At 43.4% G+C, this 281717-nt stretch overlaps 2 protein-coding genes across 5 annotated transcripts; both read right to left on the reverse strand.

Annotated features, from left to right (window-relative positions):
* Nucleotides 1-10959: 10959 nt before the first annotated feature.
* On the reverse strand, nt 10960-196905 carry RCAN2 (regulator of calcineurin 2). 3 transcript variants are annotated; one of them, XM_030555272.1, is made up of 5 exons: nt 196826-196905; nt 177482-177708; nt 36154-36327; nt 34652-34823; nt 10960-14401 (listed from the first exon to the last, which is right to left on the reverse strand). In XM_030555272.1, the coding sequence occupies exons 2-5, from the start codon at nt 177704-177706 to the stop codon at nt 14241-14243; spliced, it is 732 nt and encodes a 243-aa protein (XP_030411132.1). In that variant the 5' UTR covers nt 177707-177708; nt 196826-196905; the 3' UTR covers nt 10960-14240. The 3 variants fall into 3 exon arrangements, with proteins under 3 accessions (XP_030411132.1, XP_030411133.1, XP_030411134.1); XM_030555273.1 differs by lacking the exon at nt 196826-196905 and adding an exon at nt 196159-196220; XM_030555274.1 differs by lacking the exons at nt 177482-177708; nt 196826-196905 and adding an exon at nt 76701-77000.
* Nucleotides 196906-224103: 27198 nt separating this feature from the next.
* Nucleotides 224104-275941, reverse strand: LOC115648122 (24-hydroxycholesterol 7-alpha-hydroxylase-like). Of its 2 annotated transcripts, XM_030555275.1 has the most exons (12): nt 275651-275941; nt 258355-258490; nt 255122-255296; nt 252098-252247; nt 249772-249865; nt 248254-248352; nt 244251-244341; nt 239806-239939; nt 238853-238948; nt 236502-236590; nt 227392-227479; nt 224104-225858 (listed from the first exon to the last, which is right to left on the reverse strand). In XM_030555275.1, exons 1-12 carry the CDS (start codon nt 275831-275833, stop codon nt 225787-225789), a joined length of 1407 nt encoding a protein of 468 aa, XP_030411135.1. In that variant the 5' UTR covers nt 275834-275941; the 3' UTR covers nt 224104-225786. The 2 variants fall into 2 exon arrangements, with proteins under 2 accessions (XP_030411135.1, XP_030411137.1); XM_030555277.1 differs by lacking the exon at nt 248254-248352.
* Nucleotides 275942-281717: the final 5776 nt, after the last annotated feature.

Consider the following 281717-nt stretch of genomic DNA (forward strand, 5'->3'; position numbering starts at 1 on the left):
GATATTTCTGTGATGGGTAGCAGGACAAACCTTAAAATGGACCTAATTATTATATAAAGTGAGTAGAAACTTCCTCATTTGGATGAAATCTGACAATTACAAATCCTATAAAGTCTTCAGAATTTCATGAGGGAGGAAGCGTTTCCCTAAAGAGCTCAAAGCCTTTTACACAAACATGAATCCCTTTGAGGAAGCAAAGTGTCATTGTTCCCAGTTTACAGATAGGGAAATCAAAGCAAAACAGCTATAAGTGACTGCCCTCTCTGGAATGCCAGCTACTAGTAAACTACTGTGTTTTTCTAGTCACATCATAATACTAAGTTTGATTGATTGGTGGAGCATGTCCCTCCCATTTACAGTCAGCACTGTATTTCTTGCAGGGGTAATTTATTCTGCTATTAGGGCACAGGGTTAAGGTATGACAAGCGTAACCTTAACTCTTGGTTTCCCTTTTTCCTATTGATTGGGAGTTTTTGTGTACTTTAAGAAGCATCATCGTAATGCCACATTTCCCTGTTTAACCATTTTTGTTTTTTTAACTGTACATTTGTTTGAGATAGCAAGCAGGGGAGTCAGTGTGGTGTGCCAGCAATCTTAATTCATTCCTTAGTTATGTTTCAGTTTGGCGAGGGAGGCGATTTCTATATGGTATGTATTTAGGCAGGACCGGCGCTAGGGGTTTTAGTGCCCTAGGCGCATGGCAATTTCGGCGCCCCGCGCGCTAGTCCCGCGGTGGCTGCGGACGGTCGGCTGCTCCGCGGCTCTGGTGGAGCTGCCGCAGTGGTGCCTGCGGGAGGTCCACTGGAGCCGTGCGAGCAGCCGACCGTCTGCAGGCACGACTGTGGCAGCTCCACCAGAGCCGCTGACCAGCGGACCCTCCGCAGCCACTATTGCGATAGGTCCACCAGAGCCGCCTGCCGCCCTCTCCGGCAAAACGCCACCCACCAATAATCCTGGCGCCCTAGACAATTGCCTAGGCCGCCTAAATGGAAGCTTCGGCTCTGTATTTAGGCATACGTTTCATTACTGCACGAAGGGCTGGGCTGTTATATACCTCCAAGTCATCAAACACCTCTAATAGTACAGGTGTTCTTCAGATTTCGAGGGCTTAGTAACTCTATTGATGACCACAGACGCTCAGTGCCATACAGATGCAGTATAAAACCCCAGGCAGAACAGAAGGCAATGGAGTTGCTCTTGATTTAAACCTGTGTAAGATCAATATTCATCAATTTTAGACAGGCAAGCCTGTCTTTTTTTCGTCACTTCCCCCCTAGCTCTTTTAATGAACAAAAATGGGGCCTGATCCAAAGCTTGTTGAAGTTAATGGGAGTTACTCCACCCAGTTTAGTGGGCTTTGTGTCAGGCCCATTAACCATAAAGATCAGAAGTAAAACTCACTTCCCATTTATGGGTTTCTGTGTGTGGTGATTTCAGACTAATAGAGCAGTGGATTTTGTTCCAGACATCTTAGTTCTTTTGTTCGTCAGTACTCCAAGGCTATCAGAGAAATGCAAGTGGTTATTAATTTTCTTCAGTTGGTTTTGGGGGCAGAAAACTATTTTTTCATGTTTTTTCCAAGCCCTTGGCACCACCATTTGAGAATGGTCAGTGGCAAAAATTGCAGATGATAAACTATTGCACATTGAGCCAAACCCTGGACCATGAGCAAAGCTTAAGTAAAAGTTGTGCTCTGGAAAACAGTGTGTGTTGGAAGGGGTGACCTGACTTCAGGCCAGGGCCAGTCCCACTGGAAACTGAACTGTAGCTGGGAGAATAGGTGGTATAATCTAGAACTCTCTTCTTTATCCAAGCATGAGATTATGAGCGTCTATACTATGCACAGACCAAATGAACATGCCCTTTATATGTCCCCAGCATAACCAAATTTACACACTTCAGTGGTGAATCACAGACGCATCACTAAACTCTCTTTAGCACATAGGGTTGCACCATTTCTCGTCCTTTTGCAGAGCAGACTCACTCCCTGTGGCCCTTCCATTGGCACGCAAACATATATAAGAACATAGGAACGGCCGTACCGAGTCAGACCAAAGGTCCATCTAGCCCAGTATCTGTCTACTAACAGTGGCCAATGCCAGGTGCCCCAGAGGGAGTGAACCTAACAGACAATGATCAAGTGATCTCTCTCCTGCCATCCATCCATCTCCATCCTCTGATGAACAGAGGCTAGGGACACCATTCTTTACCCATCCTGGCTAATAGCCATTTATGGACTTAACCACCATGAATTTATCCAGTTCTCTTTTAAACACTGTTATAGTCCTAGCCTTCACAACCTCCTCAGGTAAGGAGTTCCACAAGTTGACTTTGCGCTGCATGAAGAAGAACTTCCTTTTATTTGTTTTATACCTACTGCCCATTAATTTCATTTGGTAACCCCTAGTTCTTGTATTATGGGAATAAGTAAATAACTTTTCCTTATCCGCTTTCTCCACATCACTCATGATTTTATATACTTCTATCATATCCCCCCTTAGTCTCCTCTTTTCCAAGATGAAGAGTCCTAGCCTCTTTAATATTTCCTCGTATGCAACCCTCTCCAAACCCCTAATCATTTTAGTTGCCCTTTTCTGAACCTTTTCTAGTGCTAGAATATCTTTTTTGAGGTGAGGAGGCCACATCTGTACACAGTATTCGAGATGTGGGCGTACCATGGATTTATATAAGGGCAATAATATAGTCTCAGTCTTATTCTCTATCCCCTTTTTAATGATTCCTAACATCCTGTTTGCTTTTTTGACCGCCTCTGCACACTGCATGGACATCTTCAGAGAACTATCCACGATGACGCCAAGATCTCTTTCCTGACTCATTGTAGCTAAATTAGCCCTCATCATATTGTATATATAGTTGGGGTTATTTTTTCCAATGTGCATTACTTTACATTTATCCACATTAAATTTCATTTGCCATTTTGTTGCCCAATCGCTTAGTTTTGTGAGATCTTTTTGAAGTTCTTCACAATCTGCTTTGGTCTTAACTATCTTGAGTTGTTTAGTATCATCTGCAAACTTTGCCACCTCACTGTTTATCCCTTTCTCCAGATCATTTATGAATAAATTGAATAGGATTGGTCCTAGGACTGACCCTTGGGGAACACCACTAGTTACCCCTCTCCATTCTGAGAATTTACCATTAATTCCTACCCTTTGTTCCCTGTCTTTTAACCAGTTCTCAGTCCATGAAAGGACCTTCCCTTTTATCCCATGACAGCTTAATTTATGTAAGAGCCTTGGTGAGGGACCTTGTCAAAGGCTTTCTGGAAATCTAAGTACACTATGTCCACTGGATCCCCCTTGTCCACATGTTTGTTGACCCCTTCAAAGAACTCTAATAGATTAGTAAGACACGATTTCCCTTTACAGAAACCATGTTGACTATTGCTCAACAGTTTATGTTTTTCTATGTGTCTGACAATTTTATTCTTAACTATTGTTTCGACTAATTTGCCTGGTACCGACGTTAGAGTTACCGGTCTGTAATTGCCAGGATCACCTCTAGAGCCCTTTTTAAATATTGGTGCTACATTAGCTAACTTCCAGTCATTGGGTACTGAAGCCGATTTAAAGGACAGGTTACAAACCTTAGTTAATAGTTCCGCAACTTCACATTTGAGTTCTTTCAGAACTCTTGGGTGAATGCCATCTGGTCCCGGTGACTTGTTAATGTTGAGTTTATCAATTAATTCCAAAACCTCCTCTAGTGACACTTCAGTCTGTAACAGTTCCTCAGATTTGTCACCTACAAAAGCCGGCTCAGGTTTGGGAATCTCCCTAACATCCTCAGCCGTGAAGACTGAAGTAAAGAATCCATTTAGTTTCTCCGCAATGACTTTATCGTCTTTAAGCGCACCTTTTGTATTTCGATCATCAAGGGGCCCCACTGGTTGTTTAGCATGCTTCCTGCTTCTGATATACTTAAAAATATTTTGTTATTACCTTTGGTGTTTTTGGCTAGCCATTCTTCAAAATCCTTTTTGGCTCTTCTTATTACACTCTTGCACTCAAATTGGCAGTGTTTATGCTCCTTTCTATTTGCCTCACTAGGATTTGACTTCCACTTTTTAAAGGAAGTCTTTTTATCTCTCACTGCTTCTTTTACATGGTTGTTAAGCCACGGTGGCTCTTTTGTAGTTCTTTTACTGTGTTTCTTAATTTGGGATATACATTGAAGTTGGGCCTCTGTTATGGTGTCTTTAAAAAGTGCCCATGCAGCTTGCAGGGATTTCACTTTAGTCACTGTACCTTTTAACTTTTGTTTAACTAACCTCCTCATTTTTGTATAGTTCCCCCTTTTGAAATTAAATACCACAGTGTTGGGCTGTTGAGATGTTCTTCCCACCACAGGGATGTTGAATGCTATTGTATTATGGTCACTATTTCCAAGCGGTCCTGCTATAGTTACCTCTTGGACCAGCTCCTGCGCTCCACTCAGGATTAAATCTAGAGTTGCCTCTCCCCTTGTGGGTTCCTGTACCAGCTGCTCCATGAAGCAGTCATTTAAAGTATCGAGATATTTTATCTCTGCATTTCGTCCTGAAGTGAAATGTTCCCAGTCAATATGGGGATAACTGAAATCCCCCACTATTATTGGGTTCTTAATTTTGATAGCCTCTCTAATTTCCCTTAGCATTTCATCATCACTATTACTCTCCGGGTCAGGTGGTCGATAATAGATCCCTAATGTTATATTTTTATTAGAGCATGAAATTTCTATCCATAGCGATTCTATGGAACATGTGGATTCGCTTAAGATTTTTACTTCATTTGAATCTACATTTTCTTTCACATATAGTCCCACTCCTCTGCCCTTAGAGTATAAAAACGGCAGAATCAGGAACAAAACCAAACTACTGTGGGGCCAGGGTTTTGCCCACTACAATAAAAGCAAGCTGTTCCTGCCTGGCCCATGCTCATGAAGTTTATTTATAATAAGGTATTAGTTGTATATTTCACACTTCCACTTCTGCCTAGTTACTAGTAATTTGCAATGGCAGGAGGAGAGGCTTGTACATAATCCATTCAAGGTCAGATTTTGTCTCTTGCATTTGGGGGCATGCCCAGGGCTGCCCAGGAGATTCAGGGGGCCTGGGGTTTTTGGCAGTGGGGGTCCTTCCACTCCGGGTCTTTGGGGCACTTTGGCAGCGGGTCCTGGAGCAAGTGAAGAACCCGCCCCTGAATTGCTGCCCAAGATCCGGAGCGGAAACAGCTCCAGGTCTTTGGCAGTGGGTCCTTCACCCAGTTTGGGTGTGTTCAGCAGCATTGAAGGACCTGCCACCAAAGACCCGCCAAAAACTCTCGTGGGGGTCCCTGTGGGGTCCAGGGCCTGGGCTAATTGCCCCACTTGCCTCCCCTCCCCCCAGGTGGCCCTGGGGATGTCTTACTCTGTGAGGTGTATTTCAATGGTCTACTCATGCAGTAAGGCACCACTCAGCTGAGGGACAGTGGGAGAAGATGGTCCTCTGCCACTTTACCTAGGTTTCTGTAAAGATGGAGGTCTGGTTTTCTGTTGATACCTGAACACATTCAGGGGATTATAAGACATAGCTATTGTTTTAACCATTCATTGTTGTACCGTCTGTGCCTTATTTGATACTCTGCATTATTAAAGCACAGATTGACAAAATGAAAAACTAGGGGTCCAAGATTAGTGCACAACTTGAATGTAACTTAGAAATGTGTTTTATTGGTCTGATTTGTATAAAATGTGACATCAGTACGCAGAAACTGACAGACTGGCTCAGAACCAATGTCCATCTAGTCCAGTATACTGTCTCTGACAGTGGTCAGTAAGAGAGGTGTCAGAGGAAGGTGCAAGAAACCTTGCATTACACAGATGTGGGATAAAATTATACACAAGCATAGGGTTAACGAAACCTACTTAGATGCCTTTAGGTGACTGTGTTTTTCTGTATTGTTAAATATTGTGACTCTTAAGCCTATGGCAGTACCACAGATACATAGCTATTAAACCTTGATAGATTGATAAACACACCTTGATGGTAGTCAGTGAATCTTCATTCTTCGGCAACAAAATGAAGCCTCCTCCTCCTGGATTAAAGTGGTACCTGGCAAACTTATAGTTGTCAGGGAAATCCACTAGATGGAGCCATTGGCACACATTAAGACAGCATGCTGCATTTATCTATTGTTACAAATAGCTAGAACCCATAATGTTTTCTTGGCTGTGGGAAATGCTTTGGCTGCTTGAAATTAATATACTGTGGTGATTAATGATAATCAAAGGAAATTAAGCATAGGCAAGAAGTTCAGTAATTCCACCAAAATGTTTAATACCATATTAGATTTCCACTGAAGTACAGAGCTAATGTATTTGTACAAAATATATGGTTAAAAATAGTATTGATTTATAATATGTACAGATATGTCACATCTGTGTCAGCAATCCAGACACTTGAATGAGGGGAACATGGTTAATGATCTCAGATCCACAATAACATACATGAAAGGCTTCTGCAGCTAATCACAATAGGACAACTTGCCAAATCAACAGTAAGGATGAAGCAATCAATACGGATGACACATTCCTTTCAGAAATCTCTGAACGAGAAGCAGTCTGCTCTAAAATGGATGCAAAACATTTATACTTTTTTTTTTCTAAATTGATAGTGAAGAGACCATGTCTTCAGGACAGTAATGCAGACATGATGGTCCTCTACTAGATTAATGATCGACCACTTTCAGTGGTTTATTAAACAAGGCTGATTTTCTGATGTACAGAAGATAGATCAGTTTACTCCTGCTGGCCTGATCCTATTCTTAGGAAGTCAATGGGAAAACCTCTGTTTATTTCAGCAAGGGCAAGATTGAGCCCTCTATATCACGGATATGAATTACGGGATTAAATCCTAGAGTCTTTATCTAGGTGCTGAATGCCTTTAATTCCCATTGACTCTGAGGATGATCATCACTTCAGGTGGAGCAACAGGTTATCCTAGTGCTTACTGGAACAAGATTCTCTAGACAAAGAAATCCTGGACACTAGGGCTTGCAGATACTGCATTGTTGGAATACTGGTATCCAAAGAGTCCCTGGGTGACCTTTACCCATCTTGGAGTGAGTATCTGTTAAATGGGTTGATAAACCTTATTATGTCTTCTGAACATCCCTGACCTAGAGGCAGCATGGTGTCTCACTGCCCTAGCAAGAATGCAGGATAGCATTGTGTTTTAGGGAGTGCAAGTGCTGTGCTGCCTACACTCCTCTCCAAGCCAAAGCATCTGCACTGGCCAGTTTGCAGGTGCCTCAACCTCTTTGGGGTAGGTAGTGGCATTCACTCCTCACTGTCCTTGCACTCTTCTGAGCACAAACAGTGGAACCATGGCCAACCCTCACCTAGGCATGTGAGGTAACAGATCTCTTGGGCTACCCCCCTCTTACACATCTGCACGGGGCGCAGCACAATCTGCCCCATATGGTGTTGCTAAAAGCCTCCATAACTCCAACTGCAAAGCCAGGTGAACATGGTACAGTGTGGGTTGCTGAACTTTGCCCTGTATGAGCTTCTTGAATAAAAGGTGCCGTATTCCTCACCAGCGTAACTGTTAATTTCAGTGTTGTTACACCAGGTATTAATCTTGGCCAGGGTCTGTCCAGTACCTTAATCTGTACCTTATTTTTTTTAGCCAGCAAACCTTGTATATTTTGGCCACTATTATTGTAAAGTGGCTTCCTTGAGGAGAACGCAAAAGCTTCAAGATGAGACATTGCTTTATTTTCTTATACATTAGCACAGTGGATAAGTAATTGCAGCACTTAAAACTAAATTTGCAAGAAGGTTTTTTTTTTTTATTATTAAAGAATTTTGAATGGAGGGGGGAGGAGGGAACCTACAAACAGTGTTCTGTGACTTTGAGTTTCAGTGGCTAGCAGGAAATTGCTGAACCAAAACGAATAGCAGTTGCACTAATCAGGATTATTCATAATAACCGGCCCAACATCTCTCTTCCAGGAAAAAAACAGTTCCTGTCCCCACCCCGAATCTATGACAAAGGACTGCTGGGCTGTTATCACCTCAGATAAATCATTCTGATGAGCCTGTGAGTAATTCTAACAAATAATTTGCAGACTCTCTATTATCAGGCAGTAAGTAATTACAAGCCCAGTCCTGTGAGGTGTTGAGTCCCCTTTGAAAACGGGACCTCTGTGCAAAAAGTGAGTCAGCAATAATCATTCTAGTTGTTGCCTGCTTTGGGCTTCCCAGTGCATCCTGTCCACTTGAATGTCTGTCCCGTTTAGGCTATAAACTCTTTGGGGTGGGTATTATCTTGATTGGTGTCTTGCACAGCCCCAAGCACACCACCGGTAACAGAATACATGCACAATTTTGTGTGTGCAGGCAGTTGTGCAAGTAATCAGGGCATGAACCAGTAAGGTGCTGAATAACAATTGGAGGTAAGACATGCCTTCAATTCTGACTCCCAAGAGTTGCTCAGCATCTTGCAGGATCAGGCCCTGATTGCACACTATCACTTGTGTGTGCAAATGCCCTACTCTAGAAGTGTAACAGCCCATTTGTGTGTTCAGATTAAGTGCTTAATGGAATTTTGTGCATATAACTTCTGTTATTACATTCGCCCATACAGGGTCCAGGTGAGGCCTGTCTGGAAACATGGCCTCCAATGTTCACTTTGGCAACCACTGGGCTTATTTCCAGGCAACGTGGTTCTCCCCTTTTATGCAATATTCAAACACAAATGGCATTTAGACAATTGTCATGTTTCAGTACAAATCAGCTAAAGAATCTTTTCCCATTGTTGCTTGGGCAAGCTCACGTGCTGCCTAGCAGCAGAGAATAATTAAGAGTTATACAGACCATTTTAGCACTGGATCCCATCACTACCACCTTTTTAAAACAGACACAAAGAATAAGGTCTACACTGTAGAGACCAATGATTTTTGTGTGCTTCAATTTTTGGATGGCGATCTGAGAAATTAAAGGGTCCTGATTTTCCCCAGGTTCTGAGCACCATCTCTCTGAAAATCAGGCTCCTTTAAGACGCCTTGTATTGGGCACCAAAAACATTAGTCACTTATGAAAATTAGATCTAAACGACTTGCAGGTCACACACAAGAAATCTCTGGCAGAGCTGGGTAGAGAGCCCATATCTTCTGGCTCCAGTCCTTTGCCTTAAACACAAAATAATCCTTCAGGACTATTCTGGAGGAAGAGGAAAAATACACTACATGAATTGACATGGTAGACCATAAAACATCACTCTGATATTTTGTGGTAATCAGGATTAGTATTGTTCTTTTCTTTTTAAGATTAGGCATTTTCCCAATGCCAAGTTACCTATTTAAATATGCATATGTATCATGTTTACCCATTTTTAACAGCCACTGTGGAGTGATTCAGTTGGTAGACACATATTTGCTTGTCTGAAGTGATGCAGTATGCTATTTTTACATAATCCCAGGCAAATTCAGATATGGTATAAGCAGGGTAAGTTTATGGAAGTCAATGGAATTGCAACTACTTAAATTAGATTTGAATTTTAGCTTCCTATCTAGCCAGGAATTGTCATAATTTGTACAGAAAACAATAGTGACTGAAGTGAAAACTTGCATATATCACACTTATATTTCCTTTATCCTCCTGCTCCAGAAACACAGGCCCACTTGAACTAAAGGATCATCTCCAGTCAGCAGCATGTGACCTGTGATACACATTTTAAGCAGTCCTGGTTCCATTCAGTAGCAAGCACTAGTGCACATTCACACTAGTCAGTACTCTAGACTGTTTTAACCTTTCTTGAGGATTGCTTTTCAAAATGCCAAAAGCAAGTAGAACACATGGACAAATCATCATTTGCCATATTTATTTTTTAAAACTAAGCTCTGAGTTATACAAGTGCAAAAGTGATTCATTAGCCAATAACCTTTTAATACTCCTATAAAATATGACTAAATAGAATAGTTTTTAAAAGGTGTGTACAGTATAATGGAAATGCTGACACATAACTAACTCTCACAGTGCTAGGACATACCACTGTAAAGTCTTGCAAGACTATTTAGCTGATTATCATTCTATACAAAAGACATTCCCTTTGTCTCAAGAAAGGCCCTTTTCACTGTCACTGCATGAAAAGAGAACTAGCCAATTTGGGAGCAAATAAATGTGAAAGAGCAGGGTTGTAGTTTACCCACAGGACACATTTTAACCCTATTCAAGGTGGTTGGTTTTTTTTGTAAGTACTGATCCACTTAGCTCAGATATTATAGCAGGGTTTTTTGGAGGGAGGCAATCCTGCCATGGGATCAGCTAGTATGCTGTTCTAGTGATGACAGTGGGTCCCCACAAGGGTCCCATTGCAACACTGAGACTTTTGACATTGACTGCTATTTATAAATGTTTGAGCACCCTACTTTGAGTTTAAGGAAGTTAAATGCACAAATACGTTTACAAAAGAAGTCACCGTATGCAGAGTATGAAAGAGTCTAAGTTCAGAGAAGAAAGGGGAGGACAAACAGGGTAGAGGGGACACCAGTAGTAGCAATTGTAAAGTTCATTTTCTCTAGTCCATTTCTAGCCAGAGGCATGAGCAATGTATATCCACTAGAGGGTGCCATTTCACCTCTAGAAAACTATTTCAATAGCTCTCAGAACCCATTTGAAAAGCAAATTTAAAGAATCAGGGCCAAATTCTGTCGTCACTTAGGGCTGGTCCAGACTAGGGGGGAGAAATCGATCTTAGATACGCAACTTCAGCTACGTGAAGTCGAATATCTAAGATCGGATTACTCACCCGTCCAGACGGCGCGGGATCGATGTTCGCGGCTCTCCGTGTCGATTCCGGAACTCCGTTGGGGTTGATGGAGTTCCGGAATCGATATAAGCGCGCTCGGGGATCGATATATCGCGTCTAGATTAGACGCGATATATCAATCCCCGAGCAATCGATTTTAACCCGCCGATACGGCGGGTAGTCTGGATGTGGCCTTACACTGGTGTGAATCAGGGGTAACTCCAGTGAAGTTAGTCCTGATTTATAGTGCTCTTATAAAGCAGAATCTGCTTTTGGTGTTGCAAATCCTCATACAGCAAGTGAAAGTCATAGTAGCTGAGTTTGCAGACCTTACATAGACAAAACTCCCATTGAAGTCAGCAGGGCCACAGGATCTGGACTTCTGAATTTATGTAGAAAATTTACTTTTCAGAGTGGTCAGCCCTTTTTGAGGAAGTCTGTTTTCCATTAGTAGTCAGGCTTAGGCTGCTGGTGAGCTACAAAGCTGGCTTACCAGGTTCTCAAATGTTATTTTCATACTAGAGGGGTTAATCTCTAATATCAGATGTATTGTCCTTTCACACAGTGATTTATAAATGCTGATTGCAGCCATACCAGGATTCCCTTGGGTTGTCTCAATCTTTCAACTGTGTTTTTCTTTCTGTGGTTTGGACAATGAAGCTATTTCCCACACCCTCCTGCATAGTACCCTATAGCTCCACTCTTTTAGGACCTAACATAGTCAACTAACTATGCCTGTCTTTAAGTATCCCTTGTGTGCATGCCCCATAATGCACCTTGAGACAATAAGACAGAAGTGACCACTAAACTAAAACTGATGCTTCAGTCACAATAAGATTTTTAATCTGAGTTGGGCCCAAGTTGCATCGTTTGGACCCAGCTCCAGACTCCCAAAAGTCTTCGATGTGGGGACTAGGTTTGGGTTTCTTATTCCTCATTGTTTGATTTTTGTACATAAAAGACCAGATCCTCAGCTGGTGTAAACTGAGGTAAATGGAGGTACACAGATTTACAGCAGCCGAGGATCTGGCCCCCAAATCTCAGCCATCTCAAAGTGACGGTTTTATTCAGGAAATGTTACATTTAAACCTCACATAAAAATATTATTCACAATTAACTGTCTAAAGCCAAGAGATCGTGACAACGAAATAGCTTTTTATCTATGCAATGACACATGAAATAGGAGGGGATTTGTTCTCCTTAAATACTATAGCTTGCCTGATGTACCATTTTCAGCCGGAATGGTCATATTATAGTCCCAGGGTGGAAGGTGATTTAAACTAAGAAGAATATCATTCTTTAAATCATTCTGAAAGCATTGTCAGAACATAAAAATGTGAAACTAGCTGAAAAGCTTTTTTTTTTCTTTTTAAAGAAGGCTCTCTGTCTCAATCCCATAAAGCTGTTAAAGTCAAGTCTCATTTAAGCTGGGTCTCTGCTGCATTGAACATGTTTGTTGAACGTAAATGTGAATGTATCCTAAGTGGTGTCCACGCTGCACTGAGAATCATCACTATAAGGGTTATGCAGAAGCAAGGCTCTAGTTCTTAGAGGGAATATTAAAGAATGGTGATGGTCAGAAAAGGAACTCTCTAAAAATGGCTCATTCTTACACCCACAGCTCTGTTCTCCCAATGGGCATTGAGAAGTCTCTGTTGATTTTAGTGACAAAATGAGGTGTTTTTCTTTCTGTCAGTATTGCTGAATCAATACAGCAATGGGAGAATGAGCTAGAGTCCACTGAAGCATGCGTATCCTTATTGTTAATTAAGATTCTGCCACTGTAATTTTCAGAAACTTCCTAATAAAGGTTTTATTACAGAACCTAGCTTGACTTTCAGATCCCAGGCTGACCTTGCAGGGTTGAGAAGTAAAAAAAAACCAAAAAAAACCCCAAAACCTTTTTATTTGTAAATGGAGCAAATTTGATCGGAAAGATACTGAGAGTTTAAACATGGAACCCCTCAGTGTCATCTCAAGGGGTGGGATAGAACTGCAGCTCATTTGCTTATGTCCCAATCCTGCAAAGCCCTATGCATACGCTTCGCTTTCATAACATTCATTTCAATGGAACTACTCACGTGTGTCAAGTTAAGCTCACGTGCCTTTGTGAGAGCGAGGCTTAGATCTCTAGAAAGCACTTTCTCAAAACGGTGAGCGTGCATGAGAATAATTAACAGAGATGATCTGCCCAGGTAGAAAATCCAAATATCTAAGTACTCTCTGCTACCAGCCACAATGAACGCACAAAAATGTCAGTAATCCTGTGCATGTTATGAGTGACAGGGACATGTAGAAGTGAGTGAGACAGGAGAGTAAATTCCATGCAGTCTAAGTTCAAGTTTAAGTGTGGTCCTGTTTTATTTGGCCGGGGAGGTGGGGGGAGGCGCAGAATACTGCATACAGCTAATATGGACCTTAAAACACATCAAGGAAAGGGGGAGGGGGAGTGCTGATTATTAGGGATAGGCAAATATTTGCAAATAGCTGGAGTATCAGGGCTATCCAGCATACCACTGGAAACCTCTGTCCATCACTGCTACCATGAGACAGTAATGAATCCCAGTGTAATGGGAAGTTAGCTTCTTCACCCTAACCTCAGGGGTGCAGGAAAAGAGAAGTAATATCCTTGCCCTCCTACTCGGATGGAATGTGAGGATTTCCCCCACTGCTAGCAGCCTGGCTCCCTGTCATTGGAGGACAAAGGAATGAAGGACACCTCCTCCTTCACAAAATCCTGCCTCCTCTTTCAGCCCAATGCACTCCAGAGTGTGTCAGCCCCAGATTTAAAGGGCCAACGTATTCAGCAGCAGTCAAGGGACAGGAGTGTTTCAGTCCTCTGGCTGTAACTGAAACATGCAGAAAACTTCTTGTCTCCTACAGAAGTTGCCTCCCACAAGATAAATGCTTAGTAAGTGGAGGTGAAGAGGTTAAAGGCCACGAAGCTGCTACCTCACAAGATGACACCAGGTAAGAATGAGGGACAAGTGGGAGACCCAGGTCTGCTGGGGAGTAGTGGGGGGGTGGGGGCGGGGAGTGGGATCCTGTGGAAAGGGGAGCAGAGAAGAATGTTCTGCTAATCTGCATATTAATCCCAACATCAGCCTATTTGCCCATCACTAGTTTACTAAGCGATGCTTCTGGTTTTGCTATCATTACGATGTGCAATGCTATGAAAAACCCTCAAACTAAACTCCCTCCCCTCTTCCCAGCCTATTCTAGCCCCTTTCACAAGACCTGTCACACTCGATGGCAGGTGATATGGTTACATGTACAAAGAATTTTTTCCTAGCCCTTGTGTTAGACAGGCTTGAGTACAGAGAAGGGATTTCAATGAGCGAGATGTCCCATTACCCAAGAGGCAATGGCTGCCCTTCAACAAAACATAGCAAACAGAAAAACAAAGAGCCATGCTGGAGGAGAGAAGTGCTGCTTCCGCTGGAGAGGCTCAGTTAGACACAGGAGGAGGCAGACCAGGGCGCCGAGTTTGAATAATTTTTGGCTTTGGAGAATTCTTTGGGTCCTCGTCTTCCTCTGTGTCGCTGTCGCAGACGTGCACCACCACGCTCGGGGTGGACTCTGTCCCTGCATGCAGCTCGTACTTCTCCCCTAGAAGCAGGAATAAGTGGTTAGGTCAAAGGTCACCAGTATGGGAGAGCCAAACATTGACTCTGGCCTTGTCTGTCTCCAGGAATAGCTCTAATTCAGCAATCCATGTAGCTGCACCATGGCTGAGCTTTAGGCATAGACAAAAACACACAGGAGTTTGCTTGGATGGAGCTAATAGAGGTTTATTCCTGCATGCCCCTTTCTACACATAGGGGTCAGCACCCCTGCAACTACACCGAAAGCTGGCGACTGGTTACTATGCAAGGCTATTCCTAAGTGTAGATGAGGCCTAAGGGTGGAATCCAGGATAATCTGGACTAGTTAAAAACAAGTTGCATTAGTGTCTATGCTAGGATTTCCTACTAGTGCAGCCACACTCATGGCTGAAATCACAGAGTAAACAAGGCTTAAATGTATGTGTAAGGGGCGAGATAAGGGTAGCCTAGTGTCATGGAGATGGGCCCAGCTCAAAACCACACTTCCTAAACCCTCTATCAACAGAGAGTTCAGAGCTGGACTCAAACTTCATGGTTGCCCCTTGTATCTAAATTGGGCCAAACCTCAGTACCCCAAGCCCAAACTTCTTTAGATTCTGGGATCATTCAGATCCAGTTACACATACTGCAGCTTGGTCCCATCTCTAATTTCTCTAGCTACTGTATCAGTAGGCTGTGAGGAGAGGGTTTGTTTATCACTGATAACAACAGTTCCAGCTATAAACATCTCTAAATACCCTTCAGGACTGAATGTAGGCATAGCATCTACTTAGCACTTCTGACAGTCATCATTTTGGCTGACATGTAAGGGATTGAACCAGAGACCTCTAGAGCTAAAACCATGAGCAGCTATAGCCTGAGCTAGTGCTCTTCAGCAGTAGCTGTAACACATTCATATCCTCTGCAGATCGGGCATGGAGTAGTCCTGTACCATGCTCAGCAATGGGTTACACACTTACGTAGCACTTTGGATTTTCTAAGTGCTCCGTGCACATTCATTACTTAACCCTCCAAGTTCCCCTGTGAAGGAGGTCAGTGTTGTGGAGGTGAAGATGGAGCTGGGAAGTGAAATGACTTGCCCACAGCCTCAGCATAAGAGCCAGGCTCAGAATTTAGTAATTCCTAGCTCCAAGTCCTGTGCACCATCTCCTGAACAACGCTGCCTCTGTTCAGTGTGGTACCATAGGGGCTGAAGCTAAGAATAATGGGATGGAATTAAGAAAAAGTAAATTTAAGAAGAACAACAGGAAAAATTTCCAACGGTGAGATCTGTGAGACACTGGCCTGGTCTCCTCAAGGAAGCAGGGGAAGTCTCATGGCTTGGCAGCTGAAACTCAACTGGAGAAAGCACTAGAAAATGTGTTGAAGGGAACAATCCTGGCCTGGCAAGGGCAGACTAGATGACCTATTGGAATAGGTCGTTTCCATCTTTTATGCCTGCAAGCACCAGTGCACTTTATTTAAGTTTGACAAATTAGCTTATTAAGACTCTGACAAACACCATGATTAGCTACTGGCAAACACTACTATGTCTTTGACAAACTATGCTTTATATGACTGCTTTGAGTTAAGAGTGGCCAATGCAAATTTACTACAAATACTCTAGGAGGAGGGAAAGGCACCATATAGCTAGATAAGATGGAACTCCAAAATCCTATTTGCTATAGACTAAATAATTATCACTACTTATTTGTATTTTGCCTAGTAGCCAAAGTCATGAACCAAGACGTCATTGTACTAGGGGCTATATAAACAGAACCAAAAAATGGTCCCCTGCCAGGTTTTATAAATTACTGAGCCTGATCCCCAAAATCTTCATTCATATGATTCTTTACACACACCTTTTTGAATAAAAGGTTGCAGGGTTAGGCCCCTATCATTCCAGGTAACTCTGCACCTGCTACAAGGAAAGCATAGTGTTCGTGCTGGTTTGCTGTTCATCCCAGTGAGGTTTATAGGCCTGGGATTAGAGGACAGGGAGCATTTTTATCTGGAGGTGGGAGGCAACTTTACAATTAAGACAGTGAATAACGCCTATAAACTCGGCTTCTTGCTGCAAGAGATATTTTATTGCTGTGATCCCATTAATGCCGACATTAAACTTCTCTATTTTTGAAAAACTTTTTTCTGGCTCCAGATTGAGTAAAGCACTATGGGGCTCGTTGAGAAGCTAAAATGTAAAAAGAGAAACAGCTTGGTCATGGTGTATGGAGAAATGATATGGTTTTGCTTTGCCTCTTTTCCCTGCAGGCTGCAGCTAATTTCTCAGCTATGGGCTGACGTCAATGCTGCCAACCAGCACTGAGGGGCACATTGGTCACTGTCAACTGCAAAGAGCTCAATGGTGCAGTGCACACACAAAGCTGGGCCATTTCTTATCACACCACACACAGTAACTCACATTCACTGGCCTCTTAAAAAGTAATAATCCCAGTTCAGATGCCACATTCTTTTATGCTCAAATTCCTCCCCAAAAGTTTCTTTCCACTGAAAAAGAGATGTGGAAATAACTATAGACCCTGGGACAAACATTCAGAGGCCTCTGGCACAAGTAACTGCAGCAGCAATTAATGTCACTTGAACGAATCAGGATTCAGTGCTCTCATAAATGGATTCTGAAGGTGTCCAAGTGAAGAGCAGTTAATTGCCCTACAATAACTGAGATCCTCGGAGATGCCGTAGGCAGTGTGGATCTTACTGTAGGAACACAAGCACCTCATGCACATGACACCAGATTTTTCTTGATTAGCAGTATCCATCAGGGCCATCCATGCTGCCAGTGCCTCCCTGTGCTCTTGCATAAGGCCATAAAGGCCAGGGGGCTGCTACAATCCTCCCACAGTTCCCTTACAGTGCAAAGCCTGTGTGGCTGAGGACTCTGAAAAGCAGGAATGGAGGGCTGGTTGTGGGGTGCAAACTGACTACACCATCTCAAAGAACAGTTAGTGACGAGTACTTTTCTTCTTCAAATATTTGTCAGTGTGGATGCCACTGTAGGTGATAGGCAAGCAGTATCCCTCCCCTGAAGTTCAGCTGCATCAATCAAACAGAGATTAAAGTACTGCTGTCCTGAACGTGGTCTCCGATTTGGCTGCCAGGCGATGCTTAACAAAAGTTGGCAGGCGATGCTGCATTGCTGCCTTGTAGATCTGAGAGATCAGCATGTATCTGAAGTGTGTGGAAGAAGGTACCTGTGCCCTGGTGGAAAGTGCCTTGACATTCGGAGGGAGAGGCTCGCCAGCCAGCTGATAGCAGGTGGAAATACACTGCACAAGCCACTTCAAGGATTCTCTGTGACAAGACAGCCAATCAAGGCATCAGATATAGCCGAGAAGAGATGGGGAGAGAACCCAAAACATTTAGTCCTACTGACGTAATACAGAAAGGCTCTGGAGACATACAGAATATGGAGCTTCTTTTCTCCTGGCACTGAGTGCAGTTTCAAGAAGATGACTGATAGAGTAATGGATTGTTCAGGTGAAATTCCAACTCCACCTTAGGGATGACTTTGGGGTACAGTTTCACCACCCTCTTGTCCCTTTGGAAGGATGTGTAAAACAATCCAGACATAAAAGCTTGGAACTTGCTGACTGTCCATGCTGATGAAATGGCCATGAGAATATCTGTCTTGATGGTAAGGTGGTATTGTGATGCTGGCAGACCAGGTGCCAGCTCATGTCAAGGCCCGTAGGCCTCAACTGACCACTGACAAATGCAGAGCTGGGAACAGGTATGGCTCATCTCTGTGTTACTATTGTTAAACTAGGTATTAGGTTTATAAAAATGTATTTAGTGTTTTGGACTTTATGAAATGCTTTCTGAGTTACCGCATGCATTAATCTCACTTATATCTGTATCACGTTATATGGTAATATTTAAGTGTTCACTCAAACTATAAACCACAGGAGAGAAGCATTAACAAGTATGAAATACTGGTTTGCCACAGGTGTATCTCCTGCCCAACAAAAGAAGGCCCATAGACCCGAGACAAACCATTGCAGAACATCAGAGGAGAAAAGACATCGTTGATTGCACCCCTCCACACCAAAGAAGAGGAGACGTGCAGGTGGACTCATCCCATCAGCTTGAACTCTGGAGGAAGGGAATAAAAATCCCTGAATAAACTATCTTTATGCTGCTTGGACTCGGAGGGGCAAGGATTACTAAGCATAAGCAAAAGCTCTGCAGTGCTTGGCCAGGGTAGTCCTAAAGGACATATAAAGCTTACTTACTATAGAAGCTTCTATCAGCTTTTAGAACTTAAGACTTGTGTGTATATGTTTACCTCCTTTAACTTTGTAAATAACTTCTATTTCCTTTAGTTAGTTTATTATAGGACTGGCTACAAGCATTGTCTTTGTAAGATCTAAAGTGTAATTGACTTGGGAAAGTGACTGGTCCTTTGGGACTAGGAGTAACTGCAGTATTATGGTGATTTTTGGTGTAAGAGACGATCTATCACAAAGTTAAGCTTTTAGGTTAAGCAAGACAAACTGGATTAACCAAGCTGACTATATGGGACTCCATGGTTGGGCTGTTACAGTGCTGAGGAATTCACACTTGATGCTAGGTTGGTGAAATCGAAGTATTGAACTCACAACCAGTTTGGTGGGTGTGCCCTGCTTCTTAACAGTCTGCCCCGAGGTTGGTACTCGGGCTTTGAAGCCACTCCTGACAGCTTGACAGGTATATTGAGTAGTCCCAGAGCAGTTCAATAGAAGTCTTCGTGAGCTTTAGAAGGATGACACTGTGGCCCATAATGAAGTTAGGTCTCTGACTGGAGAGCAAGCATGAAGAAAGCCCCTGAATACCATAGGATGTGAAAAGACTGAGTGTGACTGCACTGGAGCGTAACATGCCAATACTGTAGAAAGGTAGACTTTAAGAGAGTTAAGCACTAGCCCCACGTGTTTTTGGAGCAGGATATGGTCTAAGATCTTTGGTATCAGGGACTCCATTGACTCAATATTATTCTGAGTTGCGCACACAGATAATCGTATCCATTTGGAGGATTAAGTTTTCCTGGTGGAACGTTTCCTGCTCTGCTTAAGAATTTTCTGGCCTGGTAGGGAGCAGTCTCTGTCAGTGTTGCTCAACCAGCCAACATTGCCATCAGATGCATCGTCTGTGGGCCTGGGTGAGATATCTGACCGTGATTCTGGGGTTCTATGTCAGGCAAGTTGGAAGGTGTATAGGATGCTGCTGAGACATCTGCAGCAGATCTAATCATCAAAACTGTCTTGGCCAGTATTGGGCTATCATGATGACCGAGGCATTATCCTCTATGACCTTGGATATTATCCTAGGAATCAGAGGAATTGGTGGGAATGCATACAGAAGTTCAAGACCATCAAAGGAGGAAGGCATCCAGCAGAGAGCCTGAGCTCATGCCTCCTCTGGAATAAAAGTTCCAGCACTTGGTGGTATCCTCTGTGATGAACAAATTTGATGGGAGTCCACAACTGATGGAATATCAGGTCTAGGATGGATTTCTGTAGTAACCGCTCCTGTTTGGTTAGCACAATTCTGCTCAGAAAGTCTGCTAGGTAATTGCTGATCTCTGGAAGATATAGAGCTTGTGGGGTCACCTCATGTTGATGATATAAAACTTAATGGCTTCCAGGCAGAGGGGATAATCACACACCTCCTTGTTTGTTTACCTAATGAATTGCCAACATGTTGTCTGTCAGAATTTGTACCTTAGAATTCTGCAAAATGGGCAAGAACGTTATATAGGGCTAGCCTGATAATCCTTAGTTTCAAAACGTTAATATGTAGCTTCAAATTGTCCCGAGCCCACGTGCCTTGCATTTGGAGGTGTTTCAGGTGGGTCCTTCAGCCTGTCCCTGGTGTGTCCATGATAAACATTATCCTAAGGAAGGGGGACTAAAAATGTCACCTTTCTCCTCATGTTCATGTCCAACCACCAAGCCAGCTCTTGCAATCCTGGAGATGAGTCTTTATCACATTTGCTCATATGGGGCATACATGGATCTCAGCCACAAGTATAAAGCTTACAGGAGAAGTCGGGCAAGTGGCATGTCACATATGCACACTGACGTATGGCCTAATAGCCCCGGATATAGACACACTGTCATTGCTGGTTTCACTTGTAGGTTAAGCACCACTGAGTGAACGATAAGAACCTGTCCTCTGGTAGGTACGCTCTTGCTGAGCTGGAGTCAATCAGAGCACCTCTGAACTGTATTTCCAATGATTACTCAGTTCACTGAAGTCAAAAATCAAAGCTCAGAAGTGGGTCTGAAGATATTCATAATTTTTCAGAGTTTAGCCCAAGCTAAGAACTAGGGGATTGGACACCTGGCAATGGGCGGTAAGACGGAAATGAAGCACAGAGTGCATGCACAGCCCTGGTGGACACTGATAGCCAAGAAAAATCCAGTGTTGCATGCATGTGGTTCCTGCATACCTAGAGTGGGACCCACTGACAGAAACTCAGTTATCCCCACAAATTATTGTGGATACAATTTTATATTCACAATTTTTAATGCCTACAAAATCATGGACCAAAATATGGAAGTCTTGTTAAGGCTGGACTGCAAATGAGGCCAATATAACTAAGTTATTGGAACACAGTCATGTACAATCAAAAGGACTTTTGGAAAAATAGAATCTGGTGCTACTTTTAATTGTTATTTAGGTCTTTAAAAAGAATACTACTAAGGTACTATTAATAGCTCAGATACCAAGGTAATAAATAAAGGATGAAAAAGACATATCTTCCCACTTTTTAAAGGGACACCATCAGGCCAAAAATCATGGCCCAAATCCCCAGCTGATATAAATTGGTGTTTTGGTGATAATCTCATAGTCCAAGTTAGGTTTACAGACCTAATGAAAATGGGAGCTATGCCAGTTTACACCTGCTGATTATTTAGATTGTGGTAGTGCCAAAATATGCTAGGCTCTCTCCAAACACAGAGGATAAGCTAGTTAGGATTTAAAATTAGAAATATAAAAAGATACTGTCAGATAGTGTGATGACTCAGCAGAAAAACACAATGGCAGTCAGCAAGGTCTCTACCTCAATATTTAACAAAATAAATTAATCTGATCAGAATGAGAAATGAGAATCTCCCCACATTGATGTTCACCCCACTCATTCTGGGTGTTGAAGTCTAACTTCCCAAAGGCATTTTCCTCCTCCTCCTGTCTTCCTATGCATCTAATTCAAGAGGACTGAAGGTTAACCTCTTGTTCACTAAGGAGATTTAGTTAACAGGTATGTTTGAAATGAAGGACTGAAACAATCCCTAAGGAAGCTGACTATTATAAATCTGCCCCATTTAGTACATTACTTAGTACTCAGGTGTGAGGGGAAACTGACAACACCACAGCCAGCAACCATGACTCATTTGGAAGAAATGTGTTTTTAGTTTCAAAAACCCTCTTCTAAATCCTCAAAGTGGGGATTATGCTTTAAATCTTTATTAAAACATACTGGACCAAATTCAGCTCCAGTGCAAGTGGGAGCAACTCCATGGATTGCAACAGATCTGCACCTGCTTAGCCCAGGGCTGGATTAGAGTTATTGTTTCAACTTTAATCTGAACTATTTATTTTTAGACGTCAAGAATTAGACTGGCCCAAATACTTTACTTTAAATATAGTACAGGAGGCAAGCCAGTCTAATCAGCCTTAGGCACTAGAAGAGTTAATGAGACCTCTATACTCACAGATCCTGTGTTTTTGGAAGGGCCATCCATTTACTTACTAACTCTTCCAGCCAAACCTGTGAGTTTTAACACGCACTTCATACACACCCAAAGTAAAGGTCAGAGCAGACAGCACGTTCTGTCCTGAATAGAATTTTATGTTTTTTTGTGAAAAGATGAGTTGAACTGATATATTTATTAAAGTGGGGGAAAATTCTGCGAAACCTTTTTCACCCAAATAATGTATATTTGGGAAGACCAAAACATTTCGTGATTTGTATCAAATTCACAGAATTGTTTCAGTCACAAAATTAAAAAAAATTTCATTTTGACATCTTAAAAACAAAAAGTAGGGCTGTCAAACGATTAAAAAAACCACAATTAATCACACAGTTAAAAAAGTAATCGTGATTAATCGCACTGTTAAACAAAAGAATACCATTTATTTACATATTTTTGGATGTTTTCTGCATTTTCAAATATATTGATTTCAGTTACAACACAGAATACAAAGTGTACATTGCTCACTTTATTTTTGATTACTAGTATTTGCACTGTAAAAAAAACACAAATGGTATTTTTCAATTCACCTCATACAAGTACTGTGGTGCAATCTTTTTATCATGAAAGTTGAACTTACAAATGTAGAATTGTATACAAAAAAACCTGCATTCAAAAATAAAACAATGTAAAATTTTAGAGCCTGCAAGTCCACTCAGCCCTACTTCTTTTTCACCCAGTCGCTCAGACAAACAAGTTTGGTTACATTTGCAGGAGATAATGCTGCCCACTTATTGTTTACAATGTCACCTGAAAGTGAGAACAGGCATTCACATGGTACTGTTGTAACTAGGGTGACCAGATGTCCCAATTTTATAGAGAGAGTCTGGATTTTTGGGTCTTTCTTATATAGGCTCCTATTACCTCCCACCACCCGTCCCACTTTTTCACACTTGCTGTCTGCTCACCCTAGTTGTAACCAGAGTTGCAAGATATTTACGTGCCACATGCACTAAAGATTCACATGTCCTTTCATGCTTCAACCAGCATCCATGCTGATGATGGGTTCTGCTTGATAACAATCCAAATCAGTTCAGACCAACACACGTTCATTTTCATTGTCTGACTCAGATGCCACCAGCAGAAGGTTGATTTTCTTTTTTGGTGGTTCAGGTTCTATGGTTTCCACATTGGAGTGTTGCTCTTTTACGACTTCTGAAATCATGATCCATACCTCATCCCTCTCAAATTTTGGAATTCACTTCAGATTCTTAAACCTTGGGTCGAGTGCCATAGCTATCTTTAGAAATCTCACACTGGTACCTTCTTTGCATTTTGTCAAATCTGCAGTGAAAGTGTTCATAAAATGAACAACATGTGCTGGGTCATCATCTGAGACTGCTATAACATGAAATATATCGCAGAATGCAGGTAAAACAGAGCAGGGGACATATAATTCTCCCCCAAGGAGTTCAGTCAGAAATTTAATTAACACATTTTTTTAATGAGCGTCATCAGCATGGAAGCATGTCCTTTGTAATGGTGCCCAAAGCATGAAGGGGCATATGAATGTTTAGCATATCTGGCACATAAATACCTTGCAATGCCAGCTATAAAAGTGCCATGAAGATGCCTGTTCTCACTTTCTGGTGATATTGTAAATATGAGGATGGCAGAATTATCTCCCATAAATTTAAACAAATTTGTTTGTCTTATCAATTGGCTGAACAAGTAGGAGGACTGGGTGGAGTTGTAAGCTCTGAAGTTTTACATTGTTTTGTTTTTGAGTGCAATCATGTAACAAAAAATCTACATTTGTACATTGCACTTTCAGGACAAAGATTGCACTACAGTACTTGTATGACTTGAACTGAAAAATACCATTTCTTTAGTTTATCATTTTTACAGTGCAAATATTTGTAATAAAAAAATACACTTTAATTTCAATTACAACACAGACTACAGTATATATGAATATGTAGAAAAACACAAAATATTTAATACATTTTAATTGGTATTCTATTGTTTAACAGTGCGATTAAAACTGCAATTAATTGCAATTAATTTTTTTAATCACAATTAATTTTTTTTAGTTAATCGCATGAGTTAACTGCGATTAATCAACAACTCTAACAAAAAGTGTTTTGATTTTTCAATTTGAAACAATTTTTCATTAAATGTTTCATTTTGGATGGAATGAAATGTTGTATATGACCCAAAACAGTCCTCCTCCTCAATTTTTCAGTACAGTCAGGGAACCGAAAAGTCAGTTATTTGCACAGCTCTGGTGTTTGTTGAACAGTTGCGCAGTGAGACAGGTTCATGTTATCAGGTTCCCACATTAAACTGTCACTTACTTGTAATATTTCACTCCCTGATAAACCCTTCTCCCTCCCAGCACAGGATCTTGCTGGCCTCATTTAGGCACAGACAGACAAGGTATGCTACAATCTTCCCTCACCTCATCACCAATATTCAGGTTTCCTATCCACTTTCCTACTGAAACCCATCTCCCTGCCCTAGTGATCCCATTCTCTCCTGCCTCCTAATCCCCACCCTCAATCTCCTTTTCCTTTCTCCTTAACCTCTCCTCTGGCTCCTTCCCCTCACAATTCAAGCATGATCTGATCACCACCACCCTGAGAAAGCCAATGCTTAACTCCACCTCCCTCTTCAATCACTGCCTTCTTCCTCTCTTCTTTTCACTCTCAAAATCCCTGAACCTGCTGTTCACAAAAGCTACCTCAAATTCTTTTCCTTCAGCTGCACTCAGGATCCTCTCCAGTCAGGAGCTGCCTTCTTTACTCCACTGAACCATAATCACTGAGGTGTCCAACAGTCTTTTCCTGGCCAACCTCAGGGTCTTTCCTCCACCTTCATTCCCTTTGACTTCTCAGTTGCTTGCGACACTGTCAATCATAACTTCCTTTTGAATATCGTGTCTTGCTTTGGCTTCCATGACTGTGCCCTGTCCTTATTCTCCTCCTGCCTCTTGGGTGATTCCTTCAGCATCTCCTTTGGTTGGTGTTCCTCCTCTCTCCCCTTAAATGTCCCTGGCCCCCTCCTCTTATTCTTTATTTCCTTGTATTAGGTGAATTGCAATTGTGCAATCATTTATCTATATTATAGATTATCTAGCAAGCTATCTAAAAAGAATGAATTAAGGAAATACATGTCATCTTATTCAGAAAAATATCTCGGTTCACCAAATAAATTCTATGAGCTCTAATCTGCCTGGAGGGAAGGATGCACAAAAGAATTAAGTTATGATGTCCCCTTGAAACACCAGAAAATGCTTCCAATGAACTCCTAGACCTCTAGAAATACTTACATTTTCCTCTACTGTATTAGTTGGCAGAAAAGAAAAACAGTACGAGGGGACTTAAATCTCAACCATTATACAATGAACCTAAATACTCAGATGGGAATAGGAACTGTTTGCTTCAGCGACATTAATCATGAAAGGATTGGTGACCTCTGATGATTGCACACACAGCATAATAGCACAGGAACAGTCTGGTAATGTTTGAGAATTTAAAAAAAAATCATAAAAAAATTAATAGCACAAGGTTTTATATTGCTTTATGAGGCAGTATCATGGCCTTTCAAGGATGGGCTCCTCTTGAACTATGAAGCTGTTATTGTCTGGCAATAGATGTAATATGTGTGGTTGATTAATTAGTTATCAAGGCAGAGTAGCGGTATTTTGCAGCTCTCCTGTCCTCTGTTCTGAATCATAATCAAATGTTAATAGGTCCAGAGCAGTAAACTCCATGTTAAATGTGTCATTAGTATCATAACAACATCTTACATTTACAGCCTTTACAAACGATACAGGTCAGATTGGGTCTGGTCTGAGTGTGGGTGCAGAAGGTAGGAGAAGAGGCATATGGCGCTAATCCCGTACTGCACATCCAACACAAGGGCCTTCCACAGGTGAGAGGCAGGAATTGGTCCCTGCTAGCACAAGAGGCAGGGCCACAGCCTCCACTGCCCACGCTGGTCGGCAGAGCTAGACACTTCCAGAGCAGGGAGCATCCCTCTAATGGACAGCAAAGCAGGCACAAAGCCTCTCAGAGCAGGGCTACTTGCACCACTTCCAGCCTAGGCCTGTACAGTAACTCCTCACTTAAAGTCGTCCTGGTTAACACTGTTTCGTTGTTACGTTGCTGATCAGTTAGGGAACATGCTCATTTAAATGTGCAATGCTCCCTTCTAAAATCGTTTGGCAACTGCCTGCTTTGTCCTCTGCTTGCAGGAAGAGCAGCCCATTGCAGCTAGTCGGTGGGAGTTTGTAACCAGGGTGGACTGGCAGCCCCCCATCAGCTCCCCCTATTAGCTCCCCACTCCCCTAAGTTCCCTGTGCTGCAGCCGCATAGCAGGTTATCCAGGCAGTTCAGCTGTCCCTCCCCCCACTGCCATGCGCTGCTCCTGCCCTCTGCCTTGGAGCTGCTCCCAGAGACTCCTGCTTGCTGTGCAGGGGGGTGAGGGGGAAGGGCAGGGGCTAATGTCAGGGTGTCCTCCTCCCCGCTGCCCCTACACCCTGCTTACCCCTTCTCCATATAGAGCAGGGAGGGGACACCCATGGAGAGAGACAGAGAGAGCTTGGGGCAGCAGCTGCTGTCTCAACTTCCTGATCCACTTAAAAAGACAATGTACTTTAGAGTGGGTCAGCTTACTTAAAGGGGCAGTGTGCATCTCTCTCGCTCTCCCACACACACAAGGTGCGTGTCTGTCTCTGTCTGCTATGCTGTCTCCCCACCCTCCTGTTCGTACTGCCTTGGATGAGAGACTACATTAACAACGTGTTAACCCTGGAGGGCTCAGCCGAGTGCTAGTTCATCATTTAGCAGCAAGGCATTCCCTGGGAAATATCCTTCCTTCTTCCACTCTCTAACCTCACCACCTCAGCCAAGCTTCACAATCATCATAGCTGTGAACAGTATTAAATTGTTTAAAACGTATACTGTGTGTATATCTATATAATATAGTTTTTTCTCCGGTGAAAATTTTTTTCCTGGAACCTAACCCCCCCATTTACATTAATTCTTATGGGGAAATTGGATTCGCTTAACATCGTTTCGCTTAAAGTCACATTTTTCAGGAACATAACTACAACGTTAAGTGAGGAGTTACTGTACCTCCCAGGCCTGGTTCTGAGCAACATGCTCCCATTATGTCACCAATGGATTCATTCCCTTCATCTGAGGAGGTGGGCTACACCTGGCACAGGTGAGGCTGAGCCCCAGCCCCAGCCCTCTTAGGGTCTGTCTACACTGCAGCTGGAAGCAAGCCTCTCAGCTTGGATAGACTGAGTTGTGCTAGTGCAACTTGAGCTAGCATGCTAGCCACAGCAATGTGAGCACTGCAGCTCTGGCGAGACTTCAGCTGCCACCCAAGTGCAAACCTAGCGCGCTGGGTGGTTCTGAGCCACAGTGTCCATGCTGCTGTTTTTAGCACACTAGTTCAAGCTCTGCTAGCACAAGTCTGTCTACCCAGGCTGGCAGACTCACGCCCAGCTGCACCATCGACGTGCCCTTAAAGGGCCAGCTCACCCTGTGACAAAGTCTCATATCCTGCCATGACAGCAAGTGAAGACGTGAAGAGTTGTCTGTAAGAACACTGGTCTGAGTCCATCTCACCAACACTGCTCTGACACTCTTTGGACTTCTGTGGAGTAGTCCTGATTTACACTGCCGCAAGAGGCAATCTGAACCCCTGAGCTGCTTATCGCAGCTTTGGACTCTCTTGTTGTTATAGATATTACGTCTCTTTCTCCATGCACGAGACCATTTCAGAAACATAACGGTGAGATCAGTTGACCAACTAGAATTACTATTTGCCTTTTAAAAAAAGATTTGTGGATATATTTAGATGCACAAAAATTTTTCTGCTGTCAGACTCCTGCCTCAGCAGATGGCTTAGGTGTGGCAGGAATCCAGTGTATCCATTATCCTCAAGTGAAGGTGGTAGATGACCAAAAATATATCGTAGCCACAGGGCTATTGATTTGTCCTGAAATTAGTCACCACAACTGAGGCCTACTGTGAAGTCATAGTCGTTTGAAAGATACATAAGAATCCAACATAAACCACAATTTCCTTTCTCAAGGTGTGTCAAAAGGCATTCCCTTTCAAAGGCAACGAGCTGGATCTTCAGTCACAGTGAACTGGCATAGCACTACTGAAGTCAGTATGGCTGTGCAGATTTACCTCAGCTGAAGATCTGAGATCTTTATTTTTGTAGGTAACCCTAGTTTACATAATCCAGGGTAATATGGATATAATCAGCTGATTATTCAGGGATCTTCTCATAGGCCTGGGCTACACTGGGGTGGGGGGGGGTGTTTCAAACTAAAATATGCAACTTCAGCTATGCTATTCGCTTATGGGGAGGGATAGCTCAGTGGTTTGAGCATTGGCCTGCTAAACCCAGGGTTGTGAGTTCAATCCTTGAAAGGGCCATTTAGGGAACTGGGGTAAAAATCTGTCTGGGGATTGGTCCTGCTTTGAGCAAGGAGTTGGACTAGATGACCTCCTGAGGTCCCTTCCAACTCTGATAGTCTATGATTCTATGACTTACCCGCCGTCCTCATGGCAGCAAGTCAACTGCTGTGGCTCCCCTGTCGACTCCACTTACTCCTCCTGCTGAGGTGGAGTACAGGCATTGATTCAGAGATCAATTTATCATGTCTAGGTAAGATGCAATAAGTCGATCCCCGATGCATTGAATACTATCCGGCAGGTAGTATAGATGTACCCACAGTATTTAAGTTGATGGTGAATCTGGTCCTCATAATCACAAGGCTGGAGTGTGCACTAGAACAATGCCTTGCCATGTTTCATTGAGCGGTGCAGACTGATCTTGTCTTTCAGTGCCAAAGCATGACCCTCCATCTCCTATTTCCAGGGATTTCCTACAAAGCCTTCTTCTGACTTGTCAGGAAAGATTTCTTTTGGGGGTTTAGGGGAGGGGAAATTGTTCTAATAAGAGCTTTGAAGGTGCACAAGGGAGAGGTATTAAACTTGCCATCGGATAAATTATGTGGAGACTAGAGAAGGACTTGAAGACCAGCCCAGAAGGTTGGAAACTATGGCCACATTGTCCAGTTATGGGATGTGTAAGGGGTTAGAGACTAAATCCTGCTAACATTTACTCTCACAGAATTCTGCTGACTTTAACAACTGCCTATTGCTCAGAATGTTTCCACTGATGCCTCCTGACTTTCCTGCACTGTTTTGTGGTTTGAAAGGCACTGGCGTTTCTAGTTCTTTTCAGGTTTATTAAATCACACATTTTGTACTTAAAAATCACATCTGCAGTTTCATTAAAGAGTTAAAATTGGTTATATATATAATGTACATGATATAAAACATGTATCAGTTTTAGGGCCCGATCCTGCAGCCCTTACTCAGGGCTAGACTATGTATTTTCAACTGTAGCTGAGTCATGCTTGGAGGAACTATGGAAGAAATAGTGACTCAGTGGCACAAGATATCCTGAGGCACCCCAATTACACATGGCAGGTCACTGTAATTTGCTACAACCTGTTTCAGGGTGACTTTTACTCCCACCTTGTGACCAGCCAATTTCACAGGTCAGCACTGGCAGTGCTGGGGATAAAGCATGGCTCCACCTATTTCCTGTCCCTGCTGCCCTTTGCCTGCTCGGGGGCAGGGGGAGTGGTATGGGCTGCATAATCCATGTGCTCCCCTCCCCAACACCTGGAACTAAGATGTAGGCATCTCCTAACATACGCTGTGCAAGGAAGGTGGAAGTTTCTGATTCTCTTGCAAGACTGCATTAAGGCTAGTCACAATCTAGTCCTTGAGTGAGTAGACTTTACCCACATGAGTAGCTCCCCTGACTTCAACAGGAATAAAGGCTGCAGGAACAAGTCTTAAAAACTGGTCTTTGACAGACCTTGGTTCTATGAAATAAGTGTCCCACACACAATAAGGTATCTGTGCATGAATAACTATATAGAAGTGAGTAACTGTTTGCAGGATCATTCCTGTAGCTCCCTAGTCAGGATATAAAGTAGAACCTGGCTAGTGGAGTATGCACAAGGCCAGACTGAATGTGGGTTCTGATACTGGGGCCAAATGAAGGCACATCACAGAGTTGTGGGAAGAACTGTGCAGGAAGTGAGGGTAGCGACATTTTGGGAAACAAAAAGGGGGAACGGAATTTACTGTCCAAGGAGTTTTGCTTTCTTTGAATGAGGGGAGCTCTGAGAAAGCGTGTATTATTTTCTGTGAATTTCCCTGCAGAATGCTCCCCAACCATCCAGAACTAGAAGGCGACAGAGGATCACTGGGATAACATCAGCCTAGCAAAATTCAACTTATTTTTTCGAATCACCATTTCTTTTTGGTGGGTGAATCTTCTCTCTGTTATGATCATTGCTGGGGTGGCTATGTAGTGTTTGTACCTGGGTTCATACATTGACAATCTCGTAAGACTGGGCTAAACAAAGACTAAATCAATAAACATGCCGGGCAACAGCAATACTCCACAGAAATGTGATGCTTTCCCCTTTGTGATCTACTGTTTAAACAGGAGTAGGAAAACCCCAAATACAGACAGCCCAAAGAGGGTCAGACCAAATGCAGAGATTTTCATGGACAGCCACGTAACACACAGGATTTTTTCCTTCTAACAGTGTCAGCATTTTTTAAAAAACCACAAAAAACCACACAAACAATAGCCTTCTAATCTTAGGTGCTGATGGCGTACCACTGATGGCGATAGGAGTTTTGACATAGTTTTTAATGCCAGCAGCTTTAACTCCTAAGGTGACAAGACTAGCACAATGTTTATGGGCCCCACTCACATCCTCAAAATAGGGCTGAACTAAGTCTTAAGTGAGCACATAGGGCTTTGTGCTGACCTTTTGCACAGGGATAACTTTCACTGTAAGTGAATGTGGCATTAGTGGGAAATACGCATGTGCATCCAATGGAAGAAATGAACACAGTCATTAATATGGGGGTCTAAGTTATAGTGCATTCCTTTTATAATACCTCAGGGAAGGGATTTCATATTTTCTCTGGCACTTTTAACTACAGCAAAGTCTGTTTTCCACAGAGTAATTAGTGTCAGTGTACAGATACATGTTACAGACGTGGGAGTGTCCTTCAGATAGGAGGGATTGTGGTCTAGTGCTTAAAGGGGACAGGGAATCAGGATTCCTGGGTTCTGTTCCTGGCTCTGTCACTGGTTTACTGCAAGGCTTTACTCAAGTGACTGCAGCTCAGTCTTGACATTTGTAATACAGTGATACTGCTCACTTATCATTCCAGGCTGTGTGAGAGTGAACTAATTAATGGTTGTGAAGGACTCAGAGATCTCCAGTTGGAAGGTACTAGATAAGGATGAAATTCACCCCACTGCAGGGGGCCTTGCTTAAACCCTTTAAATTCTAAGGCCTAAAACCAGTTAATCTGTAATCCTAGCTGTCTCCATCCCTGGGCAGGGGAAAGAAGCTAGGAGGATTCACTCAGTAGCAGATCCTTGGATTCACCTCTATCCCATGGCTCCTGCTGGGCAGGGAGACTCCACAAAGTTGGGGAACATCCCATATGTGGCCCCTTGAATCCAGCCCTTCCCATTGCCCAGAGGAACTTCACTGGTTCTGCTGCAAGGGAGCTTCTGTGAAGGCAGAGGCTACATTTGCCCGTAGGTACCTATAATTACTACTACTATTCTGCAGCTTATTCACTTTATTTGGATTAAAAATTGTCTAGGTCCAGTGTTGGGACTTGACTCACAGTGAAATCCGTGGGTGAAACTCGTCCTGTGCAGAAGACCAGCACAAGCGTAGCTATGCACCTTTGAAATCTAGGCTTGGAAGGATTAGATTTTTATCTGTAAATGTCCGTAAATGTCGATTTCACCATGCATACACAAACTGAGGGCAAATATTTCCATTGATAATCAAAATATACGATTGGCAAAGTAAGCAAAATGCTGCTTGAGAACTTAAGAATCAAGATCCAGTGATTTAGACTTTTGAATTTGGCTGATTACAAAAGATTAGTGAATGAAAGTAAAAACAGGTCTGATTTGCTGGTTTAAGGATATTTTAATTGGTATATTGTGACCTGCGATGTTGACAATTTGTGTTTGCAAAGCTTTAACTTTTTGAATCTCAGCATGCGTCATTAAATTGTCTGAACTCTCCATAATTTCCTGTAATTGTGAAAATGTAAAAAGAGAAAAATCTAAAAAATGCTTTACAAGAAACCTGGATGTTATCGGTCAACATTATACTACAAAAATATAAAAATAAAAACCCAACTCTGCCAAGCTCACTAAGCTCCCATGTAAGCTTTCGTATTTCCACTCTTGGCACGAAACAGTAAGTGGGACTTAAGTGGCGCATGGGCCTTGTCCTGAATTTCTGCATGGGGTGAACATCACCCAATCAGAATACTCAGGGGAGGAAGGGTTGTGAGATCCAGGCCCTTTCATTGTTACCTCTTTGAAATCATATTGTAAAACACCCCTTCCTTTTGGGGAATAAATAAACCACAATTAAGATTTTTTAAAAGGGTCGAGACCTGTTGGATACAATGAGCATAAGATGCTGCAATGGCAGGGCAGCATGTTTCAAAGGAGATGGTCTGCAGAGGATTGTGTTGTTTTTTTAATGAAATAGTAAATATAGCGAGAGCACAACTGAGGACTGCAGTGCTGTTTTAAGATCTCCTCTGCAGTTAACTAAAATTGATCTCCTGAACAAATGCTAAAAATAGCAAAGCCGGCAGGGAGGGGGAAGAGCAGACAATGACTTTTCATATTGCTCCCTGCAGGCTCCTTAAATGAGAGTGAATATGACCTTCGTGCAGCACTGTCCCAGAGTGCAGAATAATGAGCGATATTTCACATTTCACTGCTCCAGGAATTGATTTATTACCCAGCTAGCTAGAGGATTCATTTACATGTTTCCATTTATAATGTCGCTGCAGCAAGGGGAAAGGAGGACTCTTTGTTTTCCTTTTATTCAGCAGTTTAGAAGCGTAAAGCATTGATGCTGGGAATAATGGACTGTAATATATGGATTGATAATCCCCATCTGCAGGAAAAACCCATAAGAGAGGACTAAGAGGGAGGAAATGTCTTGGAGATTCATCTCCTGCAGATTTCTTCCCTCTGTTCCATCAGGGAGGGTGGGTGTATGGGTCCCCATTGCTAAAAGCTATGGGATAGTCCCACAACCCTCGTGGTCCCTGTGGGGCACGGGAGAGGTGGAGACAGCCCCGTACCCCCATGGACTCCTGTTTGGCAGGGCAGTTTCAATGAAGTCCCACTGACAAGGCTTCTGTAAATGGTAGCTGTTCCCAGAACAGTAAAGGGGCATCCACATTAGAGCTGGGCAGGAAATGGTTTTCTGTCCTGTGCTAATTTTTAAGATTTTTTAAAACATTTTCATTCCAAAGAGGATGAAACATCGAAATGTTGAAAATTTTCCCAAACCAAAAATCTGAAAATTTTTTTTTTGATTCTGTTTGATTTAAATGTTTGGTTTTGATATAGACTTTTTTATATTTTTCATGCATTGTTTTACTGTCAATTACCTTGTATTTCTAAATGAAAAATCATTTGGACCTGAAAAAACAGAACTTTTTCATTTCTAAAATATTGAAATGTGCTGTTTTGACAATTTTGATTTTTTTCCCCCCCAAAACGGGAAATCTGTCTGAACGGACTCTTTCCATGAACAGCTTATAAAGAAACAGATATTTTCCAATGAAAAATGTGTGAAAAAATTCTCAACCATCTCTAAACCCCACTGCCCGCATTATACCAGGTTATGCATTGTCAATCTGCCTTCCACTTTCCTGGGGACCACAACTGACTCCCCCACCTAATAGCTTCTTCACACTTCTTTCAAGTCTCCCCACTGTAACCGAAGGGGGCTGTTCACTGGTTAATTCTCTTAATGAACAATCCCCACAGTGTCACACTCAGAATTCTGGTGCGTTTTGCTATCTCAGAATGGACCTGACTCTGGGTGAGGCTAGGTCCCTGGGGTCCCCATTGAGCTCACACCACCCAGAAGAAGTACATCATCTTGCAGGACTAGGCCTGATTGTATTTGTTGTGAGGAACTCAGAACTTGATCAACAGCATTTATTCCTGCCATTCTATAATCCAGTGTATAACCCCCCACCTCTCCCACCTACATTAAAAGCAAACCAGTGCAATGGAAACAATCTGTGTGATCATCCTCTGGGTCTGTCCGTGCATTCTCCTCTGATGCCAATCTGCATTTTAGACTGTCAGCTCCTGGGAGCAGGACCCATATCTCTGTGTCCTGTACAGCACCAAGCACAATGACTGAAGTTAAGAAAGAATAATTATGCATATAGGTAAAATTCATCCCGAGCAGAGAGCTGGTGCCAGGCCTACAAATTACTTAAATCCCACATGGACCCTTGAATTTAAGCAGTATATAAGCCTTGCGTGGCTCTCTGCACAAGGGTGAATTGCATTCTTAGTTATTTATCTTCACTCTGTTTCCAGTCTGCTTACGCCGACACATTCCCATACAGGAGAGCCGCAACACTTACCTGGTCCTAGTTTAGAAACTGCATAAAGGAGGTCGTAGTTGATGACTGGTGTTCCATCATCTATTGGCTGCCACCCTATGGGAGGGGAGGCTGGAGGTGAGATGAGAAACTGTTTTGCGGGCTGTGGTGGAGCCAAATGAAGCTTGTCCCCATCTGTCTCGGAGGTCTGAACCTTTCAAATGTGTTAGAAACACACATTATTTTAGTGTAGGGCAGGCAAATGGAACAATGATTAGACAGTCACAAACTTCAAAGAGCAGATACTGCTGATTGTTTGGCAGCATCTGTGAAATGAGTGACGAGTCTCAGTCAACTTTCCTGTGCACAGCTGTCAAATCACAAAGGCCACTGCCACAACCAGCACTCTTGCTGGCAGTCTTGGCAGAGAGGCTAAGGACTGCATGGGCCTGGGAACAGAATCATCATCTCATCCCTGCTAGAGGTGGCTTCTCCAAGGCAGGCACATTGGGTGTGGCTGCATGAACCTCTGCCCATAATGTTCCTACTCTGCAGATAAATGCAGGGCTTCCACCTGCAGAGTTGTTCATGAATAGATTTTAAGACCAGAAAAGAACTACTGTGACCATCTAGTCTGAATTTTTGCATCACACAGGCCAGAATTTAACCCAGTAATTTCTACATCAAACTCGTAACTTCAGGTTAAACCAGAGTTTATCTTTTAGAAAGACATCTAATCGTGACTGAATGGCTTCAAGTGATGAAGAATCTACTACGGTCCTAGGCAAATTGTTCCAATGGCTAATTATCCTCACTGTAAAAAAAATCTGTATTTTATTTCTAGTCTGAATTCATCTAGTTCTAGTGAGTGGAAGACGAATCTCTTTATGCCTTTGTCTGCTAGATTACACACCTTTGTTCAATCAGAAATCATCTCCCCCTGGAGGTACTGTAATAAAATGGAGGGGTTTCCTGCAGGCCCATCCTGTTAGCAGGTTTCAGAACCCTGCAGGGAACTTCAGTTTACTATGTACTCACTGGGGCAGGAGTGGCTTAGACTCACTACTGAATACAAGGAAGGTGGGGGTAGCCTTCTGGAAGAGAGAGCGAGGGCCTGGGACAGGCAGGTCCTGAGGAGAAGAGGGAAGGGCACATGAAGTATAATTTTGGAACTATCTTTTTGTTAATAAATCAGAATGCCAGGGAATGACATTTGGACTCTACAAAGAGTGCACAGTTTTAGTCAGGACCTGAGGAAACTCAGCCATGTTACCGGAGCCTTTTATGAGTGTTAAAAATACAGGGTCAAATTCTGCTCTCATGTGTAAATCCAAAGTAATGCTACTGACTCTAGAGGACTTGATCCAGATTTACACTGTCGTAACTAAGAGTGACATTTAGCCCATTCACTTTAAAATACTCAAACATAGCTATTATTTTCATCTGATTTTATAGAACAGTGTTTCTTTGGTAACACAAGATCATAGAGTAGCTACCCATTAAGATGTAAGGAGAGAAAGGCTTTCATGTCAAAAGGTTCTCACCTGTGAAAAGTATAGTTTTAACTTCTTCCCTCTGAACTGTGTTTCATGCAGCTCTATCCTGGCCCGAGCAGCTGATTTAGGACTGCTGAAATTTATCCGCACACGTCTGAAGCTTTTAAACAACTGGAACGTCACACAGTCATCATAGGCACGGAACAAGCCCTCAAACTTCTCCTGTAAATGAAAAGGCCCTGGTCACGTTAAGGAGCAACTTTGCGTTCTGTCCTGCCAAATCTGAAACCTGCTATGAAAGCGAATGACAAAAACCAAGACTGATGCGATTAACTGTTTACATGGATGATCATCGAGCACCACTGTGACGGTCATGGTCATTCTTACAAGTCAGGGTGTAAACAACGAATGACATCATTGACATGAGTGTATATCAGTCGTAATTCCAATGGAATCACACTAGTGTGAGAGGTAAATCAGGTCCACAGTAACTTTATTGAAAAGACGTAGGTATCATTTTGTATCCAAAATTATCTTTGTTTCTCCAGTTTTAGTACAGTGAACAAGAATAGGGCATATTTTGACATTTGGAACATGCAAAATGCCTCCTCTTGTCAACTGACCACATCTCCCCAGGGTCTGTTATTTTTTAAGACCTTTTCACTGTAGGTCATGGGAAGGAAAGGGGGAAGGAAACATTCACAACCTCTTAGGAAACTAAGCTCTGATCCGGACTGCAGTGGTCTGGTTCTTTGTGTGTCCAGAGCAGTTACTGAGCTTCTATTAGTTTCCCTTCCAGCTCTGTGTTGAAGCATAACTTTGCCACTTGCTATCTCTATTTGTTCAGCTGTTACCCATTATATCCACTCAGGTGCATCAATCCCCAAATGATCAACCACGGGTATTGTGTTAAAAACTATGAACTATTCCACATATATGCAAATCATGGTATCTATTATTGGCATTTACGGTCTAGCCAAAGCCCACTGAAGTTAATAGAGTCCACTGATTTTCGTTCCATTCTTGCTTGCTTTTTCATACAAAATCAGTTAAAAGAAATCAGACACACAAAAACTGATAGAGCCTTAGTGAGCCATCCAAACGGATGATCAGAACAGTAACCGTCAATTTCATGGTACTGATTTAAATGAATCACCAATTTATCAGAAAATAAATGTATTCTCTGTAACTCTATAAAAGTTGGTTTTTTGTATAGTCCACTTTAACATAACACAAAATGACATGTAGGAAAGTGAAATCAGAGTTATGCCGGGGTGAAGTTAACCTGCTACTTAGACTTTAAAAAAAAAATTGGATGCATTTACAGCGTCTTGGACAAGGAAGTAATTTACTGATTTCTGCTATCCCATCTGTAATTCTGCTGGGCCTTTATTTTGCCCAGATCAGAGCAAATTTTGTCACTTCTAATATTTTATTGCTAATACAATCCATATTGCCCAAAACAAGTTGGTAAGAAACCGAGAGAGAGAGATTAATGGAGGCAATGGCAGTGTGGAAGCAGGGAAAGAAAGAGAGAGTTGAAGTGCAGGCAGTTAAGTGTTAGGGCTTGGCTACACTGGAGAGTTGCAGAGCTGGTGGTGGGTTTACAGCACTGCAACTTAGTAACTGTCCACACCTGCAAGGCACATCCAGCGCTGCAACTCCCTGGCGGCAGCACTGGCTGTACACCTGGTCTGCTTGGGGTGTAACGATTGCAGCGCTGGTGATGCAGCACTGCTCATCAAGTGTGGCCACCAAAAGCGCTGTTATTGACCTCCAGGGTATTAGGAGGTATTCCAGAATTCCTGTCCACATCAAACCGGAAGAATGGCTGAACTCCGAGCTCCCCGGAGCTACTTTCTAAGGGAATTGCTTTGGAATGTTTGAAGGCTATTTAGGAGTGCATAATTTGCATTTAGTGAAGAGGGGTGGGGGAAGGGGTCAAAACTTTTTAAATGATTGAAGGGAGGCACTGTGTATCTTCCAGTCCTTAGAACTTGCAAGGCAGGGAGCTGAGAACAGTGTCAGCTCCAAAAATCCACTCTCTCTGTCTCCCCAGCGCTCCCTGTCACACTCCACCCACCCCCCTCTTCTGAAAAGCACGTTGCAGCCACTTGAACGCTGGGATAGCTGCCCACAATGCACCACTCCCAACAGCGCTGCAAATGCTGCAAATGTGGCCACACTGCAGCGCTGGTAGCTGTCAGTGTGGCCACACTCCAGCGCTGGCCCTACACAGCTGTACGAACACAGCTGTAACTACCAGCGCTGCAAAACTGTAAGTGTAGCCATACCCATAAAGATAGACCAACTGTTGAGCTAAGTTTTAGCCTAATATTGCGAGACCTGTAAAAGCAGGGCTCACATCAGAAGCGAGTGGAAAACAGCAGAATAATCAGTTGACATAGCCTTGAAATAACAATGTTTTAAGAAAAGAATGTGAGAAAATACTAAAATAGATAGCAAATAGCCTAAATAAAATGCAGATGTTTTTAATTAATGCACATCACAAAGAGGAATAAATGGCTTGTGTGATTTTGCTCGTATTTTGGAGAAACCGAGGCAGAGATGTTCTCTGCCAGCTGTATTTTTCCCCTGCAATTGCTTGAATAAAGATGTCTCTGATTTTGTTGCTTCCAACCTGAGAGTGGAGTTCGTTTCTTCCACAGCAGGAACATGCTATAATGATCAACACCCCTCATAACACTCCGTTCAGCATCCATGGATCTTACATATGCCTATCACAACATATGGCATATCTCCTCCAGTGCACTAAATGCCCCGACAACAACTATGTGGGTGAAATCAGACAATCATTAGGCTCTCGATCGAACTCACACAGGAAAATGATAAAAGACAAAAACACCCTGTCACCTGTGGGTGAACACTTTTCACAGAGCGATCACTCTATATCTGACCTATCCGTCCTCCTTCTCAAAGGAAATCTGCACAACACTTTCAAAAGATGAGCCTGGGAGCTTAAATTCATAACAGCTGGATACTAAAAAGTATGGACTGAACAGAGACACTGCATTTATGGTTTATTACAACAATCTGTAACCCACTTAACTCTCCCACCCCTCCTCTTCCCTCCTCATTTTTGTCCTATGACTGCAAAGGTGTTAACGGGCCACTTTTTTCGTTGAATGGTCCCTTGGAATATATGCTAGCTACTTATGCTAAATCATCTTTCCACTTTGCATTTAGCAGTGAGGCTCAAAGTACCTTTCCCAGACCTGAAGAAGAGCATTGTGTGGCTTGAATGCTGGTCTCTCTCATCAATGGAAATTGGTCCAATAAAAGATATCTCACCCACCTTTCTCAAATATCCTGGGACCAACACATCTACAACTATACTGCATACATGAAATTTAGTGCAATTCACAAAACACTATGGTTTAATGGAATCCTAAATATATTTCTACAGGATTCCAGATGCAAGTGGAAATACTAAAATTGTACCATGAGGAATAGTGGTGTATTGGTTGGGAGGTGGATTGGGTGACCTAACAGGTTTTTTCTAGAGCTAGATTCTATGGGGCAGTGTCATAAACAGATAGCTAAGGGTTAAAGTTCTTTTACCGGTAAAGGGGTAACAACAGTAACCTGAAACACCTGACCAGAGGACCAATCAGGAAACATGACTTTTTCAAATCTGGGTGGAGGGAAGTTTTGGGGTGTGAGTTTTTTTTCTTTGTCTTGGGTCTGACCCTCTCAGCTCTGAGAGTGATCCTTCTGTCTCCTGGCTTTCTAATCTTCTGTTTCCAAGCTGTAAATACAAGGATAGTAAGGCAATAAGTTTATATTGTTTTTTTGTATTTACATGTGTGTAGTTGCTGGAATGTTTAAATTGTATTCTTTTTGGATAAGGCTGTTTATTCATTTTTTTTAAGCAAATGACCCTGTATTTGTCACCTTAATACAGAGAGACCATTTTTATGTCCTTTTCTTTCTTTTTATATAAAGCTTTCTTTTTAAGACCTGTTTGAGTTTTTTCACTGGTTAAGGCTAAGGGACGGAGGGAGAAGGAAATCTCTTTGTGTTAGATTTACTAGCCTGACTTTGCATACCCTCTGGGTGAAGGGGGGGGAGAGAGATTAGACCTCTCGGTACTTGTGTTTCCAGCACTGGAAGCAGGGAATCTCCTAGGGTCATCCAGGGAGGGGAGCCTGGGAGGAAGTAACAAGGAAGCAAGGGGAGGGGGTTATTTCCCTTTGTTGTAAGACTCAAGGCATCTGAGTCTGGGGGACCCCCAGGGAAGGTTTTGGGGAGACCACAGTGAGCTAGGCACTGTATAAATCCCTGGCTGGTGGCAGCGTTATCAGGTCCAAGCTGGTAACTAAGCTTGGAGGTTTTCATGCTAACACCCATATTTTGGACGCTAAGGTCCAGATCTGGGAAAAAATGTTATGACAGGCAGATCTTCAGCTGATGTAACCTGGCATAGCTCCACTGGCTCCAATATACAGCAGCTGAGGATCTGGCCTGATATGTGAAGAGAAACTGTAGCCAGATGTAGATTTACAAGACACTGGGCATAACATGAGACTAACCCCCACTCATCATGCCTTTTGTCTTTGTCAAAACAAAGAGCTAAATAGAAATTATTCAACATCACAAGACTATTCAAGGACAAGCTCTCAGGCTCGGCTAAATGCCAGAGTTGTCTGGGTTCTCTTGCAAATGCAGGCTTCTCACACATCCTTCAGCCCCATAAGAAGTTTGTTCTAATAAGATGCCTCCTTCCTCCTTGCTTTGCACCTTGTACAGTCTTTTACACCTGTCCAAAGTGAGTGAAAAACACAAAACTGTTCTGGTTTGGTAGACAGAGGGCAAGTCGACCCCACAAGTTTAGTTTGCACAACAAGAGCAAATTCCCTGGTGTCACAAAGTAGTTTGTGTTTGCAAAAAGTGAATCATTTAGGATGTCATTTAAACAAAGCAATACAAAAGACCTTCTCTCATTAGGCACTGAAAAGAGAAGGAACTTCCCAGTCTTTCTTAGAAGCAGAATGTAACTTGGCCATGTGCTCCTTATTAAGAAGGTGACTCCTTTTAAAAGGGACAACAGCAGATTGATTGTATTGCATTGTGCAGAGGGAAAGCACATTGATGCTGCATAAAGACAATTTTGTTAAGAGCTGGTCCAGTGCTGTAAAGTTTGGATGTGGATATTTGGTTCTCCCAAGTAAGACTGAGAGGTTTTTTGGATCAGGATTTTGGTTTAGCTCAGGGATCAGCAACCTTTGGCACGCGGCTTGCCAGGGTAAGCTCCCTGGTGGGCTGGGCGGGTTTGTTTACCTGCCGCATCTGCAGGTTCAGCAGATCGCGGCTCCAACTGGCTGCGGTCCCACAGGCCAATGGGAGTGGCTTGAAGCGGTGGCCAGCACATCCCTCGGCCCGCACCACTTCCCGCAGCCCCCATTGGCCTGGAGCGGTGAACTGCAGCCAGTGGGAGCAGCGATTGGTCAGTGGGAGCCATGATCACTCAAACTGGTGGACGCAGCAGGTAAACAAACTGGCCTGGCCCACCAGGGTGCTTACCCTGGCGAGCCACGTGCCAAAGGTTGCCGATCCCTGGGTTAGCTCATAGATATCAGACACCAGCTGTGAAGTTCACATCTGGATCCTGTTGTCCCTGAAGTTCAGGAGCATTTGCATCTGGTGGGTTGGTTGCTGAAGTTAACTGTCCAGACTACTATGTCTCATAAAAGGCATGGTGCCAAGAAGAAAACAGGCCCCTCTGGATTCTTCCACTCGATTTCTGTATCTCTGATTTAAACCCAGGGTTACTCATGTCATGTAGAAAATTTATTAGTATTCCCACAGTCCAATTTTGGCCTTGATACATCTGAATTATCTCCAGTGTAAATTAGAATTTTACTTCATGTCCTGAGATTCATCTTCTTTAGCTCTAAAGGGCCAAAACAATTCCTGACCCCTTAGAGAAGATAATTGGGAAAGGCTGCAGAAGAAGATATGAAAAATTCAACTGATGTAATCTAAATCTAATCAATACTCCCCTCCTGATCTGTTCGTCATACAGACAGAGTGGGGAGCGGAGCACTTTTCAGTATAACCTTTTTCCCAGCAGATATAGCACATAAGTGTCAGAAGGAGACGCTAGCATTGCTAGAGTCCCCACTGTCAATACAATATGCTTCTTAAAGGGTTAATTATTAAACCCAAAACTAATGTCCCAGTGAGGGTTATGAGGCCTTCCTGGCACACGTGCATTAGAATTACCTGCCTCCCTGCCTGTCTCCTTCCTCCATTTCCACCTCAGTGGCTCTTTTCTCCATAGTTTATATTCCACTATTGGATTCTTTGCTCCATCCTGCTCAGCTGCTAATATGTCCTCACTGCCTAAATGCCAGTTCCTACCCTTACCCATAGGAGATTCTGCAGGGTGCGTGGGAAGGAAGGAGATAGGTGTGTGGTTTGAGACAGAACTAAGACCTGCTGGCTTATGGGAATATTGTACAAAGATGCTGTGTGTGTGGTGGAGCTGGTCGCACCACCTATTATAAGGTTGCCTGACACTCCTTCTTAGTTTTCAAGTGTTTTAAGTTGCTGATGTAAGCAGAGTCAGGATGAGCTCTACCCTGACATCTGGTGGTGAATTATGGGGAGTGTGGAAAGGAATTTTAGGTATTTGCATTGGCACACCCACTCCACCTAGCACAGCCCACGGCAGCCTGGGATGGTTATTTTGACAGCTCTGGGATCCCCAATTTCTTTGTTATTGGGACAGGAGGAATAAAGTGTTGTGACCCTGATTATGTGAATGAGGAACTATGAGACTGCTTTATGACAGAGATGTCTCAATATCAATTAAGGAGCACTTGCTAGACAAGGGACATGGGTGCCAAAATCCATTGAAATGAGAGAGGTTGGGGACTGGTGTGTGTACCTGATGGTATGGGCCCCCTTTTGAGGGCCTGGAACACCAACTGCACATCCTCCTCTCTCCACTGTTGAAGAGTAGAGCTAATTTTGATTCCATTAGGAGTCCATCTAGAGGCTGCTGAGCTGAATTCACATTGGGCCAATGGTGCACCAGCACCGGGGCTCCCCTACTACAAGCTGAAATCACTAAAAGAGCTAAGCTTACCGAGCTGAGATCACTGAGTGCTGTGCTAACTAGTGGGGGAGCCTGAAGATCTATCGCTAAGCGGTTGGCAGAGCGGAGCAGTTTGCAGCGTGTTGGAGCAGCCCATGAAGCAGTGAGCGGAGTGGAGCGGTTGCGGGGACAGCTGGAATGGCTCACGGGTCGGCTGGAGGAGGGGCACAGCTGGTGTAGTGGAGCTGGTCGTGGTGAAGGCTGCAGCACAACTCCACAAAGAGGCGGAGCAGTTGGCCCTGGCCCACGTAAGGTGCCCTTTAACACCGTGTGTGTGCCTCCCGCCATTTCCACCCAGGTTAGGGGGGTAAAACTCTGCAGATAAACTTTTGAACTCTGGGGTGGCACTGATCAGAGACTTTCGGGTTGTTGAACTTTGGGGTGATTGGACTTAAGACCCTAAGGGGGAAAGGACATTGCCAAACGTACTTGGAGGTGGGTTTTTGCTTATGGTTTGTTATAATCCTGTTTGTGGTGTTTCTCCAATGTGATGCCGCATTGTTTCCCTCCTTTATTAAAAGGATTTTGCTACACTCAGACTCCGTGCTTGTGAGTGGGGAAGTATTGCCTCCTAGAGGCGCCTGGGGAGTGGTATGTAATTGTCGCAGGTCACTGGGTGGGGGCTCGAGCCGGTTTTGCATTGCGTTATTGAAATGGAACCCCTGGATACTGAGCCCGGCCCTTGTTGCTGCCAACTCAGAGAGGCAGAAGGGTTACACTTATAAACATCTCAAAACTTTAAACTGTTTGCACTCTAATCATCAATACCAGGTGTCTGCCTCAGGCTGATTTTTTTTTTAAACTTCTAGCAATTCAGCCATTTCCAAGAGTGAAACTAGTGAAAAACATATTCTTTAACAAAATACTGGCAACTTTTTCTTTGGGAAGTTCTTACAATCCCATGCTTTGGAGCAGGGACTTGAAATTTGGCAAGGGGTGGCCTTTGTGTCATGGATGTGCCTTTTGCCATCTCTGTGAAAATCTGGCCAGATTTGTGCAAGTTATAAGCCTATAAAAATTCACAGTTTGCATATAGTCAGCAGACTTGCTAGAGCTTTGCAACTAAATTCCCCAAAGATTCTGTTCGCACTGCGCATTCTATAACCCATGGTTGCCGGGAGCTGAGCAAGACTTTCTCTGCAACTGCAGCTCTGGATGGCTGCGAACCCTGCACAGGAACTGAGAGTAGGGAGCCTCTTTTTTCTGTGCTCTCATTGATCCTGCTGCTGGCACGCAGGCAACAGGGAGGAGGAAGCTGCCTGATTTGAATGGAGAGGGGACAAGAGCAGGATCTGGGGGAGGGAGTAGGCTGGCACCAGGAGCCTGCAGTGGGTAGACACATAACTGGGACTGGACTGGAGGGTGGCAGGGAGGTGCAGAGAAGGAAACAGGGACTGGAAGTTGGGAGAGAGAGAAGAGTCTGTGCCCATCAGAGCACACTCCGCTCCAGACACTGGAATGGAACCCAAGATTCCGGAGTCTCACCATTCCTCTGCTGACAGCAAACCTCTGCAAAATGCACTGGTAAAGTGTCTCATCTCCCCCTAGAGATGGTACAGAAACAGACACACAAACTATGCTAAAAACATTATAAAGGCTGCAAAGGCAAACACTCTCAAGTTAAGAAATGCCAGAATTAAGGTTGCCTGTGCAACTCTCTTGCACATGTGCACTGAATGAAGCTGGTGTCCTGCGGGAAAAACAGTATGCAATGATAAAATTAAAGACGGTATCATACTGCGTAACAAGAGCTACACAGGCAACTTTAATTCTGGCATTGCCTAAATTCTGATTTTGCAACCTTAATAGTGTTATCGTAACATTGTTTGTGTGTGTGTCACACACATACAAGAAGAGAGTAATAATATATAGAGTGTAATCTACTGGCACAAGAATATGGAGCATTATTTACAACTCCCAAGTTAGTAAGTTCAACAAGATTGCTGTCATGCCCTGCAAATGGCTTCTTGAGTCCAGCTCTTCATATTGACTTATACAACAAAAAAGGTATCCATCCCAGGCTCCATCCACCCCAGCTTTAAAAATACATATTTAAGTAAACAAACTCCCTTACATACACCCAGATCACAATATTATGAGAGAAGTTCTGTAATGAACAAACAAGAGCAGGAACGTAAAAGACCTCATAATCCAGTGCAATGTCTGCAACAAATTTCTCGTGAATCAATAATGAGATCCACTCATGGTGCAAGAAATAACTGATCAACTAGGGAGCAAATTAGGCATGACTTATATATAGTGGAAATCAAACTCATGATAGTTTAGTACTATGTGGATTACTGGGAAATCAATCCCTTACATACAACAGTTGTTTCTTTTATTTAATACTGCAAGCTCAGCTTGCCTGACAGAATTTCAGAGATAATGGACCTTAGTTTGCCTGTTGGGAATTTGCATAGGTTGCAGCATCATCAGAGCTGGAGCAGACATCTTCTCCACATCAAAGCAGAAGCAACTGTAAAGATTGCCAAGAAGACCTACTGAGATAAATAAATAACAAATAAATAAATAAATAACAGAACGCCACTAGCCATCACCTTCAGCCCCCAACTAAAACCTCTCCAGCGGATCATCAAAAATCTATAACCTATCCTGAAAGATGATCCTCATTCTCAGACCTTGGGAGACAGGCCAGTCCTCGCGTACAGACAGCCCCCAAACCTGAAGCAAATACTCACCAGCAACCGCACACCATATAACATAAATACTAACCCAGGAACCTATCCTTGCAACAAAGCCTGATGCCAGCTCTGTCCACATAGCTATTCAAGTGGCACCATCATAGGACCTAATCACATCAGCCATGCCATCAGGGGCTCATTCACCTGCACCTCTACCAAAATGATATATGCCATCATGTGACAGCAATGCCCCTCTGCCATGTACATTGGCCAAACCGGACAGTCTCTACGCAAAAGAATAAATGGACAAAAATCTGACATCAGGAATCATTACATTCAAAAACCAGTGGGAGAACACTTCAACCTCTCTAACCACTCAATGACAGACTTGAAGGTGGCAATTTTGGAACCAAAAAACTTCAGAAATAGACTCCAAAGAGAGACTGCTGAACTCGAATTAATATGCAAATTAGATACAATTAACTTAGGTTTAAACGGAGACTGGGAATGGTTGGGTCATTACACTAATTGAATCTATTTCCCCATATTAAGTTCTTCTCACACCTTCTATGGGTCACCTCGATTATCACTTCAAAGGTTTTTTTTTCTCCTGCTGATAACAGCTCACCTCAATTGATTGGCCTCTTACAGTTAGTATGGGTACTTCCACCTTTTCATGTTCTCTGTATGTATAAATATCTTCTGTCTGTGTGTTCCATTCTATGCATCCGAAGAAGCGAGCTGTAGCCCACGAAAGCTTATGCTGAAATAAATTTGTTAGTCTCTAAGGTGCCACAAGTACTCCTGTTCTTTCTACTGAGATAATGAAGATCAATGAACAATTATACTGGACGGTAGCAATACATCAACAGATGGGATGAGCAGCAGCCCAGTTCAGTGTCTCTGTCATACCGCACACAGATTCTGTTGCCACAATATGGTGCTCAAGAATATGTAGCATAATTTCTGGGTTTGTAGGACCTGTGAAACTTTTTATTAGCACTGCAAATGGCTACTTGTGTGTGGCCCTTTCCATAGAGCTAGTAACAATAACCCCGCAACAACAAAGAAAGAAAGAAAAACCTGTAATTTAAACCTCCTGTACAGTGCATTTCAACCTTTTTTCATTTGCAGACCACTAAAAAATCTCAAATAGAGGTGTTAGACCCCTTTGGAAATCTAAAAACCATTGTCCTAGTAGAATCTCCATCACCATTACCCAGCGAGGGAGAAGGAATGTCTTGTTTTATGTTTAGACAGCATAATGGAATCCTGATCCTGATTTCGGCCACTGGTTGGTGCAGTAAAAGACACAAATAATGGAGAAGATAAAAATATTACAGTGATTACATGGACAGTAAATGTAAAGATATTCTGTACACCTTTCTGTGTACTAGCAGTACACATTCTCATCAGGCATTAAAAGACAGACTGAAATGGCTACAAAAAGGCTGACTGATTAATACTGGAAGCTGAATGTAATATTGAGAGATCATGAAAACAGTTTGGGTCTTATTCTGAATATTTAGCAGTTTTACACTTGTCAGCTTTATGGAGCCAATTCTGATTTACACTTGTGGAAGTCAGACCAGAATCAGCCTCCCTATTTGAGTACCATACAGGGCATTCATTCTGTAAAAGTGCCCTGTACGTACTGTACAAACTGAAACTGCAGCACCTATTTAAAAAACAACAACATATATGTAGAGTTTGCTTCCTTTTCAGCTGAGAACAACAACGACCTCAGCAGAGCGCATTAGTCATCAGCTGCAAGTTAATGGCCCTCAGCTGCATCATGACCCATCTAACTCCTCCCACCTAGTCATTAATCTGCAGGAAATGCCTTATGCCTCGATCGTTATTGCCTCTAACTTTTAATATATGCCAAATGTACATATTTCACTAATAGAATTTTAAAACTCCTTTAGGGCCATTCTGATCTATAAAAAGTACATTGTATGCATTGTGAAGAGATATACAAATTTTCTCCATCTCTTTGATGCAAGTTCCCCTTCAAGTGTCTTGGGTAAATAAGACAAGATTTATAACCAACTCAGTTTGCCTTTTTAATTTTTCTTATACAATATTTTTAAAATTTTGGATTGCAAGATACACTGAAAAACAACGGTAAAAACACTTTCTATTTTAACAGTATTGCCAGTCCCAAAAGTTGAGAATCATGAGTCAGACCCCAATAAATTATGAATTGAGGGTGGTGGTTGGTGGTTTTTCTTGAGATTACATTGTGTGTTTTGGTCTGTCTTGAGTTTTGAAATCTCCCCTTCCCCGCACATTCCTAAAGAGAGAGAAAGAGTGTTAATTAGTGTTGCCAACTCTCCCAGATTTGCTGAGTAAAGAGATTTTGGCACCTATTGCAGGAATGCTCATGGGCTGCCAGATGGTACAGAGCTTCCAGCTTCTCCCCATCACCAACATTCTAATGAATTCTGTGTCCCCTCAACCTCACATCTGCCCATTCATCCCCTGCCCAGCAATTAGTTCTGTCCCCGAGCTCTCTCATTAGATCTGCCTCCACCTCCCCACCCCCACCCGCACACCTACCCTGCCTGCAGTTCCTGGGGTTCTTCACACCCATCTCCCAGGCCTGGGGGACAACTGCTGTGGCGTCCTCCTTCTCAGGCCTGGTGTTGCAGAAACGGAGAGGGGAGAGGGGAAGAGCAGAGCGGAGTTGACTCATTGTTCAGAGGAAGGAAGGAGAGAGCAGAACAACCTTGAGCAACCAGGCTCTTTCTGTTCCCTCCTCTCCTCCTGGGAGCAGGGCTGGCTCCAGGCACCAGCAAAGGAAGCAAGTGCCTGGGGCAGCCAATAGAAAGGGGCGGCACGTCCGTCCATTGTTGGGGCGACACGGCCGGGTCTGTGGTGACAGTTTGGCGGTGGGTCCTTCAGTGGCGCTTCGGCGGCAGCTCAATAGCTCCTCTTCTGTCTTCAGCAGCAGGTCCTTCAATCAGGTTTTCTTTTTTTTTTCTTCGCTAGTTGGGGTGGCAAAAAAGCTGGAGCGGCCCTGCTGGGAGAATGAGTTTGGCTCCTTAGTGGAGTGGGGGCAGAGCTCTGCTTGCTGCCTGCAGCAGCTCTGATTGGCTGATCTTCCCCAGGAGATGGGCAGGTGGGGAAGGCAGCCAGTCAAAGGCAGATTTCCCCCCAGACAGGGCTGAAATTCAAGAGAGGGATGGAACTTCTTGTGGCATCATCACACTAGCCCAAATTGCACAACTCACCAAGAAATCATCAGATTAGTAACACTTCCAACTGTGAGATCCATTCCCTAATTCCCACATTTGTACCTTTCTCCCTCAAAATTGCAGGAAAAGAGTATTGGTATGGTGGGAGTCCCAGATGGCATTGTAACTCAGTCTCACAAGTTCTTTTTCTAACCATGCAAACTGCGTACAGTATTGGAAGAAATACTGTACTGTAGTTACCTTTTTGTGATGCATTTTATTTGGAGGGAGCTGTGATGAACAGCAACAGTTTTGCTCTCTGCCTCAATCTCTCTAACTAGAGTCAATTCTTGGTTCAGTGTTGCTTCCTGGGAACTCAGCACTGGTGTCTGGGCTGAAATCCCTAAAAATGGGTGATTGCGTGCTGTTTGTTATCACCTCTGTTCAAGGACTGGTGTACACAATGTAAATAAACAAGTGATTATAAGAAAATATCCTGTAACAGGGTGCTTGAAGGGCTGGGCGCCCTAGTGGTTGGCACACCTGACTTCCAGCCCCTTGCTTCCCTCAGTCCTGAAGGCAATGTGGTAGAAGGTGCCTCAGTCCTTAAGGCAATGCGGTAGAAGGATCCGGGCCCTCCTGCTCCACCAGGTCGCAACCCAGAGCCCTGTCTGAAGCAACCACCAAAAAGGGACCTCCTAGAAGATAGTCTAAGTTCACTGGCCTGGGCTACTTCCTATTTTGCTGTCTTTTAAGTTTGGGGCATGGCTCCTATAGTCCAAACAGTCATAGTGGCTTAACTCAAGTAGCGCCCCCTTGTGGACCTTGAGCAGTGTCATGCAGCAGCCCTCAGGTTTCTCCAGATGGGGCAGCTGTAAGTTTGGCAGGGTCTAACCCCACAGTATCTCTACAGTTCAGTAACCCAATTCACTCAGATGCAGGGTGCTCCTTTGTCTCCTCAACAGCCTCCCTCAGTCCGGGACACAGTGCCTCTTACCCAGTGGCTGTCTCAGCTGTCAGGCTTCTACTGATGCCTTTACTCTGGCAGGGAGGTAGCTAGTTCCTGTCTCTTTGCCAGTCAGCCCTGAACTGAGCTAGGTTCTCTCCTTTTCTTCTCCTTCTTCCAGGCCTATCGTTGGCTGCAGATATAGCAGAGCAGGGCTATCTGAGCCCCTAAACACTCTAACTCTTTCCATTCTCGTGTGAGGTCTGTCGGCTTCATCACACTGATTTCTTCTTCAGTGGGAAACTGATCTGCAAGGCCCAGAAAACTACTACTGCTCAGAGGGAGAGTGACCATTTTAGCAAATTTGTGGCTTCGGGCCACCCATAATTATTTCAATTTAGGGTGCATATTTCATAGGTTTATCAATGTTCCATTGTAATTTGACAACAGTTAAATTATCCACAAAGTAAAGCACTACCACACAGAGATTAGTCCAAACCAACAGTTAACAATGAGCGCCAAACAATAGTGAATAAATAGTTGTATGCAGAAGTAGCTACCAGCATAGATAAGGGTGATAGTGGAGGACAATAAGAGCAGTATTAGAGAAGGAAGAAAGGAAAGGTCTTATAAAAATTATACGATACATTGTTAGCACCATGGCTAGGCATTGTACAATATACAGAAGATGACAGTCCCTGTTCCAAAGAGCACATTACATGCTAAAATATTCTTCATTTCTACCTAATACACCGGTTTCTTTCATAGACAGCTTTACTGGAATTTTATTCATTTAGAACTAGAGTCAAAGCCTATTGAAATCAATGGAATCAATCCGCTGACTTCAGTGAATTTGGTATGTTTATGCCTATTACCACCCTTGTTTCACACTGTGACTTATGGAACACCTGCCGTTTAAAACTTTCATCTATTCCTTTTCCTAGACTTTTCTATATGATCAAAGTGAATGTTCAAAGCATCTGTTGTCTGCTTTGATTTTTCATTTTTATATGTAATTAGTTATTAAAAATCCAAATAACACATATAGAAGGGAGCGTTCTGATTCAAGACGTACAATTTCTGATTACTGTCAGATGATATGTTTTCCCCTGAAATATTCTCTCTTACTTTCAGTATAAAATTTTCCTATGACAACAAAACAGTTCCTAAGAAAAGGTGGATTTTTAATGATCAGTCCAGACACTGGTTTCAAAAGTTAAGCATATGTCAAGAGCTTCAAACAGGGAGATGAGCACTGAGTCGGGATATATTCAATTAAAGGGTGGAAATCCCTTAAATGACTGCAGCTTCTGAGAACAGCCATGGTAGACAAAGGTCTAACGGACTATCATTAGCCTTGGTTGTTTCTTAGAAGGAAGTCCTCTATCCTATCAGGGAATTTCACAATGCAAGGGAGAGCCATTACTGACCCCCTCATGAAGCCCTAGGTGGGTTTAAAATAGTTTTAGCAAGCTTATTAAGATGGTAGTTAAGAGGTTCGCAGGACCTTACTCTCAGTTCTTCAAGATGTGAGGTGGGGGCAGGGGAAGGATGGTGGCTGTGAAGTTAAAAGGAAGTATAAAGGAGGTACACAGTCCCACTCAGTCACTGACACATCCTGGACAGTGAGTCTATGAATTACAGAGTGAGACAGATCAGGTCTACGCATGGGTCTTTGAGAGTTCTGAATTTATGTTTGATCTTTCTCTGTATCAAAAGCTTCCTGCCTAACAGCTACAGTTGTGGAGTGGCTCCACATCTGCTCCATGCCCATCCTATCCATGTCTTCCTGCCCACCCTATCCATAGCAAAGGCTAGCAAGCCGACCGATCACTAGAACTCAACTCTGGGACCTTAGACTGGGTCTCTGCACCCAGTATTCCCACTAACTTAAAACGGGAGCCCTCATGCAGTACATTACAGACATACGTCAATATCCAGGTCGAGAGCTGCTGTCTGCGTTGGAATGGAGAAGTATATCCATCAGCATGTTTCCTGCACCAGTGACATGTACGCTTTAGCCTAAGATCATCTTTGTGTGTGAGAAATTCTGGATGTCACATCAAGGGAGGCAGGGGCATGTCTAAACAGCGTTTTGGAGTGAGTCTCCAAGCCCAGGTCCACTGATTTGGGATAGCATGGCTCACACTAGCACGAGCAAGGTAGGTAGTTGAAAATAATCCTTTATTTAATTTTTTCATTTTACTTTAATGTTCTATTTCATGTCCTAATACTTTATAGTTTTTGGGTGCTTCTAGGTATCTTCATGTTGCATTAGTTAGGTTGTAAATCTCCTTGGGGTCTTTGCATTTTGTGTTTGTGCCTCACCTACCATAATGCAGTTCTGGCCCATGACTGGGGCTCCTAGGCTCTACGATAATGCATACAAATAATTAATAATGTGTTAGGCATCCATCCACTTATTCCTTTAGGGTGAAAGCACACATTGTCACCTCACAATCTCATAACCAGACGTTTTGCGGAAGTAAAGACTCTGTGGACCCTTTGTAAAAGGGAATTTGCAATGGGATATAGGATGGAATCCTTCTCCCCTCCCACCTGGGGTGGGTGCAGGACAGCTGCTCCTTGGAAGCTTCTGCAGCCCATGGGCTGTGGCAGTGGCTACTCATATACATGGTTTTGGTTGTGACAAAGCCACATACGAATGAGGTACCAGTGTGAGGTAAGGGTGAAGTGCCCTGGTGAAGCAGCAGATACCCCAATCAGTTGCACAGGGCAGCTAGCCAAGGAATGGTTTCAGTATAGCTCTGAAATCAGCCTGCTGAAAAGAACTCCAGACTGCCTAGGCTCCAGCATGCCTTTGTGTTCAGCTTCCAATATAGCAGTCCAACAAAAGGGCCCAAGATACTATCTGCCCAAGTGCGTAATGAAACTCATATTTGCGTTTCAGGAGAGGCTGACAAGTGTCAGGGGCAGAGAATGCTGTTGCATTGCCTTTTCTCTTTTTAACCAGCTCACATCCCTGTTTACCTCACAAAATGACGCACGTTCTGCTCAGCTCCGCTCATCTGGAAACCAAAGGCTCCTTCAAGATAAAATAAAATGTTCCTGTGGCAGTGCCAAGGGGGTGATTTAATACAGTTTGGAGAATTCTCAATTCAATTTCGCACCCCTATGATTGTACTAACCCCCCTCCCCGCACCTAACAAACCCACTGTGGCTTAGTTTTCCTCTTTACAAGAGTACAAGCTGATACAGTAGAAAAGCAGAAGAACTTTCATGTCTGAAGCATTCGAGATTCCAGACACTGTAGAAAATACTGTAACCTTCATAACATTATTTCAAGAGTGGCAAACTACCTGGCCAGGTGAATAGTACCTGGAACAGGCTTGTTAGTCCTGCTGCTAGCGCTAGGAAACATGAAGTGTTCTGTGTAACTGGCGTTCGCAGCTCTCCAGGAAGCTGCATCAGACTCTGTGCCTGAATACTGTGTTGCATTGTATTGCTTGATTCTACTGTACGATCCCTTATGCTGACAAGGAGAAAGGTGAGTGTGGGTCTATGGTGGAATTCAAGGTTAGTTTATTGCCTTGGGGAGTCCTTCATAGGTTACAGTTGGGAAGTAGCACCTTGAAAAATTAAGCTGAGCTTCAAGGCAGGAGAAAAGTTGCTCATGGGCTGTCCTTGTGGAAGGAGTATCTGTTCTGGTGCAAGCCCAAACCATGACGGCTAGATAATATGTGCAGTAAACGTCGAGTGGCATTTCAACATATCTCCCTATCCTCATCCAACAACATACCTATTAGAGCGCTGGCTGTGGATCCAGGTATGCTACTGAAAGAATGTGAATCCAACTAATAAAGGCTTGTCAAACAACTTGTAACATAAGGAAGGATTGCTTTCCACTTACAGAGGCTGTTTTGAGATGAGAAATCAAAAGACTGCGATTATCCTAATCAACAAACAGTTAAGGAAGGAAGAAAGAAACTGGCTTCTTAGTAAACAGGATCTCACTTGATCAAAACAGCAACAGTTGGCTTCCTCTGGAAAAATAAGGCTAGGAAAAGTAATAGGTGGAGGAAGAATAGCAAGACAACTTTAGTTAAGAAACCAGAGTTATTGAACACAATTCTATCTATTATAAGAAACCATATAAAAGATCTTCAGATTCATAATGCTAAAGCCTAGGAGAAGTAGTAATATAACTAATATTTTGTACTTCTATTGTGCTGTTCGTATCAGTGAGCTTCACAAAACTTAAATTTAGCTTCATAGCTCCACTGTAAACCAACTTCAAGGTCTTGGTCCTTATCTTTAATGCCCTCCATCCCCTGAGCCCAGGATACCTAAAAGGTCACTTAAAGCTCTGGGACAACCACCATGATCGACAATTACGCTCTTCTGGCAAAATGGAACTCTCAACACTAAGGATGCATCTACACTGCAATTAAACACCAGTGCCAGCTGACCAAGGCTTGGGCTACAGGGCCGTTTAACTGTGGTGTAGATGTTTGGGCTCAGGCTACAGCCCTAGCTCTGCTCCTCCCCCCCTTGCAGGGTCCCTATTGATGTCAGAAATGCAGGATCAGGCCTATGCGAATAAAATGATAAATACTAGAAGGAAACACGATCAAAAGAAAACTACAAGCAGAAGAACGTTGCTTTGTGGCTGCACTGCTATTTTATAACCTCACTAGGAGCTGTAATGTTATAAAACCACCTAAATACACGCTATTCGTTTTGAGACTTTGTCACTCCATTTAGACAAGAAAGATCAACTGTGGAAAAACATGGAACAATTTAAAAAGAAAAGCTTGGCTTGCTCATTCCTGATTTACTGTTCTGCCCAACGTGATCAACATTTGTAACATTTCAGCTGTTCTTCCCCATCACAATCATGGGGGAAGCTCAAGTGTACAACTGCAAATAACTGCACCAGCAGAATTAAAAAAAGATGCTGCCTACCTGCCTGAATTTTGAAAGACCAAACCAAAACACACTGAAAGTTACCCTCTGCAAAGTCAGACAGTGGAGGCAATTGGTCTTCTGTGTTATACTAATATCATTTACTACTATAGCTCTTTTACTAGCTGGATCCCACAACACTTTACAAACACAAATTAATCCTCACAAATGCTCCACTGAGGTAGGTAGGAGAGAACATCTCAGCTGTAGTTCTTGTTCTCACAAGATATGCCAGGATGAGAGAGAGAGAGAGACTGCTGAAGTCTAGGCTCAAATACTGAGAGAGCTGGGGCTAACTAGAAGCAAGGTTTCAGACTCTTTGGGAGTCACAGTCGGGTTAGCGAAGGTAAAAAATAATACTGCCCAGGCTAAGAGTGTCTCTTCCTTTGCCCCAGCACTTACAGTTCAGTCACAGCAGAAGAGCTTCTCATAAATAGACACCAAGTCATCTCTCTGTCCTCTTGTCAGTTCCCTCTTTAAAACTCTCCTTTGTCATAGTACCTACAAAAGGCTAGATAATGGTTAGGCACTTGGTGTGCTGTGCCTACTGTCTATCAGGCTGACCGGTATTCTCTCATGGTTTCCTTATGCTCCCAACTCTGTATCCATTTGTTAACTCCTCTTATACTTAGATTGCAAGCACCTCAGGGCAGGGACTCTCTTTTGTTCTGTTTGTTCAACACCTAGCACAGTGGTTCCCAACCTCTTCGTCTGGCAGGCGCCAGACAAAAGACCGTGGCGGTGGTCGAGCATCTGCCGAAATGCTGCCGAAATTTGGCAGCATTTCGGTAGCGACGCCTCTGGATGACATCACTTGTCGGTGGCAAGTGGTGTCATCCAGAGGTGTCGCCGCCAAAATGCCACGGAATTTCGGCAGCATTTCAGCGGATGCTCGACCGCCGGACAGGACGCAGGCGCATTTAGATGGGGACCCCTGACCTAGCACAATGTGTTCTATGATTCAGGGCCCTAGATGCAATATAAATAAATCATCATAATCAAATAACAAATACATAATAATAAATAAAATAATAATAATAATAATAATAATAAGTGGAACTCTCCAGAGAAGGTGAGTGTGATTTATTATAACATACCTAGGAAGGACAAACATTTCAAGTACATTCTAAATGCAACTGGAAACAGGATAAACTAATTTCACATATGGTTAGGCTAAGGCACCCCCGATCAAAACACACATATTGGAAAGGGGCAAGGGGCGGGTGGAAAAGAATTCCACCCTTTTCCCAAAGATGGACAAGAAATAAGATATGGAATAAGACAGTAGTCTCCCCTGTTCCTTAAGCACAATAGATCTTGCTCTGCTGGTACCTCTTATGAGATACAGAGCTCCTTTTACGGCCCATTCCTGAAGTCTTTGGGCCTGTTTCTCTTCTCACATCAATTAGGTGTAGAACCGGGATAACTCCATGCTAATCAGTTGGATTACATCAATGCAACACAACTGCAAGACTAGAATTAGCTCCCTGTGATGGAGTGTTTATCCCACACTAGCCTAGAAGGGGTTAATGAGCCTGAGAAGGGACCAATTAACTGGACAGGCCACAGCTAAGAGGAATTAGGTGGTTTAAGTAATTCCTTGAATGATGGAGCCCAGCTGAGAAGGAATAGGACGGACTAGGATGAAGCCAGGAAGCTATCAGCAGAAAGAGGCTGCAGTGAGGGATCCTCTGAACATTAGAGAGGGAAAGAAGGAAACCTAGGGGTGAGGTTGTAGAGAAAGGCTCAAGGGAATGGCAGCCAGGTTTAGGAGTGTGCAGACCATGGCTGCTGATTAGAGGGTCCCTCATTTGGAGTCTGGAGTAGAGGGTGTGACCGGGTTCCCCTGCCAGCCACTAGGGAAGTGGCATGGACTGGGCAGTGAATGGGAAGACTGCTGGAGAGAGAGTTTGTGCAGAAAGACTTTAGTAGTACCCCGGAAGGGAGAAAGCACATAGTGACCTGGCTGGAGGACCAAGCCACGAAGGGAGAGCTCCCAGAACTGCAAAGAGTGAGAGAGGGGGCGACATGGTGTGCAGCGATCAGCAGAAGGGGGCGTTGGACCTAGAAAGAGTTAATTGCCAGAGCAACCAGGAGGAGGCACCTTAGCAATGAGAGTATCCTGTGACACTCCCCTATCTTCCACCTCATCTTGACAGAATTTACATTCAGATCCTAATCCAACAAAGTATTGGAAGTGGCTGAAGATTTGAAGTCAATGGAACCGCTCATGCTTAAAGTTAAGCACATGATTAAGTACTTTGCTGAATGGGTGCCATATTGAATTCAATAGAAGTTCTGCCTAAGTAGGGATTGGATATTGGGATCCAACCATTTGTGAGAGCTAGACTCATGGCAATGTAACTTATACGTCTATGATTTGATAGAGCTCAGAGGGAAATTATACATGATGCATTCAGCAAAGCACAAATTTCCATTGTTTTATTAAATGTTCTAGGCTTTTTCCAGACTGCACTTTTTTCCCTATGTTAAAAGAGTGATACAAATGGGGAAAATAGAATATGGAAAAGGAGAGCAAGGTTCAGTGAACACCTTGAAAGTGGGTGTGTAATATAGCTAGAAGGGCAAAAACCTGAAGTGATGCATGACGCGAAATAATAGACTCCCTTATACTGACATCTCCCTTAGCCCTACTGACTGCTCGTTATTGATATGCCAGTGTAAACTGATATACGTTACATGTCAAGAAACTAGCTAGAAGGTGCAAGGCAGATGTAAGTTAAAGTTTGGGGTGGCCTAGTTTAAATTACATATTACTGAACCCTCTTGTTGGTTGCTTTTCTTGCTGTACTTCTCTCTTCCGCTCTCTCAATGTGTGAGTTACACTAACACAGACTCCTTTATAGGGTTTGTTTAGAACAGGAAAAGAAGTTGAGATTAAGGTGAGATTAATTTACCTCAGCCACTTTTCCTATCAAAACAAACCAATACTCAGTGGGTCAAATTCCAAAGTGATGTGTATGACTCAAGGATTCCTTGGTGCCAATTGGCAAAGGGCACAGGGGGTGCACAGAATTACACAGGGATGCCCTGGGTCAGATATGTGACTAATAGTTCTAATAGGGTGATGGCAAGAGTGAAAAATTGGGATGGGGCTGGGGCTGGCGGGTAATAGGATCCTATCTATATAAGAATACTTTTACTTGAATCTCTGTGTGTTGTTAAATAAACTTGTACTTGATTTCACTATAAACAAATCTTAGGTCTGTGAGGTAAGCAGTGAGCTGAGATAGAACTAGTAAGCTGGGTGTCCTGCTTCTTTGGAAGCAGTGGATCAGTGAATACTGCAAATGTCCAGTGGATCCTGGGTTACATACTTCAGGGGACACTCGGAGGGCTAGGGGGTTGCTGCGTGCCTATTGCTAACCTGCAGAGTGATAGGTGCCTGTGTAGGCTGAAAGGAGAGGGCTTGTGTTGCCAGTGGCCAATGGAATTGGCGAGCTGACCCCCAGCAGGCACAGACAAGGCTTCCTCATGTTAAGGGCACACAACCTCACAACCTAGGATGCCCCCGGGAAGCGTCACAACATGTAAGGCAGCTAAGTGTATACAAGCTACAGACTGATAGCATGGGTATGAGCCTAAGTGAGAAAGTAAGTGTACGGAAGTGCAGCAGGAACCTAAGCTGGAACAACATATAAACCGAGGGAGCTGGAAGAAGGTGGAAGTTATATCAACTTGAGATTCTGTCTAGACTTATTTAGACTCTTCTCTGAATCTGGTTCAGGGTCTTTTTTGCCACCATTTTATTTATGATCCTAAATAAAGAACAGAGGGCTAAATAAAAAGCAGAGGGTTAAATCCTGCACTTCGATGGGAGTTCAACCTGATTTATTGAATGAGTAAAAACTGCAAGCTCTGGTCCAAAACTGCTACTGCCATGCATCTTTGTGAAGCTTTGCGTCAATTTCAGACACTGAAGAGTGAAACCAGTCCTTGCACTGCTCTAGAAATACGTGGACTATGAATTCATTTTTTCTCTCTAATTTCTTACCTCAGTCTGGGCTGCAGGTAATCAGCTGACACTTCCAGCAGGTGTGTGGGGGGGGTAAATGTTTCTGAAAAGTAAACAGATTTGCAATACTAAAGTGCATTCTACATGAGTTCCCTTTCCGACACTGAAGCCCTTGACCCATTTCTAGTGGAAACACAGAAAGAAAAGTATCAAAGGGGTAGCCGTGTTAGTCTGGATCTGTAAAAGCAGCAAAGAATCTTGTGGCACCTTATAGACTAACAGATGTTTTGGAGCATGAGCTTTCATAGGTGAATACCCACTTCGTCAGATGTAAGGCACTTGCATCTGAGGAAGTGGGTATTCACCTACGAAAGCTCATGCTCCAAAACATCTGTTAGTCTATACGGTGCCACAGGATTCTTTGCTGCTTTTACAGAAAGAAAAACTAGGAGAAAATTAAATTAATCGTTTGGTCTGGCCAAAACTGCAGCCTGAAAAATAAAATGTTAGGTGAGTTATTCATTGCCCATTCTCTGCTCTGCTCCACTGATGGACTGTCACAACGACATGAAAACAGGTTATTCACTGGGCAAAATTGTTCTTGATATGAGCAGTAGTAGAACCTGGCCTCACAAGAGAGGGAGTTAAGCTGACTCCACTCCAATGTAATAGTCAGGAGCAGAGGACTGAATAGGATAAGTTATAGTCAGGAACAGAGGACGGAAGAGGATAATGTAAGGGCTGGATCAGAAGATAAACAGTCACATAAAGAATCTGGCACATCAGAAAAGGGCAAACAAATAAACAGGGACAAGTTTTTAAAGTGCTTGTACACAAATGCTACAAGTCTAAACAATAAGATGGGTGAACTAGAGTGCCTTGTGATATAGGAGGATATTGATATAATAGGCATCACAGAAACCTGGTGGACTGAGAGCAATCAATGGGACACAATCATTCCGGGGTACAAAATATATCAGAAGAACAGAACAGCCTGTGCAGGGGGAGGAGTGGCACTATATGTGAAAGAACATGTAGATTCAAATGAAGTAAAAATCTTAAGCGAATACACGTTCCATAGAATCTCTACGGATAGAAATATCATGCTCTAATAAAAATATAACATTAGGGATCTATTATTGACCACTTGACCAGGACAGAAATAATGATGATGAAATGCTAAGGGAAATTAGAGAGGCTATCAAAATTAAGAACCCAATAATAGTGGAGGATTTCAGTTATCCCCATATTGACTGGGAACATTTCACTTCAGGACAAAATGCAGAGATAACATTTCTCGATACTTTAAATGACTGCTTCATGGAGCAGCTGGTATGGGAACCCACAAGGGGAGAGGCAACTCTAGATTTAATCCTGAGTGGAGCGCAGGAGCTGGTTCAAGAGGTAACTATAGCAGGACCGCTTGGAAATAGTGACCATAATACAATAGCATTCAACATTCCTGTGGTGGGAAGAACACCTCAACAGCCCAACACTGTGGCATTTAATTTCAAAAGGGGAAACTATACAGAAACGAGGGGGTTAGTTAAACAAAAGTTAAAAGGTACAGTGACTAAAGTGAAATCCCTGCAAGTTGCATGAGTGCTTTTTAAAGATACCATAGAGACCCAACTTCAATATATACCCCCAAATTAAGAAACACAGTAAAAGAACTAAAAAGAGCCACCGTGGTTTAACAACCATGTAAAAGAAGCAGTGAGAGATAAAAAGACTTCCTTTAAAAAGTGGAAGTCAAATCCTAGTGAGGCAAATAGAAAGGAGCACAAACACTGCCAACTTAAGTGCAAGAGAGTAATAAGAAAAGCCAAAGAGGAGTTTGAAGAACGGCTTGCCAAACACTCCAAAAGGTAATAACAAAATGTTTTTTAAATACATCAGAAGCAGGAAACCTGCTAAACAACCAGTGGGGCCCCTTGATGATCGAAATACAAAAGGAGCGCTTAAAGATGATAAAGTCATTGCGGAGAAACTAAATGGATTCTTTGCTTCAGTCTTCATGGCTGAGGATGTTAGGGAGATTCCCAAACTTGAGCTGGCTTTTGTAGGTGACAAATCTGAGGAACTGTCACAGATTGAAGTGTCACTAGAGGAGATTTTGTAATTAATTGATAAACTCAACATTAACAAGTCACTGGGACCAGATGGCACTCACCCAAGAGTTCTGAAAGAACTCAAATGTGAAGTTGCGGAATTATTAACTAAGGTTTGTAACCTGTTCTTTAAATTGGCTTCGGTACCCAATGACTGAAAGTTAGCTAATGTAACACCAATATTTAAAAAGGGCTCTAGAGGTGATTCCGGCAATTACAGACCGGTAAGTCTAATGTCGGTACCAGGCAAATTAGTCGAAACAGTAGTTAAGAATAAAATTGTCAGACACATAGAAAAATATAAGCTGTTGAGCAATAGTCAATATAGTTTCTGTAAAGGGAAATTGTGTCTTACTAATCTATTAGAGTTCTTTGAAGGGGTCATCAAACATGTGGAGAAGAGGGATCCAGCGGACATAGTGTACTTAGATTTCCAGAAAGCCTTTGACAAGATCCCTCACCAAAGGCTCTTACGTAAATTAAGCTGTCATGGGATAAAAGAGAAGGTCCTTTCATGGATTGAGAACTGGTTAAAAGACAGGGAACAAAGCGTAGGAATTAAAGGTAAATTCTCAGAATGGAGAGGGGTAACTAGTGGTGTTCCCCAAGGGTCAGTCCTAGGACCAATCCTATTCAATTTATTTATAAATGATCTGGAGAAAGGGATAAACAGTGAGGTGGCAAAGTTTGCAGATGATACTAAACTACTCAAGATAGTTAAGACCAAAGCAGATTGTGAAGAACTTCAAAAATCTCACAAAACTAAGCGATTGGGCAACAAAATGGCAAATGAAATTTAATGTGGATAAATGTAAAGTAATGCACATTGGAAAAAATAACCCCAACTATACATACAATATGATGGCGGCTAATTTAGCTACAACGAGTCATCATGGATAGTTCTCTGAAGATGTCCACGCACTGTGCAGAGGCGGTCAAAAAAGCAAACAGGATGTTAGGAATCATTAAAAAGGGGATAGAGAGTAAGACTGAGAATATATTACTGCCCTTATATAAATCCATGGTATGCCCACATCTCGAATACTGAGTACAGATGTAGTCTCACCTCAAAAAAGATATGCTAGCACTAGAAAAGGTTCAGAAAAGGGCAACTAAAATGATTAGGGGTTTGGAGAGGGTCCCATAGGAGGAAAGATTAAAGAGGCTAGGACCCTTCATCTTGGAAAAGAGGAGACTAAGGGGGGATATGATAGAGGTATATAAAAATCATGAGTGATGTGAAGAAAGTGGATAAGGAAAAGTTATTTACTTATTCCCATAATACAAGAACTAGAGGTCACCAAATGAAATTAATAGGCAGCAGGTTTAAAACAAATAAAAGGAAGTTCTTCTTCATGCAGCGCATAGTCAACTTGTGGAATTCCTTACCTGAGGAAGTTGTGAAGACTAGGACTATAACAATGTTTAAAAGGGAACTGGATAAATTCATGGTGGTTAAGTCCATAAATGGCTATTAGCCAGGATGGGTAAAGAATGGTGTCCCTAGCCTCTGTTCATCAGAGGATGGAGATGCATTCCAGGAGAGAGATCACTTGATCATTGCTTGTTAGGTTCACTCCCTCTGGGGCACCTGGCACTGGCCACCGTCGGCAGACAGATACTGGGCTAGATGGACCTTTGGTCTGACCCGATACGGCCGTTCTTACGTTCTTAAGAAAGATGGCATACATTATGGTTCAAATTCCACCATTAGATACGTAGGGTGCTGAAATTCATGTGCATGTGCTTCCAAAAGCTGGATCTGCACCTTCAATAAATGAATCTTACTTTGCTCTTCAAAACAATCTTGTCTCCATTTATAAAGGGTGGCAAAAGGTAACCTAGGGCCAAAGGCTGTCACTAAAAGAGGTACAAAATGAAGGACGGCATCCCCAGTGGCCCTTTGACTCCTACGTAAAGATCCACACACAACTGTACTTCTATTTTGATATAAATCAACATAAAAAGGAGGAGGATTGCATATTTACATGGATAAAAAGAACATCCAGAGTTATAGTGAAAATTAAAAAAAACTCAAGAGTTCTAGAGAAGTTACAAACACTTAGGCTTCAGTGTATAAGCCATCCTCTAACTACTAGAGGTTAAGAAGAAACGTTTTCTGTGGCCAGGTTACCCCATAAATGCCTACAAAAGGCAATTCTGGCACCTTTCTCTCAACAGGATATTGGACTAGATAGACCATGGGTCTGAGTCAGCTTGGAAATTCCAAAATTTCTAGGTTAGATAGATGGGGGTGGGAGAGAAAATCCCCAAACTTTTCTTCTTCTTCAATTTGGCAAGCAGTGGTACACATCTCTGAAGAAAGCTAAAGTTCGTGAACAACACATGTGCCATTTCCAAGACAAATGGCTAATTTCCATTTGGCAGAGATTTTGTTTTTGAAACACAAGAATGAGAAAGAACAATAATTCTGTTTTATAGCTAAAAACCTTGCAGTTTCTCTCAACATCTTTTTCATTTACTAATGAGGGAAAAAAGTATCAATCATCAGCAAATCACAATGAAAATGATGTTATTGGATTGGACCTACTTAGTATAATGCACCCTTAGTAGAAGCTTGCATCTAATGCTACTACAGAAATCACTGATAGGGAGGGCAGGGATGTCTCGTGGTTGGAGAGGGGATTGGGTGACCACAAAGTTAGGCTTTGTTCCTGTTCATGAATTATTCAGTGTGTGACCTTTCATGTCACTTACAGCCACATTTACAAAGATATTTAGGCATCCAAAGATGCAGATAGATGTCTGGTGGGATTTACAAAGGTGCCCAAGTGAGTTAGGCACCTGCCAGTGAAAGTCAGTGTTTCCTAATGGTGAAAGCTAAGTGCCTAATCCGCATAGGTGCTTTTTGTAAATGCAAGTAGGTGCCTATCTGTATCTTTAGGTGGCTATGTACCTTTGTAAATTCATCTCTTAAAAGTCCAATTCTGCAACATTTTACTCTATGTGAGTAATCCCACTGAAATCAGTGGTACTACTCATGTGAGTACAATTCTGCAGAACTAGAGTGACACGAAAGTGAATGGGACCACTGCCTTTGACTTCAGTGGGCTTTGCATCAGACCATGCTAACGATCATTCACAAAATTAAGGGTTTGTGGAAACAGGCCATTTGCTCTCTGTGCTTCATCTTTTTCCAATCTGTAAAATGAGGATAATATTGACCTACTCATCTGGAATTATTGCTTGTAAAGTTCTTTGCTCTTTCATAGAAACTGTAATTAGTGTCAGGTGACAGAAATAACAACTAAATGATCCTGGTCTTTTTGGTTATAATGTAATTTTAAACAATTAAATGCCTGTTGCTAAATGTTGACAGTCCGCTCATATAACATTTTATAATCTGAACAGTGGTATTAACATTAATGGCATCCATGCCATGGATTGATTTATTAAAATATATTATTTATATTATGGTAGTATGTAGGAACCCCAATCAAGGATCAGCACTGAAGCACTGTATAAACAAGTACCGAAAAGGATAGTCTTTGCCCCAGATTATTCACAATCTACGTGTCACACAGCACATAAGAGATGAACAAAACAGACAAATAATAGGGTAAGATGGGGCGGGACGATGGGGCAACGGTAAAACTAACACATTTTAGCAGAAAAACAGAAGATAGGTGCCATTTTGGTATTCAGTAATGATTTGTAAAAGATATAGTAACCTATGGTCTGTCAAGCTAAAAACAACAATTTGGGCAGACTGCAGATTTTTGGGTGCAACTTGTTTAGCGTAGCCAGAAGAGGAAACTGATAAATACAACTACATCATAACTAGGTATGATAGATTCCAGCTTAAAGTAAGCCAGAGCACCATATGCTATACTTCTTACAGACAAGGAACACCTCATTCTTGAATTCAAGATAGAATATCCGTAGTTCTCAGGATTTCAAAGCAACAGATGAGTACCAGTCTGTAACCTTTAGTAGTTACATACTGTATATGTGCATGTACAATCTGTGTGTATGTGTGTGTGTAAATAAAATACAAACACCCCCCTACCTCTTTAGCTTCTCCATGCCTATACCAGTTAACACTCTTCCTGTTCCCAGAGTAAATACTCTTAATCTTTTGAAAGCTTCTCTGTATGAAATTCTCTCTGTGATAATCATTTGTGCCCTTCTACTCTGCCTTTGAAACTGAATGAACCAAAAGTGCACACACCATTTAAGCAGAGAATGTATTATGAATGTCCATAATGGCATTATTATAATATTTTTCATATTATTCCCTGTCCTATGCCTAATGCAACCAAGCCTCTTATTTGTTTTATGACTGATGCTGAACACTGAGCAGAAATCTTCATTCAGTGTGCTCAGTGATACCACAATCTTTCTCCTGAGACACACATGTAATTTGGGAACCAGCAGAATACGTGCATGTAGCTTAAATCATTGCTGTTGACAAAATGTATCAGTCTAGTTATTTATTGCTATCGCAAGAGAGATGGTTTAATGCACCTGAACTTTTAATTCTTTACTTAAAATATGCAGGTTAAGAAAACATGTTCTCTCTCTAGAAGTTGTATAAAGAGCTCAGTAACTTTTTTCTGTCTCACTACTATAAATAGCAGATATAATGCTGTTCTGAATAACCAGCATTTGGCCTGATTTCCAGTGCTCATTATTAGTACGTCTAGTCCAATGATTCATGACCAGTGGTGGTCTGCAGAAAACTGGCTGGTCACATTATCCTGGCTCTCCTCCTTGTTTTCAGCTCTTACATTGCTTTACAATGACAACGAAAATACACTAAATAATTGTCTGATATCACTTTTCCAAGGAAGCATGTGTGGTAGTTGTCACAGAGTTGCTATGTGATACCATATGAGAAGGGAAGTGGCCCTTGCAGTGGAGGATAGAAAGGTCCGGGCAAGTCATTCTTTTAAGATGCAGTCTATACTATGAAAAAGTTTGTGGTTCCCTGGTTAGTGGTTAAAAACTAGGATGAGGCATCAGATCTGGATTTTACTCCCAGTACAGCTAAACACTTGTTATGCTACTTTGGAAAAATCACAAAGGTCTAGATTTTCAGAAGTGCCTCCATTTTTGGTATTCAATTTGAGATACCTCTCACTTGCTTTCAGAGATGTTGCAAGTTCAGAAATCCATTGTCTTCACCTAGGAATTGCAGTTGTTCAGCAGTTCTAAAATCAAGTTGGTCACCCAAATCAGTGGCCACTTTGAAAAACATGGCCTAAACTCTTCTGTGCCACAACTTTCACATCAATAAAAGGGGGATAATATTGACTTATGTCATGCATGTTGTGAAATTTTATCAATTAATATTTGTAAATAATAATAATTATTTGCACTTGTATAACACACCTTAGAGGAACTCTGCATACTAAACAAATATTAACTGAACTGGCCTCTCAGCATCCAGGTACAGTAGGGAAACATTATCAGCCCCATATAGAAGTAAGTGTACTAACATAGCTAGGTTAAGCTATTATTAGTGTGAAAGTACACCCCCAAATGTAGTAAGCACTGTTCATACATCTGGGAAGTTCCTGGCCTTAAGAGTTTGCAATCTAGAATATTTTAATATGGCTAAATGTATACACCTAGGAAGAATGTAGGCCATACTTACAGGATGGGGAACTCTATCCTGGAAAGCAGCGACTCTGACAAAGATTTGGGGGTCAGGGTGGATAATCAGCTGAATGTAAGCTCCTAGTGTGACATTGTGGCCAAACAAGGTCTGGCAGGATAATTGTGCATCCACATTAAAAAAAAAATGTGGAAGAGTTTTGGTATGAACATACACTTAACCCTGCAGTCACATAGACGGGGGGCAGACTCCAAGTCAGTTAGAAAGCTGTGGAGTCAAGTCTCCCCCTAATCCTTATAGTGTAGTAGGATTCTAAACATTGCTTGTTTTGGCTGCTCCCAACTAGGGTGACTAGACGTCCTGATTTTATAGGGACAGTACCGATTTTGGGGTCTTTTTCTTATGTAGGCTCCTATTACCTCCCACCTCCATCCCAATTTTTCACACTTGCTGTCTGGTCACCCTACTCCCATCTAAACCCCTTAATGGTTCTCTGCTACGTCAAGCATTTTTCAGGGTGATGTGCTGCTCAACGCAGATTGCAATGTCTCTTGAGACACTGCTATTTGAGCAAAACAGCTGACTCCTTGTCTCATGAAAGGACCTTGTTGGGTACAGGAGACAGTGTGCAGCTGAAATAGCAGACACTCAGCTGAACATACTGCAATTGTGCCTGCTAAGAGGACTGATTTCCAGAGTGTCAGAGTTACAGAGTTTCATTGTTCCTTGTTCCATAATAGAACTATTCCAAAGCGGAGGATGTTTTGAAAAGTTACAGAGTAACAAATGGAAAACTTAAAAAAAGAAAATGAAATTGAAAGTGAGAAAAATACACAAAAACTCAGACTCCTAGACTTTAAGGCCAAAAGGGACCATCATGGTGAGGGTTAAGATTTTGTCACGGGTGTTTTTACTAAAAGTTACGGACAGGTCACGGGCAATAAACAAAAATTCATGGAAGCCTGAGACCCGTCCATGACTTTTACTAAAAATACCCTGTGGGGGGATGAACAATCAGAGTCCTGCTGGGGGCTGACTCCCGGCAGCTGATCCTGCCCCGCCATTGCTCCTGTGGCAGGTGCTGACAGCCGCTGCTCAAGCCCCAGAGGCTGACGCAGCCTGGTGGTGGTGGCTGACTACCAGCCCGCTGCTCTGGTGGCCCCACTGCTCTGGTCCCACTGTTGTTCCTCAGCAGGGGCTTATAGCTGCTCCAGCCCTGCCACTGTGTCTGGCTGAAGCTGAAGAAGTCAAGGAGTTCCCGGAAAGTCACAGAATCTGAGACCTCCATGACAGAATCATATCCTTAATCATGATCATCTAGTCTGACCTCCTGCACATCGCAGGCCACAGAACCTCACCCACCCACTCCTGTAATAGACCCATAACCGCTGGGTGAGTTGCTGAAGTCCTCAAATCATGATTTACAGACTCCAAGTTACATCATTCAGCAAAACAAAATAATAAAATAAAAAAAGCTTAAAAAATTGGGGAGAGTTTTTGTGAAAGAGTTCAGTGTCAAAATGAGGCTATTTTTCTTCAAATAAAATTTCAAACAAAAAAAGTGTCCACCTCCTTTCAGCTGTAGATTGTACCCAACTTCTCTTGTATCCAACAAAGTTGCAAGCAATGTAACTGAAACTAGCATACAGATAGAGTAGCAGAATGGTGAATCAGGCCCTGTATCCTATCTATATTCCTTTGAAATTGAGCCAGTGCCACAGCTGTGAAAAGTTAGAGCAGCAAAAGGGAAAAAAGGTGAAAAAAAGAGAGGCGGCCTGAACCTTAAAAAAATTAAAATGTTTAAATTCTTGAAACTTCTGTTCCAGACCCTGCAAAATGGAAATGTCAAAATTCCAATTTTGATTGCAAAATTGTTTCCTCATTTTTAGACCAGCACTAGCTAAGAGAGCTAGCACCCAGGTGGTGGTTTCAACAGAGTTACACCAGCAAAATAAGGGGAACAATGCAGTAGTGAAACATGCCCACTGAGTATTCAAATGCAGTACAGAGCTGCTTAATTGGAGGATGAGAGTATTTATAGCCTTGATTAGTCTAGCCACTTAGTTCATCTAAAAAGAGTGGAGACAAAAATAGCCCAGTCTGAATTAACCATCAGAGTAGGTAAGTGTGATATAGCCCAACAAGAAATTAAGTACCTTGACTATGTAGAAAGTGATAAGGTAAAGCCAGAAGTGGCTAAGGCAGAGACAATTAATGGGGAGATTAATAATTTGGAAGATGAATGGGGTATTATTGGTTCTTCAGCCGTACTTACTCCAAACTTGCTACACCCCTCATATATCTGATTTGGGGAAAAGAAAAAATGGAGAAATTAGGTGGAATGAGACTTATGACATTTGCTGCGTTGAAAGATAAGCTCTGCAAAGATTCCTACAAAGAGGAAATAGCACATCAATGCTTCCTCTGAACCATGTGTCCGTGTTCTGAGGCCTCCATTTCTGAGCTCTGAAGTATCACAACTCTGACATATGAAATGCATTGATGCAATAACATGCCAACTGGAACTCACTGACACTTCAGTTTTGTGGTGTGACTCGGTGCTAACATCATTTACCTTAAGCTTCAGGGCCTCAACATGTTCACATCAAAGAGCTGCTTTGTAACAGCCTGGGAACTACAGTTTCAAGGGACAGTTCTGTCCTTATATCCAGAACCCTGGGACTTTCCTGCATTGAAGTGTCTCTCTGCTGGCAGAGTTGAAAGGCCACATTTATTTCAAAAGCTGGGCTAGGCAGTGCTTCTTTTAAGCACTACAGGCCTGCAATGGTTTTGACTCACAAAATTCTCTTTAAAACTCATTAAGTTCTGAGACACTCTTCTCTCTCTTACAGAGCTTGGGATAATGTCTTCATGATAAAGAGAAGGAAACAAGGAAGGATCATCTTATGGTTAAGACACTAGACTGGGATGCAGAAGATCTGGTGTCTACTAACTCTTCCACAGACTTGCTCTGTGGCCTGGAGCAAGACAATCAATTTCTCCATGCCTCAATTCCCCATCTGTACTATGAGACTAATGATATCTCCCTACCTCACAGAGATGTTGTAAATATAAATCCATAAATATTTGGAAAGTGCTTAGCTACAACAGAGAAGGGGACATATACCTGCATAGATAGAATTATCTTCAGCAAACCAGAATCGTCAACCCAAACTGCTGCAGCTGAAAAACCTTCCATGCTTCCAAGAGTCACCAACAACTCAAAGACAAAGCATATATGCAGTTAAATGCATCAAGATGACACTGGTGCTGAGAGAAGTTGCTCTGTGGCCCAAGGAAACCAAGGGGAGCAGGGTCAGAGGACACAGAAATGCTGACCAAATTCAATCTGAAGTCTGAAGGGGCAGCAGAAGCTGGAAATCACCCTCACAGCTGCACCATTAATGCACGGAAGCAGGAATGGAAGAGAAGGGAAGAGAAGTTCATTAGCTGAGCCAGAGGAAAAAAATTAAATATAGAATCTTGTGTAGGGCAACTGGTCTCAGAAAACAGCTGAGCTGCTTGTGCATCAAAGGGCCCAAGGGGGGATGCGGGGGTGCAGGATGTCTCATATTAGGGAGCTGAGACCCAAGAGTGGGAATCTAGTCAGTAGTGCATTTTCACAGAGGAATTAGAACGGACACCCTATAAGTCTCAAAAGCCTCCCTTTGGAAAATTCCATTGGCTGAAAGGTTGTTTTGACAAACATGTCAACCAAAGGAGTTAGGGCAATTTTGAGTAACAGTCCAAGCACATGGTCATGACAAAGTTTTTTTTCAGTTTGTTGAGGGAAAACACACAATGCCTGACAACAGTTGGGCACAGAGAGAGTGACTGAAAGCTTAACCAGGATTGGTTCTTGGAGCTCCATGAGTTGTGTGCTGGCTAACTGCGTTAGAAGTTGTGCTAGGATTTTACTATCTAATTATATCTCTATTCTTAGGGATGAATACTGCAAACAGACAAGGATAAAAGTACTCTATGTCTATGTCCATCTATTTCTCTCCCAAAAAGAAAACATTCATTGCTTGGGACCAAATCATCCTCACCACTTGCAAGTAATGATGGTTCTAGCCTACAACTGGGTAACAATTTCCAAAGCAAACCCCAGCACTGAACACCTGCTCAGCACATGCACTAGGTGTCGGCATGGATTTTTTTCCCCTAAGTTCAGTCACAGAATCATTAACTGGTTCCTCATTAGCAGATTTTGTTAAGACCCAGAGTAGAATTGTGCCAGCACAGTAATGCATGTTGGACAATCCATAGTTGAATTAATTAGGGGAGCATCTACGAAGCGTACAAATGTATTGGAAAATCCCAGATGTTACCAAGGAGCCTAAGGGAATTGGGCGTCCATTGAAATTTGGTGGGGTTTGGTGCCTAACTCCCTTAGAGTCCTTTGAAAATTCTAGCCAAATAATTATATTCATGAAATGTAAGTGCCACGTTGGTACCTATACTGAGGTGGCTCAGACTCTGTGGTGCTGATGATTAATTCTTCAATGTACTGAAAATGTGTCATCTTCTGGGTCACTACATAATCAAGGTGTGTCATTTAATAGCCTAATTGCATGATATAACTGACCTTATTGTATAAATGTTACACAGACAGACCCCGGTTATCGGTGGGCGGGATTGAATCGGGGACCTCTGGAGCTTAGTGCACGAGCCTCTATCACACGAGCTAAAAGCCCATTGCTTCTTAGCTAAGGCTGCAGAGCAGATTCATTTGATCTCTCTCTTTCTCTCCACATGGTCTCAATGCCAGTAGATGGGACGGGACACCACACCCAGAAGGTGTGTGGGTTACATAAACACCACACTTCCTTGGACTAACACTTTTCTAGCAACACATTCTAGCGTGCTATTGATCTTCTTTAGACAATGGGCAATTTATAGTCAGAATAATTATCACTCCTAAAAGAGACTGCTCCTGTGTGACCTTTAATGGAAAGGGAGACTGGGGGAGAATATAAAACTCTCAATCTTGTTCTTAACTTCACATATGTTCCATAGTTTCTATAACACCTCTGAGAAACACTAATAGAATGGCGTAAGAGTGCTAAGCATAATGCACCTGATGTTCACCACCTGCGGCTCTCATTGACTTCAACTACAACAGTGAATGCCCATTTCCTTCAAGCCAGGCACAGTGTGAACACATGCAAGTGATGCTGTATGTCTTAAAACCTACTGAAAGCAAACTCAGAGAGAGCCTTGTCACATCACTATTCCAAATAACTTAACATTGTGACTGAACCCATTGCTTCTTTGGAGGTTCTTTACCATGAGTTCTGTAGCCTCTACACAATGGTCATCTGGGGAACGACAATGCTGGAAAGGGAAACATGCAGCATCCAAAAGAGCTACATCTTAGGTGCCTCACAGTGCTTCATCCTGTGCTAACAGCAGGCACCCCAAACCATACTGCTGTGTCAGTGGCTGAGAGTCTGGCTTACCACAGGAACTGAAATAACAGGGCAGAGCCCGAAGCACCAGTAGTAGCCCTGCTGTTTCTGGGGCTCCTGAGAAACAAGCATAAAGTTCTGGGCTATCAGTCGCTTTCCATTTACACAATCATTCCCACACACAGAAAGCAGCTGATTATTTAGAGGTTGAACATCTGTGTTGATTTTGTACCTCTTTATATTTACAACCTATAATCAGCTGGCAACTGGGATTTTATACAGAGAACCAGATCTCAGATTACCCAACCTATAAACATATGTAAAACATTTATCTTTACAACTCTCTTATTTTAAGTTGAACTCTAGCATCTTGCTTGTATGTTCAAATGTAATCTTCACATCCTGTCTCCCCAAATCCAAAGTGATCCTGCTTTTAAAACATGAACTGACAGTGATACAGATTGCTTTCCAGGTCAAAAGAAAGAGGCTTCCTAACCCCACCTTTGTTATTTATTATACTTAATCAAGTCTTATATAAGAATAGGTAACAGGCATATACACATTCCCTCGAGCTGAGTTATTGCACTTGTGTTCAATTCACAGATGATTTCAATGCAGTAATTATATTTCTGCTTGATTTCTAACAACTCTGCCAACCAGAAAACAGCTATCAGACATAAAAGCACTCTAAAGAGAAATTATAAAACAGTGCTGCAATTCTCATGTTATCTGGTTTTTTTCTTAAAACGTCATTTCCTGGAGACATGAGATTATGTGACCATCTCAGATATGCTTACAAAAACACAGTCCCCACAATTGTGTGGCAAAATCTGAAAACATGAACTCTAAAGACTCAAGAACCAGAAGACAAATAAAGACTCGTAATGTATTTATTATATAATAATCTCACAATTTTTAAGACCACCACACAGGGTTTGGGAGCCTGACTCTTGATTTTTTCAGTGCTTGGGGTTGACAACATGAAAATGAGCAGTGATACTCTGCCCTTCTAGAATGCCTTTCCCTTGGCTACCTCAAAGCCCTTTAAAAACATTAAGCCTCCCAGCATCCCTATGAGTTAACCAGTTTCATGACTGGAGAAAGTGAGGCACAGAGAAAGTAACTGACCTGCTCAAGGCTGCCAAACAGATGAGTCTCAGAGGAGAACCGCTATCACTGTCCCTGCACTCTCTGAACGTCACAAGTCTTGAAGTGGTGTCAGACCGCTAGACTTTCCAAAGGGAGAGCAGGAAGGGAAGGGCAAAACTATGGCCTGACCCTCTCTCTGCTTACATCCAATAATAAGCCGGGCTAGGAATATGCACACTGTACCTTGTCTAAATGCAGACAGCACACCTGGCTCCAATGTGCATTAGCCCAAAGTCCCCAGAGCAGGTCAGAATAGTTCTCCCACTACTGCATGGCCCCTCTTTGCTTCCTCCAAGTGCACAGTATGGGTTAAATACAAAACAATGCCTGTTCTGCATATCTGGCCGAGCTTTTTCCTATCATTGAGATACCTTCCATATGCCATACTGTACCATATCTGTAGTGCACACAGTAGGCTCATAATCCTTTATCATTAATATTTATTATTATTTGGATTGTGTGGTGCCTAGAGACTTCGATCAGGGATTGGGCCCCCATTATGCTACGTGCTTTACATAGATGGAGTGAAGAGATTTCCAGCCCTTAAGAGGTCACAGTCTAAGAATCTCTCATTTGTAACTTTAAAAAAAGACCTTTCATTTTTTATACTACTCTCTCTTTTCCTTCTTCACTGATGTCTGAAATCTCTCTTTCAGAAATAAACAAGATTTTAATTAATAAATTTATTTTTTGCTTTTGTAAAAATATCTCTACAATAAAATGAGAACCTGAAGGCATTAAAATAAAGTAGAATTCTCATTATACAACTGAATTGTGTAACTTCAAGAGCAGAACTGAGTTTGACGTTTCCATGACTAGTATTTGTATTTACCTATTTTATCTATCTTGATATCTGAGCACCATAAATTTTGCATCAGGGAAACGGTAACATCTGCATTAGCCTAATCTGTTCTCTGAAATGTCATATTTATTATTCAGAGGACCAATTTATACGAAACGAAGCGGACAGGTAATTTAAACCTGTGATTGGACAGCTTAGTCTATTCACCATCGCTCTCTGGGCTTCAATTCAACTCTATAACTGTGCGTTTAAATGAAATGAGATGGGGGCTAGGTTGACACCACCCAATTTCCATTGAATGTAACAGGAGTCTTATTGCTAAAACTTTCCTCACTGCTATGGAAGACTGACTCCTAAATTACTATTAGCCGATATTGCAAAACCTAATAAACGACCACAAACCTTATAAGAAAAGCGCCATCCACCACTATGTACAAGTTATTATTGAGATAACGTGCCTTTCGGATACTGAGAGAGAGAGTTCCCTACAGTCCAGGGTTCAAGTAAACAGCAATACAATAGCAGGCCATCTTGCAATGCAATAGTTTAAGCCACAGAATTTCAGGAACACAGAATTTCAGTTTCCCCCTTTGCAAGTCAACTTTAAAGCATTAATGGCATTGGAAAAAAGGTGGTGTGCCTGTGTTTGCCTCCCCCCACCTCGCTCCCCGAATCACCATGCCCATCTGCCCCCAAAGTGATTTTTTTTAACACAGAAATACTGGAATGTCAAGTCCTATCTATCTGAGTTTTATGCTGATGACCATCCCCATAGCGTCCTAGATCCTGCTATGTAAAAATTAAAGGCAATAGCGAAGTCCCTAGCAGAACTAAAACATCAGTCTCCCCTGTTTTTGCTAGAAGCTTCCTTGGAGGACCAAACAGCAGCAGCAGCAGCTTTCTCCACCTTTTAAGTGTCAGGAATATACATTTTTTAATGAAGAGTCTTTTCTCCCTGCTCTTTGTTCCGATATTTGAGTTAAAGAAGTTTTTAACAAAAGCAAACAAAAAAAGTGCATCTAAATAGTCTGATGCATAATCCCTTCCCCTCTCAATTGCTGAATTGTGGACCCATGTGCCAATTCCTTCAACATCTCCTTAACCAGTTTGCTCTCTCTCACCCCACATTTCTCAGCCATTCTTCCTGCATGATACTACTCATGTAGAGTCTAATCCAACTGCTACTGAAGTCAATAGGAGTCTTTCTGTTGACTTTTATAGGAGCTGGATTGGGTGCTGTCATTATTGTAGCACAAACAGGCTCTAAAAATAGCACCATAATTTAATTCTGTAAGGTGTTAAATGGCACAGTTCACTCTCTTGTGAGTCCCTGTGAATACTTCTGAAAATTGCAAACTTCAGATCCATGATGTGCATAAGAACAATCAAACATGTCCGTATGCACTGCATCACTTCAACTACAGGAAACAGGTCACCGCTGGCATGAGTGTTGTCAAGCACACCTGAAATACGCACCAGCAACTGGACTTCCTGAATCTGTTTGCAAACTGTAGTAAAGAAAGCTATTGCACTTTAAAAAAAAAAAAAAAAAAAAAAAAAAGCCTTTTGAATTAAACAGCCTCATGCTGGTAACACATGAGCACCTATGCAAAATGCACATAGTACCACCTGACTGCACATTAACAGAGCAATACAATGTTAAATAAAGAGCACAATCTGCTGGAAAATGACTAATGATCAAATTCTCAATTCTTTACTCACGCTGGTGAGCAGTTACTCACACAAGTATGTCCTATTTACTTCCATAGGACTACTTGTGGGGGTAATTTAGAGGAATGGATTCAAATTCTTGCCTTGAATTAGCACAGACCCTCCCTTTGTCCTCCTCCACCTTCCAAAACCGGAGGCATAGTGCACTGTATTCAGTTGTTTGTATCTGTGTCCTCTAAATAAAATGCTACATCTCGCTGCATTTTACCTCTGAGCTCTTTGAGATGATTCGGGAGAGTCACACTTACAATTCCTCTTTCAAAACTTAATTTGTTGGGGTTCTCTTTTGGTAATATAAGAATAAATGAAAACGATAATTAGTATCATCAGGGAGCAATTACCCATGACTATTTGACAACTACTGCAGAACATCAAGGATGACTAGTACAGCATATTAAGCCTTAGAATCAAGCATTGGTTTCAAGTCATTCATATTATACGTAAGTTGCCCAGCTTTTTACATACAGCTACATTGCTGATGCACCAAAAATACTCGCTACACATTTTAACCCTTTAATACAATGTAATACTTGATTTGACTCTAAAAAATGAATCACAAAGACCACAATAAATTGCTGCTACCCAATTGTGTGAAAAAACTAAGCCATTTAAAGCTAAGACACAAACCAATGCACTGTTTCCATATCTGAATTGTCAAGCAGAAATTGGTATTTATGACAGCTTACAGCTATGAAAGCGACATTGGATTAAAAATACCTTTGAGAAATTAAAAATGAGTCATTTTTTGTTACCAAGATGAAACATGCAGACTTCAGTAATGCAACATATTTCCTGTATCATTAAATGGTAAACAGAAGGCGGTTTTGTTAGCGTATCAAAACCTGATGAAAAGCAATCATCTGCCTCTCTCATTTGATGTAATTAAGATATCCATGCATGGCATGTGTTTTTACTAGAATCTCATCTGCCTACTTCTTTAAACTGTTCTACACCAACTCCTATTACTCTCAAGGCTCTCACAGGAAGGATCTGTAACAAACTGATTGCAGGTGCATACCTTAACCTCTTGATTGGTAAAAATCTCCACATCCACCACACAGGCAACCAGAGTGGAGACATCACAGTCCATGCTACGGGCTGGCATCCCCCCCTCTTGTACACAAAGAGTTAGGCAGCCTCAGAGTTACGAATAATTAGAAAGCCTGATTCAGTATGGCTATTGAACAGTCCAAAATTCTGCTTTCAAGGCTGACGACAGCCGTAAGCCTCTGAAGCAGACTCCTTGCACTGAACTGAGTCACTCCTTGCTTCTGCCTAGTGCACCCAACTGAGCCAGCACAGCCTAGTAACAGCACTATTCCACCTCTCCTGGCAATGACATCACCACAAAGACTGACATAAGCTAAATCTATTTTTTTTTCAACCCTTTTATCTCCAGGCAGCGCAGTGGATCAAATTGAACATGATTATGTGCTAAGTCTGAACTCAGACTGAATCAATTCAGGCAGAATTCGCTGGCAACTGAGTCATAGCTGTTGTTTCAGCCGAGTGCTTATGCTGCCAAAAAAAGATCTTCTGACACTGAAAGCGCCACTCTGTGTTTAAATTAATTCAGCATTGAACACGGGGACGGAAGATTTTATTTACTCTACCTTAAAAATAAAAAGAGGGAGGGGGAGGAAAATGAGGAAGCTAAGGTTTTTGTATGTTACTGTACTGTTTATGCTAATATTATGATGTAGATTTTTTTTTTAAAACAGCTGCATGTTTGTATTGGAAAAGCTACAGAATACAACCCATTGGAGTGGAAGGTGGTCCAGCCACCTTGCAAGAGGTGACATGCACATTGCAAAACTGGATCCAGTATCTGTACACACAGGTAGCAATAACTAAAACCAGATAGTTATAAGGGCTGGCTGTATGCGAACAGGAATTTGGCACCCTTCTCAAAAAACAACCGGAAGGAGATACACTCTCTTCAAACTAGGACTCTTCACTGGATCACCATAATCTTACCCATCCTTACAGTCCTGCCTTAATGAACATACAGGGGCAGATCTTCACCTGGTGTAAGTCAGTTTAACCCCTTTGACCTCAGTGAAGGAAAGCTGATTTACACCTTGTCGGGGGTTGAAGTCCAAACCGGGCAACAGAGTCTAGTGGTGATGGTCTGGGCTGTAACACCCAGTGATGAGAGTCAACAGCCAGGGATAGGGGAACCCAGGCCCCCCTGCTTCTCCAGGTTCCAGCGTAGGACCATGTGAATAGTAGCTCAAACATGTGACCTTGGTGCAGGTGCTCTTAGGACAGTTCCCAGGGCTGCTTCTTCCAAGGGCTTTGGTTCCTCAGTCAGTGATACTGGTCTGTTTCGGGATTCCCCCTGGAGTTCTCCCTAATCCCGCTCCAGAGAAACTTCCTCTATCAACCGTGCCCTGTTGTTCCCAGTGTCTGTGGGGCAAAGGGCCTATGGCGGCTAGGCAGTGGGGACTGGTCTCAGCTTTGTAGAGTCTCAATGGCTTCTTTGCAGGAGCTGGCAGTGCACAACTGCTCCCCTGTTCTGTCTGCCCAGACAGAGCTGAGCTGCTCCCTTTTGAGCCATGCCTCTGATGTGAGCCTGGCCAGCAGGTGTGGCTGGGTAGGGCCTTTGGGGCCCAGAGCTGTTTAACTCTCAGCGTGCACCCCATCACATACCTATAAGAACATAAGAACGGCCGTACCGGGTCAGAACAAAGGTCCATCTAGCCCAGTATCCTGTCTGCCAACCGTGGCCAATGCCAGGTGCCTCAGAGGGAGTGAACCTAACAGGCAATGATCAAGTGATCTCTCTCCTGCCATCCATCTCCACCCTCTGACAAACAGAGGCTAGGGATACCATTCCTTACCCATCCTGGCTAATAGCCATTTATGGACTTAACCACCATGAATTTATCCAGTTCTCTTTTAAACGCTGTTATAGTCCTAGTCTTCACAACCTTCTCAGGTAAGGAGTTCCACAAGTTGACTGTGTGCTGCGTGAAGAACTTCCTTGTATTTGTTTTAAACCTGCTGTCCGTTAATTTCATTTGGTGACCCCTAGTTCTTGTATTATGGGAATAAGTAAATAACTTTTCCTTATCCACTTTCTCTACATCACTCATGATTTTACATATCTCTATCATTTCCCCCTTTAGTCTCCTCTTTTCCAAGCTGAAGAGTCCTAGCCTCTTTAATCTTTCCTCATATGGGACCTTCTCCAAACCCCTAATCATTTCAGTTGCCCTTTTCTGAACCTTTTCTAGTGCCAGTATATCTTTTTTGAGGTGATGAGACCACATCTGTACACAGTGTTCAAGGTGTGGGCGTACCATGGATTTATATAAGGGCAATAATATATTCTCAGTCTTATTCTCTAACCCCTTTTTAATGGATTCTTAACATCCTGCAGAATATCTAACACACTGGGGTCCATGATTAGAGCTGCTAGTCAATCCAATAACACAAATAAATAGACTATCACCTTGTTGATGTAAAATATAAATGATAACAAATCCCATCGTTTGTGGCAATATTTCAAGCTGGCTTTTTTTGTTCCTGGGGTTTTTATATTAAAGGGTGGATAACGTTTCGTATCTGTGCTGATCCATAAATAACATCCACTGCTGGCATGTCTGCTCAATTGAAACTGTTTTTGTTTTAAGTCTAAAAGCAAGATTCCAGGATAAATCAGGCTCACAGACAGAAAAACAATGAAATTCAAATTAAAACACATTTTGGGGAAAATAAATAGTTCTGTACCAAAATGCCGGATTTGAATACCTGCAACAAATCGTCACTCCAAATCCATACAGTCCAGTATCCTGTCCATTACAGGGCCAGCACCAGATACTGTGCAAGAAATACCATGGTAGTTAATTATAGAGTAACCTGCTCATAGATTAAGTTTCTTCCTGACCTCCATAGTTCATGGTTAGTTTATGCCCTGATGTATAATAATTAATACAACCTTCTAAAAATGTACCCTATCTAATATAAGGAGGATGTCCTCACTACTACAGTTATCTGCTCCTTTTCTGAATTATTCTAAGTTCTTGTCCTCATCATTATTATCCTTTCTTATTTGTACTGTGATAGCACTTGGAAGCCCCAGTCATGGAACAGGACCCCATGGCATTAGGTGCGAAACAAACACAGAACAAAAAGACGGTCCCTACAACAAAGAACTTGCAATCCACGTATAAGGCAAGAGAAAATGGGTGGATACAGCCAGACAGAGACTGGGGAGCAGAAGGAAATCAGTGAGACAATTTTAGACAGTATGACTGGCAGCAGTCTCAGCACACCAGCCGTTTAACCACTGAGTTTTATTGTCTCTGTTGTCATGATTCCTACTTTTAAGAATGGAGGACAATAGGGTGGCTTTGTGGATGTTTACAGGGAGCTCCTCCCAGGCATGAGGGCAGCATGGCAGAAAGCATGAAGATACTCATTGAAGACTGGCATTATTGGCTGATCCCAGGAGGGAGTTGGTATTTTGATAGCAAATGAGAGATGATAGGCAGAATAGGGATAAGTCATGGAAGGCCTTGTAAGTGAACACAACGCCCTTGTGTCTGATATGGTGGAAAAAGGAGAGCTACAGGAGAGAGGCAAAGAGAGTGGTGATATAGTCAAAGCGACAGGCTATAAATAAGATCTTTACAGCAGTATATTGAATGGATATGAGCAGGGCACAACTGGATTTGTCAGGGCTAGAGAAAAAGGATGTTGCAGTAATTGAGACATGAAATGATGACAGCCTGGACAAGAGTTTTAGATGTGTGGATAGATAGAAAACATGAGAGATCTCTCTAGAGATATTATGCAGAAAAAATAGGCAAGAGTTAGCCTGGATGTGAGGATCTAGAGAGTGTGCCAAGTCGAAGATGATGCCCAGGTTATGGACCTGAGTGACAGGAAGGAGAGTGTATTGGCCACAGTGATCAAGAAAGATGAGGGGGCAAGATCTTATGGAAATGAGTTCCACGGGTTATACGTGGTGTAATAAATTGTTTTCTCTTAAAAGTTTTAAATTTGTTCCCTTTCAATTCCACAGAATGTCTCCTTGTCCTTCTATTATGAAAATCAGTAAACAGGAGTTCCAGCTGACCTTCTCTATCCTGTTATTTAGTTTTGTACTTCTATCATACCCCTATTATACATTTTGTCTCTAAATTGAACAGTCCCAGTATTTCACTCCATCCTCATAAGGGCAGCTTTCTATGCCTTTAATTATTTTAGTTTCTTGTCTCTTCTTGCCTATTCCTAACACAGTCAAACATCTTGTATGCTTTTTGAATACCACTGCATATTGAAATATTTTTACTGAGCTGTCTACAGCATCACCCAGACTTTTTTTTTTTTTTTGGCCAAGTGGTTACGTTAATATAAAACCCAGCAGGGTTTATGAGTAATTCAACTTCCTTCTTCCAATGTGCATCACCTTGCAGATGTTAAAACTAATTTTCATCTTCCATCATGTTCTGCATTTTCCCAAGCTTTGTTAGGCCTCTCTGAAATTCTCCTTAGTCTTGTCTAGTCTTAATTAACGTAATTAATTCCAGATCATTACTATATTTACTTCAGTTTGTATAAGAGTAAAAAAATACTTACCAATGGCTTGACAATATTTAGACTTCCACCACCAAACTCCCACAACCAACTATGGCCAGGTAACAGACACCATAAGATTTTAGCCCCTACTCATTTAACACACAAACTCTCCAGATCTCACACTTCCGCTATTCAGAATGGTGATAGTAACTCAAGAGGACAGAGGCATCTCTCAAGTTGGCTTGTTCAAAGCCACTGAAGGCTTTACAGTGCAACATCTTAAACTCCATCTGGAAACCACAAGGCAGCCAATGTAATGAAGTCAATGGAGTTGCACCCTCTTACCAGATGCTGAATGAGTCCCTCTGTCATTTCTCCTAGTTCCTTCCCAAAATGTTTTGATCAGTCACTTAAAGTTTCCCATAAATATTTCTTGCTTTGCCCATCATAAAAATTGTGCATTGATGTAGATGGGCACCATGTGTGGATGCATCAGGGTGAAAATTAAAAGAAAATGAGACCACCTATGAAACTAGTCTGGGAAAGGGCAGTCAAAAGATTGATGTTTTTATGAATGCACTTACGAAATCATCAAATGGGCTTTAAAACTTGCAGTATTGCTGAAAACTCTAGGGGTCCGATTTTCCCCCCACATACACCAGTGAGACTCCACGGACACTAACGGAGCCATTCCTGATTTACAGCAGAGTGAGAAAAGAATCATGGCCAAGACTTCAAACAGAAGAGCTTAGACAACAAGAAACAATGGAAGATCAGCTCGTTGGGACAGAGACCATCTTTTGGGCCTTGGTCCATGACTGGGGCTCTTTGGCACAATTGCTATAAAAATAATAAATAATATGAAAAAATGATCACAGTTGCAATTAAACCATAAGTTGATAAACATAAGCAGTGCCTAGAGGGCTTAAGACCTGAGGCAGAAAAGTGTTTAGTGCCCTCAGCTCTTATTGAAGTAAATGGGCCAAATCCTGAGGTCCTCAAATAAACTGTCCCTGATTTGGCCCTATGGAAGTGGAAGGCACTCAGCATCTCTGAGGAGGTATCTGTATCTTCTTATATCCGGTTCTCAGTACCAGTATCAGAAACATAGTACATGGGAACTGGAAATATCTGCTGTTGATCATTCATGAACAGGCGCAATGGGGACTCTCTCAGGATGTGAGAATAGTGCACATTATTATGAATGACAATAATACTATGGTAATGCCTAGGATCCCGCAGTCCTGGACCAGAACGCCATTTGCTAGGCACTCCACAAACATAAAACAATAAAAAGGTCCATGCCCCAGCTGTTTTGAACGGAATCTCACAAATGGATCATGGAGTTCTTCAGGTGTGTGGCAGAGCACACACTTAAGGATTTTTTCCCCTCCCACTCACTCACTGCAAGGGCCATGAGGGGAGAGCAGAAGTTCATCAGGCTCCCTGGCTTTCCTGCACATAGGAATAGACTTTTATAAATGTCTGTTGTTTTCCCCCCAAAAAGTCCAATAATATAAATATTAAAAATACTCCGGCTTTATCTAGATAAAATAGATAGTAGATATAAAATGTCAGTGTGTGTGTTATAAATAGCAAAACAGTGAACTGACCCCATCTTGTAATAACTCATACTGATTTTGTGATAAATGAAGGAGGAGTAGCTCCCTTTTACGGACACCCAGTAGATATAAAATCCCTCTTAAGTAGCTGTTCTCTACTTGCTTTACCTGTAAAGGGTTAAAAGTTTCACTGCGATGCATAGGTAAAAGTGAGTGGACACGTGGCCAAAAGAGCCAACGGGAAGGCTAGAACTTTTTAAAATTGAAACAAAACTTCCTTTTTGTCTGTCTGTTATTCTCGGGGAGACAGACAGGCAGCAGTTATGCTGTGTGACGCTTGGGCCAGGTATGAAAAATCATCAGTATCATACTTAGAAACCACTCATCTAAAACCTCAGAAATATAAGTAGATCAGGAAATGTCTAGGAAGACATGATTAGGTTTATCCTTTTTATTTCTTTATGGCTTGTGGATTCCTCTGTGCTAATCCCAAGTGCATTTTTCTTTTGCTTGTAACCTTTAAGATGGACCTCAAAACACTATTCTTGATGCTTAATTCTTGTAGTTGCTCTTTTTAAATCTAGCAATAGCCTGAGTTCTCAGATGTATTTTCTTCCTTTTGTTTTTTTAATAAAATTTATCTTTTTCTTAAGAACAGAATTGGATTTGTGTGTCCTAAGAGGTTTGTGCATGTTGTTTAATTAGCAGGTGGCAACAGCTAATTTCCTTTTGTTTTTCTTCTCAGCTCTTCTCTGGAGGGTGGAGGTGTGTGAAAAGGCTTGAGGGTACTCCACTGGAAGGACTTCCCAAGTGCCCCTTCCTAGATTCTCAAAGAGGTTTTGCACTTGGGTGGTGGCAGCATCTACCAATCCAAGGTCAGAGAAAAGCTGTAACCTTGTGATTTTAATACAAGCCTGGAATGGCCAGAGTGGGGAATCACCCTTGGCAGATGTACTGTTTATTGGTAGGCAATGGTGAATTTTGCTCTCAATTTCATTACTTTTCTTTTTCGTGCAAGTCTTTCGTTGTGGGCAAGGACATTTAACTGATTCTTCTTAGAAGTTGGCTACATTCTTTAGGATCAGGATGTGAGGACAGTATGTTCTTGTCATCCATAAACACACACCTCTGAACCACTCTTGAGCTTTTCCAACACTAAAAAGATGGGTTCACTGTTGGCTAAAACACCACTCCAGAGACCCTGCCCCACCCATATTCCCAAACACAGTGGCCAGCGAACGTTGCACACAGAGTTATTCAATTAAGTCTCCCTTTAGGTTGCTACATGTGGATTCTAACTCTGCTGGGATATGACTTTTTCCTAGGCCAAAAAGCTTCAGATCCAAGACCATTAGTCAATTTTCCAGGAATGTTGTAAATGGCTAAAACCATAATAAATTAGGCCCTGGAAGAAACCATCTGTATGGGACTACTTTTGCTCTAAGTTTTGAAATATTATCAAGCTTGCACAAATTTCCAGAGGCGAGATATTTTTACAGGAAGACCATCAATAAAGAAGACATCAAATAAAGCATCTCTGAATTTTTTCAGTGATGCTAACTAGATAAATTGTATGTCAAATCTAAATCTTCTCAGGCCAGAATATATTAACTGGAATTTCATGGTAAGCGAGCAGCAGCTGTGTATCCAGCACCTACAATACCATCAATCTTTGCCAGCTGTGACTGTCCCTCCATCCAAAGTTCCATTGAATTGTGGCTTGACAAGAACACTGAAAAAAGCCTCTCTCTGCTCTGCTTCCATTTGAAACAAATAATCATAAGGCTTTTTGAGTGTCTCAGCTAGAAATGCTTGGTACTTCTAATCATGAGGTTTTGAGATTTATAACAACATTATAGAATTTTGACCAGGGGAAAAAAAAATATAAAGCTTAGTCAATGCTAAAATGATCTCCTGAAATTGATAAGTTTTTGACTGCAGGAACATTATATCTTGCAAAATCCTTAGCTACACGATGCCTTGGCTGTCCTTGAATTTTGGAAAGGGAACCTTTATTTACGGTAAGAAATGTTTAGCTCTTTTACAGCTCAGGAAATTTGTTATGAGAGCATTTATAGCTCTCCAAACCTACTTTTAAGATGATGAGGGTGGGGAGCAAGAGGAGAGGGGAAAAGAAATCTGGTAGTCCAAGATTAAACACACACACACACACACCCCAAGGAGAAGAGGCCCTCCAAAAAACAGATGAGCAACATTTTGTTAGGGACTGCAACTACCGAACACATAGTCTTTATCCAAAATGGCGTATAATGCAGGGCCCGAATCCTGCATATTACATGCCTATATAACTTTACACACGAGTAATCCCAGTGATTTCTGGACCATGGGCAAGTCATTTTGCCACTCTGTGCCTCAGTTTCCTCATCTGGAACAAAGGCATGATAATACGGCCCTACCTCCCAGATGTACATATTAGCCTTCTAATCTACTGGCTTTTCTGTTTCTTTTCATTTTTACACAACTCTTCAAAAGAAAGGAGATCAAAGCACAGTTAACTCAACCTGTTCAGCATGCCTATGTACAAGTTCACTCCGTAATACCAAAAGCACATAAAACTGAGGGGCTGCCTAAAAGTGAAGTGAAATCAAGGCCAGACCTTGGTTTTATGGGAAACTGTGCAACACATGACATATAGCACCTCAGGCAGATGCTCTCACCTTTATACCCCTCCCTCCATGTGCCAACTACTCTCACAGCCTCTCAGGGGGCTGTGAGAGTAGTTGGCACATGGAGGGAGGGGTATAAAGGTGCTTGTAACAGCAACAGAGTTGGAAGGATTTTGTACGAAAGGGAGGTCAAATGGGCTTCAGGAACTGGGGACAGTGGGGGAAATGAGCTAGGAGTCTGCAGCAGGCCAACAGATGGGAACGGTTCTGGGTCGATGGTGGGAGGGACTGTTTAAAAGCAAGGTCTTCCAAAACATGGAGCACTGTGTGGAAACACATATAGCCTCCAAGGCTAGAGCCAGCCCTTACTGAAATCATGAAAAGAAGTTTATCTGGTTATGTTCCTAAAAACTACAGGTTTCAGAGTAGCAGCTGTGTTAGTTTGTATCCAGAAAAAGAACAGGAGGACTTGTGGCACCTCCTGTTCTTTTTGCTAAAAACTACAGTTACTACAAGCCATGGGTCTGAATACCTAGAATCCTGAGTGCTCAAAATCCAGATGTGAAATGTTACAGCTCAGGCTCATCTCTACATACAAACAGCCCTACCGTCTCTTACCTTCCAGTACTCCAGGTCAGGATTCTTGTTTACCCCAATTCAGTTAAAACTAATGACTGAAACAGCTTCAGGAGCAGTCTCAAACCCTAAGGATATAAACTAGGAGTCATAGTAGGTAAAAAGCTAGTCATTTGGTTAAGGCACAGGTGACTGGGATTCAAGAGGCCTGGGTTCAAATCTGGGCTGTGCCACAGACATCCTATGTGACCTTTGGGCAAATTATGCAGGTCAAGGTATTCAACAAGAGGTCAGCACACCTTTCCTGAATCCTTTGTCTTGTTTTGATTATAAGCTCCTTGGGGCAGGAACTCTCTCTTATTGTATATTTGTTCGGTGCCTGATGTTGGTTAGGGTCTATGGACACCACTGTAATACTCCTAACTAAACAATAATTCATGTATTTATATTATTTGTCAAATTCAAATTTATTGATGAATTCTGTTAATGACTGGGGATCTAATTTTGTTTAAATATTTATTTAAAATCACTTCCATTTACTTTTGGCTTCTTGTGGCTTTGTGTCAGCCCTACCCATTAAGGACATTTATTTAAGATCTTTTTATTTTCATTGTCCTTTGAGATGCTTTCCCAAGGCAGAATGCCCTTGACAGAGGTTGGAATACCAATGCTCTCAGCTGTGAGAGACCTTATCTTCTAACTGCAGCTCTGCACAGGATATGCAGGTGAGAGATTTAATGGCCCTTCTGAGAGAAAACAGTGCTTACTGACAAGCCAGCAAAATCAAGCCAGCTCAAGGGAAAAAGATAAACTATCAGACAGGATGCAGTCAGACAGCAAATAACACCTAATGAATCAGTGAAACAATAAATATAATGCTGCATGCAGTCATTGGTTCATTGCCCAAATATTTTAAAGGGGAAGGGGAGATGAGGGATTTATTAGTTTCAGGCATTCTTAAATGCAGATATTCACTTATCCCACTGCATTCATGAAAAACAAATTGTTCCCACTTTACATTTAGCACCATCAGCTATTCACCCTCACCCCCATTCAAAGCACAGGGAAATATCTGCCCACTTAGAGAATTACAGATATAACCGCAGAGGTTTTAGATTAGTGTTCAGAGCACAAAGGGATATTAGATGACTTGGGAACATGTAATGGAATATAAAGCTTTCCCAATGGCTCCGAAATGAGGTTTGATGTTTCAGCCCAGTTCTAAGTGGAGAAGCATTTATATAACACAAACTGCTACCTGAATGACACTAAATAGCAATGTTATTGGCAGTCTCAAAGATTCCAAGGCCAGAAGGGACCGTTATGGTCATCTAGTCTGACCTCCTGTAAAACACAGGCCATAGAACTTCCCCAAATTACTTTTCCAGAGCAGATCTTTTAGACAAACATCTAATCTTGGTTTCAAAATGGTCAGTGATAGAGAATCCACCATAAGAACATATGAATGGCCATACTGGGGCAAACCAAAGGTCCATCCAGCCCAGTATCCTGTCTACTGACAGTGGCCAATGCCAGGTGCCCCAGAAGGAGTGAACCTAACAGGTAATGATCAAGTGATCTCTCTCCTGCCGTCCATCACCACCCTCTGACAAACAGAGGCTAGGGACACCATTCCTTACCCATCCTGGCTAATAGCTATTAACGGACTTAACCTCTATGAATTTTTTCTAGTTCTCTTTTAAATCCTGTTATAGTCCTAGACCTCACAACCTCCTCAGGTAAGGAGTTCCACAAGATGACTGTGCACTGTGTGAAGAACTTCCTTTTACTTGTTTTAAACCTGTTGCCCAATAATTTCATTTGGTGACCCCTAGTTCTTGTATTATGGGAACAAGTAAATAACTTTTCCTTATTCACTTTCTCCACATCACTCATGATTTTATATACCTCTATCATATCTCCCCCTTAGTCTCCTCTTTTCCAAGTTGAAAAGTCCTAGCCTCTTCAATCTCTCCTCCTATGGGACCCATACCTAATAATTGTAGCTGCCCTTCTCTGAACCTTTTCTAATGCCAGTATATATATTTTTTGAGTTGAGAAGACCACATCTGCATGCAGTATTCAAGATGTGGGCATACCATGGATTTATATAAGAGCAATAAGATATTCTCCATCATATTCTCTATCCCCTTTTTAATGATTCCTAATGTCCTGTTTGCTTTTTTGACTGCTGCTGCACACTGCATGGACATCTTCAGAGAACTATCCACAATGACTCGAAGATCTTTTTCCTGATTAGTTGTAGCTAAATTAGCTCCCATCATATTGTATGTATAGTTGGGGTTATTTTTCCCAATGTGCGTTACTTGACATTTATCCACATTAAATTTCATTTGCCATTTTGTTGTCCAATCATTTAGTTTTGTGAGATCTTTTTGAAGTTCTTCACAGTCCGCTTTGGTCTTAACTATTTTGAACAGTTTAGTATTGGTCCTAGGACTGACCCTGGGGGAACACCACTAGTTACCCCTCTCCATTCTGAGAATTTACAGTTAATTTCCACCCTTTGTTCCCTGTCTTTTAACCAGTTCTCAGTCCATGAAAGGACATTCCCTTTTATCCCACGACAGCTTAATTTACATAAGAGCCTTCGGTGAGGGACCTTGTCAAAGGCTTTCCGGAAATCTAAGTACACTATGTCCACTGGATCTCCCTTGTCCACATTTGTTGACCCCTTCAAAGAACTCTAATAGATTAGTAAGACACGATTTCCCTTTACAGAAACCATGTTGACTATTGCTCAACAGCTTATGTTTTTCTATGTGTCTGACAATTTTATTTTTAACTATTGTTTCAACTAATTTGCCCAGTACCGACGTTAGACTTACCGGTCTGTAATTGCCAGGATCACCTCTAGAGCCCTTTTTAAATATTCGTGTTACATTAGCTATCTATCTTCCAGTCATTAGCTACAGAAGCTGATTTAAAGGACAGGTTACAAACCTTAGTTAGTAGTTCTGCAATTTCACATTTGAGTTCTTTCAGAACTGTTGGGTGAGTGCCATCTGGTCCCGGTGACTTGTTACTGTTAAGTTTATCAATAAATTCCAAAACCTCCTGTAGTGACACCTCAATCTGTGACAATGCCTCCGACCTGTCACCCACAAAAGCCAGCCAGGTTTGGGAATCTCCCTAACATCCTCAGCCGTGAAGACTGACGCAAAGAATCCATTTAGTTTCTCCAAAATGACTTCATCATCTTTAAGTGCTCCTTTGTGTCGCAATTGTCCAGGGGCCCCACTGGTTGTTTAGCAGGCTTCCTGCTTCTGATGCACTTAAAAAAACAATTTTGTTATTACGTTTTGAGTTTTTGGCTAGATGTTCTTCTAACTCCTTTTTGGTTTTTCTTATTCCTTTTTTAAACTTAATTTGGCAGTGTTTATGCTCCTTTCTATTTACCTAGAATTTGACTTCCACTTTTTAAAAGATGCCTTTTTATCTCCCACGGCTTCTTTTACATGGTTAAGCCAAGCCACAGTGGCTCTTTTTTAGTTCTTTTACTGTGACCTTTGGGAAATTGTTCTAATGGTTAAATTACTCACCATTCAAATCTTATGCCTTATTTCCAGTCTGAATTTGTCTCGCTTCAACTTCTAGCCATTGAATTGTGTTACATCCTTCTCTGCTAAATTGAAGAGCCCATTATTAAATATTTGTTCCCTCTGTAGATAAGTACAGACTGTAATCAAGTCACCCCTTAACCTTCTTTTTTTTTTTTTAAACAAACAGACTGTGCTCTTTGAATCTCTTGCTCTAAGGCATGTTCTCTAATTCTTTATTATTTCTTGTGGCTCTTCTCTGAACTCTTTCCAATTTATCAGCATCCTTCTTGAATTGTTGTTACCACAACTGGACACAATACTCCAGCAGCAGTTGCATCACAGCCAAATATAGAGGTAAAATAACCTCTCTTCTCCTACTCAAGATTCCCCTATTAATATATCCTAGGATCACATTAGCTCTTTTAGCCACAGCATCACACTGAGAGTTCATGTTCAGCTGATTATCCATCACAACCACCAAATCTGTTTTGAGTGCCACTGCTTCCCAGGACACAGTTCTCCTATCCTGCAAGTATGGCCTACATTCTTTGTTCCTAAATGAATACATTTTGCCATATTAAATTTGCGTTCACCCAGCTTGCTAGTGATCAGATTGCTCTGAATCTGTGACCTGTTGTCTTCATTATTTACCACTCCCCCAATTTTTGTCATCTGCAAACTTGATCAGTGATGATTTTATCTATCTTTTCTTCCAGTTCATTGATAAAAATGTTAAATAGCATAGGGCCAAGAACCAATTCCTCTGGGACCCCTGGAAACACACCCTCTCAGTGACAGTTCCCCATTTACAATTGCATTTTGAGACCTAGTAGTTAGGCACTTTTAATCCATTTAAGGTGTGCCATGTTGATTTGATTTTTTTTTTGTTAAGCAAAGTGTTGTTAGGTACCAAATCAAATGCCTTATAGAAGCCTAAGTACAAATCTAATAGAAGAGGCCAAGGACCAAGCAGGTTGAGGGCTAACTGCACCTGTGTCTCCTGTTCTGATCTCTCTGAGTGCACACCCTTCAGGTTTTAGGCCTCTTGGCTCCCCTTGTTCTGGGATGGAATCCAGCAATTCTCCCACTCTTAGGGCTGTGCAAAAGCCGGGGCTACCATACCCTGTGTGCCAAACATGATTGCTCAGCTGCAAATCTTCCCTTCAGGAGCAGTGACCGATGGTGAATACAGTGACCCAAAACAGCCTTAATCAAACAAAGTGTTGTTTATTCTCAACAGAAAGAAAAAAAAATAACAAAAGAAAAGGGCTTTTAATCTGCAGGCTTATCTGTTTTTCTCAGACACTCCAGTCTCTGCAGACATGGAGTCAGGGCAGGTCAATGCTTAAAACACTGCACCGGTGCAGCTGTGCCACTATTGCGCTAAAGTGAAGATGCTCCTACACCCACGGTGTAGTTAATCCACCTACCCAGGAAGCAGTTGCTACGCCAACAGGAGACCCTCTCTTGTCAACACAGTGCTGTCAACACCAAGGGTTAGGTCAGTGTTACTGTGTAGATCAGGGGTGAGGATTTTTCACACCCCTGAGCGATGTGGTTATATCAATATAGGTCCGTATTGTAGACTTGGCCTCATTCTACTCCCCAGCAGTCTCTGCTTCTCTCTTCCCTGGTCTTTAGGGACTGACTTTTCATCCAATCCCACAAAGATTTTGTTCTAGTTTCCTGCCTGGATTCTCCACTCTCTGTGCCAAGCCCTGCTGAAGAACTCAGCCTGGTCAGAGGTAAAAGTTCAAGGCAATTGACACCTGCAGTATCCTTTAAGTACTGGTAATTGGGCTATCTGAAGTGATGGTCCCCTTTTGTGTTCCGTGTGACATTATTGACATGAACTGGAACCATATAGATCATTGTTGCAACCAGAGTCCTGTAGTGGCACCAAATCTTGTATAAAGGGGGTCAAATAGAGTGTCGAAGACAAGGTTATGATTTGCTGGTTATGGTTATACTATCTGTATATGTGTATCATTTTTGTAGTTGAAGTTATGAATATTGGCTCTATACTGTCTGTATTTCAAACTTCTGCTATGCTTCTCAGTGACACCCCAGACAAGTTGGTGTCAGCTCTGCCTACCCTGCTTAATGGCCCATTAAGGACCATCAGCTATACAACTGACCCATTGAGAGAAGGCAGATATGCCTTGTAACTCAGCAAAGTATGAAGGGACTTGCCCATGTGACTCTAGACTCCATTTTGCTGTAATTTTCCACAGTAAGAACTAAGGTGTTCTTATACCTGGAAAAGACTATAAAAGGCAGAAACCTCATCTCCATCTTCTCTTCAATCCTCTTCTTACCTCCGGAGGGACTTTGCTACAAATGGAAGCTCTACACCAGGGGTTGTCAACCTCTGGCACGCAGCTCGCGAGGGTAAGCACACTAGCGGGCTGAGCCAGTTTGTTTACCTTCCGCGTTGGCAGGTTTGGCCAACTGCAGCTCCCATTGGCCGGGGTTTGCCATCACAGGCCAATGGGGGTGGTGGGAAGCCGCGGCCAGCACATCCCTTGCCTGCGCCGCTTCCCGCTGTCCCAATTGGCCTGGGACGGCCCTTGCTTTACACAGAGGACTGATGACCCATCCCAGTGGGGGACGTACTCCAGAGACTTGATCTGAGCCTCAAGTTACAAGCTACAAGCCTGAACCAAGAACTTTGCCATTGCTGTATGTAATTGATTCCATTTAACCAATTCCAGCTCTCATCTATATCTTTTTCCTTTTATGAATAAACCTTTAGATCTTAGATTCTAAAGGATTGGCAACAGCGTGATTTGTGGGTAAGATCTGATTTGTATATTGACCAGGGTCTGGGGCTTGGTCCTTTGGGATTGAGAGAACCTTTTTTCTTTTACTGGGGCATTGGTTTTGATAACCATTCATCCCTATAACGAGTGGCACTGGAGGTGATACTGGGAAACTGGAGTGTCTGAGGGAATTGCTTGTGTGACTTGTGGTTAGCCAGTGGGGTGAGACCAAAGTCGTCTTTGTCTGGCTGGTTTGGTTTGCCTTAGAGGTGGAAAAATCCCAGCCTTGGGCTGTGACTGCTCTGCTTTAAGCAATTTGTCCTGAATTGGCACTCTCAGTTGGGTCCTGCCAGAACCAGCATCATTACACCACAGGTGAAATTATCCCCTTGCAATCCTATAGCAAAAGAACACCATACTTCTCTATGTCACTGGGAGGTTGCAAGGATAAACCAATTAACATCTATGAAACACTCAGATACTAAGGAGGCCCTTGAGGAAGTCCACCAGGATTTCAATGATTTCCACCCTGCCATCAACCTCAGCCTGGACCAGTCCACACAAGAGATCCACTTCCTAGACACTAGAGTGAAAGCAAGTGATAGTCAGAAACACAACCTACTGACTGCTACACTTACCTACATGCCTCCAGCTTTCATCCAGACCACATTACATGATCCACTGTCTACAGCCAAACTCTAAGATACAACCGTATTTGCTCCAATCCCTCAGACACAGAGACAAACACCTAAAGGCTATGAAGGAGGTGGTTGTCCTCCTCCCAACCATTTTGTCTGGAGAGAGGCAGATGCCTAACGCATTCTTGCCAGAAATTACTTAGGTGCCTAAGCCACCCAACTCCAGGTGAGTGGTTCCCAGCTGTGGATCACAGGCAGAGAGAGGTGCCTCGTTGCATCCCAGATACATTCCCCGAGCTTGCTGAGAGGGGTAGGGCATAGGACACATGCCTCACATCGGCGTCTGCCCCTGGCTAGCACCTGTGCTGGCTTTTGTGGGTCTCAGTCAAGGGTATGTCTGCATTGCAATTAAAAACCAGCGGCTGGTCTGTGCCAGCTGATTCAGGCTCACAGGGCTCAGGTAACGGGGCTGCTTATTTGCAGTGTAGACATTCAGACTTAAGCTGGAGCCCAGGATCTAGAACCCTGCGAACTGGGAAGATCCCAGAGCTCGGCTTCAGCCTGAGCCCAAACATCTAGACAACAATTAAACAACCTCTTAGCCTGAGCCAGCGGGCATGGGCCAGCTGTGATTTTTAATTGTAGTGTAGACATACCTTAAGAAGCATCTCTCTCCCTATTCATTGTACAGGGAGCCTAGACATCTAATTTAGGCTTTATGGATTCCATTGTTGTTCCAATGATTTTTCTAGGCATCTGTGACAATCAGGTCCAGACACCCCAAAGGAAGGACAGAGGGTCTGAACTCCAACGAACAAGCAATTGAATCAACTGGCTGTAGACAATATTGTTGCTTATAAAAATATATGTCAAATAAAGGTCTTCTATGAAAATTTAGAATTTCTTGAGCTTGACAGCCATTATGATCCTAATATATATTATGGAGATATACCTATCTCAGAGAACTGGAAGGGACCCCAAAAGGTCATCAAGTCCAGCCCGCTGCCTTCACTAGCAGGACCAAGTACTGATCTTGCCCCAGATCGCTAAGTGGCCTCCTCAAGGACTGAACTCACAACCCTGGGTTTAGCAGGCCAATGCTCAAACCACTGAGCCATATAGATTATGGCTATAGTTTATACATGTGTATATGTGTAGAAAATTGCAATTGTAACTATAGTGCAACTACAGCATCACCTCCCAGCAGCGTGGTGACGCAATCGGGCAGTGAGGGCACTCCAAGACTAGCTGATTTACATGAAACTGGCTCCAAGCACCGAGCATTGTCCAGCAAGGAAGAGAATGATGGACCATTAAAGTTAATGGGAAAACACAAACAACTTGAGGTCTAGTCTACATTAGGTCAGCAAAACTATCTCACTCAGGGATGTCAAAAATCCACACCCCGATCAACGTAGTAAAGCTGACCTAACTCCCTGTGTGAACAGTGCTATGTCAATGGAAGAATTCTTCCATCAACCCAGGTACTGGCTCTTGGGGAAGTCGATTACCTAAGCTGACAGGAGAGCCCTTCCCCTGGGCATAGTGAATGTAAACCCTGAAGCTGTAGATGCTGCAGCGGTTCAAGTGTAAACAACCCTGAACCCGAAAAGAAAACCTCAATCTGGGGACAAAACCCTGCTCTGCATTACCATAGTCTGAGAAAATGGAGGGGGAAATCCTGCAAATCCCGTTAAAAGGGAAGACGTTTGAAGTGCAGGCTACCCAGAAACTGAAGGCCAGCATCTAAGCGGGGTCCCCGCCAGGTCAGAAGACATGCTCAGCAATAACAGGTAACTTGTTTTAGAGAAGGGGATTTAGCGAATATCAAAAATGCAAACCCTGAGATTGCATCTCTATGGTTAATTTCTGTGTAACTCGTATGTGTTTGCTCCTCCTTATGATTTCATCTTTGAATCTCACTTTTTTATTAAATAAACTTTTTGTTTATTTTTACCTCAGGCAGGTCTCTATGGGCCAAAACTGCATGGAGCGTGTGTGCTAGAGTGAACTGGTAATTGGAAGCAGGTTTCATCCCTTGGAGGGTGATGAACCAGAAGGGAAAAGTCTGAGTGTCTGGCAGTTAAAACTCAGGGAGACGGATTTGGGGCAACTCAGGACCAGAAGGGATTGTTGAGGTCATCCTGCAAGTAGTAAACTAGGCCGGTAGGAGCCAGAGTGGGACCTTATGCTTGTAGGATGGCTACTGCTGTCAAAGCACTGAACCATAGCAGCAAAGTTACAAGGCAGGCAGTGACAGAGACCCTTCCTGGTCCCTTAAATGTTACAGCATCTAAAAGTTACGCATTGTGGCATTCAGCATCACAACACTCACGTCCCTTTGTGAATGTGGGCCTTAGACTCTTACTGATAAAAGCAATGTCCCCTTCAAGAAAAAACTACTACTTATTGTGCAGAAGCACTGAATGCACGATCAAGGGGAAAAAAGTGGTCTGGAAATCTGGAGCTGCTGAGTTCAAAGCCCAGCTTTGCCACAGACCGCCTCTGTTGCAAGTCAATTGACTTATTTGTCTCAGTTTCACCATCTGTAATATGGGCATATTGATACTTACCTATCTACCTCATAAGGCTGTTTTCAGACTTAACATCTGTAAAGGAATTTAGGGTATTATTACACTGGTCTACAATTTTTGAGAAGTCGTCTGCTTCAGAGATAAAATGTGATATTTATTATGTATTTTGATGTGCTGAATTCAAATACGACAATTAAAACAACTGATTGGCTACTGTTTCTAAGATATTTAAGTTTTTACATTTTATGTCTATGTATATTGTGTAGATAGTAGAGTTTTAATCATAAATTGTAAACCTAGGTCTTTTCATGTGTTTATGGTTGCTTTACATGACAATATTTCACCTGTCTTGTTTATGTAACACTTTAAAAATCAGCAAAAGGGTTATATAAATAAAATTTATTATGAAACAAAAGGCAAAAAACTATTATGTACATAGTTTAGTCCTATTCAGTGTCTACTCGGCGCTTCTTGGCTTGTCTCTTGTATTCATTAAATGGAGCATCTCTTGTCACTGTCCAGCAATAGTCTGCAAGCATTGATGGGCTCCATTTGCCCTGATAGCCTGCCAGGAGATTCCACTGCTGTAGTCTGGAGCCCAACAGCTCTGCCTTACTCTCGGATAGTTCCAAATCCCTGACAAGGTCATTCAGTTCATCTTGTGTTATGAGGCGTGGTTCAGAGGAGGAGGATGGGAGAAAATGTGGGTCCTGTGACATTGATGGTTCAGGACCAGAAGTTTCATCCTCTTCCTCTTCCTCATCTGACTCAAGTGAGAATGATTCTAGTGCATCAGGAACCGGCAGTCCTTCTCCTTGGGGTACTGGGCATATAGCTGATGGAATGTTTGGATAATGCAGAGTCCACTTTTTCTTCTTTGACACACCTTTCCCAACTAGAGGCACCATGCAGAAGTAACAATTGCTGGTATCATCTGTTGGCTCTCTCCAAATCATTGGCACTGCAAAAGGCATAGATTTCCTTTTCCTCTTCAACCACTGGTGAAGATTTGTTGCACAAGTGTTGCAGCATATGTGTGGGGCCCACCTCTTGTCCTGATCTCCAATTTTGCAGCCAAAATAAAGATGATAGGCTTTCTTAACCATAGTAGTTATACTGCGCTTTTGTGATGCAAAAGTCACTTCACTACAAACATAGCAGAAGTTATCTGCACTGTTCACACAAGTACGAGGCATCTCTGCTCACTTTGGCTAAACAGAAATGTGTCCCTTTGCAAAATCAAATACTGACAAATAAGAGAGCACAACACTGTATGATTTCTAGAGCTGATATAGGGCAATTTGTTCGGCAGAGTGATGTAAGCTTCGTTATGACTGCATCATCCATGACTTCTAGGAATAACATGATGCAATTCATATCATGTATGATGCAATACCAGCTTCAGATTGCATCATTCATTGTTTTGCCTAAAAAGCAAGTACTGTCCAAACCCAGTCATAGATTTATTCATAGATCCAGTCAAAGATGTATTTTAGTCATTTCTGGTTTAAATTGAGATCCCTTCCCTTTATAACTCACTTATCCTCTGCCATTCCCAAGTCAAGGATCGTATATACTGACCCAATAGCATATCTTGAAAACTAGAGCCAAACAACAATTTTAAGCATCATTTTCGTTCTCAGTGACCCAGAATTAGTAAAGATGGACTACATTTATTTCAGAAGCATTTTGGCTGTAGAGCAGTGTTATCGACAGTTCCTAAAGTGCAATTGAGAAAATTTGTGTCCCCAACACTTTAGGGGTGCCCAAAAATAGCTAACAAATGTGTTTCTTCATGCTAAGGCAACATATGTGGCTACTTAAACTTGGTTATACTTTTTATGAGTACACACCAGTCAGAAATGTAGATGGGGCACATTTACCAGGCAGTCGGCTGTAAACTTCTAGGAAGTAAAAAGAAAATGGGACTAAGATCATTAAATTCCAGTCACTGGACAGTTTAAAAAAAATTGCAGCTAAATCCATCACTGCTTATCCCAGAATTGCATTAATCCAGTGATAAGCCTTTTCACAGACTCCCAGAACATATTGGTATTTTAAGTAGTGTCTTAATTTGTGATACTGGAATCCCCTTGCTGACAGTTTAAACCGATTGATTTAAAATCGCTGAAAAAAAATAAAAAGGAAGTATATATTTACCAGCACAGGAAATACATATTCACTTTTGATGCCAGGTATGTCTCATGGTAAAATGACTAAGTTAATTGCATATAGACCTATAGAGTTTCCTGCTATATCAATTAGCACCTTATGCTAAGAGCACTACAGTTAACCCTGGTTAAACTGGCCTAGTTGTTGTTATTTAAGTACTGCTCGAGATTGGGAGAAAAGTTTAAGAAAGGCCTGCATCAGTTTTGGTTTTGAAGCTCTTTAGAAAAGCTAAAGATTGTTGTCTTTGGACATCAAGATCCCCAGAAACTTCCAGGTTTTACACCAGGGGTGGGGAACCCTTTTTCTATCACGGGCCATTGACCCACAGAAAAAAAATATCAACCACGGGCCACACACAAGTAAAAATCAACTTAATTTAGGGTTTTCTTTTTTAAATAGAGAAATATAAAATGTTCAACTCACCCATCCGTGGGGGTGCAGAGGCTCGGGGCTTCCACTTGCAGCGGGGCGAGCCAGTGCTCTAGGCTCCAGGCCCATGGGGGGATGGCTGCAGAGACTTGTAGTGGGCCAGCTGAAATTAAGCAACGGGCCAAATCTGGCCTGCAGGACATAGGTTTCCAATCCACACCCAGTTTAGACCTTATCTGCCCCAATTTACAAGCATCAGTATAGCTTCACCAGTGTAATCCTAGAGAGTAAAACCACTGTTTATGGGAGTATAGCTTACCCCTGCTTGAAACTGGGGCTTTAACAGTCTATTTTAGGAGTTCACAGCAGCGCAGTACAACCCAGGCTGCAACTGAAGGAAATCGCCAGTGTGGACAAGACCTTAGCTATCATCCACACTATTCCCTGCTATCTTATTCTGCACAGCGTATCAATCACATAAAGAAGGCTGAGCGGTAGCACCTTCTTCAAGGCAATAGCTGAAATGCCATGATTGTGGCTCTGGCTGGCCTGCAGCGGGTCTTAATTTAGTTGCTTTAAAGCAAGAGTTCAGTTAAGTTTAAATGGACATGTCTATTTTTAGCTTAGTAAGAGGCCTCTTAATTATAGCTGCAAGTGTTTTTAGTCTTTTAAAATTTTTTTGCAACTTGTTCACGACATGCTTTACTAAGCTGCTGGCATATGTTCTGCCTTGGGGAATGATGAATCTGGTAATGCTGGTCTTTTGGTTACTTTATATTTTTGACAGGATCTGTCCCACGGAGCTGTTTGTTTTCTTGAGAGCGCCAGCTGTTAAAAGTTGTGATTGTTGAGTGGTGCCACAGCCTGAAGGTGAGCCTGTGATAAACTGACATGCCTGGGGAGCGTTTGTTTGGATCACTAGCCGCATTGTAGCAGTCAAGATGGAGGTCGTAGGAAGAGCTAGTGGACTTGTTATATTAAATGTAAAAAGAACCTGTGTTAATGCAACATTAAGATTGCACACTGGAAAAAAAAATCACTAAAGTCAGAAAATGCAAAGTTAAAATTCCTTAAGGTCATTAATACAGTCACACTGCCCATCACATATCAAAAACTTCTGCAAGTCAGAGATGAGAAAGGACTAATATGTCAGTGCAGAATTGTTCTTTATGAGTATAGTACCTTTTCCAGTGTTTTGCCCAAAGTAATTTTAAATGCCCAAATGATAGGGCTTCTGCCACTCCTTTCTGGAGATTATTCCACACCCTAATAGATCTTAACAGGAAAAGCATTTTTGTAGCATTCACTTAAACATTTCCTTGTTATACTCCCTTGTACCACCCCTAAACAACTATTTTCTATCCTCAGTGTTACAAACTTATCTCACATTAGTCATCTCTTCCTCAAGCTATGCATATTTAGCTCTTTTCAGTTTTCCTCATAAGTCAATTACTCCTATACTCGGAGCATTTTTGTTGATCTTTTCTGAATGAACTCCAATTTGTCAATTTCTGTCTGGTAATATGATTCCCACAATTCAAAGCAATATTCCCAATAGTTCCAACAGAGTTGTATTAAGGGGCTCTATTAGCCCTCTTGATCCATGATGTGATCCACTTTTTATCGACACCCTTTAGTGTGCGCCATACCCTAAACACCACATTTAATCAAAGCCAAAGCAAGAACAGAAAATATGGCGCGTGCTTCACATTTGTATAGAAATAGTAATGTTGCTGCTGAAATTAACTTCTGCAGTTCGTGATCCCGAGTACTTTTAAGTCTGCAATCTTAATGTTTTATTAGCATTTTGAGTATGAATGCAAGTCTTAAGTCTTAAATTTGAATCTATGACATTCTGGCAAAATAGACCAGGATGCTGCCATCCCGAGTGATATTAAGATTAGAAAAGATATTGTCCTTTGTACTGTACAATTAAGTGAAAAAAATATAGCTTTATTCTATAGCATAGATTCTTTGTATTCTGCTTAACAACACTGCAAAATGCAGGTCAAGAAATAAAACATTCATTACCAACATTCAGAGTTGTGTGGAAAAATACAAGAACAGAGGACTACCCTTTCTTACTGCACACCAGAAAACAACAATGTTTTCCTCTGATCTGATTTGTGGCTGGTACATTAATGTCAGGTAAGTTATTCCACTAAGCTCAAAGGCAGGTCTACGAGGACACCACAGTAGGTAAAGAATTTCACATTGCTGAAAATCCAGTTTGCAGAATATTAGTCATCCTTCACTGCCTTTGGCGTATGCAGTTGTAACATGATGTTTCTCTTCAGTGATGTAATGCTAGCTTTTTGTAGTGCTTTGTCACTATGTGACTTGACATGGCTTTGCCAAAACTCAGAACCCTGCTCCCAGAAGGGAAAGCAAGCCCAGGGAAAAGAATTACTATTAAGAACAATGATGTTTCAGCCCCAGCAGAAAGAAATTACTCACCTTACCATAACTGTGGTTCTTTGGGATGAGCTGTCCATATAGATTCCACTTATGGTGCGCATATGCCCCATGCATGAGAAATTGGATTTTTTTTGGCCTTCCCTATGCCCCCAGGTGTTTTCATGCCCCCACCCTCCAAAGGGCATAAATGTCAGAGTGGGCCCAACTATCTCTCAGTTCTTTCATCAGTATAACTCTGCAGAAGCAGAGAAGGAAGGTGGGTCAATTAATCCACATGGACAACACATCTCAAAGAATCCCAGTTACTGTAAGTCAAACGTTCTTTGTGTGATTATCACATGGATTCCACTTCTGTGACTAGCAAGCAGGGACCTCATACTCAGGAGGTGGATGCTCAGAGTCCTATTTAAACAAGAATTGCAGGACAGCTCTGCAAAAACAGATGCCGGATCTTGTGTCCTCAACTTGGAATAGTGCTAGGTAAAATTGTGGGCTGATTCCCATGTAGCCACCTTTCAAAAGTCTGAAATAGGGCTAATACTTACAGTAAGCTCTAACCTGTATAGGTGGAGATAATTTAATTAGATACCCATTTAGACAGTCTTTGAGTGGATACTGTCTGACCCTTAGTCCTATGTGAAAATATTACAAATACTCTTGGGGAGACCCTGAAAGGGCCTTGTCCTGTCCAAGTAGCATGAAAGAGCCCTGAGCCCCCTCTAGGATGTGCAGTTTGGCTTTGCCCTGAGTGGGGCTTGGGGAAGAAAACTGGCAAGTGAATCAGTCTTTATGGAACACAATGGAAGGTGGAACAGCCATGAGGGCTTGAATTTCCACAACTCTCTGAGCGGATAATATGGCTCCTAGAAGCGTACTCTTCATAGACTGGTTATATAAAGAACAGGTTACTAAGGCCTCTTCTGTGCAGAAACTCTGGGATCTGGCTTGCTTTCTCCTTGTGGCTGGTGTATACATGCCGTGACAAAGTTCCTCCTCTGCCTTGGTGGGTCCTGGGCTTATTGGCAGATTTGCTCACCTCAGTGATCTTCCCCTCTGGTGGAACCCACAGTCTGGGTCAACTCCTCCTGTGTCTGATCAGGAGTTGGGAGGTTTGGGAGGGAACCCGGGCCCGCCCTCTACTCCAGGTTCCAGCCCAGGGTCCTGTGGATTGCAGCTGTCTATAGTGGCTCCTGTAACAGCTGCCTGACAGCTACAACTCCCTGGGCTACTTCCCCATGGCCTCCTCCAAACACCTTCTTTATCCTCACCATCGGACCTTCCTCCTGGTGGCTGATAACGCTTGTACTCCTCAGTCCTCCAGCAGCGCACCCTCTCACTCTCAGCTCCTTGCGCCTCTTGCTCCCAGATCCTCACATGCGTGCCTCACTGAATAACTAGGAGGCTTTTAACTAGTTCTAGCCAGCCCTTGATTGGCTTCAGGTGTCCCAATCAATGTAGTTATCTCCACTGCCTTCTAGAAGGATCTTAATTGGCCCCAGGTGTCTTGATTAACCTGGAGCAACTGCCATTTGGTTACCATGGTACCAGGTATTTGTTTAGCCTGGGGCTAACATACCTGTTCCTCACTACTTTACTGTAGCCATCTGGCCTTGCCCCATCACAATGCCCAGAGAGCAGAGCATGGCTCTGAATCTTTTAAAGAATAAATGGAGAATTTCATCTGTCCAAGCATTAAATAGCTCACAGCTTTCGAATAGGAGCTTGATGATCGCTTGCCCCAGTGTATTCCTGAAGACTGGAGCCATGAAGCACTGTGCATCGCAACTTGTTACCCGGGGTTCTTTCAACTCAAAGCTACTGGTAACTTTTACGCTGTACGAGGTGGTGTCAGGAAATAAATCAGGGGAGACACGGCCGTCTGACCGATAGATGACTGGCACAAGCAGGACAACACAAGAGTGCTTTCACTTAAAGCGAAACTTTACTAGTCTCAAGTACTTACACACGTCTGCAACAAGATTAGTAAAACACCCCCAACCCTTGATAATTACCAAAACTGAATGTGGCTCTCGAGTGACTCAGCGGCAGGCTTCCGGAGGCCAAATCTTCCGTCTGCCGGTGAGGACCGCAAGATGTATCCAGAGGGAGAGTCCAAAAGAGTCCCCAAACAAGTCCATCTCAAGCTTTTTCCCCTTATTAGTAATAGAATGACATGTCCCTTAAAGAAACCTTGTTAAGTAAGCAATTTCAATGATTCTGATTATTGATTAACCACGTATGAGTCTTTCCAGGGTTTGCAGCCTTGAGACCCCAATAAACATTCCTGCGGCACATCCTGCTCTTTTAAAATCCATGTATCAGCAACTTCAACACAATTCTTACCAGGAAGGAAACGGGGTCAAGCTGCCCTTGTTGTGGCACTCAAAACCCCCTCCCCTCCTGCCCTGGTCAAGCTGAGATTGTGGAATGGCCAATTTACAGCTTGCTGACTAGGCCGCCTTTAACAATAAGCCATAGTGGTTTTAGGCACCTTACTGGTTTGCCAAAGTCTCCCTGTACAAACTGAAGTGGACACTGAACATACTGCCATATCAGATGCATATAAAATAGACAGCAGGGATGTTTGGGCCACTAACTGCCCCTCAGACACTAGAGATCTTAGCTCCTCCTTCTGATCTTGTGAAAGCTTCTCAATGAATTGGGACACCTTGTCCCAATTCAAATAGTCATAATGGAAGAGCAATGGCTATTCCTTGGAAATATGCATCTGGAGATTAGTTAAGGAGTAGATCTCATTGCTGACTAAATCAAGCTTCTTATTCTTAGAGGCTTATTCCTATGAGTCAGCTTTGGATATCCCTGTTGCTTAGATCTTTCACATACAACTGCCACCACTAGTGACCTAGGGACAGGGTTGGTGTAAATCTATTCAATTATGTTAGAGGGAACCAGATATTGCTAGCTGGCTCTTTGGAAGCAGCTGACACTAATGTTAAGGTCTGCCACAAGTCCTTAGCTAGTTCTAACAAGCCTTCATTAATGGACATGGGAAGCCTATGGAAGACTTCCATAGGAAGGCATGGAAAAGTGGAGGGTGTCTTGTAATTTGTATGACTTTTTTTGTACCACCTCCACTGGAATTTCTAGAGTACCTACCATGTGTCACGCTGTCTGGAGTGGCTCACAACTATGAATGCCAATCTTGGGTCAGACAGTCAGAAAACAAAGGCAGACATCCCATGCTGGTGGTATGTCTTAGAATTGGATTTCACCAAGCCAGTAACAAATGTGAACTCCTGGATCACTACACCAGTCTTATCACAGAGTCACAAACAATCCCCCTCTTAGCCTCTACAGTCTATCTTGCCTTCCAGACAAACTGAACTTTGTGATAAAAGGTTATTCAAACCAAAAATCACACCACATCAGGTTTCTCCCAGTCCCAAGAGATCAGTCACTAATCCCAGATCAATTGATAGTCCAGATCTCATAGCACGGGCAACCAATTCTATAGTAAATTAACTATAGGTTTATTAGCTAAGAAAAAAGAATGAGTTATTGAGAGTTTAAAGCTGGTAAAATATAGCAACAGGTACATCTCAGCTTATAACTCCAAATAGCAGCTGTGATGTAACAGACTGCCAGTTTCCCAAAAATCTTTTCCAGGGCTACCCAGAATATCTTCTCGTTCAGTTATTCTGCCCTGTTAGAATCCAAACAGTCTAGAGATGAAGGCTCTTTCTCTGTATTCATATTTATATCTTCTTACAGAAGACAAGACACACTGGCAGTCTCTCTACCCAGGTTGGCCTTTCCTTTGATGATGTTGGGTGAGGAATGCACTTAAACTTTTGACCTCCAACCATATACATAAAATGGTCACTTGCTTGAAATTAGCATTTTCTATTAAAGTTCTTAAGTCTTCATTAGCATTTCACAAGATTTCTTTGAGGATAACTTAGTTGCAAGGCTATTTACCGTGTAAACGTTCACTATTGCATTATGACAGGAATAGATAAGAGAAAACAATACAAGTGACATTCCATTAGTTTTATGAAATTTAAACACTCCCAGACACTTGTACATTTACAATTGCTTTGATGTAATACACATGTGAATTTACCTGAATAAACTCTAACGTGACCTGGTCAGCCAGCATCACACCACATACACCTTACAAGTTCTTGCAAGGACATGAAGTCATCTGGCTGATTAAAAGTAGCAGGAGCAACTGCCTCATCTGAAGGAAAAAAACTGCTGTTGAGAAGAAAACTGTTTTTCCTCACGGTCACATTCTGCTATTGCAGACTGCGGGATTGCATTGACTGACCTATAGAGCAGATCAAAAGGTGCTTGTAGGGGAGGGAGAGGCAGGAGAAAAAGGATTCCTAGAAGGCTGCATATCTCAGGGAGGCAAGATTGCATGCTGGAATGATAGGCGTCTGCAGGCCATAGCAACTTATTGAGCAGAGAAAGTCCTGCCTGTGTTCATCCCTGCAGTAATGGCTCCTTCCCTGCCTCTTTCATATGACAGCTAAATGGAGGAGCTTGTCTGCTCTGCCAGATCTCTTAGATGAAGACTATGCCCAGGAACTCAAAGTGGAGCCTCTGGCTCATCAAGCCGCTTGTCAAAAGAGACTGAGGAGGCTTAGCAGAATTTTTAGCCTCTGGCACTGAAGAGTCCCTCACTGAGCACTCCAGAAGGAAGAACTTGAGACAGGATTCCCCAGCTTTCTGCACCCTCTTAGGAAAGAAGCAGCAGACTAAACACTTATCAAGCTTATGTTGCTCACCCAGGCGTTAAAGCAACCTGGAGTGCCCATCATTAAGTGATACAACAGCCTCACAAGAGGGACAAGTTTTAAATCCCAGGGATTTAGTCTCAGCCATAGCGGTTCAATACAGGTACTCAGTATTAACCTAATCTATATTTTTATATGTACAGTGGATGCCACTTATTAGCAATCCTGATAAAGGCAATATTCAGTTATTAGCAACATTTTCCTGAGAATCAGTCCCGTCCCATTGACTTTAACGAGATTCAGATACTGGCAATGGTCATGCCACCTAAGGACAACTTTATTAGAACAGAGTTTCAAGTTAGTAATGAATTTGCTGGCTTCATGTCTGAGGCAGGAAGCAAATGCATGTCATCAGGACTACAGTGCTGTCATAAACAGATAGCTAAGGGTTAACGTCTCTTTCACCTGGAAAGAAGTAATCTGAAACACCTGACCAGAGGACCAATCAGGAAACAGGATTTTTTCAACTCTGGATGGAGGGAAGCTTGTGTGTGAGTCCTTTGTTCTTGTTTTTCTGTCTGACTCTCTCTCGGCTATGAGAAGTGATTTCTGTTTCCTGCTTTCTAATCTTCTGTTTCCAAGTTGTGAGTACAAACATAGTAAGGCAGTAAGGTTTCTATTGTTTTTCTTTTGTATTTACATGGGTATAGTTGCTGGAGTGCTTTGAATTGTATTCTTTTTTGAATAAGGCTGTTTATTCATATTTCTTTTAAGCAATTGACCCTGTATTTGTCACCTTAATACAGAGAGACCATTTTTATGTATTTTTTCTTTCTTTTTATATAAAGCTTTCTTTTAAGACCTGTTGGAGTTTTTCTTTAGTGGGGAACTCCAGGGAATTGAGTCTGCAGCTCACCAGGGAATTGGTGGGAGGAAGAAGTCAGGGGGAAATCTGTGTGTGTTAGATTTACTAGCCTGACTTTGCATGCCCTCTGGGTGAAGAGGGAAGTAATTCTGTTTTCCAGGACTGGGAACGGGGAGGGTGGAGTCCCTCTGTTTAGATTCACGGAGCTTGCTTCTGTGTATCTCTCCAGGAACACCTGGAGGGGGGGAAGGGAAAAGGTTTATTTCCCTTTGTTGTGAGACTCAAGGGATTTGGGTCTTGGGGTCCCCAGGGAAGGTTTTTGGGGGAACCAGAGTGCCCCAAAACACTCTAATTTTTTGGGTGGTGGCAGCTTTACCAGGTCCAAGCTGGTAACTAAGCTTGGAGGTTTTCATGCTAACCCCCATATTTTGGACGCTAAGGTCCAAATCTTGGACTAGGTTTATGATAAGTGCACACAAACTACAGCTGTGCATGCTTTATACACGTGCTTTATGCAGCATTCATAGCACACTGAAGACTGCGCTGCGCAGCGCAGCTGTGCCTTCCTGTTGTGTGCCATAGCTTCTCACCAGATTCTACGTGAGCCCAGCACTAAGCAACTGCAAGTAGCTGAGAAGTTTGGTGTCTCAGAATCTGTTTTGCACATTCTTAAGTATAGTGATAACATTTTGAAGGCGGCTGAGATAAGCACAAACTGAGGCCACCAGTGTGGCTGGGAGGCAGACACTGGTGAAACCTGATGGCTCTGGTTTCTGCATACGCTTGACCAGGGTGCTCAACTCTCTGGGCTGATGCTGCTGAATAGAAGGTGAGCACCCCAGCCAGCATTCTAGATGAGTTCCAACCACGTGACATCTTCAGCGGTGATGAGACTGCTCGCTTTTACTGGGGCTTTCTGGACAAGAGGCCTTGGTATGCTGTGGAAAGAGATTACAGGAGGCAAAAAGCTCTAGATCGCATTACATTGTTGTTGTGGACAAACATGGACAGGAAGGAAAAATGTCCGCTTATGGTGATTGGAAAGAGCAAAAGCCCTCTTTAAAGATCCCTAAATATCATTCAAGGCTATCCGATACCTACAGGAACTCTGTTAATGCTTGGATGTCTAGTTCATTGTTTTGAAAGCGGCTGAAGAAATGGAACAGGGAGCTGTACCTACAAAGCCTTCATGTGTGCCTGTTGATTGACAATTGTCCAGCTCAGTCAGTCAGTGTAGGTCTGTTGTACATTGTGTTGAAATTTTTGCCTTCCAACTCAACCTCAGGCTTGCAGCTGATGGACATGGGTGTCATTAAAAACTTCAAAGGCCACTACTGTGCTCATCTGAATGTGAGAGAGTCATTAATTGATGCACTTCAATCTCACTAAGGAGCCTTGGGCTGTTGTTCTCAGAAAGAAAGATAGAGTTTGTATATATCACAGAAAACATTGGGCTGGTGGACACTGATGGACAATGTTACTGTTCCTGGTAACCTGACAGCAAAGGAACTTGAGGTCATTGTCAAGTTTGCCAGTCATGTGTAGATAGCAGGTGAGCTCACTGATGAGGAACTTCTTGAGACAGTCACAGCTTCTAAGCACCCATAGTTGAAGAGCTACAAGAAGATAATGCATCAGACAAGGAACCCCATGAGTTTTCACTTCAAGAATGATTACATGCTGTGGATATTTTCCACAGGATATGCCAGAATTGTGGCTTTGAAATTGGATATGAAGCTGAACACAAAATTGAGAGGGATTTGGAGATGGTAAATAATAAAAAGCAGACAACACTGGACAAACTGTGTTTTTAAAATTATGTGCTCCTTTACTTAGTGTGACACACCTGGAGCATTGCTTGTAAGTATACCAATTTTTTTACCTACATTTACTTCTTGTAACGACAATTGTAGTATGATGTTGTATAATTGTAGTACTATAGTACACACACACACACACACTTTTTTTGTTTTACGTACACATCATGTAAACGGCTGGCAGAGAATGATGTTAGCATCTGAATATGAACAGCTATGCAGTGTAAATTTACAGTATTCAAGGAAACTATTGTATGTTTGGATTTGTCATGTTAATTTTTTAACACTGTATTAAACAAAAATTAATACACAAATGTATTTTAATGCCATGCTTCTATAACTACACTCTATTCCTGTTCCATACTGGTACACGTATAACATGCACTTAAAAATGGGGGCCTATCATTTATTGGCAACTTTCCAATAATGGCACCCTTTTGCTGGGAACCAAGAAATTGCTATAATAGACATTCACATTCATTTATTTATTTGTGGCCAATGGGCTTAACAAAAAGAATTATTCCCTAACTCCATTTATTAAGGAACTGTACTAACTAGCATAATAACTAAGTAATCTCAAAGTGTGTAGAGTAAGCTGACACTGCAAAGATCCATTTAGCTGCCATGGGCAATAAGAAGGAACTAAGGGATGGTTGGGCCCATTTTGCCCTTTATGCATTCAGGGGGCTGGGGTGCACAGACGCAGCCCCAACTGACACTGCCTGCCAAAGAGTCTGATCCTGCATGTCTGGAGTGGATCCCACTTCTAATGTATATGCATGTGAACAATCACTGTTGAATGAGGTCTTAATTTGAGAAAACTATTACTATTTCTATTTTCAAAGAAACTCTGCTGCAATTTGCTATGGAACTTTGTCACGTATCTCTTTTCTTTACCCATCATATATTGAATGCTGTAACTTTCTACTTGTTGTGTATTGGATGTCAGAGTACATTCATGTTACTGCAGGACTGGATAACGCACTAATATACTGCACCCATCACTGTGGCATCTAGGCACTAAATATCGTCCTCAGTGACGACAGTACATCTCCCACTGAAGTCATAAGTTGCATGCATTTTATCCAACGGCATAATCTGGCCCACGCAGACTTAAGATACTTGGCTTGGGTTATGGATCCACATTGCCAAAACAAACGGAATAGCTATCAGTAAACACAGAATACATCCAATGAAGGGATTTGCATAGGAACGTATGAGTCTATATATTACAATTCTGGAGCCTTAAAATTATACCTGTTCTGTAGGTCCCTGATGTTTTTATGTGACTTTGGAGATCTAGGTTCAACCCCCTGGCTCTGCCACAGACTTTCTGGGTGACCTTGGGCAAGTCACTTTCTCTCTTGACTTCAGGTTTCCATCTGTGCAATAAGGATACCACCTCCTTTGTCCCATGTCTGTTTAAAGTGTAAGCAGGGATTGTCTCTTATTACGGGCATGTACAGGGCCTACCACAATAGATTCCCAATCTCACCTGGAGGCTCTAAACTCTATTGTAATGCAAATCATCATCATGCTGAAACAACCAGGTCCACTCTTGAAAAGGAAGTGTCCTGAACAGGCACAATGAGGTGTTTAGTATCTCTTATAACGAGATTTGTTTATAAGCTTAGTTCATGGCATGAAAGAGGGTGCATAGGTTTCCCGTAAAATAGAGACCTTTGCAACCTACACAACAAAGAGCACGGGACCCCAGCTTTTCTGAGATCAACCCTGAGCTAGCACCGACACAGTGAGCTTTAAAATTAGCCCTGTAATAATACAGAACACTTCTCATTTTCTAACATCAGCTAATTCATCCTCACAACATCCCTGTGAAGTAGCTACAATCCGCACTTTACAGATGGGGAAACTGAAGTACAGAGAGATTAAGGATATGGCTACACTTGACATTTCAAAGCGCTGCCGCGGCAGCGCTTTGAAGTGTGAGTGTGGTCGGAGTGCCAGCGCTGGGAGAGAGCTCTCCCAGCGCTGCACGTAAACCACATCCCTTACGGGTGTAGCTTGCAGCGCTGGGAGCCGCGCTCCCAGCGCTGCGGCACTGTTTACACTGAGGCTTTACAGCGCTGTATCTTGCAGCGCTCAGGGGGGTGTTTTTTCACCCCCCTGAGCGCGAAAGTTGCAGCACTGTAAAGCGCCAGTGTAGCCATGGCCTAAGTGTTGAATTAGAACTGATGAGTTTTTGATTCTCAAGATACACTATGTCTCTCTCAACTGCTCTGGAAATTAAGACTTCTATTCAGTGAACAACAACACTGCTGGTTCACAGGTAGGCTTCTTAGAAAAACAGTTTTGAATGCTGTGTACTGAGTAGTGTTTAACAGTATTGACTATAATAAAGACCCAAACTAGATGTATAAACAAAACAATAAGAGGACTAAAAAATGCCTCCATGGCTAAACATGAGAGTAAAAGAAGCAGCTATAGTCAAAAAGACATCTTAAAAATTGGAAGTCAAATCCTACTGAGGAACATAAAAAGGAACAAACTCTGGGAAGTGAAGTGTAAAACTATAATTAGGCAGGCTAAAAAAGAGCAACTACCGAAAGACACCAAAATCACTGCTGTTCAAAACAGTCAAACGATCTGGGAAAAAATGTGTAAACAGTGAGGTGGCAAAGTTTGCAGACACTACAAAATGACTCAAGATAGTGAAATCCAAAGTTGACTGTTAAGAGTTAAAAAGGGGTCTCACAAAACTGGGCGGCTGGGCAACAAATTAGCCGATTAAATTCACTCTTGATAAATGCAAAGTAATGCACATTGGAAACATCATCCCAGCTATACAACATGATTGAGCGGTCATCACTCAAGAAAGAGATATTGAAGTCATTATGCATAGTTCTCTGAAAATATCTGCTCAATGTGCAGTGGCAGTCAAAAAAAATCTAACAATGGTAGGAAACATTAGAAAAGGGACAGATAATGATACAGAAAATATCATAATGTCACTATATAAACCCATGGTATGCCCACACTTTGAATACTGCATGCAGTTCTGGTCACCCCATCTCATGATTGAGATGGGGTGGAGACAGTGAATAAGGACGTGTTATTTACTCCATGACACAAGAACCAGGGGTAACCTAACAAACTTAATAGGCAGTAGTTTTAAAACAAATATAAGTACCACCTCTTCACACAATGTACAGTCAACCTGGGGATATTGTGTAGGCCAAAAGTACAACTGGGTTAAAAAAAGAATTAGATAATATCATGGCTCACTTGATAAATTTCCCTGTTCTGTTTATTCTCTCTGAAGCATTTTTCACTGGCCACTGTTAAAAGACAGGATACTGGGTTAGGTGGACCACTGGTCTCACCCAGTACAGCCATTCTTATGTTCTAGAGCTGGATGAAAAAATTCTTAAAAGTTAGAGAAATGCTTTCATCCAAATTTCAAAGAAAAATGGCTCAATTTTCATGCAAATTTCATCCAATTTTTAACCAGCTCTATGGTTCACGAAAAAAATGTGAACTTTCAATTTCAAAGCCCCTGCCCCCATTTCAAATTTTTGGTGAAGACTGCAAAAATTGTCATGATTTTTCAATCAGCTCCAGTGTTTACCTTTGTGCATTTTGTCACAAAATTTGCACTGTCGTTTTGCTGCACAAATTTCTGAAATGCAATATCAATTTATCATATAGTCATTTGATGTGATTAGAGAATAGATATGCTTATGAAAGCAATCTCTTCTGAACTTCAAAAGGAAATACAGTTAGTCTGATCTTCTGTTTTGAAAATTCTATCTAAGGGAAGAAAGTGACTAAAAGTTCAGGAAACTGAGAATGAGGAGAAGAGAACAAACACTCAAAAGGTGAGTAGGTCTGCACAGTGCCTAGAGGATTAAGCAGTATCTACAATTTATTGTCTTCTCTGTGATGTGTCTAGAATTTTACCCTTGAGGTAAATGAAGAACTTACTTACAACAACAAGGCAATTATTATCTTGTGGCACACACGAGCATGCTAGGCATCTCTCAGTACAGATAAGAAAACAGGGTCCCTGCCTTAGAGAATTTTGTATTTAATTTTAATCCAGATATTAATATTGAAGATTTTTATAGCACAGATTAAGAACATCTCTGTGGTAGAGCAGCCAGTGCAGGGGACCGAGTTTATCATCATAAGCGGTACAGGGGAGGCTCTTTTGTCATTAACAAGAGAGATTTAAGCCTAGACCTATGATCAAAACTGTTGGTGAAGTGGACAAAGATTGGGGACCTGATTCTCCCCTGCCTTGCACGGCGCGTAGAATGCTCTCAGAAAAGTGTGGTAACACTTGACTTCCATTTTGTGCAGATGCAAACGGATGAACATGGTGCAGGACAGGAAGGAAACTGGTCCTGTGAGCTTGCAAGCCAAATAAGACTGAATGAAAAAAGTTCAGATGTTTACTTTACCATTAGCAACCCAAGGGCCAAGTAGCTCTGCATTTCTCTTTTGTTAATAAAAACAAACAGGTTAATTGAATGCAAAAATATAAATAGTGCCAGAAACTAGGTTACAGCAGCACTCAAAAGTCAAGAAATTCCATAATCCCACAACACTAATTTGAGCACAATGCACAGCCTCCAAGATGAGGTGGCACCAACTGGGAGCCTTATTCAAACAATCATTCCTTTCTCCACTGCGTGCAATTGCACAGTAACGTTCCAGTGCTGATGTTTATTGCTCTCATTGATTTACTCCATGAACAGCTAATGAGATGAGATCTTATTAGAGCAGAGGGTGCTACTGTTTGTGTTGCAGTGTTACTGTGTGTGTGACTGTAATATGAACAGGACTGAGTGCTGATAGGAAGGCAATTCAGTTTCATCATTCTTGAAAGGAGAATCAAAATGTGTGTCTGTTTTCTATATAATTTATCAGTTCTGCAAATAATTTCAGTAATGACAAACTTCATTTTTAAATTAGGATATTCTCAATCACAGTGTTCCAAATTTTGTACTCCTGGGGGAATTCTGTGCCAACAATTAAAAATTCTGCATACAATATTTTAAAATTCTGCATATTTTATTTGTCAAAATAATACAGTATAATAACCCATTTCAATTATTTATTTCAAAATACCTGTCAGAAAATATGTCTGAAACAGACAATGAAAGAGTTTTCCCCAGGAGTAGCGAGTTAAAGAAATCCCTATGACAATCCAGCTCCTGTTTCTCTTTTATGCTTTTGTTAAGTGCCCAAGTTTGGGTGTGTCACATGTGACAACTTGGGGGAAAACACTGCCACTCTGACCCTCACAGATGCAGAGCTCAGCTACGGAACACCCTCCGGCGTAGACACCTGCACCCTCTACATCCCCAGAGCCCAGCCATTGAGTGCCTCCCCACAGCTCAGAAACCCACACCCTCTACCACCCACAGCCCAGGGATTCAGAGAGAGAAAGAGCCTGATGTTAGGTCCTGGGCCTATACACATTTTCCTGCATGCTGCCTCCTTCTTTCAGGACATACTGGGAACTGTCGTTGCTAGAACCCTCCAACTCCCCCTCCCTCTCGGCAGTATCCTGTAATCGTGAGCTGGAGAGGCAGACTCTGCTGGGTCCAGCAGCCTCTAGTGGTTGTCAGCAGTTCTGCAGCATCAATTCTACAGGGAAAAATTAAATTCTGCACAGAACATTAATTCTACAAAAAGAACAGGGTTACTTGTGGTACCTTAGAGACTAACAAATTTATTTGAGCATAAACTTTCATGGGCTACAGCTCACTTCATCGGATGCATGTAGTGGAAAATACTGTAGGAAGATATATATACACACAGAATATGAAACAATGGGTGTTACCATACACACTATAAGGAGAGTGATCAGTTAAGGTGACCTATTATCAGCAGGAGAGAAAAAGAACTGTTTGGAGTGGTAATGAAAATGGCCCATTTCCAGCAATTGACAAGGAGATGTAAGGAACTGTGTGTATGGGGGGGGGGGAGATCAGCATGGGGAAATAGTTTTACTTTGCATAATGGCCCATTCACTCCCAGTCTTTATTCAAGCCTAGTCTGATGGTGTCCAATTTGCAAATTAATTCCAATTCAGCAGTCTCTCACTGGAGTTTGTTTTTGACTTTTTTTGTTGCAATATTGTGACTTTTAGGTCTGTAATCGAGTGGCCAGGGAAACTGAAGTGTTCTCCAACTGGTTTTTGAATGTTATAATTCTTGATGTCTGATTTGTGTCCATTTATTATTTTACAAAGAGACTGTCCAGTTTGGCCAATGTACATGGCAGAGGGGCATTGCTGGCACCTGATGGCATATATCACATTGGTAGATGTACAGGTGAATGAGCCCCTGATGGCGTGGCTGATGTAATTAGGTTCTATGATGGTATCCCCTGAATAGATATGTGGGCAGAGTTGGCAACGGGGTCTGTTGCAAGGATAGGTTCCTGGGTTAGTGTTTTTGTTGTGTGCTTGCTGGTGAGTATTTGCTTCAGGTTTGGGGGTTGTCTGTAAGCAAGAACTGGCCTGTCTCCCAGGATCTTACTGATAATCCCCTAACCTGAAGCAAAAGACCATTCCTTCCCCCAGGATATCACACTATAAAAGTGTAATGGGACTTTTTCATTAACCTGAATGGGAGCAGGATCAAGCCCTAAAGTAGACAAGATAAACAAAAAGGTAGGAGAGGACTTTCCCCTAGTTCATAAGGATACTGCTAAAAAGCATTTCTGGCTTTGGAAGGCACCAAATGCCCTATATCCTGAGCTCTACAAATGATTTATTCCCATTCCATAAATCAGTTAGTGCAAACACTGATCAAAACACTTTTATATTTATCTGACATACAGAATTTAATTGAGGACTTCGAGCCAACAACTATTTCAAAGAGACAATTGTTGGTAAGTACTAATGCACTTATCTTTTGCACAGAGAACATTCGCTGCTGCAGATGGGTGTCACTTAGCTGGTATGTATTTGGGGAGGAATAGCTCAATGGTTTGGGCTAAACCCAGGGTTGTAAGCTCAATCCTTGAGGGGGCCATTTATGGAACAGGGATTTAAAAAAAAAAAAAACTGTTTGGGGATTTATCCTGCTTTGAGCAGAGGCTTGGACTAGATGATCTCCTAAGGTCCCTTCCAACCCTGATATTTTATAATTCTATTTCACATGAATGGAGGGATACAGTTCTAATGTTCCAAATGGCACATACAGGATCACACAGAGGAAAAAGAAAGGGAATGAGAACATCTGCCCTTAAATGGTACAATTGTGCCTATTGTTTTTGTACCAAGCTACACCCCAGAGTAAGAGGCAATGCAGAGTTGCACTGCCCCATGGGAAGAACTAGGAGACTTCCCAGCATGCCCACAACCAGAGGTTTGCTTGGGCCTAACTGCTAAATCCAACCTGAACACCTAAGCCTACTTGACCTGACCTGACCCTGACAGGGTCAAGTCTTTTTCTCACCTTCCCCCCCAAATCTGAGTCAGTACCACCACCACCACCTCCTCCTCCTCCTGTGGTGTTAGCACAGCAACACGGCCTGCTCCTGCGCCATTTCTGCTGTGCTGTGTGCATGCTGCAGACTGAGAGACACTGACAGCTCAGCACCTACATCACTGTGACACTCTGTACCTCAGGGAATACTCTACACCCCCAAGTTCATCCTTATATTCTAACTATGTGGTAGCCAATGCAAAGTTTGTTATGTTGGGTGTCTTCAGAAGGCTCATGATACACTGAGTATTTTTGTTATAGTAATGTTATAGGTCGTAATTTCATGTATCTAGTTATGAGGCTGAAAATGTGTCCTTGTGGCTTAAAACAAGCTCAGGCAAAGCTCTCCAAGAGCAGAGGGGCAGTTCACACCTCATCAGGGCATGCATGGGACAAATCCAGCCCAGCCTCACAGGAACAAAGGACCCTGGCCTAGGCAGCAACAAAGGATCTGTTGGATTCTTGAGTGAGAGTCACCCTCTTCCTTTGGTCAGTTCGGGATCATGATGGGGTAATGCTCACCTGATTCTGAAGGGGGGGCCAAGCTAAGAGGGAAGAAAGAACATGATAAAAGAGAGACATTTGCCATGCTCTTCCACCTCCGTCTACAGACATCACCACCAAGCAACTAAAGCGCTGATCAAAGGCGAGAGCCTGGCTGAAGGGCAACAAGCCAGCCTGTGGTGAGAGGCATCTCAGTTTATAAGAGCAGTGAACATGTTAAGAGCAGCTTAGAATACATTTTGCTTTTATTTCATTTGATCAAATCTGACTTCTTGTGCTTTGACTTATAATCGCTTAAAATCTATCTTTGTAGTTAATAAATTTGTTTATTCTACCTGAAGCAGTGTGTTTCATTTGCAGTGTGTCAGAGACTCCCCTTGGGATAACAAGTCTGGTACAAATCTATTTCTTTGTTAAATTAACGAACTCATACACGCTTGTAGCATCCAGCAGGCATAACCGGACACTGCAAGACGGAGGTTTCCAGGGTTGTGTCTCGGACTGGAGATATTGGCTAGTGTCATTTGGTTGTGCAATCCAAGGAGTAGCTTACATGCCAGAGGCTGTGTGTGAACAGCCCAGGAGTGGGGGTTCTCACAGCAGAGCAAGGTAAGGCTGGATCCCAGAGTCAAGGATTGGAGTGACTTAGCAGATAACCCCAGTCCAGATAACCACCAGCGGGAAGTCACAACTACCCACTGCACAGGGAGGGCAGCGGACAGCAGGAGTGGAGGAGAGCTGAACCCAAGAGGGGTCCCATTGTTTTCCCATCCAACCTGGACCCAAAACGTATAGCCAGGTACCATTGCAGGGTTCTACCCACAATCCTGGTGATGGGTGTCATAAAAAAACCCTCAAAAGAACAGATTTTCAGGGTGCATTGTAGTAAATCCCTAAGCGGCTAGTCAGCTGTAATGGCCAGTGCATGGGGGGGCAAGAGGGTAGAGTCATGCACTGACCCTGTCCCTTTTTGTGCCATTCAGCACCAAGGGAGTAAAGGGCGCAGTTGTCGAATTCTCCCGGGCACAGGGATGGGAATTCTGATTGGCCCTCATATAGGCTACAAAAGAGGCGGGAGGTACGAGAAGTGAAAGGAAGCTCTTTGCACTGACCCTACCCTGAAGTCCAGGCAGAATCTGGCCCCTAAAACTACTAAATACCCCTCTTGGCATTTTGAAAATATTTGTAGATCTTAAACTATTTGTAAAGCCTTCTCCACAAGGCACAGTATTTATCATGCGTAAAATAATTCCATGGTGAATCTTCAAAGGCTTGACTGGTTAGGGGGAATTAAATGTCAGTTCAAGATCTAGACAGATTGTTTAATTACAATGACCCATTAATCTCCCTGAAGAATGAAAACCATCCTTTAACTTTTTTCTTTAATCCTTTTGAAGCGCTCCTCAACTATAATAAATTTTATATTCTTACTAAATAGTTCCTCTTTCCCTTAAAGTAAGCATGAATAATTTCTTCTCGCTAATTTTCTTCTTTTTATTACTAAAAAGGGAATTAAGCCTTTTATTCAAGCTGAGTAGGCAAGATGAAAGCAGCTTTTTATTTTGTAATTTTTTTTTTTAAAGGTGGCAGCGCACACAGAGAACACGCTGCATTTTACCAGCATGCACCAAGATCCAGAGCTGATTGGGAAGGAAAAGAAATTAAATCATCTTAAAAAGCTAAAAATGTAAATAAAGAGCAAGGAAAAGTTGCTTCTAGTTGCACAGAAACAGATGTCTTGAAGTATTGTTTGTAACCTAAGAGAAAAAAAGTTTGCTTGAAGCGAATAAAACAGAATAACCACAGGAAGCATTAACTCTTTTCTTCCACTTATGCCTGCAATTACACTGCATTTTGAAGTACTAGGGCGCATAAAATTGATGGAGAATTAAAAAAGTATACATCTGTATTTGATTCCTTGTCTTGCCTGTAGTTAAAGTAAAATACTGCTTTGGAGAAAGGGCAACTGTTTCGTGATTTAAAGCAGAGACTTAAAACGTCATACCTAAATGAAAAAGTATTAACTACATGTTGAGCTCAGATATCATGCTTGACGCTGTACAAAGTCCCTGCCCCAAGGAGCTTACAACCTAGTACAGACAGACAGACAATACAGTTCATACACACGATATACCAACAACAGGACAACCTTGAGGTGATTTAAGAATCTGGCTGGGAGGCTGTGCAGAAAAATCATAGAAGTGTAGGACCAGAAGGGACCTCAGTAGATCATCTAGTCCAGTTTTCTGCACTCAAGGCAGGACTATGCAATAAGTAGACCATTCCTGACAGGTGTTTGTCTAACCTGTTCTTAAAAACCTCCAATGATGATGATTCCACTACCACCCTAGGCAACTTGTTCCTGTGCATAACCCCCTGACAGGAAGGTTTTCCTAATGTACAACCTAAACCTTCCTTGCTTCAATGCAAGCCCATTGCTTCTTATCCTATCCTCAGAGGTGAAGAACAATTTTTCACACTCCTCTTTGTAACCGTCTTATGAACTTGAAAACTGTTATGCCCCGCACCAGTCTTTTCTTCTTCAAACTAAGCAAACCCAGTTTTTTCAATCTTTCCTCAGGGGTCATGTTTTCTAAACCTTTAATAATTTTTTCTTGCTCTCTGGACTTTCTCCAATCTGTCAACATTTTTCCTGAAATATGGCACCCTGAACTGGACACAATACTCCAGCTGAAGCCTTATTGCATGGAGTAGAGTGGAAGAATTATTTCTTGTGTGATCTGAAGGGAGGAATTTTGGCACATGAGAAGAGGCACTCTAAGCATCAGAATGGATAACGGGGAAGAAAACATGAAAGAACTCACTTCCCCATACTTTATCCAAAATAACCTAAATTATGCGAGACTCTGGGCATGCTGCAAAAGGCTTCCATGTGGAAGGGGTTTTAGATAGGGTTGAAGATGTGTTCCCAGAATGCCAGAGTTCAGAAAGGAGCCCTTTTTATGGGTAGTTGGCTGGCTAAGTTATTTGGTTCCTCTCTGAATGTTTGTTTTAATGCTATTGTGGATATTATGTTGTTATAACTTTAAAAGATGCTGTGGGCACTGTGACATTTAAATTATTTAAATCTAGTTAAATCAATGATAAATAAGATGAGCGTAAAGAAGATACTGTACAAAGGGGGAAGGCTTTAGAGAAGCGAAGTGAGGGCAGATAAGGGCGTAGGAGGTAATGAGAGCGCAGAGAAGAAAGGAGCTATCCAGAACCTTTGGTTGAAGATAAGAAGCTTGAATTTGGTGTTGAGGGTGAGGAGAATTCAGAGAAAGGGTTAAAAGAGGGGAATGGTATGATCAGAGCAGCAGGAGAGGAAGGTGATTTTGGCAGGATCAGTTTGGAGAAGTGGAAGGGAGCTCAGACAGAAGCAGCTAGCCAGAAAGGAAGTAATAGCAGCAGTCAGAGTGGCAGATGATCACAGCATGGACTACAGCTCAGAGGGGAAAGATGGATTTAGGAGATGCTTTCATGGAATTTCTGTCACTGCAGAATCCAACACCTGATCCCAGAAACAAACAAGAACTGCTCCAGTTTTCTCCATCTACACAGTAGGCCAGAACAACATACCTGGCCCAAGGGCCCTATCACAGGATAGATTTGATAGTGAGTAGTGGTTCTAGATTTCCTGGTCCTCCCGTTACCAGAGAGGCTCAGAATATGTTGCAGTAGGGGCTTAACAAAAAAGAGGACTTCCGGGCCTGGGAATTCTCTATTTGCAGCTTAAGGCATAGCTCTGTGTGTTTGTAGTGCGAGAACTTAGACACAGGAACGATCATGGAAAGCAGAAGGGAAAGAGGTCAATTAAAAAGCATATTTTATCATGAGTGAAATGAAGGCGTCCGACTTAACAAATAGCATTTCCAGATATATAGTAGCATTGGTTGACTTGTTCAAAAATAACCAAAGAATTCTGCATCTATGCACACAAGAATCCAGCTCAGTGTAAATGAAAACACCTGTGCATGTCATATTGGAATTGTGAATCCTAGCTAGGATGAATCAGTCTTGGGCACTGGGCACTCACTTCGCCTGAGAGAAGTACAAGTCGTTCATCTATTAATACCTAGTTGCACAGGAATCAAATTCCTTTACTGAAATTCCACCTTTATTAGACTCCTAGGGCTTTGGTTTATAAGATGCTTTGTTACCCTGACTGCATGTTCTCGAGGATGCCCATAGCTTGTTAAAGATATGAAGTGAGGTTAACTAGACATAGTTTTTAGAAAGGGTGGGAGAGGACTCATGATACTGAACGCAACAGGCCACAAATACTTATGTCAGTATTCCTCTGGCACGGTCTTTCCGGCCTCAAAAATAGATCCAGAACGCCTTCTAAGGGCCAGTGCAAGTATGTGCATATTGAGGCATTGCTCCAGGAGGGTAGAGGGAAGATGGTGTGGGCAATCTCTTCTTTCTTGTTTGTCTTTTAACAGTGTTGCATGGACTCCTGGGGGTGAGAGTGAATGGGTTGTAAAATGAGGTGAAGAACTTGTACATTTCAGCAACTGTGGAGCTGGCAGAGTAAAGTTGTTTGGGTAAATGGGGCATATTGGGGCATTACTGAAAGAGGGCAGAATTAAGGTTGCATGGGCAACCTTATCTGTTCACTTCCTGGTTTTCACAGTTTTATGCAACTCAACACATTCTTCAAGGAGACAACCTACCACCAAGCAACCTTAACTCTGTGTTAAAGTAATTTTTTGCCATTGAATTAAGATAAGAGATGATGTGGGCCTATGAGATAGTTTTAACCATGTAGACAGAGAGAAAAACAGAGAGATCTTAGAGGTATTGTGTACGACAGGGGTAGTCAACCTTTGGCACATGTGCCAAAAGTGGCATGCGAGCTGATTTTCAGTGGTACTCCCACTGCCCAGGTCCTGGCCACCGGTCCGGGGGGCTTTGCATTTTAAATGAAGCTTCTTAAACATTTTTAAAACCTTATTTACTTTACGTACATGTCATAAACAGATAGCTAAGGGTTAATGTCTCTTTCACCTGAAGCACCTGACCAGAGGACCAATCAGGAAACAGGATTTTTTTTTTCAACTCTGGGTGGAGGGAAGTTTGTGGCTGAGTCTTTGTCTGTCTGCCTGCTTTTCTCTCAGCTTTGAGAAGTGATTTCTGTTTTCTAATCTTCTGTTTCCAAGTGTAAGGACAAAGAGATCAAATAGTGAGTTATGTGGTTTCTTTTCTTTGGTATTTACATGTCTATAGTTGCTGGAGTGCTTTGAATTGTATTCTTTTTGAATAAGGCTGTTTATTCAATATTCTTTTAAGCAATTGACCCTGTATTTGTCACCTTAATACAGAGAGACCATTGGTATGTATTTTTCTTTCTTTTTGAGACCTGCTGGAGTTTTTCTTTTCTGGGAAACTTCAGGGAAATTGAGTCTGTACTCACCAGGGAATTGGTGGGAGGAAGAAGTCAGAGGGAGATCTGTGTGTGTTAGATTTACTAGTCTGATTTTGCATTCCCTCTGGGTGAAGAGGAAAGTGCTTTTGTTTCCAGGATTGGAATTACAGAGGGTGGACTCCCTCTGTTTAGATTCACAGAGCTTGTGTCTGTGTATCTCTCCAGGAGCACCTGGAGGGGGGAAGGGAAAAGATTTATTTCCCTTTGTTGTGAGACTCAAGGGTTTGGGTCTTGGGGTCCCCAGGGAAGGGTTTCGGGGGGACCAGAGTGCCCCAAAACACTCTAATTTTTTGGGTGGTGGCAGCAAGTACCAGGTCCAAGCTGGTAACTAAGCTTGGAGGTTTTCATGCTAACCCCCATATTTTGGACGCTAAGGTCCAAATCTGGGACTAGAGTTACAACAATAGTTTAGTTATATATTAGAGACTTATAGAAAGAGACCTTCTAAAAACATTAAAATGTACTACTGGCATGCAAAACCTTAAAATCAGAGTGAATAAATAAAGACTCGGCACACCACTGTAGAAAGGTTGCCAACCCCTGGTGTAGGGAGAAGCAGCAAGTTCTGGACTTGCCCAGATGTGTGTAGTGAGGGTAGGATCAAAAGTGACATGCAGGTTACAGGCCTTGGTAAAATGGAAGATGGCGAAGTATTTCTCAGTGATAGAATGGAGAGGGTTTCAGAGGACCTCAGTTAACTGTAGTCAGCAATGCATAAGGATGAGATGTCAGCGAGATAGAGGGAGTCGGATGAGGTGGGGAGAGATGGATTAGTGACTACTGCACAGGTAGTAGTAGAAGCCATATGAGTGGATGACAGTACAGAGGGAGAAGAAGAGTGGCCAAGCAGAGTGGAAGAGGTGGCCCCTGAAAGCTATTTAACTGAGCAATAATAGTCCCGATCTCCTCATGAACAAATTGAGGGAGACAAAAATCATATCCATTTCTGCCAGGAGCCTATCACAACCTTGGGATGAATGGATATACTGGATCTGGTATGAAAACCCATGAATTCAGTCTGGGTGCTGCCTTTGAGAACTGGCATTGAAGAGGTACCCAGGTCTGAGCAGCATGATCAACTAATGATTCTAATGAATCTTTAGATAAAACGATTACTTCAATTAATTACACAAGTTGATTAGGGTTCAATGATTAATTCAATTAAGCAAGTGTGACCCAAGCCTGTAATTGTAAAAAAAGGCCTTTTTACTACTCTGTTCTCTGAGCTGCTACCAATATGGAAGCCTCCTCAATAATACAATCACACTGCAACAGTGGCCACAGGAGCGCATGCATGCTGCGTCTTACATTAAGAATACCAGCATTCCTATACAGTTACTGAACCCATTAGTGGACCCAAATGCTGGTTTGGAAAATGTAACGATCACTGTAGTTCAATGGGCTTGTCTTGCTGTCTGGAGTAGCTCACGACCACCAGTGCCAACATCAAAGCAGATTGGCAAAAGCAGGGCAGACCACAATCTGACGGAATGTTCTAGAATTAGATCTCACCAACCCAGCACCAAATGTGAACTTCTAAAGTACTACGATAGTTTTATAAGGGAGTCACAGATAGTCCCCTTAAACACTGCAGTCTATCTTGCCACTCAGACAAGCTGGACTATGTGATAAATGGTAATTTACACCAAAAAAAAAAAAAATCAAATATTCCAGGTTACTCCCAATCCCAGGAATACCAGTCACTTACCCAGCTCGAGTTGCATCCTAGATCTGGTAGCTAATTCTACAGTAGCTACCAGGCACTGCTGGTAGCTAATTCTATAGTAAACTAACTAAAGATTTATTAGCTAAGAAAAGAAATGAGAGAGAGTTATTGAGAGGTTAAAGCAGGTAAGAGACATGTACAGGTGAGTTACAATCTGTAATTCCAAATGACAGCTGAGATGAAGTAATCTGCCAGTATCTCAAAAGCCTTTTCAGGGTATCTAGAACGTTTCTTCGAATCTCCACTTTGCATTCAGTACCCTCCCCTGCAAAATCCAAACAGTCCAGAGATGCAGGATTTTCCCCTGAATCCAAATTTATATCATCTTCTCACAGAAAACAAGCTGGCAAGATCACCACCCACACGGGCTTTTTCTTTGATTAGTGGAGAGAGAGGAGTGCATTGAGAGCCCTTGATCTCTAATCATCATACACAATGACTGCTTGCCTTCAAATGCACAAGAATTGGTACTTCCCTGATAAAGTTCTTCATATGCATTAACCCATCAAAGAGAAAGTAGTATATCTAGTTACAGGGGTATATACATAATGTAAATGTTTGCATAATAGGATACAGGTACATGAAAACAATGCAGGTAACATCCCATTAGTTTTCATGAAGTTTAAACACCAATTATATTCTTATACATTTAACAAATCACTTTGATCTATACTAATACACAAATAAATTGGCCTGGGGCTTTGTCATGAGCTGGCACCTGGTTTGCCAGCATCACTGGACTTATGTGAATGGCATGAATCTTCACACCTGTCATGATACACAGCACATCTGCCATAGGATTGTTCACTTGGTGGTGATAAGGCAAATCCTGCAATCCTTTATTCAGAAGCTAGGACCTGATCCTGAGAACTCTCACTCACTGACAAAAGACCTCCTCAGATGAATAGGAGTTTGCAGACTTGATCACTTAGAAAAGTTCTATGCAAGTTTTGCATTTGTGTTAGGCAGTGGGAAAATCCCACAGAAAGGGGGAGGAGGGGTTAACTTTGGGCTTTCCATTAAAGATTTTCTTCCTCCTCCTCCCCCCTCTGTTTCTTTTTCAGACTTTCCCTAGTGGGAAGTGGATCCAATAACTTTGAGTTGAACTTCCAAACCCACCATATTCGAGTGAGTTTGAAATCAGGCTAAGTGTATCCATCCTTTATATAAACATGTTGGCAGTCAGATGCTTATTGGCTTCACATCTGAGGAGTCTGCCCTACATAATGCACTCAGGAGCCTAATTTGCATACCTGAAATAGACTTCACTTAGCCCATGTCCAGACTACCCCGCCGTATCGGCGGGTTAAAATCGATTGCTTGGGGATCGATATATCGCGTCTAGTCTAGACGCGATATATCGATCCCCAAGCGCGCTTACATCGATTCCGGAACTCCATCAACCCGAACGGAGTTCCGGAATCGACACGGAGAGCCGCGGACATCGATCCCGCGCCGTCTGGATGGGTGAGTAATTCGATCTTAGATATTTGACTTCAGCTACGTTATTCACGTAGCTGAAGTTGCGTATCTAAGATCGATTTTCCTCCCCTAGTCTGGACGAGGCCTTACACAGTGTTTGGATAGTAGAATTTGCATAACTAAGGCATCATGTTGATCAAATACCCCTTGGGCATTCTCTGTGTAGCGGGTCTTTGCACCTATCCTGTTTTGCAGCTCCCCAAGGCAGAAGAGCAGATCTGGGTTTCAGCACATTTAGAGAAACAATGTGGGTGAGGTAATATATTTTATTCAACCAACAGCTGTTGGTGAGAGAGACAAGCTTCTGAACTACACAAAAAACTCTTCTCCCAGTCTGGGAAAGGTACTCCGAGTGTCACAGTTAAATGCATGGTGGAACAGATTGTTTAGCATTAGTGGTTTGCACATATTCTAAAGGGACCATTCCAAGTAGAGCTCTGTGTGGCTCAAAAGCTTAAATGTAAGAGCATAAAAATGGTCACACTAGGTCTAGCCCAGCAATTTTCAACCTGTGGTCCGCAAACACCTAGGGGTCCACAGACTATGTCTAAGGTTTCCAAAGGCGTTCGCACCTCCTTTTGAAATTTTGTAGGGGGTCTACTAATGAAAAATGGTTGAAAAGCACTGATCCAGCCCAGTTTGCTGTCTTCTGATAGTGGCCAATGCCAGGTGCTTGAGAGAGAATGAATAGAACAGGCAATCAAGTGATCCATTCCTGGTCATCCACTCCCAGCTTGCATGCTTGACCACCTTGGCTAATAGCCATTGATCGGTGAGCCTAACCTCCATGAATTTATCTAGCTCTTATTTGAACCCCATTAATATTTTCAAATAAAAGTTTCAGATATCAATCAGCTGCCTTCACAACATCCCCTAGCAATGAATTCCACAGATTGACTGTATGAAGAAGTACTTCATTTTGTTTGTTTTAAACCTGCTGCCTATTTCATTGGGTGACCAATGTATTACGTGAAGGAGCAAACACTTCCTAGTTCACTTTTTCCATACCAGTCATGATTTTATAGACCTCTATCATATCCCTTATTAATCATCTGTTTTCCAAGCTGAAAAGTCCCAGTCTTTTAGGCTCTCTTCATACATAAGCTGTTCCATATCCTTAATCATTTTTGTTGCTCTTCTGTGTACTTTTTCCACTTCTAGTATATCTTTTTTGAGATCGAGTGACCAGACTGCATACAGTATTCAAGATATGGGCATACCATGGATTTATACAGTGGCATATTTTCTGTCTTATCTATCCCTTTTCTAGCGGTTCCTAACATCTTTTTTGACTGCTGCAGCATACTGAGTGGGTTTTTTCAGAGAACTATACACAATGACTCCAAGATCTTTGAGTGGTAACAGCTTGGTTAAACCCCGTCATTTTGTATGAGCTTGTCTCTCTCACCAACAGAAGGTGGTCCAATAAAAGATATTGCTTCACTGACCTTTTCTCTCTAATAACTTTGGACCAACACAGCTACAACTACACTGCATTCAGCACTTTTAAGCATTTAGAGGAATCCTGAAGACTTTCACTTAAGCACTTTAGTCCACAGCTAATCTCACATAAAGTAAGTTTTCACTTCGAGATCTGGCAGAGTGCATAGTACTTCAGCTTCATTGTGGAGGAAAGTAAATTAGAATTGGTGGACGAAAAAATGAATAACAGTGTTAGTATGGAGTTAATTGTTTTTCATCTTTTCTGCACAGATGAGCGGAAAAGGCTGCTAAGGTGGGGATCTGAGGTGTAACAATAAATACATAGCACTTATATACCATGTTCCAGCTGCAGAGCTTAAATGCTTTGCAAAAAGAGATTCAATATCATTACTCCATCTTAGTGATGGGGAAGTCAAGGCAAGGAGATGTTAGATGACTTGCCTAAGGTCATACAGTGAGTACGTGGCAGAACAGAACCCAGCTCCTCCAACTTCAATGTCTGCATCTACATACCAGATCATGTTGTCTCCTATGGTACTCACATACTCTACCCCATTATTGTAATCCTTTCATGTATCTTTCTCCATTTTCAGACTGTATCCAAGCTGCTTGAAAGACTGCCTAAAGCAAAGGCAGAGTGAAGACAAGAGAAAAATGACAGAATAGGGAAGGAACCACGGGTGACAAAATGCTTTTTCTATGTAACGATGATGTAGCCATTCATCTGGATTGTTGGCATTCCAAAACCCAAACTTTAGTGGAGAATTTTTCTGATAAAAAGTTAAGTTTTCATTTCTGGAGCATCAGTGAATGAATCATAAATCTCTACCACCTGGGGCCCAGCAATGAAATTATAGGGAAAACAAGGCTATTTGACAATAAAACAGTTCTCTCTTCCTGCACAGTGATCTGATAGCTAAATTGGTGAAAATCTTCCATCCCAGAAGACACAGTGCATCACTTATCATGAATCACTATTTGTTTACCAATCTATACACATTACACAATGACAGGCAAAGGCTAAAGTTTGAAATAAAAGTTTCAGACATTAATCAAATGCCTTAGTTTTGTAACATGTAAATAGCGGTACAGGATTTTGTTCCTCTCTCATTTAAACTGAAGTACATCGAGAGTAAATCCAATGAAGTCAGTGAAGTTACATTGATATATAACTGGTGAGAATAATCAGGTCAACATGCATTACTTCCAATGCCCACACAGCATTTTGGTATTAGGTTTTTGTTTTGTGTCCCATACTGCTTTTTAAGGCACGAATTTCTATTCCTGTCCCTCCACTGCCCAGCTCTCAATATGAAAAAAAAAATATTGACATTTTGGCTTAAATACCCATTTCTTTCCTTTTGGATATAATGTGCAGTAAAGCTCACAATAGGTTTTGGCTCGGACTTTCAAAGAAGCCTGAAGGAGTTAGGAGTCTAATGACATTCGGTAGAATTTGAGAAGCAAACTCCTTCAACTCCTTTGAAAAACCCCATTTCTGTGCCCTGCTGATATGGAGGCAGTCATGAGATCCAGTCAATCATGGGCTCAGCTTCTAGTAAGAGATCCTCTTTCTCTCCTTGCTAAGAAGAAATTTCGAAGCACCAGATGCAGCCACGCAAACTTCATCTTTGTCCCCACGCTTTTTAAGGTGTAATGACTTTGAAGACTCATCCAAAGACAAATCTTTGGTATCTCTATGTAAAACATTTCTAGCCGTACTTTGTGTGTCAGACACATTGATGATGTTGTACATTTCTTTTCAGCTAGATTATTATTCTAACACTGTAGCTAGGAGACAGCTCTGGGATTGTCCCTGGCAAGGTGACACTAATGCCAAAAATTCTAGCATCAGTAAAGTTTTCACATAGGAAATGCTTTAGAGACGTGTTTGAACCAGATATAGCATGATCACACAAGGGTGCCCTCAGTTCAGGAGCCCAATGCAAGTCTGCCCCCAACTAAGGATGCCCTTAAGAATTCCCCAAATCAGGAACACCAAACTCAGGAAGCCCGCAATTCAGGAAAATTAAGCATTACTGAAAAAATCTTCAGTGGAGAAACTGATGTAATGAACCTCTACTTAGTATATACCCAGTGCTATTACAACTAGTACCCTATCTTTTCGGTCAGCTGATCCCTTTTATTCAGTGGTTCATTTACCCAGTTATTGTTTTGACTTGTAAGCACCAACAGTGCCTTTTTGGTGATTACTTACATCATTAGTAAACATAAATAGTAAAGCTTATATGCTTTTAGATTCAAGCATCCACTTAAATGCCAAGATACAGAAAAAGGCTGTAGAGTAACCCAGTAATACTAAAGCAAAGTGTGCTGTGAGAGCTAAGAAGAGAACCCAGGGCTCTTGTCTCCTACTCCTCTGTTTGGATGATCAATTGACTATGGTTTAAATATTGTTGAAACAATATTCATTACATTTAGACAAACTTTGCACTACATGCTATTTCACCATGGCTAGTCTTGTATTAGCATAGTGAATTTTTCCCAGTTTCATACACATCCCAGTCCGGGAATCCATGCAATGCAGTCAACAGAAATATTAGGAGGACAGGGAAGGAATATAGGGAGTAGGTCCTGAATGAGAACAAAAGCATGGTTTGATGACAGATCGCTTTTATTGTAACGATTGTTGTCACCCAGCATCACTAGATGGAGATATTACTGAAATACTTGGGCAAGAGGAGACACCTTTATAGTGCAGGGCAACAGTCACCTTGGCCAGCTCTAGAAGCTGTTTTCTGGAACAGCTAACAAATTTGCAGCGAACCAACAGAAAGTCAGCTGGCTTTCCTAACAGGTTAAAATTTGCTTCCTTCGTTAAAAAAATATTTAATTTTTGCAAGCATGTGAATAGAAACAATATGCGCTGGAAAGAGAAGCAGAATAAAATCGAAAGGGTAAATCTCTCCTTGTATACATTCAGATTATGAGCAAGCATCCTCACATTCTAAAACACTTGTTCAGTTAACTTCAATGTATCAAGGCAATTCCTTCTCCATGCTTGGTACAACTATTCTTAGACTATACCTGCTCTTCCAGATACCATCTGGAGCAGAAGACTTTAACAATTAAAGGCGTGATTTTTAACCATGCATAAGTGAGAAAAGAATGGTCCTCAATGAGGTTAATTCAGATTTATACCAGTCTAAGTGAGAGCTGAACATGGCCCAAGAGACATGAATCAAACCTACAAGAAATTAAGCTTCACAGGAGCAGTGAGTTATTACGAATGCGTGTGTGTGTGTTGTACTTATGGGGCTCATCTCCATTGTGACAGGTGCTGTACAAAGGTCCAGCAAAAAATGTCACTGCTCTGAAGATCTTACAATCCAAGTATAATGTGACAGATAATAGGTGGCTACAACAAATAGGTGTTATTAACAAAACAATAAGGCACCCTCAAATGCTTCCCCCACCTCTTTTTGCTTCTCTTGCCCTCTGTCAAGCACCTTGTAAAAGATACTTTCCTCATTTAAGAAATAGGCTAGGTCCATATCCCATTTCAGTATTTTAAAAACTGCTTCAAACTATGACATTATTAGCATTTGAAAATCAGATACCTCAACTGTACAGCAGCATTTTAATGCATCCACGCAGTGTCTTTATTTTAATTTATAAAACATATGAGTGATCATCCCAGGGTCCGGTCAGCTTTACAGGAATGTCTATGAAATTGTGGAATTTAATTATAGAATCATAGATGTGAAGAACTGTAAGAGACCTCAATAGTTCATCTAGTCCAGTCCCCTGCACTCAAGACAGGACTACATAATAACTAGACCATTTCTGACAGATGTTTGTCAAACTTGTTCTTAAAAACCTCCAGTGATGAAGATTCCACAACCTCCCTGGGCAATTTGTTTCAGTGCTTAACCACCCTAACAGTTAGGAAGTTTTTCCCAATGTCCAACTTAAACCTCCCTTGCTTCAATTTAAGCCCATTGCTTCTTGTCCTATCCTCAGAGGTTAATGAGAACAATTTTTCTCCTCTCTTCCTTGTAACAACCTTTTATGTTCTTGAAAACTGTTCCCCTGTCTCTCCCTGTCCCCATCCCTCCCCTCCCCACCCCATCCCATCTTCTCTTCTCCAGACTAAAACATACTCAATTTTTTCAGTCTTCCCTCATAGGTCATGTTTTCAAGATCTTTAATAAGAACATAAGATCGTTCATACTGGGTCAGACCAAAGGTCCATCTAGCCCAGTATCGTGTCTTCCAACAGTGGCCAATGCCAGGTGCCCCAAAGGAAATGAACAGAACAGGTAATCATAAAGTGATTCATCCCCTGTTGCCCATTCCCAGCTTCTGGCAAACAGAGGCTAGGGACACCATCCTGTCCATCTTGGCTTATAGCCACTGGTGGATCTATCCTCCATGAACTTGTCTAGTTCTTCTTTGAACTCTGTTATAGTCTTGGCCTTCATAGCATCCTCTGGCAAAGAGTTCCACAGTTTGACTGTGTGTTGTGTGAAGAAATATTTCCTTTTGTTTGTTTTAAGCCTGCTGCCTATTAATTTCATTTCATGACTCCTAATTCTTGTGTTATGAGGATTAAACAACACTTTCCTATTTACTGTCTCCATACCAGTCATGATTTTATAGACCTCTATCCTATCCCACCTTAGCTGCCTGTTTTCCAAGCTGAAAAGTCCCCAGTCTTATTAATATCTCTTCATATGGAAGCCATTCCATACCCTAATCATTTTTGTTGCCCTTTTCTGAACCCTCTCCAATTCCAATACATTTTTTTGAGATGAGGCGACCACATCTGATTGCAGTATTCAAAATGTGGGTGTACCACGGATTTATATAGAGGCAATATATGAGATCCTTTTGTAGCTCTTCACAGTCTGCTTTGGACTTAACTATCTTTAGTAGTTTTGTATCATCTGCAAATTTTGCCATCTCACTGTTTACCCCTTTTTCCAGATCATTTATGAATATGTTGAATAGGAATGAGCCCCGTACAGACCTCAGACGGAAGCCACTATTTACGTCTCTCCATTCTGAAAACTGACCCATTTATTCCTACCCTTTGTTTCCTATCTTTTAACCAGTTACCAGTCCATGAGACGATCTTCCCTCTCATCCCATGACAGCTTACTTTGTTTCATCATTTTTGTTGTTCTCCTCTGGACTTACAACAATTTGTCCATATCTTTCCTGAAACGTGGTACCCAGAACTGGACACAATACTCCACCCAAGACCTTGTCAGCAGGGTGTGGAGTGGAAGAATTACTTCTCCTGTCTTGCTTACAACACACCTGTTAATACATCCCAGAATGATGTTTGCTTTTTTTGAAAAAGTGCTGCACTGTTGACTCATATTTAGCTTGTGATCCACTATGACCCCAGTTCTCTTTCCGCAATATTCCTTCCTAGGCAGTAATTCCCCATTTTGTACGTGTACAACTGATTGTTTCTTCCTAAATGGAGTACTTCGCATTTGTCCTTATTGAATTTCATCCTATTTACTTCAGACTATTTCTACAGATTATCTTGAATTTTAATCCCATCCTCCAAAGCATTTGCAACCCCTCCCAGCGTGGTATCGCCCACAAACTTTATAAGTGCACCTTCTATGCCATTATCTAAATTATTTCAAAATAGTCAACTGTCACTCAATGCACTGTTCAATTAAGGTCTGCTCCAAAGCCCACTGAAGTCATTGGGAGTCCGTGCTTAACACTTTAAGAGGGAAAAGGAGGTTGCTTGAAAGTTAAAAAACATAGTAAAAATCAAACTGGCTTGCTGAGAGGCACCCTTTAATCTGTATCTTTCTAAAGGTGTTTCTCCCCCACTGCCCCATTTTTCCTGCTTCAAGCTTTAATGAGAGTCTTTCCAGTTGATTGAATTTGGATCCGGCCCATAGCTCTCATAAACTAACACCAAAAAAAATAAAGAACAAAATAAAATCATCACAGCAAGAAACAACAATCTACTGTTGTTAACTGTCCACAACATTTCCACTTTGCAGCATGCCCATAAATCTAATAGATCAAAATGGGAAAGTGAATTTCAGAATCAAGGAGCCTTGCAGAGCCCCAAGTCCGTGTGCTAACACCTAGAATTCAAAATTATGGCTCCTTTGTTTACCAAGGAATTTGATTACGATCCCTACTGCCCCATTAAACCCTTTGGAGAGCTGAATGTATCCTCAAATACATCAATAAAAAACATGTATAGTTTGAAGTTGCCAAGTTAATTTCTCACTTGCTAGTGTCTGCTCGATGTTTAAATTGTGATAAATTGGAGGGGGGAAAAAAATCCACTAAATCCAGACTTTGGGGTTCAACTAGTGGAGGTTTGTTTTCAAGTCTAGTTGCCCTATATTAATTTTGCGGAGAAAGAGACCACTCTAGCCAACCCACTCATTTTCACTTATATTAAATTATAACCTAGTTTACTCAGCAATGGATTCAGAGACCTTTGCTCATGTTGAGCAATACCTGAATTAGTATATGGGTAAAACCCTCAGTACACTTAAATCAATGGCAAAACACCTGTGGATTAAAATGGACCTAGAATTTTATCCAGTGGGACTATCTGTGGAGTATAATACTACTCAGCTTGATGAATATGGGGATCAAAATATAGTCAGAGATCAGTTTAAAAAAACCTCACACACACAGTAGAGATATTTTTTCCTTTCAAATAATGAAGATCACTATCTCTGGAACTGTAGTTTGCTCAGTGTAATGTAGGTACATACGTAGGGATTTCCAACCTACCGCAGTATGGGTGAAATTCATCCCCATGGAGAAAGCCAGCACAAGCCCTCACTGCAATTTTATGTACAGGATTTAGATCTTGTACTAGTCCTGTGTTTGACTCTGAATACAGTTCCACTACATCAGAGTTCGTTACAAGTGGATGCCCTTGTGTATTGAGATGCTGGATTCTAAAGTACCGTAGACACGGCTTTCTAGGCCTGTAACCTACTCTTCACCTTTTCTGCACTATGACACCCAAAAAGGTGGGGGGAGGTTGAGCGGAGAGCTATAGCCATAAGTTTTGAAATCCCTCCCATTAAACTTTATTGGTTCTCATAACATCTTCTTAAAAAAGGGTTTGAAATACCACATGCAAATGTCTTCTTTTAGTGCACCTTTATTGTAGGGGTCAATAGGTTTAAATATTTCCAGACTCTATAGAAAAATAAACACATGTGGAAACCTAAAATATTCACGTTGTTTGGATGTTATGTTTCTAGACAGTGTATTGAAAAGAAACACAATGAAGCAGCCATTAGTAATATCTTTCATGTTACTCCAATTACAAGAAAATTATTTGTGTCACAAATGACATTCTGATAAGGTTGATAGTGGGTGGCTGAACTACATTCAATAGCTTGATTTTTTTAAACTTGTCTAATTTCAGTTCCAAGTTGCTGCTAATGCTTTTATGGATTATTGTTGAACATGTCGTACCAGTTACAAGAACCTAGACCATCAGACTCATTTGGCATGCCAGAGACAGGGCTGGTCCTTTGTCTCTTACCAGGTGTAACTATGCAAATCTAAGAGCTTCTGCAAAGAATGTTACATGGCTATCCCCAATACTGTATAATTATTTGTTCATGTGTCTTGGAGCTTCTCTGTTTAATAAAAGTCCCTAAGGCTTTGCTTTGCCCTTAATGTGAATGTCCTTGCCACACACCCCAAGGGTTCCTACAAAATACTGAACTCACTGGTTTTAGTCCTGAGTGGCCTGATTCTACCAGATTTCCAGAAAATTGGAAACTGGTTTAAAACTACATTAAATGTAGGGCCTGTTTACTAATTTTTTTCCCCAATTGAGTTTATTGGCATGTGATAAAGTGGAAAATTCCTTCAGTCTAAGACCTGTCTTTTAGTTTTATTACTTCATTTACATTTTAATAACCTTCAAGTGTATTTACTATAGCAAAAAAGACATTTCACTCTGTCCTCATTATTATGATGTTAATGATTTTGTGCAGAGCCCCAGGATGCTTATAACTGTCTGAATTCTGGGCAATTTAGAGCAAATATTTGTCAGCTTTTACTTTACTGCACATGCAGATCCACTCACAAAAAGAAACAGGTATCATTACTCCACTTTTAAAATAAGAGGGCTGGATAAATGTGTCAAAACAGTTCAAAGGAAATGTATCTCTCTCGTTGCATTCATTTACCTAAATGGCTTTTACTACAAAGTGCAGCAAAACTTTTAGCATAAACAATCGTATTTTATCTGATTTGTGTGTATGAGAGAACACATTTGGAGGAGAGGGCCGTATGCAACCTTTTTCCCTTACAAGTACATTTGTGTTTTATTCATTTTTCAAACAAGATAAAAATGAAAGTATATCTGGGCTTTGTTTACTAATTTTTTTTTAAACTAGAATGGAGTGGGGACCTGGCATCATTTATACACAGAAATGGTTATTTTTTTAACCTTGTTTATCCCCTGCTGATCCCTGATCCTGAATGACTCTCCTATAATATTCTCAAAAGAGTTTTATAGTCAGAATTAGCATCAGCATGACAGTTGTTATTAAAGTTGTACAGCCATACTCAACTGGCACAAATCTATATAGCTCTATTGAAGCTATGCCAATATACACCTGTTGAGTATCTAGCCCATAGAAAGTTAACTGAGTTTCACTTGCAAATGGAAAGTAACTTTTGAGGGAAAGTAGGTTAGTGGTTAGAGCAGGGATTGGGAAACAGAAGATGGCGGTTCTAGTCCCACTGACTTGTTATGTAACCACTTAGTCTGTCAATGCCCATGTCCCCACCAATAAAATGGCTGCAACACTATCTACCTCACACAGATACTGTGAAGATTTTACTGATGCTTTATAAGATGCACACAGATCCTCAGATAAAAGGTGCTATAGAAGAAGTCCATGTTGTTGAATATATGTCTGGGGAGGAAATAAACCCTGAAAGTCTGGCTGTACAACTCCAAATACTCTTTGCTCCTGTCAACCAAATGGAGGGAAGAAACATTCAATACATCCTTGACCAGTGGGTATGAGGTACAACTAAACTAAAAAAAACCTTAGTAAAAGCCCATGCTGTGCTTCAGGTGTCATTTGTAAAGTGTAAACAAGCCCCAAAATGGCTGAGAACTTAAAAACTGGACCGTGACAGACCCCGAAACACAGAGATGATTGACCCTGATGAAAGTCCAAACAAAATGAGCTCCCATCTATGCCTGAGTCAGTGTGAAGTAATGGAAACAGCAACAACATATAACTGAGTTCAAAAAAGAATTAGACAAGATCTTGGAGAATAGAGCTATTAATGGCTAATGGCAGGGATGCAATGCCATGCTTTCCGTGGCTCTAAATCTCCAACAGCCAGAAGCTAGGACTGGACAACAGGGGGTGGATCACTCAAAATTGCCTCGTTCTGTTCACTCCCTCTGAAGCATCTGGCACTGGCCACTGTCTGAGACAGGATACTGATCTGAGCCAGTATGGCCATTCTTAGTTCTTAACAGACATGCAGACAGAGTAGCAATCCTGGAATTTTAGTATATAGATAAAAACCTTTTTAATGAAAAGCAACTTTTGGGGTGTGATTTTTCTTGCCCCCTGGTACCCAAGTTATATCAGTGGAAAAGCATGTGACAAGAACCTGTCCCTACTCAAGGATAAGAGAGCCATGTAGCGAATCCCGAGGTTTACTGCCAACAGAGGCACTTTGTCTTGTGGTTAAGAGATTGGGGGATGGATAGCTCAGTGGTTTGAACACTGGCCTGCTAAACCAAGAGTTGTGAGTTCAATTGTTGAGGGGGCCATTTAGCGATCTTGGGCAAAAAAGTCTCTCTGGGGATTGGTCTTGCTTTGAGCAGCAGCTTGGACTAGAAGATAACCTCCTGAGGTCCCTTCCAACCCTAACATTCCATGATGATCTATATGGGACTGTTTGTACAATATCTCTAAGACAAAGGACTGAAGACATGATCTTACAGCAGAACTGCCCGGCCTCTCCATTTTGGTTAAAGGCCAGTGTAATCCCAGACAAACCACCTCCCCCTTCGTCTACCATACCTAAAAGCTAGTGATGGAAAACATTAAAGGTCATCCTGGCTACTATATCTGAGCCAGATTCTGATCTCCTACTCAGAGTAGGAATTCCGGTGCTCTACAAAGCAGTTCCATAGAATTCAGTGGATATCAGAATCTGACCCTTATTAATATAGCATCATCAATACTGTTCGTTTTTGCCTAGGCCTAAAAAGATGGTGGAGGGAGAGTCCTGGTCCCAGTGAGCAAATCTATATCCAAAGCCCATCAAATAAAAATCAATGTTTTGAAAGTTAGGAAGATATCCCCATGGAGACATCAAAAGGAACTTACATGCCCCCCCCTTTCCTTGGTATCTGAGCACTATACAATCTTTAATATAGTTATCCTCACAGCATCTTTGTGGGGAAGTATCAGCGTACACACAGCCAGAGTGCTGTGATCAAAGTCAAACAGGAAGCCTATGCTGGAGCAGGGAATTGAAAATGGGCATTCCACTAGGCTAGCACCCTAACCAGTCAGCTATCCTTCCTCTCCAGGAGAGGGATTCCAAAGTATCCCTGGAGGGTTTTCTGATTGTACTCTTTCCTGGATCATTTACCTTCTACAGTTTTTACCACCGTTTCAATCACCTGTCAGAACTGCTCTTAGCAGGTTTTGCAGTTTTGCTTTTTCCAGCTTTTCTGTGGCTGCCCATCAGGTGCCAACTATTCATACTGGTCTCCCCTAAACACTGTAGGTGGCTGTAGTCTCCCTGAATTTACATCCCATTCAATTAACCTAGCAGACATTTGTAACTGCTAGCAGAGGGCACCCTTTTGTGTCGACACCTGTTAGCAGGCACTAGCACTCAGAACAGCCAGATTGTGACTGCTTGATAACTTCCCCAATAGCCTTTAAGTAAAATAAATAAGGAAAGGTCAAAATTCTGCCCTCATTTATGCCTATGTAGCACCACTGCATGTGACCCAATGAAATAAAATACAACAGCACCCGAGGAAAAGGAGGAAGATGCACATTTCCACCTAGGAAGTATTTCTGAATCTCAGATACAACCATCTAGAGCTGCTGGCTCATTTGTTTTCACCACAGGAGGGGTATACGGAGTCAGTGAAGCTGCACCAGAGATTTTGGCACTGAGGATTCTGGCTCCCACATACTCTCTCAGTAACATGGAATCTTTGTAACTAACAAGGTTAAAATAGGACTATAGTGATAGTGCCAACTCTGCTGCTCCTGCAGCAATGGACTAGTTGAAGGCTGTACAAATACTAAATAAGAGACAATTTCTGCCACCCTCATTCATGCTGAGCAGCATCTTATTCCACAATGGAGAAAATGGGGCTGTTCATGAACTAATGCAAATAAAGGAGGGAGCTTCATACAGAACTATTAGGATCCACGCCCTACAGAGACGTGAGGAAGGAAAGACTCAAATGCCAACGATCCCCAAGGGGCTGTCTACCAAGTGGGAATAGCTGGAGTGCAATTGTCTGCGGCCATGTCCCCTCACTGCCTGCAACGTGCCCCATATGCCAAAGCTGCAGCAGTGAGGAGGACAGTGCAGAAGTCAGCTATGCCAGTTCTATGCTTCTGATGGCTCTGCCATGCCAACGAACTCTCCATCCAGCTGGGCAAACAGTTGGTTTTTGGAGCAGCACAAAGGAAGACGAGCAATGCTCACTGTCCCTGATCAGCCTCTTATGCTGCTGCAACTCCAGTCGAGTCACTCTTGATTTACACCTGTGTAAATGAGAACAGAATAACGTACCCCTGTTTTAACCTCTCTCTCTCTTCCCCTTCCTTTAAGAAATTAAAAGAAATCTGCTCCTGGACTTGTATGCCAAGTTCGCTCATCTGACCAGAGTTTCACCTGATTTCTGAGTTAGAACTGAAAACTTCTGAAGAAGTGCTCACTTAACCAACTAAAGAAGTTGGAGTGCAGAGCTAAAATATCTGCTACTACATCACTGATTGCAAGGATGCAGCCTCTGTACACTTGCTGAAGTCGGTTTACATTTTTCAATGTTAGTGGCCAAAATAAATGGAACAAAAGGTGTATGCTATGAAAGTTTTAGCTGTCTGCGGTATTGTTTCATTCCCTCCGCCAAGGGACTGATTTTAGAATTTGTCCCTGGAAGTGCAGATATAGCAGCAAAAAGTGTGATTAAAATTTTGACAAAACACTAATTTGAACTGTCTGGATGATTAACGTCCCAATGTGCTGAAGTGATGGACATCATCGCATCAAACATTACATACTAGAAAATAAATGCTGTCCTATCACTCATTTTAAAAGAAAAAAACAATGTATTCTGCAGCATCATATCGTAAACTACATAAATTGGATCATAATTATAGTGTGTACTACAGTAAAATATTCTACATGTATTCACACACATGCACACAGAGAATATGACTGTAATGACTGCTCAGTTCTTTGCCCTCATGCATCCTAATATGTACTCTGGGCCAGACCCTCAGCTGGTGTAAGTCAGCATATCTCCACTGATATCATTGATCCCAAGACCTGCATAACCCAGCCTATGGAACTTACTCAAAATCATTCCTAGAACATAACTTTTACAAAAACATCCAGTCTTAAAAACCATCAATGAGGAAGAATCCACGACGACTTGATAAGTTGTTCTAAAGGTTAATTACTCTCACTATTAAAACTGTATGCCTTATTTCCAGTATAAATTTGTCCAGCTTCAATTTCCAGACATTGGAGCACGTTAAACCTTTCTCTACAAGAACGAAGCGTGCATCATTAAATATTTGTTCCCGCGGTCTACACTTACAGCCTAATCAAGCCACCTCTTAATCTTAGAATCATAGATCTTCTCTTTGTCAAGTTAAATAGATTGATTAAAGGATTAGAAAACATGCCTTTGAGTGATGAGCTCATTCTCATGGCTCTTCTCTGAACTCTCTCCAATTTATCAACATCTGGAATCAGAACTGGACACAGATGGTGGAACTGGGAGTGCTGCCGCACCTCCTGGCTTGAAGCGGTTTCCATCATATCCAGGGCTTACAGTTTGTTTCAAGGGGTCTCAGCACCCCCACTATCCAAATTGTTCCAGCACCCCTGGAACTGGACACAGTATTCCAGCAGCGATCATGCTAATGCCAAATATAGAGGTAAACACCCCTGTTTATACATCCAAAGATTGCGTTAGCCCTTTTCAACACAGTGTCACCACTATGACCCCCACATTTTTTTCAGTCACTTCTTCCCAGGATAGTGTCCCCCATCTTGTAGGTTTGGCCTACGTTCTTTGTCTCAAGATGTACACATTGAGCCATATTAAAAACACACATTGTTTGCTTGTGCCCAGTTTACTAGGGGAGTGGTAATCTGCAAACTTCATCAGTGATATTATTACATTTTCTTCCAAGTCATTAATAAAAAACACTAAATAGCCTGGATTCAAGAACCAATCCCATGGGACCCCACTAGAAACTCACCAGTTTTATGATGATTTTTACATGTTGACAGTCAGTTGCCCAGCTTTTAATCCATGTAATATGTGCCATGTTAATTTTATATATTTCTAGTTTTTTTAAATCAAAATGTCCTTCAGTACTATGTCAAATGTCTTACAGAAATCTAAGTATATTACATCAACACTATTACCTTTATCAAACAAACCTGTCATCTCATCAAAAGAAAATCCCATATTGACTTGATCTAAATAGATGAGCTATCATGGAACAGAGTAAGAAAAATACTGCCAGTAGAATGATACAGCTCAGCCGGGGTCAGTAAAACACAAAACTCAAAAGCACAACCAGGAAACATAGAATTGTTAGGCAAAAGAACTGCCATGCTTTATTTCAAAGCTTTTTAAAAGTTGCATGTCTCCACCTTCTGTTAGGCAGATGCATCCATTTAGCCTGATCACAAAGAAATATCCCAATATTGGAGAATACTTTAAAAAAGGCGGGTAAAACATTTTTTGCAATCCTGCCATTCAGAACTGAAAAAATCTTCATTTCATACAATATTAGCAAAATTTAGCTTATTGTAAAAATTTGCTTCCATAGTTTTTCTAGGGTCGGAGACTGCCTTGCACTTTATGTAGTCAGTCATTTACACCTGTGTGGCAAGGACGAAAAAACCCTCTATCATAGTAGTGTCTTACATCTACTTTGCACAAATTAAATAATGATGATCTGGATGATGGGATTAAATTGCACCCTCAGCAAGTTTGCAGATGACGCTCAGATGGGGGAAGAGGTAGATACGCTGGAGGGAGGGATAGGAACCAGAGTGATCTAAACAAATTGGAGGATTGGGCCAAAAGAAATCTGATGAGGTTCAACAAGGACAAGTGCAGAGTCCTGCAATTAGGACGGAAGAATCCCATGCACTGCAATTAGGACGGAAGAATCCCATGCACTGCTACAGGCTGGGGCAGGGCCAGCCCACAACATTTTGGCACCTGAGGTGTGGAGCTCAAATGACACCCCCATGACCCCTCACTTTGGCCAAAACTTTGAAAGGTCTCAATTCTGCCTTCCTATTCTACTCCTCGTGATAATACTCTGCTACTACCCCAATAAAAGGAGAAAACTTAAAACGCCTTGTTCAAAAATGTTAAGTAACACTTAAATTTCAAATGCCTGAACAGCAAATGTAACTTTTCTTGTCTGCACAGTAAACATTTGCATTTTTATCCGTTTGAATAATCAAAGTGGTGCTTTCCGTGCCTTCTTGGTTACAAAGATTTGAACTGCTTCCTGTGGAGTCTGGGCCAGCTCATGCTCTACTGAGATGGTTGCAAGGTGGACCGGCTTCTCCTGTGTCATGGCGTGTAGATGTGTTTTTATTAAACTTCAGCCTGGAGAAGCTGCATTCTCCCATGGCAAGTGTTACAGGAAGGGTTAGAAGTATGCGCAGAGCAACAAAAGTATTTGGAAAGAGGGTGGTCATCTTATTTGTGGACATATATTCCAAAACAGCCTTTGGAGCTAATCCTGCTGAAACGTATCTTGAAAGGGCTTTCAGTTCATCACCTAAATCACTCGCATCAATATCGCGCATCATCATGTGTCACTGTCTCTAGTGCCCTGCATTGTTGGTGTAGGTCTTCTTCAGGCAAATAGTGAGGAGGAGTTTTGGAATAATCATACAACATCCCAAATATACTGCTGTGTTCCTTGAGCTGCATGAAACGTTCAACTGACAGTATTGCACCATCTAGCACCCAGTTAAAGAATTGAACTTTCAATTGTTGTTTGGGTCTCTTATGGGATTATCCCATGCTCATGATCAAAAATGTCATCTCCTTCAGGGACTCTTGTATTCTTGAATGGGTGGGAAGTTAGCTTCAGTGTGAAGTTCCTCTGCCAACTTCTGTGCACTCTTCAGAATGTTTTGAAATCCCTCATCTGACCGGTAAGACTGTAGGAATGACTTTGCTTTGTCCAGTTGTTCCATTGCTCCAGATATATCAAGGTCAACACCTTGAAGTCTCTTGCTTACAACATTTATTTCAACAAGTATGTCATGCCATAACACTAAGCCACACAGAAATGTGAAGTTATGTATGTTTCTCGTGATTCCATTTCCCTCTGCCACTGTTCTCCCATGATCAGTTCCTGTCATGGCATTATCCTCCATAATGGCAAGTATGGCATCATCTTCCCAGTTTGGTGTTTGATAGGCTTTATCGCCGCCACTCGACTTTCCCATCGTGTGGCACTCAGTGGTTTCAGTGTCAGAGAGGATGTTCCCAGATGTTGCTTCAAAATTTGCCATCCATGAGTTGATGCAGAGAAAAAAAATACATAGATGCTTTGAATTACATTAAAAAAATTCGGCAGCCTCACTTAAAGCTGCAATCACTGACCACCAACTTCCATGAATGAGAACTGCATGGGACAAAAAAAGCTCGTGGGTTTAACTCTCGGATCTGTATCTGCACTCCTCTGTTCTTTCCTCTCATGTTGGCACCATTATCGTAGCCCTGACCTCTCATGTCAGCTATTGCAATTCCTGTATCTTCCAGCTTTTTAAGCAACACATTTGTCATACCAGTTCCTGTAGTATCATCAATGTCAATACATTCTCGAAAATGCTCTCTGAGACAGTCACCATTGCATGGATATTTTCACTAGGTTCTGTTGTTACAAAATGCACCCTCAAAAGTAATTTGTTCCGTATGGCTGATGTCAGGTGTACAGTCCAGAACAACAGAGTAATATCTTACCGACTTCAGATCTGCCACAATTTTCTGTTGCCAGTAACTGTATGATTTCATTTTGAATTGTTTTCCCAATGTAGTGGTGTGCGTACGTTTCTTGGGTGGTGACTCTTCTTAGATGCTCCTGGAGTACAGCATCAAACTCAGCCATCAGCTCCACAATTTTAAGGAATTTTCCATTGTTTGGCACATACAGCTGATTCGAAGTGCCACTCATTGCTAGGTTTTGGGTAGCAAGCATTCTCACAACAGCAATGAACCTTTTCAGAACATTTTGCCAGTAAAGAGAGACTGATGCAATCTTCTCTTGATGCTGATCATCAATGGTGGCTTTTAACCTTAGTCTCATCTCAAGCTCTTTCCACCTATGGAATGCTCTCTGGTGATTTGCTGCTTTCTCATGGCATGCCACATTTCTAGCCAGATTTTTTCCAGTCCTTTGCTCCTGCATAACCCAATGTGGCTGGAACATTAGACTGGAAGAGTTTGCAACAAAAACAGTATGCAGCATTCTGGGTTTTTGAGTACATAAGCTTTGTCACCATTGGCAATTTCACACCAGTAATGTGTTGGATGGAAACTTCTATTTTCATTGTCTTTGGGGAACGTGAAGTTTTTCACTTGCTGTGGCCCATGCAGTACAAGGAAGTCCCTCAGGCTACTGCTCAAGTGGGTCCACAGTCCTGGATCATCTAGACTTAAGGAACTAAACTCAGCAGCAGCTGTTTATTGCGCCTCCACCACACTCTGATCTGCACTTTTCTTCAGGAATGTGCGTGGTTACATCCATTTGAGATGGAGATATGGATGCTGCAGTAGCTGCCTGGTCACCTGCACTCTAACTGGAAGATCAGGCATCTCCTCACCACTCACATCCTCATTGGGGTCAGAAGGTTCACTGTTAACATTTGTGTCTACGTATCTTAGGAGAGCTCCTTCCTGCTTAGATAGAAAATCTTCCTTTGCTTTTTTTTTTTTCCTGAATGCTGCCCCAGAGGGGCGTTTTCTTCTTTCATTCAGACTGCTGGTCTGTGCCAGCTATAGTGACTCTCAACACTCAATTGAAGGGGACAAATAAGCAGGCTGGTAGTAGGGTCTGAGTGAGGGAAGATATCAGTGTGTTAAGGGTCTAGCTGGCTCCTACTACTTCAGTTGACTGCCTGTTCTCAAGTGGGTTCAAGGAAGCAACAGGAAACAGTGAGCCACCAGCGAGCGGGGGTTCACATGGTGGGCAGCGGGGGTGTCTGTGGCAGGGGAGTGAGGAGGCCAGCAGTGGGCGGGGGGTGAGGAGGTGAGTAGAGGGCACATGGGCAGTGAGTGGATCCTCCCCCTGGCAAAAAAAAAAAAAAAAAGCCAAAACCTTACATAAATAAATTACAATGATTTGGATGTGTATGTACATATTACTTTATGAACTTTAGAAAAAACAAACAATTGTAGGAAAAAGTGTCTGCGCAGCCACCAGCAACAGTTGGTGGCTGCAATCTGAGAACACCAAAAAAAATGGTTGCTAGAACCCCTGATCTAGGCAATGAGCATGGTAGTTAGATTTGCAGAATTTTTTGATGTATGAGTTTCTCTTTCCGTCCCTCAAATGAGCCACTTAGAACACCCCACCACCAAATACTTCATTTGCTTTAGTTTTCTGCCTCCTCCATGGGGCAGATTCAGCAATCCTGATACATGCTTAATAGCACCTTACTCCAGGAGCCATCCCACTGTCTTCAGTGGAATTAGCAACAAAGTAAAGTGCTTCTCATTGTGACTAAGTATATCAGAATCTGGCCTTAAATGTGTGTGTTACCAATATGGCATTAAAACCAAGTTCTATGTTATTCTGTCAATGTATTAGGTAGCTTGAATTTCCTACTAAAGTCCTTGTGTCTTTCATTAGCATAAATCATGTCTTTGTTGTGAATTTTAAAGCCGAGTACTACAGTAATGAGGATGTCTGACTTCCAAGATGATTCACAATGCACTAACGAGGTGCTCATCAGCACAAAGTGTGCACCCTAATGGACTCATTCAATGCAATCAAAATAAATTAAGAAAACACTTGAATCTGTATAAAGCAAAATCAAACAGCAAAATTCCACTATTAGAACCAAACGTTAAATGCATTTTAGAATCTTTCTGATTCTATAGAAAAAGCTCAATTTACTGATGTCAGAAAAGCAGAGACGCAATTTCAAAACTTAATTAGTACTGTAGAATTTCTATGAAAACTTGAGCAAATTTTATAGGCATTTACAAAAAATGAACTATATGCGAATAGATGATGCCGTGGGTAGTGTTTTTTTTTTAAGGATATGGTTTCGGTCCATAGTGGGCAATTGGGAGGTATTAAATGTGATTGATTAAATTAAAGAAAAATTACATACAAATTACAATAAGTTACAGATTTCCTTTGGTGTTTAAATCAATGCTTTTGCAAAATGGCCTTCAGCACGGCAGAACACAAACAGGAGCTGGACGAAATGTTCTATTCAAAAAAACTTAATACATATCACGGATCAGCTTTGGTTCAAGTTCAACTGATACTTAGAAAACCAGCAGTGCTTCGCTCAGACTTTTTGGGAGGGGTCTGCAAACTGTCTGAAGATGTTGTCTCTCTGACTCTTTTCTATTTCTAGCGTTCATCGTGATGGTGATTTAGCACTGGTGCCATCGCTGGAAATTTGTCAGTCAAGATTGGATTTTTTTCTGGGAGATATGGCCTAGTTCAAACAGCAATTAATTCCTGGAAGTCCTATGGCCTGTGTTATGCAAGAAGTCAGACTAGGTCGCGGTGGGCAAACTTTTTGGCCTGAGGGCCGCATCAGGTTTCGTACATTGTATGGAGGTCTGGTTAGAGAAGGGGGTCTGGTTAGAGAAGGGGGCCCTCGCCTGGGACCAGACCTCCATACAATGTACGAAACTGCATGTGGCCTGGCCCACACCTCTTATCTTCCCCGCCCCCCCGGGACTCCTGCCCCATCCAACCCCCCCCCCCTCGTTCCCTGACAGCCCTCACGGGACCCCTGCCCCATTCACACACCCCGCTCCCTGACTGCCCCTAGACCTCCACCGCCCCGTCCAACCCCTCCTCTCACATCTGACGGCCCTCGCCTGGGACCTCTGACCCATCCAACCACCCCTTCTCCCTGCCCCCATTCAAACCCCCTCCTTCCTGACTGCCCCCCCGACCCCTGCCCCCATTCAACCCCCCTCCTTCCTGACTGCTCCCCCGGACCCGTGCCCCCATTCAACTCCATTACCCCCGCAACCGCCCTGACCCTTACCCACACCAGCTGCTCCCGGACCACCACCCCAAACTCCCCTGCCCTCTATCCATCACCCCCTCCCCCCCACTCTGTGTCCCTGTACCGTGCTGCCTGGAGCACTGGTGGCACTACAGCCGTGCCCCCCTTGCTGGAGCCAGGCCACGCCACCACAGCACAGAGACTGGGTCAGGCCGGGCTCTGCAACTGCGCTGCCCCAAGAGCTCACAGCCCCACCGCCCAGAGCATTGCGCCAGGGGTGGAGTGAGTGAGCGAGCTGAGGCTGTGGGGGAGAGGAGACAGCAGAGGAGGGGCCAGGGGCTAGCCTCCCAAGCCAGGAGCTTGGGGGCCGGGCAGGCCGGTCCCGCAGGCCGGATATGGCACACAAACCATAGTTTGCCCACCTCTGGGCTAGGTGATCACAGTGATCCCTTTTAGCCTTAAAATCTATGGGCAGAGGGGGCAGATCTCTTCTCAGAGATTTCTTCTCAGCCTGTCCGATAGAGTTGGGAGACATGGCTCCCAAGATCAGCTGAAGGCCACGACCAGCTTTTTGATTTCATAGCAACACACTTGTGCCTTCCTGTCACCACCAAGAGCACACCCCTGGAGGAACATCCCTGCTAAAGCTCCGGCAGTTAACCACTGCCCTTTGGACTTCCAGGGTGGTACTGTTTTCCATCCTGAGTTTGGAAGGGATAGTGGAGAGGATCAATGGCAGACATCAACCCAGACTCACCCGCAACTCTGCTGGCCCAAACCACTGTCTGCTGCCTCCTGACATGCAGATTTGGAGGCCGACAGAGCACCCTCACTATCATCTTTGGCACCCACTAAATTCCTAACTGGTACAAGTTGCACTATTTCACTTACACCCATCATGTAGCTTACACTGTCATTTATAACCCCACAGAACTTGGCCTGTAGGTTGGTGCCACTTGCGCTAGGGACAAATTCTGCTTGCAGTTCACTGGTCTTTTTGGAGTTACTCTGCATCAATACCAGTGTCACTCAGCGCAGAATCCACACCCAGGCTTGCTTGGATTTTGCCCCCTTTCTGTAAGAACAGTGCTGCCCAGTGGGAAGATGTCTGCAGAGATACTTTTCCTACTGCACCCACTACATGCTGACTGTGTGATCAAAATTCAGTCAATAACAACCTGTAGTCTGTGCTCTGGAATTAGTATATTGATAATACTATAATCATAGCCCTGGTCTACACTGGGGAGTGGTGGGTGGGGGTAATCTAACTAAATTAGGCAACTTCAGCTACGTAATAATGTAGCTGAAATCAACGTACTAAGATCTACTCACCGTGGTATCTTCACTGCGGTGAGTCGACTGCTGCCGCTCCCCCGTCGACTCCCATCTGCGCCTCTTGCGCCGGTGGAGTACAGAAGTCGATGGGAGAGCGCTCGAGGGTTGGTTTATCGCATCCAGACTACAAGCGATAAATCAACCCCCATTGGCTCGATCTCTGCCCATGATCTGGCAGGTAGAACAGAGATACCCTGGGCTGGTCCACACTATGGGGGGAAAAATCGATCTTAGATACGCAACTTCAGCTACGTGAATAACGTAGCTGAAGTCGAATATCTAAGATCGGATTATTCAGCCGTCCTCACCGCGCGGGATCAATGTTCGCGACTCTCCCTGTCGATTCCGCAACTCCGTTGGGGTTGATGGAGTTCCGGAATCGATATAAGCGCGCTCGGGGATCGATATATCATGTCTAGATGAGACGTGATATATCGATCCCCGAGCAATCGATTTTAACCCGCCGATACGGCGGGTAGTCTAGACGTAGCCCCATAATGCCTGATGTCCAAACTTAGCAGTGCTGCTGGTATTCCACACTGGGGCAGACAGTTCTAGGGTGCTCCACACAGCTATGGGTTATTTGACGTTGCATGCCCAGGCCAAATACAGAAAACTAATGAGACTAGATTGTGGGAAATGGTATGAGGAAGGGTAGCCTAGCATTAAAACATTTGCAAGCTAGACATTCGGCCAGCTCCATATTGCAGATCCAAACATCCAGAAACGTCAGGGTATTCAAAATCTGGATCTGAATGTTGTAGCTTGGGAACATCACAATTGAAATATTACAACTAGAACAATGCAAGGCATGAACACTCCTTTAATTGTCAAACTTCAAGGCAGATATTCGGTCATAGCACAAACTTAGAACACACCACTGTTTGTGCTCCTAACTGCATAAAAACTAATCAACTAAGAATTCAATGCATGTGAGTGTGAGACATGTAATAGTTTCAGTAACATGGAATGTAATTTTTAAAACCTATATTCTTCATTTAGTCTTCAATAGAGATGTGGTTGTTGCCATTCATCCTTCCTTCAAAAGAAAGGAAATGGTATTGTCCTACAAGAGAGGGACAGCAGATGGCACCACTGTCATTTGGAAAGACCCTGAAACGGAGACAAGATTTCAGGGAGTGAGTGTGTAAGCCATTGCTACCATTTGCTCACTGACAGACGACTTTTCAAAGCAAGTGTATTCTAGTGACCCCTTTTAACCACGAGCCTGAATCTTATGTGCACAAAGGAGCTACTGTAATCCTTTCTGATGCCAGAGTGTGCCTCGAAGTGGGTGTAAATGTAACTTACATGCACTCTAAGGCTCCTTTAAAAACACTGCCAAAGCAGGTGGGAGTGGGCTTTGCGCATGTGTACACAACTGGGGATTGGAGGGGGCGGGGGGCTTTATATCCATTCTACAAAAAAAATGGGATTAGATTAATAATTAAAGAGAGCACTAAATTTGGAACAGAAGCCCTTTTAGCTTACTTTTAGTAAAATGGATAAATATAGTTATGGTACAAAGTGTTAGTCAATAGCTATTAATATTGTTATTATAACTCTTTGCTTCCTCCCCCCAAACAAAAAAAAAGTTGTCTATGCTCCTGTAGTGTGAACAAGAATCTGGCCCGATAGCTTTTACTTTCAGTTAGCATTAGAGAGGAAGTTCGCCAGCTGGTTCTGGACAGAGGCTTCTGTCAGAGGTCTCAGTGCATAAATGAGGCAGAAGCATTTTAGTTTCTTAGGGAACAAGAACCTCTACTGAATTAAGAGAAAACTACAGTAGAACCTCAGAGTTACAAACACCCAAATTACAAACTGTCTGGTCAACCACACACCTCAACCACACTTGCCGCTCCCCCCCCCCCCAGCAGCCCTATAAACACCTCAGGAATGGAGGTTGTTCAACTCTGAGATGCTAGTGTATTCACTATAGAATAGCTTCACCTGAGCAAAGCAAGTCCCTTTGTGCCAGCATAAAGATCTAGAGGGAACTACTTAAACAAGGATCAAAACATGCATAGATCAAAAGGCTTTACTAGGGTAAATGAGTATTAGAGACAAAGGACTAACGTGAGGTTTCAGTAACTGGAAGACGAGTCTGGTGTCCATCCAGTCAGCGATTGTCCAGAAAGAGTGACCGTGTCATTCAGACTGAAAAAGGAAGGACTTCATTTTTTCCTATTTCAGTGCTACAGTTGGCAAGCTGGCGATCAGAACGGGAGAGTCACAGTCCATGTCTGCTTATGGGGAGCCAGACCTGGTGAATATCACTGAGGCCTGGTATGGTGAGGAGCATGATCAGATCATGTCATCAGGAGACTTAAAATTACAATCACAGGGGTGAGGGGCGGAGAGAAGTAGTGCTTGATGTACTTATGGTACAGAAACTATTTGGTTGATTGAGCAGGTGGCAAACAGAGTCAGAATTACCCTCCTCCCTGGGGTTTGGCCTTATTGATCAACAATAATCCTCATCTTAAAATCTCCCCAAAAACCAGCTGCTCCTAGGATTTCCCGTTACATCTTTTAGGGTATGTCTACATTACAGTTAGACACCCACAGCTGGTCTGTGTCCGCTGACTTTGGCTTGTGGGGCTTGGGCTAAGGGGCTATTCAACTGTGGTGTAGAGGTCTCTGGGACCCTCCCACTTCACAGGGTCCCAGAGCCAGTGTCTGAATGTCTATACCACAGTTAAACAGCCCCTTGGCTTCGCAGGGCTTGGGCTGAGTGAGCTGGCATGGGCCAGCTGCGGGTTTAATTGCAGTGTAGACATACCTTTAGGTGCTGGTTGGTTTTTCTTAATGCTCTCTCTTGCATCTGATAATCTTTCACATAGGGCCTTGAATAATGAAGATAGAACTTTCTCCATCTGTGAAAGGAAGGATGGTTCAGTGCTTAAGGCACTCGCCTAGGACATGGAAAACCCAGGTTCCATTTCCTCCATCACCACAGATTTCCTGTTGTGAGCTTGGACAAGTAACTCAGCCTCCTGCCTCAGTTCCCCCATCTGTAAAAGAGGGACAACAGTACTTGTCTAAGAGATGGGTATTATTAATCACTGCCATCTAAGAGGGCAGATGCTGCTAAACTGAATTTTCACGGATTCTGAGCCTCAAGATCTGCTTAGTAGCAGCAATCCTAGTATTGGTAGTTGATTCCTGGTAGATGAATTCCATAATTATTTCTTATTAGAGGCTTATAAAGGCTACTTACTTGAAAACATTTGACTAGTCTCATCTAATAGTAACTGCCACAGAGATCTGTAAGCCTGCACAATGATACAAGGCTCTTGTTAACCTACTCTGCCAGCAGGAGTTAGGACCCTGTATAAAGTTTCTGTGTAAGTTCTTCTGTGGCATATGATGTTAACTCCACTGGGATATGAGGCGGGGGGTGCGGGAGTATTTCTTTGGTTAGAGGCTAGGGTTGCCAACTATCCAGAATCGGCCTGCAGTCTCCCAGAATTGATATCAATCTAAAGCAATCCAGGAGATTTTAATAGGATATTTTAAGAAAATGACATTATGTCAAGTTGGGAGGGGAAAAAAAAAAAAATCTGGAATAGCTTCAGCCAGAGTTGGCAACACAGTGTTGCCACTTCTCACAATGGTATCACGAGTCTCACCATATTTGAAGTTTTGCTTCTAGCCTCAACTCCTAGAGATAAGTGATTTTGAAAGAATCTCAACTTTCATTAAAAAATAAAGCCGGGGGAGAATAAAAAGTAAACTCTCCATGAGAGAGTACTGCTTGTATCTCCTCTGAAACATGATACCTTAGCTCTGACTCGCTAAGAGGCATCTGCCTCTGCAAACAGGCAGGCTCCTAGAAATTTAAATAAATATGCAGTACACATATGATCACCATCAGAACCACTGGGCAAATGAGTTATTGGAAGGGCATAAACACCAAGGTGTGAGAGGGACTGCACAAATTAACACAGATGGGTGTGGTCGGAAGATGAAATTACGAAAGTAAGAGTTAGGCTCTTTAGGAAAAAAAAAAAAACAAAAAAACAAAAAAACTCCTCAGGGCAAGATCTGTAAGTCTTTGGCTCAGTCTCCCAAGAGAAGTAGCATAAGCCTTGTTATTTAAGACATTTGAAACTGGAATGGACAAAGCACTGGAGATTGTTTTTAGAAACAATCCTGCACCTTCAGGGGGATGGATTTCTTCATCTCGAATTGCTCTGAAAGTGTGATAAAGGGGGTGTGTTCACTTTAATAAGGCTACAAGAATGCACACTCAATAGGGTACCATGCCGGTAGGTGCTGAGCACCCACTTTTTTTTCCCCATGGGTGCTCCAGCCGGCAGCCCTGAGGATCAGCTCTTCCTGCTCCTCCCGCATGATCAGCTGTTCAGCAGCATGCAGGAGGCCCGGGGGGAGTAACAGGGCAGGAAGAGGCGGGGTGGGAGCTTGGGGGGGAAGGAGTGGAGTAGGGGGCAGGGACTGGGGTAGAACGGGGGTCCTGCACCCCCGGGGAAATCACAAAGTCAGCACTCCTGCTTGAAACAGCTGTCAGCAGCAACAAGGAAGGCTATTTGTGAGCTGTGGGTGCAAAGAGATGCTGAGAATTCGATGTATAGGAGGGAGGAAAGACACCAAGGAGCAACAGTCTCAAGTTGCAGTGGGGGAGTTCTAAGTTGGATATTAGGAAGGACTATTTCACTAGAAGGGTGGTGAAGCACTGGAATGGGTTACCTAGGGAGGCGGTGGAATCTCCATCCTTAGAGGTTTTTAAGGTTCGGCTTGATGAAGCCCTGGCTGGGATGATTTAGTTGGGATTGGTCCTGCTTCGAGCAGGGGGTTGGACTAGAGGACCTCCTGAGATCTCTTCCAACTCTGAGATTCTATGAAAGAAAAAAAATGACACTAAAAAGGCACCATCCTGAAAGGTGCTGAATTCCTTCAATTCTTTCTCAAAGTCAATGGGAATTGAGGGAGCACAGCACCATGCAGGATCAAGCCCTTGGATTCAAGGACAGCCAGGAGCTGCTATGCAGCATCCACTCACCATCCATCAAAAAGATAAGCTTTAGCAGACAAAAATCTGGCTAGGGTAAATAATTAACAGGAGGTGTAAATTATTAACAAATCAGGACAAGATCAGATTACAAAAGAGAGAATGGCTCTCAGTGGCGTGGGTCTGAAAAACCTGTAAGAGGGAGCATATGGCAGGAACACTAGCTGTAGAAAGCAATTCTTAGTATATTACCCTGTATGTTTAATTTCCCAAACTGAGTTGAGATAACATGAGAGCCACCCTTCAAATCCAGAGACCGAGGTGGGTTTACAATAATAATCCACGTTAATTTGTAGGTGGCCAACCCAAAGGACTCAAAATAAACAAACACAAAATTATGTTAAGTAAGGAAACATAGGACTTAACTTAGATCACATCCACCATATTCACAGAGCGCTGATCTGGAAAGGTCAGCTCCCTAGGCTGGTGAGTGCTCCAGTCAGGATGCATGATGAATAATTAGAATACCTAGCGTGGTTTGTAATTACAGTGCAAGCATGTAGCAGAGAGTTAGTTAGTTCTTCGGACAGCAAGGTTAGGATTTGTAACCTGATTAAACCCCCATTCAAATCAATGGGCCAGAAGAGTGGTGGGAGCTCAGGATGGGTGTGTGGTGAATAGAAAGGTACAAGGATCCTTGTAACCCCACCCAAAAGAGCCAAGAGCTATCACACGGTATTGCTCACTCTGCATTCCCTGGTTTACCCAGAGATGGCTGCCCCAGAGGGTGAAGAGGAGAAGGTTCATGTCCCCGCTTCCTCTACATCAGCCTGCAAAACTTTATGGACCAACCTGAAAGAATTTAATAGGTATGGAACCAGTAATAGTCCATGGCGATATAATAGGGCTTTGTAGAACTACTTTAAAACCCTCTAGTGTTTAACAGAGGATGGTCTCCATTCTATAGGGTTTTTGTACCATCCTATAGAATTTTACAGCAGGGTTATTATTACATTCAGTAGGATGGTACAGAGGTCACTGCTTTCTACTGAATTCTGTAGGACTTTCCCATAAGTGGAGCTGGCTGGGTTCACCCAAGGGAGCAGTCCGCACCATGCCAAGGGGTACTGCGGCTTGTGCACTCATGTCATGCGAGGGAGCTAGGGAATGGTATTGTGCCTACTAAGACACATGCCTCACTGATCTCCCCAGCTGTGGAGCAGCTCCACATCACTTCAGTCAGGGCTGTGGCTTGATGCTATGCAATCTATCCAATAAAAAGAGCTCCCTTGACTTCAGTGGGAATTAGTTCTTGCCTTTGCATTGGGCTTGGAATACAGTCGCTTTTAGCCAAGGATCTCTCTCTCTGGCTCAAGCAGGGGTTTTTTTTAAACTATATATAAAAAACTTCTCAACTTTGAGGCATTTTGATAAACAGCTAATTCTTTTGGACTACAATTGAGTGGCTGGGTGATAAAAGAAATGGGTCAATGGAATTCAAAACACTAGCCTCAGAGTCAACAAGGAAAAGTAGTTGGCATTTTCAACGAGGCCTAAATGAACTAAGCTCCCTGTGATGGGTTAGATCACAGAAACCCCCTTGGGAGCTGCCACCTGGATGTGCCAAGACTACCTCTGCTCCTGCTTTCCCTGCCAGCTCGGGAACCCAGCACCCTGTCTCGCTGAGCCAGAAATTCCAGTCTGCTCCAACAAAGGCCCAGGGTCTGAATTGCATACCCCAAAGCTGCAGGTTTCCCTGAAAGCAGCTAACAGAAGTGTTCCTGTTTTTAAAACACTCAGATGCCCAACTCCCAGTGAGGTCTAAATCCAAATAAATCCGTTTTACTCTGCATAAAGCTTATACAGGGTAAACTCAAATTGTTCACCCTCTAACACTGATAGAGAGATATGCACAGCTGTTTGCTCCCCCAGGTATTAATACATACTCTGAATTAATAAGTAAAAAGTGATTAAGTATAGAAAGTAGGATTTAAGTGGTTCCAAGTAGTGACAGACAGAACAAACATCAGAGGGGTAGCTGTTTTAGTCTGGATCTGTAAAAGCAGCAGAGTCCTGTGGCACCTTATAGGCTAACAGACGTATTGGAGCATGAGCTCCAATGAAGTGGGTATTCACCCACGAAAGTTCATGCTCCAATACATCTGTTAATCTATAAGGTGCCACAGGACTCTTTACTGCTTAGACAGAACAAAGTCAGTCACCAAAACAAAACAAAACGTGCGAATCTATGTCTAATCAAACTGAATATAGATAAGATCCTCACCAGTTCCAGAATGCTCCCTTTTACAGACTAATCTCCTTTTAGCCTGGGTCCAGCAATTACTCACACCCCTTGCAGTCACTGCCCTTTGTTCCTGTTTCTTTCACTTATTCTAGGGGATGAAGAGGCCAGCTGAAGACCAAAATGGAGGGTCTCCCAGGGGTTTAAACAGACTCTTGTGGGACTCCTCACTCCTATGCAAAGTCCAGCTCTAAGATGGAGTTTAGGGCAAGTCACATGTCCATGCAGGACTCAGTTTTTACAGGTAGCAGCCGTTGTTTATATGCTACCTTGAATGTCCTCAGGTAGACTTCTTATGTGGATTGGAGCATTCCAAGAGCCATTGTCCTTTAAGTGTTTCTTGATTGGGTACTTAATTTCAACATTCCTTTCTTCAGGAACTGACCAAATGCTCTACTAAGGTTATTTAGAAATCAAGTCAATACACAGCCAACATTCATAACTTTGAATACAAAAATGATACATTGCATACAAATAGGATTAATACATTCAATAGATCATAACCTTTATGGAGATGTTACATGGCATATGTAGCATAACACACATTCTAAGCATGTTTCCATAAAGGTGTTGGGTCTAAACTTTTGGTGAACTTTGGGGAGCCAAAACACACCCAGACTGGCTGTCTCTGCATAATCCTTCCTGAACCCTTTTGAACAAAGCACTGACCTGCAAACTACTCATGACACCCCCTTTCTCAAATAGCCATTAGCCTTTATCTCTATGCATTTACTTGTTAAACTTGCTTTTCCTGTAAAATCTTGATTGATTATGCATGACCATTATCTTTTGTTAATCACTTTGTTTACTTCTGTGTATAAAAATATTGATGCTCACCCCTAATAAAGGGGCCACACTTAATCTAAAGCTTTGAGAGCTAAGGATAGTGTGAGCCCGTTGATCAACGCATTGGTGTCTGGTCTCTGACAGAATTGTGTGCCCCATACCAACTCCGCACGAACTCGGGTGCTGGAGAGGTGAGTGAGGACTTGCTTTATTACCTAACAATTTGGGGGCTCGTCCGGGATTCCTTCTGGTGCGGTACCTCTGTCCAGTGGTCAGACCACTCATATATGAATTGGCAAGGCGCCACAGGAGATTTCTCCCAGCCAATTCAATATTGAGGGGTCGTGTATTGGACAGCAGGGTAAACGCCAGTTGGAGGGCTCCTGTCAGACACCATGGGTCAAGGGACTAGCGTGCCTCTTGAGAGTCCGTTGGGGATTGTAAATAAGTTATGGAACGAAGGGAAACTCCCAGTACAGACAGGAATGTCTAGGAAGAAGTTGTACACACTATGTGTAAGGAATTGGACTGGGTATACCGCGGTATTGGCCGACCCGGAGATGAGGTGGCCTTCGTATGGCTCTTTCGAACAGGCTGCCTTAAGAGGAGTAAAGAGCCAGATCGAAAAAGACCATCCGGGACAGTTATGTTACTGGTTTTGTTGGGACACAGCAGCAGAGCTGTGGAAATCTTTAAAAATTATGGCAGTCAGGTACTCTCCCGAGAGTGAACCCCCTCCAGGTTATTTCGATGAAGGGTGTAGACCACGGCATGTTTTGACTCGTCAGCTGGTCCCCTCTGCACCTGCCCCTATTCCTCCGCAGGGGGACTCTCTCCTTGTAGCAGAGGGGAATCTGCAGGATCCCAGATTGGAATTTCTGCAGAAGGATGAGGAGGAAATGGAGGGGCAAACCTCGGGAGGAGTAGTTACTAGGCTAATGTCCAAGCAGGTACGGCAGGGTGCATGCCCCCCCCCCCCGAGGATAGCCCAGAGGATGTCCCCGTCAAATCTCTTGCGAGTAATAAAAGTATAGTTAGAGAGATGCCTTTACAGGTGCACGATCAACCTTATATGGGCAATAATGAACGGTTACAACATGCTAATATTGTGGAATATAAAGGATGGCTAGAATGGGACTTGAAAGAGTGGGGACAGTTGTCAGGGTCTTTTGGGGAAAATCCCCGAAAAATCATAGAACTTCTAAAAAGATTGTTTTTAAGTTATAATCCTACTTATACGAATGTGGATCAGTTGTTAAGTAGAGTTTTGACCGGAGAGGAATGTAGTAGATTGTGGATGGCAGAAAGGACATGGGAAAATAGCAATGCAGTTAATCGTACTTGGATGGATAGGCGGGATCTGGCCGCTGGCTGGAATCCCCTAGACTGGACTCAGCCAAGGCTGACTCAGCTGCGAACAGATCGAGAGCGATTGTTAGAGAGACTCAAGGAAATGGCTCGCCGCTCGCCTAATCAGGCTAAGTTCATGCTGAATTGGCAGGAATCTGATGAGCCGCCCAGAAAGTTCTGGTCGAGGCTATTGGAGGGGGCCCGAATGTTCACTCAGATGGATCCTGAGAGAGAAGCAGACCACCCTACTCTTATTTCATTTTTTGTGAATCAGTCGGTGCCCCCTGTAAGGGATTACTTCTTAAAGTTTCGCCCTGGTTGGGGAGGTAAGTCAGTCACTTCAGTGTTGGACGTAGCTGATTTTGCCTGGGAGAAAGAAAGGGAAAGTAGTAAAAAAAAAAGAGAAAAAGGAAGAATATAAGCTGATGGCTTTAGCTTTTCACGGCGGTGTTCGAGGCAAAGGCCGTGGCAGGGGATTCCAGGGTGCTCGAGGAAGAGGGTCCTGGCGACCCCAGCCATCAGGAAATTGTTTTCAGTGCGGACAGCCTGGTCACTTTAAACGTAAATGCCCCTGGGGACACCCAGAGGGTCTGGTTGCATCCGCAGATGCTTACACAAGTGAGGAATACACCCCTGCACCACCAGCTCAGCCCATTCCCCAGGCCTGGATCAACTACGGGAAACAGCAGCAGCCGCAGCAAACTCAGCCTCCTCAATAACGGTACCCCGGGGGCGAAGGCAAACAATGTGATGGTCTTATTTCCTTAATGTCTTTAGCCGGCTCCTTTCTCACTTTCTCCCCTCCCAGCAAAGAGCCTCGTTTAACCCTTTCAGTCCAGGGACTGCCTGTCTCTTTCCTCATTGATACTGGGGCTACTTTCTCTCTTTTAAATCATGCCCCCTCTCCCTGGCTATCCTCTGAGGTTAAAACTGCGACTGGGGTGGAGGGCAACCCACAGTCTCTGGGACTCACTTTGCCTTTGAATGTTGTTTATGCTGATAAATGTTTTCCTCACCGTTTTCTTTTTTCCCCAGCTTGTCCGATCCCTTTGATGGGCCGGGATTTACTCTGTAAGCTTGAGGCTACTTTAACCTGCACTCCTGAAGGGGTAGGATTATTGATGACAGTGTTAGGAGATTCGGCCCCTACTCAGGGTAATTGGGAAACACCTCTCTCTCTCTCCCCTGACCTCACTGACTTGCCTTCAACCCTCTGGGGAATTTCTGACACTGATGTTGGCCTGCTCCTTTCGGCAGAGCCCGTAAGGATTCAGGTGAAGCCTTCCTTAACCCCCCCGTCAGTCCCTCAATACCCCCTGTCGCTGGAAGCCCGGGAGGGCATCCGCCCCATTATCAAGGGATTCATTGCACAAAAGCTAGTCCGCCCTCAGCGCACTCCCTGTAACACCCCTATACTGCCTGTCAAAAAGCCTCCTAAAAAGGACGGAGACCCTGTTCGTTGGCGCTTTGTACAGGATCTACGAGTTGTTAATCAGTATGTGGTCCCTCTTCATACAGTAGTTCCTGACCCAGCTACTATCATCAGCCAAATCCCCTGGGATGCTGAGTGGTTCACTGTTATTGACTTAAAATCAGCTTTTTTCAGCATTCCTGTGCACCCAGACTCTCAGTATCTCTTTGGTTTCACCTGGGAGAGACAAAGTTATGTCTGGCAACGACTTCCTCAAGGCTACAGAGACAGCCCCATGATTTTCAGCCAGTGCCTCCGCCACGACTTGGAAGGTTTCACCAGTCCGCAGGGATCCACATTGGTCCTATACGTAGATGACATCCTATTAGGTAATCGCAAAAAAGCTGCCCTCCGCATCGATGGTAAGGCACTTTTATTATACCTACACACCAGAGGCCACAAGGTAGACCCTAAAAAGATTCAGTGGGTCTCACAGAAGGTCCGATATCTGGGCTTCCTGTTAACCCCAGAGGGAAGACAGATGGACCCAGCCCGCATAAAGACTATTCAAAACTGCCCTCTACCGAACACCAAGAAACAACTTCGAGGTTTCTTAGGATTAATTGGCTTCTGTCGCCCCTGGTTGCCGTCCTGCGGGGAGTTAAGCAAACCGCTCCACCGACTCACTGCTAACCTTGCTCCTGACCCTTTGCAGTGGTCCCCGGACACTATTCAAGCCTTTCAGTTACTCAAGGACAGTGTGGCCTCCTCCATGTCTCTCCGCCCCCCCAATTACAGCAAACCCTTTCACCTTTTTGTCCACGAGAGGGGCGGAATTGCTAGTGGTGTCCTTACCCAGCTGAGCGGGCCCCACCATTTCCCGCTTGCTTTTTACTCTCAGCAAATCGACCCTGTCGCTCAGGGAACCCCATCCTGCACCCGGACTCTGGCAGCAGCTGCCCTGTTGATCACAAAGGCAAAGAGCCTAACCCTGGGTCATTTTACCACGGTTTGGACCTCTCATGCCTTGTCAGCCCTTCTGCGTAGGGGCACAACCCAAGTCTTTTCGGCCCATCGTCAGCAACAGCTAAAGGCCGAACTCTTAGAAAACACTAACCTAATTTTTAAAAGGTGTGGACCCCTTAATCCAGCTACCTTACTTCCTGACCTGCCAGTCCTCCAGGATCAGCACGACTGTGTGGAAGTAGTTTACAGCATCTTACAGATAAGAGACAACCTGTTTGACGTGCCATTGGACAACCCCAATTGCATCCTCTTCTCGGACGGAAGCTTCTTCTATGTTGATGGCAAGCGTTTCACTGGTTATGCTGTCACCTCTGAATGGGACATTCAAGAAGCCGCCTCACTGCCAGGCAACTGGGGAGCCCAAGCCGCTGAACTCTATGCCCTGGCCCGAGCTTGCCAGTTGGCCGCTGGTAAGACCGTTACCATTTTTACTGATAGCAAATATGCTTTTGGAGTTGTGCATTGTCATATCCACCTCTGGAAGTTTCGAGGTTTCCAGACAGCTGCCGGTAAACCCATTCAGCACCTCCCCCTCATCCACAAGCTTTTGGACGCCCTCCAAAAACCCTCTGTCCTGGCTGTAGTTCACTGCCGGGCCCATACTAAAGATAGTAGCCCCGTTACCCATGGGAATGCCCTGGCTGACGCCTCTGCCAAGAAGGCTGCCACCTTACCTTTAGCCATGCCCACATTGGCTATTGCAACCTCCTCCTTTACTCCACCGCACCCCGTACCAGTACCCACTGCTGAACTACAATCGTGGGAAAGCCTCGGGGCCACTCTGGTCAAAGGGACCTGGCTTATGCCAGATGGCCGAGCCTGCCTCCCTCGCTCCACATACCCCGTGGCAGTTCGCTGGCACCATGATAAAGGGGGTCACTACGGCACGCACGCCCTCGTGGACACCATCGCTCGCTTTTGGTATGCTCCAGGCATTCAACCCTATTGCCTATCAATAGTGAAAGCATGCAGCACATGTCAGCGTAATGGACCTGCTCCGCCTCTTAACAAAATTAAGGGTGGAAGACCTCCGCCTGCTGCTCCATTTCAACATCTTCAAATTGACTTTGCAGATATGCCAAAGGCTTTTGGGAAAAAGCACCTCCTTGTTTTGGTTTGCCCTCTGACTTCCTGGGTCGAAGCTTTTCCTACTGCTAATTGTACTGCTGCCACAGTGGCGAAGATTCTCCTTAGAGACATTGTACCCCGTTTTGGCATCCCTCTTGTGCTCGACTCAGATCGCGGACCTCACTTTACTGGTCATGTCCTTGGCCGTTTAGAACAAGGACTGGGCATTTCACACTCCTTTCATATACCCTACCACCCCCAGTCTAGCGGGAAAGTTGAGCGTATGAATAGGGAATTTAAATTTACATTGGCTAAATACTGTCAGGAAACAGGATTAAAGTGGCCTCAGGTACTTCCCTTGGTCCTGTTTCACCTTCGTACTCGCCCAACCCGCGCATTGGATTTATCCCCCTTTGAACTGCTCTATGGACACCCCCCTTTCAAAGGCGGGGCGCTACCACATGCTAATGTTTCACTATTGGGAGGGGATCATATGACCGCGTGTCAGTTTCTCTCCCTACAGGCTCGCCTCCGTACCCTTTGGAAAGCCTCGCAGTTTTCCCAGACCGTGCCGCTGGAGGAACAGATCCACCCGTTCCAACCAGGGGACTTCGTCTGGGCCAAAAAGTTCATTCGTGACGACACCCTCCAGCCAAGGTTTACTGGACCCCACCAGGTTCTTTTGACAACCCAGAGTGCAGTGTTCCTGGAAGGACGCAAATCTTGGATCCACCACTCCCACGTCAAGCCAGCCGTAGTGAACCACAGTGACGGACCAGCAGCTCTTGTCACCACTGAGGACACTGCCTTCAACCAGTGGACCAGCTTACCTCTCTCAGACATTAGACTTAAAATTGACTCGAAAAAAATAAGAGGACCCTTTATTCTGACAACTGTATGTTTTTTTTTATGCTTTTTTAGTTTATTTTCTGCTTATGAAGATAATGCTTTTATTAGATATTCCCACGAGGTTAAAACTCGTATTTTAGGAAATAGAAGTGATTGCTGGGTATGTACTCAATTTCCAGTAAATGCAGCACAGGGACTCCCCTTCACACCCATTCCCCTAACCACTGCTAATATGACTTGGATGCCACCGACTAGAATAAAAGATCCAGTCCAACCCAATCTTACATGGGACAAAACAGGAGTGCCAATTAACAAATATCTCAGGGTAACCAATCAAACAGGATCACTGTGTTTTGTTAAAGGAAAAGGGTCAACTTTTGTGGGAACAAGTAAATGCAACATATATTTTAATGGCACCGCCTTTAGTAAAAATCTTGGCTTCAAGCCTTGCGCATCCCACTTATCCCATATGTGGATCCCTCACCCCGATCCAACCTTTTCAACTTTTTCATGGAGGGGCAGGTTTTCAGAGTCAGTTTTTAAAAAGACCTGCTCAGATCTCGAGGGTGTCCAACTAATTGCTAAAGGATACACAATTGCCTTCTACAACTGCTCAAGCAGTACTACACTGCCCTTTGAGAACAACACTACCAAATTGTGCCTCTGCAGTTCACACACCGACCCCTCTGCGTTACCAGGGGAACAGTGGTACAACGAGTGGTGGGTTACCTCCTACTTTAAGAAATGGAATACCCAAAACGCATTATATGGAACATACTGGGTGTGCGGGCCCAAAGCTTATTATTTTCTCTCCCCTGATTGGGCAGGGTCATGTTATTTGGCATGGCTAGCACTGCCTTCTCGCAATTCCCTCACTCCCCCTCATTTTCCCCACGTTCGTAACATCCGTGAAACTGACAGAGATATTAATCTCCGTGATGGTTTGTCCTGGCAGCGGTGGGCTGGTCACACTAGCTTGAAGGGTGCTATCATCCGTCTACAGGGACTATTAGAATCTTTAACCAATGAAACTGCAACCCTATTTGAAAATCAGGCCGGGAAAATGTCCCAGCTGCGCCAGTTAGCTTTGCAAAACAGAATGGCTTTAGACATGATGTTAGCAGCCCAGGGAGGAACTTGCGCCCTCATAAATGAAGAATGCTGTGTTTTTGTAAATGACACCTACTCTGACACTTTTCAACGTACCAAACACCTAAGGGAAATGGCTAAAAACTACTCCTCTGGCCAGCCACCTTATCATTGGTGGGGAGCCTTATGGAATTGGCTGCCCGGATTTGGGTGGGTTAAAAACCTCTTGGTGGGTGTTGTTGGGGCCATAGTAGTCCTTATAATACTGTGTTGCTGTATTCAGTGTGTCCCCTCCCTCATAAACTCATGTAAGTCAGTTTATTCTTTTCCCACTTCAGCTAAAAGCCTTACTCTCTTCGAATTGGCCCAGGCTGAAATTGCCAAGCGGCCCTTGAGATCTTGAAATAGGGTGTAGCTTTTTGATTAATAGTTATCTCAAAGCTACAAATGGAGGAATGTTGGGTCTAAACTTTTGGTGAACTTTGGGGAGCCAAAACACACCCAGACTGGCTGTCTCTGCATAATCCTTCCTGAACCGTTTTGAACAAAGCACTGACCTGCAAACTACTCATGACACCCCCTTTCTCAAGTAGCCATTAGCCTTTATCTCTATGCATTTACTTGTTAAACTTGCTTTTCCTGTAAAATCTTGATTGATTATGCATGACCATTATCTTTTGTTAATCACTTTGTTTACTTCTGTGTATAAATATTGATGCTCACCCCTAATAAAGGGGCCACACTTAATCTAAAGCTTTGAGAGCTAAGGATAGTGTGAGCCCGTTGATCAACGCATTGGTGTCTGGTCTCTGACAGAATTGTGTGCCCCATACCAACTCCGCACGAACTCGGGTGCTGGAGAGGTGAGTGAGGACTTGCTTTATTACCTAACAAAGGTACTGTCACACTCCCAACTACCACTGAATTGCAATAGGAGTTGGTTGCCATACTTCCGTAGGGCTCTTTGAAAATTTCACCCAATATGACTGTGGTTTAGAAGAAAAGGCAACCCAGCATGCTAAGTGCCAAGGATGAAAAGATATCAGACATCCTGGCAATACTAGTTCCAATAACATCAAGGGCTGAATTTTAACATGGCTAAGACTGAGTGTTGAACAGAATCTCATAATGCATTTTATAGTCGGCTGACTTGCAATGAACATTAAAATAATCCACATATGACACTGCCTATCCTCATCATCTTTCACCTCGAATTCTGTAATGCTCTTCCCTACATCTCCCTAAGTTCCAGCTCTCTAGACTTCATCCAGTACACCACAGGCTGAAAGATTCTTCTAGCTTTCTCAAATGTGTAAAGATGTATATCTATATTCTCATACAACTTCAATAATTCCACGTGAATTTCAAGATTCAGTTCCAATGTGCCCTCCCTGTGTAAAGTGAGGATAAACTGGATGTATAACACTAACGAACTTAACATGTGTATAAATGACTACTCTAGTTGTAGGGCAGTAGAGAATCAGGCTCTTCATTTTTTAAACCTACAGATTTGCTAAAGTTCATAAGCAAAGATATTGGGCCAAATGCAGAGATAGGGCTAGATCTTCAGCAGGTATGAACTGGCATAGTTTAACTTCACTGGAGCTATCACAATTCATTCCAGTTGGAGATCTGTCCCCTCGAGTCTAACCATGGGAGAAATCCTTGCCACACTGAAGTCAATGGCAAAACTCCCACAGGCTTCAATGGGGCAGGGTTTCACCCTAAGCTTAGAGGGTGAGTCAGTTGTTTTTAACAGCATAATGATCTAATTTCACCAACTGAGAACTAATTCAGAGATGAATCTAGCAGAAGAGACACCTTATCTTCCTTTGGCAGTGACAGAGAAGAAGATGGTGCTAGACAGGCAGTCTCAATATTGCTGTCCTTCTTTCCTCTGCGTCCACTGCTACAAGGAACAGCTTATGTATCTCTGCTTCATACAGTCTTCCTTTCTTTTCAACTTTGAAAATACTTTTGTCTCCTTGCTTTATTTCTCTCTCCCTCTGCTATTATTCATTATTTCACTTAGTAAATATGCTATTTAATTCTGCATGGATATCATTTGACTGACAGGTGCTGGGCAAAACAAATGATGTATTGTACTAATTTACAAACTCCATTATAATTGCAATTTACTTCAGAAATAATTGCAAGCCTATTGCACTGTACATTATTTAACCAGTATGTAAAGGCTACATTAAGATAGTGCACATCTACTTGTAGTAAAGGCTGACCTTCATATGGAAACCTTTTCTTTGGACCAGAAAACAGATCCTAATCCAGCCACAAGTCCTGATATCAATGATGGTATTAAGATTGGGAACAGCTGCTGCATTAACTGCATTAGGATGGCTTTACTGCACTTTTGATTATCATCAACCAGAAAAATTGATATTTGTTGACTTTGTTTAGGAATGAGGACTCCCTGGAGTCTTGTTTACCAAAGAGGCAGCACAAAAAGGAATGAAAACAAAATGATTGCTATCAGTGCAGATTAAAATCATCTGATGGAATGAACCAAGGCCCTTGCTATAAATGACACATGTGCAACAGAGGAGTTTACTTTTAAGTTTAACACTGCACTGGGCCAACATTTTTAGCATTTAAATGAGATGCAAAAATATATAATTGTGTGAAAGTCTGAGTTTATTACCATTGTTTATTCTGTCTGTGGTCAAGCCTCCCCATGGGTTTGACTGAAGTCAGGCAAAGCTATGCCACTCCACAGATGCCCTGACTAGAGAGACAACAATGCAGAAACAATGCAGGGCATGAGGTGTAAATAGTACCAGTTGCTAGTAAACTTGACCAAAATATTTCACTGTTGAATATGGACACAAAGCACTCTAATCCAAAACTCTGACCTGGTTAGGAATAAAATGGCATAAAATTATACTGCTGTAATCTACCCGGATTTTTGGTTTGCTTCGCTTTTTATCCTCCCAGAAGGGTGTATCTTGTACTACTGTCCTGTGACAGGCTCAGCTGCGTTCTGCCCCCGGGAGCCTAACCTTGACATTGTAAGTGCATCTAACATCTCAAAAAGTTCATGCAGAATTATCTAGAAAGACCAAAACAGCCAGCAAAGTATGTTCCTTTTCAGAGCAAGGTCTTGGTGGAACTACACCTACATGCTTGCTCTCCAACACTGTTCATTGGCAAGGGTGCTCCAGCCTCAAAGTTCCCAACTTCCTCAAAGACCATGGATGTTCAGGTCCAGGGATTTGGATTAGCCTACTACAGAAGGGAGCCAGTTGCAGAATTGGGACATTAGTACAAATTTCCATGAAATTCGGGAGTATTTGGATCAGACCCATCCCTACTGTTTATCCTTAGTGTCCCTTATGCTAGAGAAGAGACAGGACTGGGCTGTAAAGAGGGTTCTTTACTGAGGCCACAGAGAAGATCTTATAACTATCTAGCTCAGTGTTTCTCAAATGCGGCCACCGTGGCCACATGCAGCCACAGCCTCCTGGGCTGTTACAGGGAGGAGAGGGCAGCAAAGTAGTGGCCCCACCCTGTTGCTCCAGGATGCACAGCATTGGTGTTGATTGCTGGGGCAGCCAGCAGGGGTTGAGTCCTGCTGCCCCTCTGGAGACACCTGGGGCACAATATGTGAGGACCAGGTGGGCGGTGAATTCCCCACCTTCCCAGGGGCAGTGGGGTTCAGGCTTTCGGCTTCAGCCTTGGGGTGATGAGGCAGCAGGCTCTGGCCACAGGGCTTCAGGCTCCAGCCCCCAACTGCATCCAGGGCTTAATTTATCCCCAGGCTTGACAGGGCTGAGGAAGTCTGCTATGAAGAGTGATACTTGCCTGCTTGTTCATATCACTTTTCACAACAGACTTACTAGCTAACAATAAATAAATTATGATGTGGACATGTGTATATGTGCATGTTTGCTTTTCCTAAAATGATTAAGTATTTTAGGAAAAAGCGTGAGAGCAGCAAGAGTTGGTGGCTGCACTCTGAGGCCACCAAAAAAAAATGTATCCTGAGAACCCCTGCTCTAGCTCAGATTAAAACAACCTTTGCATCCTAATGTCACCACACAGAGTCTTCCTAAATCTTGGCATGGACGCACCAACAACTACACTAAAACGCCTCGCTATTTAGAATAGCGCACACTCTTTATACAACCCAAATGCATAGGAGTCTCTCAGTTGTCATTATGGTTATTTATATTGATTGGTTGATTGGTTCTTTCCCAAGCAAACTTCCCCTCCACCCTTTGTTCATGGCACGGCGAGCACTTTCTGCATGCCACTGAGTGGGGCATGACCACCGAAAGCAATGCTGAGAAGAATGTTTCCGCAGCAGCTTATAAGAGAAAAGTAAGTTTCCAGATTTGAAGAGGGCTGTCTTGTGTGTTCTAGGAAGAATGTTCATCGGTAGTTCTTTATAAAATTAGCACTGGCTTATAACTGCATGCTTTGAAGCATCATTCCTAACTTCAGCTGCAGAAATCACAAGTCTACCTTTAACCCACTTGATCTGGACCCAGAGACATTCTCCCATCAATGTGAAGGCACTCATGCACCTAAATGCCCTGTAGGCTTATAGGAAAATAAACCTCAAAATACTATAAATCTCTGCAGCAAAGTCTGAAACTCAGACATTGTCTCAGGCATATACCAAGCACCTATTACTGTACTAGCCAGGTGCTAAATGCAGAATTAAAAAACTTAATTCTGAAAATATTTCTAAAAGAAAGAATTTTTACAATGTTGGCCAAATTAAGCAGTATTTGAAATTTGTTTATTATTTTTTGGATGGCTGGAGGGTAGCTGCTGACAGGCAGCTAGATTCAGCTTGCCTAGATTGTGGCAAGCAGTGGACCCCAGGATAAGTCTTTTCTGTGGGAGAGGAAAAGATGGTTACTCACCTTTGTAACTGTTGTTCTTCGAGATGTGTTGCTCATATCCATTCCAGTTAGGTTGTGTGTATAAAAACCTAGTTCTCTTGGGACCAGTGGCCTGATCCACTGTTAATCTCTCTGCAAATAGCTTTGTTAATGGAGAAAACAAAGTCAGGAACTTCTAAGTGAGATTTCCTACATCATATTTAACATCCTCCTTGGGCATATGCATTAGAATTGTGAAGGGGCAGACTGGGTCTACAAAAATATGACGACACCAAAACGTGTCTATCTATCTATCTCTGAACTAGAAATGGAGTATTTTTGTGGTTTGACATCTTTCCACCACTAACATATTCATAGTGACCTTTCCAACCTCTCTCTGCCCCCTATTGTTGGCTCCATTCTAGGGTGAAGCATGTAGTGGCAATCCAGGGAAGCCCCAAAACTCACATGCTGTAGGGCTGTTGAGACAGTTGTACACCCTGGGGAGAGTGGTAACAGCCCGAGTTTGATAGTCCCAGAACTATGGTATGCCTGGGTTCAAATAAATGGCAAGCCCCTGCATGTGCATGACTGCTGCCCTGCTGTTGCAGAAAACAAGGACACAATGGTCTTGCAGGCTTCTGACCCAAGGACCCATCCTAACTGATTCCCTAATTCCAAAAGTGAGGTACTAAGCTGATTCTTTAGCAAGGACTAGCACTCTATGATAAACAGGGCCCGATGGGAAACTTGTGAAGCACAAGGCAGACATCCATAGAAATGAAGGAATGAGAGGATCCAAGAACTAAAAATCCCACCTGCAAGTGATACTCAGGCTCCTAGAGGGTAAAATTCCTGGGAGCTGAATAAAATTGTGACCACTCTCCCGCTGTGCACTTCAAATATTGCATTGGCATAGACTGCAGGGGAAAGGACTTGAGTCTGTGGAGATGGTGAGAGAGCAAAGCCATGGGAAATAAAGGTTCTTGTTGGACTGTATGATCTTCAGAAAAAGAAATGTCTTCTGTGTTTACTAAGTGCTACTGTGGTCTAAATAACAGCAGATGACAGCACACTGTTGTCTATAGACTCTTGCCTAGATGGAGAAGAAGGTGGGATGATGCTAGCCTAAGATTTCATAATGAAGCTATGAGCCATAACATGGTAAAGGACCCCATTCTGCATCACCATTATCCCTTTGTGCAGGCTCTGTATAGATAGCTGCCTATATAGTACATATCCTGTGGAGAAGTTTTTGTTTTCACCAAGTGATGGATTAACACATTCATACCGTGTTATGTTCTGCTATATACAGACTAGGTAAAAACCCCACAGCACAGACCATCTCGCCATTTCAAGTGGCAGTTTCAGATAGCGTTATCACACCAACAAACACACAACCTTAAAAGGTAGAAAAAATGAAAGTAAAATAAAGCGACAGTAAGTGTACCAGGAAGCCAGGAATGGAACCTGCATTCCATTCCGGCCTTGGAGCGGTGACTTCATTTTTGCTGGGGTGACTTTCCACAGAGTCCAGGCCTGAATACTATTATTAGAACAAAACAAGTGTGCTACTTCCTAAAAATAATGATGACTCAACACCTAGAGGCTCCAGTGATGTCATATGGCCAGAGAGGTTCTGGGTTTTCACAGACTGTTTTAAAAATGAAGTAAAAAAAGTGCAGATCTCCTTGCAAACAAACAAGAACTGCATCCCAGCACTTGCCCCCTGAACCAGCCATTTGGAACACGGAAGTGAGGACACATTCCACCCAGGATGCCTCCATTCCTTGCTTAGAAAGGAGCTCCGCCAAAGCGAACCTCAATTCATTTCTGCATGAACTTCATCTGAAAAGTAAAAACAACTGCCTGTTTCAGTTCCAGAACGAACGTTATGATTATTATACAAAACAGAGGCAATGTAGAAGTTCACTGAGTTGCAATACACCTTATGTAATGCCAATAGCTGCAGAGATTTATTTTGCTAAAAAAATTAATTCAGGTACACAAGGAAAAAAAAATAATATTTATTACTAATCAAGCACAAGCTTAACTTTATCCACCACTGAAGTCAATAGGACTTACTTGCAGTGCATAAAAGCATGTGTTTAAATCTTTGATGTGAAAGTGGCCCAGGCTACAGAGTTTGCTTAAGGCATGATCTTAGAGCCAGTTCTATAGATTGAGACACTCAGACTACATAAAATAGCCTATATTCTCTTGAACACTGTGACGATAATGACCCCAATCCTGCTGCTATAGAAGTCAGCAACAAGCTTCCATTGTCTTTAACGAAAGCAGGACCATGCCCAATGTATTAGCAAAGCTGAAGAATCAAACTGGAAAAATTAACATGAAATCACTAGCTATTTCCTGTACTGCACTCCCATTAGAGCCATTCCGCTGAAAGCTACAATCCTGTTTCATCAGTTCAGCTGCACCCTTCTCTCTACCCCAACCCTCCACACACAGTATAATTCTGGAGATTTATTTTAAATTTAAATTGTTAATTACCTCCCTAGAACATACTCTGCCATCACACACCAGAATCACCAAGATGAGGAGGCTACAGATCACCTCCTGTTCATTCCTACATGGATCTCAGCACTGATTCAGAGATGAAAATGCTCTTCTCCCTCGCTACTATTACTGGAAAAGGCAAAAACTGTAATGTGACCTTAGCTATAGTGTTGCAGCCAGCTACGCCATAAAGACCTAAACCTACAGGACCTGATCCTCTTCTCACACTAGCTTTTCCATCAGTAACTCCATCTCTTTTGGAAGCATTACTCTTGATTTACACAGAAGTAAGTGAGAGAAGAAGTAGTTGTATACTCTTTCATTGACTTGACCAAAGCGACAAATGTCTTTCCCTTCTCTGCCCATCTTATATTTTTAAGGCACCTCTAAGGTTGGTATTTAACAAGCTTTAGAACGTACTGACACTTAAACTACAACTCTGAAGCATCTTAACAGAAGAAAATAAGTGTGCTTCAGTTACGGTATATTTACCAATTCCAGCCTGACGGAAATTGTAGAATCAAGTTACAGAACTCCCCCAAAGGAGGGGTTTACAAGGAAAACACTAATACACACCATACAGAGAAATGCTGTTGTACTAAATAGAAAGATCACGGAGTGGAAAAATCTATGGTTACACAGAGCAATTAGCTAAGTTAAAAGCAATACACACACATCCTTAAACTGTTATCAAAGTCATGCCCTTTGGCTTCACAACACAGCTTCCTTATCAGAGACAGGAAAGAAGCAGATCCTCTCATTTAGCTACTCTAGAAGCCAAAAATAACAGGCTCACTTCTGCCAAATCTTACTCACAAGTAATCCCATCAGTTTCTCACAAGTGAGTAGTGACTTAAACCAATTACTTGGGTCATGTGCCATTTCCCAGGGTTTTAATTCATTTTGCAGTAGCAAAATGCCCTATGCCCCTACCAAAAATCAAGGCTTCTTTGTGCTGGTCACTGCACACAATCACAGAATAAAATACAACAGTCTCTGCTACAAAGAGCTTGTAATCCAATAATAAGAAGGGCAAGTGGGTAGGGCATAGACTGGGAGTCAGAAGACCTAGGTTCTGTTCTTAGCTTTGCAATTGATCTGCTGGGTGACCTTGTGCAACTCACTTCATCTCTGTGCTTTTGTTCCTCTTCCAAAACTGTCTTTTCTAATCAGATTGCAAACTGAGCACTAACTAGTCCATATTTCATATGAAAAAACCGTGACATTAACCCAGGCACATCTACAGGTACGGCATTGTCCATGGAAATTCTCAGAACGTGCGTGTTGCGTGCTCTTCTTTTCCACCTATCTATTCACCAGGAAGTGGTCCTCAGAATGTTTTTTGCCCAGTATGAAGATTTCTTTGCTTTCTGAACTGTCTATTTTCTGGGCTAAGGAATTAGTTTTGAGCCAAAGGCTTCTCAGTTCCTGTGGTGCAACCATTCATGGAGGAGAGCTTTGTTCATTTATAGCCTCAATCTTCCTCTCCTCTGCTACCACTAAGCAAGCAGTCACTTCTCTAAGTGGATCCTCCAGATCAGAAAGATCTTTTCTAATCTGGCATCCACAAGGTTTCCTCATAATATGAAGAGGACTAAGAGCAGGAGAAGCCGTGGGGATTCTGCATTCAGGAAAAAGTATTGCTATGAAACCAGATATTGGGATCAAGTCCAATGACTCCAGCACGGCTTTATCTTTAGCCATCCTTCTCCCAGCCAGGCAGCATTTGTCTGTAGTCCTCAGGAGGATATAGCCCAGAAATTTAGGTTGCATTTAATTAAACCAAAAAGGGATTTCCCTCTGATTTGACCCAGCCCTAAGAAAGAGAGGGAGGGAGAAATACAGAAGAAAGGAAAGATTTCATATGGTTCTAAGGGGGTAGATATGAGAAAGCAAAAGAGAAATTATTTTGGAGGTAGGGAAAAGGTATTTGCTACAATTTACATATGAAATTCTTCTCAAATTTAAACACCCACAACCACCACGTGACAGGTTGCAGGAAAGAGATCCCAGACAAAAGGAAAGAACATTAATCCTTCTACTTGGCTTGTTTTACTTTAAACAAAGAATCTTCCAAACTACCATGTGCTTGTAAGTATAGTTCATCCAGTTCCAGGATAAAAACATCAGTTGTAGAAAATGAAGTTTTTTTAAAGATTGTCAATGTGACCCCCTGATAGGCTAAAATTGTTATATGCCATTGTCAAGGTTTTTTCCCCCACTTTGAACTTAAGTACAAATGTGGGGACCTGCATGAACACTTCTAAGCTTAATTACTAGCTTAGATCTGGTAACACTGCCACCACCTAGAAATTTCAGTGTCTGGGGCACTACCTGTCCCCCCAAAACTTTCCCCTCCCTGGGCTGCCTTGAGGGACTTCACCAATTCCCTGAGGAACACAGATCCAAACCCCTTGGATCTTAAAACAAGGAAAAATCAATTAGGTTCTTAAAAAAGAAAGCTTTTAATTAAAGAAAGAAAAGGTAAAAATCATCCCTGTAAAATCAGGATGGAAAATACTTTACAGGGTACTCAGATTCATATAGCCCAGAGGAAACCCCTTCTAGCCTTAGATTCAAAGTTAAAGCAAACAGAGGTAAAAATCCTTCCAGCAAAAAGAAACATTTACAAGTTGAGAAAACAAACATAAGACTAACACGCCTTGCCTGGCTAATTACATACAAGTTTGAAACATGAGAGACTGATTCAGAAAGATTTGGAGAGCCTGGACTGATGTTCACTCTCAGGACTGAGAGGGATGGGACAACAACAACAAAAGCACAAACAAAAGACTTCCCTCCACTGAGATTTGAAAGTATCTTGTCCCCCATTGGTCCTCTGGTCAGGTGTCAGCCAGGTTTACTAAGCTTCTTAACCTTTTTACAGGTAAGAGACATTAACCCTTAACCATCTGTTTGTGACAGCCATGTGCACCTAGAACTTAGATTTAAATTTAGGATTCAAGCTCACCCACCAGATCAAAACAGTAATTTACACTAGTAACCTCCTCTGGCTTTATCTTTTGTAAAAACCCATCTGTACCAGTGTCATAAACACTTAGTTAAGGGTTAATGTCCCTTTTATCTGTAAAGGGTTAAGAAGCTCAGTAAACCTGGCTGACACCTGACCAGAGGACCAATCGGGGGACAAGATACTTTCAAATCTCGGTGGAGGGAAGTCTTTGTTTGTGCTGTTCGTTTTGTTCTTTGTTCACTCTTGAGGCTAAGAGGGGCCAGATGTGCAACTAGGTTCTCCAATCTTTCTGAAATAGTCTCTCATGTTCAAAACAGTAAGTACTAGCTAGAAAAGGCGGATTAGGCTTATGTTTGTTTTCTTAACTTGCAAATGTGTATTTTGCTGGAAGGATATTTTACCTCTGTTTGCTGTAACTTGTATCTTAGGCTAGGGGGGAGGGAGTACCTCTAGTCTATATAAGCTGAAGACCCTGTAAACATTTTCCATCTTGATTTTACAGAGATGGAAAAATTTTCTTTAATTAAAAGCTTTCTTTAAGAACCTGATTGATTTTTTTTTCTTGTTTAAGACCCAAGGGGATTGGGTCTGAACTCACCAGGGATTGGTGGGGGGAAAGGACGGGGGGGGGGGAAGGTTAATTCCTCTCTGTTTTAGGATCCAAGGAGTTTGGATCAGTGTCTCTCTCAGGGTAACCCAGGGAGGGGAGTCTGAGAGGGGGAAAGGAGCGGGAATGGTTTATTCCCCTTTGTTTTAAGGCCCAAGGGGTTTGGGTCTTTGATTTCCCAGGGAAGGTTTTGGGGGACAGGGAGTGTACTAGACACTGGAATTTCTGGTTAGTGGCAGCACTATCAGATCTAAGCTAGGAATTAAGCTTAGAAGGGTACATGCAGGTCCCCACTTTTTGGACGCTAAAGTTCAAAATGGGAATAATACCTTGACACCAGACCCCCCCAAAAAATGCGCTTCAAAGCATAGCAAAGCCAACAAACACAAGCATACTGCCAGAGTTCCTACTTGGTCTGTAATACACGTAAAAGTTAATGCATATACTGTAGGTATAAGTTACATCAATATGGTTTTCATAACAAGCCACTGTGCCATTGCTATAAAATGGATTTAAAAAGCGATATTGCAGGATAGGAGTCCATTAGTGGCATTTATTAAAATACCAAAATCAACCGACAGTTACTCTAGCCTAGTAAACATACAAGATTTTATATTAAAATCACATGTGTTCTTATCCTACAGTAGTAGTTAATAGTAGAAAGGATTATGAAACCAAATCAGCTGGGAACACCAGTATTTGTTCTACAGAAATCAGGTCCCCTGGTGCACATTTGTGTTACTTTGACTAGATAGAATTACGATACAGCTTCCAACATACGGACTGAAATAAAAGGAGTCACTACTTACCTGTAAGCAGAGCTCCTTAATAATCTATTGTTATCTATGGATGCACACTCCACCTCACTAATGTGGACATGGCATCAGAGCATCTACCTCCAAAGCTGAGTCACTATCCTCAAGACACACATTACTCTTGCACATCTTCAGAGATTGCTGTCCCTTACTCAGTTATGTGACCACCTGTTCCTTTCCTAACTATGCCACCAGCTAAACACTGGAATAAGCCAGCTTCAAATAGAGCAGCTCAGTGTACGGTATGTCTAAAGGAAACTTTCATGAGATTTTACTTATAGTTAGAGAAATTCATCTTTCTGAAGAGATTCTAACCAAAAGATCCACATTTGCTTCCACCTGAACGCCCTTTTACACTGCCAGACCAGGTAAACTAACATAACAATCCTGTAACATACTGTACACCCTTAACTCCCACTGAAATCAAGGCCTAGATTTCCTAAGGTATTTAAGCGGCATTGCAGCTCTTAGCATTTCATTTCATTTCCAAAAGGAATTTAGGAGATCAGGAGCCAAAAATCCCACAATGGGATTTTCATTCCTAAATCAAAGAGCAACCAACTCCCATCATCTGCATCTCAAGGCGACAGATAGGGAAACACCCTAACAATGCTGACCAGCTGCAAATATTCAATAAGCAGTGGCAGACCAAATGGCAACATCTCTCAACAGATCATGGTGGGGTAGCTGGTGGTGCAGCTACCTCTATATTGGGACCTATGATTGCACAATTCTCTAAGGGCTTGGCTACACTGGAGAGTTGCAGCACCGGTGGTGGGTTTACACTGTCCACACCTGCAAGGCACATCCAGCGCTGCAACTCCCTGGCTGCAGCGCTGGCTGTACACCTGGTCTGCTTGGGGCGTAACGATTGCAGCGCTGGTGATGCAGCGCTGCTTATCAAGCGTGGCCACCAAAAGCGCTGTTATTGGCCTCCAGGGTATTAGGAGGTATCCCAGAATGCCTGCTCACAACAAACCGGAAGAATGGCTGAACTCCGAGCTCCCTCGAGCTGCTTATCGAAAAAAACAAACACAGCTCCTGTTTGCTGGAGCCAGTGAGCGGAGGCAGGCAGGGGAATTGCTTTGGAAGGTTCACAGCTGTTTGCTTGAAGAGAGAAGTCACACAGCAGAGGGGAAGGGAGGAGTCCGTGTTGAGCAGCTGCTTATGTGGTCTGAAGACTATTTAGGAGTGCACAATTTGCATTGAGTGAATAAGAGGGGTGGGGGAAGGGCTCGAAACTTTTAAATTGATTGCAGGTTGGTGATGTGTATGTTCCAGTCCTTAGAACTTGCAAGGCAGGGAGCTGACAGATCCAAATATCCACACTCTCTTTCTCCCCCACATTCCCCCTCACCTCCCTCTTTTGAAAAGCACGTTGCAGCCACTTGAACGCTGAGATAGCTGCCCACAATGCACCACTCCCAACAGCGCTGCAAATGTGGCCACACTGCAGCGCTGGTAGCTGTTAGTGTGGCCACACTGCAGCTGTACGAAGACAGCTGTAACTCCCAGCGCTGTACAACTGTAAGTGTAACCATATCCTAAGGTTATTATTCAGAGTCTGTAGAAGTTTGCTGATCACCCTGTAGGAGCAGGATTTGATATTTGTATTAGAGGTTAGAATGATTGACCGTTATAATAATGTAGTACATATTAAATGTATTAATGTAGGATTTGATCATCCTGTCAGCCACCCTTTTGAATAACAAAAAGGAATGACCCTTTGGGACAGTGGTAGAACACATCTGACAGACTGCTAGTGTCTGTACTAATGTTAAGACAGGAACAGACCAGAACAGTCCTTATGGCTAATTATGGTTACCCTCTGTTTTAGGATAAGTTATAATGTTTACTGTGGGGTCTTGTTTCCTATATGCATTACAAATTAGGCCCTTTACTTAAATAAAGCTTAAAACAAAGAAATGTATAGTAAGTATAAATGTATGGAGACAGGATCTTGTCTTGTGTCTATGTTAATGAAATTAGAGGCATGTTGAAGACCCAGGCCCCAGCATGAACTGTTTTGGTCACAAGATTTAGTAAGGTGTAATTTACAATGTCTTTTTTGTTCAACATACAAACAGCAGTGTTTGTATACCTTTGAAGGTCTCTGTAAAAGATTGTTTGTGTGAATGAGGAGTGTATGCATCAGGAAAAGGTAAGGTGTGAAGGCCATTGTTAAAGACAGACAGTCAAGGAAGGAAGAGTGAAGACAATTAAGGACACCAGAGAACCATCAATGCGCATCCATAAATTAAGGAAGGGGAGATTGACGACCCTGTGGTGGAGGCTGGCACCCCTAAAAGACAAGATAATTGATTAAATCGAAACCAGGACAGGATGATCCTCTTGGAGGTGCTTTGGAGTATTATCATCAAAAGAGGACACCAATTAAGGAGTAACCAGTCATAAATTACACAGCAAAATCCACAGACTTCAATGGAGAAAAAAGGACTATAAGAACAGGATGCTTTGCCATGGAACTTTGGGTTCATCTTGCCACACTCCAGGAGCATCAGATCGCAACTGAGAGCCCAGCTCCCCTCTGCGACCAATCTGGCTGGCCCAGGGGCGGCTCTAGACATTTTGCCGCCCCAAGCACGGAGGGTCCACTGGTCCCGCAGGAGGTCCACCGAAACCACGGGACCAGTGGACCCTCCACAGGCAAGCCGCCGAAGGCACCCTGCCGGCCGCCTAGCGGCGACCGGAAGAGCGCCCCCCGTGGCTTGCCGCCCCTGGACTGTGTGCATGGTGTGTGTGTGGGAGTGAGAGAGAGAAAAACTGAAAAGCATATGCTAACTGCTCTATTCTCAATAAATGTGGCGTGTTGCCTTTTTCCTCCCTATAAAAAGCACACAAAAGATCTTTTTATAAGCATAATAACCTTCGTGCCAAGCTGGCTGCCATCAGCAAGCAGAGTTGGGACCCCACAGCAGATCATTTTCTTTATGATGCACAGATTCAGAATATTCCCTCCTAATCCATGTTATTTACAGTGAGTACATAAGATATCTTCACCTTGAAGAAAGATGGGGGGAAAAACCCACCATAACACCCCAAACAAATGAGTAAAGCTGTACACATGGTAATTCAACTTGCAGAACCTCAACCAAGAACACTGGCCAGTGCCTTTAAAAGCACAAAGGGTTACAGGCTTCCAGCTAACTTGTTGGTTCTCTGGCCTGGGAACCCTTCAGCCTAAAGCCATACCTTCCCCCTGCCACACAGGCTCTCCGTTCTCTATCCTAAATAAACTTTACTCCTGGCCTTCAGACAATTCCAATGAAAACCCATGTTCACTGGAGTCAGCTTGTCTGAGATTCTCCATCGGGGGGGGGGGCGGGGGGCACGAAAGCAGCTTATGTGTAGCCACCCAAGTAATCTTAACTACCAGGCTGGGCATCCCTGCAACAGCCAGCCAAGCCTAATCCCAGATAATTATAGAACTATATCAGTTTTGTTTTAAAACCAGCCTCCCTCTAACAATACCCCAATCTGTGTTTCCTAAGAAACAAGAATCCCACACTTCCTGCACAACCTTTTTCCAACCACAAACCCTGCTGTTCAGCCATCAGGATTCTAGAGGATTTTAAAGGGTTCCATTCAGTTTTTCAAGCCTAATTATAGCACTATAAATATTTTCAAGTTTCCACGTAACTAGCATAGTTGAAGATCAGCAAAAATGAAACCAAAGGGGATGCGGGGGGAAGAACCCACCTTTTTCCACTTTCCCAGGTGAGAAGTTACTTCAGATCAGATTTAAAAACATTTGTGAGCAATACATGAAAGGCAGTAACATCACAGTAATGTGTTACCAGTGAGCAGGAGAAACATTTTTTCATGTGTTTAACTTTGCCACCTCCATGTCTGCAGTGATGGTTGCTATGATATGTGTGCCCACATGTTTGGGGAGATTTGCACAATGTTAACAAAACCCAAAACCTTTTTATGCACTATAGTTGGCAGGCAAGTCTTATTTAAGGAGTCAAATATTGGGGCTGACCGTTGTTGCCTATCCCCCTCAAATAAAAGGCTCTTGAAGACTGTGCTCCAGTTCCCTCATACATGACGACCATTTAAAAAAAAAATAGTTTCTATATCAGTAAAAGCAAGCATTGCACCATTGAAATGTTTACAAATATGTTCCATACTTCACATGTAAGAGGAAAAGCCACACCATACCTTGCTGTCCTCGCCTTCAAACACAGATTGGTGGACGTTACAAGCGAAGAGAGAGTTTGGGAGATCATTGAAATCAGTTATTTCATGAAAATCTTCCTCTGCAAAACATCTCTTTATATCCTTGTCTCGGTCTATAGAGTAGAGTAGGAGAAGTCCCCCATCCTCTGGAACACAGCCATAGTGACCAGGGCCTCGCATTCCAAGGAAATATGATTCTCCCCTCATTCCTAATGGCATGGAGAAAAGACGATGGTTATTCTATAAAGCTTTTAAATCATACACACAAGTCTCCCCAGGAATTCTTAGTCCTAGAAGAGAGACTTGAAATCAAGCTCAATCTGAAAGTCACTTTCACTAGACAGCAATGCAATAGCTTGCGCTGGAAACCCAGGACACCACCATCAACTTCAATGAGGTTCAAACCAAAGTTTTAGGACCATGTCTGCATTATAAAATCATAGAGGTATAGGGCCAGAAGGGACTTCAAGAGGTCATCTAGTCCATCCCCACACACTGAGACAGGACCAAGTATTCCTAGGCAATCTCTGACAGGTGTTTGTCTAACCTGTTCTTAAATACCTCCAGTGACGAGGATTCCACAGCTTCCCTAGTTAAGTACTGGAATTGGTTAACAATCCTTGTACTGTAGTTAGAAAGATTTCCTTAACATCCATCCTAAATCTCCCTTGCTGCAGATTAAGTCCATTACTTCTTGTCCTACTTTCACTGGACATGGAGAACAATCAAACACTGTCCTCTTTATAAACAGCCCTTAACATATTTGAAGACTGTTGTTACCAGGTTCCCCTCTCAATCTTCTGTTCGCGAGACTAAACATGCCCAGTTTTTTTAATCTTTACTCACAGGTCAGGTTTTCTAAACCTATTATTTTTGTTGCTTTCCTCTGGATTCTCTCAATGTCTCCACATCTTTCCTGGAGTGTGATGCCCACTTCTCCAATTTATCAAGATCATTTTCAACTCCAGTCCTGTCCTCCAAAGAGTTTGCAATCCTACCCAGCTTGGTGTCATCTGCAAATTTTATAGACACACTCTGCACTCTATTATCCGAGTCATTAATGAAAATATTGACTAGCAGCCTAAAAGAGGCCTAACCATGTGTCAAAACATGATACAATTTTAGGATACATCCATAAGTTTGGCACATTATTTACAATATTATCATAGCATCTGGCAGCTCTGGTCATGGACCAGGACCCCACTGTGCTGGGTACTGTACAAATGCACAACAAAAATGATGGTCCTTGCACCAAGGAGCTTACAATCTAAGTACAACAAGAGACAACAGATGGATACAGAGAGATTGATAAGAGTACAAGAAAGCAAAAAGCAGCATGATAAACTGTGGTCTCTGCACACCAGCAATCTAACTACTGTCAAATGCTTTTGTAGGCATCATGACAAAGGGGATTTTGAAGGAAGGATTTGAAGGAGAATCGTGAAGTCACTTTCTGGATGTTTACAAGGAACTCCTTCAAAGTATGAGGGGCAACAAGGGAGAAAGCACAAAGGTGCTTGTTTGAAAATTTAACAAGTGGGAGACAGAGGCTGGTAATCAGCTGATCTGAGGCGGGGAGTCAACCTCTCGATACAGAATGAGAGATGAATGTGAGGATACACCACAAAGGGCCATGAAAGTAAAGACATGGTTAAGATCCCCTCCCCTCTACAAAAACAAACGATCTTGTCACTGGGCCAAGGGATAACTGTGCTGTAAGTGGAAACCCAATGATGATGCATTGTAGTCTGGACTCCAGCTAGACAGAGGCAAAACTTCAGTGCGTTAGTCCATTACAGTGTCTCTCTCTCTCTTTCTCACTCTCACACCTTCAAAAGAGAGGCTTGCAAAAGAAAGGTTTTCAAAATTGATTTAAAAATGAAAGTTCTTTAAAGGTGGTTCCAAATTTAAAATCAGAGTAAAAAAGGTAAAGCTTCTCAAAAAAATCTGATATTATAGAGAGGTTGAAAAGAACAGTGCATATTGCTAAGACAGTGCTCTGTTATTCTACTATTTCCATACAGAATAAACTCCAGTTGAATTTAAGGTTTGCTGTAGAATATATGTCCTGTTGTTCTAAGCTCACTTTCTTTAAAGGAGTTTTAATGAACATTTTTGGGGGGAGGGAAGAAGGGAGGGAAAAGATTTGAGAACAGGGCTTTGTATCAGGCCCCAAGAGGAGACATGCAGATGAATAATGATTAGAAGCTCCAGATTACTTAAAACAATTAACTATATGCAAGTGTTGTAGGAGAAATTATCTTTTCTGAAAGGAAGTGGTTAAAGGGCTACATTTGACTAGTTTGTTCAGATGTTCCTGATTTGCCTTGTTCTCTTGCATACTACTTGCTGTTCCTTGTTAACATTTGTAAAAACTGATGCAACTAAAACTCGTAGGCTAAATTCTGCCCAGGCTTCTACTGTGTGCAACTCCACTGGGATATTTAGAAACAAAATCTCAATGAGTAACATGAACCCTTCAGGGCCAATCTGCCATAACTACACCCCAGTATAGCCCCACAGGCTTCACAGGCTTGCACAGCATACAGCTATCTTACATCAAAGAGGTTATCGGTGGGAGTATATAACTACAAGAAAGCCTTCATGTAGAAGAACCTAAAGTCGCCCCAAAAGTCTATCGTTTTCCCTGCTGCAAAGAAAGGCTCTTGCCACAGGGAGCTGCTAGCCCTTTTCTCTAGAGCAGAAACAGGCTCCAGGAGTGGGGAAGCAACAGGACATTAGACTGCTAAAAATAGCAGTGTGGAAAGGGAGGCACTGCTTGGGTAAGTAGAGAGGCGTGTAGGGTGCATACCCACAGGGTTCATGAGTGTCTTTACTGACTTAAGCAGTGCCTAACCATCTATGCTGCTATTCATACCTGTGCTACTGGAGAGGGGGTGTAGATTATATGTTCTCTATGCACAAAAGGTGCATGCAATGTAGATGCATCTTCAGTGTAAAACTCTAGGGATCCAAGCTAATTACTGTACCAGGACACAGGATATTGACACAGGCAGTTCTGGAACACTGGGGTCAGATAGTCATACTGTGTGATGTTTGTACTGAGTGGTACCTGGGGTACCAAAACCTAGTGTATTGACCACCAGTGGTCAACATAACCTTTACCAATGGTTTGTGGAGAGGAGCTGGTCACAAGGTCTTGGCTCCCCTTAGTTTACAGGTGCTAAATTACATTAAAAGGCAGCTAAAAATAGATTAAATACTTTCCTAGTATTACTGTTCCATACAAGCAATTGCTATGGTTTCCACGAAGATGTTATGTGAGGGGAGGTGGCCCTGTAAGGCAGCAAAGAAATCAAGTGTAATTATAGCAGGGTGTCAGATCCTAAGCCCCTCTTCTACTGAGTCATCCTGATGTCAGGTATTTGAACCATGCACAGGGAGGTGCAGAGAGATATTTTTTCTGCTAGGTCTACACTGGGGGAGGGGGAGGGAAGAAGGTATCGACCTAAGATACGCAACTTCAGCTACAGGAATAGCGTAGCTGAAGTCAGCACATCTTAGGTCGATTTACCTGGCCGTGAGGACAGCAGCATGTCGATCGCTGCCGCTCCCCCGTCAACTCCGCTTCTGGCCACAGCGGAGTTCCGGAGTCGAAGGCAGAGCGATCAGGGATCGATTTTATCGCACCTACACTAAACGCGATAAATCAATCCCCAATAGATCGATTACTACCCGCTGATCCGGCAGGAAGTTAGACGTACCCTGAGTCACTATAAGGTTAGGGCAGGTGTGTCCAATTAGCTCCAGTTTAGGAGGGTCTCGCAAGCAGAAGGAACAACAGGCAGCAACAGAGATCCTGCAAGGAAATCTAAAGGGCAGCCAGGCTTGGGGAGAAAGCTGGTGTTTGTTTTTTGTGTTAATTAAGTTAACAATAAAAGCAAACCCTCTGAAGGGGATTATTGTTATATCAGGTACCTCCAGGTGATGGTGTTACTCAGTCTTCCAAGTTCTTTTTTTCTTGTAACCCTTCTGCCCCTCTGAGTTGGCAGCAACAAGGGCCGGGTTTAGTATCCAGGGGTTCCGTTTCAGTAACACAATGCATAACCAGCTCGAGCCCCCACCCAGTGACCTGGGACACTCACATACCACACCCCTCTGGGCGCCTCTAGGAGGCAATACTTCCCCTCTTGCAAGCACAGAGTCTGAGTGTAGCAAAATCTTTTTAATAAAGGAAGGAATCAATGCGGCATCCCATTGGAGAAACACCACAAACAGGGTTATAACACAAACCATAAACAAAAACTCACCTCCAAGTACGTTTGGCACTGCCCTTTTTCCCCCTTAGGGTTTTAAGTCCAATCACCCCAAAGTCCAACAACCCAAAAGTCTCTGGTCAATGCCACCCCAGAGTTCGAGAGTTTATCTGTAGAGGTCCCTCCCCCCAGCCTGGGTAGAAAGGGACACCTTACGTGGTCCGGGGCCAACTGCCCTGCCTCTCCGTGGGTTCTGCTTCCGCCTTCTCCACGAACTGCTCCGCTTTACCAGCCGCTCCACTCTGCTCCTCCAGCCATCCTCAGAAACTGCTCCGCTCCACCAGCTGCTCTGCTCCATGAGCTGCTCCAGTTCTCCCTGCAAACTACTCGGCTCCACTCGCTCTGTGGGCCGCTCCACTGCCACCAGCTGTCCCGTGATCCGCTCCAGCCGTCCCCACAACTGCTCCACTCCGCCAGCCGCTCTGTTCCACAGTATAACTTCAGGCTCCCCCACTAGTTAGCACAGTACTCAGTGCTCTCAGCTCAGTAATTTCAGCTCTTTAGTGATTTCAGCTCTTAGTAGGGGAGCCCCAGTACTAGTGCACCATTAGCCCAAAGTGAGTTCAGCTCAGTAACCTGTATTTAGATTCTTGAGGGAATAAAAAAAATCAACTCTGACATTCCACAGTGGAGAGAGGAGGGGGTGGAACTGGTGCTTCTGGCTCCACAAGGAGACTGCACCACCAGGCACAGATACCTGTCCCCAGCCTCTCTCAATTCATTGGGTTTTGGAACCCATGTCCCTTGTCTAGCAAGTACCACTCAACTGAGGTTGAGTCATTTCCATCACAAAGCAGTCCCACAGCTCGGCAGCATGGGATGGGGTAGGAGTGCCTATGCAAATACACTCTCTGAAATTCTTTCCACCAGATGTCAGGGTAGAGCTCATCCTGACTCTGCTTACATCCTCCCCCCAGCCGAGAATTTGTCGTCCCAACAAATCACATTCCCTACTATACCAACTCATTGGTCCCCTCCAAAGGGCCTCAGATAGCCCACTTTAGCTTCCACAAACCTGTGTGCTAAATGTATAGGCTCCTCACTAATCACCCCAGGTGCATCGTACGTTAACCGTTTCACTGGCTTTATTATCCTGTCTCGCCTATTGAGAATCTCTGTTGCTGTGGTAGGGGGGACATCCTCTTGAGTGACGGATGGGGAGGTTTCCTGTGAGTTCCCCTCGGATACTGGCATAGGCCCCTGCATTTCTAGGTCGAAGGTGCTCAGGTTATCTTCCATCTGTGTGTCACCACTGTCCAAGAACCTGTGTATGTCATCACACGGGGGTTCCACCAGTGGTTCAGGAGTGTCAGGAATGGGCCTAAATACTTCTGCCAAAGGGTTTAGGGCGGAAGAGGAGGTGCTCTCTTTTGATTCAGCTGATTGAGACTGGAATCTTGTCTTCATCCCAGGATACACCTTGGTTGTGTCTTCCTCCTCAGACTCACTGTCTGATGTGCTGAGTAGGGGTAGGTTAGCTGCAGGAGGCTGGCTGTCCACGTTGGAAGGCGGCTTTGGTACAGCACCTTCGTTCTGCCCAGTTGCAGTCCATCTCATAAGGGCTGCCTACCAATTCTCCCACAGGGAGCAAAAGGTTTCTATGCACGGTTTTGGTCTGCCCTGGACCCTCTTCAGGTTTGATCTTGTAGACCGGCAGGTCTCCTAGCTTTTCCATCACTAAGTAAGGTATTGTCTTCCACCTGTCAGCTATCTTGTGTTTGCCAGCAATACCCAAATTTCGCAGCAGGACTCTGTCCCCTGGCTGGAGCTCTTGCAGACGCACCCTAGCATCATATCGCTGTTTGTTGCGGTCTGCGTTCTTCCGAGCTGCAGACGTAGCTAAGTGATAAGCATCCCGTAGCTTTTCTCATAGTTGGGATACATATTGCTGATGGGTTTCATAGCTATCGCCATCCTCTGATACACCAAAGCACAGATCTATGGGTAGTCTTGGTTCTTGCCCAAACATCAAGAGATATGGGGTGACCCCCGTAGCATCGTTCTTTGTGGCGTTGTAGGCGTGCACCAGAAATGCAACATGTTGGCTCCAGGTTGCCTTCTGCTCTGGCCGCAAAGTCCCTAACATATCCAATAGGGTTCGGTTGAACCTCTCTGGCTGAGGGTCACCTTGTGGGTGGTAAGGCGTTCTCCTCGACTTTTTAATACCTGCTATTCTCAGCACCTCCTTCAGAAGGTGACTCTCAAAATCTCGTCCCTGATCCGAGTGTATCCGGGCTGGGAATCCATAAACTGAGAAATATTTTTTCCCACAGTACTCGAGCGACAGTGGTGGCCCTCTGATCACGTGTGGGATATGCCTGTGCATATCACGTGTAATGGTCGGTCACTACTAGGATGTTCCCAATATTCCTCTTGTCCACTTCTAAAGACAAGAAATCAATGCAAACCAGCTCCAGAGATTTGTTGCTGGTGATGTTCTTCAGATATGCAGCCCTCATGGGCAGAGTTTTCCTTTGAACACACCGCGCGCAGGTCTCACATTTCCTGCGAACATCTTCAGCCATCTGTGGCCAATAGAATCTACTGCGGATAAGTTCCAGGGTCCTCTCCATCCCTATGTCCAAAGTTATCATGCAGGGCCCTCATGGCCAGGGCTCTGTAATCTTTTGGCAGCACTAGTTGATTCCGTTGCTTCTGTGGAGGGTCTGTGGTCGTGCGGTGTAGCACTCCCTGAATCAGTTTTAGTTTGGTCCATTCTCTCAATAGTAGTTTGCCCTCTGGGGTAGGTGGGACAACCTCAGCTGGGCCTCACCCCTCTCTTTTGGCAAGTAGTGTATCACGAATGTCAATATCTTGCAGCTGGGTTTCCTGCCAGTCAGCCGCATTGAGCATGGGCAAGGGAGATTGATCCAAAGCAATATAGTTTACTAAAGCAGAAGGCACGCATTCAGGGGGTAGGGCCAAAGTTTCAGCAACACATCCATGAAGGCTCTCATGGGACTCTGGCTCTCGGCGACTCACACTGCAAATAGCTCTCACCTCATCCGTGGGTATCATAGCAACTTCTGGTGCCTGTGGACGCCTGGACAATGCATCTGCATCTACATTGCTTCTCCCTGATCGGTACTGAATGCTGAAGTCATAGCTAGCCAAAGCGGTCACCCATCTTTGCCCTGTAGCATCCAGTTTAGCACTTGTTAACACATAAGTTAACACATAAGTGGGTTGTTGTCTGTCCACACCTGGAACTGAGCCCAATACAAGTAGTCTCGAAATTTCTCAGTGATGGCCCATTTCAAGGCCAAGAACTCCAGCTTGTGGGTGGGATAGCGGGTTTCACTATCAGACAGTCCTCGGCTGGCAAAGGCTACAGGTTTACGCTTGCCTTCCACCTCCTGGTACAGTACCGCCCCCACACCCTCCAAACTGGCATCAGTATGCAGGATAAATGGCTTGCTCGGGTCAGCAAATACTAGGACTGGGGCATGAGTTAGGCAAGTAATGATTTCTCGAAAAGCCCTTGCACATCTCTCATCCCACTGTGGCCCAAAGGGTTCGAAGGGGCCATAGCGTCTCTACACGGAAGGCCCTTTATTCTTGGCCTTAGGTCCTTGCTGGACTGATATCCCCTGGTAAGATCATTGAGGGGTTTTACAATTGTAGCATAGTTTTTCACAAATCTGCAGTAATAACCACTAAACCCAAGGAAGGTCTTGGGTTCTCTGTAGTTGCTTGGACGTGGCCATGTAGTGAGTGCTTCTATTTTATCAGGATCAGTACTCACACCCTCTTGGGACACGATGTGCCCCACATACTTCACCGAGGTCCTGCAGAACTGGCATTTGTCAATTGAAAGCTTCAAACCATAATCCTCCAGCCTATCGAGCACTTTAAGAAGTCTTTCTTCATGCTCCTCCAAAGTTCTTCCAAACACAATCAGGTCATCCAAATAAACTAAACACTTGCAGTAAATTCATGTCTCCCACTACTTTCTCCATAAGACGTTGAAATGTGGCAGGTGCTCCAGAAATCCCTTGGGGCATGCGTTCGAACTAATGGGCAGATGAAGGCTGTCTTCTCCTTATCTTCTTCACCTAGAGGGATCTGGTAGTATCCACTCTGAAGATCCAACACAGAGAACCACTGGCTTCCCAGCAAACAGTCTAAGGCATCCTGAACTCGAGGCATTGTGTACTGGTCAACCACAGTACGGTGGTTTAGAGTGCGGTAGTCAATACACATCCGGATTTTCCCATTCTTTTTATGGACCACCACAATGGGTGAGGTATATGAGCTGCGGGACTCTGTAATGATGCCATTTGCAGCCAGCTCTTGAAGATGTTGTCGCACATCTTCCATCTCGGAGAGAGCAAGCCTCCTAGATCTCTCTCTGAAAGGTCGAGAGTCATGTAGTCTGATGATGTGCTCTACTCCTTTTGCACATCCCACTCATGCAATGAGAACACCTTGGATCTTTCACAAAGTTTCCTTCTTAGGCGATCTTTCCACTCCTTGGACAATGGTCAATCTCCAAAGTCAAACTTTGCTGGGTCTATTGTTGGCACTTGAGTCTCACACTGGGGTTTTACAATTGATTCTGGCTCAAAGAGGTCTGCTATCTTTTGTCCTTGCCTCACAACAACATCTCTACTTGTTTCATTAGTAATCAGTATAGTCACCTTTTCCTGGGCTTCAGCAGGTAGGGTTATGACTCCACCGGGGACCAGCACTCCTTTCGGGAGCTCTCCTTCAGCCGGCTGCTCTATCATTGCTAATGCCCCTTTACTGCCTTTCAGCCTGGTACTCATGACAAGTACTTCTTGCTCCGTCCTTGCAGGCACTACTAAGGGGGTTGTACCCATGTACTTCAGTGCCCCAATCGGTAGCTCAGATGTCTCCTTTTTAGCGCTCTCAATCTTCCTATAGGCTTCAGCACAAAGCGTATGGATCATCAGGGTACTCAGGTACTGGTCCCCAGCCCGTTGTCTGCAGTAATCCGCGAGCACCTTGAAGAGGCTGGAGTTGGTCCCTATCAGCACAGACACATCAGAAGTCCCTTTCGGGTCAGGGCATATTAAGGCAGCGGTGTCCACCTCTTGCTTTACCCCAGCAACCTCCTCTGGGAATTCCAGGTGCACTATGACATACCCTTGACAGGGGTATTCATCCATGCTGAGGCCACACAGACCAGTGCCAGTCAGTGGCTGTATGGGCAGGTGCCTAAGCATCTGTTAGTAGAATGACTGAAATATAATAGTCACTTGAGATCCAGTGTTTACACTCCGCCCCTTCAATCCTCATCATGACCTCTGCTCGAGGCCCTATCAGTCCTGCAGGGATCCCAGCTGGATGGTCTCTTCTGGGGGAATCTTCAAATCCTCTAGGCCTAGGTGGTCTCCGTCCCCGGACCTTCTGGCAGCTACTGGATCTCTTCCAACTAGTCCTCAGCTTTTCATACACTAAGGAGGGTTTCTCTTCCTTATGGCAGTTAGCAGCACTATGCCCATCCTGACCACACCGGTAGCAAAAGAATTGTCCTTTCCCCCGTCGGCGAGGTGGGACGGTGACTATAGATACTGACTTCTCTATCGTCACCCTCTGAGGCTCCTTATTCCTGGAAATCTTAGCTCGGTCAATGATGCTTTGCAGCTCAGCTATCCGTTCTGTCAGGACCTGCATTTGTTGGGCAAGCTCCTCTGTGGTGCTCACCATCAGTACCCTGGCCATTGGCAGTGGCGTTGTGCTGCCTGGTTCCAATGTTTGGGCTTCCCAACACTCGCTGGCCGCCTGCCTTTCTTCTTCTTCCCTGACCTCCTTTATCAGCTGGGAGTAACTTGGGGGATGTTCCTGCCGTTCTCTTAGTCGGAGATGAAGTAGGATTGGGTTCCGATACTGAGTCCCTCTTACAACCTGAGCCAGTCTGGTCTGATCCATCTGCTCAGCAGTCACTGCTCCCCTCATAACAGCTCTCTGAAGTAGTCCCTCCAGCCTCTGTATATAGGCTGAAATTTTCTCACCCCTTTGCTGTCGGGAATTAATGAATTTACAGTAACTGTCCTCAGGGCCCTCTACGCTCCCAAAGGTATTATCAAGGGCCTCTAGGCAGTCCTTCACACTGACCTCAGGGTCAGTGAGCTTCAGGGTCCGAATTACATCTAATGCTGGGCCACTAAGGCTCTCTATTAGACATCGTCGCTTTTCTACATCGGGTACGGCCCACTCCCGCAGCATTTCAGTAGTATGCTCCGACCAGAGTTCAAACTCCTCTTCCCCATCAAATAACCTTAACTTACGACAAGAGTTCGACGTAGCATAGGCCAGCACAATCTTTTCCAATATATGCCCCAGTGCTTTTGCCCAATCATAGGCTGAGTCTGCCGCCCCTGAGCTAGAGGCTGCAGGACTGGGGCCCAACAAACCCGACATAGTAGCCATTATACAAACAGTAGTTTCCTCAAAATATAAACACAATTATTTCCCAATACAGTGGAACACTCAACAGGTGCTTGCGAGGGGTACTGACCCAGCGATCCTGGACGAGCCCCCCAAAATGTAACCCTTCTGCCCCTCTGAGTTGGCAGCAACAAGGGCCGGGTTCGGTATCCAGGGGTTCCGTTTCAGTAACACAATGCATAACCAGCTTGAGCCTCCACCCAGTGACCTGGGACACTCACATACCACACCCCCCTGGGCGCCTCTAGGAGGCAATACTTCCCCTCTCGCAAGCACGGAGTCTGAGTGTAGCAAAATCTTTTTAATAAAGGAAGGAATCAATGCGGCATCCCATTGGAGAAACACCACAAACAGGGTTATAACACAAACCATAAACAAAAACTCACCTCCAAGTACGTTTGGCACTGCCCTTTTTCCCCTTAGGTTTTAAGTCCAATCACCCCAAAGTCCAACAACCCAAAAGTCTCTGGTCAATGCCACCCCAGAGTTCGAGAGTTTATCTGTAGAGGCCCCTCCCCCCAGCCTGGGTAGAAAAGGGCACCTTACGTGGTCCGGGGCCAACTGCCCTGCCTCTCCATGGGTTCTGCTTCCGCCTTCTCCACGAATTGCTCCGCTTTACCAGCAGCTCCACTCTGCTCCTCCAGCCGTCCTCAGGAACTGCTCCACCAGCTGCTCTGCTCCATGAGCTGCTCCAGTTCTCCCTGCAAACTGCTCGGCTCCACTCGCTCTGTGGGCCGCTCCACTGCCACCAGCTGTCCCGTGATCCGCTCCAGCCGTTCCCACAACTGCTCCACTCCGCCAGCCGCTCTGTTCCACAGTATATCTTCAGGCTCCCCCACTAGTTAGCACAGTACTCAGTACTCTCAGCTCAGTAATTTCAGCTCTTTAGTGATTTCAACTCTTAGTGATCTCAGCTCTTAGTAGGGGAGCCCCAATGCTAGTGCACCCTTAGCCCAAAGTGAGTTCAGCTCAGTAACCTGTATTTAGATTCTTGAGGGAATAAAAAAATCAACTCTGACATTCCACAGCGGAGAGAGGAGGGGGTGAAACTGGTGCTTCTGGCTCCACAAGGAGACTGCACCACCAGGCACTGATACCTGTCCCCAGCCTCTCTCTATTCACTGGGTTTTGGAACCCATGTCTCTTGTCTAGCAAGTACCACCCAACTGAGGTTGAGTCATTTCTGTCACAAAGCAGTCCCACAGCTTGGCAGCATGGGATGGGGTAGGCATGCCTATGCAAATACACTCTCTGAAATTCTTTCCACCAGATGTCAGGGTAGAGCTCATCCTGACTCTGCTTACACTCTGTTTCTGAGACAATGTTCAGCCTTAGGAAGATGTGTGCTGCTGTTAGTTCTGTTATGCAAGGTTCTATGCAGAGGTTGCTGTATGAGCTGCAGGAGAGATTTCTCTCTGCCTTGGCCTACGATTGGAGTAAATTCTCAAGGCAGAGCTGGTCTTTGGGAACTGGGGCGTCAGTGTTGGGCTGAAATTCCTGAGAAGGGATTGTCCTGCATGTTCTGCAACCACATCCATTCCAGGACTGGTGCTATAGATAAAACAAGGTACACTTAAAATATATCCAGATTCCAAGCCATTGATTTCTTCTCCACTAAGAAGCCAGCCAGCAAGGCTCTGATATCAGCTGCCATTAGGACAGAGGATACTGTTATCCATCTGCCAAGACAGGGTGGGAAACGCACCTACACACAGTAGTCTTCCCACAAACACACGGACATCCTTAACGATTGTTGTAAAGCTTTGTGTCAGCTTGAAAACTTGTCTCTCTCAGCACCAGAAGTTGGTCCAATAAAAGATATTACCTCACCCACCTTGTTTATCTAGTATCTTTGATGACTGTGTAACCCAGGCCTGCTTGGTGTAGCACTCTGTCCCCCTCTAGTGATGCCTTGGCCAGCTAGAGATTGATGAGGCTGCTACAACCCCAGCTAACAAACCAATACATTTTAGCTCCTGCATTAAGCTCCAGAGGTCCCAAGTTTGATCCCAGTCACTGCCAATCAGGATCTATCAGCATTAGAAGTGGGGGCTCCTCTGGGATATCAACTAGGAAATCTCTGAAACATTATCAAGGCTAAATAAAAGTCATTAGGAAACTGGGATTTGCATGTCATCTGATCGATTAAGAGATAACATATGGAATCAGCTGTAGCCAGGCCCAATTAGGATTCACATATGTGATTTGATTTGTCAACCCTTGTTCCAAATCTAAGTTTTCTTGGCCTTGGTGTAAACAATAGAAGAATTTGCTAACTCTTCCAATGACCTCTCAGCCATTCACAAGTGGAGATTTTCCTCATCTCCGTAACCTTAGGAATAATGTCATGATGCTGGACTGTGTTCATAACAAAAAGATTTTGTGGTTATCAAACATCTGTTTTGTTGTAGTATTTACTCACCCATTAAGTCCATTTATCACTTAAGACAAACCCGTGCCAGAAACATTTGCTTGCCAATAATTCTGTCAAAGCATTTAATAAGAATAGCAGCCCATGGTTCATCAGAAACCTCCTCCCCCCACATCCCTCCCCAAAAAAAGATCATTAAATTCCTTATAAATGACTGCAGTCAATCTCACTGGTTATTTTAAGCAGGTATATTGGTATAATATAGTAACTGGGTCACATTATGGAATTACACTAAAGCCCCATTCTACTGCTTCTGGCAAAATTTATTTACTACCACTGCACACAGCTCTGAAAATGTAAAGGAGACCTGTAAGGCTGCTGGCTTGTCTCCCCAAGCCCATGAAGGACTCACCTAGAATTTTTCAGGCTATTCCTCTGGGCCAACCTTTTATTCTTCAAACACAAAACTTAAGCAAAACAATGCTGTTCGTCAGCTACCACAGCTCCCAGGGGCTTTTCCCCATGCCACTCTTAGTGTCAAAGAGAAGGTGTTTCTTCCTTTCAATTGCCCTACCTGAAGCCCATCTCATTCCTGCAGCTACCTTCCACACGAACTCTCTCAGCCCTTTATAGAAAACACCTGACCTCTTCCCAGCCCTCTGATCATCCAACTTGGCTGTGTGACCCCAGAACCCCTAATACTTAAAGGGGCAGACCACCCTATTAGTGTAAGTGGGAATCAGACCCATTATATTTAAACATTGAATTTAAATTTGGCCCCAAATTTAGCTTTTATATAAACAAGCTTTTACAAACACCTAAGACAACAAAAAATGATACTTGATTAATTATTCAGAATTCCAGTAGGAGTCGTTTACTGAAAAACAGCCTCAGATGTAATGATCCAAACACGCTGTGATCTTATCATGGAATCCACTTAATCTTATTGCCTGGAATCTTGCTAAAGTCAATGAGCCTTTGCTTAGGCATCAGGGCCCACATTAGCAAATCCCATTGCAGGGCCCCTGCCTATCCGAGTCTGAAATGTTAGGTCAAATTCAGAGGCAAGTCTGAGCCCAAGTTCATGTAAGTTCCACCTTCTTCTGGCTCCTTGACATGTGAGTGAGTCTCCTTTAAATCATCTTACCAATATGCAATTTGCATCCCCCTAAACATCATTGCTGAGTCTGGCCCTTGGTTTTAATTCTGGGTATTAAACTACAATTCCCAAAAGGTCAACACTGCAAACCTGCATAAAGCCAGAGCATTTTTATGTGGAGTGTGTGTGTGTATTAAACCCATTATGTGCATGTTAAACCCATTCCTAATCCACAGAATGGTAATGCAGGCCCCTTGCCACCACTCCTTCAGCATATGGCCCACACAAGTGGCCACTGCCCTTCTGCTTCCCTTATATGGAGTTCCCTGGCCACTATGTTCGCATGCACCCCAATGCTCTACTCCATTCTGGCCTATTCTAAGCCAGCCCAGATCCCACCACCTGGGTGCTCAAGTGGTGCAAAAGCCACTATCCACCTCTCAGCTCAGTAATGCCTCATAGCTGAAGGGAGTTCAGAGACTTTGTGAAAGCCCTCAGCATCGAGATGGATTATATCACCCAAAATTGTCACTTTCCCGAGACCTAGTTGAAATTCTAGTTGAAAATTCTCTGCTGATTCTTTCTGGCAACTAGGTTGTAGATCTATTTAAGCACTCAGGTAGTATACTGGTTCCTGGAACTAATGGTTCTCCAGCAAAATCAGTAGAGGCCAGCAGGAACCAACAGACACCAGTTGATTAATTCTACTGGAATTGTCACTAAGGGCATTCTGACATCAGGACAGCAGAGAATGACTTGCTAGTCAAAGACTGAAAATACATTTAAGTATATATTATTATGAAATTAGACCCTGAAGTAAAGCAGTGAAGCGCATGCTTAAAGTTAAGTACATGTGCATATGCTTTGCTGAATTGGGGACTCAATTACCACCATTTACATATCCATTTCTAATATGTTTCTAAGGAAATACATTATTAGTTTCCATAAACTGCTTTTCTGTCTTAGAAGAGTTTTTAAAAGGTCCCTCGGGTACATCTTCAGGATACTACAGATCTCTTAAAACTGCTAGGATGCAATTTTTTTTCTTTTTTTGACTAATGCTGCCAGCCATGACAAACTACATAACTAAAAATAGAATGACAGAACAAAATGCTACTAATGAAGAAGGTTTAAACATAACCAAAATTGCAAGTGACTAAATAATACTAAATAGATGCAAACCTCCTGGGAAAACTAATTCCACATAAAATGAGAAAAATAGGAAAACAAACCAAAAATAAACCGGAAGTTTTAGTCTTATATCCAAAAGAAATGAGCAAAGAGCAAGGGGCCCATTTCTGCTCCCACTGAAGTCAATAGCAGTTGTGTCTTCAGGCCCTGTGTGAGAGATTTTCAAAACATTGTTTGCAGTGTTGTAGCCAGGTTGGTCCCAGGACACTAGAGACACATTAGCAATCTCTCCGAGAATTTCAAACACACTTAACGTTAGCTTAACTCTGTTCTCATTAAAGTCAATGGGATTTTTTACCAGACACATGAGCGCTGGCCTAAATCAAATTCCCATTGACTGCAATAGGAGCAGAGCTAGATGGAGAACTTGCCTTTGTATTTCTTTATTACACCAAAATCCCAGTCCCACAATCCCTACCATGGAAACACTTCTGTTGACTCCAGTAGAACTTTCACCTAAGCAGAGACAGCTGAATTGGGACCCCAAGCGACAAAAGCAATGGACTGCTGCAGACAATGAAGCAATATAGCCTGTATCACCCTCAGGTTTATCACTGCTCCCTCTAGTGGCAATAAAAATGTCTAAAATGTAGAGAGTGCTCAAATCATTCCTTGGGGAGGAGAAAGCAACGATCCTCTCCCCCCCCCACACACAAAGTGGTGAAGTTAGAGATAAGGCAGAGGGACTTTTTCTTAAAGTGATGCAAATCCCTTTTTTTTTCTAATCCTTTCCAGGGAAATTCTGGCTCTGTTAAATTTAGCTTTGGGACAATCTTGAGGAGTTTTTAACATCCAGAGGGGCCATTCACTTTTATTCATTTATAGTAATTTTTCATTAAGACCTGACTTCTAGTTAGTTTCAATGAGCCTTTATGTTTCTCTTTCCATTGGCTACATTTAATAAAACATCCACATACCAGACACACTGCCCATATGGCACTTCTCATGCAGGACTCCTGTAAAGTAATACTGTTGATAAGTTTTGTACTGCAGAATTGGGGCCTATGGGTGGCTCCAACCCTCACACATTTTTTCCCCAAGAGAAAGAAAGAGAACCACACATGATATCCACCTTGCTTAATGAACTTCTAGAAGATATTCAGACTCCATGGTGATAGACATGAGATGACAGCCAGTAGAACAGAACTTTTTGTCATAAACAGATAGCTAAGGGTTAATGTCTCTTTCACCTGAAGCACCTGATTGGTCAATCCTTCTCTAGCTAAAAGAGATTCAGGCAGAAGACCCAGAACAAAAAACTCACACACAAAAAAACCCTCCACCCAGAGTTGAAAAAATCCTGTTTCCTGATTGGTCCTCTGGTCAGGTGCTTCAGGTGAAAGAAACATTAACCCTTAGCTATCTGTTTATGACACTTTTAAGTCAATGGAATCTGCTTGGGTGCACAGTCTGCACATCACATTGTGGGATCTGCCTTTTTAAAATATTGATATGGACATACATGGTGAAAAGATAAGGCTAATAAATCGTGTTTTTAAGAAAAGAAATTCAAGACAATCTTATCGAACGATAACCATCCAGACAGTCTTGTTTCTATTGCACTTTCCTTATCATTTGGAAATTAAAAACTGAAGCCATTGGAAATAAGAGTTTGGAGAAACTTTCTTTACAGATGTCATGGCTGGTGCATAGGAAAAGTTTACAAACCAGACACCATCATATCAGTGTTAAAAGTGAAACATCAGTGTTCTTAAAACAGGTGGGGACAAACCAAAACCCAGGATACAAATAGAGCCCACATTAGAGCCATACATTTTAGGACCAGAAGGTACTCATGTACTCTGATTCCTGTGTATCACAAGCCATCCGCACTAGCTAGCACCTATACACTAAACCCAACAACCAAAATTAGGCCATAGTGTTACATCCCACAGGAGACTAGACTATTGAGTGCCACAGGCAGAGAACAGGAGGTACTGAGACACACCAATGGCCTTGCAATAGCAGGGAAATTATTACATGAGATATACGCAAATAATCCTGGCAAGTGACCCGCACGCCATACCACAGCAGAAGGCAAAAAAAAAGTTACGGCTCATCTGACTTGAGAGAAAATTCCTTCCTGACAGCACACGTGGCAATTAGTTAGACCAGGAGCATATGAGGAAGAACCAGCCAGCCAAGCACATTGTTTGGCAGAAGACAGAATAAAATACATTAGTCAGATGGGCCCCAGCCTCCTCAAACTGGGGTAAGGGAGGGGTCACCTGTCCTCAGTTCTTACTGCACTGAAGAAACCACAAAGCCAAGTTTACAATACATATGCACATCTTACCCACTTAGTAACCATCCACTGAGCAAAACCGAAGGTTAGTTTGTAGTTTCTGTGACAATTTCCCATCAGCACAACGGTCTTAGAGCTCAGACTCTTAAAGGATGATGTTGTATTCACTGTGAAAGCATACTGTTTATTCTTACTGGTTTTGTATGTTTACTGAAGCAACAGAGTTGCTTGGGACTAATGCTATAATTTTAAAAGAACAATGTTTAATTATTCCACAGAGCAACCTCTATGAACAAACAAAACTGGAGCAAGTGATTTTTCTATATATAGCTATAGAAGACTATGAAAATCTAAAAATGTGAAATATAAGCCCTACTAACAAATCCATAGAAACATTATAGAATCTGTCACTTTTATTTAATCTAGTTGCTAAAAACAATAAATGCATGAGGAGTTTATGGACACAAACTTAGAAGGTGATCGGGAGTGAAACCTGTCTTAAATGACTACTCATGAATCCAGGGGAAAATTGGTTGCTGATGAGAGATGTCCTGAGGTCAGATAAAACCATAGTAGAATCCTAGGGCTGTCTTTATAAGTGGTCTCTCAAAACAGGGGAGTCCCTTTGTGAGGGGCCTGTGATGCAGGTTTCTTCGTACTACCACACTCTGAAGCAACACAAAGTGGTCAGAACAGGTTCACTCACTCACTCGCCAACCACAGATCTCCTGAGTCCTCTATCCTGGGCCATTCGCTCTAGCTGGTTCCAGGTTGTCACTTAACTTCCATTGGTTTTTAGATGAGCTGGAGATGTTTAAGCCAGCACAGCAGAACCAGGTTTAGCATCTCCCATATCTGGTCTTTTAACCAAAACCTATTTACATCCCTACACCCCAACATGAGACACTCCCCCATTTGTCAATTCCCCCTTTAATCCCCAAATAAGTAACTTATTTCCAAACCCCACAGCAAGCCCCTCTCCCCTTGAATTATCCAAACACCCCTCCCCATATTCGCAACAGGCCAAGGCTGTACTCAATACTCCACAAGCCCCAGAAATACCTGGTCCCTGCCGAAAGACCTCACAATCTACCCCAAAACGTTTCCGACAGCGCAGGGTGGCTTTGTCCTGTGGGGAATGCAGTGCTCCATGTGTGTGCAGTGGGAAGGGGGGAATCGGGGGAGGGGTCGGGTCACAGACCCAGCCAAAACAAAATGAAAAAAAAATTGAGCTGGGTCCCCGAGGGGCTTCCTACTGGCTTGCCAAAGTCGCTGCTCCCAGATGATGATAGGACCCGCCCCCCACACCCATACACACACACATGCAGGTTTTTTCCAGACCCCTTTAAGCAGGGGGGGCGGTTCAGAACGCCCCTGCGAGGGGCTGGTGTCAGTGGACACTGGGGGGGGGGGGCCACCGGAGCAGTGACATGAGAATTACTGATCCCCGTGACACCAAGCGCCAGACACGATTCATTTCTTGCCCCCTGTCAGCGACACCCCCTCCGCCTGGTGGGATTTCATTCTCCTGCCGCACCAGGGAAGAGCAGAACACTGTCCCTCCCTAGCCCCTCCGGCACAGCATGCCAGGGGGATGTTATATAATGGGCGGGGGGGGATACTCTTCCGGGGGGGTATGCCTGGCAATGGCTTCCCCCGAGGGGTCCCACGCTGCAAGGACACCGGGCAGACTGGAAATCGGTAAGCGGCAGCCTGCGCCTGAACTTACCTGCTGGGGCTCGTTTGCCGCCCCCCACCCCTTGTGCACCGCCGCAGCCACTGAGCCGGCGAGCCGCCGCCTGCTGCTCTGCTCCGCTCTCTGCTCCAGGGAGCTGCTCTCACCCCGACAAAGCGGCTCAGGGCGGCCCGGCTGCAGCCTGCCCAATCAGCCAGCCCCGCGGCTCAGCCACACACGCCAACCAACCAGCGCGTGAGAGCCAATCCCGTCTACACGCCCCCAGCTCTTATTCTGTGCCCTCCCCAGCACGCCCGCGGTACGAGCTCGTGTCAATGCCAGCTGCTGCTCTAGGCTGGGCGAGAGGGGTGCGAATCAGTCCCTGCCTCGCCACAAGTGGGTGGAGGTTTCTGTCTAGGGTGACCAGATGTCCTAATTTTATAGGGACAGTCCTGATTTGGGGGGCTTTTTCTTATATAGGCTCCTATAACCCCCCTTCCACACACACACCCTGTCCTGATTTTTCACATCTGCTGTCTGGTCACCCTGTTTCTATCTGCCTCCAACCACCCCGCACAAGGATGCGAATTTCTGTTCTTCCCCCTTTGTAATCACTTCCATAGAGGTGGGGGTGCCGGGGGCACAAAGGGAAAACTCTGCCCACCAGGTGAAGGTGAGTTCAGGTTTCTGTGGCATCATCTGGGTCTGGGCACTGGAGTGTGGACAGAGCTTAATTTGTAATGAAACAAGTGCCAGGGCAAAAGCAGATTATTTTACTTTCATAATTGACCTGCAAGCCCAGAGGTGCTGGGACTACGACCTGCCCAGTCTAGAGGTGCCAGGGCCAAGCCCTGGCACAAATTAAGCATTTCATGTAGATCTCTGCTATGTCAGAACTCTCATTCTCCTCTGTTGTGTTCCCCTAGTTTAGTATCATAATAACTAGGCTTGGAAGTATTAGACTTTTATCTGTGAATGTCAATTTCACTGCGCACACACAAACTGATGAAAATATCTGTCCATTATAGGGAAGAAGACCAATCTGGGTCTTCTTTTAAAAAGAAAGTCATTTAAGAGTTTTGATCCTCTGCTTTCTTGGAAAAAGAACTGTTTCTCTTCCTCCTTTCTCTCCTATTTGCATGTCAGAGGCTGCTAAACCTCAGAATAAAGTTTTCTGGGGTATCTCCTTACTCCTTGAAAATGTTATGGGGATGAAATAGTAGAGTTCTACAGAAATGGCTGTGAAAAATCTATATAATGTAATGAAGAATGAGATCATTCCCATGGAATTTTTTAAAACATCCTACAGCTGTCTACAGAAAGTATGATTCTCTGTTAAGTAAATATATATAAAAATCCAATAGAAAGGTTACAATTCACTCAAGCTCTTTCCACCAATGGCCCTTATGACTTGCTGTGGTGAATGAGACTAGAGTCCTATCTCAGATAGTGCCAGAAGATGGTGCAAGAAATCCTGCAGCGAATAGTTGTAGGTCAACCATCACACAGTGAAAGTCTCTTCCGGACTCCATTACTGAGAGGCTGTCCTTATGTCCTGAAGCATGAGGTTTTAGATCCCTTCCAAAGTCTTTGTTCTGTTTTTTAATTCTTACTATTGTGAGTGGATACCCTTGTAATCCATAGATTAATTATTATGATTTGTTTGTATTGCAATAGCATGTCAGAGCCCAAGTCATGAACCAACCAGGATCCCATCGTGCTAGGCACTGTACAACCACAGAAAACAGTCGCCATCCTAAAGAGTTTACAATCTAAATTGCAGAATTCAAAGAATATTGAACATGTCTAAGGTCTCTCAGTTTTAAACCTGTAGCCTTTCAGTTTCATTGAATGTCCCCTTGTTTTTTGTATTCTGAGGATGGGGGCGCCTGATTTACTTTCTCTGCACCATTCACATGCCATATCCCTGTATCACATCCCCTCTTATTTGTCTCCTCTTTGAAGTCAACAATCCTGATTTTCCCCATTCATTCTTCGCTGCCTCTTCCAGTTGAAGTTCATGCTTGGAAGACAGTCATGGTTCACCAGGCAGAGTTTTTCTTTCACCGCCTGGGTATCTCCACAAAGGGGGCTGAGCTAGCCCATAATTAGGAAAATTGGGAACATCTAAGCCTGAGCTTTGGAAATGCTCTCGCAAGCATTTCAGCATTATTATTGGGACAACTGGGGAGACCAACACAGGATTCCAGTGTTTAAAGTATCAAATGTCTTTCAAAGCAAGCACTAAATGAGTGGAAACAATGACAGGGTTCTGAATATCCCCCTCTGTAAGTATTTAAACACTCATATTAGGAAAAATCCATAATAATGGGCAATTATGTTTTTAAATATTTAAAAACAACTCTTGAGAAAAGAGAGCTCTCTGGTAGCTAATGAAACCTGCCTTTCGGAGGTAATCTTGCCATTTACTAATTTGGACTCAAACACTATGTCTGGTCTGAGTAGCCAGGCTGTGCATATCAGAGTGCTGCAGGGATCCTCCACAGCCCAAGTATCTGTAGATTATCAGGGAATCTCAGGGCTGAGAAGGAATCCCTGAACCAACCACAGAACAGCAGCTCCTTATAAGATCTGCAAATAGTGACCCTGTGCTGATCACCCAGAATTCAATGAAAGTTTTGCTATTGACTTTAGTGGAGGCAGGATTAGACCCAATGAACCAAATCCTGAGCTGCTCAGTACCCACAGCTTGCACTGCAGATAAAGGGAGTGGTAAATATACTTGGGATTTGATTTGCTGGGCCAAACTGTTCTCCAAGTTACACTCAGGTTGCACCAGTGTTTCAACAGAAGTGAATCAATACAACTAAGAGAAGAATTTGGCTCATCATGTTCATATGTGACCACCCACAAAGTACAACCAAGGACCCAGTCCTGCAATCTTAGCACATACTTCAGGGTCAGAGTTTTCTCCTTTCAGAAAAAGAAAGGAGTTTGTCTCCCCGCAAACAAAGCAGATAAAGATCTACAAAGTTCTTGTCCTACATACTGGCTCTTATCCATCGCTGCCCCCTCTGAATGTCCCCCGGTTCCTTCACCGCCTGCTGGATTAGGAATCCTCCTTAAAGAAAGAGTCCAGCAATCAGAGTGGGAAACATGGGTAAAATTAATGCTGACTGGATCAACATTAACCTACCCATGAACATTCCCTGTAGCTGGTTAGGTGACATCATTGTCTCCACAGCTCATAATCTGACCTTTCCTTATGTGTGTAGTATCCACCAAGGGCTTCTGCAGAATGCAATAAAGACAGCAAAATAAAACCAGGGGGCAAGGGCTGGGTCTTTTATTAGTCTGCAAAGCACCCTGCCCAGCTATGGGCGGCAGGGAATGATTAATGAAATGTAAATGAAACATTGCTACAGAAGGTCTGTGTCTCTCTGGATTAGCTGTATAATTCCAATCCTTTCCAAAAGGTGTCAGTAAATATATATTGTAACATAGCCACTAGGATTATCACTGCACAAGCCACTAATTAGAAGCGACAGTAAGTTCTAAGGCAGCTGACAGCAGAGGCAGTGTTAATGTGTTCTGTCCATGAGTCACCCTAAAAGTCCTTTACTCTTCAACATTGTAGAATTCCTGACCCAATTTAGAGCCCCCTCAATAAAGATTTGTTGTGTTACAATTAACCCACAGCTTTGAAGAAAACTGAACCACTGTGCCTGCATATCTAGCTGAGGGATGTTTTTAACTAAGATAAATGTGTTAGCCTTGATGCTTGGTAAAGTAAGAGGAACAAAGGATTCCCCTAGCTTTTAAAATAATCTCTACTGCTAACAAATAAAGAATCTTTGTTCTGCAACAAAGTTCATCTTGAAGCATAACAGCAATTCTTACTGCTTCTAACTTGACTGGTTTACTGACTCCTTAGAGTCCTTATAATAGAGGTGCCATCCCAGCACCTCCTTTCCATGGTATAATGCCTCAGTTCCCCCACATGCTATTCAGACCACTTCCACTATAGATGTGGCTTAGTCCTCCACCCCTTCCAGGGTAATTGAGACCTTCAGTAAAAATCCACTAGAGACACCAAACAAAAACATCCTCAGCCCAGCCAGGTCAGCTGTCAGGCCCCCAGCTGCAATGTCTTGGTCTAATATCAGGTTCCTGGGTTTCAATCACACCAACAATATGGTTCAGGCATAATGCAGTGTCCAGGCAGCACCTAGCCCCAAACAGGCTTCTTTTTCTGCCCCCCAAGCAATCTATGCACCTTCCCTCTTGTGCCATTACCTGATTCCCCTCCTTATAAATCCCTCCCCCAGGCCTAACCTAACACCCACCAACAGGTGTTACAGGGCAGGGCAATTTGAGCCTGTGTCAGTTAATTAACCCCTTCCTGTCTGGTGTGGGGTTTGTGCTCCCCTTCAGTTCTGTGTGAGCTATATTATATACTGAATGTGTTCTTGGAGGGGTGGAGACACCCCATAGCATACACATCCTCATGAGAACAGAGGGCACCACTCACTAGCATCATTAATGGCAATAGATCAGGTTGCCCATGAATGGCCCCGGGGGTTGCTGCTGTGTGTTCACAAGCAGCAGCATTTGAGTTCTCAGCTGTACTCAACCAAATGTTTAGTTGCGAAGCTGCAGCAACTGGCTTGTCAAAATAATCTTCCAGGCTGATAGACTGCCTCCTCCCTAAATTGGTGAATGAGATATAATAGCAACCAGTTAGTCAAAGAAACCGTCTGATAGCTGCCTACAGCACATACAGTTTGTGGAGGAGTATCAAAGATACCAGCTGAATCAAACCCAAACTAAGAACACAGCCTGTCCAGCACGTGGTTTCTAAACATACTGCCTGCCTTCCTGGTACACATATTTCCAGCTCCTTTTAGGCTAGAGATCCTTTGGGGAGGAACTATATTTATTTCATCTCTTGTACAGTGCTGTGTACATTGTAAGCCCTTAATACATAACCAGGCCCACGCCCGGTTCTTATATTCAGGATGAGATTTATTAGGAATGACTTACCCAGTATGTCCCAAACTGCAGCAAAAGATACAACGTGAATAGGGCTTCTGTTTTGGGAGGTCCATGAATTTTATTTTTGAGGATTTATTTTTAGGAATGTTTACATTTTATGTAGATATCCTAAAGTCAGGGGTTCTCAGGGCTTTCTCTTTGTATATACCATAATGAGTAATGTATATTACAAATACTACCTACTCTAGTAATATATACTGTAATGAGTAATCTCTTTGTGATGTTCCCTAGACGGCTTTAACCTACTGTTTCAAACAGCACTATATTAAAGTGCGCTAGGGAAACGTTAGTGGGCACCAGCAAGGTCTACCCAGTTCCAGACCACTTGAAGCACAACGCATTAGTACACTTTAGAAATCATACCCCTGTGATCCACATCACTGCTCCTTGTAGACAAGCCCTTTGATACAAACAACCATTTCTGGTGTTTTTCCAGTGTTTTTTAGATAAACACCAATTTCATTTTTTTGGATCAGGGTGTTTTATTGGTTAAAAGCTAAAATCAGAAGACCTACAAACACAATGGTTCACTGCAATGTGACTTCAATCCGAACATTTCAGACTTGTGTACCTGCCTTAAATGTAGCCACCATCTGCACAATGGTCCTAAACTTCAGACTCTCAGATAGGGTGACCAGATGTCCCAATTTTATAGAGACAGCCCCGATTTCTGGGTCTTTTTCTTATATAGACTCCTATTACCCCCCATCTCAATTTTGTACATTTGCTGTCTGGTCACCCTACTCTCAGAGTTGTAGTCTTGTGTCTAAAAGGAATGAACAAAAAGCAAGGCCCATTTCTGCTCCCATTTATGTCTGATTTCCACAGGTGCCAAGCAACTCTAGAACCCGCGGGAACTCTGAATAGCATTTTCATGTCTAAATGTAGATTTAGTTGCATAAATTTTGAATTTTTTGGTCAATCTGCTTAAAGATAAAAACTACTAAGGAAACATTTGTAGTATGAGTATTGTTTTTTTATTTATGCCCATTAGTAGGTCAATAACAAGAGAAAGGCCTGAGTTGCAACGTTCAGATCATGTCTGAGAAGTGAAGGTCTGTGTGAATTTACTATGAATTATTATTACACCGCTACCCCGATATAATGCGGTCGTAGGGAGCAAAAATCCCTACCGTGTTATAAGTGAAACTCCGTTATATTGTGGTAGCAGTGGCAGGGCTGCAGCGGTGATTTAAAGAGCCTGGGACTCTGGCCGTGGGGAGCCCCAGGCCCTTTAAATCGCCAGAGAAGCCCTGCTGCTGCAGCCCCGGGGAAGCAGTGGCAGGGCTCCAGTGGTGATTTAAAGAGCTCTGAGCTCCAGCTGCTGCGGGGAACCCAGGCCCTTTAAAGCACCAGCCCAGACCCTCTGCGACAGCCCCGGGGTAGTGGGAGTAGAGCTCTGGTGGTGACTTAAAGGGCCCGGGGTTCCCCGCAGCAGCTGGAGCCCTAGACCATTTAAAGGGTTGCCGGAGCCCCGTTGCCGCAGCCCTGGGGTAGCGGTGGCAGGGCTCCAGTGGTGATTTAAAGGGCCCGGGGTTCCCCACAGCAGCTGTAGCCCTGGACCCTTTAAAGCTGCTGGAACCCCGCTGCTACCATGCTATATGCGAACCCATGTTATATTGGGTCAGGTTATAGCTGGGTAGTGGTGTATTATTACTTATTTGTGTTGCAATAACATTAGGACCCCCAGGCATTGACCAGGAGCCCCTTGTGCTAGATATGTTTGGTTCAGAATGATGTGGATACCTTTATGTTTGCCTTTGCCAATGAAAGTGCTTCAGGACCTACTGACCCTCATTGGAAGGTTTTGAAAAAGCATCCTAGGAGACATTTTGGCTTACATTGGGAGATCATTTTCTGAATTGCTCTGCCTCTGTTTCATTGCATGAAACAATGATCCCTGCTTTTAAGTTTTTATCTGCTTCTTTCCTTCCTGATATCTTCATTCACTATTAGGATGATACCATCAGTGGGTTGTGTAGGACTGAGACTCACTCAGCAGATGGGTCTAACTCATCTCTATTATGGCAAAACAATCAGCAAGCAGGGATCAATGACTCACAAGTGGGAAGCTCATTGGGACGATCTCATCACAGTCAGCTCCATCACTGGACAATACAGCTTCAGCCATCCTTTGTTACACAAACTTATTTATAATTTTTTGTTATCTTTTCTTATATCTATGTATTAGGCTCCCATTTCCCCATTAATTCCTCTTCCCCATCGGTACAGGTTTATTGTTAGTTCAGACCAGTCTTTTCTAGCCTTTTAGCTACTTTATCATTTCTTTTTCTCACAAACATGACTACTCTACAATTTCTTGCATATGCGCAGTTCTACTTATGCTTACGCTGTTAAATGTTTTCCAAAGAAACTCTTAAAATCCACAGCAGGATTCTGTCAGGCCTAAATATGCCTTTGTTTCCAACAGATTGCTATAGAAATAATTATGCTTTCAGAAGCAGAGCAGTGTGGATGATAAGTTATTATGGTTAACTTATTAGTCCTTTGTATGACACTGCAATTATGTACAGCCAATAGAAAATAAATAGTAATGAGCAGACAAGTAACAACAATCACATTTTATACCAGTATCCCTGAAGTTAACACAGACATGGGGACTCATGCACAGTCTGCTTCAGACTGGGTTTATTGCTACAAATTTACTAGCAGAGCCCATGCTGCTAACTCTCAGGATTAAAAAAATGAATTAAAGCTAATTACTACAATGCCTACCCTGCTAGAAATGCCTATAATTAAATGAATCAACTTGAAGTTTGCCCTGAGGTGGTGCCATAAAACATAGACTTCAGTCCCTAGTGAAATGTGAACAGTGGAGGTGAGGGAGCAGGACCCGACACAGGTGTACAGTTGCTGTTAAGCAATATGGGGTCAAACCTGGCCTCTCTTGCACTTATGTGCCAGTGTGAAGTGAGAAAAGAAAAAGGGAGCTTCTGCTTTTTTGCATAAACCACAGAACAGAATCTCCCAACCACATACAAGAGAACTTCAGAGGAGATGGTCAGCCCGTCCATGCACTTTGCACCAGATCCTCAAAGGTGTTTGATTTCAGTGGGAGCTAGGCACCCAAATGCTTTTCAGGGTCAGAGTCCATGTCTCCAAGAGGTGAGATGTAGAGGCTTTAGTGACTGCAAATTTTTGCATGTCCTGGCACTTGAATTTGTGCTGGCAAATAAGTTAATTGCTACTTGATCCAGTCACACAAATCCAAAATTTTCAATATGCAAAAATGTGCATATCCACAAAACCGTGACTGCAAATTTAGTGGCCAGGTTGGGGCCATTTTGAAAATTTGGCTCACAGACTCTATCTAAATATATGGACTTACACCTGAAGGAAAATCATGACCAGTTTTGGGGGGTGGCAGGATGTTTTTAGAGGAATATCAGACTTGACTCTTAAATAAATGGTATATGATTCAAGTCCATGGCAAGCAATAGCCAGTTGTCTGTCTTTTGGATAAAACATTCTTTGGTTTGTTTTCATGGAAAGGGAACTTAAAAGCTCAGACTTGCGCTGCTGTAATCACCTTTTTATATCCATGTTTTATTCCAGTTCTGTAAGCAAGCTTAAAATAGCAGGTGATAATATCAAGATTTGGACAGCGGAAGAGAATCACATAGCAATATATCAAGCCACAGGACATTATTTAATAAAGGTCAGTGGCTTCAACGGGACTTTACATTTTATCATGCATTACCTAGCTATTAAGTTTAAGCTGGACGTGACATTTGGGCAGAGGTCATATTATCTATATAGGTCCCAATTCAGAAAAACACATATATCTACTGTATATAAATAAAATCAGGAAAGCAGTCAATGGTCCATTGAGCACACACGTAGCGCTTTGCTGAATTGGGATTTTTTCCTGAACTTGGGCCAGATACATTAAATTCACCCCAGATCTGAATTAGCAGTAACAAAGACTAGGGCTGCAAACCCTACTGAGTACGTCAGTAGTCAGTTGGCTGGGGGATGCAAAATCTTTGAGTTACCAGCCAGTAGCCTGGTACCCATATTTACAAAACAGAGAATTTAAAACATGTTACCCCCAGATCCCATGTGCCTCACAATTGGTAACTGATGATGAATCTTCTTTTGTTTTTTAGAATAATAGAATCATAGACTCATAGGACTGGAAGGGATCTTGAAAGGTCATCTAGTCCAGCCCCCTGCACTCATGGCAGGGCTAAGTATTATCTAGACCATCTCCGAGAGGTGTTCATCTAACCTGCTTGTAAAAATTCCCAGTTATGGAGATTCCACAACCTCCCGAGGCAATTTATTCCAGTGCTTGACCATTTTGACAGTCAGGAAGTTTTTCCTAATGTCCAACCTAATCCACCCTTGCTGCAATTTAAGCCCATTGCTTCTTGTCCTATCCTCAGAGGTTAAGAAGAACAATTTTTCTCCTCCTCCTTGTTACAACCTTTTATGTACTTGAAAACTGTTATCATGTCCCCTCTCAGTCTTCTCTTTTCCAGATTAAACAAACCCAGTTTTTTCAATCTTCCCTCATAGGTCGTGGTTTCTAGACCTTTACTCATTTTTGTTGCTCTTCTGTGGACTTTCTCCAATTTGTCCACATCTTTCCTGAAATGTGATCCTCCAAACCAGACACAATACTCCAGTTGAGGCCTAATCAGCGCCAGGGCCGGCTCTAGCCATTTCGTCACCCCAAGTACGGCGGCACACCGTGGGGGGCGCTCTGCTGCTCGCCGGGCCCGCGGCTCCGGTGGACCCCCCGTAGGTGTGCCTGCAGATGCTCCACCAGAGCCACGGGACCAGAGAACCCTCTGCAGTCACACCTGCGGGAGGTCCACCGGAGCTACCTGCCATCCTCCCGGCGACCGGCAGAGTGCTCCCTGCAGCATGCTGCCCCAAGCACACGCTTGGCACCCTGGGGCCTGGAGCCGGTCCTGATCAGCGCAGAGTAGAGTGGAAGAATTGCTTCTCGTGGCTTGCTTACAACACTCCTGCTAATACAGCCCAGAATGATATTTGCTTTTTTTTGCAACAGTGTTACACTGTTGACTTGTATTTAGCTTGTGATCCACTATGACCCCAGATCCCTTTCCGCAGTATTTCTTCCTAGGCAGTAATTTCCTATTTTGTATGCATGCAATTGATTGTTCCTTCCTAAATGGATTACTTTGCATTTGTCCTTATTGAATTTCATCCTATTTACTTCAGAACATTTCTACAGTTTGTCCAGATCATTTTGAATTTTAATCCTATTCTGCAAATCACTTGCAACCCCTCCCAACTTGGTATCATCCGCAAATCTTATACGTGTACTTTCAATACCATGATCTAAATCATTAATGAAGATATTGAATAGAACTGGACGCAGAACTGATCCCTGAAGCACCCCACTCATTATGCCTTTCCAGCATGACTGTGAACCACTGATAGCTACTCTATGGGAACAATTTTCCAACCAGTTATGCACCCACCTTATTGTAGTTCCATGTAGGGAGCATTTCCCTAATTTGTTTATGAGGAGGTCAGGGAAGACAGTATCAAAAGCTTTATTAAACTCAAGATATACCATGTCTACTGGTTCCCTCCTATCCACAAGGCTTGTTACATATCAAAGAATGTCATCAGGAGGTTTGACATGATTTGTTCTTGACAAATCCATGCTGTTACTTATCACCTTATTATCTTATACATTTTAATATATAAGGCATCACCTCCTCCCTTTTTCCCTGCCTATCCTTTCTGAGCAAGCTGTACCCTTCTATACCAATATTCCAGTCATGTGTATTATCTCACCAAATCTCTGTGAAGCCAACTACATCGTAGTTGTGTTTATTTACTAGCATTTTGAATTCTTCCTGCTTATTCCCCATACTTCTCACATTAGTATACAGACATCTGTGATTCTGATTTGATTTCCACTCCATAGTTCTGTCTTGTCTCTCCCTTATCCCTGCTATAACAGCACATGCCCTCCCACTCCCAAATTCCAACCCTTCTCCCAGGTCTCCATGTTTTTGACTTACCTGTGGGCTTTGGTCACCTACCCCCTTCGAACCTAGTTTAAAACCCTCCTCACTAGGTTAGTCAGTCTGTATCCAAATATGCCTTTCCCCTTCCTCGATAGATGGACTGTGTGACACTAAGGGCTTGGCTACACTGGAGAGTTGCAGCACTGGTGGTGGGTTTACAGAGCTGCAACTTAATCACCGTCCACACTTACAAGGCATATACAGCGCTGCAACTCCCTGGCTGCAGCGCTGGCTGTACCTCTGCTCTACCTGGGGTATAACAATTGCAGCGCTGGTGATGCAGTGCTGCTTCGCCAGTGTGGCCACCAAAAGCGCTGTAATTGGCCTCCAGATGTATTCGGAGGTATCCCAGAATGCCTGTTCAGCCACTCCCAACAGCACTGCAGATGCTGAAAATGTGGCCACACTGCAGCGCTTTCCCTACACAGCTGTACGAAGACAGCTGTAACTCCCAGCGCTGTACAGCTGCAAATGTAGCCATACCCTAAGCCCCCATTCTTCATATTGTTATGCTATGATTATGGCATAACTATGATGTATTTTATACCAGATAGGTCATGTGAGGTATCATTGAAAAGGTTATGATTTGTTGGATATGATTGGCCTATTTGTATGCATGTATCATTTTGCACCTGAAGTTAGGAATATTGTCTATGCTATTACAAAGGTGTTTACACCTGGGGAATGCCCACTAGGCAGAATGCAGTCAGTCTAGGTGTCTAGCTGGGAAGGGCCATTAGGGAGAACAATAGGTCTTTGAAGATGCTAGTCATGCACTGCGAAGTCTTCCTGGAGATGCTACAAACAGCCTCTCAGTTATGGCTGCATGGTCATGTGACCAAGTCACCTGGTACTGAATTCCATGATAATACTAGTATTTTCCTGCTAACCAGGGGTGGGAACCACACTGGGAGACAAAGGATTCACACCATATGCAAAAAATATTTAAAGCAGAGTGACATCACCACGGTTGATTCTTCACTAACTCCCTGCCCAAAAAGGAAGGCTGCTGGAAATACCTGAGAAACAAAGAGACTGAGAGCGGGGGGGTGGGGGGGGGATGGGGGCGCTAAGCCCAGGCTAGAGGGTGTCTGGCCTGTGAAAGGAAGTTTTAAGTTTGAGTTTTAAGCTGCCAGCAAGTCTCTGCAATCTGCCTACAACACCATTTAGAGTGAGAATTTACTACTTGTAACCAATTTCTTTAGAATATTAATCTTAGATTGAATTTTGTTTTATGTGCTGGGGAATCTTCTTTGATCTGTTTGGTATGCCTTGTAATCACTTATAATCTACCTTTTACATTCATAAACTTGTCTGTGTTTTGTCTATAACCCAGTGTGTAGAATTCATAACTGGGGGGCAAAAAGCTGTTGCGTATCTCTCTCCACATTGGGGGGGGCAGATTTCATGTGTTCACGCTGCAGTGCAAGGCGGTACAATTTTAGGTCTACCCTCCAGAGTGCAAGTGCACGTGAGTGCTGGGCAGTTCCTTAGCTGAGCCTTCCCATGCAGTGCTGATCCCAGCAGTTGTGTGTAAAGCTGTGGCTGGGTGTGTCCCTACCAGTATGTGTGCTGGTAAAGTGCAGTGTGAAGCCTGATGAGGGGCTTGGCTGGCTTGCCTCAGCAATACAGTGTAAAGGGAGCCAAGGCTGGTGGGTTAGGCAGACTCAGTGATACCCCAGTCGCAGGTGGCACCCCGAAGAAGGGCGAGGGGGGAGGAACCCGCCACAGACTTTATCTCTGTTTAGCAGTCCTTCTTCCTGGAACAGCATCGCATGGTCAAGGAAGCTGAAGCCCTCCTAGTGACACCATCCTCGCAACCAGGCATACACCACCAGGATGCATCTGTCTCTGCCTGGGCCTCTACTCTTGACCAGAAGGATTGAAGAGAACATTACCTGCACCCCCAGCTCCTTCACCCTTACTCCTAGAGCCCTGTAGTGACTTCTGATCTGCTGAGGGTCATACTTCACAGTATCATTAATGCCCACATGGATGAGTAGCATAGGGTAGTAGTCAGAGGCCAGATGACCCTTGGCAATCCCTCTGTAATATCTTGGATATGGGCCTGGGCAGGCAGCATACCTCCTGGGATGCCATGTCAAGTAACAGATGGGTGCCTCCATCCCCCTCAGAAGAGAGTCACCAACCACCACTACCCTACATTGTGAGTGGTGGCTGCGATCCTCCCAGCATTGGGGGTACCTGTCTTCTCCTCCTCCACCTTTGTGGATGATTCCTCATCACTCATTGCCAGGGCAGCACATGTTTTCTATCACCATGGTGGGTGGGTTGGGAGTAGGGGTGGAACACTGCCTGCTGCCAGAAGTAATCAGCAGCCAGTGTCCTCCCTGTGACAGAGCCATATCCTCCTCCCCCAGTGGTGTGACAGCAATCCTCTGGAGCTGGATAGCTTCCTCAGCCTTAGATGTCTCCATATGAATACTCAAGCAATTCCTCATAGGCACAGATGCTCCTTAGCTCTCCCACTCACTTCTGAGAGATTCCACCAGCAGGCACTTTTCACACTGGATGGTCCCTCCAGCCTGGCTCAAATCCACACCAGGATCTGGGTAGAGGCATCCATGGTTAGGTTGTCTGTCTGGATACAGGCGCAGGTAGAGGAGACAGGCAGGGGCGGCTCCAGGCACCAACATGCCAAGCGTGTGCCTGAGGCAGCAAGCCGCGGGGGGTGCCCTGCCGGTTGCTGTGAGGGGACAGGCAGGCTGCCTTCGGTAGCTTGCCTGCAGGAGGTCCACCGGTCATGCAGTTTTGGCGGCAATTCGGTGGCGGGTATGCCGAAGCTGCGGAACTGGAGGACCTCCAGCAGGCATGCCCCAGGGCAGCCTGCCTGCCGTGATTGGCGCGGCAAAATACCTAGAGCCGCCCTTGGAGACAGGAGAAGTGTTGGCACTGGCGATGTGGCCCTTCCTAACCATAGCAATTATATTATGACTTCCTCTCACAAACTCTATCTCAAACTCCCCTGTTTATGGTCCCCATGGTGGCTTAGCCTCTGGCTTTTAAAGCCTTCTTTCCTAGGTCAGCCCTACTCCCTCGTTAATGACACAGGGGGAGGGTGATCACAAGGCTGATTGAGGCTGATCAAAGATGATCAAGGATGATCCAGGGAACAAATGCTCAGGCTAAGCTTTTGTGCTTAATTAATTTAAGATACAATACGTCAAGCGTGGTTTTAACACAGACCTTTGACATGAGAAGTGATGACAGGAGGCATCTCTTCAGTTCAGAGTCAAGAGCCCACATGCATATCAAGAGGCAAACAGAAGTACTAAGGGACAAAGAACCACATCCTAAGGTCTTTACTCAGCATTTACTTGAGCCAAATGTTCACTGAAGTGTCTGTATAAGAGCACAGTACAAACTGACGGACAGATTCTGCCACTCTTAATTACATTGATTTCAATAAGACAGAGTAAGATACAAGTCAGCATGAGTAGGGGTGTAAGAATCTAGGCCTGAGAAAAGATTTACAGTATTAATAAGTTATAAGGCCAGAAGAGAGCATTGGGTTCATCTAGTCTGCCCTCCTGCATAATGCAGGCCATAGGACTTCCCTGGATTAATTCCTGTTTGAACTACAGCTTGTCTTTTAGGAAAACATCCCATCTTGATTTATAAATTTCCAGTGATGGAGAATCCATCACAAATCTTTGTTAGTTGTCCCAATGGTTAGTTACCCTCACTATTGAAAAACTGCCTTATTTCCAGCCATTAGATCTTGTATCTTTATCTGCTAGACAGAGGAGTCCATTATCAAATTTCTGCTCACCATGTAGGTACTTATAAACTGTGATCAAATCATCCCTTAACCTTTCTTTGATCAGATTAATAGATTCAATATTTCACTCTAAGGCATTCTTTCCAATCCTGTACTTAGCATTGTAGCTATTCCCTGAACTCACTCCAATTTAGCAACATCCTTCTTGAATTGTGGACACCAGAACTCGACACAGGATTCCATTAACAGTCACACCAGTGTCAAATACAAAGGTAATATAACCTGCCTATTCCTACTCGATATGCCCATTCATATATCCAAGGATCGCACTAGTCCTTTTGGCCACAGCATCACACTGAGAGCTCATGTTCAACTAATTATCCAGTATGACCCCCACAAGTCCTATTCAGAGTCACTGCTTCCCAGGAATTAGTAATAACAATTGCATTATAGGACTACATTATGCTCTGTGGTTGTTTGTTACTGTGTTATGTGCCACTGTCTGGTAATTGGGAATGGTGCTGTACCAAATCTGTATGAAAGAGAAATAATACACTGGCACAATAGCATGGTCCAAATTTGTTTTGCAAAATTAACATGCAGAGACAAATGTTGCTCAATTTCAAGCTAACATTCTTTACTAATGTTTGGTTGGAAAAGGAGACTGTAGTTTTGTCCTAACCTAAACTTGTTTATACATTTTTCAGTGCAACTCATAAATTACATACAAAATATTTTGAAGAGGTTGTAAATAGCAAAATGTGTATTCCACCAGTATCCTTTCTTTAAGTGTGCACCAAAAGTTTGTAAATCTTTCTTGTGAATATTTTAGGTTTGTAGCTCTATTTGTGCTGCTTTATACGCAATATGTGAGTAGCACAAATACTATACAGGTCTGTTGCAACTTAGGCAGGGGTTCGGTTCCGCGGTTATCGCGTAAAGCGAAAACCGCATATAGTCAAAACCCCAAGCCCTTTAAATCCCGCCCACAGCTCCAGCAGGGGGGCCGGGCGGGGAGGACATTTAAAGGGCAGGTGGAGCCCTTTAAATGCTCCCCTGGTCCCGCCGCCGGAGCTGCAGGCGGGATTTAAAGGGCTCTCCCCCCCCCCGCCCGGCAGCCGGAGCTGCAGGTGGGACTTAAAGGGCTCCGCCAGGCATCTAGCCACAGTGGGGAGCCCGGTGGAGTCCTTTAAATGCCCCCTAGTCCCGCCGCCGGAGCTGTGGGTGGGATTTAAAGGGCTCCCCCCCTCAGCCCAGCTGCCAAAGCTGCGGACGGGATTTAAAGGTGTCATAAACAGATAGCTAAGGGTTAACATCTCTTTCACCTGGAAAGAAGTAATCTGAAACACCTAACCAGAGGACCAATCAGGAAACAGGACTTTTTCAAATCTGGGTGGAGGGAAGTTTGTGTCTGAGTCCTTAGTTCTGGTCTTCTGTCTGACTCTCTCTCGGCTATGAGAGGATTTGTTTCCTGCTTTCTAATCTTCTATTTCCAAGTTGTAAGTACAAATATAGTAAGGCAGTAAGGTTTCTATTGTTTTATTTTGTATTTACATGGGTATAGTTGCTGGAATGTTTTTAATTGTATTCTTTTTGAATAAGGCTGTTTATTCATATTTCTTTTAAGCAATTGACCCTGTATTTGTCACCTTAATACAGAGAGACCATTTCTTATGTATTTTTCTTTCTTTTTACATAAAGCTTTCTTTTTAAGACCTGTTGGAGTTTTTCTTTAGTGGGGAACTCCAGGGAACTGAGTCTGTGCTCACCAGGGAATTGGTGGGAGGAAGAAGTCAGGGGGAAATCTGTGTGTTAGATTTACTAGCCTGACTTTGCATTTCCTCTGGGTGAGGGGGGAAGAGAGATTAGCTCTCGGTACTTCTGTTTTCCAAGGCTGGAAACGGGGAGGGTGGAATCCCTCTGTTTAGATTCATGGAGTTTGCTTCTGTGTATCTCTCCAGGAACACCTGGAGGGGGGAAGGGAAAAGGTTTATTTCCCTTTGTTGTGAGACTCAAGGGATTTGGGTCTTGGGGTCCCCAGGGAAGGCTTGGGGGGACCAGAGTGCCCCAAAACACTCTAATTTTTTGGGTGGTGGCAGCTTTACCAGGTCCAAGCTGGTAACTAAGCTTGGAGGGTTTCATGCTAACCCCCATATTTTGGACGCTAAGGTCCAAATCTGGGACTAGGTTATGACAAAAGGGCTCCGCCAGGCCTTCCACCATGGTGGGGAGCCTGGTGGAGCTCTTTAAATCCTGCCCGCAGCTTTGGCAGCCGGGCTCGGGCTGGCATTTAAAGGGCTCAAAGCTCCATGGTGGCTGGAGCCTCGGACCCTTTAGTTCACCCCAGGGGCTACCAGCCACATCTGCAGCGGGAGCCCCCTGGGTGTTTTAAAGGCCCTCGGACTCCCAGCCACAGCTGGTGCCCCAGGACCTTTAAATCTTGAGGCCACGCCTCTTCTACTTGAGGCCGCCTCTCGGACTCCAGGCCTTTCAGCGTAAAGCTGAAATCATGCATGTTAAGTGCCTGTAAGTTGCGAGAGACCTGTATGCCCCTGTTGTACAAAGCACTTAGGGTATGTCTACACAGCTTGCAGCAAAGAACCTCCCAGTTTGGGCTGACAGACTTCGGTGTGCAGGGCTCCTGCTAGCGCTCTAAAAGTGCCTCCATAGACAATGCTTTGAAGTTGCACTTCGGGCTCTGATGCCCACCCCTCCTTAGGCTTCAGAGTCTGAACTCTGGCCCAACCTGCGACTTCAAATTTTGTCTATACTGCTATTTTTAGAGCACCAGTGTGAGCTCTGCAAGCAGCACTGTCCATAGTGGGGTGCGGGACCCGGGACATAGGCTCTGAGTTTCTATCTGCCGGGTGATGCTCCCGCTGGCTCTGCCCAGGCCCCAACCCCACTCCACCCCTCCCCCAGGGCCTCACCCTGTCTCTTCCTACCCTAACCCTGCCCCGCCTCTTCCCCACCCAGTTCTGCTCTCTCCCTTGAGCGCGTTGCACCCTTGCCCCTCCTCCTCCCTCCACCTGAGTGCCTCCAGATGAAACAGCTGATCGGCAGTAGGTGCTGGGAGGGAAGGGAAGGCCCTGATCAGTGGAGCCTGCTGGTGGGCAAGTGATGCTGGGAGGGACGTTGGCTGCGGAGGCTCCTCCTCCCCACCCACCCACCTAAACGCCCTGCCTTCCGCCTCACCTCCCCCACCCACCTCCTCATGAAGTGCGGGACCCCCCAAAGAGCAGGGCCAAGGGTGGTCATCCCGATTCGCTGTACCCTAGGGACGGTTCTGCCCGCAAGTCCAAGTCTGTCCAGCCAGGCTGCGAGGCTCAACGCTGCGAGCTACGTGGACATACTGAAGTCTTATAGATTTCAACAGAGCTTAAGCACATGCTTGAGTGCCTTGCTAAATAAGGATAATACTTAGCATTTCTAACCTATAGCCTGCAAGGTGCTTCACAATAGTGGGTATCATTATCCGCATTTTACAGAGGAGAAACTGAGTCACAGAAAGATGAAGTGACTTACCCAAAGGCACACAGGAAGTCAGCCGCAGAACTGGGAACAGAACCCAGGATTCCACACTCTTAGTTCCATATATACTCCATGGGACTGTGCCTTCTCAGACTGTGTATGTACAGAATGATATTATCTTTGTAAAGACTTCAGTGCTATGATTATCTTCCCACGACTCTCATGGAAACAAGATATTTATAACTCCATTAAGCCTTTCCTGGTAATTTTATGATCAAAGTGAAGAAATAAATAATGATCTGCCAATCAGTGGCACGTCCAATGTTGTTCAGCATAGATACACGGTGAATGCTTCTCCTTCGTTGTTTCAATTAAACTCTTGCTGTCTCCTGAATGCCTTTCTTGTGCCTAATTCCCCTTCCACTGCATACCAGTGGAGAGGAAATATATTTGGCCATGTGATAAGCCACATGTTTAGAATGCACCAAATAACCAAGAAAGCCTAATGTTATTTTTATATATATATATATATATATATATATATATATATATATATATTTTAACACATTTTTTGGTGATTTTCAAGACGCATCCTCCAGAGGTGACAGATGAGGAGGGGGACATGTAGGGTTGCAGCTGGGCTTGTACTGAGCATGCTCTGTAACACTGCTGAAGCCAGCGGCACCATCTCTTCCCCAACCCCACTATTGGCAGGCACAGATCATCTCTGCACCCACCACTTACAATGTTTGTAACTTTGAAACAAGCAAGCGGAATTAAGGACTCACCCACCCCCTAATCTGTTATGTAATTTATGGGCAGCTGCACCAAAGATCAACAAAGCTACTTCAGTATTTTAAGTAATCCCTTGGATTTCTGTAAAACTGCTATAACAAATATGCTGACTATAGCAAATACCAAGTCTATCTGTATTTAGCTATCTAAGGCAATTGGGCCCTGAACCAAGATACTTAACACATCTGCTTAAAGTAAAATAGGTGCCTAAGTCCATTTCGCTTTGGCTCAGTGCTCAACACCACTGACCTTGGCAATATTTTTTTATAGGCAGCCATTGTTATTTTAACATAATTCATTTCACGAACAGGTGTCATCTCTTTTTGTCCCCAAATGCAGCCTGTTTTCAGGAGCCACCTGGTAAACCTAATCTTCTGGTTTCTCTGACTATGTATATAAGGGCAGAAAAGGGATTAAGGAACATCACTGAAGTAAAGACAGATCCCCATCCCTGCCCACTGGGAATGCATGGTTGGCAAGCATGGGTGAGAGGGATCTTTTTCATCACAAGTTAGATTTCTAAAGGAAGTGTCTGTTTTCCATGATTTTTTTTAATTCATCAGCAGTGGATGAATTTCCAGCTGAAACACTTTTCCTTTTTCAACAAAATCCCAAAAGTTCAATGAAAGCAGAACCTTTTTCACAATTTTTTTCCCTGCAGGAACAAAAATTGTTTTCCAACCAGCTTAGATTCACGAGCAGGATCTCATTGTACCTGGACTAATTACCTGCTGCTCCCTAGACTGTAAGGGAAAGCAGCTGGGCCTTAAAAGAGGAGAGACAGTGGCAAGTTGTTGGCAGCTGCCTGCAGGGAGTAAGAAGGCTCTTGAGCCAGCAGGGGGAAGGCCTGTAGAGATGGCCAAATTCCAAGCAAAAGGGACTGGGCCAAGCTGCAAGTGGGATGAAGACTTTGTAAGTTTGAGTTTTCTTTTGAAAGATTTGGTTAAGGACTTAATAAATTGGACTCCAGCAAGGGAAAATGTTATGAATATCTGGCTTGCTGACTTTTTAAGGGAGCCTGATTTAAGAGGAAACTAAGGCAGGCCTCAGCAGAACCACACTTGGGCAGAAGGGGGCACGACAGGGCAGGTATGCTCTTTGCCAGAAGACACAGTGTAAGGTTGCTAGAGCCTATGAAGCCTGGCTTCCCCACACTGATAATCCTACTTCCTAAAGTTTGAGATTTTTTTTAGGCCAATTCCTTCGTGTGTCCCCCAAATCATATTACCTCTGGGGACTCACTTTGCCTTCATCCAAAGTGGATTCCCACACTCCTTAGTTTCAATTCCCTAGTAGTCCGGGGTATTATCCCTTCATAACATGGCATCCTTAAGAGTCTGGGCTTTCCCCATTTTCCCAAGGGCCCTGTGCAATGTAGCAGACCTGACAAGTATGGAATAGACATCTTATATCTCCCTGTTTCCCAGAATCCAGGCATACAGTTGGGCGGACCCCATACCTCTTTTCCTTTCTGTCTCTGGGGTGGATGAAGGAAAAGTAAGTCTTCTGGTAAATTATGGGGAAATGAGATACACAGGAAGGCCTTGCCCTGAAAAAACAAACAAACAAACCAAAATACCCCAGCCTCAAACTTTGAGAAACGGGACAATGACTATGGGGAAACTAGGTTTCATAGTAATTAGCAACGTGGCAGAGGCCTGCCCCAAAGCACCCCCCTTTCTGGCCAAGTGTGGGTCTGAAGAGGCCTGCCTCCATTTCCTTACAAAGTCCACACAGCCTAGATATTAAAAACATTCCATCTTCTGGGGTCCAATTTCTTACGTTTTTCACAAGAAAACACAGACTTACAAAGTCTTCATCCCAGTTTCAGCTGGGCCCAGTCCCGCCTCCCTAAGGAGCAGTTTTCTCTTCAGTGTTCTTTCTTCTGCTTCCCACTCCTAACTCAGGTCCCTTTAGAAGCCCGCTTCTTTCCCCTTTTATAAGCCCAGGTGCTTTCCCTTAAGGCTTATTGAGCAGCAGATAATCAGTCCACATGTATTGCTCCTTGGTTTTCATGAATTCCAAGGCCAGAAGGGACTATTGAGGGACTCCTCTATGACATAGTCCAGAGAACATCTCCAAAATAATTCCTAGAGCACAGCTTTAGGAAGAACATCCAATCTCGGTTTAAAAATTGTTAGAGATGAAGAATCCGGCACAACCATTGGTAAAATGGAGCAAATAATTAATCAATCAATTTGCAAACATCTAGAAGATAACATCTAGAAGATAACAACATCTAGAAGAACAAATCCTGTCAAACCAACCTGATAGCTTTCTGTGACAGGGTAACAAGCCTTAGGGCTAGGAGGGAAGAGGTATATTTGGTATATCTTGACTTTAGTAAGGCTTTTGATACTGTTTTGCACAATTTTTTCATAAACAAACTAGGGAAATACAACCTAGGTGGAGCTACTATAAAGTGGGTGCAAAACTGCTTGGAAAACCATTCCCAGCAAGTAATCATCAGTGGTTCACAGTCATCCTGGAAGGGCATAACAAGTGGGGTCCCGCAGGGATCAGTTCTGGGTCCGGTTCTGTTCAATATCTTTATCAATGATTTAGATAATGGCATAGAGAGTACACTTATAAAGTTTGCAGATGATACCAAGCTGGGCGGGGTTGCAAGTGCTCTGGAGAATAGGACTATAAGTCAAAATGATCTGGACAAACTGTAGAAATGTTCTGAAGTAAATAGGATGAAATTCAATAAGGACAAATGCGAAGTACTCCACTTAGGAAGGAACAATCAGTTGCACACATACAAAATGGGGAATGACTGCCTAGGAAGGAGTACTGTGGAACAGGATCGGGGGATCATAGTGGACCACAAACTAAATATGAGTCAATAGTATAACACTGTTGCAAAAAAAGCGAACATCATTCTGGGATGAATTAGCAGGAGTGTTGTAAGCAAGCCATGAGAAGTAATTCTTCCACTCTACTCCATGCTGATTAGGCATCAATTGGAGTATTGTGTCCAGTTCTGGGTGCCATATTTCAGGAAAGATGTACACAAATTGGAGAAAGTCCACAGAAGAGCAACAAAAATGATTAAAGGTCTAGAAGACATGACCTGTGAGGGAAGATTGAAAAAACTGGGTTTGTTTAGTCTGGAAAAGAGAAGACTGAGAGGGGACGTGATAACAGTTTTCAAGTACATAAAAGGTTGTTACAAGGAGATGGGCCAAGAATTGTTTTTCTTAACCTCTGAGGATAGGACAAGAAGCAATGGGCTTAAATTGCAGCAAGGGTGGATTAGGTTGGACATTAGGAAAAACTTCCTGACTGTCAGGGTGGTTAAGCACTGGAATAAACTGCCTAGGGAGGTTGTGGAATCTCCATCACTGGAGATTTTTACAAGCAGGTTAGACAAACACCTGTCAGGAATGGTCTAGATAATACTTAGTTCTGCCATGAGTGCAGGGGGCTGGACTGGATGACCTCTCAAGGTCCCTTCCAGTCCTATGATTCTATGGTTAATTACTCTCACTGTTAAAAATTTATGCCGTCGTTCCAGTCTGAATTTGTCTAACTTCAACTTCCAGTCATTGCAGGGTGTTATACCTTTCTCTGCTATATTGAAGAGCCCGTTTTAAAATATTTGTTGCCCATGTAGGTGCTTATAGACTGTACTCAAGTCACCCTCTGCCCTTCTCTTTCTTAAGCTAAATAGATTGAGCTCCTAGAGTCTCTCATGATAAGGCAGGTTTTCTAATCCTTTAAACATTCTTGTGGCTCTGTGCTGAACCCTCTCCAATTTATCAACATCCTTCTTGAATTGTGGACACCAGGCCTAGACATAGTATTCCAGCAGTGATTGCATGAGTGCCAAAAGCAGAGATAAAATCACCTCTCTACTCTTCTGAGAGATCCGTGTTTATGCATCCAAGGATCGAATTAACCCTTTTAGCCACATCACACTGGGAGTTCACAGTCAGCTGATTATCTACCATGACCACCAAATCTTTTTCACAATCACTACTTCCCAGGACAGAGTTCCCCATCATGTATGTATGGCTTATGTTCTTTGTTCCTAGATGTATGCATTTACATATAACAGTATTAAAATGCATATCGTTTGCTTGCACCCAGTTTAGCAGGTGATCCAAATCACTGTGTATCAGTGACCTGTCCTTGGTGGAGATTTTGTAGGTGTTAGTTTCTGTCTGAGGGGTTAGAGCAGATGCGGTTGTACCTCAGTCTACAGTGCTTGGTCTACAGGCAAGCACTGAGATACACCAAGCATACTCCACCAAGCATTCTCAAAACTACAATACCCGCACAAGGAAATAATGAAACAGATCAACAGAGCCAGACGTGTACCCAGAAGCCTCCTACTGCAAGACAAACCCAAGAAAGAAACCAACAGGACTCCACTGGCCATCACATACAGTCCCCAGTTAAAACCCCTCCAACTCATCATCAGGGATTTACAAACCATCCTGGACAATGATCCCACACTTTCACAGGCCTTGGGTGGCAGGCCAGTCCTCACCCACAGACAACCTGCCAACCTGAAACATATTCTCACCAGTAACTGCACACTACACCATAGTAACTCTAGCTCAGGAACCAATCCATGCAACAAACCTCGATGCCAATTCTGCCCACATATCTACACCAGTGACACCATCACAGGACCCAAACAGATCAGCCACACCATCACCGGTTCATTCACCTGCATGTCCACCAATGTAATATATGCCATCATATGCCAGCAATGCCCCTCAGCTATGTACATCAGCCAAACTGGACAGTCTCTACGGAAAAGGATAAATGGACACAAATCAGAAATTAGGAATGGCAATATACAAAAACCTGTAGGAGAACACTTCAACATCCCTGGTCACACTATAGCAGATCTTAAGGTGGCCATCCTGCAGCAAAAAAACTTCAGGACCAGACTTCAAAGAGAAACTGCTGAGCTTCAGTTCATCTGCAAATTTGACACCATCAGCTCAGGATTAAACAAAGACTGTGAATGGCTTGCCAACTACAAAACCAGTTTCTCCTCCCTTGGTTTTCACACCTCAACTGCTAGAACAGGGCCTCATCCTCCCTGATTGAACTAACCTCATTATCTCTAGCTTGCTTTCATATATATATATATATATATACATATGCCTGCCCCTGGAAATTTCCACTACATGCATCTGACGAAGTGGGTATTCACCCACGAAAGCTCATGCTCCAAAACATCTGTTAGTCTATAAAGTGCCACAGGATTCTTTGCTGCTTTTATTGATAAACATGTTAAATACCATAGGGCAGAGTTTCTCAAACTTGGGATGCTGCTTATGTAGGGAAAGACCCTGGCGGGGCAGGCCGGACCGGTTTGTTTACTTGCCACGTCCGCAGGTTAGGCTGATCGCGGCTCCCGCTGGCCGCGGATTGCTGCTCCAGGCCAATGGGGACTGCTGGAAGCAGTGCAGGCTGAGGGACTTACTGGCTGCCACTTCCAGCAAATCCCATTGGCCTGGATCAGTGAACTGAGGCCAGTGGGAGCTGTGATCGGCCTGACCTGTGGACATGGCAGGTAAACAAACCAGTCCAGCTTGCCAGGGACTTTCCCTACACAAGCGGCATCCCAAGGTTGGGAAACTCTGCCCTATAGTATTTAACATGTTTATCAATGACCTGGAAGCAAACATAAAGAATTTGGCTCAGTGTGCATTCTGGCTACCTGAATACCCCTGCTACAGCAATAAACAAAGAGCCAGACTCAAAGCCCACTGAAGTCAAGAAGAGTCTTTTCAAGGCCCCATACAGGCTTTGTGTCCTCAGGAAGGGCCTGATTCCAAGGGATGATCAGCACTTGCAACTTCCGTTGAAGTCATGGGAAGTTGTAGGTGCCCATCACCTTCTAAGACCAGGACCTAGCAAATGACTTTCATATTAAAAAAGAAACAAGGCGCACAAGTGCATAGATGCAACTAGTGTCTGAGCTCTCTCTACATTCCTTCTCAAGTGCCACATGACTGGTACAGGCAAATAAAGCGCTACAGCTTTGGTGCCTGTGCCATTGAGAAAAACGGCAACAGAAAATATTAGGCAAAAGGGAGGCCAAAAATCAACAGGCAGAGGACATTTACTGTTAGAATGAATAAAAGGGAAAGAGTTAGAAACCATTTATATTGCTTGTTAAGTGCAAATAGTGTGTTTCATGTTGTACTGAACACAGATATGGTCTCTGCCCAGAGGGCCTCACAATCTAATCTTATGCCCCCATTGCAGACAGTTGGACTCCACATAAATGTAGGAATATGCCCACACAGTTCCCTTGGCAACTTCAGGGCCTAAATTATACAACCAAGACAGATTAAATTAGCACAGTGTGCCTGACAAGATCCCACTGATGTGATGCAGTTATTGCACACTGCTTTAGAAATCAGACTATTTAGCAAGTCTCAGGTTAGTTACAATACTGATAGTATGATTAAGGCTCAGCTAGTACTTTGCTACTTAACCCCTATTTGCAATCACTCAAACCTTCGAGAACAAATAGAAACTCTCATAGGACAAAACCTCTCATATCTGATCTTAGCGCAGAGGTTGTTTTTAGAGGGTTTGAAGAAAAGCATTTGTAGATCTCAGAGGCCTAGACATCAAGTTAAGTTTAAAAAATAAACAATCCGGGCGTGTGTTATGCAGGTTTGAAGTTGACACCTGAAGGTATCCCAGCTCTCAAGGCAGATCGGAACTCATGTGCATATATTTTCAAATGTTCATGTTACCTGTTAGCTCTGTGTTCGTGGGGAACGAGGGCACAGTATCCAGCCTGTCTGACTCACAAAAGACCCCCCTCCCCAGCCTCAGCTTGAACCAAAGCCGATCAGAAGAAAGACTTACAAAAAGCAATGAAAAGGCAGTGGGAGACACATCTAAACCCCTCCAGACAAAGGTGATAGGATTAAGGCAACTTCCCTAACCTCATTTGCATTGAAGATGGGACAGGGAGGCTTCTCGTTAGCATACAGAATGGAGAACAGAGATTCCAAGGCAAGAACTTCAGGGAACTCTGGGACCAGAAAAGCAGGGAAGCACTGCATCACGGGAGATCTCTGCTCCAGACGTTAATGAACCTAGGCCTGCACACATCCAGCTCAGTAGTTATCAGACCAATTCTAGTAATAAATCTTTGACTGGTATCCACAATACTGAAGCTGCCTAATTACCTTGGGAGCTCCCTCGAAGGAACACCACCCATAGCCAGGAATGACCAGTTCCTATTGTCTATCCTGAACAAAACAACTTTAGTATACTCCCTTGAGTCATCAGTTGACCCATAAACAAATCTAGTGTTCTCCCTTGAACCGCTGTTATTTCCCTACAAAACCCCTACCCCTGCTCAAAGTAAGTGTTCTGATGCCTGGATCCAAAATCTGCATCAGTTCCATTGGGAACTCATCTTCTCCTGACTGATCGTGCTGAGGGCTCTGCCTGTCTCCAGCACCCTGGACCCTCAGCTACCACCAGCACCTGGGAATCCTGACCAGTTCAAGCTTCCTGGAGTGGTGAGAACCCAAATCTCTTTCTCTTGTATTTTTTTCTACTCTAGGTATCGCTTTCTAACCTGACTTGTGGGATCGGGTATCACTTTCTAACCCTGACTTGTGGGATCAGGTATCGCTTTCTAAACCTGACTTTTTAAATCAGATTTAAGCTAGATTTAATACTGTAACTGTTTTGGTTGTTTGGCTCCCCTTGTATGGGTTATTACCTGGCAATAAATAACTTTTATGGTCAAGTTGGTTGCTTCTCTTCCTCCCTCTCTCTCTGTTTTGTGTTTTTGGCTTCCCCATTTGCTCTGCAACAACACTCCTCTTACCTAAGCTGAAGATCCCTGTAGAGCCCAAAAATCCCGTGGGGTTTTCTCATCCAGTGGGTTACTACCAGAACAATTGTAACATCAAACTGGAGATAGGGACATGCTGAACCTGTGGCAGAGGAGGATGGCAGTTTGAAAGTGCTGCTTGGTCCAGCCTTCTGGGTCCAGGGGCATATAGAGGGTCAGCTTGGGAGTGCTGATTGACCTGGTCCACTCAGATGCAGTCTGTTAATCTATGTGCGTGTGTTCATCTGATTCTGGGGCTGGAGGAACCCAGCCCTGGGGAACCTAGGTCCTGCAGGATAGCTCCAGTGGGAGGGAACTTGCAGAAGGGAGAAGTAGAACTCCATATGAGAACACATGTGACACAAGCAGTACATTGATAGAATTACAGAAACCCCCTCCACCCCTGCAGAAAAGTAACCCTAATAAATGAGCGTACTTCAAAGTAACAGGCAAATCTGGTAACACATAACTCTGCTGCAAAAAAAAAATGTTCATAGCACATAGTGTCATTACTGCTCATTCGGGATTACTGGTGTATCCAGTGTGATGTTGCCCTTTTGGAGTGGAAAACCATGAGAGTGTTTATTTTAAAGCAACGGGAAAGACATTTTCCATGCTCACGATTGCAAAATACCAGAACAGATTTTGCTCAGACTTTCAAAAATGAAAAATATATAAAGACACATACTTTTAGGCAGTGACCACACATGAAAATATCAGCTCTAATAGTAAGTGTTTCAGAACCACTTAAGCAACTAAAAACAGGAGGTGAGAGAGTGGAAAGTGTCTTGCAGATGTAACTATAATGAACACAACTAGAGACCACTATAATATACCACCACCAAAATCACCAACTAACCATGTGGCTAGCTTGCAACACTGTCAGATCCATAAACCAAGCGAGATAAGATCTGGTCATCAATTTAGCGCATCATGCTACAGCTGTTATATATTTTTTTCCTATGGAACTTTATTCTGTAGTTCTTAGTGTTTTAAAATGTGCATTTTGGGGGCAAATATTTGTAAAAGTGATCAGTGGTCTTTACTTAAAACTAAAGATATACAAACAAGGCTATTATCTGACAGCAGTTAAAATTTTGTATATTCTAAAAGACATTTTTAATTTGTTGAACTGCTTCCTCAAACAGTGCTTAATTCCAGATTTTCTTTTTAGGGTTAGATATTTTTAGATTTGTGCAACAGCCAAAAAAGATTGGCATCTCACATGCTGTAAATCATTAAAAGAAAGCAAAAAAGTCTTCTAGACCTTAGACAAAGTTTTCTTGCAAGTTCCTGCAAAGTATAAAATGGAAAACAAACATCATGGCAAGGCTTTCATTGGACTATAAGGTAGGGGGCAATTCTGAATCACTGGAGCAATCAAAGCTCGAGAAAAGTCGGTAGGAGTTTTGGCTGCACCAAGGGTGCAGGATCACTTTCACTTTCATATATTTCATTTACAATCCTTTAGCCTTCGTTTAGACACAGGTCAGCTCCTCCTCTGGTGTAAATCAGGAACGTTCCAGCAAAGACAGAGGAGTTATGCTGATTTACACCAGCTGAGGATTTGATCCAGAGGGCCCAATTCACTATTGTCCTGCACTTTGTGTATTCATTTACACCAGTGCAAAGTATTATTGTTCTGACCTGCTAACGCTTACCAGTCACTTTGCACTGGTCTAAGTGAACATGCAGCACAAGCGTGAACTGGGCCAACAGGACCTAATTTTCAAAGAGCTCCCAGCACCGCCTCCTACTTGGTGCTCCAAAGTAATAGTGAGCATAATGAATCTGGCCCCTAAACGCCTGACTTGTGGGTGCAACCAGCAAGTTAGATAGCTACACGCTGCCAGTCATTGCACCCACAAATTGCAGATGCATAAAGGAAGGCTGGGTTTTAAATACTGTGTCCTAGACACATAGGTCCAGGTGCTTAGATACCACAGTGTTGGGCATGATATAAAAACTACTCAGAGTACATACAGCATTTGAAACTATTTAAACAACTGCTTATGGCACTGACTACATTTGGACACATAGGACATGCCAAAGGGAAACAGAGCAATGGTCCCTCAAAGACTGCAGCTGGCAAAGGAACCAGAGTTAGTCAAGTCAGCTTTCAGTGCCGGAGTTTATACTGAACCCGGCATGCTCCCACGGGCTGCTGTGTCCCCACTAAATGGAGAAGGCTCTGCAAAAAGATAGAAAAGCAGTAGAAAGACATGGTAAATATGCACCTGGGTTGGTTTAGTGAACACAGCCCTTGTCTCAGTTTGCTTTGACATTAATGTTATAAGCATTGTTTAAATCTTAGAGATTTGCTTTGCCTTGTTACAGACTTGAGAACCAATATGAAGGCCAATTCTTACTCCCATTGAAGCTGATCGGAGTTGTCGTTGTCTTCAGATTTTGGCTCCCATGTTTCATTTTAAGTCAGAATTGGCTCTAATATAGCATGAAGCATGAACTCTAAGGGACTCAATTTACTTTCAGTGGCATGATTGCCTGTGGTGGCCAACAGAGGGTGCAATTCTCTCCTGTGGGAGTACAGACACCGGTGCTGCTACAGTCATGAAGAGGGAGCTGCTGGCTGAGATACTGTAGCCATGCCCCTTCCCCTGGCTGCCCTACCCATTTTGAGGGCTGTGCTGACCGCAACCCGCATCCTGGGTGGACTTTCCACCACTGGGGAGCAACAGCCAGGTTCTTCCACCAGAACCAAGGAGTGCCAGTCCTCTGATATGCCAGCCTTATGGGCAACTCCTATCAATCCTGGGTCATTGCAAGCTTCCACCTCTTCTCCTGGTGTTAGATACCTCACTTACGGTGGCTTAGATATAAAGGCAAGTGGCACATTTGGGTGGTAGCAGGCGTATGTGTTTGTTATGCAGAGCACCATGTTTGCGAAAGGAAATGCTAACCAACAAGCCAGGTGGGGAGGAATGCAGACACAGACAAGGAACAGCTGCAGCCAGTGCCGCTCTTAGCCAGTCACTCACTAGCAAGGGATATTTCAGGCTCAATAATTAGTGGTCCTGCTGTGCCATCGGATGCCCTTGTGGGGCTGAGCACAGGGATGCACAGGCTGCTCCCAACATGCTGTATTCCACGCACTGTTTGAGAGTGCAGAGACACAGGGCCCCTGTGGAGAGGGAGTAGCCTCTGGTGGAACCAGGACTCTGCACATTGAGCTGCTTGCCCATTCTGCGGGGGAGAGCAATCCCTTCACCTCCTAATGGAATCAGAAAGAATGTGAATTCTTTGGTACTGATATATCAACTTACATCTGGTCCTTATCCCTCTGCCACATGAGTGCAAAGGCAATGGAGAAACAGACCCTTGGAGTTTCCAGTTCCTTACCTGGAAATCACCTTTGAGCACGTAACGTAACAAGGGTCCAGCCCATCAGGCAGGGATAAGATTATGTATGAAGTGACAGTCAGAAAATATTTCTATATCCTCTACCTTGTGCTAAGTACCAGGACACAGGCGAACAGCACAAAGTCTATTTAAATAAGAAGCTATGATGAGGTTTAGCCATCTATCCTCTCAGCAGCACTGCTGTAAATCCAGAGTAGCTCCATGGGCTTCAATGGCGTTACTCTGGATTTACACAGCTAGAAGTGAGGGAAGAATTTGCCCCTTACATATTTTACAAACAACATTATAGTTGAGAGAAAAGAAATAGGGTTTAAAGATTTGGATTAAACATACAAGTATTTACCTCATTTGGTACTGGGTCCAAAAGAATAAATTCGTATTTGTAAAGGAACAAAATGACTAGCATGTGAACCTCCATTATAGCAAGCCACCTAAAAAAGGCAAAGGAGAAAACAGTCGTTTATCTGGCATGACCACCCTATATTAGCAGAAAGAACACACAATCCCTTTTGTGCACTTTAGAGTCCATCACCTGTCTCTGCATACAAGCAACGAAGAGTCCTGTGGCACCTTATAGACTAACAGACGTATTGAAGCATGAGCTTTCGTGGGTGAATACCCACTTTGTTGGATTCACGTGCATACAAGTTTACCTCCAACAGAAAAAGATGCTGATGATCTTCTAGCACGTAAAGGGTATGACTGTTGTAGCTTCCCCTTCCTATCTGTGAAACTCTAAAACTACTGCACTGTGGTCCTCAACTCCTCTGCTACAAGAGTTTGTTTTAAAATAGGGTCTGTATGCTCATTTGTAGGGCCCTACCAAATTCACAGTCCATTTTGGTCAATTTCACAGTCATAGGGTTTTTAAATGAAGTCCATTTCATGTTTTCAGATGTTTACATCTGAAATTTCACAGTGATGTAACCATGGGGGTCCTGATCCAAAAGGGGATCATGGAGTGGAGGGGATGTTGTAGGGGGGGTCATGGGATTGCCTTCACTTTCACAGATACAGAGGCAGCAGTGGTAGTGACTCAAGCAGTGGAAGACAAAATAAAGAACTAGATATGGAAGCTGTGGCATGTACATGATCCTGGAGGGGGTACCTGATAAGAGTTTTGTCTGCATGAAGTGCCGCCTGATAGAGCTAATGGAAGAAAAGATCCGAGGATTGGAGATGCAGGTGCAAACTCTGGTTGAGTTTAGAAGGGAGTTTGAGCGGATGATGGAGCAAAGACATGAGGAGTCTGAAGGGAAAAGCTCAGACTTGCAGATGGAAGCAGGCCCAAAGAACTCTGAGGAGAGACTGCTGGGTGAAGAAAGTGGACAGTGGAAGCATGTGACTATGAGAACCAGGCAGAGGAAAAGACAGGCCAGTGAAAGAGAAATAGAGCTCAAGAACAGGTTTGCAGAGTTGGAAAATGAAGAAGGGGCACAGCAGGTGGATGCTGAATGTGAGAGGGCAAGGAAGAAGAGAAGAGCAGCTAGTCCTATCAGATGAGGCGAAGAGTCAATGGAGATATCAACACCAAACATGAACCCCAGAAGGATACGGGATGGGTTGCAGAGCATTGCAAGGTGAATAGGAATCAAGAGGACTTGCAGCCAGAAGGAACAGGGAATAGATTGGAGAATCACACCATCACCAGGAAAAAGCAGGTCTACATGATTGGGGACTCCTTACTGAGAAGAATAAACAGGCCTGTAACCAGAGCTGATCCAGAGAAAAGAAGGGTGTGCTGTCTGCCAGGTGCTAAGACACGGGATGTGGACATGAGGCTGAAGAGGATTCTAATGGGAGCGGGAAAGAATCCATTGATTGTCCTTCATGTGGGAACGAATGATATGGCTATATTCTCACTGGAACGTATCAAGGGAGACTATGCCAGGCTGGGGAAGACACTTAAGGAAATCAAGGCTCAGATGATCTTCAGTGGAATTCTGCCTGTTCCTAGAGAAGGACAACAAAGGTATGACAAGATTATGATGATCAACAGATGGCTCAGGCAGTGGTGCTATAAGAAGGGCTTTGGGATGTATGGCCACTGAGAGGCATTCATGGACAGAGAACTGTTCTCTCAGGATGGACTTCACCTGAATAGGGAGGGAAATAGACTTCTAGGATAGAGGCTGGCACAACTGATTAAGAGAGCTTTAAACTAGGAATTGGGGGGAGATGATTGGGAGATGTCCAAGTAATCTCCATGCCAGATTTTAACATTGAGAGGGAAGAACACGAAGTAAGAAAGGATACAGTTGTGGATAGGAGAATGGACATATGGAGGAAGGGTAGTGTAGATAACAGTCTAATAGGTGATACTGGTGGTAGAACGTCTTGGCCTAATCGGGTAAAGAATGTGAGTGAAGCCACACAGCAAGAATTAAGATGTTTGTACACTAATGCGAGGAGCCTAGGTAACAAAATGGAGGAACTAGAGTTACTGGTGCAGGAAGTGAAACAGGGTGGAATAATAGTCATGACTTGAGTACAGGTATTGAAGGGTATGTTCTGTTTGGAAAAGACAGAAATACAGGCAAAGGTGGTGGAGTAACATTGTATATCAACGATGAGGTAGATTGTAAAGAAATAAGAAGTGATGGAACGGATAAGACAGAGTCTGTCTGCGCAAAAATCACATTGGAGAAGAAAGCTATTAGATCCTCCCCTGAGACAGTGCTTAGGATGTGCTACAGACCACCGGGATCTGATCTGGATATGGATAGAGAGCTTTTTAATGTTTGTAATGAAGTAAATACTAATAGGAATTGTGTGATCATGGGAGACTTTAACTTCCCAGATATAGACTGGAGGACAGGTGCTAGTAATAATAATAGGGCTCAGATTTTCCTAGATGCGACAGGTGATGGATTCCTTCACCAAGTAGTTGCTGAACCAACAAGAGGGGATGCCATTTTAGATTTGGTTTTGGTGAATAGTGAGAACCTCATAGAAGAAATGGTTGTAGGGGGACAATCTTGATTTGAGCAATCATGAGCTAATTCAGTTTAAACTAAATGGAAGGATAAACAAAAACAGATCTGTGACCAGGGTTTTTTATTTCAAAAGGGCTAACTTTAAAAAATTATGGAAATTAGCTAGGGAAGTGGATTGGACTAAAGAATTTGGGGATCTAAAGGTGGAGGAGGCCTGGAATTACTTCAAGTCAAAGTTGCAGAAACTATTAGAAGCCTGCATCCCAAGAAAGGGGAAAAAAATCATAAGCAGGAGTTGTAGACCAAGCTGGATGAGCAAGCATCTCAGAGAGGTGATTAAGAAAAAGCAGAAAGCGTACAAGGAGTGGAAGATGGGAGGGATTAGCAAGGAAAGCTACATTATTGAGGTCAGAACATGTAGGGATAAAGTGAGAAAGGCCAAAAGCAGAGCTGTAGAGTTGGACCTTGCAAAGGGAATTAAAACCAATAGTAAAAGGTTCTATAGACATATAAATAAGAAGAAAACAAAGAAAGAAGAAGTGGGACTGCTAAACATTGAGGATGGAGTGGAGGTTAAGGATAATCTAGGCATGGCCCAATATCTAAACAAATACTTTGCCTCAGTCTTTAATGAGGAGCTTACAGATAATGGTAGGATGACAAATGGGAATGAGGATATGGAGGTAGATATTACTACATCCGAGGTAGAAGCCAAATTTGAACGGCTTAAGGGACTAAATCGGAGGGCCCAGATAATCTTCATCAAAGAATATTAAAGGAACTGGCACATGAAATTGCAAGTCCATTAGCAAGAATTTTTAATGAATCAGTAAACTCAGGGGTTGTACCATATGACTGGAGAATTGCTAACATAGTTCCTATCATTAAGAAAGGGGAAAAAAGTGATCCGGGCAACTACAGGCCTGTTAGTTTGACATCTGTAGTATGCAAGGTCTTGGAAAAAATTTTGAAGGCGAAACTAGTTAAGGACATTGAGGTCAATGGTAACTGGGACAAATTACAACATGGTTTTACAAAAGGTAAAGATCGTGCCAAACCAACCTGATCTCCTTCTTTGATAAGGTAACAGATTTTTTAGACAAAGGAAATGCAGTGGATCTAATTTACCTCCATTTCAGTAAGGTATCTGATATGGAATTATCATGGGGAATTATCAGGGGCGGCTCTAGGTATTTTGCCACCCCAAGCATGGCAGGCAGGCTGCCTTCGGCAGTTTGCCTTTGGGAGGTCTCCGGTCCCATGGATTCGGCGGCATCCCTGTGCGGGACCAGCAGACCCTCTGCAGCCATGCCGCCAAAGGCAACCTGCCTGCAGTCCTCGCGGCAACCGGAAGAGCGCCCCCCGTGGCTTGCTGCCCCAGGCATGAGCTTGGTGTGCTGGTGCCTGGAGCTGCCCCTGGGAATTATTAGCTAAATGGGAAAAGAAGGGGATCAATATGAAAACTGAAAGATGGATAAGGAGTCATGCTGAAAGGTGAACTATCAGGCTGGAGGGAGGTTACTAGTGGAGTTCCTCAGGGATCGCATTTGGGACTAATCTTATTTAATCTTTTTATTACTGACCTTGGCACAAAAAGTGGGAATGTGCTAATAAAGTTGGCAGATGACACAAAGCTGGGAGGTATTGCCAATACAGAGAAGGACCAGGATATCTTACAGGAAAATCTGGATGACCTTGTAAACTGGAGTAATAGTAATAGGATGAAATTGAATAGTGAAAAGTGCAAGGTCATGCATTTAGGGATTAATAACAAAAATTATTGTTATAAGCTGGGGATGCATTAGTTGGAAGCACCAGAGGAGGAGGAGGACCTCGGAGTATTAGTTGATCATGGGATGACTATGAGCCACCGATGTGATATGGCTGTGAAAAAAGCTAATGCGGTCTTGGGATGTATCAGGTGAGGTATTTCCAGTAGAGATAAGGTGCTAGAACCATTATACAAGGCACTGGTGAGACCTCATCTGGAATACAGTGTGCAGTTCTGGTCTCCCATGTTGAAGAAGGATGAATTCAAACTGGAACAGGTACAGAGAAGGGCTACTAGGATGATCCGAGGAATGGAAAACCTGTCTTATGAAAGGAGACTCAAAGAGCTTGGCTTGTTCAGCCTAACCAAAAGAAGGCTGAGGGGAGAGATGATTGCTCTCTACAAATATATCAGAAGAATAAACACCAGGGAGGGAGAGGACTTATTTAAGCTCAGTACCAATGTGGACACAAGAACAAATGGATATAAACTGGATCATCAGGAAGTTTAGACTTGAAATTAGATGAAGGTTTCTAACCATCAGAGGAGTGAAGTTCTGGAACAGCCTTCCAAGGGGAGCAGACATATCTGGCTTCAAGACTAAGCTTGATAAGTTTATGGAGGGGATGGTATGATAGGATATCCTAATTTTGGCAATTAATTGGTCTTTGACGATTAGCGATAAATATGCCCTATGGCTTGTGATGGGATGTTAGACAGGGTGGGATCTGAGTTACTACAGAGAATTCTTTCCTGGGGGTCTGGCTGGTGAGTCTTGCCTACATGCTCAGGGTTTAGCTGACTGCCATATTTGGGCTTGGGAAGGAATTTTCCTCCAGGGCAGATTGGCAGAGGCCCTGGGGAGTTTTCGCCTTCCTCTGCAGCATGGGGCACGGGTCACTTGCTGGAAGATTCTCTGCACCTTGAAGTCTTTAAACCATGATTTGAGGACTTCAATGGCTCAGACATAGGTTTGATATAGGAGTGGGTGGGTGAGATTCTATAGCCTGCACTGTGCAGGAGGTCAGACTAGATGATCATAATGGTCCCTTCTGACCTTAAAGTCTATGATTCTATGATCTCCCCCCGTGCAGGGGAAGAGGAAGTCCCATCCCTCCCAAGCCTAGTTGGGACTAGCAGCTGGAGCCCAGTGCAGTAGGAGTCCCCAGCCTGCTCCTGCACCTCTCTCTCCCTCTCCCCTCCAACAGCTAGATTTCCTGGGGGAGGTCTGATTTCACAGTCCGTGACACTTTTTTCATGGATGTGAATTTGTTAGGGCCCTACTCATTTGACAGCATATGCCTTTATTCTCCCCTCACATTGGTGTGGGCCAGGAGAAACCACACTGTATCGAGAGGTGAATGACCTAGAAAAATACTACATGGGTACTATGACATAGAAGGTTGTACAGTATAGCTGGGAGCCCAACCACGAGAATGCAGCTGATTAGTTAGCATGTCAGTATCAAAACCTGGTGAGAGGTATGAACAGTTAGATCTGTTCCCATGTGCCCTAACAATCGCTGAGCTCTCCATTAGTCAGTCTGGAGAGGACTTCAGATAGCCTCAGTCTTGGCTGTTGTGTTTTCCCCTCCGTGGAGCTGTACAAGAATTTTCTCTACCCACTCAGGCCTAGTTCACATTTGAGCCAAGTCAATGGGAAATTAACGTTAGGCACATTTTTAAGGACCTTGCTGAATCAGAGTCTCATGTAATAATACTTTGCTCTTATAGCACGCTTATCAGTAGATCTCAAAGCATTTTACAGAGGAGGTCAGTATCATAATCCCCATTTTACAGATGGGGAAACAGAGGCACAGAGCAGTGAAGTGACTTGCCTAACATCACCTAGCAGGCCAGTGTCAGAGACAGGAATAGTATCCAAATCCCCTGAGTCCCAGTCCAGTGCCTTCTCCAGTAGGCCACATTGCTGTGAAGAGAAACCAAAGTAGTTCTGTACCTGCGTGGGCCAGATCTTGCGAAGTATTGAGCACCCCCCTCAGCTCCCACTGACTTCTTCCAAGTAGTACTCAGCACCTCACAGGATAGGGCCCCAGAGCGATTTTCCTCTGAGAATTCTGCACAGAGTTCACTCCTTTCTGTTTTTACATAGTGACAATATGTGCTTAGCAAAGACTATCAGATGTTCTGTGCTTCTTGTGTTACCCTGGATTTAAAGAGTGTGTGTACCTCAGAATGTACTTGAGTCAATTGCAACCATATTATGTGCATTCAGCCGCCATGAACTAATCAAATAGAACACCGCATAGTTAAGGGTTAATTTGAATAAAGCAGGGCTTCCAAAGGCAAGGTCAAACCAAGCTGCAAGCTTGCAGACTCTGTGAATCAGAATGGGAGGAGGGGAGAGAAAGAATCAACGATTTGAGATTGAAAGGGAATAAGTGGACAAGAACCTTGGAGTGTGGGTGCCTTTGACACAGAAGCTTATTATACCTAAGACTGTAAGGAATGCTTGTTGACAAGTAGTTTATTGATATTAGGAGAAGTGATGACTTAGCTGGGGTCACTATGTTCTGTGTGTTTTGTAAACTTTAGTGATAAAAAGGACTAGATAATAGACTGTATTTTGGAGCTGTCCTCTGAAGCCATCCTGAGTGACATTCTTCCTGACACCTTACTCCCCAGCGGGGAAACGATTGGCCATCGCAGGACTGCTGTAATTACTCAATACTGTCTCATATTTTAGGTTAATATTTGGGATGTTCTAAACCTATTGCTTGTGGCTGTGTGTGCTTAAATATAATAAATTGTAGTTTTAGATAAGAGCATGCTTACTTGTGTTAATCTCCCATCAGCTGGAGCACTGTGTTCACATTGATTTATTCCTGGCATCGCCTGGAGTGAAACAGTTAAGTTACCAGTGGTATGGGTTCTGAAAACCCTGGGTAACACTTAGGCTAATATTAACTATTTGTAACCTGGCAGTGCCTCAGAGCCCCAGTCATGGGCCAGGACCCCATTGCGCTAGGTGCTGTACAAGCCCAGAACAAAACAGTGGTCCCTCCCTCAAAGAACTTGCAATTTAAGTAGAAGATAAGACACAACAGAAAGACATGGGGAGTACAAAAAAACAATGAGAAATGCTGACCAGTACTGGTAGGCAGCTGGTGTGCTGAGACACACTGACTCAGTTGTTGTCATTTTTTAATAGACATCACAGCAAAGGAGTTATGAGAACAATGAGGTGGCTGTGTGGGTGTTTATGAAGAGTTCCTCTCACATGTGCACAGCCTGGGAGAAAGCACAATGGTGCTCGTTTGACAGTTTAACAAGTGGGCTATTTTCATTTATGTTGATATTGGAATTTCATTTGAGGTTGGACTTCTATAATGTGGGAAGACAGAAAAATTATAAACACATCATTAAACTATAAAATGCCAGTGTCACATTAAATGAAGATTCGCTTTAGTTTGAGTTATTTTCCTGCCTCTGCCACCTACTGACTGTGACATGGGACAGCCTTTTAGGACCTTTTTGCTCATCTGCAAAATGGGGATAATGTTACATACCTTGGAATGTGCTTTCAGATATGTGGATAAAAATGATATGTAAATATTACCTGTTATTTCACAGCAAGCACAGCCATTATTACATTGTGAGCAAATGCACCCTGTGTTCACATCCTACACACTATTGTAATAATCTTTGTAAAAAATATACCTTGAAAACTAATAATTCACTGGTCAATAATATCATGGTGAAATGTATGTACAGAAGAACCTCAGGGTTACAAATACCAGAGTTAAAAACTGACCAGTCACCCACACACCCCATTTGGAACTGGAAGAACGCAATCAGGCAGCAGCAGAGACCAAAAAAACCCCCAAATATAGTACAGTACAGTGCTAAATGTAAATTACGAAAAAAAGGGAAATCAGCACTCTTCTTCTGCATAGTAAAGTTTCAAAGCTATATTAAGTCAATATTCAGTTGTAAACTTTTGAAAGAATCATTTAACATTTTGTTCAGAGTTATGAACAACAATTGATCACCATCCTCTTTATAACAATGTTTTACCTATTTGAAGATCATCATCATCAAATGGTGGGCACGTGGCTCACTGGGACGGGAGGGCTGTCCCATGAATGTGGGGTGGGGGACAGCGTGGAACCAAGAAGTGGGCATGAAAGAGGTATGAAGGCTTGCTGAAGGAGTGAAAGGGGATGTGATGGAGATGATATCTGTGCCATGGAACAAGGCATAGTTTTATGGGGCCTTGAAGGCAAGTACAAGAAATTTAAACTCAGAGAAGCCAGTCACAAGATTCAAAGAGGGTTGTGATATGATTGGACTGAGGGGCAAAGAGCCTAGTTTATCATGAGGAATGAGAGAAGAGGTTTAGACTGGAGAAACATTCCTTAGATAAATGACAGAATTTAGGACCATCACAATCCCACGTACATAGACTAACATGCCTTGTAATTGAAATAACCCTCCATTGATGAAAAGATGCTGGGAGAGCAGCAGAACAGGGCTGACTTCTGTCTCCCAAGATGCAGAGTCCCGAAAATGTTGGTCTCACACTCTACTGTTATCTCACAGCTAATTCTACCTTTCCTATGCATGCAACTTCTTATCACCAACTCTGGAAAGGCCCAAAGAGTATTGAACTACTGATCACTGACAAATGTCAATATATCTGGAGACAAAGTAAAAAGAGCCCCACAGCGAGGAAGCTGTTCTCTGCAGGGTTTAGGAATAAATAAACCCCAGCTGTTTCACTGACCTTCCTGGACACTGATGCTTCCCTCCTCCAAATGCCACGAAGCCGTCCAAGAAAGCATTCTTCTCTAAATTTGCTTCTTTCCAACGATCCTGTGGGAAGAAAACATTTTTTCCCAAATCAGCCTTGTATAAATAAGCTTAACATTATTTTTCCAGGCTAAAAATGACCTGGGACAGCTAATCCTGGCATATAAAGCTCCCTTCAACCTGTTAAGATTACTTGGTCACTGTGTTGCTAGCATATGGATTTGTAAACAAGGTTATTTAGTCAAGCCCATTTCAAGACAGGAATTTAGGCCCAGATTTCCAAAGATATTTAGGCCCCTAAAGGGCAGGTAGGTACCTAGTAGGAATGAGGCACCTAACTGCCTTTAAAAGTCTGGCCCTTACCCCACAGAAGCAAGCTGATTCAGAGTCTGTCCTTAGTTCTCCCTGAATTGCAAGGTCCTACCAGGCAATGCAAATTGAATTATTCATAGCATCTTTCATACAAGCTGTATCCCAAGAAGTTTTGCAGAGAAAAATAATAACACACTTAACAGAGTCCAGCTGAGAGGAGGGCAAGGATAATGAGTCCAAATAAAAGTAGTGTTTGAGTGAGTGAGCATTAGGTGCTCACTAGGTAAATTAAGGTACTGACTGACAGAGACAGAAGTTGAAAAAGACCCAAAACAGCCATATAGCTTAGCATTCAAGAGTGGGGGTGTTCTTAAGGTGAAACTTGGTAGCATCAAGACATCCTAACAAGTGACGAGATGTCTCTGAAATAACAGACCAAGGCAATCCAATGTGGAAACTGCGTACTGTCCAGATTCTCTGGTGAAGACAACGAGGTTCCATATGTAGGAACAACAAACTGGGTTTTTTTTTCTGGAGTAGGTGGAGAGGCTTAACACAATAGTTGAGGTCACCAGGCAAAATAAAGTTAAACTGGATAGCACTCCCACAGACACTGAGGTCTGAGACCACAGATAGGGTGGTTATGGAACAACAGGGTAAAAATCTATAGATCCACTCAATCTAGTCAGCCTCAACAAGAAGTCTGTATTTAAGGGAAAAATAGACTGAGGTGGACCATACCTCCAGATGTAATCACTGGACCATACCTCCAGATGTATTCCCTGTAAGAGAGACACTGAAATAGACTGTCCTGGCTGGTGACTATACATTGAAGAACTTGGCCTAAGATATCCGTAACACAGGTGAGGGGAACAGGGTGCGAGGCTGCCTCCAGGAATGCTAGTTCAAGCGTTATGATAATAACGGTGAGGGCTGCTGAGAAGAAAGCTGGAGAGTTCCCACTAATATTCCATGTGGGAAGTTACGCCAGTGAAACCAGACACAATGGAATCAAGAACAGCGCCTGGCAGAGAAATGAAGGCTGGTGATCTTCCTGGGGATCCTTCTAGTGACCAACACGGGAGAAGAGAGGACGCCAGTAGTCACAACCAAGTGATGTGTAAAGACTTTTGGATTCAAGGCACACAGGAATGCCTTCTGTGATGATAGGAAAGTGCTTGGATTTGATAGTTTCCAAGTCATCAGAGAGGGTAATGGTTCAAACCTGACTTGTGGTTTGTTAAAAGGGCCTTCATGTAGGAAAGGTTCGCTAGAGGGAAAGCTTATGGTTAAGTAAATCTTTCACATCTTCAAAAAGAGGTAAAATGGTTCTGCCACAAAAGATGCCTCTTCTAAGAGTCATGGACCAGAGCTCTCTGTAAGTTCAAAAGCTTGTCTCTCTCATCAACAGAAGTTGGTCCAATGAAGGATACTACCTCACCCACCTTGTCTCTCATATTGGTGATGGGCAGTGGTCACAGCACACCAGCAGCCGAATTGATGCAAGTACTCTGCAGGTATCATGGCAAAGGAGAGTTTTGAGGAGGGACTTGAAGCCAATGCAGATGGGTAAAATACATAGAGATAAGATCGAAAACAAACGTCAAGTGGAGGAATGTACTGAGCCTGGTCTGAAGCCCAGTGAAGCCAATGGGAGTCTTTTAATTGACTGACTTCAATGGAATTTGGATCAAGTCCTATATGTATTTGCAATTTACCAGCAAGATACAATTTGCTATTTCAGAGTGGCAGTGATAACACAAAAATATTTTAAACATAAATATGTTCTTGAACTAGAGGATCTTGCTCATTCCAGCAGGTCGCTCTTCTTTGTGCATGCTTTCTTCCCCTATAAATACTAGGGCATTAACCCTTATAGTGGATATCCTAGGGGGAGGATAAATATCCTGCTGAAAGCAACCTTAAAGGAAGATGTACGCAATATGTTTTGGATCTAATTACATGCAAAAAGGAGAAGAGAGCAAAATAAATACATCAAAAGAGGCAACTTACAGGTCTGAATGTTTCAGGGTCCGGAAAGTATTTTGGATTCCTGTGCACCCAATATGGAGACAACATCAGCATGTCACCTGCAGGGATGGTGAAAGTCTAAAAGCAAGAGAAAAAATTCTGAAGCAAAGAAATAGAAAATTGCAAGTTCTGTCTTCTCCCAAAACATACTCCCAATACTTCTCCCAATACATATCATGAATGCTGCTGGTTCACCAAGAACAGAATGAAAGAACTTGCTAGAGAGGAAGTGCAGCTGGTAAAGCACTCTTGTGTGTATTAAGGGTGTGATGCAAGGGAAAAATGGGTTTGCACCTTTTTTTTGTTGTTGCTGCTTCTTTATTAAATATAAGAAAGGCCTGAAGTGGTTTTTTAACGTTAGACGTAACCAGAATGTTAAATTTGGGTTTTCCTGGCTCTTGCTGAAGGACTGTATTCAGAAGTGGATTGTAATCTCTAGGTAATCCTCTCATTAAGAGCTTGATCCAAAACCTAGCGAAATCCATAGAAACACTCCTGTTGAAGTCAAGTAACCTTTGGATTATGTCCTAAACGGGTGGAAATGCCAGTTCTTTAACCAAGAAAGCTTTTCTCCCAAATGTTTATTTAGGAGATTCCAGGGTACCTTCATGCCTTCTCTCAAAAGGCACTGAGAGAGAAGAGCTAGAGGAGGTAAAGCATGGCTCAGTCCTCCAACAGCTGACGGGACTTTGATGATCTGTTTGCTGGACCCTGCCCGGGTGGTGCCTGTCCTGTTTAGTACCAGTGCAGCATTCCCCAGCTCCTTCAATCAGAAAGCAAAGATGGGGGTGGGGAGCAAAATCATTCTTAAACAGCTGATTTAAATAAAGTTTGGGGTTCCATGTGCCTCATTTATTATGTCCAGATACATTTGGGATGGTGACTTCTAGAAGGGTTACAATGAACTATGACAGCCACGGAAAAACGAACCTCACCTGAATTTTTATTGGATTCACCACTTTCTTAGTGATTGCACCTGGAGACCGTAGCCGTATGGCTTCCAAAGTGCACCATTTAATTAAGAGCAGCTTCTTAAGGTCATCTTCAGATATTTCAATATTCTCTTTACCTGTTGCATTATAAGAAATAATATTGTATGGATAAAACAGTGAGAAGTACAAGATTTCACATGGGTTATGAGATTTCATCATGCACAAACATTTTTGCTTGAGGACTTCTGGTAGAGTGCCTCTAGAATTTCCAGTTGTCTAGAATGCATTCCTCAAACGGTTTAACATGATTTTATATTCTGGTTGCCTAAGCCACTTTGATATTGACATTTAGCATGTAAGGGTTTTTAATATATCTGGTCAATAAGTTTCAAACTTGTAATAGCTCAACAAAAACTTGATAAAATGTTGATGAAAAATGGTAATTTTTGAAGTGTACGTAAAATTTTGACCAGTTCTAGTTTTAAACCATGTTAAACGCTGTGCGTAGATGGATACTGCGACCTAGTGGATAAAGCACTGAACTGGGCCTCAGGAGACCTTGCTTCTATTCCTGGCCCTGCAGTTGGCCCACTGGGTGACATTCGGCAAGTCACTTCACCACTCTGTGCCTCAGTTTCCCTACCTGCAAAATAGGGAGAATGACACTGACCTCCTTTGTAAAGTGCTTTGAGATGTGTTGATAAAAAGTGTTATAGAAGGTATTATTGCTGTGTGGAATCTCACTGAACCTATTTTTAAAACCCATCTAAATTCACAGAACCTTTAATTTGTTACATTTCTTACTGCTGAATCACATGACTCTGTTATCGGTGTGTTTCTGCTCCCCTACTCATTTATTGTATCTGAGTTATGACCCTGACTTTCTGTGTCACACTGAATTTAGATGGCATGTTCCTTGGGGCAGCAGCTTTGACTTGTTCTGTGAGGCATCCAAGCACAATTATGGGCACTAAAAATACTAATAATAATTAAGCACTTCAGTCCCCACCCTATTCTTTATTTGATTTCCTTAGGTTTGTTGTATGTTCCTAAAGTCCATTGTAAGACAATAGGTACTTGGGTAAGTTTATAGATCTTACTTTTACGTACTATGTTAGGCTCACAGACTCTCAGGACAGTTTTTAAAAAGTAAGCAGTTTGTAAGGTGCCTATTGAAGGCAATGAAGCACTTTGCAGGAATGACAACACGAGATGATAAAACATCTAAAAAGGAAAGGCAGCCAGATCAAATGCACAACAAGGCAATATCACAGAAATACTCTGTGGCCAATGGCACACAATAACCTTCAGGAAAACCACCCATACACAAAAGTTCCCATTGGGGGCACACACAAAATGGGTAGAGACTTTGGCAAATGCTAAATAAATCAAACATGATAGGGGGCATAAATGGTTCACGGTAAACAGACCAAAACAAGTAAGACTTGTAGCATGCCCTGATCGCAGCCAACAAAGAACACAGGTAAACCTCCAATACAAGGGAGTTCCAAAAGTAAATTTCTTTGACTAAGAGTATGTCTACACTATGAAATTAGGTTGATTTTACAGAAGTCGATTTTTTAGAAAATCAATGTTATACAGTTGGTTGTGTGTGTCCCCACTAAGTGCATTAAGTCAGTGGAATGCGTCCACAGTACCGAGGCTAGCGTCGACTTTCGGAGTGTTGCACTGGGGAAGCTATCCCACAGTTCCCGCAGTATCTGCCACCCATTGGAATTCTGGGTTGAGCTCCTGATGTCTGATGGAGCAAAAACATTGTCACAGGTGGTTTTGGGTACATGTCGTCAGGCCCCCCTCCCTCTGTGAAAGCAATGGCAAATGATCGTTTCTTGCCTTTTTTCCTGGGTTACCCGTGCAGACGACATACCACGGCAAGCATGGAGCCCGCTCAGCTCACCATCACCGTACGTCTCCTGGGTGCTGCTGGCAGACGCAGTACTGCACTGCTACACAGCAGCAGCTCCTTGCCTTTGCGGCAGCAGACGATGCAGTATGACTGCTAGCCATCGTCGTCGTCTCCTGGATGCTCCTGGCCGACCTCGGTGAGGTCAGTCGGGCACCTGGACAGACCTGGATGCTCCTGGCCGACCTTGGTGAGGTCAGTCGGGCACCTGGACAGACCTGGGTGCTCCTGGCAGACCTCGGTGAGGTCAGTGGGGCACCTGGACAGACCTGGGTGCTCCTGGCAGACCTCGGTGAGGTCAGTGGGGCACCTGGACAGACCTGGGTGCTCCTGGCAGACCTCAGTGAGGTCAGTCGGGCACCTGGACAGACCTGGGTGCTCCTGGCAGACCTCGGTGAGGTCAGTCGGGCACCTGGACAGACCTGGGTGCTCCTGGCAGACCTCGGTGAGGTCAGTGGGGCACCTGGACAGACCTGGGTGCTCCTGGTAGACCTCGGTGAGGTCAGTCAGGGGCACCTGGACATAAATGGGAGTGACTCCAGGTCATTCTCTTCTTTAAGTTTCATCTCATGGAGTTTCAGTCCTGCCTGGAATATCATGCGAGTTGGAGGGTTCTGCCTCAGGCTGCTCTCCCAGCACAGTCGCACCTACCCCAACCTACCCCTTGCTCCCATGGCTCATGAAGCCTGGACAGTAGTAAGGAGCAGTCCAACTATAGGCTGAGCAAGTGCAGAGTGGTGGTAGAATGTGCCTTTGGACGTTTAAAAGCTCGCTGGTGCTGTTTGCTTGACTCGGCTGTTTGCAATTAGAAGAGCACAGCAAGGTGTGCGGTGCATCAGAGAAGCTTTGATAACCAGTTTCATGACTGGTCAGGCTATAGTGTGACAGTTCTGTTTGTTTCTCCTTGATGAAAACCCACCCCCTTGGTTCACTCTACTTCTCTGTAAGCCAACCGCCCTCCCTTCCCCCCTTTGATCATCACTTGCAGAGGCAATAAAGTCATTGTTTCAAATTCATGCATTCTTTATTAATTCATCACACAAATGGGGGGATAACTGCCAAGGTAGCCCGGGAGGGATGGGAGAGGAGGGAAGCACAGAGTGGCGTGGTGGAGGAGGGGAGGAGGGAAGGACAAGGCCATACTGCACTTCAAAACTTTTTGAATGCCAGCTTTCTGTTGCTTGGGCTCATCATAGAAGCGGCATGTCTTGGGGTCTGACCCAGAGCGGCCGTTTGCCTCTCTGGTTCTTTGGTAGGCTTGCCTGAGCTCATTACGTTTCACGCGGCACTGCTGCGGGTCCCTGTTATAGTCTCTGTTCTTCATGCCCTTGGGGATTTTTTAAAATATTTGGGCATTTCATCTTTTGGAATGGAGTTCTGATAGCATGGATTCCTCTCCCCATACAGCAATCAGATCCAGTACCTGCCGTTTGGTCCATACTGGAGCTCTTTTGGGATTCTGGGACTCCATGGTCCCCTCTGCTGATGAGATCTGCACAGTCACCTCCGAGCTCGCCACGCTGGCCAAACAGGAAATGAAATTCAAAAGTTCATGGGGCTTTTCCTGTCTACCTGGCCAGTGCATCTGAGTTACAATGGAGCACTCTGGGGTAGCCCCCGGAGGCCAATACTGTCAAATTGCGTCCACACTATCCCAAATTCGACCCAGCAAGGTCAACTTCAGCGCTAATTCCCTTGTCGGGGAGGAGTACACAAATTGATTTTAAGAGCCCTTTAAGTCAACAAAAATACCTTTGTTGTGTGGACGGGTGCAGGGTTAAATCAATCTAACAGTGCTAAATTCAACCTAAACTCGTAGTTTAGACCAGGGCTAAGGAAGTCCTGCTTTCCAGTCCTGAGTGAGTCAATGGAAGCAAGATCAGAGCAATCTCAACCCAAATACAATAGGGACACAAGGAATTTGCCTTCAGGAACGAGCACAGCCATTACAGACAGATCTGTCCACCCTTCCATGGACTGGAGGAGAAGGAGTGAGTGGTGCTTCCCAAGAGACCTATGATTAGACATTAAACATGGGGCTTGGAGCTGGGAGGTCCTGAATTCTCTCCATTTCTCTGGCACTGGCCTTAATAATGCTTTAAACGTTATTTCCAGAACTAACTCCACTGACATCAATGGAGTATAACAGTTTGAAAGAGCTCTGAAGTCAGAATCAAGCCTTGTTCCTTTGACAAGAAAACCCTTAGAAGATTTGACCCAAATGCTAGGCCTGAGCCTGAAGAGCCAAATCCTCAGATCCTTGCTGAGTTCTGACTTAATTTTTATTTATTTCTTGCATTGACATCAACAGGTAGCTTTGCTTGAGTAAGAAATGAGCAAATCCTGAGTAAAGATCTCAGGGCTTGGCCCTATATTAGTTATTACTTGTATTGCAGTTATGCCTAGTAACCTCAGTCATGGAGCTGGACCCCACTGGGCTTGGTACTGTACAAGTTCAGAACAAATTGTTATTTTTTCAATGTATGTTCTAGAATACGACAGTGACTTATTTCTGGTTTATTACCTGCTTTGCCAAAAACAGAACCGAGGTCCTCCATGATGTTCTTGTAAACAGAAGGGTGGGATAGTATAAATGCCAGGGTCCAAAATGCCACCTAAAGAAAGAAACTGAAAGAAGTTACCTCAGAAATATAGAGCTGCATTAAAACTTGTAATACTCATAAGAACAGGCTAGAGACCTGCCTGGGGTGATCTAGCTATGCTTAGGGGGATGGGACTCAACCTCTCGAGGTCTCATCCAGCCCCACATCTGTGATTCTAAGTTACAAAGCTCAAGTCCAGATCCAAACCACCCTAAGTTTTAACGGGTATTTGGAGTGGGCCCTCCCTCACGGAAAGCAGATGAGGATGACGCTGTAAAACAAGGTGTGACTTCTCTTGATTCATGGACATGGAGAGTATGTGAAGGAGTTTCAAAAACTGCTAAGTGGTCTGAGAGATTATCCCAGCGCTTTTGGCAATGAGCCTGAGTCTCATCCCACTTACACCTTCGTCAGTCGGAAGTGTTTATTGAAGTCAGTGGAAAGCCAGTGCAAGAGAGAGTCAGGTGATTAGCGAGATTATAATGCTGAAATGCATTTGCAAACCAATGAGTTGCAATTCAAGTTTTAAATGCAGGGAAGGGAAAAACTGTTGGGCACGCAAAACACAGGAGCACCTGTCTCATACTAAAAAGCTTTCCTTGTACAAAATGAATGTTTGTGCACAATTACCTAATTCCTTTTGTGCGTGTGTGATGACGTGGAGTCAATGCGGTTAGGAGTGGCACTACACTTCCCTTCACCCAGCTTATAAACAAGCGCATACAAATATTTTTAATCAAAGAGCACACCCTTTTCAAGGGTCACATTTATTATTAACAAGAGCCATCAGCCTAAGTAGGAGCTCGGTCAGGCTATGACTGCACAGCCACTTATGTTGGTATGACTTACGTCGAGCAGGGGTATGACTAAGCCATCCCTCTGAGCGACGTAAGTTACTCCGACCTAAGCGCTGGTGTGGACAGCGCTATGTTGGCAGCAGAGCTTCTCTTGCGGACATAGCTACTGCCACTCTTTCTGGATGGATTAACTAAGCCAATGGGTGAGCTCTTTCCACACAGCTTAGAGCAGCTATACTAGGGAGCTTACAGAGGTGCAGCTGCATCGGTCTAGCTGCTCCACTGTAAGGGCTCTAGTATAGCCATAGGCACAAATACACCTGGGGACATTCATCATCTCAGGCTTAGTTCAACTAGTGATCTCTGTTTCCTTCCTTCATGAGACTCTTCTTTCCTGCATCTATAACCAGCCTGTTTGTGGAACCCTTCCCAGTTCCTTCTCCAGGGGCAAGTCTACACTACAAAATTAAGTCAACCTAAGTTACATCAACGTACAGCCACCGCAATAATTAAAGCCCTTTTGCATGTCCCACACTATGCTATTTCGGTCGGCGGTGTGCGTCCTCATCACGAGCGCTTGCACCAGTTTAAGTGTCAGTGTGGGGAACTGTGGGCTGGCTTCTGAAAGGCAGCAACAGTCAATGTAAACAATGCGGTGTTGTTATAACATTTCTTTCCAGATCTAGACCTTAGCGTCCAAAATATGGGTGTTAGCATGAAAACCTCCAAGCTTAATTACCAGCTTAGATTTGATATCGCTGCCACCAGCCAGGAATTATACAGTGCCTAGCTCACTGTGGTCTCCCCAAAACCTTTCCTGGGGGACCCCCAGACTCAGATGCCTTGAGTCTTACAACAAAGGGAAATAACCCCCTCCCCTTGTTTCCTTGTTACTTCCTCCCAGGCTCCCCTCCCTGGACGACCCTAGGAGATTCCCTGCTTCCAGTCCTGGAAACACAAATACTGAGAGATCAAATCTCCCTCTCCCCTCACCCAGAGGGTATGCAAAGTCAGGCTTAGTAAATCTAACACAAAGAGAGTTTCCCCCTGACTTCTTCCTCCCACCAATTCCCTGGTGAGCTGCAGACTCAATTCTCTGGAGTCCCCACTAAAGAAAAAACTCCAACAGATCTTAAAAAGAAAGCTTTATATAAAAAGAAAGAAAAAGGACAAAAAATTGTTTCTGTATTAAGGTGACAATATACAGGGTCAATTGCTTAAAAGAAAAATGAATAAACAGCCTTATCCAAAAAGAATACACTCCAGCAACTACACACATGTAAATAAAAAAAAAAAACAATATAAACCTATTGTCTTACTATTCTTGTACTTACAACTTGGAAACAGAAGATTAGAAAGCCTAGAGATTCCTGTGGTCACTCTCAGAGCCGAGAAAAGAACAGACAAGGACAAAGGACTCACACCCAAAAATTCCCTCCACCCAGATTTGAAAAGTCTTGTTTCCTGATTGGTCCTCTGGTCAGGTGTTTCAGGTTACTGTTTGTTAACCCTTTTATAGGTGAAAGAGACATTAACCCGTAGCTATCTGTTTATGACAGGTGTCTATGCTGACACTGCATTGACCTAACTATATTGACTTGCGCGCTACGCCTCTCAGGGAGGTGGAGGTATTAAGTTGGTATAGTGGACGAGTAACATTGGTGGATGCTGCATTGTAGTGTAGATGCTTACAGAGTTAGGTCAATGTACGACGCCTTAGAACAGAGTAGGCCAAGATTATTCCTTTTCAGTCTTTCCCTAAGCTCTCCTCCTTGGAGTGTGGCTGCATTAACTTACCCTCTCACTCTGTCCCCTTAAACTGCTTTCTTCTCTGGAGTTGGGTCCTGTTAATTAAACTGTCTTGTACACAGCTCTCCAGTCTGTAGTAAGGCCTTTGCCAGCTGCTCCCTCTGCTGCCCCCTTCTCCTTAATTAGCCTTCAAGGTACTCAGTAGGCCAGCGTTTCTCTGCTGATATCCCTGGCATTTGCCCTGGGGGGAATAGGCAGTATATATGCTAGTCCCTCTCTTCCAGCTCATTCCCCAAACTCCTGGCCCAGGATCCTTAAAGGTACAGTGATGGATTTTCCTCCCAAGCACCAATCCTTCCTGGGAGCTCTTGTATTAATTTAGATGGAATATATAGGCCAAAAGGTATAAACATAACCCAGTCACTGTACAATATTAAATAGTGCTAAATAAGGTTCAGGATTTGGTATATAGAGACCTCAGACCTCAGGGAAGAGATGGGGCAGGGTCAGGGCCCCATGGAAGGGGTAGCGTGGGGGTGGGGGCAGGGCTGAAGGCGGCAGGGGGGAGGTGTCAGTAATGAGGTCCTCGGGCCAATGTACTAGTCCTCACGTGGCCCTCGTGGTCATTTGAGTTTGAGACCCCTGGTATAGCTGATGGTCCTTAAATGAGCCATCAAGCAGGCTAGCCAGAGCTGACACCAACTTGTCTGGGGTGTCACCCAGAAGCACAGCATAATTTTGAAATACAGACAGTATAGAGCCAATATTTATAACTTTAAATACAAAAATGATATATGCATACAGATAGCATAATCACAACCAGCAAACCATCACCTTGTCTTAGACACCTTATTTGACCTCCTTTATACCAGATTTGGTGACACTACAGGACCTTGGTTGAAACAATGTTCTATATTGTCCCAGATTATATCAATAACGTCACAGAGATTCAATTGCAAGAGGAAGACCCACTGAACCACGGATAAAGAGGGCTCCTGGAAGGATTCAGAGGCTCCCAGTGATGCCAACAGAGAAACAGAAGCCAGGGTAGGAAGTGGCCTAGGGAGGAGGTATAGGGGCACTCTACCCCCTAGGCTGTACATTTTGAATTATTGTTTCATTGGGCCCTGGGCTGGAACCTGGTGGAGCAGGGGTGGTCTGGGTTCTCCTACCCCCGGCTATTGACGCTCGCCACTGGGCAACATAACCCAGAGTACTGCCACCAGACAGTGCTGCCAGGACTGGTATTGAGCCCCTGCCCCAACAAGGTGTTGGGCAGGTTTTCTTTGAGGGCGAATACTGAAAAAAAAAAATCAGATATGGAGTGAACTGGTCCAATCAAAGAGAATGAAAGTGTTCCCGCAGCCATCATACTTACAGGCATAGCATTCGCCTGGGAGGCCCAGAGCAATAAGAGAGCGTAATTGGGAGCTAAATGTTTTCCATGCAAGTTATCCAGGAGATGCTGCAGCAGTGTCTGTTATAAGTAAAAGCATAAATATACACACACATATTGGGTCTTAGGGTTTGGTTTTCTAAAAATTGGATACATCCTTCCACTAGTTTAGCAATTAAAAATAAAGCTAGTTAACAATCTTCAATGCCAAATTAGATAGACAAGAGCTTTCCAAAGAAGTCAAATTCATTCCAGTGCAGCAGGCCAACATGAGGTCTCTGCACCACTCAAGGGTTTCGTGAGGACTCTACGTGACTTATATGGTTCAGAGGCCTTGTGCTGATACATGTATGGGGTGAATTTCATGCTGAGACAATGTATATATCCACAAGTCTTCTGCCTGGCTTAGAGGCCAAGATCCTACACAGCAGATGGTGGACATGCAAGGGAGTCAAGCTTAAATTCACAATTCTTGGTCTGATATATTATGAGACATGAAAGCTAGCAACCACAGGTATATGACAATAATAACCTGAGATGCCCAGATGTCCACTGGCACCTGGGTATTTGTTACTGTTAATGGAGATCCACATCTTGAAATTGCTACTGTTTTCTCAAAAACAAAAGGCCAATTACCATGCAGGTTCCATCATCTCAAGTACTCTGGCCCAGCCAGCCCTTGTATGTAACAATATCCATTGACCAGAATTTTCACCATTACCTAAGCAGAATAAGTAGAGGAACAAACCCTCTACTGTAGCTGTAACTTAGTGTACCTGGCTTCAGATCTACTTAGTCACCAGAAGCTTCTTCTATCTAGTAACCTACATACCTGTTTGAGGATCTACCCACTCTACACCAGCACTAACAAAATACCTTGTAAAAGATTGTACATGGTTCACAAACCAGAGCCCCCTTCTCTTGACTCCTTCAGCTGGTGACCTCTGAAAGTGGGGAGGTAAATTTGATGGCCAAACTCAGTTCAGAACTCTCAAGAGCAGCATGTGACATCTAAGGACTTGTCTAAACAGCAATTTAGTGTGCAGTAAGCTGGGATGTGACTCTATAGAGCTGCATTTGCCACGCACTAACTGACTGTGTGGACCCTGCTACTTCGCACTAAAAGTTCCACAGTGTGTTTTGATCTACTGCAAGTGCACTACAAAACTTTTAGTGTGCAGTAGCAGGGTCCACATGGACAGTTTGTGCACAGCAGGCTGGTGTGGTGGATATTTACAACATGTTAAATCACCATATAGACAAATCAAGAGTCTAGTAAAATAAACTAAGCTGATCGGTGAGGTTAAAAATGATGGGCCTGGACCTGCTGCCTTTGAAGTCACTATCATGTTCTTAAAGTGTATCTATGCGAGATGGGCTTGGCAGGCCTAATGGTCTCTTCCTGCTCTGAAATGCCTCATGTCCTTTATCCCTACATACAAAATATAACTGCAGCAATGCTGATCCAGGACTTTATTTAAAATCCTCTGACAGATTTACCTTGGAATCACTGTCTGACAGGTTGGCTCTCTCAGCGTCTGATACCACTTTTTCAAACACTTTTAGAAGCCATTTTTTGGACTTAGACCAGTTTCTGTGAAGAAAAAACAACAATAAGATAGGAATGATTTGAAATGCATTTGGGAAAACAATTCAGGCAGCACAGCGCAACATCACCTTCATGGAGGAGCAGCAAAGAGTCTTGTGGCACCTTACAGACTAACAGACGTTTTGGAGCATGAGCTTTCGTGGGTGAATACCCACTTCTTCAGATGCATGTAGTGGAAATTTCCAGGGGCAGGTATATATATGCTAGCAAGCAAGCTAGAGATAACGAGGTCAGTTCAATCAGGGAGGATGAAGCCCTATTCTAGCAGTTGAGGTGTGAAAACCAAGAGAGGAGAAACTGGTTCTGTAGTTGGCAAACCATTCACAGTCTTTGTTCAATCCTGAGCTGATGGTGTCAAATTTGCAGATGAACTGAAGCTCAGCAGTTTCTCTTTGAAGTCTGGCCCTGAAGTTTTTTTGCTGCAGGATGGCCACCTTAAGGTCTGTTATAGTGTGGCCAGGGAGGTTGAAGTGCTCCCCTACAGGTTTTTGTATATTGCCATTCCTAATGTCTGATTTGTGTCCATTTATCCTTTTCCGTAGAGACTGTCCAGTTTGGCCAATGTACATAGCAGAGGGGCATTGCTGGCATATGATGGCGTATATTACATTGGTGGACATGCAGGTGAATGAACCTGGTGATGGTGTGGCTGATCTGGTTAGGTCCTGTGATGGTGTCGCTGGTGTAGATATGTGGGCAGAGTTGGCATCGAGGTTTGTTGCATGGATTGGTTCCTGAGCTAGAGTTACTATGGTGCGGTGTGCAGTTACTGGTGAGGATATGTTTCAGGTTGGCAGGTTGTCTGTGGGCAAGGACTGGCCTGCCACCCAAGGCCTGTGAAAGTGTGGGATCATTGTCCAGGATGGGTTGTAGATCCTTGATGATGCGTTGGAGGGGTTTTAGCTGGGGGCTGTATGTGATGGCCAGTGGAGTCCTGTTGGTTTCTTTCTTGGATTTGTCTTGCAGTAGGAGGCTTCTGGGTACACGTCTGGCTCTGTTGATCTGTTTCCTTATTTCCTCGTGAGGGTATTGTAGTTTTGAGAATGCTTGGTGGAGATTTTGTAGGTGTTGGTTTCTGTCTGAGGGGTTAGAGTAGATGCAGTTGTACTTCAGTGCTTGGCTGTAGACAATGGATCGTGTGATGTGTCCGGGATGGAAGCTGGAGGCATGAAGGTAGGCATAGCGGTCGGTAGGTTTTCGATATAGGGTGGTGTTAATGTGACCATCACTTATTTGTACCGTGGTGTCAAGAAAGTGGACCTCCCGTGTAGATTGGTCCAGGCTGAGGTTGATGGTGGGGTGGAAGCTGTTGAAATCGTGGTGGAATTTTTCCAGAGTCTCCTTCCCATGGGTTCAGATGATGAAGATGTCATCAATGTAGCGTAGGTAGAGAAGGGGTGTGAGTGGATGAGAGCTCAGGAAGCGTTGTTCCAGGTCCTTTCATGGAGGAGGACTCCTCACTTTTTCTCCAAGCCTTCTCAGAGCACCTTGGTACTATTCCATTGATGGAGAGAAGTACCAAGCTGATTTTCAGTACTGTTGAGTCAAGTGGAGTCAACACCAGCAGCAGATGCTCAGCAACTCTGAAACCCATAATAGCTAAACACATGGTCTGATGGCCAGAACAGGGACCTGACACTCAGCATTCCTGGATTTTTCTGCCAACTCTACTACCAGTTTCCTATGTGATCTTGGACAGGTTACTTAGGCCAAAGTTTTCCAAAAGCGACCATTAACTTTGGGTGCCACAGTCTTTGGGTGTCCAATCTGAGAAAACAAGGTCTGATTTTGGGAGCTGCTGAGCACTCACAGCTCCCATTTGAAGGCAATGAGGTCTGCGGGTGCTTACAACTAAAGATAAGGCCCAAGATGTCTCAGGTTGGGCACTGAATACTGCAGTGCTGGCCCAAGAGAATAAAATGACAGGATGGGATGTCTTTTACAAAACCAGCACATAAGGCCTGATTCTCCTCATGCAGTGGTGTAATTCCATTGACTTCAGTGGAGTTATCCCTGTTTTACACCAGTATATGTTAGAGGAGAATCAGGAGTCTAATTTTTAATGGACAAAATTTAAAGCCCAACTAACACTGCATTTGACTGAAATGGAGTCAAAGGTAGAACATTGTTTTCCAGGGAAATGCTGCTAGGTTACCAGGATAAGACACTTCTAATAGGTTTGCAAGATTTGCCCCATTCCCGCACCCTCTCCGTTACCTCATAAAATACTCAGGCATCTGAGACCCATATTCAAAACCCTCATCATACTTCTGAAAATGTTCTTCAAACTCCTTGATGTCACTCTTGTTTGTTGGACAGATGCCTTTTCCAAATAAGATATTTACGGTTGCTGGATACATGACAGATCTGTAACAACAGAAGTAACAACAGACATCTTGTCAGCCGTGTTTGATTACCAGCAGAAAAGTAACTCTTTGGGCCTAACTGTGGAACCTTAACTCATGCTGGGATGAAATTCTCCTGTGTAGAGGGGCCAGCAGGACTTAAGCCCTCAACACAGAGTTTAAGTGGGACCTATGTGATCGATAAACCTTGCACTAGCCCTCAGCTTGTGATCAAATTTTACCAGTTAGTGAGCACTTACTCTCCCGAGTAGCCGCGGGATGGCCCTGTGCATTGGAGTACCCTCTCCCCATCCCCATTATCCATCAGTCTGATTCCAAATGAGCTTTCTTGCTATGACTTCCTCAGTCAGTGGCTGCATCAGAACCCCTTCTCCTGTGTGATACCCACAGCAGGAGCTTAGAAATGTAACTCCATGCCTGGCTGCATTACATTCCCATCCTGAGTCCTGCTGGGCTAGGGGATGCTTTCCCCCTCTCTCCGCCTCCCACTCAGCCTGCTCATGTCTGTTCCTTCCCCCTGCACACATCCCCAGCGGATTTCACTGAGGGTCATTAGATCTATGATTTCCTAACACATCTTCCCCTGAGCTCCAGCTACTGTTTAGCGACGATTAGATACAGAGATGCTTTCATTTTGTTTGCCTTTCTAAACAGCATAAGCAACATTTCTCCTGCTGTCTCTCTGGCGCCATCTGGTGAATGCATTTCAGCTCCAGGTCAGCAATATAAAGATTTTTCAATCAGTGTAAGCAGCAAAGAATCCTGTGGCACCTTATAGACTAACAGACGTTTTGGAGCATGAGCTTTCGTGGGTGAATACCCACTTCCTCAGATGCATGTAGTGGAAATATCCAGGGGCAGGTATATATATGTGTGCTAGCAAGCAAGCTAGAGATAACGAGGTCAATTCAATCAGGGAGGATGAGGCCCTGTTCTAGCAGTTGAGGTGTGACAGAACTGTACAGAACCAGTTTCTCCTCTCTTGGTTTTCACACCTCAACTGCTAGAACAGGGCCTCATCCTCCCTGATTGAATTGACCTCGTTATCTCTAGCTTGCTTGCTAGCACACATTTATACCTGCCCCTGGATATTTCCATTACATGCATCTGAGGAAGTGGGTATTCACCCACGAAAGCTCATGCTCCAAAACGTCTGTTAGTCTATAAGGTGCCACAGGATTCTTTGCTGCTTTTACAGATCCAGACTAACACGGCTACCCTCTGATACTTCAATCAGTGTGTATTTCAGTTCTTTCAGCCCCCATTTTATCACCAACCAACCAAAAGGTGCATAATAAAGGTGTACAGTACAAGATTTATTATATTCCCCTTATGTATATCTGCAGTTTATTATCTTAGTTATGACCTAACTGGCTTGTTAAGTTTTAAGATATGTCTGCACAGCACACCTCTGGCAGGGGTGGCTAGAATATGTGCAGTTATGAGCCTCAGTGAAAAACAAGCCATTTCCACACTGCAGTGAGTAAGCTACATACATCAGTGAGAGGGTCTGGCAGAGGGGAGGCAGTGAGGAAATGCCTTTCCACCCTGCCTTCTTTCTGCCAGAATCTTTCCCTGAAACAGGGAAAGGCCCCGGCAGCTGCCTGTGGTGGAGAAAAGGAGGCAAAGGTGGGGAGATGCCAGAGCTTTTCCCATGCCAGAGCCTTTCCCTGGCGCTGGGGAAATGCTCCAGCAATGGGACAGTACACCACTAAAAATAGGGTACATATCCAAAGGGCTCAGGCATGCCTTTACACGTCTAAGCAGTGCTTCACCATCCACACTGCTATTTATCCCCAGGCTGGGGGCAAGGGCAGCTGTACTCTACATGCTACTTGAAGTTTTGTGCAGAGCAGACGTACCTTATGGCAAATGGCATTGGATCTGAATGCCTCACTTTACAAATATGGATCAGCTTTATTTCCACATAATCACAGGCCTGCCAAAGTGTATATAAGCTGCACAACTGGGGGAAAAGCACTGCATTATCAACAGGTGAGAAGTGTACAGCTCTGCCCAGGCAAATATGGAATAAACTTCCCCAAGAACCGAGATCCATCATAAACCTCATCACTTTCCATTCCAAGTGCAAGGTGTAGTTCTTTGACCTTGCCTTCTCTAATATAGCAACAGGTATATTTATATGGAAAAAAAAAACCAAACAAAAAAACCCACTCCCTACCAAAAAGACACGCCACTGCACATGCTTCTCCCTTGAGGAGAGGATGAGAGAACAAACACACATGACATGTTAGTCATATTGCTTCATGCAACTATAAGAAGGTGCTTAGATACTGTGGTCATGAATGCGGTATAAAAACCTGTGCAGAATATTCGACTATCAGCCAGGTACTTCTTGTGTACCTGGCATGAAATCCTGGCTCCGCTAAAATCAACGGCAGAACTCTCATTGACTTCACTGGGGACAGGATTTTTATCACCCTGGATTTTTATGGAAATTGTTTAGTTCTGCCAAGGAGTGCATGAGCCAGTGCTTGCCAATATAACTTGAGAAGCTTCCTAGACATGTGAAGCCTTGACCAGCGGTCCCCTTGGCAAATACCCTGGTAAGTAGAGGCGGCTGTGCTTACCTTTTTTCAAAACTTTTAACAGATTTTTCTCCATGGCAGCCAGTCCCAGCCTCCACCCTCTCCAGACCCAATCACTTTATGAGCTGCACCAGCCAGCTCTAAGCCACCGGGCACAGCAAGGCAACGAATGGCTTGCTCTGCATTCCTGGAGGAGTTTCTTCTGGGATCTCACAGCTCAATCTCCACCTGCAGACTTTATAATACTGGCACTGCTGCAGCTACTATTTATTTAGCAAAGAACATGGACATCTGTTCAGTAGAGCACGATTATAAAAGTCACATACCTTATTAGATCACTGAGATTCTCAGTTCCTGCTGTGCCCAAGCAGTCCATGTGCTCATGTAATTCTTGACACAGAGTTCCAGCAAAAAGGTATAGGCTAGAGGTACCCATTTTTCCTTTCATCATGCTATAGAGCCTGCTATGGTTCCGATAAAAGATTTCTGCAGGAACTGAAGCTTTAAATACAAAAAAGGGAGGAGGTGTAAAGGTTTTGGAAACTAGCCAAGGTAAATTTTAAATGTCAAAAGTGTCTGTTTTGTATATTACTTATGATACTGGTTTCAGTTTACTGTAATCTTATTCTCTATGGGTGAAATTCATACCCATGAAGATTTTATTCCTACAGCCTGCATTTCTGACCATGTAAAGCGATCAGCAATGGTTAACACCCAGACCCCACTAAGTTTTACTTCTCTTGCTCAGTAGGGAACTTCCTTCTTCTGCCTTATAAAGCTTCAGTCTTGTAAATAAATATGCCAGACACTTCCCATGATTTACGTGCCAAGCGGTTCCAAAGCACATTTTGGAGCTTCATGTCAAGAGCATATAGAATTGCTGGTCCATTACCTGCAATGAGCACCTGCTAGGCTTGGGGGATGGGGCTGTAAGGGGGGAGTTCAAGGAGTTAGTGTTAATCTATAAAGCTGCAAGTGGTTTGGGATCTAAGTGTTTATTGCACAACTGTTCCCTGCACTGTCTCCTCCACAGCAGGTGCCGCTGTGCACTCTGGGAAGCCATTCCCCTCGGTCTCAGCCCTTGGGGACAGCAGTGCATTGAGATGAAGTCTGGTAGAGGTACGAGGGTGACACCACCAACACCAGGGCCCAGCTGAGGACATTAACACCACCAGGCCTGTAGGCATGAGCTCTAGCCAGCAGCCTCACTAAGGTGAGAATAGTGACTGAGTGTGGAGAACAGACTCCTGAATGGGTGTGGTGTGGGAGGTGTCATCTCTTCATTTTGATAATCTGGTCACTTTATTCAAGCCTTGTATTAAATAGCAGGTGTCATCACAGCAGGTCCCAGGCTCCTACGTGGAGTACCATTTCTGTGGGGGGGTTTAAGCAATGTACGTGCCTTTAAATATTTGTAATAGTAAATAGATCTGATTCCATTCTCCCATGGTTTTCACTCCTCTTCCCTGCGTGGTATTTGTGAGGGAAAAGGCAGGGCCAATATATGGGAATTCATTTCATGGTGTCTAACAGTGCTGCCAACTCTCACAATATCTTGATGTCCCAGGTGTTGGAGTCAAATGACTGTATAAGAATTTCAGCTTTCATTTGAGAACAAAGTAAGTTTCTGGCCCTCCTGGCTGTGAATAAAAGTTTGAAAATGTGAGTGGCCCAAAAGGCAGCAACCCCCCCCAACCCTGAAATGTATTATTTTGAAAATAATCTCATGATTTTGTGGGGCCTGACTCATGATTTTGAAAGCTTGAGATTGGCAATACTGGGATAGGTGATTAAACACCGGTGCAGGGGAAACTCTTGGGAGGACTGTCACTGTTATCCATTGGCACGTGGTGGTTTTATGGCTAACAAAGTCAGATTGCACCACGTGTATTTGGAGGTGGAAAATGAAGCCTGCAGTGGACAGCTGCTGGCTGCACCATCCAAGCCCATTTTTAGGGGGATCAGAACTACCCTATTTTGGTTCTCATCACTGCAAACATGCAAAACATCTAATCTTCTATCAACTCATTTCTCTCCCAGCAATGAGAGAATTTACTCCCATAGTCCACTTTCCATAGCTTAAAGGATGTGTGAATGGGATTCAGGTTTGGCATAACACACCAGCAAAGTGTGTCCTGCATTCTCTTCTACTGTCTGTTCTGCTACAGGAGAACAGCTTACAATTGCTACCAGCTAACAGTTTCTCCTTTTGTTCAAGTGGTAGAAGTCTGTCCTATGGCTCTGAAGCTCTTACATGTGCCTACCACAAAGAGGCCCTTATACCTGGTTGGGGCTGTTAAGTTGTACTGCAGTACAAACAACAATACAGGTTGTTGGTTCAAAAATCTACTGATGACATGTTCTGAGGTCATTAAACATGTTCGGGGCCTTGGACAACAAATAGTTACATCTGTGTGTGACAGTTTGGGGAATATTTTGGTATCTATTTATACATTTCATTTAGTTTTGTGAGGATCATTTATGATTGTAACCTGCATTGTGGATTAGAATCTCCATTTTCTACATAACTCATTTTTGTATCTGGCGCTGAGCACCATTTTGAACTGGCGTATGTGTAGCTTGCTTCAGATGTATAACAAAACCAGAGAGGATGGGGTTGGGCAGTGACAGGCAGGGCTGGCTCCAGGGGTTTGGCCGCCCCAAGCAGCCAAAAAAAAAAAAAAAAGCCGCGATCACAATCTGCGGCAATTCAGCGGGAGGTCCTTCGCTCCGAGCGGAAGTGAGGGACCCTCCGCCAAATTGCCACCGAATATGTGAAAAAACTGCCCCTCTCCGGAGTTGTTGCCCCGAGCACCTGCTTGATAAGCTGGTGCCTGGAGCCGGCCCTGGTGACAGGACTGGTAGTGACATTTCTCAACCTGGGGAGAGCTAACACAAGAAGCAGGGGTGGCTCCAGGCACCAGCACGCCAAGCGCATGCTTGGGACGGCAAGCCACTGGGGGCGCTCTGCCGGTTGCCGCGAGGGCAGCAGGCAGATTGCCTTTGGCGGCATGCCTGCAGACCCTCCGCAGGCAAGCAGCCGAAGGCAGCCTGCCTGCCATGTTTGGGGTGACAAAATGCCTAGACCCGCTCCTGACAAGAAGTGTCATCCAGCCAGCTCCAAAGGAATATGAGCTTGCTAGTGACTCTTATCTACTGCTGCTGGGGGGCTCAGGAGGACTGGGGCACAGGTTCCAGGATCTAGGTAGCTGGAGTGCAGGGTCCCACTGCCATGAGGGATGTCAGATATGGGGTCTGCACCTCAAGAGTGCCCCTGAGGTCCCAGAACTGGGAACAGTTATCTGTCACTACCCAGATCCAGGGAATCTAGTGGCCCATGCAGTTGGACCCCCTCATGATAGACTGGTGTCTGTCCAGAGAGCAGGACTGGCCCAGGCAATGACACTGCGTATTGCATTTGCCCCTTAACTTTGTGCTTTGACTGTGGATTAAGATATGCATTTAAGACCTGATCCAAAGACACACGGGCTATGGATCACGTCTTTAACCTTGATGGGTGGCTAGATTAATTTTCCTTTGAAAGTGAGATATCCCTTACTTGTGCGCTGGACTGTTTGCTGCACCGCCTGCTCAAAATCTATGTCCTTAGATGTAAAAAATGCTTCAATCCCCTCTTCCTCAGTCACAAAGGTGAATCGATTTCCCAGAGCAAACACTGTGAATATTGGCCCATACTGCAAAAACAAAGAGTTAAAAAATTAATGACTTTTGCAAAGCCATTTTATGGGAGACCACGGCTCTGATCCTGTAACAGGAATTGTACCAGTACAATAGAAATGTAGAGAGCATAGGAGAGAAAGAAAATAAAACCAAAGCAGGGGTAGAGGGGTGCAGCTTCACTATCTAAAATCCTTGTTCAAGAGCATATAGACATGTAAATAAATTAGACTTGAATTAATAGATTTTAAGGTGAGAAGGGACCCTTGTGATCATCTCCTCTGATCGGCTGCATGGCACAAGCCATAGAATTTCACACAGTGATTCCTGCACAGAGCACAATTATGGTTCAGCTATCACATAATTTCTAGAAAGATATCCAGTCTTGATTTAAAGACTCCAAATGACAGAAAAACAACTGCATCCCTTGGTTGATCCAATAGTTATTACCCTCACTGTTAGAGAGCTGCATCTTATTTCCAATTTGAATTTTTCTAACAAAAACAACTGCATCCCCCTAATATCAAATATGTTTTTCTTGTGTAAGTATTTAAAGACTACATCTCATCAAAGACAAGGTTAAGTTAAATAGATTGATGTTCTTAAGCCTTTCATTGTAAGATGTGTTTTCCATCCCACAAATCATTGCTGTAGCTTTTCTCTGAACTTAACTTCTCTAATATCCCATATCTATTCAATGCAATTCTTTCCCAAAACATCCAGCAATGAGAGAACTCACTACACTCACAATCCAAACTCTCCCAACTGTTTAGAATCTAAAGCATTACTTTTCACCAGTTTTTTGACTTTGAACTTCATTTGGGCTGTAATTATTGTGTGGTCTGTTTGGCAGAGCTGTCTTTGAGAGCCTAAGTTTATGTTAGGGAGACAGGTAAAATATTTTCAAGTAGACTTATAACCAACACACTGAATTCTAGAGAGAAAGGATTGTCCCATGGTTAGGGCCCTAGTCTAGTACTTTGGAGGACTGAGTTCAATTCCTCATTGTATCGCAGATGTCCTGCGTAATCCTCGTTAAAACACAGTCTCTGTGCCTCAGTTCCCCATCTGTAAAATGGGAATAATAGTTCTCCTTTGCTGGGATGTTGTGAGGATAAACACATTAAAGTAGGGGTTCTCAAATTGGGGGTTGGGACCCCTCAGGGGGTCATGAGGTTATTACATGGGGGAGTCGCAAGCTGTCAGCCTCCACCCCAAATCCCGCTTTGCCTCTAGCATTTATAATGGTGTTAAATATATTTAAAAGCGTTTTTAATTTATAAGGGGGTTGCACTCAGAGGCTTGCTATGTGAAAAGGGTCACCAGTACAAAAGTTTGAGAATCACTGCATTAAAGGATGTGTGGTGCCCAGATTACTTTGGTAATGGGGACTATAGAAGCACATAAAATAGATTTCACAAGAGAGCAGTAGCAACATGAATTCAGTGCTTGTGAGATACCAGACAGAGATTAAAGAAGTCCTCACTATCCATTGGAGTTGGTCATAACACTGTTTTGACAAAGAGTGGGTGGAAAGTGTAGGGAAGAGACCTCAATATTGATGCAAAAATGATATTAGAAAAATTATTATAACTTATTTGTATAATGTTAGGTCATTACAAACATGTCTGCACATTTACTGAGTCTTAGGAGATACAAATAATTACTTTCATACATATGGTGCTTGGAGAAAAGTACCTCATCTGCATATATTTTTGTTTATTTAATTATATGAAACATCCAAACTAAGGAAATTCCTAGGAATTTTGTTGTCTGTCAATATGATAAACTCCACAAGAGTCAAGGAAGATAACACTGTATTTATACAAATCCTAAATAGCAGCGTTTATCATTCCTGTTTTACTTTGACACTGTATTCTTTGCTTTGATGCTCTGTTTTACTGCAATTTGTGTTTTGTATAAAATATTTAATTGCAAATTGTGAACACTGTAAGAAGTGCTGGGTCAAAAGACTAACCAACCAACCAGAGCCTCTTATCACAGAACAGGACTGCGAAGAGGTCCACTCATGGCAAGTGCACTTCCTTGGGGGTGGGGCTGCGAATTAGGTTTTTGTCCCACCTGGCACCCCTTTGTGTCAGTTGCTCATGCTATAGCCCCCCTACTACTACCCCAGTGACTCGAGATTCACTTTCTTTGTGATTCGGCCCTCTGGCCAGGTGACTATATAAGTGCCCTCTTCCAGAGTAACAAAGTCCCATTGGATAAGCTGTCCGTATACCACTTCCAACACTCCATCTCCAGGTCTTGTGCCACTTTGGCACACTCACTGGACCCACTCTCTACTCTGGGTTCCAGCCCAGGGACGCTAGGACTAGCAGCCTAGGTCTGCTCAGTCCCAGACCCCTTTGCTGTTTCCTATCTCACTTCTCTGTTGCCTTTCCTACCTCTGGGTTCACTATTGGAGCATCCTCCGTTCCCATGTGGCTACTTCACCCCTCTTGTTGAATTCCCTAGTCAAGGGCAGGACCCAGGGATTACTTTCCCCTTGGATTTCCTCCCTGGCCAATCCCCTTTCCCTGTAGGGAGTGACTTCAGGCCCCTTCGCTGAAGCCCATTCCTTTGTTGTTGTCTTTGTTTCTTTTTTGGCACAGAAGCCTCATCATACAAGGCAATGACCGACATTTCCTTCATTCATGTTCAGCCTTTTCTGTTTATGTCCTTTCACTCAGTCCAGTGTCCTTAAGGAAATGCACCAAGGCTTTTTTTCATTATTCCAGTCTCACTAGTCCCATTAGGGAGCAGTCTTTGATTCCAAGCAAGTCAGTTTTTCATAAAGAAACTTACTTTCCAAGGAATATTGCCCACAATGCCGTAGAACATGACCAACGGGTTCTTTGGTTTTGCACACATTACACGGCCCATCTTTATGTCTTTTAAATCAGTTGAACGTATCATTTAAGACACAGTGACCTACTAACACTCTAAAAACGATGACTTCGCTTTCTCTGTCATGACTGTGGAGTATAGTATTATCTGACTTTTGAGCATACATCATAAATCCTTTGTCCTTATGTGTCCTTAGTCCACAGTTCTTGCCATTCCTTTGCAAGCTCCTTCATGACCATGCTTTTAAATTCTTATCTGCTTAAGGAAATCTTAATATCCATCTCCTTGTTTTTTAGTTTGCTTTGATGCTTCGTGAGCCGTTTCATTTCCAGATATTCTGAAATGCACTGTAATCCATGCTATTTTTACACAGATACCTACGTGCATTATTTCCATGGTTAGAAACATTATTTCACTTACTATGTCATTTCTGCTTCCCGAAGCCCCTGTTCTGATTGTCAAAATGCCTAATGAGGAATCAGATAAAATTACCAAGGTTAGTGCCAACAATAGCCTCATTAGTTAAGCTGTCAGAACAGTCTCTTAATTCAACAGCCTTTTAGATTTCTGGATTCCAAGACTAGGTACACAAAAGCCTGTTCCCACTCAACCCATGCTGTTACCTTTTGATTCTTCCATAAAGACTTGGCAAAGCTGTTGATATATTCAGAAATGTCATTGGTCGGAATATGTGGTATTTGGCTTCCTCAGTTTCTTCCAGGCCAATGGGAGTTGCTGGAAGTGGTGTGGGCTGAGGGACTTACTGGCCGCCGCTTCTAGCAACTCCCATTGGCCTGGAGCAGCGAACCGCGGCCAGTGGGAGCCGTGATCAGCTGGACCAGCAGACAGGGCAGGTAAACACACCGGCCCAGCCCGCCAGGGGCTTTCCCTACAGAAGCGGCGACCTCTGTTTGAGAAATGCTGTGGGAGTATATCATATCCCCATAGACTGAAAACAAGTTTACTTGTTAGCCATGGTTCTTGCACATATATTATATCATGCTTTTTTCCCATTTCAAAGATAGCTTTCTTAAATTCCCATCCATGTATTATTAAACTTTTGCACCTCAGCTAAGGATTGTTAAGACCATGTTATTTAAGTTGTATTATTGCCTTCATTTAAAATCACATGAATGAGGTCTATTGAGAGGTTGTCTATCTTCAGATATTTTTTTGCTGCTTTTGCTATGGTTTTAATCTTTTCAGTCCCGTCCCCCCCGATCAGCAAGATGCAGTTAAATACTTCTGTAATGAATGCTATAAACATCTCTAGCCCTATAAGCAATGCATGCTCTCCCATTTTACTCATGTTCTGCGGCCCTTGTACATCTTTTCTCTTACTTGAGTAATTTTCTTTTTCTATTCGCTGCAGTGGGTACCTTTTGCTTCATTTGGATTCTGTTCCCTCTCTCATAGGAGTGATTTCCTCCACATTTACTGCACCTCATTGTTCCCTTACAAATCGCTGCCACACGTCCAAATCTTGGACAATTATAGCACATCATGGGATGGGGGGACAGGGAGACACTTATGATTTAACCCAACAAGACTGACGCTCAATTTGGATCCTATTCAGAAGTGTCTCACCTATAAATGTTATACATCCAGCCACAGAAGGCCACTTTTCTCCCTCTCTCGTACTAAAGTAGCCATTTTAAAAACAATACTTTCTCTTCACCTGTACCCTTTTTGGTATCATCCTCAGACAATTCCAGCAGCACTTCATACGTAACCCGATGCTTCATACGTAACCCCTGATGCTAGGCAGTTGACAAATAAATTTCAGTTTCCTTAAGGTTACTGTTTAAAGTTTTTCATCTTGCTCCATATGTCTACATTCTAATCAATAGCTCTCCAACCTGCATGCTTTTAGCTCTTTGTATGTCACCAGCATTTGCTTTATCCTTGCTGCCATTTTCAGAGTTTCAATGTCTCCTCTGTTCACATCTCCTGACACTCATTCAGGCCTGCAGACAGCAGTTCTGGGCCACAACAGCGGTGACAGCCGGGGGCCTGCAGACCCTTCTAAATCGCCCTGGGCAATTGACTTCTCCGCCCCCCCCCGCCCCCCCCGCCAGCAGGCCTACATGCATTTGACAATTATGAAATGTTGACTTTTATCCTGTTTTTGTTTTTCATTTCTATAGATTCCTTCATCTTCAGATCCTGATATATCTAGTCTTTTTTCTTGTTCCTGAGGGGAAACCATTCCTCATCCCTTGCTGCTCCTCCTTTATTGTCCAAGGCAACTCCCACCCTCCACCCCTGCCGTCAGTTTCAATGTTCAGCCAGCAGGGCTTCATATGCCATTAGGCCCTATCAATCCCTGGTTCCCTTCTAGGTTCAGCATCTAAGGTTAATTGGCCCCTCCTGGCCCACAATAACTCATTCAAGATTTGCGTGGGATGGGCACTCCCTCACAAGGACACATCTTCTACCTAAAACATCAGTTGGCAAAGAGATGGGTTTATCTCAAATAACAGATCTTGCACAAAAGTTAGGTCCAGACTTCAAGAGGATGTTAAGAGCAAAAAGGAGTCATACATAAGGTTGTGTTAACAGAACCATAAAATAGGCAGTAAAGTAGATTCTTTTGTAATCACTGTAAAATCTTCCTCCTGGAAACCTTAAGAAAAACATGTATAGTTGAGAAATAGATTATAGAAAACCTTTGTATATTTTTTAAATGTGGAGATGGAATGCCCTTGTGAAATGCTTACTAAATGCAAATCTTCTAATGTAATTTCCTAATATAATTGCTATCATTGTAAATGGTAAAATGCTTGATGGACCATCATGGAATCTAATGTCCTTGATAAATTACTTACTAATGCAAGAGACCATTTAAATAGATGGTGCTTATATTATTGGGGAATTAATTATTTAGCTATTTAGCAAACTTATGCAGCTACTCACCCAACTCAGGAAGACAAGAATAATCTCTACAAAAATTGTTATGAAGAATCAAACAATTATTTAATAACAATTTTAAGCAAAAAAACTCTCTTTAAAAATTAGTGCCTTCTAAAAAGATTGCTTTGAGAATTCGGTATCAGAGGGGTAGCCGTGTTAGTCTGGATCTGCAAAAGCAGCAAAGAATCCTGTGGCACCTTATAGACTAACAGACGTTTTGGAGCATGTTGCATCTGACGAAGCGGGTATTCACCCACGAAAGCTCATGCTCCAAAACATCTGTTAGTCTATAAGGTGCCACAGGATTCTTTACTGCTTTTGAGAATTAAAGCATTTATGTAAAGAGCAGGGGTGTTTGGACTTTTTGAAAACAGAATTTCATTTCCTGTTTAATAAAACTGAAAAAATATCTCAGAAAATAGACTGAATAAAAAGAATTTAAAAACTTTAAATTTTTTCTGATCCACAGAAGAACAAAAACATTTAGAAGTATGTTGCACATTCATTAATCAGATGCAATTTCAGGAGCTGAAGATACACCTCTACCTCGATATAACACTGTCCTCGGGAGCTAAAAAAATCTTACCGCGTTATAGGTGAAACCGCATTATACTGAACTTGCTTTGATCCACTGGAGTGCGCAGCCCCGCCCCCACAGAGCACTGCTTTACCACGTTATATCCAAATTCATGTTATATAGGGTCGCATTATATCGAGGTAGAGGTGTATCACCAAAAAAGCGTGGAGTCAAGGAAAGGATGACAGCAGCCAAATTTGAATCTAAACAAGTCTGAAAGAGGTGTTTTCCTATAATTTCATGAAAATAGGAAGGAGAAGAGTATAAAATTCTGAAGTGAGCACTGTTCACTCACTCTCTGCTACTACGCTGAAGCATTCCTCAACTCATCTTGTCCCTCCACAAGCAAGAGGCCACAGACAGCTAAGAAAAAGCAGAAAACTATATCACACAGTATGTAGCAAAGAAAGGCTACCTTCCAACCGGAAGGCAATCATCACAGATGAGGTGGAAGCAGCCAAAAACACTGCCAAGGGATTAGATTAGAAAACTCTTGTAATGATTTTATTTGGATATTGAAATGATATTGTAATCTAAAATATTGACAGCTTCTCCTCTTAATCACCAAATGGTTAGACCATGTATTACTGGAGAGGAGACAGAGGCTAAACACTTGTAAACAGAGAATAGTGGGTTTAATTGGATTTAAGATATTTGCTAAATGGCCTATCTTAAGAGAACTCCTTAAATGGCTTCTTCTAAGCAACTGATTTAAACAACTTTGATCGGAGTTAGTTAAGAGTCTTACTCTGCCTTTTTATAAACGAGTTTAGGTTATCTTTGATCATAGGTGCTGACTCCACGGGGACAAATTGGTGGGTGGTCTGCACCCACTGGCAGCCAAGCTCCCCTCCCCTCCCCGTCTCCCGCCCCACCTCACCTTACCTCACCTCCACCTCCTCCCCTGAGCGCCCCACATCCCTGCTTCTCCACCTACCTCCCAGTGCTTGCTGCTGCAAACCAGCTGTTTCCCAGAATAACAAGCTCCGGGAGGGAGGGAGGAGGAGTGTGAACACGCACGCTCAGGGGAGGAGGCAGGGAAGAGGTAGGGCCGGGATTTGGGGAAGAGGTTGGAATAGGGGCAGGACAGGGTGGAGTCAGGGAAAGCCGGGCGCAGAGGGGTGGTCAAGTGGCCAGCAGAAGTCGGTGCCGGTGTCTCTGACAACCTGACAGGATCCATCTGCCTTAAAATTTTGTCCATCCATAAACAGCTTGTAGTTTCCTATGAGATACTAAGACTGGACTCACAATAAGACGACCTGGGCCTCAATTTACCAAGAGCAAAATGCCCACCAGAGGTGGGCTCACTCTCAAAAGTGTCTTCTCTGTTAAAATCTCCCCACAGAGGCATAAAGAAGAGATTGCAACGGAGTTAGCCAATTTATCATTTGTGTTCTGTCATTTGTGTTTTGCTTAATGTTTTCTTTTCCTTTCTCTAATAATAAAATAATCACAGTTATGAATGATGGCTATTTTGCTTGGTTTTTATTGTCCCCTAAAGTATGTAAAAGAACCCCTGTAACTAAGAGTGGAGTCAGATCCCTGAATTGTCTGTGAGAGAGAGAGAATTAGTAAGACTGGCCAACCATTTCTTGTTTCTCTACCCTAAATATTTGTGGTAATTTTGGGGATAAAATTACTTGGTGCCCACCACAAATAAAAATTATCACTTGTCTCCCACAAAAGGTATAAAGAGCAAAAGTTACTCCCCATTTTCTGACCAGCTCTAATATCTGAAAAAATTAGCAGCAGGACAAGCTACCTCCAGGCCACCCTGTGGATGAGAAGATAGTTAAGTCTTCAGGTTTAGTTGGCCCTTTTTTCTCTTGTGAGAATTCAGCTAAAGCTGATGTCTACCTGTCCACAAAAATGTGTATGGGGCCATCAACTCACTTCAGATAAGCAACTAAACAGCCATCTACTGGCAGGGACGGATTTACACCTTACACGCCCCTAGGCACAGCATCTTCAGTCCCCCTCTTGCCTCTCCAGGTGGCCATGCCTGGAGCCCCCACATTCCCATGTGGGCCTGTGACCCCAGCAGCCCTGTGTGGCCCACTTTGCCTCCAAGAAGGTTGCTGTGACTTTTCACTTGAGGAAAAATCCACCCACCATCTGCCTGCTAGCTCTTCGCCGCCACCCACCAGACCAGTCAGCCTCAGCCAGCTCAGGCTATTCTGGTGCCACAGCCGCCTCTGGTAGGCAAAAAGGCAGAACTGCAGCACATTTTCTGCAGAAAAAAAAAATTCTGCCTCCCTCGGACAAGGATTCTGTGCATGCTGCAAACGTCACCTAAGGGGAGTGGGCACAACGTGAGACAAGTGGCGTGTGGGGCATCTTGGCAAGGGGCGGAGCAGATCAGGGCTGCCTCCCTCAGGGTGAACTTTGAGGCAGAAGGAGTGTAGCAGAAAAAAATCATGACATTATATTGATGAAAACATTTTTGCACCGATTCTTTCTCTCCTGTGGTATCCAGTGGTCTCCCTTTTCCTGCAGCTGCTGCCTGAAACAAGAGCCTGCTTCAAGCAATGATGGTAGCAGCAGCAAAAGGGGGGAGCCCACTGGGTGCTGCAGGAGAGTCCTAACATTGAAATGGGAGCTTGACCTCTTCTGGTGATGAACCAGTGCTCCCCAAACCCTATTGAAATCACCGCAACACACGCCTGACTCAGATGTTGTAAATCATCACTGTGCATGTGCCACGGGGGCGGTGAAGGAGAATGAGCCATGGTTGCTACAGATTTTCTTTGTTCACATCATACTCGTGAGTGACACACACATAAATATATAAAAATATGTGGGCTTGCTACTTTGGTGGGGCAGTGCCCCAACCCCCTCTCTACAAGAGCTGCCATTGGTTCTTTTTCAGTAAACCATATGCTTTCCGTCTGAATGTCTTTTATTTTAATGTAAGGAAAACAACAAACCAAGAAGGAACAAAAATAAAGTCTCCGTGAGTCTGGGTTGTGGCTGGCAATTGAACTGAGGGACCTGCATAGCTAAAACTTGGACCTACTACAGTTTGAGCAAAAAAAACATGTCTTGTAGGTTGGGCCCATAATAGACTCACATCCTCTATTGATTGGGTGAAGGATGGAGCATGTACTTCACACTGAACAGTAAGTTACAAAAGCACAGTGTGTGTGTCTGCTTTATAACCTGGTTCAGAAACTCTGAGGACAAAATGGTTCCTGTCACTGGACACAAGCAAAATTCTTAGAAAGCAAAGGCATAACAGTTACAGCTGTACATACACCAGGATCTCTTGGCAGCATGTCCAGTTTTAAAGTTTCAGGATTATTGTATAAAAGGGTTTGGCAGATGTACAGTCTGTAACTAGATTTTACAGAATTTTCCATTTTGGGATACCTCACTGATTAGGGTGGGGGAAAGATCATTTTTATGATTAAAATGATAGTGTTGACCTTGATACTTGAATTAGTTGGACCACATAGTTAGTGTGCTGCCAAACAAACTTTGTTTCATCAAATACCATACTGGTGCTTTTACCCTTTACCCCTATGCTGCTTATCTAATCCTGGTCCCACTGAGGTCAATGGTAAAACTCCTGCCTCTGGGTCTCCCAGCCTGAATTTTCGCATTTGTGTCTGCATTTTTGGGTCTCGATCCATCCATTAGAGTCAATGGGAAAGACTCCTGTTGACTTCCCTGGCCACTGACTTCCATGGGCTTTGGATCAGGCCCTTAGATTGTAAATTACTAAAGAGGGGGCAGTGTTTAATCTGCATGCCTTTTATGGCATCCAGAGCATGTTGCTGACACTTGTTATAATAATCCGTGACTTGCCAAGATTGCAATTTTATGTATTACAATTGCAACATGCGCTGGGCATTAGCAGGAATAGTTACATTGGTTCACCTGCCTTCCTGATCATAATACTTCTGCTCTAGACCTCTTGTTCTTTTAAAATTTCAGAAAAGGTACAAAGATCAATGGTAAAACTCCCATTGACTTCAGTGAAGCCAAGTGTTCACCCAGAATACCTCTGTGATAGGGTTATGGGGCCCTAGTGGACAAAGGATTAACTTTGGCTCCGTTGCCCTTCCTCTGACACAGATTTCCATGAGTAAGGTTGTAAGAGAATGACCAGGGAATAAGCAACCACCACATAAAAGCTTTGATTCGCTCTCCCATTTCCCATAGCTATGTCCTTTACAAATGAGATCTATAGCCACCAGATGTTGCCAGGGTCAATCTTAAACAAACTGGAGCTCTGGTTGTACCTGCGTCTGAGCTGCCAGAAGAAGGCTTGTGTTATGCAAGCATGTTTGGCTGACTCAGCTGAGTAATGAACGGACAGATCACCTGAGCTGCCTGGAATGAGACAGGGCCTCTGTGATCTTAAGTGCAATTTATGAGCTCTCTAGGCTTTGCGTTGGTCTGGGTGACTGAGGGTAGGTATTCCAGTGCAGCCTAGCCAAACCAATTTGCATATGTAATTTCTTTTCTCTTTAAAAAGTGCAAAATTCCCTTTAAGTGCCTCTCCCTACCCCATATATTTAGAAGATGTTATGTTTCTATGGTTAAGCACTTGAGTCATGAAGTGCTAACGTTAAGATTGCATGTGCAACCACAGCTGTGTTATCCTGGACGTCTGCACAGCAATTAGAACTAGTACAAAAAAATTCCATTGACAACCTTTTTATATGGAAAATTGGATTTTGACTAATCAAAGATTTTCACAGAAGTGTCTGTTTTCCTATTTAAAAAAAACCCAAAGATCTCCACCAGCAACAACCCCAGAAACCCGGAAGCCAAAAATTTTCAGCTGAAACATTTTCAGTTTTTAGCTGAAAAATGTTTTGGTTTGGGGTGAAAACCTTCCATTGTTGGTAGCCGAAAACAGAACAGTTTTCAGTCTGGTGTTTCTTACTGTTTGACAAAAAGTCAAAATTTCCTGCAAGGAACAAAAAATTCCAACAAGTCCTAACTGCAGCACAGTCTTTAATTACCTGATGCCATGCTATCCCTCTCAATAACATAGCATTTAGACAACATTAAGGTTGTAAGATCAAGCACACAAAAGTTAACACCATGATTGCTAAGATGACCCCAAGTAGAACATGTGCAGCTCCCTCTCCAGCCACTGGTTTCACCTTGCACAGAATACAAGCTCTCCTGGCTTACCTGCAGAACTGTATGCAGCGTTGTTGTAGCCATGTTGGTCCCAGGATATCAGCGAGACAAGATCTGTGTGAGGTAATATCTTTTACTAGTGTGACGGGGTGTCCACCCCACACAAGATCTGAAGAGGTTAAGGTGGCTAGGTAGGCCAATTAATTGCCCAGGCTGCGCTTGGAAGAGAAGCCAGGGAGCAGGGATTAATCCAGGGGTCGGCAACCTTTCAGAAGTGGTGTGCTGAGTCTTCATTTATTCACTCTAATTTAAGGTTTTGCGTGCCGGTAACACATTTTAAAGTTTTTAGATGGTCTCTTTCTCTAAGTCTATAATATATAACTAAACTATTGTTGTATGTAAAGTAAATAAAGTTTTTGAAATGTTTAAGAAGCTTCATTTAAAATTAAATTAAAATGCAGAGCCCCCCGGACTGGTGGCCAGGACCTGGGCAGTGTGAGTGCCACCAAAAATCAACTTGTGTGCTGCCTTCGGCACACGTGCCATAGGTTGCCTACCCCTGGATTAATCATATGTGACTCAGGTGGACAGGAACAGAGAGGGCCTGTATAAAGCTCAGGAGCTGAAAGCAGAAAGGAACTGTAGGGAAGTATCAGAGGAGTAGCCGTGTTAGGCTGGATCTGTAAAAGCAGCAAAGAGTCCTGTGGCACCTTATAGACTAACAGACGTACTGGAGCATGAGCTTTTGTGGGTGAATACCCACTTTGTCGGATGCATGTAGGGAAGTAGACTGTAGTCATTCCCAGTAAGAAGGGAGGTCTGTTTGGGATTATAGAGGCAGGTAGCCTACAGTTTACTCCCTGGGAGGAAGGAGTTGTGCAGATGGCAAAACCCAGAGAAGGGAGGAGAGCCAGAAGGTACTAAACACTTTCAAAAGATGAGCCTGGGGCGTAAATTCATAACTTTGTGAGACACTAAGGGCTTGTCTGCACTGGCAATTTATAGCACTGCAACTTTCTCGCTCAGGGGTGTGAAAAAACACACCCCTGAGCGCTGCAAGTTTCAGTGCTATTGTTGGTGTCACTAGGTAGAAATCTCCCTTGCTTAAGGCCTATGTTAAGGCCTATGTGAACCAAAGTACCTCCATGTTAAACACTTTGTGTAACCTAGTGTAACTTAATGTACTAATAGCTGCAAAAATGTAGTGTTAGCAGTTAGTTTTCGGTTGTAACAGCCAGTTCTCTGCTGTAACACATTGAAGCTAGGCTAAAGCACGCTCAAGGCCATTTTAAGATACTGTATACATGTCTCAGCAGCAGAGAGGGGGGAGAAAGGGGGAAGACAAAAGATTGAATGAGAAAAGATACTGCAGCTGGATGGGAAAGGAGGGGGAAATGAGCATAGAAAAAGAGATACAAGAAGAGGGGTATAAATATTAATGCCCTGCCTGTGTGCTACGTGCAGGATTTGAGATTTTCTCCCTTGCACCTTATTTGAGCTCAAATAAACCTGGTTGTTTGCTTCTCCACCCTGGTGTGTTTATTGGCGCTTAGCACTCTGGGCAACGAACCGCTGTTGCTTGCCTCTGGCACTTCTGTGCCTGCAACGCTATAAAGCGCCATTGTAAACAGTGCTGGGAGCTATGCCCCTCGTGGAGGTGGTTGCACTGTGACCACCCAAGATGTGGCAGCGCTTTAGCGTTGACAATGTAAATTAGCCTTAAAAATCATGGTCTTCATAAAGGCACTGGATTTATGGCTTATTACAACCATCAGTAACCCACTGACCTTCCTTTTTGTCCTATGACTACAGGGTGTTAATGGGCCACTCCATCTTGAATGGTCCCTTAGATTAGAACATGTGCTAACTACTTGTGCTAAACTATCTGTTTGATCTTGTGTTTAGCTGTGATGCTATTAGTACCTTCCCCTGGCAGGGAAAGGATGTTGGCTGAGGGGGTTCTCTGTGACTGTGGGGCCTATTTCTGTTCCTCTCTCTGCTCAGATATCTGGGCAGAGTTCCTCTAAGGGTACGTCTTCACTACCGGCCGTATCAGCAGGTAGCAATTGATTTCTCGGGGATTGATATATTGCATCTCATCTAGACGTGATATATCGATCCTCGAACGAGCTCCTGTCGGCTCCGGAACTCCACCAATGCGAACAGCGGTAGCGGAGTCAACAGGGGGAGCCGCGGACGTTGATCCCATGCCATGAGGATGGTAGGTAACTCTATCTAAGATACTTCGAATTCAGCTATGCTATTCACGTAGCTGAAGTTGCGTATCTTAGATCAATTTCCCCCCCTAGAGTAGACCAGATCTGAGCCATGTCTGCTGGCTCCCTTGACAGCTTTGAGGAGTAGTGGGTGCTGTCTGAGGTTCACTGCACAGTGTCCCTTTCAGGTTCCCTATTTTTGACTCTTTGATCCTCACACCTGCCCTTATTTTTGCTTCTGTTGTCCCTGGTATCTATTTGAGTCCTGGACTAAGTGGCTCCTCTCCTTAGGCTGGGCAAGGGGCCTTAGCCATGGGTGGGGTGGGGGGGCTTATAGCCACCCACTTCCTAGAACCCAACAGGACAGGAAGAATAGCTCTGTATAGTTTGGAAGCTTATGTCTCTCACCAACAGAAGTTGGACCAGTATAAGATATTACCTCACCCATCTTGCCTCTGCAGAAATTGTACATTCTTTAAACCAGTGTGCACCTAATAATGCATTTAAAGGTTCTGACCTAGACAGGTCTAACTGGCCTAGAACCTGCCTACCAGAGACTGTATGTCTTCCCATGCTGTACTGCCACAGCTATGATCATAGAATATCAGTGTTGAAAGGGACCTCAGGAGGTCATCTGGTCTAAACCCCTACTCAAAGCTGGACCAATCCCCAGACAGATTTTTGCCTCAGATCCCTAAGTTACCCCACAAGGATTGAACTCACAACCCTGGGTTTAAGAAGCCAATGCTCAAACCACTGAGCTATCCCTCCCCCCCAAACTTTTAGTGAAGTTATCAGGTGAATGCACTCCCTATCATTATAAAAGCAGGAGGGGGATAATGGCAGGGCACTCCCTGTGAGAGCTCCAGGACTCTGGAACTTGCTCTCTCTCCCTTGATCTGAAATAGCCTGATTAAGTTGGTGATCTTCCAGGCATGCTGCAATAGACATCTGTTTCATAGGGTTTCTGGAGAGGGCTGAGGAATACTTCCCAGAATGATGAAGACATAGGCACCCACTTCCTCTCCATATGCAGGGGTAGAGGGGGGAACAACTCCTGCCCTTCTACCCCAGGCTTGCCCCAACTCCACTCCTTCCTCCAAGCCCCCACCCCTGCCCAGCCTTTTCCTACCCCCCACCCCTGAGCCCACCCTGTCCCCACACCTCCCTTTCCCTCCCAACACCTCCTGCACATGCAGGGAGCACTGGGAGGGAGGGGGAGGAGTTGGACGGTGAGGCCACTGGCAGGCAGGTGCGGGGAGGGGAGCTTGGCTGCCTGTGGTTGCTAAGCACCCACTAATTTTTTTTCCCCATTGCTCCAGCCCTGGAGAATCCATTGAGTCAGCGCCGATGGATGAAGGGGTCAAAACAAGTCTCTAAATGTCTGCCTGGCAGAATTCTTGTTTGAATGCTGCTGAGGTTATACTATACTATTTCTAAGGCAGCGAGAGCTATGTGTAGGTATCTTCATCATTTTTAAAATCTAAATAAGTAATTATGAGGATATTGACAATTTACAAACCTGTCTACACTTTTTATATCTAGTGTTGTTACAAATAGCACCCAGGATCATTCTAACTGGAGGAGAGTAGAGAAGAAAAGGATATTTCTCTATTTATTAGTTTGTGCATTTGACAGCCCTTGGGGTAGTCAGTTTCATTGTTTTCTTGGTATAGTCAATTTCCCCTGTTGCTTGTGTGTAAGGTTGCCACTGTGAGGTACAAAAAAACTGGGTCATCTGGGATGATCCTGAGCCCCTAAAACTACACTGAGCACCCTTACAAATTTCCAGGGACAGTTACTTCAAAAAAGGGACATTCCTGGGAAAACCTGGACAGATGATAACCTTATTTTTGTGGATTTTTCCAATTTAAAATAAACAAACAAAAATCTGTGCATATGAAATATAGAAGTTGGCTCGAGCAGTATCTGAAAATTGACAGTAGACCTTTTCCAAAATGCTGAATTTTTCTGAAACTGAAAGTTTGCATCATAGCTTTGAATTTCAATAAAAGTGAAAAACTTGAACTAAATTTTCATGACTTTTATTCCAGAACTTTTTTTTACCAGTATCCCCTTTGGCAAGCTAGACAGGAATGCACAGCGCATTGTGTCTATGGCCCTGATCCTGCAAAGATTTATGCATATGCTTAACTTTAATATAGTCCCAATGGGCCTGATTCTCCTCTACCTGAAGGATGCTTTATCCCTTGCTAACAGTGTAAAGGAGCCTTAAACCAAGTGTAAATGTAGTTTATTTCCATGTTAAGGCCCTTTTACAATGTCAGAATGGAGTAAAATGGCCTTGGTGTAAATAAGTATCAAGCCCATGAGTCTAATAGGACAACTCCTGCTCAATGTTAAAGACATTTTCTAATGCAATTTCTTGGTCTGAATTGCCTTTGTTAATTTCAAACAACTTATTTTTTTCAACCAAAATCATTAATCCTCAATGAGGTCTAATCCACTCCCATCTCTAGCTTCAGCCTTAAGTATCTAAAGGGATATTGCTCCAACTTCCTGCAAAAGAAATCACATGCAGCAAGAAATAAACCATGGGAAAAATTCAGTCCTCAAAATGAATGTTTTGGAAATAACTCTTTTGCAAAATGAATCATTCTGGATGGCAGCAGGCACCTGCTCTAACATTGCCCTTTGATTTACATTAGATGTAATAAGATCTGAAGGAGAGATTTACAATTATGTAACACTAAGGTTGAAATATTATCCACTCAGAAGCCGGGGCATTTTTCTGCAGCTCAGCTAGGTTGTATGAACTTGTTGTGTGGTTCATCCTGAACTACCACTGTTGCCAGTTTTATTTTACTGCAAGTCTTACGAGATTTGGTGTTTCTCTTAAAGCTCCAGCTCCTGGAGTCATGAAATTACGTTTTAATCTCAGGTTTCATGGGGTGGACGGGGGGGGGGGAGAAGAGGGAACACAAACACCACCAAGTTTCTAGAACTTGTTGCAGAGAACAGTTTGAAAACAGGAACCCTAAAGACTCAAAAAGGAGGCAAATAAAAAAACTCCCCCCCCCCTCAATTTTTTTTTTAAATTTCATGACTTTGGGGGGACGGGCAGCCCATGGCTTGTGAACACATGCAGCTGGCACTACTGACTATGTAGTGGGTGATACCTCATACAATTAGCTCGTACAAACTTTTACAGTCCCAACGCATTTCACAATGTGTTTCCCCTCATGTAGAACCCAGGTCAGTACCCAGCTCATGAAGAAAAGCTGCATGCATTGTGTGTCCTGATCAGATGCTCAGGTACTATTGTGTGAAAACAGTGATTGCAATATCAAATCCAAGGTATCTAGAGCAACCTGCCAATCAGTTGACACAAATATTACGTTTTTCAGCCAGGGGCTTCTGAGTTACAATAAAAATGATAGAAATCTTCTTAATGTTGTAAGGGATTCATTTAATGCAAAAAGGTTCCTCATCTGTCTCCCTATACTACCCCAAGCACCCCCTCCCCCAACACACAAATGCATTCACCCTATTATAATTCTTACCTTGACTCTGGCTTGTTCTATAAACTCCAGAGGAGCTTTCCCAAACTGAAATGCAGCTCCCAACCAAGGGATCCAGCCACTAATGCAAGGTGGGGAATTTGGATTTCTTGGCTGAAACAAAGCAAACTTGACCATCAGAAGTCCCAGAACCAAGGCCAACAGAACAGCCATAGTTATGTCCATTTTCCTGTACACTGACCGAGGAGCTGCTCCTCCTACTGCTTTGAACTGGCTGCCGTGCTGAGGAGCCCAGCTGGAAAGATTGCCCAGGCTCAGTCCAGGTCAGACAGATGATAAGGCCTATCTGTCCTGTCAATGCCACTGGCTGATCACTGCCATGGAGACAAGATTCCAAGGCAAGAAACACTGCCGGGTTGTTCTGCCCACTCTGGAAGGGGGGGTGGGGGGAGTGCTTTTTAATCAGTGGGTGAGAGATTTAAAACAGTTTAAATCGGCTCAGGTTGCAAACGTTTGTTGTTATCTATCTTCAAATCAGGGGGTTAGAAACTTATTTCCACAGTTGTGAGCTACTCAATCACAAATATATACAAAGAAACTTCCTAACAAACTGCCTGTGTATGTGTATAACAAGTGGCTGAGGAACTACATTTCCCAGAAGCCTGATCTGCAGCACTCAGTGATGCTACTGCATAGAGTTAGCCTTGAGAGCAGCTTCAGTCAGATTTGTAGTTGCACAAAAGTTTTGCTGATGCAGCTGTTGGAACTTTAGAAAAATAACCTCAGAGAAGCAGACCCTGAGACCAAGAACACCCATGAACTAGTGGCACAGAGGTTGTGAGGGAGTTGGTGATTTATTATTTTTCTATTTAAACTAAATGATGTTACAAGAATGTTAAGACTGCAAAGTAAAGTACTCAGAAGTGAGGTTAAGGCAGCCTGTCAAGCTTTAACTCTGCATGCCGAGCCCATTTTTAGTTACACAATCACGGACTTTTTACAGGACAAAAGTTCCTATTAGTTCTGCAGCATTCCTGCCTCATTCAGTGTGCAAGTCGGAACTTGTGCAATGAATGGGATACCTGGAGCTCTAGCATTAAAGCTGCTTGTAGAGCTAGGTGAAATTTTTCAAGTAAACCTTTTTACACTGAAAAATGCAGATTTGGTGACACAGAAATGGTTTGCAAATTTATGTCAAATGTGATTGAAATGTTTTAAGTGGGGAAAAAAACTTGAAAAAATCTCTGAATAAATGAAAATACTTTGCTGCCCAGCACTTAATTCCAGCATTTCCTATATTACAAGTGCTTGACTTTGCAAACTAATAATGTTCCTTTAACATATGGTTTAATTATGTTAAACTTGTGCCATAGCTAAGGTTGCAATAAAATTACTGTTTGAAGCCCAATTTTCATTTATTTTTATTATTTTTGATGAATGAGTTGGACCCCTGCCTCATTCACTGCACCTGCTGCCCACTAAGCAGACCCTTGATGTACAAGTGGTCACTGAAGTCAATGGATACTGCACCTGCCATGTGACAGTGGTATTGTACTTTATTTCCTGATTCCTGTCACCTGACCTGGGTCACATTTACTGCCCTGTGACACGCTGTATCTCAGGGGAACACCCTGCATCCCCATGGTCATTCTTGTAATATGATTGTGTGGTATCCAATGCAAAGTTTGTCATGTTGGGTGTCTTCAGAAGGCTCATGATGCACTGCACATTGTTGTTATAGTGATGTTATAGGTTGTAATTTCATGTATAGAGTTATGAGGCTGAAAATGTGTCCTCATGTCTTAAAACAAGCTCAGGCAAAATGCTCCAGGAACAGAGGGGAAGTTCACACCTCATCAGGGCATGTTTGGGACAAATCCAGCCCAGCCTCACAGGAACAAAGGACATTGGCCTAGGCAGCAACAAAGGATCTGTTGGACTCTCGAGTGAGTCACTCCCCTTCCCTTGGTCAGTCAGGGACTACGATGAGGTAAAGCCAAGAGGGAAGAAAGAACATGATAAAAGGGAGAGACATTTGGCATGTTCTTCCTCTCTCTCTTCCACGTCCATCTACAGATAGCATCACCAAGCGACTGAAGTGCTGATCAAAGGGGAGAGCCTGGCTGAAGGGCAACCAGCCAGCCTGTGGTGAGAAGCATCTAAGTTTGCAAGGGCAGTGAAAGTGTTAAGATCAGCTTAGAATGTGTCTTGATTTATTTCATTTGACCAAATCCAGCTTGTTGTGCTTTGACTTACAATTGCTTAAAATCTATCTTTTGTAGTTAATAGATGTTTGTTTATTCTACCTGAAGCAGTGTTTGGTGTGAAGCATATCAGAGACTCCCCTTGGGATAACAAGCCTGGTACATATCTATTTCTTTGTTAAATTGACAAACTCATACAAGCTTGCAGCATCCAGCAGGCATAACTGGACACTGCAAGACGGAGGTTCCTAGGGTTGTGTCTGGGACCGGAGATATTGGCTAGTGTCATTTGGTTGTGCAATCCAAGGAGTAGCTTACATGCTAGAGGCTGTGCGTGAACAGCCCAGGAGTGGGGGTTCTCACAGCAGAGCAGGGTAAGGGTGGATCCCAGAGTTAAGGATTAGAGTGACCTAGCAGATCACTGGTCCAGACAACACCAGGGGAATGTCACAACCCCTTCTCCAAGGGAAGGTGCCACAGTATCAATGGTTACTATTTGACCTACCTCAGTCACTGTTGAATCCAAAATTGTAGAGAGAGCTCTCAACTACGCTAAGACAACATAAATTCAGAATACATCAAATGGCTTCAGGGAATTTACTCCATATTTGTAATCTGATAATAGCCTCGCACTCATAAATTACAATTTGTATTTTCTCATGTTGTGGGTAGGAATAGTGAAACTGTGTCTCTCAGGGCTTGTCTACACTTACTGGGGGATCATCGAACAGCAATCGATGTATCGGTGGTCGAAGACCTGCTAAATCAACTGCGGATCGCTCTCCTGCTGACTACTGTATTCCACCAGATTGAGAAGTGTAGGGGGAGTCGACAGGAGCCTGTCTACTGTTGAGATCATGTAGTGTTGACCCCGTGGTAAGTAGATCTAAGCTACTTTGATTTAAGTTACGCTATTCATGTAACTCAAATTCCGTAACTTAAAGCAAATTTTCCCTGTAGTGTAGACAAGGCCTCAGTATTACCCATTCTAAATATTTTACTGAATTCTGCTTGGTGAAATGATAGTAAAGACATGGGGGCTATGGCGCTCTCATGGGCTATTTTTTCTACTTATGCTTCCTCCTCTCCCCAAACACTCAAAAGTGAGGAACTGCCAGAATTAAAGTTTTCTGTGCAAGCTTATTTCATCCCCCTTGTACATATGGATAATAATACAACCTTTAATTCTATGTTCACATACATTTTGTCCATTGGACTTCTGCCTCATTCAATGCACAGGATGGATGGTACTCGTGGAAAGATATTTAAATCTGCTGTGAACATGTAACCCACACACCTCCTGAGTGTAGTGCTCGGTCCCCTCTAGTGGCACCGAGATCACTTAGCGATTAATGAGTCTGCTACAGCCTTAGCTAAGGGCCACGTGGCTTTTAGCTCATGCACTAGAGGCTCATGCATTTAGTGCTAGATGTCCCCGGTGCAATCTGCTCACCAAGGACCAGGGTCAGTCAGTGTTACCAACACCAAATTATTAATTTCCTGAGGGACTTTTCTATTGCATTTATCATGGTCCTATCTGTTTAATAAGTATCTGTGATGCAGTGTCCATCCCACACAGGACTGGAAGGGGTTAAGATGGCCAGGTAGGCCTATTAACTCTACAGGCTGCACCTGGAAGGAGATTCAGGGAGCAGAGTGTTGACTGCAAATAGGTTCAGCTGTGCAGGAACAGGTGGGGGCTATCATGTCAGGAAGGTGACACAGATGGGCTGCTGCTGGGAAAGGACAATCACTCCCTGCCCTGGGAAGAGGGAGGCATGCTGGGTGGCTGCTGAGATACATAGCCTGCAGGCCGTCCCTGGGAGGAGGGTTTGGAGTTGGTATGCCCAGAGCCAGGAGTGGTAGGAAGCAGTCCAGGGAAGGAGCATTGAGGGCTGGGTGAGGAAGCCTAGAAGCAGGGCCAGCTCCAGCTTTTTTGCTGCTCCAAGCAGCGGAAAAAAAAAAGAGAGAGAGAAAAAAGAAAAACCCGATCGAGCTGCCGCCAAAGTGCTGCCAACAAGGATGAGACGGAGTGAAAGACTCACCACCGAATTGCCGCCGAAGACTGAGTTGCTGAAGGACCCGCCAGATGTGCCATCCCAATAACGGACAGAGTGCAGCTCCTTTCTATTGGCCGCCCCAGGCACCTGCTTTCTTCGCTGGTGCCTAGAGCCGGCCCTGCCTAGAACTGCTGGGTTGAGGGTCCCTGGACTGGAACCTGGAGTAAAGGGTGGACCTGGGTTCTCCTAACTGCCACTGTGGAAATGGCACTAGTGGGGCAGTGAATGAGTCACAGTGGGAGAGACAGAGAATTTGAAGGACTGTACTCAGGGAGTGGGGAAACATGCTGAGTGACCTAGCCAGAGAGCTAAGGTAAGAGGTATAATAGCATGTGACCATGGGAAGGGATGTCAGCCTCAAGAGCTAATTCCAAGAGTGACCAGGAGGAGGTACCAGACAAGTGGTGGGTACTGTGCCCCATGACCATATCACAAGCCATTTTTGCACTATTCTCTGTTGCATACAATCTTTGTCTATGTGCATTACAGAGACAGGATCTTCACATTCCCAAAGGGACCTAGCATTAGAGGCAGAATTGTGATATGGGTCCTGTTGATAGAAGCCAAGGAGTCATAATGCTCTGCTCTCTGAACCATCCTTGCCCACCTAGTCTTTGTCTCCCAGTTACACACAGGCCCCTGCTGGATGTGCCCTGATTGTCTTAACACAGACATCAGGCACCTCTTGACTGCAAGCAGGTTCAGCTGTGCAGGAACAGGTGGGGCCTATCATGTCAGGAAGGTGCCACAGATGGGCTGCTGCTGGGAAAGGACAATCACAACTCCCTTGTAGTCATTCTCTGGGCACAGCCATGCCATGTTCACACGTTTAGCTGCCTCTGCAGCGAGGTGTTAATTTTCTGTCATTGGGATTTCCTCATCTCTGTAGGGTCTTCCATTCAATGTGTTGATTTCAGGGCAGAAGTCCTAGTAGCTTTATGTCTCAAATATCTAGCCGATCTCCTATGTCACAAGGAGAAAACCAATTTCTTCTCCGCAATGAATAGCAAGGCCGAAGTGATAGAGCAGGGGTAGGCAACCTATCGCATGAGTGTCAAAGGTGGCATGTGAGCTGATTTTCAGTGGCACTCACACGGCCCGGGTCCTGGCCACTGGTCTGGGGGCTCTGCATTTTAATTTAATTTTAAATGAAGCTTCTTAAACATTTTAAAAACCTTATTTAATTTAAATACAACAATAGTTTAGTTATATATTATAGACTTATGGAAAGAGACCTTCTAAAAACGTTAAAATGTATGACTGGCATGCGAAACCTTAAACTAGAGTGAATAAATGAAGACTCGGCACACCACTGCTGAAAGGTTGCTGATGGACTGAGAGTGATTCCTTCAGATTGTTCAGAGATGCATATGTGTCAAAAGTGGGAATTTTCTGTAATATTTTTATGAACTAAGAACGATGCCATGTTTACAGAATGAGGGACTCTATTCTGGGGAGCAGTAATTCTGAAAAAGATTTAGGGGTCATGGTGGATAATCACCTGAACATGAGCTCCCGGTGTGACACTGTGGTCAAAGGGCTAATGTGATCCTGGGTTGGGTAAACAGGGGAATCTCGAATAGTAAAGAGGTTATTTTACACCTGTATCTGGTACTGGCATGACCACTGCTAGGATGTTATGTTCACTTCTGATGTCCATAATTCAACAAGAAGGATGATGATAAAATGGAGAGGGTTCAGAGAAAGAGAAGATTAAGGGGTGACTGGATCAGTCTATAACTACCTACATGGGGAACAGACATTTGATAATGGGGCTCTTTAATCTAATCAGAGAAAGGTATAACAAGATTTTATGGTTGAAAGTTGAAGTTAGGCAAATTTAGA

Source organism: Gopherus evgoodei, chromosome 3, assembly GCF_007399415.2.
Source record: "Gopherus evgoodei ecotype Sinaloan lineage chromosome 3, rGopEvg1_v1.p, whole genome shotgun sequence".
In the NCBI taxonomy this organism is placed as follows: domain Eukaryota; kingdom Metazoa; phylum Chordata; order Testudines; family Testudinidae; genus Gopherus; species Gopherus evgoodei.

What these genes read in the sequence shown, in the direction of transcription:
- LOC115648122 (XM_030555275.1), bottom strand. Translation starts at nt 275,833, where the DNA reads ATGGACATAACTATGGCTGTTCTGTTGGCCTTGGTTCTGGGACTTCTG. An exon ending in CCCAGGCGAATGCTATGCCT is followed by an intron (nt 244,342 to 248,253) that starts GTAAGTATGATG and finishes TTCTTTCTTTAG; the next exon opens with GTGGCATTTTGGACCCTGGC. An exon ending in AAGCATCAGTGTCCAGGAAG is followed by an intron (nt 227,480 to 236,501) that starts GTCAGTGAAACA and finishes TGCCTTTTTTAG; the next exon opens with GTGGCTTGCTATAATGGAGG.
- RCAN2 (XM_030555272.1), bottom strand. Translation starts at nt 177,706, where the DNA reads ATGAGGGGAGAATCATATTTCCTTGGAATGCGAGGCCCTGGTCACTAT. An exon ending in TAAAACTATACTTTTCACAG is followed by an intron (nt 34,824 to 36,153) that starts GTGAGAACCTTT and finishes CACATTTGAAAG; the next exon opens with GTTCAGACCTCCGAGACAGA. An exon ending in AGTTTCTAAACTAGGACCAG is followed by an intron (nt 14,402 to 34,651) that starts GTAAGTGTTGCG and finishes TCCTGCTTCTAG; the next exon opens with GGGAGAAGTACGAGCTGCAT.